Source organism: Falco rusticolus, chromosome 16 (assembly GCF_015220075.1).
Source record: "Falco rusticolus isolate bFalRus1 chromosome 16, bFalRus1.pri, whole genome shotgun sequence".
In the NCBI taxonomy this organism is placed as follows: domain Eukaryota; kingdom Metazoa; phylum Chordata; class Aves; order Falconiformes; family Falconidae; genus Falco; species Falco rusticolus.
Window position 1 is genome coordinate 1,306,679 of NC_051202.1, and position 275,740 is coordinate 1,582,418.

Here is a 275,740-nt window from a genome sequence, read left to right on the forward strand (position 1 = left end):
TTGCCAGGAAATCTGGTTTCTGAAGTTTTTACATTTCCAAAACACTTTTTCTTAATTTAATGCACATCTATAGTACTGCCAGTGCCAACCCTGAAGACAGCAGAAAGGAGGGAAAGAAAAAAGGGTACTATTTAACTTCCGATTAGGGAGTCTGTCAATTCTAAATAGGGACCAGCAACTTGTTTTGAACGTTTTTATAACATACAGCACTTCTGCAGCATTTTAAGTAGGACCCCAAAAAAAGACATCAGTTTGAACTCCTTGACTCGATGACTGATTGGGTCATTGCCTATGTCTGGAAGCTGTTATTTGTATTTACCAACAGGGTTTGAGAATCCAGCAATGCAATCATTTGCTTGAGCTCCCCAGGCAATGGTGTATAATACGTGGCTGTAAACGGTAATGGATATAGAAGTATTAGGGTAGAGTCTAACTGGCAGAGAAAACACGCGGCAGGCAGCGGAGCTCCAGGAAAGGCAATGCATCCCGGCAGGGCAGGGGGGCTGCAGAGACAAGCGCGTTTACCTCACCTGCCGGACACATCCCAGAGCTGTGCTGGCTGACCAGTGAGTACTGGCACAACCGGAGGCACTATGGAAAGGTAAACTGATTTGGGAACCAGAAGCACAATAAAAACAATCCCCCAATGCACACAGTTCAAAGCCTGCCTAACCAGGCTCCTTCCCCAGCACATGGGATGGCAAAGAATTTATCCAGCTCTCACTTCCATGCTCCTCTCCTTCCCCGTTGAGATCTGGCACTGGAGCAAAGCTTGTCCAGAAGTCACCTGGCCTTCAGGCACGAGGTGTCCCTCTTGTTCCTGTAGGAGAGCACATCTTTTGCCATCCTCCATCCGCCCAGCGTGCAGCCACCGCTCCCTGCCATGAGCGCACTGCGATTTCTGAGGTTAATCTTGGTGAAAACGAGAGACCCAATAGAATGAAATCTGAAACTTCAACAAAACTCCCATGGCTGCTTGTACCATGCACTGATAGCAGGAAGGCATGTATTGCCACCCAGGAGGAACGGGATTTTCCCCCCCCTCTCCCTTTTTTCTTTAGGGTGCAGCAGCACCCCGAGCCCTGCACTCCTGGGACATGCTGCAGCAGCCCCGGTGCAGGGCTGGATGCTGGAAGTGGATCATGCAGGCTCCTCCTGCCAGCTGGATGCTGGTGTTGCCACCGGCTCAGCACCAATTATTTATGAAAGGAAATAGAAACAAAACTGCTTGACATTTGAAAAGAAATCATTACCACGCACTTGTGGCGAATCAGAGCTGGAGTGCTTTAAAGTTCTATCGTCCCAGTGCTTAATTAGAGACCAGGCAGCTTATGTTTAGCTCTCATGAAAAATTTAACCCCCAGATGCTTTGCCTGATTCCAGCCAAACCCCGCTGCTGGCCCAGCCCCTTCCACTTCACCAGGGTGCTGGGCTCACCCCTCCTGCCCAGAGACATCAGGTGGGACCGCTCGGGGCAAGTGTTCCAGCAAAGCCCTGACCCACAGGCATGGTTTGGCAGTCAAACCCCTTAGGACAGGACCCTGGGGCAGTCCCTGGGAATCTCAGTGAAGCCATCGGAGCCTTTCCCTTTCTCCCTGGGCCAGGAAAAGGCTTGATGTGACGGCTCTGCAGGCTCCCTGTCCTCACCAGGGCAGGATCAGCCTTGTTTAAACCTGGCCTGGTTTCCTCCTTGTTTTCACGAAGCACACCTCCATGGATGGCTGAGCTGGAGACTTTTTCCCCCCCCCACTTTCTTTCTCCCCTCTCAAAGGCTTTAGTGGCTGCACAGGGCACTAACTGGAGCCTACCCGCTGTTTTGGGGGTCCAGGCTCAGCTGCTCTCTCCCTCCGGATGGCACTGCTCACCTCCATCCCTCATCTATAAAACGGGTGTAGCAGGTGCAGTATGAAGATAAATAGGCTGAGTAGCACAAACTGCTCAGATAATGGGATCTATATAAGCTTCCACAGTAAGTGATCATTGTAGCTACAGCTGATTTTCCCTAATCTAGACAAGCCCCTGCTCTCCTGTCCTTCAACTAGCAGTTTAATTTGCATTAAAAAAAAATAAATAATCATTCCACGATGATGTGGATTGCACTTTTTTCCCCTCCCCTCCATGCTTTACAAGACATAAACATTGCGTCTTCTTTTTAAATGCAGCCTCTGGGTAGGGATTCCTGTGAAATTGAGAAGCAGGCCATTTTTCAGATAAATGATTTATACAGAAGATGCTATGGATGACCTGACACTGACCTGTTTGAATTAATTCCAGCATTTGAGCTTCCATTTCTATTAAAACTCCATTTACCAGGGAAGTGAAAAGGTAATTATCGTCCCCAGCTTTAAATCACTCTGCTGCTGAATTATTAAAGGGAAGAATTAAAAATAATCAGGCTTTTTCATTATATTTCATAGAGAGGAAATTAAAGGTGTAAGAATGTATTTTTTGCTTGAATTTAAGTATTCATTTCTGAGATTTATGTAGAAATTGAAATTATTCTCTCTGCGTGCCCAGCTCATTCTCTTTATGAAAGACACACAGACACACACACGGGGTAGAAGGAAAAAAGTAAAAACCCTCTTGTAGAGTTAAAAGAGGAATAGAAGGAAGAAGGGATTTAACATGAAAAAGTATAGGAGAGTGTTTTGCATTTTAATACTCTTTTTTCTGCACAATTACACCTCTGAGTGATCCAGCAGAGGGAGATTAAGCTGCTACTAATTTCAGATATACAGTTGTAAAATGCTAGGTTAGTTCTTATCAGGAGAGGTAAGAAAATCTAACACTGTCAGGCAGTAGGAGATAGCTGATTGCTTCCCATTTCTGAAAAAAAAAAAAAAACAAAAAAAAACACCAACTCACAGGAGAAGCGCTACAGCAGGGGCTGACGCTGGATGGGAGCATTGTGCCAACATGCCTCCTTCCCAGGGAGAGGCACCCGCTGCTTTACACAAACCCACAGAATTCTCCTCAATAAATCCTAGCCCTCTCGGCAAGTAGGCAATAGCCTGTACCTTTGCAGAGCAAAGCTAGGATGGAGACAGGTGATCAGGGGGATGGATACACACAGTAAGAGCTAACAAACCTGTGGAAGTGTTCAGCACCTCCAAACCCAGGTAGCTCTGCGTGTGTCTCAGTCAGTATTTCACCTCGTTTCATAACTTAAGGCAGTGAGTTCCAAGGATAGGTCATGCCTACGAGCTCACCATGCTACCGTGTGGTTGTGGCTATTCCTTCATGCCTGTTTAACAGAACATGTTGCCATGCCCTGAAGCAGAAAGACCCTTCTTAAAGAATTTTTCTCCTGTGAATTCAGTGGGAAGAAGTCTAGCGGCTGACAAATCTGGTCTCTGACCATGAACAAGCACCTCTGGGGAGATCCACTCACCTATGTGGAAACAGGAAAAGTTATAGCCAAGAAGGGAAAACTCCTTTGTTCCATTTCAGATTCAAAGTTCCAAAAATCCAGGCTCCTGGTGTGATCACACAGCCCACTGCCACCTCCTGCTAGAGGGGCAGCTAGAGCCACCCCCGGCTCCACAGCCTCACACTGTCTCTCCTGCAATGCATCAAGGCAATGCCACCGCTTAGCTCCATGCCACCCAGTCCGGATGGGTCAGTATGGGCCAACAAGGTGCAACATCAAGGTGACAGATCTATTTAGTACTGGTTATCAGCCCCACTCCAGCTAATCACTGGCCATCAGAAACAAGAAAAAGCAAGGTGTAGCCTTCTGTACGATGTGGCAGCAGGGTTGCTGCATGCAAGTGCGTTATTTGGCCAGCGGTAACTGTGTTAGAGGCTGAGAAAGAGATGCAGCGGTGCTGAGGTACATCTGAGTCAGAAGAATCTTTGTGCAAAGTCACTCGCAAGCTGGTTATGAATGCCAGAAGCAGATCTCAAGGGTCCTACCCAACGCACAATGCCAGGGGCGTTTGCAGCAGGTCCTTGGGTCCTGTTACACAGAAGAGGTGGGCTTCCCAAACTAAATAGGGCCAACCAGCTAAACACGGTCCTGCATCAGTTCCCAATTCGGGTAGTTTCCTGGGACTCCCTTTCACCACTCCTTCAGGGATCAGTCTTGCCACAATCGGTGTTACAGACGTGCAGGGCATGTGCTTGCAGCTTAGTGCAAAAATACAAAAGAAAGTTAACAGCAAACAGCATTTGATAGCAACTGCTCTGTACTTTTCTCCCCCACCCATCTCTCCTATGTGTTAGGGCTCATGCCTAATCCAGTTCCCTGGAAAAGGAAGGAAATCACAAAATGTCAGAAGGAAAATGTAAACATGGTGCCTGTATTTCACAGCTGCCACAAGATTGAACCCGGGAATCTAGGCCAGTCAACATCTGTCCCTGGCAAAGTAATCAGAAAAGTTGATATATGATTCAATTGATAAAGAATTAAAGGAGAGAAATATAATTAACATCAGTCAACATGGTTTCATGGAAAATACATCTTGTCAGACAAATCTGATTTCTTTCTTTGATGAGATTACAAGTTTGGTTGATAAGGGTAACTGCAAAGATATAATATATTTAGCTGTTGTAAGATGCTTGACTTTGTATCTCACAACCTTCTGATTAAAAAATTAGCACTATACGATATCAGTAAAGTACATGTTAAATGGATTAAGAATCGGCTTTCAGGCAGTTCTCGGAAAGGAGTTGTCAGTGGAGGAGTGTCACCGAGCAAGCGAGAGGCGCAAGCGGGGCTTCTAGCATTTCTAGGCTTGGACTCAATTTTCCTCTATAATCTTGATATGAAGAATTAAATTAATAAAACGTGCAGAAAGCCCAGAGATCTAAGGAGAGGCATATGACAATAAGAGGGGGGGGGGGGGGGGGGCGCGGAAACTGCTCAGAATGAGACCCAGATCGCTGGGAAAGCTGGGCCTGTTCCAGCTTCCTAGGACAGGGAATGGCACGTCTGTGGCTCCAGAGCAAGCAGAGGCAGGAGGCAGGGGAGTAAGTCAGGAGCTGGTGCTGACAGATCCCGGCTGCACCAGCCGCAGCGGAGCAGGGAGGCGATGCTTCCACTGGATACAGCTCCAACGAGAGCAAATGCTGCTTCCCACCTGCTCTCCAAAGGATGCTGCAAGTCTTGAGCCTCGCAAATGACCTGCCTGGGAGAACGTGCAGCCCAGCAAGCATCCACCTAGCAGGAGCTCACTGAAGCAGGGCTGGTGCCTGGACAACTGCTATCCCTGGTGAAGGCCAAGGGTGGATGCAAAGCATGCCGAGAGCACTGATCCATTGCTCCCTGAAGGGTGACCTAAAAAGCTCAGGTCCTTTTAGTTTATAAAACAAAGATTGAGAAGTGACTCTACTAGAGCAGATAAAAAAACCTTTGTGGGGAGACAATAGCGGGTACTAAAGGCCTCAATCTGCCAAAAAAGACATAAGAACTATCTGATGACTGCAAGATGAAGCCAAAGAAATTCAAATGAGAAATTAAGCCCAAATACCTGACTACAATGTGACTAAATACTAACAAACTGCTAGGGGAATAGCTCATTCTCCAGCTCCAGACACCTTTAGCCCTTTTAAAAAACACTGCTTTAACCAACAGAAGTTGGCGAGGTCATGTTCACTCCCTTTCTCAAGAACGGAGAAGGAGAATTAGAAAAAGCTTCAAGTGCTCCCTTCCTTCAATGCTGCCTAGGGGAAAATTGCTGAATACAGCTCTGTTATCAAACAAGTGCCCTATGCTGTTCCTGGCTGCCCATGCACCTATCTGTCCCCTTTCTAAGCTGTACAACCCCATCCTTGGGGAAGGAATAGAGTCAGACCCCAGGGCTAACACACAACACACCATCCCAAAGACATCCCTGCGCACACTTACTGACCCGCCTCAGACTCCCCTTCAATCCCACTTTAACCCAGAACCAAGATAATCCTCAACCTGATAACCCTGACTATATTGCCCTTCTGCTCAGTATCAATCTTTAAAAGCTCCTGGTCTGCAGCAGTCTTACCTTTTTACCATATTCTGCACAGAACTTACTACCAGATCTCTTGGGCAATGAATTTATTATCCTTTTAACTGCCTGAAAAGAACTTACAGCCCTTATAATAACACTTTACATCTCTCCAGGGTTTTCCCTTTAAGGATCTCAAAGAGCTGTGCAAATAACTATTATTCCTTACGTTCCCACGCATGGTATTCCTTTCCGTCATACAGATATGGAAATAAAGGCTGAGGTGACGTGATCTGCTCCGTGTTGTACATGGTGTCAGGGAAATGAGAGCAGGACGACGAGGTGCCAGCACTCCACCAGACTGCATGGCCTCTCCAAGAAGCTGCAATGAACTTGCAAAAACGTGCTGTTGGCTGAAATGTTCAAGACGGCCCACAAGAAAGTTGCAGGTCTAGGGGAGACACTAACTCTACAGGCTGAAGAGCAAACTTAGTTTGACCGAGTTGTTTCTGCTTTAATAGAAAAAGCAGGACACTACTGCCCTTTGAAGCATCCTCTCTCTCCACTGCCTCCAGCAGACAGGGGCTCTGCTGTGCCCGAAGCCAGCTAATGCAAACAATCAGCAGCAGCACCTTATATTACTAATTTGACCAATGCACTGTCACTGCTGCCACCAACTCAAACTCTCTGCCAAGCCTTACCTCTCTTACACTCTATGAAACCCCAAACATGCAGACATGACATGTTCTGTCCCACGTGGCACTTACCTGGAGTGGCATTTTAGGCTGGGCACAGCAGCATCCCCACACACCCATCCTTCACACCAAAGTCGAAGCTGTGCATGTGCCTTTTTTTTTTTTATACTAGGTTGTATCTCGCAGACGAGGATGTGGAGACATTTTCCACACTTCATCTGCTGTTTCTATCTCCAACACCCATAAATCCATCACTTTGGAAGACATTTTGATTAAAAAAATAGGTAGAGATGCCTTTCAATAAAGCAGAAACATAGTTTTGACACTGTTAGAAAGTAACACTTTCACTTCTTGTTTTAAGACCTGCCATGTCAGAACGTGGCTTTTATACTATTACCTTTCCAAGGCACAACTGAAAAGAAATTTGCTGTTGGCCCAAACAATGTTTCTTTCAAAAAATTGTATTTCACAGGAAACAGTAACAATGGATTTTAATTCAGAACAGGAAGCAGACACATCCTCATCCCCTGTTTGGATGGGTGTTGCAAACGGGTGTTAGCAAATAGGCGAACAGGTAAACAAGGGATGGAGATTGTAAACAGATGAATAGATCAGCATGTAACTAGAAGAAACGGAGGTAAGCTGGTAGATGAGATGGTGTGAAGGGAAGCTCAGATGAACATCCAGCAATTGTGAGTGGAAGGCTGGACACACAGGTGGAAGGACCAGCAGTTTCTCAGGGATGCTCGCTGGGGCTTTAGGCCCCCCAAGTGCAGCAGTTGCCGTTGGCACCAACCACCCTTGTAGAAGCAGCACAAGCTCTTGCACTGCTGCAGCAGCTCCCTGTTCCTTGTCTGTCTGGATTTTGTATCCACCAGCTGTTTTACATTTCCCTGCTGTGTGCATTGGGTTGATTTCACCTCTTATCCCTCAGGGATCCAGGAAACCATTCTCAGTAGCATTTCGCTTTTGTGCTCCTGCTCCTTACACCCACACCTGCTACCACCTCCTGTTCTCTAGTCACTTCACACCACAGCCTGATTGGCATAAGTATTGCCACCAAACAGAGACTGTCTGAACAGGTACCTTTCCGTTTATCTCCCCTCCCTTCCCACCATGTGAGCCTGTAATGAATTAGGAGAAAAGCTGCTGAGAGGTGTCAGAACAATTTCTATTAAACATAATTTTCTAATGAAAAGGTTATAAGTGACTGTGTCAGAGCTAATCAAAATTCAATCCCCCAGCCACTGCACAGCACAATCCTCTTCCAGCAAGTCTGACTTGGATGGTAGCAAGCCCTGCACGGTACATCAAAGCAGGGTGTCATGCCAGAGCTTGCTTTTGCAATGCCATCCTTTGCAAGAGTCAAGCACCTCCTGCTCTGGGAGGGAGATGCTATTGACACAGTTGTGGGTTCCAGCGACTTGCCAAGGGATCCTTTCCCGGCTCCTCACCAGAGCACAGCCCACTCTCCAGCCCAGGGAGCTGGGATAGAGTTTGCCCCTCCACTAGCGAGCAAACCACCCTCTTTCAGGGAGCGCTTCTTCCTTGCCTCCAGCACTTCCCTCCCATTTCTTTTTGCCCTTCCTTCCCTCCCACCTTTCCTTTCTTCTGTCTTTCCCAAGCCACTAGAGAGGATTGGAGACAGGATTACTTATTGATAGCAACAGCCACCATCCTAAATCCACTCAGGGATGACAGCTAATCCTTTTAATGAGTTGCTTTAGCTCTGGCAGCTGAGCTAACCTGCACGCTAACTCAGCGGCTCTCCTCCCCAACAAGCTCTCACCCTCACCTCCTCCCACAGAGTCCCAGCGGCTGATCAGAGGTTGCAGACCAAGAGCTTGCCCTCAGCAGTGAGGAAGCAGCCCTAAGGTATTTTGTTATTCCATTAGCACTATGGAAGCAGTCTCGGAGTATGCCACATGTGCCAGGCAATCTCTAGTACCCAGAGCTGGAATGGTGGCCAGCGCCCACCAATCTCATGAAGATTGCACGTACGACAGGACAGGGGTAAAGAAATACCTTCCACCAGCAAAACAGGGAGACAGAACTCAAAACACCCACCACCAAACCAGAAGCAGCAGAGCAGCTCGTACTGCAGCTTCCTTCAGCGCCAAGCTGCTCCGCTGGGCTCCCCCGCGGGTGTCTCGGGGCACAGCCTGGGATCACACATGGCACAGCCTGGGCTCACAGGCAGGGCGACTTCTTTGCAAGCACAAGCCAGTGTCTTCCCTGCAAACAGAAATAAGGGTGGAATGACCCTGGGCTATCCGTGCACATTAGACTGAACTGAACTGCTGTCTCTAAAACTAGGCTTTGTGCAAGGGCTAAAACCTCTCATTGATTCAGTCATCAAACATCCATTCCCAAAGCTCGCTGGAGTGAAGGACATTTCCTCAGCTACAACAGGCACCTGCTGGGCTGGGCAGGGCTTTTGGCTGGTGTAAGAGCGGAGCATCTCTACCCCACAGCTCCGAGCAGCATCCCCAGGGAGGCAAGGTACACACCTCTGCTGCCTCTGAAGGGGGTGCTTTCACTAACGGCCAGAGTCCTCATGAACCCACCATTAGTCACTGTTCAGAGTCATTCAGCACTGCACAAACAGAAAACCCACTCCACCCCCCCCGCCCCCAGCACTCATACTGAGGTAGGACAGGAGAGGTGGGAAGATCCACTTCCCTCTGCTGAATACAGTTTGGGAAACGCTGTATCCAAGCATCCAAGGAGACAGTCTGGAAAGGTGCTGCCTGGTCACTACCAGCAAGGATGATGGGGGATACCTTCTTCCCTCAGTCTCAAGGCAAAAGTTTCTCTGCATGGGTAATGCATGGCAGACAGCATTACAGTGGCCTCATCCAGCCTTTAAGGCTGGTTCTTCGTTGTTTGGCACTCGTGCTACATTTCGCGCTGATGCAAAGGAACAGTGTAAATCAGGCATGAATGAGGGAAGATTACTGCTTCAGGAGCTTCTGACTGCCCCACATTGGCAGGTTTAATTGCTCTCACAGGGACCAGCCTAAATCAGACTCAAATTCTGAGAATAGAGGCATACAAGCAGTCATGCTGATTAACCACCACCCCCACCCCCCGCGCTGGTCACAACGCTGCCGCAGTGTCTGTGAGCAGGAAGCTACCTACGAGGTCTGATGCTTTGTTTCTCCCCCTCTGGTTTTTAAGAGGGAGTCCTCAATCTGGTAGAAAGGCACTAGTCAAACCTGCCTAAAAGCATTACAACACAACTGTATTTGCTTCCCTTTTGCTCCACAAGAGTGGCCTGTGGCTGCCAGCACATGTCACTTGCCCTTCACTTAGAGGTGTCCGTGCTGCCAGCCACAGCTCGGCTGTGCTGCACTGCCTTTCCATCTAATGAGGTCTTCCCTCTGCAGAACACGTGCCAGCTGGGTTTTTCCCTCCGTTTCTTCATTAAGATAAAGCTGTCACCAGCTTTCCCATTCCGCTGGTTTGTTGGGATGTTCAAAGCCTGGAATTGTATTAAATATTCAGCCTACTCCTTTTGGCTACATTTCAGAGCCTGCATCCCTCCCCTTAATTGCTCTGTCAAAAATAGATGAAAGTTTGATACTGAGGCTTTGACTGGGACCCACTCAAACACTTTGGGCTCTGCTGATTTATTTATATAAAGAGAAAATATCTGGTCTGTTCTGCTTAAATTAGGCCCTGTGCAATTGCTAAAGGCCTCTTTTTCATTTGTTCTTTCACTCATTCATGCATCCTTTCATTAATTCACTCTTTTCCCTGCATTTTTCGTTAAGCTGAATTATATGCATGTGCTTTCCTTTATCCCTTTCTTTCCATCTCTCTTCTGTCACCAAATATACATCTCCTCAAACACTTTTTCTAGAACAGTATAGTCTCACGGGAAAGCAGATAGAGAATTCCATCCAAGGAGATACCTCCCCGGGGCATTGTTCTACCAGCAAGGTAGCAGAAATCAGAATTTGGACAGAACTTTGCTGGCAAAGAAGAAACCACCACAGCATCCTCTGCATAGTTTCAAAAGCTCCCTCTGATTTACATGCACCCAACAGAAGGTCCTTAATCTGCACCCTATCAGTTCGCTACCTGGCCCATCTCACCTAACAGGCTGAGCTCTCAGTCATGTCTCCAGGGCCTTTCCCTTCTTTTTGCCTCTCCTGAGCATCTTTGCTCTTGCTCTGAATACTGCTTACTTCTCCTGCGTGCAGAGGCCAGCTTTGCCAGTCTCCCCAGCACAAAGAGGCAGTTTTCCATGTGCAAATTCAGCTCCCTCCTCCTATTGCAGCCTGCAGCTGGAAGGAGACTTTTTGTTTGTTTGGGGCTTTGTCCTTTTCTACCCATAGCTGCATCTCAGCTGGTTCTCACTGAGGTCTGGAGCCTGTGGGTGAGCACATCTGTGCCAGGATGCGGGGGACAAGGTCAGCCCCAATCGCAGGGCGGCAAACAGCAGCCACTCCAGCTGCACTGCCCTCCTGGTTCCTTTGATGTAATTAACATCCCTTTGTCATTGTCTGCAATCATGTCTTTCTCTGCTTTAATCATCATCTCCCAGCAATGAACATTCCTTCTCATTAGGGTCTTAAAAACCTCCATTACAAACATGTAAATGGGATGCAGTGAGGAGGGAAATATTTTACTCCTCCAATTTCCTGTTGTGCCACTGCCAGCAAGTCCTGATATTATTACTAAGCATCTCCAGTCAACACCAGCACCTACAGGACCAGACCTACATTGCACTTGCAACCAGCATCTGACAGTACACCAGTGGCATCAAGGTTTCCAGCCTTCAAGGGAGATTTCTCCTTTGAAGAAAGAGAGGAGACAGCAGACTTGGAAAGCCACTTTCCCAAGATCCAGCTTTCAATCGGCAGCACGCTCTCAAGGTAAAACTAGCAAACAGCCCCATCTTTATAATACAGAAAGTAAAATCTCAGTCTCTGGCAGCTTCATTTAAGGCCGCTGACCTCTTCAGAATTTTCTACACTGTTACCAGCCGAGCTGTGGCCCAGCAGGTGCCCAGCCCCAGTCCCTCACTGCATTGCAAGAGCTGTTCGATTCTGCCAGCTTCCCTCCCAGCTAGCTGGGGGGCTGCCTGTGAGTCTCCGTCTCCCTTCCAGCAGCGACAGAAAGTAAGAGTCTCCCAAGCACCAGTTTTGCAAGAAGAGGTCTGTCTGAGCATTCTCCCCCTTCTTTCAGAAGCAGCAAGGTCTTACATTTCAGAGGGACACTGACCTCTCCTTCCTGTCTCCACATGCTCCTATCCAGCAGGAATTTCATACAAGGAGAACTGTGTCCCCTGCATGACTTCTCTTACACCGAGACAGCAGCAGCATGCCAGCCAGGTACTACCAGGTCCCTTTCAAACAGGAATTGTTCAGCCCAAGGACACTTACAATGCAAATATCAGTTCTGTTTGCAAGCGTTCCAGGCTTAAGGGCAGCGCACGGGAGAACATACATCTCCAAAAACATGCTGGGAAGCACATCAAGCCAGATGCTGCTCACAGAGGTGAAAGGGTCTGGTCCTCTCTACAGCAGCTCCACAGAAGCAGATCTCCCAGTGAACCTTTTCTGCTCTTAAAAAAAAAAATAAATAATCTTTTTGCCAGGCAGCCACTGTTTGGTGGAAGAGGTATCACGGCTGTTGTGTTACCCAGTGTACCCTGTAGGCTCTCCTGCCCTGCTTTGTTCTCAGAGGCCCACCAAGACCTTCCTGCCACAGTGGCAGGGCAGGTCTCCATCTCTTGGCCCCCCAGCACCACGGCCTGTTGCACAGATGCCCCATAGCTTTGCACATAGCTGCTAGCTTGCTCCTCTGGGAGATGTCTGTGCCAGGCCTTCCCAGCTGCCCCTAAGAGCATCCATAACCAGTTTAAGCTTCAGATTTTGACCCTCCTATGCCTGAAGCCCATGTTATGTTTTTTGCCTTTTTCCCCTCTCCTGTTTTTGTTTGCAGTAAGGGTACAACAGACTCGAGCTGATCTCTCCAGATAGGTTTTCTGCCTTACGCATACTAAGACCTCTGGAAGCAGAGCCCACTGAATACATATAAAGCATTTCTCACCCAAGGTGCCTAACAAACCCCTAAAGGCAGAAATTGCAGGCAAGGTGCAGAGAAGAGATAGCAAATCAGGCACTACAGTGCTTTCAACTCGGATCTCCTTGTCCTACCTCCTGATAAAACGTGGCTGAGACTTCTTCCATCTCTCAGTTCCTCTCTAGCACGTGGATTTGGCACCCATGAACTTTTTAATTTCATAAACCATCAGTGCTTTGCCTTCACTTTTGCACCCCTGTGCCTTCTTGGAGCTCTCTAAGCCAGGTGCAACCACCTGATAATTCCCTGTAATGCGATCAGCATCTGCTGGAGCGGGGCCTCCGCCAGAGCTGAACTGTGCTATCTGCAGCCCCAGCTCCGGGCGACCACCACCAGCAAAAGGGCAGAACAGCTGGGAGCTGAGAGCTCCCTCAAGCCTGAGCTGCATCACACAAACCACCCTGTTGTGCTGAACCCCAGCTCTGCTCCTCACCTTAACATCCACAGCATCCTCCTTCACGGCGAAGCTCAGCATGATTCTGTACCTTCACTTCCCAGACCCCACGCATCTCACCTCCAAGAGGAACAACAAGAAAACAGTAAAACCTTGGCTGCCTGATGAGTGGTTTATTGGCTGCCTGATGAGTGGTTTATATCCCCTGTGCACCTGAGGAACCGGCACACCGTGTGGGTGCTCAGTTAAACAAGAATCCCACACACCTTTTTGCACTCAAGTCATCAAGAACAAGACGATTGTGCTCATTCAGTTAAAGGGGTAAAGGCAGGGAATTTAAGAGAGGTTAAACAGACACGAATGCTCTCAGCCTTTTGTGCAAGACCTTGTGCTTAGGGGCAACCCCATCAGGTTTAATCCTCTTTAAGAAATGCACTGGCTTTGCTCCTGAACCTCTCAGTGTTCCCTTGGCGACAAGCCCTGAAAGCTTCGCTAACAGCCCTGAGTGCTCAGTTCATTGCCTTAGCTGATACCTGCTCCCACCACCCTGGGCTGTCCCTTGGCCGAGCTGTGGACAGACAGGACAGGATAAAACAGGGCAACTGCCTTCTGCAGCAGAAACTGCAACGCCTCCATCCAAATATGAGGAAAAACTTTATTTTGAGGGTGACAGAGTGCTGGCACGGGCTGCCCAGAGAGGCTGTAGAGGCTTCTCGGGAGACATTCACAACCTGTCTGGATGTGACTCTGCAACCTGGTGAACCTGCTCTAGCAGGGGGTTGGACTAGGGGATCTCCTCCCAACCAACTGTAAAGTACTCCTGTAGCAGCAGTTTGCATTTGCATGCAGATGCACAAGTTGTTCTTCATGTTCTCAGTCTCACGCGTCCTTGTACCAAGCTACTGCCACGGCTGGTTAGAGCATCTCCATCGAGGGATGAAGCACGGCCTGGGTGGGCACAAACTGCTCAGGAGTCCAGGCACCGGACACACTTGCAGGGCATGGTTTGTAGTGAAGTGCAACGTGTAGGCAAACACATCCGTCTGCCCAGAGACCTGATGCAAAACTGTCTCATGCATACCCCTCCAAACTCCACTCACCTAGAATTTAATACTTTTTCCTATTTATGTCCCCATCCTGCAGTCTTAAAGCATAAAACCAGCCTTTTCACAATGAGTTTCCATTGACTGCAGGGGAAAATCCATGCCTGCTTTTAAACACAGGGATGCCCTTCCTAGCTGTCTTCCCTAAATAACTTTCTTTTCTCCTCAATCAAAAATCGAACAACATCATCAAGTACACCTCACTCCTCCTTGATGCTCAAGGATCTGCTAAAAGGTTAGTTTAAAAGCAATAGAGGCCCAGTGTGTGGTGCTGGCAGAGTAGCAACTGTCTCTTCCTCTGGGTTCAGCCCAGGCTAGGGCAGGACTTATGAGTTACAATGCAGCATTAGGAATATTTAATAATGGGAAGAAGATTTGAACTCATTGTAGCGATAAGGCATCAGAATTACAGTGCTAATAAGGGTTTTAAGGGAGGCTTGCTCTTAAATGGTCATGAATGAATGGGGAGTGAATGAGGGTGGAGTGGATAGATGTGTATATGAGTGGGAATTAACAGTTGTAAAGAAGAAATTTGGCTTTCTGTTGTAGTTAGGGCTGGGATATGACAAGACTACCATCAAAGTCTGGATGATTTCAGCCTTTGCTCTGTACGACTGGCCAATATTCTAAAATCCCCTTTGTTTCACTTATTTGGAAAAAGATACATCTATGGATGCAGAGATTAAAATGGCTTTATTTCCTTGACACTTTGGGTGCTGATTTTAATCAGGGTTTTTTTTTTTTCCCCTTTCACAGCTCCATTTCTAAAGAAAAAGAACAGCTCAGAGAGAAATTGGAGCTACTCCCAGGACAAATGGGCCTGACTGGCAGTGCATAAAATTACCACTGTCTCTTCACCTTGCTTTCTGCAATCCCTTTATTAACTAACTGAATCCGCAGTCATTCTCTCTTTCCTAGCTCATTCATTCTCGTTCTTTCTCTCTCTCTCTCTCTCCCCTCCTTGCTAAAAGGTTCATTATTGCATGCTCGTGGACTAGTAATGCACCCGTACCATGGAGGAGTGCAATTACATGTCCTACAAACGTCATTAACCCAAGCTGGAGGCAGGAGGCCAGTCTGGCCCTGCGGGAAATGCTGGGTCTGGACCTGGGAGCTGTGTCCTCCAGTGCTGCAGGCACTGGTGGGGCAGAGAGGTGCTGCAGCTCCCTCTGCATGGGCTTATGCGTCTGGCCGGGTGTAAAGGCAATTTATTTCTAGGATAAAGAGGAATCCTGCCCTCCTATGGCTCTGGCAATGGGAGGCAGGAAGAGGAAATGAGTCTGAATATGACAAAAGACTCGGCTATGTGGGATTTTGCCTCTAGCTGGGCCACAAGCCAACGAGAAAGCCCACAAGCTGTTGGAAGGGTTTAGCAAGCTCCTTGCTCCTGTCCTTTGCAGCTACCAACGAACCCACCTTCTGCGAACCGTTCTCTCACCCCTTCTCAGAGCCGTTCACCGAGCCCTGCCATCAACTGTCCTCATGATTAAAACGCCCCAGTTAACAGCCGACCTCCGTAACTGTAATTGGGCTACTGTGACTTCGGCCTTGGTGTGTTTTTTTCTGGGGCAGGGCTGAGGTGTACCAGAAGCCACGCTGTTTGGGTTTGAAACCAGCAAGCTGTCGGACTCTGCTCTGCAGCGCTGCCAAGCCACTTCTCACTTCAGCCCCTAAAAAAAGGAATCAGACATAACCTCCAGCTGTCAATCAAAGCACACATCCAGGTTTAAGTTCCAAGAGGGTAATTAATTTCCATCCAAAGACTGGAGGAGAAGTGTATTTGTTTAAAGAACGCATTAACAATTTGTTCTTCCGCTCAGTATGTGTTCTGGCATTTTATTAAGCCTTTTTTTTTTACTGGGGGTGGGGAACAAAGACTAATAAAATGTGTTAATGACAAATACCAACTGCGTGAAGAGAAGACATAAAAGGGAGAAGATGATTTGTGGGCTGAATTGAAAAAGACTGAACACTCAGTCCACAAACTGGGACGAGGAAGAGCTGACATTATGCTTACTTGAAAAAGGTGGTGTGCTTCTGGAACTTTTAAATCTTGCTCATTAGTGTCTATCTGTGGGGTGACTGTGTCTGAAGGAGGCCAGCCCTCTCCCAACAGGTGCTGTCTGCCACTTTACCTGTTCTGCCAGACTTCTTTTTCCTGGCACTCATGCCACCTTCTGATCCCTAAAAATCTCACTAAAGTGACCATGACCCTCAGGAGTGCCGTTATCCCACCTGTGGGCAGCTGGGACCCCCCCAGCTTACCAGCACTGTGGCTTCGTCCTTGGCACAGGTGAAGGAAGAACCGCACAGGGCTCCTCACCCCTGCCCTGCGAGCATCGCATGGGTCCCAGGCGCTGCAGGGCACCATTCGGGCTCCGGGGTACGGGTGCTGTCCAGCTGGTGAAACTGCCACCAGGCAGCCCAGCAGTTCCCACAGCTGCTTCAGCAAACCTTCCCTGACCTCTTCCATCACCTTCCTGGAGCTCTTCCTGGCTCCCACACCCTCTTGCTGCCATGGGAATGTCCTGGCACCTCTAACTACACCCAACCATGTTGCTCCTTGACTGTTGTGACTGGTGCCAGAGGAAAATCCCATTTCTGGAAAGCTGCTGTCAAATTGTTCCCTGCCCTGCTGTGGAGTCCCTCTCTTCATTGCTCCAGCTTGCCACTGAGCCGTGTTCCCTGTCCTCACCATCCTGGTGGATGGGATCTAACATGAAGAGTGCTGATGGTGATCCCATCTTGGGCATCTCATCTGATTGTTTTCAGATGTGACAAGAAAGGACAAGCTCAAGAGAAACTCTTGACCAAAGCCCAGCTAAGGCAGGAGGACATGTTCCTGCCTCTTTCCAGCTCAACAGCTTCTTCAGTGTGCTTTTTTTTTTTCCAAAAAGCCAAATGCGTTGTGCAAAACTGGCATTGCTCCCTCTGGCCATCTGCAGCACTACTCACTGCTTGCCTGTCCTCTTTGGTGAGGTGTCTGGGCTTCTTGCACGGGGTGCCCAGTTGCTCACTGTGCCTAGCAGTTTGCAGGGTGGGCAAGGCATCGTCATCTTTGCAAGGCACCTGATGGCACCAGGTGCATGGCAACACAGAACAAAAGGCAGAAATTAGCCACAAGGACACCCTGTCTCAGAACAAGTGAGGAAACAAGTGGAAGCAATTAGCAAAGAGCTGGGGTAAACCGGACATTTTTCTTTTCATTTTCTAAAGAAATCGGTTTCCCCATTTGGCCCTGGCACCTTTCTGTTCTCCCTGGACCAGCTTCAAGTGGAGAAAAGGGACCAGCCCCACTTTTCTCATTCAGAAGCTCTTTGCATCAGAACTTGCCTGGGACTTTGCCGCTTGCTTCCTGCACAGGACTGTGCAGGGAAGGATGTAGCCATGGATGAAGGCAATGGAAGGGGTTCCCAGGTTTGCCTGCCTCCTCCCCCCTCCCCCCATCACCCTTTGTGTCACAACCCTTTTATTTCCATGTGACTCTATCCAGCAACAACGTGGCCGGCTTTCCTAGCCCGGCTTTCCTAGCCGTCTGCTCTCCTCATCCCCGCTTGCTTGTGCACTCAAGTATGATGCTCCAGGGCAGTCTTGTTCTTTCGGCCACTAGACTATATCCGGGTAAATTAAAAATTTTTTATTTCCTTAATATTTTGTAGCTGGCACAACAATAAATAACTAAAATATCCATGGGGTTTTTTTGCTGCAAATGTTGTTTTACAGGAGATGAAGACAGATATGACCCTCAATATACTGCCCTTTGTTACAGTTATTTTCTCTTATATTTTTTGTGAAGTTTTCTAGAACCATTTATATTTTTCCATATGTCACTTTAAAATCAGAAAGAGCTTTAAAAAGAAAATTGCATTTTTCTCTCACCGCAGAATCTTAGCTTTCTTATTAGTCTTCTCTTTGATTTTTCTTTTTCCTAAAGTAAATAAACAAAGAAATATTTTACAGCACTCTCAAGAGGTTATATTCTGGTCATTTCTCATGATTTTTTTCCAGTGTTCAGTGATGATTATTACAAGAAAGAATGCCATTTTTTCCAGTTAAGACCTAGAATGGGAGCAGTCATGTAAACCACAGCTTCTAAAGGATGCAGCAATCCGGCTGGATCCACCTGGTAAAAAATCCTGGGAGCCCCATTGACCTTGGGTGCACTAAGCAGATTTGTACCAGCTGAAGAGATCTTGTGTTTTTTAACTTCTGCATCCCCTGACACCTCCAGCACTTTCTTACCTTGTACCTGATACACACAGAAGCTACTAAGAAAGGGTGTGCACATAACACCTTTATTTCTAGCACTTCTCACCTTCTGGAGGTGTTACCAGTTTCCCCAGTGTTCGCTCAGCCAGACACTGGGCTGTATCATCAGTGGGATGTTACTGCAATTTGCCAAGCACAGAAAAAGGAGGGCTCGGGGGTGGCTGCCCCTGTGCTCAGCCTCCCCGTGCCTGAGCTGGCAGGACACCGGGGGAGCGAGCCGGGATTTCTCTGGCTGATCATGCAGAGATCAGGTCGCGGCAGCAGGCAACCTGCCATTCTCTCAGCACAATCCAAAGCAGGATGAGACCTAGCGAGTGGCTTATCTCTCCTGTCTGGAGGCAGCCCAAAGTCCTGGCTAAGAGAAAGAACGTCCCTTTGGTATCTTCCCCTCGTCTCTCATTTCCCCCAAGTTGCTCCTTCCATCTGTTCACACATACCGGGGCTTTATTTTAACTGGAAGTTCTTCACCGTTAAAGGGAAGAGTCTGCCCCATGATACATGTAGCATGGCCCAGGCAACACCTCTGCTTTGATTAATGCCTCCTGCAGGTTCCAAGTGTGTCCCCATCTGTCATCAGCCCTATCTCCTCACAATGAAAACAAATCACAAGTCTGCACTTAATCACTCAGAACAAAAACAAGCCGTGCAAAGCAGAAAGGCTAGTCAGGAGGCAGAGCGCTGCTCAGCAGCATTTTCTCACTGTGCTTTGTGCCCTGGGAACCACTGAGAACAGGGACAGAAGAGCCTCAGGGACAAAATACCATTCAATGAACTCTTTGCTGCCTAATCTAAGCGTGCCAAACCGGGGAAAGCAGGGGGTGGAAGAGCAACAGGTCAGGGCACAGCTTGTCCACTTAAAAACGAGTTGGTTTTCAAAGGAAAGCATCAAAAACTTTCTTACTCACTTGGCGATGTCAGTCTCAAAAGGGGACAGGAGAAAATGCCTTCTTAAATGACTACAGGGTGTTCACATTGTGAATTCAGATGAAAATAAAGTGTGGTCATAAGGGACAGAGGCTGTCCCCTCCCAGCACAAGAAGGTGGTGTTCCTTTCAAAGTGGGAGGAGGCGGCCAGCAAATGGGGCTCTTGGTCCTGCGCTGAAGGGTGGCCGGGGTTCATCAGAAGCAGCTCACCAGCAATCACACTCTGAAGACAAGCTCTGAAGCCTTCCGTGCTTTCTCTCCGTCTGGTCTGAGTTTCTAACAATCGCCCCATTACTGCTGGTGACAGGCTTGTGATAACATTGCCATTTCATTAGCTGAGTATTGTTCAGGAGATTGATGGCTGGCAAGCTAAGAAAAATTGCATCTCCTTCTGCAGCTGCCTGTCCCATAGACAGCATTCATCACCAAGAGAAGGGGAGTGAAGAAAAACACACAGGAGTAGGAACCAGGTGCACTGGCATCCCACCGACGGCAAATGTCTACCTGCAAGCATGCGTGAGGATCCTGCAGTCCAGGCATTTTCCTTTCACTGCTCCAACCCCAGGAGAACATGTTCCAGAGAAAACAGAGAAAATGTGAGTGCCAGGACCACCCTCCCCAGTCTGAGCTCACAGAGCTGGTCCCAGTGGCCTCACCTCTCCTCTCTGCTCAAGAATTATTATTAAACAGACAGTTCCAAAGGAAAGCAAATATTGACATTAAGGAAGAAAGTAAATGCCATTTTGCTTCTGGGTACTTGAAGAGAGGAGAGACAATGTAGAGCAGAAGGAAATGAGGCTCTGGGAGGTTTTAGAGGGACTCAGGCCGGTTCCCCAGCCCCTTTCAGCATCTACACACTCTCCTGCTGGGAGGGAGTGACTTGGGGCTTTCTGATGAACACAGCAAGACTGCAAATGCAAAGGAAGGCAGCGAATGGAGAAAGCAGGCAGAGGAAAGGATAAAAGTAATACCAAAAGAAATGCTTTCACAGTTGTGTCTAACACTCCAACTTTCTTGACTGGCTTTTGCGAGTTTCTTCCAATGTTGCTGACCGGTTCTCAGGCTGGATGAAGCCAACTGTCCAATTTCCAGAATTTCTCCTATGCTGAGCACCTCCTTCCATGCTTTCAACACCTCTACTGACCTGAGAGGGGGTCTTGTGTGGTTTCCTACCAGTACTTGTGTGGTGTGTGATCCTAGGAGTCTGGATCCTTTTGGCACTATTGCTGAAGACAAGTTTTCCTAAGTCACTCGCTGCCCAGCAATATGCTGTTCTGCAACCAGGACATCTCCTGCGTGCTAGGAGGGGACACTCTAGTGCCATGTGTGACAAATAACCACAGCTTATATCAAACCGCAACCTACCCTGCCACTTCTGGAATATCATCCCAGTTTTATCCGGCCCTTTCCGTGCTTTTGGAGGCAGTTTCTGACGTGGGAGGCCTCAGAGAGCTCCTGATGCGATGAATAAAAACCACCTCGCAACTGTACACAAAAAATTAAAACCTCATTTGTGTCTGCTGAGCGAACAAACCACAGCTAATTAAATCCCATAACAATAGGACATTATACAAATGAGTACCGCCTCCTTAAAAAGCACAGCTGGGGACAAGTACAGTTATTTGTGCTGTGCCCCTCCGGAGTCATGGGGTGACAAGGCTTTCATGGCAAGGCTGCGCAGCAAAGGCAGGAGCTCCCTCATGTCCTGACAGATGAGCCAAGAAGATTTTTTCTTCACCAGTGAAAAAACACACATAGACACACACAGACAAACAGCATGAACCTCTCCCGCTGCCTCCCTGGGGAGCACTCCAGCTCTCAGCAATCACTCTGGCTGAGGGATGCGGGAGTCCCCTGCGTGCTCACAGCAAGCGCTTTATGCGGCACCTCACGCCATGGCAGCACAGCAAGGATGGAGCCCCAGCTGCACGGGGAGCGGAGGCACGGCACGGCTTGCAGCCACACTGCCCAGCGCGGCTGTGGGGTCCATCCTGCCGTCTGTCTCACATGAAGTGCAGAAGCCTGACACGAAGAATTTATTATTGTCTAACATCTGTGCCAGTGAAACCATACCCATCTCCAAGGTTTAAATAACCTCTTCTGCTATTGTACGGCATCTCCTCACTAGCTTCACACATCCTTATATCATGCCTATGGAGCAGGGTCATGAGTTGCTTTTCTCCTTTTTTTTCCAGACAGGGAGGTGTGAAGCACAGAGCAACCTAAGTGACAAAACTAGGGCCAAGAAACAGATGTGCATCAGTGCCCACATCTGCATCCAGATCTGATGCTTCCACGACTGCTGCCTGCCAGTTTTCTTCCTTTGCACCCCATGCCATCAGCCTGGCTGGGCTGGCATCACACAGGGGATGCTCTGCCCCTACCTGAAGACATCTGCTTGAGCAGAGCCACACCACACACAGCGGGAAAGGTCCCCACCCTGCTGGGGTGATTACTAGGTGTCTTACAACTGAGGCCCTACTTCCTATACTGTTTATTTTTCAGCCTGTTATCTGGTGTAATGTGCAAAATGTGTAATGTGCCTGTTCACAGCACTGGCTTTGCAGTAAATGGTATTTAAAAGTCTAAGGGTAGATTGGAAAAATATCTGCTTTGTATTAAAAGGATGAAGTTCATTCAGCTGAGCTCGGTCTGAACTGCTTGAGCAGGACAAGGGCTCCTTCACTGCCTACACCCATACAAGCTCAGCCTTTGTGATCTTTTTGTAATATCAGTTAACTTTCATTTCTGAACAAAATGGTGTCTTCTAATGTAAAGTGGTATATTTTTTCCATTTCGGAAATGTTGAAATGGGATGATTCACCTGTATCTTTCATTCTTTCCCACAGACAAATTTGTTATCACATTCCTCATAAAAATTGATGTATTTATGAAAGCGTATTCTGCAAAGAATTTCAGCTGCATTAAAGCAGTTTTCTGATGAGGAAGCAGATAATCAGAGAATACCTGACCTTACCTAGTTATATCTCATCTTCCCTCATTAGTACAGAGGAGCTTTTCTGACACAGCCAGCTGCAGAAGTGGAGGGGCTGGATTTCTGTGTTAACCATGATCCTGGACCAGGCATGTGGGGGACTCAAGGATAATCAGGGAGACACAACACCAGCCTGGAACAGGCAGGAAGCGGATGAGGAATTTAGCTCCTTTCACCCCAACCCTCCTCCGCTGGCAGTGATGGCAGCATCCCTTCTCTCATTTTGCAGTAGCTTGCATGGCACTTTTTGATCCCTGGGGGAACAAATGTCACTCCTTTCAAGCCTGTGGCTTGAAAGAGTCTAGAAGTACAAAGAGAAAATTAAAACAGAGTACCAGACTTATATGGTTCCGATGCAAAGTCAAACCAAGCCACTAATGCTTGGTAGTTTCTATCAGCAACCGTGACTTTGGCCATAGCCACGTGAAACAATCCACAAGAAGTGAAACCCAGGCGAGAGCATTACCAGTGTGCTTTCTCCATAGAAGTCCTGGAATATGCTGAGGCACAAATACTCTGCCTTCTAATACTGCCCTTAATTATCCACAACGGTGCCTTCTCTTAATGCTTTCTGTAGGACCATTCCTAAAGCCAGAAGTCTGGTAGAAAAGGACAGAAACAAAACTAAGGAACCAAGTGAATGCAGAAGAGAACCAGCGAATGGCTGTGAGGAAGGTGAGGGAGGCAGAGGATCAAATGACTGAATTTACTCTCGGCGCCGAACCCTGCTCTGCATTGCCGCAGGATGGAAGGGACTGTTCTGTTTAGTTTTGCAGGGAGTGACGGTGGGTTTTTAAGGTTTTCATCCCGATTTTACACCAGTTCTGTGGTTTCCAAACTGGCTGATTTGTGGCAGAATCCCCAGTGGCCATGCAAAACTGTCTCTCCCCCCTCACCTTCTCTTGCTTCTGAGGGCAGTTTAACTGACTCACCTGAAAGATTATTTATTTGGCAGTAAAAGCCACAAATAAAACACAGCTGGCTAATGAAGACAGCTTGGTAAGTCTGGACCATTTTTAATTTTAATGTTGCATGTAATCTCCATTCTGGTCTATGGACTTGTCAGTGATTTTACAACTTCTGATTATATGAGTGCAGTAGGCAGAGACAGCTCAGTGGAAGAGCTGGGAGAGCAGCATTAACAACTGTCTCTGGGGAATCCAGCCAAAGGAGCCAAGGATTTGTCTACACCGTCATTGCAATGACAGAAAGCAGAGGCTGAGCAAGCACTCTGTTGCGGTGTCCTTTTCACCACCTACCTGTCTACTTATTTATAGGTAGTCAAGTAGCTCTGGGCCTTACACACAAGGGAAGAGGAGACTTCTGCTTCACCTTCCATAGAGAGTGAGGGACACTTCACTGCATTTTACAGAAGGGCAACTGTTACAGAAGTAAAACAAATACTGGGAATTTGCCCATGGGTACAGGGCAGAGGGGCAGTGGCAGACCTCAGGGTCAAGCCTACAGCCAAGTTTGCAATCTCGGGCTATCCACCATTGCCTGGCTCCCCGTCCTCAAGACTGTCTCCACCAGTGAAGGGTCCCATCAATAACAAGCGAGCCAACCTCCTCTCCAGAGCACTGTCCTGCCAATAAAGCCCTCCAAACTCATTCACCTCCTTCCATTAGACAGGCTTGGTGCTAAACAGCTTACAGATCAGAGAGTAAATCTATCCATAGGCTAAGGATTTTCTGACAGAGAGATGGATACAGAGAAAGCAGTTTCCTTCCCAGCATGAATAGAGGCAAGCATAAAAGGGTTTGCGCATAAAAGCTCAGCGCTGTTCTTGTTCGGAGCCCTGTGACCCCAGCCATCCTGCACGGCTTGCTCTCCTGCCTGCAGAAGCCCCAGGCTCACCGCTTCCATTGCGCCATGAAGGATGCTCTCCACCACTCAGCAAGCACGCGGGTCTTTCTGCTGCCCTGCTGCAGTGAGCAGCTGTTATTCCTCCTGGCAGGGAAGAGAACACACCAAGGAATGCCTGAAGAGCACAGAGGCTGCTGGGGTTAACGCCACCGTGGGCTGAGGGAGCTGGATGCTGCCTCACAGCTGGAGACTCAGAAAGGAAATGTGAGCTTTCCTCCATGGGCAGTTTTGCCAGCCCAGGATCAGTGTTGAAGCAGTCAACAGATCAGCACGTGGAATTCCATTACTCTCCTAGATGTTGTAATGGCCAGCAGGAGCAGTCTCAGCCCTGAAAGGTTTGTACTCCCCATAGCCAAGGCAGGGCATACCCCAGCTTTTATGGCTAGAAGAACGGGGACCAGGAGGAATTATACAACTGACTTACAGGGAGCCTATGACAGATCTCAGAGTTTCATCCCAGTACTCCGTCACATTGTCCCTCCCAGCACTCAGAACAAGGTTTAATCAAAGCTGCATCCTTTCTCTTTACAATAGTGTAAATCAGGAGCGACACCGCTGGAAGTATGCTGTCCTTACCTGTCTAGCAGCCTGCTGTAAGGTGGTGAGCTGCAGAGCTGCACTCATAGCCTGGCCTCACAGGCATGCATGTGTTGGGAAGGCGGCCAGAGAAGATGCTTCAGACCCTTCAGGCCCCAGCCCTGTGCTTGCAGGCTCTTTCCTGATGCTGGGCCCCTTTTGTTCCTGGGGAAATGGTACTGCAGTGAAAAGAGTGCTTGGGTAAGCTCCACAGGCATCAACCCCTAGTGAGAAAGGAGTGGCCTTATTCCCCTGGCTCCCCTCCAGGGACCAGCATGCCAGCCACACAAGATGCTTCTCGCATGAAGTGTAGAAACTGCCACCAGCTGTGGAGCTGGTGAAAACTAGCCCAGCCATTGACAAATCTTTCTCTGGAGACAGCTGACTCAGATGCTGCTCTGCCTCCCAGGCACCTCCTGTCATGAAGGCCCTGTCATTTCTGTGTCTTAGAATTAGCCAGGAGGGTTTCCTGCCATCTGAATTTGACCTTCTAAGGATGTTCAGCTTCTTTCTGCATCTGGCCCATTAGGGATGTGTCATGTTTCACAGATGTGCAGGGCAGCAAGGCACAGGCTTTGCAGAGCAATAGAGACCTTGTTCCTCCTCCTCCCCTGCCATCTCTTTCCAGGGTCTGAAGGGACACTGTCTGCCTGACTCCTTCAGGTCCCAGCAGGGACTCTGGGGCAACGCACCACAGCATACCCAGGTGACCATGATCTTTTTCCTGGAGGAAGAAACATTGCCTCACCTCCCCCTATAAACGATGCTGTCTCTAATCTTGCTAATCCTTCATGAGCCTCCAGTCTGGTCCTGCCTGAGGAAGGGTGGTGAAGAGGACAGCTTTTGCTCTGGTCCTGCTACCTTGCAGTCAGTCCTGCTTTTAGCTACTCATTTACCAGCACACCGTTAGGAAGCATCTTTCTGCTGCTGCCACCCACTGCTCTGCAACCAGACCTCTGGCAGAAGTCTCTGTGGGATTATAGGCATTCAACTACAAAGCCCAGTAAACCTCCTACTGCCCGTGAAGGGGGATCTGCCTCTCTCAGGTGCTGTACCGCTGATTCTGAGTGCTGCTTAGTTCAGTCCCTTGACACATTCATCTGTCTCCATCCACGATGGAAATTCCTGTGCACTTCAGGGGCTCGCCAACCTGGGCTGCAGTTTGGCTTTGTACCAATACCTGAAGCTACCCTGCTGGCTGGGCTTCCCAAGAGGCAAGGAAGAGGCTTGTCTGTCTTTACAGGTAATTAAATCTGGATTAAAACAAGTTCTTACTGGAATCCAGCCTGGTGGAAATTATAAAGGGCTTTCTGGAGGTGAAGCTGTACAACCAGAACGCAGGAAGTGCAGTGCCCTTCCTCTGTCACCTGAAAGCAAGGGGGTAGTAAAAACCCCCAGAAGTTGGTTTGGGTACCTGTCCATAGCCAAAGACCAGCTTGGATGCTCCAGTACAACCCTGCTCATCACATGCAGCACTTTCTTCCACCTACGGGAATGGAGGTAGCCGTAGGAGAGCCCTGACTCAGTAAAACCAAGCTTAGTCCCTAATTATCCCTAAAACGTCACATGCTTGCCTTTACAGGGCTCCCAGGAGCGAGGTAGCAATCTCTTCGCTACTGCACAGCTTTGGAGAGGAGCTGGGCCTGGACTCTCAGCCAGGACCAGAACGAGCAGAGCACTGCACAGTACTCACTCCTCTGGGTGGCTTCAGGGCTTGCTCAGCTGCCCCTCGGTGCGGCCACATCGCCAGCGGTCCCACCGCAGAGGGGTGATCAGGATGCATCCTTCTCCAGAGGAAGGAAGAACTGGCTCGCTGAACCTCAGATTCTTCAAGGAGATCAGGCTGGACTGAGGTGGTCTTCACCTGAAAGGACTGGTTTGCAGAAGTGCTGGGTACCCTACAGTTTGCTCCTGTCAGCACACCTGGCCGGAACATGTTGTGCCCTGTGCTTCATCCCCAGAAGGGCTTTGCTAGGTGAATCCATCACGCCCTTTCCCCATGCCTCAGTTTTCCCAACTATAAAATGAGGCAGTGATGGGCAAACTGGTCTGGGTCTGTGCCCTCCTTGGTAAGTTGCACCAGTGAAAAGTACAGGCTTGCCCCCCCCTGAAAAGTATAACCCCCAGCCCACCGCTGCCTTGCAGGCACTTCTGCCACCAGCTTTTCCTCCTCCAGCCTGCTGGGCATTTCCTGTGGTGTGTCCTTGCAATGAAGCAGAGATCAGGGTTTGTGTTCCCTGCTGGGTACCCACAGCACCCCCGCCCACGCGCTTCCTCCCGGCTGCTGCATAATGGTCCTGAAAACACAGAACCGATATGCAAATCTGACATTTAATTTGGACATGAGAGTTTAATGAGGCTGTGGAGATTCTGCCACGCGCAGCCTCCACATCCTGCAACCTGTAGTCACACTCCCTTAATTGAACACATCCCCTCTACACACGTATGAATGCACACTCACGTGCACGTGCTCTCCAACAATCCACCCTTTGCAGAACAGTTGCTCCCAGCTCTCCTCTCTATCCGTGCCTCCTCCCACGCTCCTTTAGCCATGGGGCAAACACAGGGACTCTGAATCTCCAGTAACGACATCTGGTCTTTCCAAAAGCATCTCAGTTTGGAGCTGACATGTTTTCCCACCCCAGCTTTGGGACCTCTTTTAAGGTGATGCTTTGGCTTGGTGACTCCTAAAGCACTTGGCTCTGCTGCAGGGCAGGCAGGGCCTATTAACTGAGCCAGAAGGCTCGGGACATGCAGATCATGAGCTACTGTGCTAGCTTGCTCTTGAAGAGATAGACAATGTACTAGGAATTGGTTCTGCTGAGAGCTGAGGTGGAGAGGGAAAGGCACAGATCACCTGGTGAGGTCTCCCCTCTCCTCCCATCCCACAAGACTTGCAAGGCATTCGCCTGCTAGAACAAGCACTTTAATCAGGGAGAATGTATGCCAGCACTAGCCCCAATGACAAATATACCTTGTTGTTGGAAACAGGATCAACTCTTCACTTTAACAGCTCCATGCCAACCTCCTCCCTGAGTACTCACCTGTGCAAAATCCCTAGAGTCCCTTTTTTGCCACCCCACCCTCCTTTGCAAGGTGGGAAAGGAGGAAAAACACATCCTCCCCGATCCATAGACTCACTCTTGGCATGAAAGGCACCCCTGGAAACTACAGCTGAACTGTAACAAATTGAACCTTAATTAATCTGCCTCATCCACTGCAACAGCCAGAGATCAGTGTATTGCTGAGGGCTCCAAATACAGTGCGCGTAGGATATATTGGTCCTGAAGAGGGCAACTGGGAACGAGCTATTAGGCCCTCTGAAGAATCCTTAAAACTCCCAGTGAAGAACAAACAAATAACAAAGCTCAAGCAAAACCCAGAAACGCCTACATCCAGCAAGGAGATACTCCTTTGTGCCACCTGCCTGAATGCAAAACCTTCCACCAGCTCCCAGCACAGAAACTTCACAGTCTTTTTATTTGAAGAGGATTATGGAGCTGCCATTCAGTAAATGAAGTGCCACTCCAAACGGCTGCACTGTGGCCTGCCCTTGTTCAGACAGAGCACCTTGCTGGGGCCACGGAAGCTGCAGGTAAAGGCTGCTCCTGGCCTTGGAGTTCTGCAGAGCTAATTCACTCCTGAGAGTGCATGCACAGGAGCCGGGAAAGGGGTGAAGAAACAGGAGAGCAGCTTCTTTTCATCATTTCTGCTGCTGCTCCGACAGGTACAGCCAGGGTCTTCTTCTTCAGCAGCCTTCTTTCCTCCCAGGTTGCAGCCACAGCACTGCACTGCTCTTCTGGCAAATGAAATATAGATCCCATCTTCCCTGCTTTCCTGGGAAGGGGCAGAAAGACAGAAGAATATGTTTTACTCCCCTTCCCTGCTGTTTATGTCAAAACAAGTTGCTCCCAGAACCCGTTGTTGCCACAGTAATCAAGACACCCTTTGCACAGGGCTGATTACCCAGCATCACAGAAGACAAAGTGAGCTGGAAGCCCCAGCTCTAAGTGTGCCACATTAATTGCCAGGGAACATGAGCTAGGGAGAGGCCATACAGCTTGTAAAGAGACAGGGAGACCCGCTCTGCAGCTGGAAAGGGGAATGTGAGCTGCACCAGGGCAGGAGATTGGTGGGAAGAGGCAGGTACATCGGACATGAGTTCTCTTCAGCATGAGCAGGCTCCGGGATGAAATATTAATGCTGGCATCCTGAGAAGGCAGCAAGCAGCAGTGTCTGCGCCACTTGGCCATGAATAAAAGATGGTTCTGAAAATGGGGAAGAGCAGCAAACTAATTAATCGAAGCAAAAAGTCTCTCCACTCCCATTAACGAACAAGCCTGGGATCCTCCCCCATGCAGCTCAGCTTGGGGAACACGCAGGGGCACAGTGGCAAGGAAGAGAGCAGAGGCAGGGTCTTCTCCCAATGACATGGGGTCTCCCACTGTTCAGCAGTGTCTTTAAGCTCAAGTTCAGGTCCTGTTCCAATTCCCCATCATGTCTAGCCTGCAAGCTTTGAGAGTTCAGGCTCTCTGAGCTCGGGCTCCTCACCTGTGCCCTGACTCCCTCAGGTTTTAACTCGAAGCCCATGTAGGCTTCTTCTCAGATTGCTGTCTTTGCAGCGACCCCGAAAAACAGCCATCATTTCCTCTGCACTCGTCCCCTTCCTTTCCCTGGGCCAAACTCTCCCCCGACCCCCGGACCCCAGCAACCCCCCAAAGGATGCAGGGCTGGTGAAAACTGAATGGGAAGGGGCAGCCACAGCTGAAACGGTGCCAGGTAAGGGACGAGGTGGGAGCTGCCACTGCGGTCCTGGCGCAAACACCAGAAGTGGCTGGCAGGAGAAGGCAGAGGTGCTGCAAAGCTGCTGTATCACCCTAAGCAGGAGCCAAGACATTGCACCAAGATGGGCTGAAGGAAGGCTGCAGATCCCTCATGCTACGCCCCAAGAGCTGCACAGGCTGAAATAGCCCAGCTCTGAGCCAAACCCTGGGGCCCAGCCAGCTACTTCCAGGCAAACCAGTGGGAGGACAGGGCGCTCTCACTGGGGGAGGCCTTAGAGCTGCCTCTGCCTGCAAGAGAAGACAATTCAGTTTGGCTTCCCTCAGAGCTGGGAATTTTCTGGGTGCTGCTCAGTGGCTGCCTTGCCCAAGGCTAATCCCTTATGCTGTGCCAGTTGACTGGAAACAGAGCAGTGGGGGCTGCTGCAGATGGAGAGCCACCCTCAGCACCAAGAGACGACTGATCTCCTCTTCTGAAGCTTTGCCCATAAATTATAGATTTTAAGCAGTGTTTGTTTAAAATATTCAGCGTGCCACTTAAAAAAGAATACTCATACACACCAGGAATGGAGAGAAGGACCGGGGGTGGGGGCTGCGCTCCCACTTGGAGCTGGGGAGGGAAGCAGACAGGAGAGGTGTTTCCTCGACTAATGAGCCAGCATCCCTCCTGGTGGATGTGCAGTCCAACACGTGAGCCACCTGCACTGCAGCTTTGCCTGCCTCTCCCTTCGGCATACAGCTCAGGCCCAGCGAAGGTCTGCAGGAGCAACGGCCTCTGCTTTTTCCACCTTGCATCCCAGTGTGCAGGTCACCCCACAGGCTTCCCTTCAAGCCTGCAAGACAGCATTGTGTTTGCAAAGTCAGAGCAGAGACAGCTGGGGTGTTGGGAGGGCAGGAAGGAGGTGAGGAGCTAGGAAAACACCCCCCTCTACGCACACCACCCCCCCCCCCCGTACCTAAAAGCACGATCATTGCTTTGATTAAAAATTCAGCTCTTCAGCTGACATGGGCACGGGGCAAGTCTGTAAAAGGTGAGATGCAGGGAGCAGTAGCCAAGATATTTCTCATCAATGAAAAATGCTCCTCTTCATCTCTGCTCTGGGCGCATCCCAATCCTGCCGGTCACCAGAGCCTGCATTGCCGCCTGATGGCGAAGAGGAGGCAGAGCCCTGCTGCAGGATAAAGGATTTTCTCCTTTAGGTTGCAGCACTCCCCAGCCTAAGGCGGGCTCTCACTGTGTTCTGGGGTGGATTTCACAGGGAAGAGACTGCAGATAGCATTGGTGAAGAGACACAACCTCACAGGAGATGACTAAAGGCCTATCTAAGGTTTTTCCTGCACCCAGAAGCTCAGTCATCTGCTCAGGCACATCAGCAGGGTACGGGCAGCAGCAGTCCAGCTGCAGACAGATGTTCAGGAAGGCACAGATCTCCTCCCAACAAACCCAGACACACCAAAGGGCTGCAGCTATGCATGCACTCTGCTCCTTGTGTAGAAGGACTGGAGGAATTCTCAGAAAGACAAAAGGCTTTCACTGTTGCAAGCTCAGTGCTTGGTGTTTATCAAGGCCTCTACCGGCAAAACTGAAGCGGTTGGAGGGAAACAAGGCAGTTACAGCCGGGGTACCTTTGAATGCCATCACCTGTCCCTTGTTGTAGCAGCACCTGCGGGGAACCTGACCTGCAGCCTTGGCTGTGCCACACTAGCTGCTGGAAAGCTTTAGGAAAAGGCAGCCTAGCTGAGGTCAGCAGCAGGTGAGCAGCCACACAGGGTCTGCACCTTGCCCAGAGGAGAAAGACAACAAAAGGAATGCCACCCAGGGTCAGACAGAGCTGGGGGAAAGGGCTGCAGCTTCAGATCTTGGCTACCCCGTATCTTCTGTGATTTTATCAGGGTCACACCCAGCTGGGAGCCAGATCTTCTGAGCCCCAAGTCAGTAGCTCTGTGGGATCTCCCTGTGATCTGATGATGGCTGGCTGCCAGGACCACCAGCCCAGGGGCACTTTGCCTTTTCTTCTTGCCACCTGGGTGATGCTCCAGGCCCAGCCTCTCCTCCTGGCACCTCATGTGTGTGCATGTGCCCGGACTGCAGAGACATCTTTAAGCAAAGATACCTCCTTCTAAAGGGCCCTCCCAGGCTCACCCCAGCATGCAGGTAACCTAAGGCACAGCCTGGGGCTCATCCTGTCCAGGGAATACTAAGTGCCTGCCTGGGAAAGCACACAAGGTTGTCCAGGATACTCCTAATTCCAGCAAGAGGCAGCTGGGTGTTTCAGTCAGCAGGCTCAGGGGGTCTGCAGCTGAACCAGCCCTGCCTGCAGCTTAAGCACACTTGGGGCTGGCTCCACCTCACTTCCCCCTTAGCTGCAGAGGGGGAACAAAACACCCCGTGCCCCACAATAAGCAGAGAAGAGCTTGGTGCCTGGTCACGTTTCCCACATGGCAGAGCCAGGAAGAGAGCACAGCAAGCCCTGGAAAAAAAACAAACCCAGGCAAAACTTCTCCACATACCTGCTGCCTCAAAGGGTGCTCAAGGGCTGAGCCTCCCACAGCCCCTCTTCCTGTTGCACTGAGCATCCTGCAGGGCTGGAGATCTTTGCCCAGCCTGGTTTGCTCGCCAGCATGCCCTTTCTGGCCCTAGCATTCTGCAGGAAACAACCAAATAAAGCTCAGCCAGGTCCAGCCTAAAGTTCAGCAACGTGCCAGCTGCAGACACTGAGCTTCCCCTGCAGATCAGAGTTTTTCCCAGCCCACAGGGGCTTGAATTTGGCTCCTCTTCCGCCTGTCCCCCAGCCAGGCAATGTCATCCCCTGGCCAGCCACAAGTCATTTGCCAGCAGTGGCAAGGAGCCATGGTTGGCTGGGGTCTCCCAGCTGGAACCAGGGATGTTCTGGCTGAAACATTTTTGCCAGTAGCCAGCTCTGACCTGCTCAGTCCCAAAACAGTGAGTCTGGACTCCTGGCTTCCCCACAAGCAATTCAAATGCACCAATAACGCCAGGGAAGGAATGTTGCTGAATGAAAAGTCTACTAAACACTTCCAAAAATTCCAAGGAAACTAATGAAAAAAGCCCAGAAGATCAAAGAGTCACCAAGTACCTGCTGATCATTTTTACTAGAATGTTCTCTCCTTGCAGCAATGTCTATCTTCAGGTATGCCCGCACCTAGACCAGGGCTACTTGCTCTGCCAATATATATAAGGAGCGTGAACACCAGCCCTGCTGCTGCAGCCCGTGAGTCACTTAGCCGAGGGTGAGGTCCCTTTAGCCTCTTGGCACTGCCTGCCTCCCCACAGCACAGAAAGACCTCACACCTCCAGGCCAAGCCTGATCCCAGCTCCCCTCCATCACCCTGGCAGAGCTGTGTCTCTTGCAGTCCCTCCCAAGAGACACTGACCGTTCCAGCAAGCTCTACACTCTATTTTTAATAAATTAGCCCTGAGTGACATTTGCGTGGATAAATATAGCATCAACCACTCTGCCAAGGCGTTTTTCTCTTGGTTAACGCATTCATCCAAGCTGCTCTATTTGTCTTTCCTCCACAGACTCATATTCTTCTGGATTCATTTTGTCAAACAAATTGCACAAGCTGGACTGCCCATTTACCCAGTGCTGTTTGATTACAGGGGTTATTTATGAAACAGCAAGACATATGGCATTAAGCTTCTTAATAATAATAATAATCAGAGAAGGGGGAAAGCACTAGAAGAGAGAAGGGGGAAATGTTTTTTTATTACAGACAAAAGCTCCTGCCACGAGTGATAAATTCCAGACACTTTTTGTAGTTGCTTTTGTGCTGCTGGCATGATGAATGGCACAGGCACCAGCATGCAGCTCAGCTGCAGGAGCATGACTATGGGCTGCAAGGAAAGGAGGGAAGTGCCAGAGCATACACACATGGTGAGGCTGGCTGAGGCGTGCAGGGGCCAGCACCTCACTTCCCAGGAGGGCTCATGCGGGTTGCAGCGATACAGGTAACCCCCAGCCCTGCCTACTACCAGCACCATGCCTGGAGTCCCTCATGCTGCAGGCTCAGAGGAGCCTCAGAGGCAGCGTGAGAGCAGATGACATGGCCATCCAGCAGCTTGCCAGTCCCCCACCAGCATTGCTTCTCTCAAAGCCCAGATGCTACAATGGATTACTGGAGAATTCTGTGTTTGGGGAGCAAGTTACCCTCTAACTCTGGTTGCAAAGCACAGCCTGAGGAAAGAACATAGTCCACAGAAAGGCTCAAACTACTTCTTACTGAGCGCTCAAATCATGTAAAAACTGTATCTACAGCCCAGTGATAATCTGGGCCAGGTCCTTTCCTTCTCCTACACTGTTCCAACACTAAATAGCCTCCATTTATGTAGCTAGTTTTTCTACTGCAACCTGTATAATTTCCAGGTGGTACTCAGACTGCCCAAGATATTTAATTTCTGCATAGAGAAACTGCTTTTGAACCCATTTCCCCCTCTTCTGATTTAGTCACTTATCCCCGAGAAGTTTGGGACCACTCTGTCCACCACAAGCAGAGCCCAGTTAGGTCTCTGAACTCATCCCCCTCTGACCTGGCTATCCTGGCTCTAATGACAGCTTACTGCAATTAAATCAAAGCTTCTTTCAAAGGAAGATGCTTGATTAGGGCCTGGGAGACCTTGAAAGTAGAGTCATTCCTGCAAGAGGAAGGTAATTAACTTTTTTAATCGGTGGGCACCGATCTCAAGGTCTAGAGAACAGAGTCAGCAGCAGACTCACTCCCACAGATACATAGCAGAGCCCTGTCCCACCACTGGAGACCCCAGGGAAAGCACTGGGAACTGGACTCAGTACACACTAACCTGCAGAGCTGCTGCATCATCTCATCCTTTTCCCTGGTGGAAGCAGCCTGGGCCATTCCCCTGAGGCAGACACCCCTTGTTCTTTTCCTCCTTCGTCTCTGATGTGAGCAAAGCTCCTGGTCTTCCCTTCTCAACCTGTTCCAAAACAGGAAAACACACCAAGCTTGCAATCACAGACAGCGTCGGTCTCTGGAGATAATTCCTTAGCAGCCCAGACTCCCCTCACCGTCTTACAGGGAAGACCCTGGCAATGGGATAAACAAGCACCAAGACTAAAGGCTTACCTCCAGCAGATGCAAATAGCTCTGCAGTACTAGCCTCAGCTTCTGCTTTCTTGTTCATCAGCTGGCACAGACCTGCAATGCCGGGCAGGCAGAGTTAATCAGGCCTCGTTTGCGATTACAATGAACTCCTGCATTTCATGGCCTGCATCCTAAACCTGCTTTCTAATTCCCCAAGGGACAGGGATTTACACTTTCAATTTTATGTCTAGTTAGTTAATGGTCCATTACTGTCAAAAGGATCAGTAGCTAGAAGTTAAATCCTACAGGATTTACGATAAGGAAGAACCAAAAGCTGCAGAAGAAAACGTGCCAGCCAGAGGGCACAGGGAGCATAGAGGTTTTCAGGTCCTCAGCGCTGTGACACTAGTGACTGGACACTGGCCCAGTGACAGCTCTGGAGCAAGGTTCACCCCATCACTCCCTGCTGGCTGGTTCTCCCTTACATACTATACTGGTTTCTCCCCCAAGTATCTCCTTGGAGAAAGTTTACAAGCCAGGAGCAAAGAAATTGGAGTAAATTCCCCAGCTTCCAGCAAGCAGGAATCTGAATTGCCAGCCACAGAGAAAGGTTCCACTCTCCATATGGAGCCAGGTACCAGACACCCAGCCTCCAGCAGGATTCACCACTGAGACTGTGTTCAGCTGGGGCAAATAGGCACCATGCTGGCTCTGCATATCTCCTCCCTGCCCCCATCTTGCAAACTCCAGGCAACCCCCAAATCTGCAGAAGACAGCGTGACCTTACTTGAGCATGGTCTGTTAGGGACCCTACTCCCCTGCCACTAAAACTGGAGTGATGGTATTCCAATACTGCTGGAAACTAGAAGGGCTGAGAAAGGCAATGCCATGGCACACATACAGTGCAAAATAGATTTTGATGAAACCTCCTGAGTCCAAGCTACCTTTCAGCCAGGATTCTGCTTGTTCCTAACACAGTTCTGACTTAGTTCCCCCTCATGGAAAAATGCGGAACTTGAGCATGGCATACTGCAGCCCTCACCTTCCCAAAACAGCTCTCCAGAGCCTCTCCAGGGGGAAGTCAGGTCGTTTCCCTCACCCCAGGGCCCCTGGCCAGTATTGCTCAGCAATCTTGAAAGCTACTGTATTTCCACAATGCCTCAAGTAGGAGACAAAATGAGGTGTTCACCACACTCCAGCATCGCTTAGGTAAAAGTAGGCCATTGCATGCCATTAAACTGTATGGAAAATCAGGTGTCCAGCGCTTTGTTAGTATCTGGCCTGCCTTCCATTAATGCCACTCACAGAGGGATTCCAAGCTCTGCTGTAGGTATAAAATTATGCAGTTACCTCTGAAGCAAGACACTGTCGTTATTCCATAGCACAGAGAAGCAGTCCTTGCTGCAGGCAACCAGAGGCTCAGAGCAGAACAGCAGCTTTGCCAGGAGTGGAATGGTTTTGCCTTGTTCATGTTGAATTCCTCCCCCCTCCCCATCAAGAGGCACTGAAAGGTCTCCACTTCCTTAGCAAGATAAAGGCCTCTGTGAAGTGTACACAAGCCTGCCAATAGCAAAAAATGTCCATCGGCTTCTGATCCTGTCCCCCGAGATGCATGGTGTTGCTGCTGTCAGACCAGAGGTATTAAAGCAGCTACACTGAAAGGTCTGTCAACATTACAGAGCTTGCTGTGCAGGGGTTTATAACCTGTCCATAAAAACTCACTCCAGGCTGAAGCAGGGCAAACAAGGTCCCCATGCCCCTCCACCAGGGAAGTGTTATTTTCTTTTTATTTTGCAAACAAGGAAACAATAGTTTTCTGCTGCCTGAATTTTTTTCTGAGTTGTAAATGGTGCCAAAGAGACAGAGCTTGGCTAGATGGGGCACAGGAAAATGTTTAAGTGATCAAAGAACAGTTATGGATTGTGTTTAACAAGAGGCTGGAAATTATTTTTTAGGTCAAGGTAGTTTGAGCTGCAGCCAGGCAGGCAGCACAGTGGAACCAACCATCAAGGCAGGTTCAGAGTCCTTCTCAGCCTGGTCCATACCTGCAGAAAGACACGTTAGCCCTGGAAGGCAATCCAGGAGAGCTCCCAGTTCTAAGCCCCTCGCTCCTTCACCGTGAGACACAGGTATGTCAGCAATGTTGCTGGCCCTGGAAAGCCTGGGACAGAGAAGGCAGACTTTAGAGACACTACCAGTCTGGCTTTTCAGCAGCGCTGTAATTCTCTCCCTGCCAACACTCCTCACTGAAGTCTGCCTTGCCCCTTAGATGCAACTGTACAGCTTCATGGAATCCATTACATACACTTTGCCAGCCTTCAGAAGTTGTACTGATATTATTTTTAACCATTTCACCTAGTAAGCATCTAAGAGAGCAGCATGTTTTAATTTCTTTCTGTACAGCTAGGGTCACTCCTCCCTACTGAAATCTGTGCTTCCTCACTAAAGCCCTGCCTCAGTAACTTAGGCCTGCTAGCATAGACATGAAATAGATCTGTACAGCTCATGACAGGTCCATAGAGCTCACGTCTGCCCTACTAGGGAAGGCAAGGCTAAACCCTGAAAATCCAAGGATCATTAAAAAACCTAACAACACACAAAAAACAAAACCCACCCTACCAATAGACTGCAGTCCACAAACAAATCATAGGACTTTTAGCTTCTATAGTGCTTTTTTTTTTTTTTCCCATATTTAACCACAGGTTAAATCTTAGGATCCACCTGCTCCACCCCAACAAGTGTCCCAATACCTAGGGGAAAACGGCAGCACTAGGCTGCTTCCTACAAGCACACTCCAGCAAAAGACAATGCTACCCTCTGGTGCTTCCTAGCAGAATAACCACCCTTCCCAGTACAAACCAGAGCTAACACAGGGACTACCAACATCATACTGCTTCCCCCACATCCCTCCACAAAAGCCAACTTACCCGTACCATGCAGCTTTATTACTGAGAGTACCAGGCACCCTAAAATACCGCACAAGACCAACCATGCTGACTGGTTGACATGGTAGAGGGACCACCTCTACCATGGAAAGCCATTAAATACATACAGCCAGGTGCAAGGGCCTATGCTCACACTCACCTGCGCAGGCCAGGGAGCTGATTTCTTCCCCTCCCCCTATTAAAGCTGTTTCTGACTCTTTTCAGCTGGTTTCAGTGTAAACTCCCTCATGGATCCCCACAGCAAAGGCAATGAATGTGGTATTAAGGGGAATGGAGGAAGAAGCTAACTTTATCAAGCTCATGCTTTGCATAAGGAAGACACACAGAGACTTCAGGGTGGTCTCCATTGGCCCTTTGCTTGATTAATTTTTACAAGGCTTTGCTTCCTTTGAATGGAGCTTTTTCTGATTTATTTCTAATATACTTTTGGAAATATAGCCCTGGTCTGGCACCACAGACTGGAATTGCATTAAAATAGGCTGTGGTTTGGTTCCTAGTGTTTATTTACTATACTTGTAGCGAACAGCAGATTACATTTCTTTGTGATGCCCTTTTTGTTAAGCGTGTGTTTGTATGTAAGTAGAGCCTCCCCTGTGTCTATGTGCATGCACGATTATAATAGCAATGTTTTCTTCTGAAAGTATATGTTTTTTATCTATTTCTTTCCCTGCCTTTCTCATTTTGCCCATCTCTCTGTCCCTGCCTCTGATTTGCGCCAACAGAACTTTTCATTTTTCCTTTGGTTGCAAATAACTTGCTTTTGGGGGGTTTATTCAGTTTACTAATGCGTAGCCTCAGAAATACCTCTAGAGTATATCCTTTAAGTGAAGAAACAGCAAGCAACAAAAAAAAATATTATTGAATAAGATGCACAGAAACATGCACATTTCCTCTGAGTAACAGCTGCACAGATCCCAATGACATTCCCAGCCTTAGCCTATATTGTGGTCATGATCCTAAACACTGCTTTTTGGAGTATCTTGCCCAGCACGCTTTTTGGCTGAAATCTGAATCTCTTCAAAACAGAAATTTACAACATTAAAAAAAAAAATCTATTCCATGGAAAGAGTAAAATGACACACCTTAGGACTGACTCATCACAAACACCCTCCACTTCTTGTAGAGAACTATGTAAATAAACACATTTTATGTTTATACTAAAAAAATGTAGTCAGTAAGTATGTAAATAGCCTATGTAAATAAACATAGTAAATAAAGTCAAATTATTGACTTTATCCTTGCAATAAAAAGCCGAGAAACATACTAGTTCAAAAGGTTTCTAAGCCAGCATATGAAGTTAAATAGCAATTTCACTTTTTTTAATAATCTCATGCTTATAAGCTTCTTTTATAATCTTTATAATCTCATGTTTTATAATCTGGTTTCAAGACTATCTCAGAGGGCTCAGTTTCAGCAATCTAGGAGAGGTCATATACTCTACAGTGACAGCATTTTTGCATGTAAAAGGCCTAAAATATTTTGTTTAGAATTCAACTTCAGAATTATATAAATGCAAAGTTTAATGGATTTGCTCCAGAAATCAGGCTGGGCTGCACCTGGGAGCTGTTAATAGCCCCTCATCCCATGAGGCTGCTGCTAGTGAGGGCTCCTGCCCCCAGCATCCCAGGAATGCAGCTGGGACCCCTGTAAGTAGCTTCCCAGCAATGGGTAGAGGCTTCTCTTTGTGCTGCAGTCTGGTATGGGGGAGCTGGAGTTGTCCTTGCTATGTTCAGGAGTAAAGCCTCACAGAAAAACAGGTAGATAGAGATACTTGGCTGGAGGCTGGGACTGAAAGTTTTCAGAAACAGTAAAAGTTCCTAAAAAGGTCTTTGGGGGTTGTAGACCTTATAAATGAGCTTGTGTTTTATTTATAGTGGTTACCTGGGGTGGACAGGATATTCATCGAGCTTTTCTAGCTCTGAGTGAACAACTGCAGTGCTTGAGGGAGGGCTAGCGAGGCTGGGTGGTCTCGGAAGTGGTGTAATGCCTGTGGGAGCTGTGCCTGGGCAGGAGGGTGAGGTAGCTGGTGGAAGGTGTACAAGGGGATGGTGCCTTAGCTTAGCTTGGGTGATGCAATGCCTACTGTTGGAAGCAGATTGCTTGATGCCTGGGGAAATGTGGGTGCTTTAAAAAGGCTGTAGAGGATCGCTGTTCAAGTATGGCTTTGGGACCTCTTTGCAGAGTACTGCCTCCACTTGCGAGCTCAGGAGACCTTTGGAGACCTTGAGGAAGGCTAGGGGATTGCTGAAGGGAGGCTGGTCTGCCTGTAACTTAATATAGTAAGAGACCGTGATGATAAATCTTCCCTGTGCTTGGTAAGATTGGGGAGTAATTGCACTGGGTTGGTGTGGTATGCTGGCAGCCTGCTCTCTGGACCAGATTTATCAAGCAATAGAAATGGTCCTGGGGGATGCAAAGTCTAATTTGGGGGTGAGAGGGAGGCACTTTGCAGCTACGAGATGCCCGTTGGGTGGTTAAGCCTGTGTTAGTAGCTTGCTTTGGCTTTATTTAGTCTACTCGCCAGTGTGCTTGCTCTGTGTAACTTTTGCCAGTGGTTTGACCCCGGAGGCTTGAGTGGATGTGTGGGGGCTGAGCTGCCTGCCTTCCTCAGGACTCTGCTGGGTGTCAGTGCTGCTCCTTTTCCCAACAGTGCTGGGGCCGTGGGGGGCTGTCAGCAGTGTCCTGGGCTGCCCCAGAGCGTGGGCCGGGAGCTTTCCAGACAGCCTGTCTGCCTGGCCAGAGGTCTTTTCAACTGCTGCAGGCACAAGTGTCTCTTGTGGGTGTTACTGGGCGCAAAATAATGCCTTGAAAAGCTTAGAAAAACAATGGGAAAGAGACAGCTACCTTGCCAGACCCAGCATTGTATGTCACTGCTGGTATCTGTGTATTACCTGCTATAAAGCTGTCCCTTGCCTTGAGACTGCTCCCTTTCAACAAAATTTCTCGTACCTTTTTAAAGTGTAGCTGTAGCAGAGTGCTGGTTTGCATTGAGTAGCACTGGATCCACATGTTGGTGGGTTACCTGGCAATGAAGGCATTGTCCAGATCAATGCACAAATGGGTTTTAGTCCCATCTGCTGGCACACACGGAGCTGTTTGTGCTGGCTCTTTCAGCTGCGGGAGCACAAATGATAGCCTGTCCGGCACGTACCTGCTGGGACAAAGGTTCCTCCTTAAAAATAATAAATTATATATATATATAGGAACACACCTGAGTCAGCAGAGTGAACTAGCAATGATGCAGCATTTCAAGTTGGCACAGTATCTCTAACCTGGTAGAAGACACCCAAGGCCTGGATGTGAGCTTCTAGTTCTGCTAAACATTAGCTTTTTAACTTGTAGGAGTGCTAAGAATCTCCAGAGAAGATAATTAATGAACCAGCTATGGGGGTCCTGCCTTGCCTTGTTCAGGGGTTCCTCTTGAGTCCCCTCGAGCTGAGATGACTAGATAGCTCACCACCTCACCCTTGATGCTGCAATATAATCCTGGACTTCAGAGCCTCCATGCAATCCCTCTTCCCACCTGTTGTGCCAAGAGAGATGATGGAGTAGGGGGGACTCAAATGCCAACCCAGTATTCAAAGTACACTGACTGAATGCTCAAAGTTCTTTTTTTTCCCCTTTTGTGGCTGCCTGAGCAAGCTGAAAGGGCATGGCCAGCAGCTAGCCTTGTGGTGTTAGAGGGTCCTGAGTAAGTTTTACAGACGGAGATCACTTACCCCTGGTGCCTCTGCTGACCTGAGGCTGCTGGTGTTTGTCTGTCTCACCCCTCAAAATGGCTGCAGTGGTTGCCCAGTCAGGTAGGATCCCTGAGGGATCGCCCACAGGGCTGCAACCTGACCTAGGACTTTGTTTAAAGGGAAATTTATGTTTTGCTGCTGTGGTAACCTCTGTGCAGGTGGGAAGATCACAGAAATGCTTAAAAATGTATGGGGAGCCAGACTTTTTTCCTTAACTTTTCCAGAGCTTTCTGACCATGCGTTCCAGTGCAAAGTAGCATACTCCCTTTGGAATTATTACTGGCAGAGGAACAGTGCTGCCAAAGCGTTTGTTATGGGGAAACAGCAGCACAAACGTGGAAAAGATTAAAATGGATGTGTTTTTGTAAAAATCATCATAAGTGGGTGCATGTAGTTGAAAACTTGGGCAAATCACATCAGAACACATAATGCTTGTTTTTATTTTTTAAGAAATAAATAAAATAAAGGAAATAAGAGGGCCTTTTGTGTTAAGCTGAGCTCTGGAGTAGCCTGTGGCTGGCTGGAGTGAAATGTAGGGACTCCACCAGGGTCTGGCTGGGAAGGGCGGGTGGGAAGGAGGTTAGAGGTGCTGCGCCAGGTCCTGGAGGTGGGGGACATCACACAGGCATGACAGCAGTGGGGACAGAACAAGGACAGATGATATCTATGATGCAGGGGGATAGAGGCAGCAGGTAGGGCCAGCTTCTGGCCAGAAGTTGTGGCATGTGCACAAAGCAGTTCTGGGCAGGAGAGCTGGTGGGGTGCCCTGCGTGTCACCGAGGGGCCGTGAGCGTCCTGAGGGGAGTCACAGAGGGGTGGCCGTGCCACAGAGGGGGCTGTGGGTGTCCTAAGGGGAGTCACAGGGAGCTGGCTGTGTCACAGAGGGGGCTGTGGTGTCCTGAGGGGAGTCACGGGGGGGGGGGGGGGGGCAGGTGGTGGGGGTGGTGTGGCTGTGTCACCAAGGTGGCTGTGAGTGTCCTGAGGGGAGTCACAGTGAGGTGGCTGTGAGCATCCTGAGGTGAGTTACAGGGGGAAGCATGGGGTGGGGTGAGGAGGCTGTGAGTGTCCTGAGGTGAATTGTGTGGGGAAGGCGGGGGGGGGGGGGCGCTGACTGTGAGTGTCCTAAGCTGAGTTAGGGGGTTGGGGGTGGCTGCGAGCGTCCTGAGGTGAGTTACTGAGTTAGTTACTGAGTTACCAGTATGTGGCTGTGTCACAGAGGGGTCACAGCGCGGTGCCGGGGATGGCGGCCGGGCCAGTGCTGCGCGCGCGCAGCGCCCTCCCGCGCCGGCGCCCCCCGCCCCCGCCCTCCGCGGCGCTGAGGTGGAGGAGTCGCCCGGGGCAGACGTGGGGCTCTTGCCGTGGGCGCGCAGGGCGGGAGGCCGGAGCACTGCTGCCTCGGAGGACGGCGCGGTGTTTCAGTAGAGTTTCTGAGGGAAAAGCTGAGGTAAATCAGAGAGAACTGAGTGAGCTTTGTAGGGGAGAAAGCTGAAGTAACTTCGCAGGGCCGTTTCGGTGTCAAATCTGAGGCAATCTGTCTGTATTACCTCAGGGTAACGCTGTCTGAGGGGGACAGTGAACATTGTGGAAGGAAAAGCTGAGGTAAGTTAAAGGAGACAAAGGTGACATTTTTGACAGAAAACCTGAGGTAATTTAGATGAAACAAAAATACTTTTTTTGGAAGTGTGAATCTGCAGTGATTTGTGGGGGGAGCATATCTGAGGGAAAGTCTGATGTAATTCAGAATACAGGCAGCATTTTGGACAGGGAATCTGATAACAGAGGGGACAGAAGTAATATTTTCAGCTGAAAATGCGAGGTACTTTAGAGGGTATTAAACAACTGTTTTTGTAGGAAAATCTGAAGTAATGTAGAGAGGACAGATGGTATTTTGGAGGGGATAGCTGAGGCAACTTAGAGGGGACCCACCAGACAATCTTTGTGGAAAATCTGAGGCACCTCAGGATGCACAGGGTAAGCATTATCAAGGGAAAGGCTTAGGTTTAAGGGGTACAGAAACGCATTATGGTGTTTGTCTTCCCAATTAACTGTAACGTGTGATGGAGCCCTGCTTTCCTGGAGATGGCTGAGCACCTGCCTGCTGATGGGAAGTGGTGAATTAATTCCTTGTTTTGCTTAAAACAAGTGCTTGCTGGCACCCCACCTCTGGTAGGAGCAGCTCAGTGAGAAACAGTAAGGAAAAAGTACGCCCAGTTAGACCACCACTGCAGCACTCCAAATAGAACAATGGGCACCTAAACTACTTCAAAGACAATGGTGGAAGTAAACCTGACCCAGGGTGTGAGAGTAATAGCTGATGATTCACAGGGGAAAGGACCTGTTTGGGTCAACATAAACAAAACTATGAAATATACTGAAAGCTCCAGGGAAAGTTACAATCGTTATTTGTGGCTTCCTGAAGGAAAACCCTGAGAGGTAAATGCTTCCTCTTAGAATTTTGAATGGGGCAAAGACATTACTATAGGAATTCCCCCATTGTCATCAAAACTAAAATGTGGGCAAGAAAGCATGAGTTTACGTCAACAAAGTGGTTCTCAGCCAGGGCTTGGATATCCTTGGAGTAAGATATACTGTGTCATAAGTGACAGAACTCTGGGAAATTCTGAGCTGGAATCAATGGAACCCAGAATGGTTCATCCAAATCCCATAGCAATAAGGGGGAGGACCTGGGGCTGGAAACAACTCATGAGTGGTGTTGAGTCCCTCCTCAGTAAGTATATTCCTTGCTTCATTCTAGCCAACAGTCCTAAACAACCTGGTAATACATAATTGCATTAAGATTCTAAATTGTACCACAATAACACAAAATGGGAAAGCATACCTGTTTCAGCCTGGATCCTTCCTGAAAACGGGACCCTACTCCAGAACATGTGTAACTGTTGGGGATACCAAATCCCACTGGGAAATTCTACAAACATGTCACCCTTCACGTGAGGTTGCACTAGTTCCCAGAATTTTTGGGGCGTTCCCTGGCCTCACTTACCAATAAAAGGTGTGAAAGTAGATAACAATTTCTGGATGCTACTGCTCCATAACCAATGTGATTGTACTGACATGGTCTGTTCTACCCCTTTGGGCTTGGCCTGGGGATATTTGGATGGCAGATTCTACTCACTCTTAAACTTACAAGAGCAAAGTAGTTTGTTTTGTGGGTTGTAAATGCCTACTATGTGTCCCTCAAATTTTCAAATTTACAGTACCATATAAACACAGGAGATGGTGACAGAGCTCTGAGGTCCAGACCTGTCCAGACTGTGTGGTACATGGTGTTGCAATACCCAGCTATTACACATGGGGAAGGACCATTTCTTTAATGTTGGAAAATATTTATCCCACGTGTAACCCTTAAATGACATCAGGTTTTTTTAGAAAATATTACTTGGCAAATACATGTATTAAGTAACTGGACAAGACAAATGTTCTTGGGAACCCAAATTTACAAGTACATCAAGTATCTAAAACGGCCCTGCAAAGTTAGTTAGCTTTACACATGTTACTACTGAAAGAGCAAGAGTGTGCGGAATGTTAAACCTCACCAAAAGTGAATGTTGTATTACTATTCATAATGCTGCCACCACCATTGAGGAAGCATGTGAGAACATGAAGGAAGTTGCTGGCCAAACTGGAGAACTTTTCCAAGTAATGCAGTCCAAAGACTGGTTTGATGGATGGAGTCAAAATCCCTGGTTGGAATCACTTCTTCGATCATTGGGACTAACAGGGTGGGGAAAATGGTTTATGCAAATAGGACTAATGTTGTTGATAGGATTCCTTTTCCATACAATAGGCACAGGTATTGTTTGATGTATGGTAACCATTTATGCTCTTCTGTCTCTCTTCTGTCCTACTATATGCTAGGCAAAGGATCACCACCCTTGAAGACAAAATCCAAGAAGCAGCCAAACAACTCTTGAAGTCATGAGGTGGAATGAGGAAATATTAACCAGTTCATGTTCACCAGTACGCAAAGCCCCTCCTCAGCAATGGAAAAGGACAAGAGATCATGGGTTAAAAAGTCACACGCCACCTCTGTCCCTATCTGCTACCTGAAGTCAGGTGTGTAGAGATTGCAGATCCAGGTCACATCAGACCCAAGTGTGATGAAAATGTTCTCTCTTCTTCTATCCCTATTTTATCATCAAAATCAAGTATATGAAATTCAAGATTACTTTTGTTTTCTTCTATGATGAGATTAAGAATTCAAATTTAGGAATCTTTCTCTCTGACATACCAATTGCAATAAGCAAATCAGCCAGAAAAAGCCGCTGTTACACACCAAGTCTTTAACTAATCCTCCTTAGAACTAGATCCTGCACAGATAATTCAAAACAACCTGTCCCACACACACCGAGTGGGGTGGCAGCTGCTTGGAGGGCTCCCCCTGTAACCAGGGGGTATCTCTGGCCCCGGCCTTTCAGAGGTGTGGGGCCAGGTGTATGCCCCCCTTGTTCTCGGGGCTGGGGCCCCGGCCCCCTGGCCTTTGGCAGTGAAGCTCCGCTGCCTGGCCGCCAAGTCTCATTCCTGTTGCTGTGGGGGAAAGCCGAGCTCTGGGGCTCCCTGGGTGTCGACCTGCCTGTAATCAGGTGGCGGGTCTGGGAGCCTTTTGCTCCACTGGCAGCCTGTGTGGGGCGACCCCCTCGCTTAGCGGGGCAGCCCCTGACTATCGGAGAGAAGCAGCCTCCATGGGCCTTCGGGACAAGGGCTGCCCTGTAAGGTGGGGACCAGCCAGCACCCTGGGGTCCCGGGCACTTTGCGGTCCAGGCAGTGGCTGGAGCCCCCTGGCAGGAGGGGTGTGGCAGCTCTTTGGCTGCTGCTTCACATGCCCAGCTCATTTGCCCAGGGACGCCTGCCTCCAAGCCCAGTTCCAGCACCAGCGGGAGCTGTGCTGTGTGTCATCGCTTTGGTGAAATAACTCTTGTTGTCTCCACAAAAAGGACAACTTTTTGGGTTTGGGTTGTGAGATTTTCATCAGATACTTTTTTAGTGGACATTCCTTTTGTGATTGTTATTTTCAGCATGTTTCTGCGTTAGGTGTTTAACTGTGGGGAACTGGCGTATTTTGTATAATGGATGATTGTTTCTGTGGGAGAACTCTTTTAGGTTGTTTGCTTTATTTTGTGTGTCAATTGGTTTGGTTTTATTGCAGCCTCCTCACAGGGTTTAAAGTTTCTGGACCCAGTCCTCCAGAGAAACATTGTTCTTTCTGTTCAGTAAGAGCATGTGTGGCTTCACTTTTCCCCATTATTGTATGTGCTGATTCTTCAATAAAATATTTTTTTAAACTGTGTGTTACAGTAATTTTCATACCAAATCTTTCTGCTACTCATGCTTGTAAGGTTGTACTATTTGTGTTTTTTCACCTTTGCAACAGCAGTTGCAGTTCCTGCTGTCAGGAGGTTGTTGTGTATTTATTCTAGGTTGTTCCACATGGCTCTCGGGTATCATGAGAGGTGTCCAGTACATGACATTGCATTACTATAGTGGACATCTTACAGGGTAGAGCTCCAGGACAGCTGACGGGTGTCCGGAGTTACTTAAGTAACTTAAGTAAGTTAAGTTAAGCAAGGACTTAAGATCTTGCTTAACTGGTGCGCAAGGATTATTCTGAAATCCTTTCAAAATAAAAAAACAAAAGGGAGCATGGCTGCACTGTTGCACTTGGTGTTATTTATGTATGTCTTTTACTCAGCACATGTTTTTAAATAGCTCTGAAAGCCTATAGTAATAGAAGTACTAGAGGAGAGAAGCGTGTGTTGTAATGGTGGGGAGTTTTTTGGGGCCGCATTGTGGTACTGCATATTTTGGGGGTCTGGAGTGGCTGCTTGCAAGAGCTTGGCTGAGCGCACTGGAGGGCAGGTGAGGCTCTGCCGGCTTTGACAGCATTCACAGCCTGTTGCCCAGGTGGTTTGTTTACAGAAAAATACAGAGTTGTACATTTAACATACAGGATATTGTTAAGTTGTTTAGAGGCAACACAGAAATTAATAAACCATGTAAAGTATTTGAAAAGGATAGGAGAGTAAGTTAATGTGAGCAAGTGCTGGCTGGCAGGATCACAAACTCCATTAAGGTTGGATGTTCCGCCAAGTGGTATGTAGCTTCTGATTCTGAGCATGCTCAAGGTATCTGAAGCCACAGGAAGAGATTCCTTCCAGTAAACATTGGCGGGGGGAGTTTACTTTTTTGCAAGGAAGACTTTTTAAAAGTTGCAGAGGTTTATTCTTTATGCGTTGCCTTTGTTACTCGTTTCTAGTGATGGTACGTGGCTGTGCAGTTTTTCAGCTGTTAATCCCAGGGAAGAGGGCCTCTAAACAGAGCAGCTGGGCTTGTCCCAGCATCTGGTGTCCCTGCCTTGCCCTGGAAAATAGGAAGTGTTTGGAATAAACCCACTGGTTGGTGAAAGTGACAGCTTTGATGTGAAACTCCTGGGGAGAGATTTTGGTGTCACTTAAGGGAGTAAATGGCAGGTGCTGCAGTACTGAAGTGGGATCTGGCAAGGAGCAGTTGGTGCCAAACGGACAGCACTGCCTGGCATGGCTGTGGCCCCTGCCATACGTTTCTCCTCGGGGTCTCACCAGTGACATCCTCCTCTCAAGTGGTTCCATTTCAATGCTTGTGGTTGCAGAGCAGACAGTAATTACCAGCTGTGCTGTTGTACCTTGACGTCCTCGAAGCGAGAAGGGTGCTGTTCTGTTTCTTGTTAGGTATGTTGTGCTACTAGGCCAGACTTAGAACATGCCGGACACGGGAGGGCCTCAGCTTGTTCAGTTACTGATGCTTTACATAAAGCAGTAGCAGCTCAAAAAGATGAGATCATGACGGGGAGCTATGCTTCCCAACACAGAGACCAACACTGCATGCGTTTGTGTTCATGGGGAAGTGGTGGTGATGGGGTGAAACTCATCAATAAGAAGGATTTCGCTGCCAACTTATGCTTGCAAATGGAAAAGTGCACTCCATACAAAAAGTAGTCCTCAGATCTGCCTGTGGAGGAAATATGTTTTATTAACATTTTTCAGAAGAAGTCAAGGTTCACCTTGCAGTTTGTTTCCAAAGTTTAAGTGCTGTATGAATTAGACCTCTGCTAAATCTCCAACTGCACTTTCCCAAAAACCTGCTTGCTATTGATAATTCAGCTCCAGAGACTTGAGTTCGTTCAGTACCGAAAACCTCCTCGAGAGGGCACGTCCTGGGGGTGACCGTGGCCCGTTTAACACCGCTCGCTCACAATGTGGGCATTCCAGCCATTGCCGCTCTGGTAAAAAGTCCTGTACATGCAGACTGACTTGTTCTGCTTTATCGCTGCAGAGGTGAAGCAGGCCTGCAGCTGGGCCAAACCCCACCTTGTCTTGTGCCTCCTTCCACTTCTCTCCGCGGTGAAGTGCTGCGTTACGCTGCGCTGCTCCTGGCTGTTGGGCCAGAGCCCTGCCTGAGCGTTGCATTTTCCCTGGCAGGAGCCTGCTTCTGAGCAAACTTTGGCTCCCTGGAAGTGCCTGTCTTTGGTGCCCCAAAGGTGCAGAAACACCTGGGGAGGTCTCCACAAGAGCTGTTGTATCACAGGGTAAGGGGCTCCTGCTGGGGCCTCTTGCCTGCCTGGGGTAACAGGAGGATGGAAGGAGCCCAGGACAGCAGCATTTTCAGACACTTGATTCTGTACCACTTGGAAACAATTGTGTGGCTACAGCAGAAATGGTTGTGTTTGCTGGAGGGCCCCCAACTGCCACCTCGGTGCTCGTAAAAACTCAGTGAATACGTTGAAGAGCACTCACGCACCAGCACTGGTCTTTAGTAGGAGTCCGGGTAACTTCTCCCCTGCTACAATCAAGATTTTTTTTTCTTTCCCTTTCCCTTTTAACTTTTACTTGTGTCTTCAGATTTCTCTTTACAAAAGCTCAGTGATTCTTTTTGTCCTGACCCACAGCCTGTCTCCTGGAGACTTAATGTTTCAAACTAGGGGGTTGGCCTAGACAGAGGCGGAAGGAATTTCTTCAGGCCGTGTTTTTCTGTGGCAAAACTGACGCACAGAGAGATGAGGTGACCCGCTTCCTGCCCCTGAAGGAGACTGTAGGAGAGATGGGGATGGGGGACCCGAGCTTCCTAGCTCTGCTGCGGGAGCCCAGAAACACAAGGTTCTCCAACCTCCTAAGCAAACAGAAGCAGACAACAACGGGTAAAAAAGCTGCCTGGGAGGCACTTGAAAACCTCCCTCTGCTCCAAACAATTTGTCATTATGGACTGGGAGGAATTGCTGAGTGACTAAGCATGGCACAAGGCTGGTTGCGCGGCCAGATGTGGCTGGAGGGCTGCTGGTGTTTGTGGCTCTGTGCTGAGCAGGGTGATGCAGGGCAAGCTGAGGGCCTCTGGGGAGAGCTGGCATCAGGCCTGGGCTGTCTCCCCCTCTGCCCCGCCACCCGGGTGTCCTTGGGGCAGGAGGGCTGAGGAGGCACGCCGGCAGCACAGGCTTGCTGGCTCGTGTCAGCGGCAGAGGCAGGGAGCGGGGAAAGCCCTTCCTGGCTCAGCCTCGGTGCAGCTCCCATTGTCCCCGCTGACAATGGGGGAGAAGAGCGAATGCTGGAGCTGATGACACAAGCCCAAGCACGGGGAGCAGCTGGCTGGCTGCTGAAGGGAAGCACTGTGTGCTGTGGCGACAGCCACTGCCCTGCCAGTGCTGCCAGGGTGAGCGCCAGGCCTGACAACCTCCAGCCTCAATGTAGAACCCGGCTCCGCTCTGCCTGAAAGGGGCGAACCTGCCTGCCTGTGTTTAACCTGCCTGTATTTAACCTGCCTGCCTGTGTTTAACCTGCCTGTATTTAATCTGCCTCTTTTCAGAGCAAGGAGCTTCCCAGCTGGCTTGGAGCACAGGGGGGACCCTGCAAGCAGCTCTTTCCAGCAGCTCTTCTCCTCCGGAACTAGCCACAGGAACCCACACGGTGAGAGTTAACCACCCTGGCCCAACGGTTTCTTCATAAATAAGGGTTATTAATAAACAGTTTCCATTCCTTATGGCTCAGTCGGTAGGAAGGGGAAATTGGGGAAAGCTATTTCTGTTTTCTGTAGCTTGCATTATTCATCTCTCTCGAGAGAGAGATGAGAAAGCTAGGCTGGGGCTGGGGAGCAGAGGCAGTGCAGTGCTCTGCGCCCCTTTCTCTGCCCAGCATCTTCCCAGGAGGCCACTAGGGGCTTCTCCTTTCCCACACAGGTAAATTTCCCCAGGACAAAGGGGTTTAAAGCTGCTCTGGGAGTCAGCGGCCTGTCTGGGGCTTCTAATGCCACACAACCTGGGATAAGCCCCTATAGGTACTCCCCTTGACTGCCAGCTTAAGGGGGGGGACAGGGTGTGTGTGCGCTGTGTCACAGGGTAAGGCGTTCAGCTGGTAGAGGAGGGGAGTTTCACCGTCTGAAGTGGCACCTTTTCCCGGTTCCAACTCTGTCCATGTTGACTTTCATACAAAGAGCCCATGGGACGTGGCACCCTTGCAGAGAGGTTGAACACAGGCTTTCTGGCCCCCCACCCTGCAGGTAAGGGGCACAGCTCAACTCTGAGCTGGGAGCTGAGTTATCTGCCAGACCTGCCCAGTTCAGCTGGCAGAGATGTTTCTCCTTCCCCCAGGGACAAGTCTCCCTTTAAGCTCAGCAGAGATCAGGTTTGCAGGGCACGGTGTGGAAAGCAGCTCTCCCATCCCAGCAGCTGCGTGGGGAAAAAAACTAGCCCATGCCAAGCACCAGCAGGATGCATTACTGGCTGCAATGGGAGGCAATGAGGAGGAGGCTGGAGCAGGCAGCCAAGCACCACTCCCACTCAGTCTGGAGACCAGATGGAGCAAACCGAGAGCTCTGTGCCTCAATCAACACCCTCTTCCAAGCTGAGCTGGCTCCTAGTGTCCTGGCTGGCTCCCACAAGGATTTCCAAGTCTCTTGCAGGAAGATTTTAGTGGCCTTGGGCAGGAAGGGCTAGAGGCCAACAGAGATGGTCACCCGCTCCTCCAGATGGATAGCAGATCTCAAGGAGAATGGCTCTACTCTGGTTGGGCAGGAAAGCCGCGCTGCTGGGATATTGCCTGGTGGCTCCCAGATCCCAGGAGGGTGGAAAGGCAGCAGTGCTAAATGAAGCAGAGATTTAAGAGGGGGGAGATCCTACACTGTAGTGAATACTCACTGCTGGCAGCCTCCCAGAGAACCCTCTCTTCAAGGCAAACCACCACAACAAGCGGGAGGGCTCAGCATCCCCATCCTTGGGGCACTCTTGCATGACTGGGTGCAAGCACAGAGCCAGGACTTTCTGCTAGTCACAGCGCACAGGCAGACAGGGAGGAATGAGGGAAAGGGAGGGATGTTCCTGCTGGCAGGTGTGTCAGTGCAGGGACTGTCCTTAGTGTCAGTGCTGGGTCCTCACATGCACTTCCCAGCCCTGGATCCCTCTCTGTTAGACTGAGGCCTCCAGTCTCTGGGGGTTCTCTGTACCAAGGATGCAGCCATGGAACAGGTCGAGGCTACCAAGGCAAACTGCAGGCAAAGCACCCTGGCAGAGCTGGGACTGTGTGTGAGCCAGCCATCTCCTTTGATGAGCTGGTGTGGCTGCTTGAAGCACAGCAGACCCCAGGCCAGTGCTGCAGCAGGAGCTTTGCCTGCCCCTGTTTTCCATGGCTGTGTGCAGGAAGGAGGGGAGCACAGTCTCCTCCACCCCCGCTCTGTGTGGTGGTGCCACAAAGCCCAGGGGCTTCGTATCTGGGCCATGCTACATATAGCATCCGTAGGGCCTCACTGGGCTCCCAAGGGCCATTCTGTCTCTCCAATCAAGGGCAAAGCTCTTCTGCAGCCACGCTTTCTTGTCCCTCAAAGATGGGGTGGGAAGGGCCCAGGTTTGGCTCAGTGCAGTGAGAAGCATGATTCCTGTGCAGCTCTCCTACCAGATGGAGCTCTGGGCCTTGCCCGGCCTGCCAGCCGGAGTGGGGATGTGCAGGGGCAGGCGCTGCGCTGCGCAGCAGGTGAGCATATCCATCAGTCCAGCCTAGAGCTGCGATCTCTGCCAGATCTGCCAGATCAATAACACCGATTCTCAGATACCCTCCCTTACTCCTCCGTCTTGTAACTCCCCAGCTCTAATGGCCTCAGAGAAGATGCCAGGAGTCTCCCCCCAGGAGTGCTGCCCCCAGGTCCTGTCAAATGGGACCTCATGTCTCCCCCCCCAGCAATTAGCAGTGGGAGAGCAAATCGTTGCTGGTAGGGACCGGCTGCTGCGTGGGCATCCTGCTGTCACGTTTTGAGCAGGACCCAGCATGTAGTGCTGCGCAGTGATTCACAAGCAGGAGGAAGAGAGAGAGAGACTCTCTTCTTCCATGTTGGGGGATAGGCTGAGGGCAGGGGAGAGATGTTCCTCTTGGAAAGGATGTGCACCCACCTTTCTCCTCGAAGAGGGGTGTCCCCTACAGCAGGATGTCCTTGGGGCAAGGCCGGGTTTTAATTGCTGCAGCAGCACCAGACACCCGAGTCATTGTCCCCCTTGGTGCTTCTGTGCCCAGCCTGCCTCCCGCAGCTACTGGGGATGGTCCTTGAGCTACTGGGAGCAGCGATGCCCCCAGCACACTCCAGCAGAGCAGAAGGATGCCCCACATGCCCTGGCTTTCTCTCCAGAGCTAGGGGCAGCTGGGCTGATCTGGCCTCCTAGGAGAGCTGCCTGTGCCCTGCCTCTGCCTGCTTGTCCGTCTGTCTTGCTGCATTGACCCGTGCCTGCTGGTATCGGCACTGCTGTGCTGCACCATGTCTGTCTGGCTACCTCCTGGCCCCTGTTTATGCTTGGCTGTCTCTCTGTCTGACACCTGCCAATACAAATGCTGCCTGCCCCCCTCTCCATTTGTTGGTCTGTCTGTCATCATCAGATTTTCTCCTCCTCACCCTTTTCTTTTCCTTTGGCCAGTATCTGGAGGCCTCTGCATTAGGTGTGACTTGGGGACTGATTTTCTCTGGTTTATGGATAGCAGCCAGGCTGCAATCTGCAGTGAAGGGACTATCCAGCAGGAGAACCTCTGCAAGGAGCCTCCTGTAAATACCTAGGCAGGATGCTCGCTGCCAGCACTGCCCAGAAACTGCACAATCACGCCTGTCTCCACAGCACCACAAGGAAGAGATTTAAAGGGAGCCAAGACCTCTTGTAATGGGACTTGGGCAACTGCATTCCTGCAAAACGCAGCCCCTTGAGCTTGGACCCCCTGGCTGCCTGTGCTCGCATAGCTGGGGGGAGGGTGGGGATGTGGAGGGGACATAGTTGTAGAGATATGGCGCTAGATGTAAAAGCGAAGTGTGCGTGTGAGCGCACGCATGTGTGTGCGCATGGTTACACGTGCTGCCCCACATCACAGCTGTGTCTTGACGCAGACCTCGCACTTGCATTTTTTGCAACCTGACAACCTGGCAACACACCTCTTGCGTTTGTCTGTTTGCGTTGCATCGATCTGCTTCCAGTCGTGGCTTTCTGTGTCAGTTTGCCATGCCTTTAATCCCGTCCTTCGCCAGCACTGTCAGTCTGTACCATCCCAGGTCACCAGTGTAGTTGTGCTGCTGTGCACCTGCAGCAGCATATGACCCCCAGCCTGGGTCCGTTCGATAGGCAGCTGCCACAGCAGATAGGGTCAGGCCTTTGCCCTCCTCACGGCAGCACGCTGGGGGCCCTGCTGCACGTGCCCTGGGCCAGCTGGGGTGTCCGGCCCCGTTTGGGGCAGCATGCCCGCAGCCCACGTAGCGAGCAAGCAGGCAGAGGTCAGATTTTGTAGAATTAGCAAAACCCCACGGCACAGCCAGCTTGCAAAACCTCAGCACTCGAATGTCACCTGGGATCAGGTTTTGCTGGAGCAGAATACGACTTTTCATATCAACTTTCACAGCGCCAGCCCTTTTTGCAGAGCCCGGCCAGGGGGTGCGGGAGGAGGCGAGGACAGGGCAGGCCATCCTGCATGGCTCCGTTCCTTCCTGGGGTGCCTTGGGACCCCAACTCCCAGTGATGCTGCCCTCCTCTCCTGTCATCCCCACCTTGCCCAAGAGCAGGGAAGAGGTCTTTTGCCGGGCTGCCTTCTGGGTCCAAAGACATTTTTTGCCTGTGTAGGAGCAGCTCACTGAGCCCCTTCCCAGCCACGTGGGGGGACACCCAGCCCGTGTTCACGTCCCCACTGCCACCAGCCCCGGGCCTAAACCTTGAGGCTTGTGGCCGTTGGCAGCACGGGCAGAGCTTCAGCTGCGTCCCCGCAGTTCCACCATTCCCTGCTTGGAGACCGGTGCTGCCTGGGTCTGTGGTGACCTGGTGCAGGCTGGCCTCGTCGGGCCTGCTCGTTTGGGGAGGGGGAATACTTGCCCCCTCCTCAGCAAAGCCCAAGCCAAGCTCTTCTTTCCACTTCCAAAGCAGAGCAGCTACCCAAACCAGGGGAGGATGAGAGCTGGCAACTCCTCTGCAAAATGCGATGTTCCCATGGCGATGGGAAACTGCCGCCCTTCCCAGTCTGCAGAAAGAGGGGAACGGGAAGGGGGGGGCAGGGAGACGGACACACCCGCCCATCCCCCGCACCACTGCGTGCCCCGCCAAGCCCCCTTCCCCCTGCCCAAGGGGCTGCCCCCCGGCCCCGGTGTCCCAGCCTTGGCCCGAGCCCCCCGGGGCCGGGACAGCCACAGCCCGGGGCGGGGGTAGGCCCGCAGAGGCAGCCCCCCGCGCAGAGGCAGCCCCTCCCCCCGTAAAGGCAGCCCCCCCCCAGAAGGCAGCCTCCCCCGCAGAACCAGCCCCCCGCAGAACCAGCCCCCCCCGCAGAGGCAGCCCCCCTCCCCCCCAAAGGCAGCCCCCCCCCGCAGAGGCAGCCCCCCCCCTCGCCGCAGGGCCGGGGGCCGAGCCTCCGTGACGCCGCCCCGCACTGATTTGCTGGGGCCGCCCGCCCGGCCCTTCCCAAACTGCGGGAGCGCCGCACCGCCCACAGCCCCGCCGGGCAGCAGCGCGGGCAGCGGCAGCAGCGCGGGCAGCGCGGGCAGCACCGGACAGCGCCGGCGGCCCCGCGGGCGGCAGCGCGGGCAGCACCGGACAGCGCCGGGCCAGGTAGGCACCGACCCGCCCGCCCCCGCCCCCAGCGGCGGTGCCCCGGCCCCGCGGGGAGGGGGCACGGGGCTGGGGCCGCTCCGCAGTGCCCCCCGCTCCCCGGTGCGCCGGTGTGGCAGGGGGACCCTCTCGTCCCTGCCGCGGTGGCGGCGGGCAGGGGGATGCTCTGCGGGGGCAGCGGCCGCGGAGGGGGATGCTCTCCGTGCCGGGATGCTCTCCGTGCTTTCGCATCGGTGCCGGTGCCCCCCCCCCCGCCCAGCACGGGGACTGCGGCATTGCTCCGTGGGCACGCCCGCGCGCGCACCCCCGCCCCTCGCCCCCCACCTCCCGCTCCCACGCGTGGCTGCTGCGCCCCTGCCCGCTCCCCGCAAAGGGGCCAGCGCCCACCCGGAGCCCTCCCGCCCCCTGCAGGGCCAGGGCACAGGTCTCACCCGCTCCGCTTTGCCCCCAGTGCCCGGGAGCCCCCGTGTGCCCCCCTTTTGCTGGCAGCTCCCCCCCCCGCCCCCCGTCACGGCCAGGCTCGGGGCCGGGGACTTGGTTTCTCTCAGCCCACCAATCTGGCTCTCTCCTTCCCCAGCATCACTCAGCCACCGCACCACCATGCCCACAGCCCGCTTGTCACCCTTGGCTTGTCACGGTGGTGGGCACAGGGGTACGGACCACCGCACTGTGGCCCCAAGCAGGTGGCAGATACTGCTCTGCCAGAGCCGGAGTCACCCCAACACTGAGTCACCCCAACGCTGCCATCCTCGGGGGTCCTGTCCCCATGCAAAGCCTCTGGGATCATGCAGGAGCAAGAGCTAGCTCCGCTCCCGGCACCACTGTCAGGAGGAGAGAAGGGGTACAAGGGATCCAAGGGCTCCTGAACCCAGAACCTAGAGGATCTGAGTGCTTTTGCACACAGCTAGGAGGAAGCCCCCTCTCTGGGAGCTTATTTGCACTGATTTTCTGGAGGAAAGCCTGGCTGTGACCTAGATAGTGCCCCAGGACACTGAGAGAGGAGTGGATCCGAGCTGAGAAAGGACAAAGCAAGGGACAGGGGCTGGTCTCCTACATCACGCATTTGCCCCCATTTGCAATGTCTTGGTTGCCAAAACCAAACAGAAGGGAATTTTTCTTCCTGGCCAGGGTTTGGGGTTGCAGATATAGAGATCTTTCACAGCTTCAGAGTGAGCAAACGGGTTTGGTATTTCCTCCCAGAACATTTCGTGAAAGACCCAAAAAATGCTAAAAAGAAAAATCCAGCTGGTTGCAGTGCAGGCAGTTCCTAGCTCTTCTCTGGATGCTTGGGCAGGCTCAGAGGGAGCAAACTGGGGGTCTTCTGTCCCCTCTGCCAGCCTGGAGCCCCAAAGGTGGTAATTTACCTCCCCCTCTTGGACCTGCCCCCACACCCCCAGCCTGGAGGACCGACTGCAGCGCGCTCGGTGTGTCCTTCAGCCCTGGTGTCTGCTTTGCTGCTCCCCCACCCTCTCCCTCCATTCCGCATGTCTGCGGCTGGATTCCCTGTGCAGCTGCTTGGCTGGGCTGCAAACCTTTAATTGATTCCTTTCAGCTGGATTGGAACCCCCAGCAGCCCTGGGGTTTTGACAGCACATCTGCGGGCTCCTTACCCACCCAGACCAGCAGGCAGCTTGAAGGGAGAGGAGCATCATGCCAGGGACCCAGAGGGTGGACTCTGCCACCCCAAAGACCTTCCACCCCATGGCCGGGCAGGCTCAGCTCAGCTCCTGGAGACGTGGTGCCATCCCTCGGTGGTCTTGGCTCCCTGTCCAGCTGCCGTGTCCCTCCTTTTCACTGCTCTTGGCCCCTTTCCCTCACTGCATTGCAATGAGTCATCTTTGCTGAGCTCACCCGCTGGAGCCGCAGGGGGGCTGGCAGGCCTGGCACCCGCCGGCGCGAGGGAGGGTCCCTCACCTGGCAGCACGCTCACCGTGAGCCGCAGCCCCCCGGCCATGATGTGCAGGCACCGGGGCACATCCCGATTTCTCCTGCCTGTCCCTCGAGTGGGCACCCAGCCTGGGCACAGGGCAGGAGGAGGGGAAGGCGGCACGTGTGGGCCTTGCTGCAGGCAGCTGCAGGTCTGCGCCACGCTCATTTCATGTCTGACGCAGGGGATCCAGAAAAGAGACCGTGGCCAGCATTGCCTGGGGATGTGGGAAGCACAGTGCCCGATTCCCTAGCTCGTTGCAGGGCTAGCTGGTCCCTGCGCAGCGAATCAGACCTCATGACGAGGAGCAGAGGCTGCAGAGCATTACTTGTGCGAGAAGAGGCAGCCTGGCCACCTGTGCCATGTGTGCCCATGTCTGTACCACCAAGGGCCCACATCTGTGTGCTGGGGCCATGGCCTGGCTAACTGCCTCTCTCTCTCCCTGCCCAGACTCCCCTTTTGCTGACAGCACCTTGAGCGGAGAGATGAACCCCACCGTCAGCATCGCTGTCATCCTGACAGGTACAGCCGGCAGACACGCATCCCCTCCCTGCTTTCCAGTGAGCCTGAGCTCAGCCCAGAGCAGCCGGGCAAGGGCCAGGAGGCTGCACAGGCATCCCCAGTCCTCACTGTTCCCTGCCCAACCCCTGCTTGCCTCTCCCAGTGCTCCAGGCTGCCCACTGCCAGATGATCAAGGACCTGAGTGCCTGTCTGCTGGGCCAGAGCCTCCGGGTGGACTGCCGTTATGAGAACAAAACCAGCAACCCCCTGACCTATGAGTTCAGCATCACCAAGGACAACAGGAAGCATGTCATCCACAGCACCATCAGCGTCTCTGAAAATGTCTACCGAAGCCGAGCCAACGTCACCATGCACAAGAACCTGGTGTGCCTCTACCTGCAGAGCTTCACCACCAGTGATGAAGGTGTCTACATGTGTGAGCTGAAGGCCACCAATGACTACACTGGCAACCAGATAAAGAACATCACTGTCATCAAAGGTGAGACGGGCAGCGGCGCCTAGCCTCAGTCCCTCCTTCACACCTGCTCCTTGGCTTGGCAGGGCCAGTAGAGAAAACCACAACCCCCTATGGCATCCCCAAACCCAGCCTGAGCCCCATAAATACTTCCCAGCCCTTGCATGCCCTTCCTACTGCAAGCAGAGCGGTCAGCCCCACAGATGGCCTCACTGCCCCATCTCAGGGTGCTTACCCCTGTCTGTCCTGGGCGCTGCCTTGGGTGCATTGATCAGGTGTCCTGCCACTGGTGATGCTTCACAATCAATCCCAGTCACCAGTCTGCTGGTGAAGGGCTGAAGAGGTCTGGGCTCCAGAGCGGGAGTGCAGTAGGGATTTTCCACACTCAGGTCCCGCAGGAGCAGTCCTCCAGCTGCAGAGCCCTTCGTCTTACCTGGTGCCCATCCCCTTGTCTCCTCAGTCAGGCAGAGGCAGGGTTATGCTACCCAGGGTCTCTGTGCCCCCCAAAAGCTTTGCCACCACATGGGCACAAGGTGGGAGGGGAAACAGGCAAAGAGGCCACGATGGGACTTGGTTGAATTTCTGTGTCAGAGACAAGGCAAGAAGCTGAGTCCCAGTACTCCTTATAACAGCCAGCCTGATCCCTGTTCCCAAGGGATTTCATCGTGTCTCTTCTCTCCCTCCCTGTTCCCTGTCCTCACAGACAAACTGGAGAAATGCGCCGGCTTCAGCCTCTTGATCCAGAACACTTCATGGCTCCTGCTGCTTCTCCTTTCCCTGCCTCTGCTGCAAGCCGTGGACTTCGTGTCCCTGTGAAAGGAAAAGCACACACACACACGCACACGCACGCACACACGCACACACGCACACACCGAGTACCCCAGCAAACCTGCCTCCCCCGCCAGAACGCAGCCCTTGGAAAGAGAAGCTGAACCATTTGGAACAAGTGAAAACTCTCTGTGTTATCTCTATATAGCCGTGTATCTAACGCTAACCACCGTCCTGTGCCGAGACCCACCATTACACGCACACATGCCCTGCTCCGAAGCATGGTGGCTCCGCTAGGCAGCGTTGCTTCTCCCATCACACCTCCCCTGCTCGGTAGGCTGGCTGGTTTGCTCGTGCTGGGAGCACTGGAGTCTCAGCCCTGCACAGCCTGCTTCTCCCATCCCTTTAACTTTTGGGGTTTGCCTGTTCTGAACTGGGGAAAGACAGCTGGACTGGCAGGTAAGAGACAGAGATGATGCGAGAGCGTGCAGAGGGGTCCCCGCGCCGGGTGCTGTGCCCACAGCCCCTGGAGGGGATGAGGCTGCCGGCGTCCCTGACCCACCCTGCCCACCAGCCAGGTGACTTGCTGATGCCTCAGCCTGCTCCTCTCGGCCTGAATCACCCCGAGCTGCCGCGACTGGGAGAGGGCAAGGCAAGCCCTGGCTCAGAGCAAGCAGGGAAGAGACAGAGGGACCAGGGGAGGCACGGGATGATGCTGGGCCTGGCCAGGCTGTGAGGAGAGCGGGGAGCAGGTCTGGGAGACACCCATCAAATGCCCCTGCCTCCGCAGTGCTCTTCTGGGGCTCTGGGAGGGGGGCTCACTGCAAACGTGCTTTGGCAACAAGTTTTTCCTAATCTGTTTTTTGCAGCTGGGCTGGAAGCAAGGCCTCCTCCAGACACCACCTGGCACCTTTGGGCTGCCCGAGCCAGCGACACCACTCGCTCTCCTCGGGGATCAGCCCTTAGCTGTGACGAGAGAATTGCTGCCAGCCCCCACGCGCAGTGGAGGCAAGCAGAGCCTCTCTGAGCTAGCCACAGCCCTGCCTTCGCCCCTTCTCCCCTCCCCAAGGCCCCCAGAGCTGGACTGAGGCAGCGGTGGGGAGGGGGCTCCCCTACGGGAGCCTGCACAGGGATTCCTCTGCACCAGCACCCTGTGTTCCCCAAGGGAGCACCTGGGGGCCCCAACCCCTCCAGGCACGCGTCCCGGTGCCTGGCGTGGGTAGGCTCAGCAATCTTCCTCCAGTCCCACCATACCGCTGGGAGGAGGCCGTGTGCCCCCTCCCTTCTAGCATTTCCCTGTCTCCATTTAAGAGCAGAAAAGGGCCTACAGGCAGCCCAGCTCCTGGCCACCACCTCAGTAAGGCCAGGACCTCCTCAGGGGGCAGCAGGAGCAGGGAAAGGGATGCTGAGGCCAGCCCAGGTGCGCCCTGATGCCCCGCAGGACCCCGAGGAGCTGGTGGGCTGCTGCCCCGGTGTCCCCAAAACCTGGCAGCTCCCGGGCAAGGAGCAGCCCAGCCGGCTGTGGGAGAGAGACCGTAGGGACAGCCCTGCTGTGCCCTACGCAGGGGAGGGCATGGGGGCAGGGGGAGATGCAGGTAGGGGCATCGGGGTCCGTGGGGTGAACCCCAGCCCTGCTGAGCTACCCGTGCAGCGTGGGCTGTGCCACCAGGGCTGAGAGCAATTCACAGCAGCGGCTCCCCACTCCTTGCTCTTCTCCAGACACCATGAGCTGCCTCCTACCCCTGTGCCCATTCCTTGCCCATCCCTGCCTGCTTGCTTGCTGTCTAGTGCTGCTGAGGCCACATATAGCCGAGGCCTGGCTGTGCCCAGCTCCCTGGGTTTGCTGGTGGGCACCGGGGCGGGCGCAGAGCCCAGCCGGCAGAGCACGGATGCGTCTCGAGTCTCATTTTTTTGTGAACATTTGTAGTTGTTTCCACAGCTTGTCATAAAAGAAATTCTGTTCAGGGGGATAAAAAAAAAAAAAGAACCCTATGAAAAGCAACAACAAAAAACCCCTGTCCTCCGGGAGTGTTCCTCTGTCTGCACAATAAAACCCTAGGTTGTGTGTTGAAGCCACGGCCACCCGTGTGTGCGGCGGTGGGGCAAGGGGCCGTGGCGGGGCTGGGTGCCAGCCTGCAGTGAGGGCAGGGACCGCCTGTGCTGGGGGGGGGGACCCTTCCCGGGCAGCCCCCACCATTCCTCTCCCAGGCATCCAGCAGCCTGAGCCCTGCGGGAGAAAAGCGGGCAGGGACAAGACTTGCCTTTCCCAGGGAGGGTGATACCCTTCTGCCCACCTGGAGCACGGACCCCTGCACCCAGGCCCTTAGCCCCATCCCCATCCCATCCCTGTCCCTATCCCATGCCACTCAGTCCTAGAGACCCCCCCTCCTCGCCCCGCTGTGAGCCAAGGCTGCCCACTGTGCCGGCAGGGAGGCAAGGCAGGGTAGGTACCAGCGGGCACCCCAGGGCCGGTCCTGTCCCAGCCATCCTCCGGGAAGGGAATTGCTGGGACTGGGAGCACGTTTGGGAGCAGGGCTGGGTGTGCACGTGCATCCTGAAGCTCCTGGCCCTGTGGTGCTGTGCCTGTCTTGCCAGGGTCCGTCCTGCTGCCCATGCCCCTGCACACTGCCCGCGGGGCTGCCAAGGGCCCCGCATCGCCGAGAGCAGCTGGATCAGCCATGCATCGCTCCCTGCCCGGGGTCAGGGTGCTGCCCTGGGAGCTGGGGACCGTGGGGCACGCTCCCCCTCAGGATTGGGAGCAGGGCCCTGCCACCACCCTGTGACACCGCCGATGACCCCATAGCAGCCTCCCAGGGTAACGCTCAGATGCATCCCTTGCCCAGCCCTCCCTGTTTTTAAGGGCTGGAGCCAGGCAGGAGGGAGGAAAATGCCACCATAATTACATCCCTCCTAATTATCCTCGGCAGGTGCTCACTGAGTCACAGCCGCTCAGGCGCTGACATACCACGAGGCCTCGCCACCCTGGGCAGGTCAGGCGTTGGGGAGCGGTGCCCGGTGGGTGCCCTGGTGTCCCCGTGGAGCCATGAGGGGTGGGTGCGCTGGTGCCCACGCCACCACACCAGCTGCCCCATGCCCACCTCTGCTACAGGCTTAGGGGGTTCTTCTCCCTACGACTTGCCCCGAGGGGGGCAAAATCTAGACGACCTCCTCTCCTTACCTTGATGCTCCAGACCTTACTGGCAGCCACGGGCACCCCCTCTTTCCGCCTCCCTGACCCCCACACCACACTGTGTCCCGCCCTGCTCCCTCTTAACGCTCTGTCCATCCTTTCTCTCCCAGAACTCCATCTCCCTCTCCAGATCTCTCTCCTCCCCACACTTACCCTCAGCCATCCTTCCCACAGCCCCCCTGCCTCCGCAGCCTCCCCTCCCAGCACCCCCTTGCCTCGAGCCACCAGCCCCCTCGGGTTCACGTCCCCTTTAAGCCTCTCCAAAGCTGGAATGCGAGAGGAGCATTTCTTCGCCCTGTGAGGTCAGATAAAGACACTATATTTATCTAGCCGGTAACCTGAGCTGTGAATTTCTGCGGTGGTGTTTTTACGCAGCCCCACAGCCCTCTGGCTCGGCCCCCTCCGGCTATTGCGTCCGTGGGGCAGCCCCTTCCCTGCGAAGGGCTCGGGTGCTGCTGGCCCCTTCGCATGGCTCGCTGTCCTCCAGCCCCAGAGGAAGCACCCTGAGAAGGCAGGATTGGCTCCCCACGCTCAGCCCCACAGGCATCACCCCACGGCCAGCCGCTCGCCCCTCGCCATGCCGGCCTCATGCCCCTGACCAGCCACCGGCCACCTGCCCCACCAACCCACACGCAGGTGAGTGGAAGGGGTGCCACGGGGACACCGGCCCCAGGGAGGGGGGCTGCAGTGCCAGAGGCTCAGCGGTGCCAGCAAAACTGCCTCCCCTCTTCCTTCAGCTGGGTAAAACCGCGGGGCAGAGCTGTGCAGTCGCTGCACCTCCAAAGAGCAGGATCAGAGCTCGCGCATGAAAACCTGGCAGCTCTGCCAGCCAGCGCGCTCCCCAGCACCCGCCTGGCCCCCGGCGCGGGCAGAGCTGCGTGCCCAGGCACTTCCCTGGGGTCCCTTCTTTTTTCCCACCCGCAGACCTCAAAGCAGTAACGCATGCCCTGGGTCTTACGTCAAGGTTCCCCGTGGGGTTGGGGTTTTACTGCCCTGGGGGTGGCCCAGGAGCGGCAGGCAGCAGGTTGCGCAGCTGGGTGGGTGTGTGTCAGCAGCACTGAGAGAGTCCAGGGCGATGACTCCTGGCCAGCACATGTGGCATGAATTTGGAGGGTTCTCAGGCCCAGTGGCTGGTAGGGGAAGGGCCCTGGCCAGGCTGGCCCCAGCTGCACATGTGACCTTGGGCAGGTCCCATCGCTCTGGGGTGGGCGAGCAGTGAGGGGCAGCGCTGGAGCCAGGGTGGCTTCTCCCTGAGTGATGGAGCAGGGCTGTGAGAAAGGCTGCCGGCAGCGCGCCGGGGCGCTGGGGTCTCTATCTGCTGACCAAGGACACCCCTTGGTGACTCTGGCCCCTTGCAGGGACCAAACACTTTGTGGCACATTCCTCCCAGGGCTGCCTGGGGACACCCTTTCTGGAAGGAAACCAAGATACCCAGAGGGATCCCTTGCCTTGTCCCCCTTGGGGAATGGGCAGGAGGCTGTCCCACCCCTCCGGCACTGTCAGGTGGGCACAGAGCCCCTCCACCCCAAACCCCTTGCGGGTTGGAGCAGGTGACGTTGTTGACACAGGGTCCTGCCTCTGCCATTGCGGAGGGCTGGGAGCTCCCATGTAACCTCCAGGCTGGGACATTGTGTCTCAGGGGAGAGGGGACACAGCTCCAAGCCTGCGTAAGCGAGAAGCAGCTGTGCCGTAACACCTTGGATGGAGCAAGTGCTGTGTAAACTGAGCCCGTGCTGGGGCTCCACGGCTGCCGAGGGGGACAGCTGCCACCAGGCCACCGGCAGGAGAGCTCCGGCAGAGGACAGCGGCTGGAGAAGGAGCAGGATCTCTGCTCCTCTGCCCCCAGGGTGTTTGCCTCCCAGCTTTGGGCTGAGCTTCCCATCGGGAAGGCTGATGGAGCTGGTGCCTGGGACAGGCGTCCCCAGCAGCCCCACGGTGCCCCAGCTCCCTGGCGCTGGCTGCTGCCTGGCCATGTGATGGCAAACCGGACATTCCTGTGCCTCAGCTTCCCCTGACATGCCGGGAGGATGATGAGGGTGCAAGAGGCCTGACTCAGCCATGCCAGCCCCAGGGCTTTGCTGGGCAGCAGGGAAGCTCAGCACCATTACGGGCAGGGAGGGGCCAGGCAGGCCAGGAAGCGATGGGAGGAACTGGGGTTTTCTCACACCCCCTCAGCTCCTCGGGCTCCTGGCACGCTCTGCTCCACCGCAGCCCTGGGGTCTGCTCTGATGTGACGGGGGGCACTCCGCAGTGCAGGCGGCCCTAGCAGATGCAGCACTCCTCTGGGGTAAGACCTCTCTTCCCACAGCACCAACGGGTTAGTGAGCTGCTGTGTCTGGGGCAGTTCTCCCTCTCGGGCCCTGCACCCCTCCATTGGCTTCCCAAGGCACATGCTGCCCTGTAGACACCTGTCCCGCTGCCAGAAAGCACCGGCTGCTCTCCCGCTCCCAAGCCGGCGGCTTTCCTGGGGGCAGACGCACCCTGCGCACACCCATGGGGAGCAGCGGCTCCACAGCCGTGGCATGGCACAGTGGGAGGGCGCAGACACTGCTGGCAGTGGGCGATGGCACAGGGTGCTGTCAGAGAGCACGGGCACCCCTGGCAGTGGGTGATGGCACAGCGTGCTGTCGGAGAGCGTGGGCACCGCTGGCAGTGGGTGATGGCACAGGGTGCTGTCGGAGAGCGTGGGCACCGCTGGCAGTGGGTGATGGCACAGCGTGCTGTCGGAGAGCGTGGGCACCGCTGGCAGTGGGTGATGGCACAGGGTGCTGTTGGAGAACACGGGCATGGCTGGCAGTGGGTGATGGCACAGGGTGCTGTCAGAGAGCACGGGCACTGCTGGCAGTGGGTGATGGCACAGCGTGCTGTCGGAGAGCACGGGCACTGTTGGCAGGGGGTGATGGCACAGGGTGCTGTCAGAGAGCACGGGCACTGCTGGCAGTGGGTGATGGCACAGCGTGCTGTCGGAGAGCACGGGCACTGTTGGCAGTGGGTGATGGCACAGGGTGCTGTTGGAGAGCACAGGCACTGCTGGCAGTGGGTGATGGCACAGCGTGCTGTCAGAGAGCACGGGCACTGTTGGCAGGGGCTGATGGCACAGGGTGCTGTCGGAGAGCACGGGCACCGCTAGCAGCAGGTGATGGCATGGGGCTGTGCCAGCACTGAGGCACCTGTCCTGAGCCCAAAGGATCATCTCTGCTGGCAGTGGGGACGGGTGGCAGGGGCAGCCCAGAGGGGGTCTCTGTGCCAGGCTGCTCTGTGTCCTAGCAAGGCAGGCAGCCAGGCGTGTGCTCCCTGGGAGCTGAGGGGCTCCAGCACTCCCAATCCAGCCCCTGTAGCGGGTGCCAGTCCCTTGGCCAGGGTCCCATGTCCCTCTGAGGAACATTCCCCACTGCACATGTCAAATCCCAGCTGGCAGAACCACCCCTGGGCCCTCCTAGTGCTGGCAAGGGTGGCCGCAGCCTGGCCGGGAAGAGCGGAGTGTTTCGTGGAGTCCTTGCCTGGGAGCAGGTCGTCCACGCCTCAGCCTCTGTTCCCAAACAGGTCTGTGCGCTCCACCTTGCTCTTGCTTGTAAATAGTTTCCTCTGCGCTGTGGGATGGCGGTTCCCTGGGCAATAACAGCAACCGGGATGCAGCCGGCTGGCGGGCGAGCTGGGCTGCTGGCCAGGAGGCCATGGCGCCTGGATGCTGCTTCCCACCACCGTCTCCTAAAAGCAGCCCCCGGGCGTTTCCACGCCGCGTTAGTTGGGCAGGGGTGGCTGGGGGACCTGACACCGCAGCCACCTCAGCCCCCGCCCCAGGGTCTGTGGAGCCAAGGGGGGCTCATCTCCACCGTGCACACCTCCCTCCCACCACTCTGGTTTCATGGGGGTCGCTTCTGGCAGCCTGCCATGGAGGACGCCGGGCACACGGGCAGGGGCCACAGCAGGGCGGCTGGGGTGGCTCCCATCCCCGGGGCGATGCTTGCAGGGGGGTGCTGCCAGCTCCCTCAGGCAGGGGGTCCCGCTTGGGGCAGGCATGGCCGGGGACTCCTGGGCTCTGAGCAGGAGCCTGGATCCCAGCCAGGGTCAGGCAGGGAGCGAGTGATGCTGCGGTGGCTCCTCTTGCCGGGGATCCAGTGCCCGTCCCCAAGCCTGGATGCTCCCTGGGTGCTGCCGGGGCTGCGCAAGGGCTGGGCCAGGCACCATCTCCATCTCCGTCACCTCCTGGCTTAGAGCTGGGCCAGAGCCCGCCCTGGCAGGGCTGGGAAAAGCCTTTGAATCAGGGTCATCTCCCAGGTGACTGGAGACTCTCAGAGCCACATGAGCCACTGTCCTGCCAGGGAGGGGACGCCAAGCACCTGGGGAGCCGAGCGCCAGCAACGCCAGGACCGAGGAGCTTGGCTGGGGTCCTGCCTGCCCTGCTGCCAGCCTCAGCCCCAGGACAGGTAGGGGACCAGCCACCAGCCTGCCAGCCTGAGTGCTAAAAGCAAACTTTCCCCTGGCTCCGGGCAGGTGCTGGAGGCTGCTGGCTGCCATGCTGCCCTGTCCCAGCTCCGGGCTGGCTCCACGTGTGCCCTGGCCACCTCCATCCCTGTCCCATGTATCTCCTGCTCCGTGCAGGTGCCACCTGTGGGGACAGAGGGCTGGGCTGGCACCCACGCCTACAGGCTGGCTCTGCCTGCCTGGCGGGGGCACGGCAGCCGCCTCACCGGGAGGACTTGTGTCAGCTTGAATTACTGACGGGAGGGCAGCAGGGCACAGCCGCGGCAGGGAGATGGGCAGGCTGCTTGGGTGGCCCGGCCTCTGCGATGAGGGGGTCCCTGGCTGTCCCCACAGTCCTCCAAAGGTGGTCGTGGCTACACCAAGGTTCTTACCTGCTGCCTGGTGCCAGGCACCAGGCATAGAGCAGGGATGGATGGCAAGGACTCCCGCGCTGACGCCCTGACCTTGTCTCAGGCTCCTCAGCCAAGCAGGGGTGTGTTAGCAGTGAGCTGGAAATGACAACCCCCTGCCAAACCCCAGTACTCACTCTGAATAACAAGGGGAAGGTGCTGGTCTGGCTGGATCAGTCCATCCCGCCTGCCTATCTCGGCCAGAGTCGGACAAAAGCATCATGACTGTGATCATGCAACTGCCTCCCATCTGGAAGAGGCACTGGGGACACCTTCTCCAGCCCCAAGAGCAGGACAGCCACGGGGCTGTGTGGTAGGGATGCCAAGGCTGGGGCAGGGGTGACTGCTGCAGTCCCCTGACTTCAGTGACTGTGGGTGCCAGGATGCTGGGTGCCTCTGGCTGCGCCCCAGGGCTCCCTTCTGTGGGATGAGGTGCCTGAAGGCACATGGGTGGCAGTGACAGCTGGGCGCTGCTGTCCCAGGCTCTCCAGGAGGGCTGGCAGGCGGCAGGAGCCATAGCCACGCTGCACCCCACAGCCTGCCCTGCAGCCTTCATGCCCTGGGTTCCCGTTGTTGCCTGTCTGCCTCTCCAGGCAAGGCAGGAGCCAGTGGGCTACTGGGTGGGTGCCAGCGGTGGTGGGCACCTGGTGGTGCTGACCCCTGGGCTCTTCTCTTGCAGTCGATGCCTCCAGGAGAGCCTGCTGAGCCCCAGCCTCCAGTATGTCCCAGCTCTCTTCCACCCTGAAGCGGTACGTCGACTCGTCCAGGTATGCCGAGACCACCTACAGCAAGGTGCCCAGCGGCTACAGCTCCTACACCTCCTATGGATCCACCTTGGCCACATCCTACGCAGACAGCGACAAAATTGGCTTCAAAGCCAGCTACCTGGCCTCCCCTCGGTACCACCACACGGGGCTGTCCCCAACCAGTGGCTATGACAGCAGCCGGCTGCCTCTGTACCCCGACTCCAGCATCCGCCTGAGCCCCACGTACATCCGCACACAGCCCCAGCCACCCAGTGGCAGGCTGAGCGGGGGTGCGTGCTACCCCTTCGTGGGGGGCCCTAGCAGCCCCCCAGGCTACCTACCCACCACAGCATCTCTCAGCCGTCGCAAATCCATCAGCCACTCGGACCTGGCACGGGAGTTTTCAGGGCTGCACGCCTCGGACAGCACCTACACACCCAGCGCCCTCAGCACCCGGGGCCGCCAGGAGCTCGGTGCTCTACAGGGTCTCTACCAGGCTGCTGCACACTCCGACTACGTCCGCGGCTACCTGGAGAGCTATGGGAGGAAAAGCAGTCATGGCAGCCTCCCTGCTGGCCCCCTCAGCCCCTCACAGGCCACCCTCGGCTCTGCCCTGCCACCCTTGGGCACCCACTGTGCCAGGCAGCCCTGCGAGAGGGATGATGGCTACTGCGATGTGCCCACCCGGGACCCCACGGTGAGTGCTGCCTGCTGGGGCGGGGGGAAAAAGCTGTGCTGCGGCGGGGGGGACGGGGGGACACACGACGTGGTCCATGCCTGCTTGTACTGAGCCAGGGAGCCCGAGGCACCTTGTATGTTCTCCCTGGGAATTTCGGTGCGTTGCTCCGTGCCTCAGTTTCTGCATCTGTGCCAAGCAGGGCTGCTGCTGCTGCCCCTTCGAGCCGCCCGTGCCAGCACAGCAGCCCTGGGCCAGAGCTGCTGCGGCAGCCATGTACGGGGAGGCACGTGTCCTCCGCGGGGCTGTGCTCCTCGCTGCCTGCGCTGCTGGGAGCACAGCTCACGGGGTGCCCTGTGGCGAAGGGTGCCCATGTGTCAGCAGCAGTGTGCGTGCTGCACCTTTCTGCATGCGTGTGTGACAGCGGGTGACAGCACGGGCAGGCACACTCACACCCCCGTGCATGTAAACCTGCGTGGGCGCATGCCGTCCACTGTGTCCCCACACAGCTGGCTGCGCCCGTACCCCCTGCCCTCTGCGCCCTCCCTGCCCTGGCCCAGTGCTGGGCCAAAGAGGGTTTCCTGCTGCCTCATCCCAGCTCCAGAAGGTGACACGACAGGGCTGGGCACTCGCCATGCTGGAGACACCCAGCTGGGAAGGCTGGTTTGGCTGGTACTGGCTCTGGCACAGTGACTGGGAGCCCCGCTGCCAGTCAGGTGTTTCACTGGTGCCCCGCGATGCCTGATCCCAGGCCATGGTCTGTTGCTGCCATCCTGGAGCCCTGCGCCCCGGCCACCAGCACGGGCCACAGCAGCCAGGGAAGCGGCAGTCTCTCCATGGCAGCGGCTGCTCTGCACAGCATCGTGCGTGGTGGCAGGCGCTCGGCGTCCCAGGCATCAGTTGGTGCTGCACCATCCCCAGAGCCTCAGCCCCGGGCCAGGAGCAGGCACCACACACAGCCCGGCTCGGGCACGCAGGGGAGCAGCCTGGTAATTTTCCACTCAGGTTTCCTTCCAAGATCTGGTTGGGCTCTGCCCGCATTGTCTCCCGCTCTCTTCCCAGTCAGCCATCGCTCACCCACGGTGGAGGCGAGTCTGCCCCGGCACAGGGTCCCACCTGCCCTTTGCTTCCCTGTGGCTCTGTCCCGCCATCGTCCAACCAAACCAGGAGTATAAGGGCTGGGGGACTCTTTTCTGCTTCCCTGCAAGCAGGAGAGGAAGCTCTTTCCACCCAGTGCCCCCACATCCCTCCCTGTGCCCAAGGGCCTGGGAAAAGGGCTGTGGGAGGCGCAGCTGGAGCACGGGGTAGGGAGGAACGGAGGCTGCTCCTGCCTGCCAGGTGCCCGCAGTTGGGGCTTAGTGGGAAAGGTCTCCCCCGACCCCCTGGAGCTGCCAGTTCCTGGCAGGGCTGGCTCCCCTCTGCCCTCTTCCTGGCACCCACCTGGGTTTTCAACCCCCACCCAAGTCCCCAGGCACGGGAGCAGGGGCCTTAGAGGGCGTGCGGCATCACAGCCCACTGCTGGCATCTCACCTGCCCCTTCCCCAGCGCCCTCCGCCCCAGAGCCAGCTGCACCGCACGCAGTGCCAGCAGTGCCCTGCCCTGTGTGGGACCCCTTGTGCCCAGCCTGCCTGGTCCCTGGACCCCGGCCCTGGGGCGAGGGAGCAGGATGGGGGGCTGGGGGGAGCGGAGGAGGTGCTGTGGAAGGGAATTCCTGCCTCCCCCTCTCACCCAGACCCTGGGAGAGGGGACCGAGAGGGGACCTGGCAGGTGCCGCCAGCCATGGGCACTCAGTAAAGGGCTCGCCACCACTGCTAGGACAGGGGTCCCCACCCCCCGGTGCCCACCCCCCGCTCCAGTGGGTGCCAGCCTGCTGCCAGAGGATGGCCATGGGGCAGCAGGGGCTGCGCTGCTCCCAAACCACTGCCTTGTGGTCTGTGTGCCAGTGCGGCCGGGGACTTTCCAGCCAGGGCTGAGGGGTGGCAAAGGTGAGCAGGGCTTGGCAGCTGGCACAGGGTGCTGGGGCGGGCACCTGTGCCAGGGCAGGCTGGATTGGTGACACTGGCTTACGTTTCCTTCGTGCTTTGATGGGCACACCTGCTATTTTCCACTCCTGTGCTTTTTTTCCTCCTTTTCCCAAGCCGGGAAGCAAATGTACCGATAGTAAAACAGACTCGGGCACCTGCAGTCGTGCCAGGTGCCGGAAACAAGCGCATGTTGCAGCCACAGCGCTGCCATCGGTTCTGCCCCATTACCCAGCCCCGAGAGCAGCGCCGGCAGCACCCGCTCCCGCTGGAGCCAGGGCATGGCAGGGCTGGCTCAGCACCTCCTCCCGTCCCTTCTTTCCCAGCCGCCTCCTGCCTCTGCACCACGCCAACCACCACCCAGAGGAGTTTGCAGCCAGGAGGTGAGGGTGCCCACGTTTGTTCCTACCCACGCTGTGGCTTTGCGCCTCAGTTTACCGTCCCACAGGGCAAAGGGAGGCGCGAGCAGTGCCCGCCGAGCCGCCAGCTCCACGCAGGGCTGTGCTGGCTCCCGGGAAGGGCAGGCTGGCGGGGGGCAGGAGCGGAGCTGTGCCGCCCCATTAAGCACCCTGGGTGAACATAGGGTCAGAAGGCCAGAGCCACCCACAAAACCGCCGGCAGCTCTCCGCAGTCCCATCCCGAGCAGCTGACATCTCTGGCCTGCAGCCAGTCCCGGCCCTGCCTGCCTTGGCGGTGCCAGCCGGGCCTGTGGCAACCTCTGCCTGTGGCAGAAGGTCACCGCTGCAGAGGGGACAGCCGAGGGCAGGGAGCTGGCCCTGAGTGACGCCATCCCGCCAGGTCTCCCCTTCTCCCTCCGGCTCGAGCCTGGCCCCGAGAGCCTGCGTGCCGCCCAGGCTGCAGGGGGATTTGGTCCTTGGCCCAGGGCGCCCGATGCCACCAGGGCACAAGGTTCAGCACGGGATGTGGCTGAACGCTACCCCTCTCACCGTGGAACTGGCTCTGCCGGCACGCTGCATCCCCAGGGAGGGTGCTGCACCAGCACCCTGCGCAGTGCTTGGGGCAGGCTGCGCAGTGGGGCAGATCCTGCCCCCAGGTTACCAGCGGGCTGCAGGGCAGGGTGCTGGGAGCCCTGGCCGGCGTGGCACAGCGTGGCGCACGCCGGGGAGCCGTGCCATGGCCCATGGCCCAGGCTGCGACCTGCCACGGCTGCAGGGGGCACCGACACAGGCTGTGTGAGGCCGGTGGGTGCACACCCCCGTGTGCACACCGTGTCCCCGCGTGTGTACGGTGTACACACCACGGGGTGTGTATATATATATACACATGCGTGCACATGCAAGCGGGGATTACGACAAGCGTCCTGCTGTGATGTAAAAAGCCCTGGCCCCGCAGATGAATAACTGCAAGATGCCTCCTCAGATATTTTTGCTGGTGCCAAAAATAGCCTCCCTCCCTCTCCCCCCTCCCTCTCCCCCCTCCTTCCCCAGTCAGCCCTTCCAGTGGCTGCGCCGAGCTTGTGCCGCGGACAGGGGAGGCTGCAACTGCAGCAACCGGGATTCAAACAGCAGCCACCGGCTCTGGCTGGGCGGTGCTGGTGGGGGCTGGCATGGGGGGAGCAGTCTCTGCTCCGCACCTCCAGCCCCCTCGGTGAGGCTGGAAGCTGTGGCTGTCCTCGGAGCAGCCTGGCTGCGCTCCCTGCCCTCCGTCACCCATGGAAATTTCCCCGAGCGGTGGGTAAGGCACCTGGGCACGCACAGCAGTCGCAGGGCTCTGCTGCGGTCAGAGGGGTGAAGCAGCGGGAGACGCAGGACCGGGATGCAGGACACCTGGGCTCCCTGCCAGCTTCCTCACCTGCTCTTGCTGCAGGGGAAGAGCTGGAGCTCTGCCCGCCCCGTGCCTCAGTTTACCCAGCGCTCAGAGGGGACACACCAGATGCGGTCTCTGCTCCACAGGGGATTTGGGCGGGTGTTCCCCAACGAAGGCACTGAAATACCCTCTGAGCTCAACGCCAACGCACTCCCCAGAGGAGGGGGGGTATGCATTGCCTACTGTTGCTCATTGCCCCCCAAATGGCACTGCCCAGCAACCCCCCAACCCTCTCAGCCAGCCCCTGGTACAGGCACCCCATGCACCCACAACTGTGTGAGTGTCCCCGCTCTGCCAGGCAGGTGACCCCAGGCTGGGGCAGACCCCCAGCACCCACCCAGCCCCCGGGCCAGTGCCGTGCTGCCGGTGCAGTGGGAGGGGGACCGGCAGTGGGAGGGGGACCGGCAGTGGGAGGGGGGGCCCGCTGCCCTGCTCCCCGGGAGCGCGGGGGCTTGTGCCAGGTGCCACATTGCCCTGGCCAGGCTGGTGCTGGGGGACAGGGGATCCCAGCGGGGGGGGGGGGGGGGGGGCACCGATGGCTGCCCGCCACCTGCCCATTGCCCCCGACCGGTGCTGGGGGGGGGCACCTAGGGCTGCCCACCGCCTCCCCATTGCCCCCGACCGGTGCTGGGGGGGGCACTGATGGCTGCCCACCGCCTGCCCCTTGCCCCTGGCTGGTGCTGGAGAGGCACCGAGGGTTATGTGCTGCTTCCCCCTTGCCCCCGGCCAGTTCTGGGGGGGCACCTAGGGCAGCCCACCGCCTCCCCATTGCCCCCGGCCAGTGCTGGAGGGGCACTGAGGGTTGCGTGCTGCCTCCCCATTGCCCCCGGCTCATGCTGGGGGGCACCTAGGGCAGCCCGCCGCCTCCCCATTGCCCCTGCCCGGTGCTGGGGGGGCACCGATGGCTGCTCGCCGCCCCCCCTCCGTGGTCCGCGGTGCCGGGACCGTGCCGGCGCTGGGCCCCACGGTCACGGCCGCCCCTCGCGGCCCCCCCCCGGCCCCCCCCGTACCACGTGGGGCGGCGGGGCCGGCCGTCACGGAGCGCGGTGCCTCTCCACCCATTTGATGTCAGAGCCGCTCAGGTGCCGTCAGCCCCGGCCCCGGCACCCGCACCCGCACCCGCACCCCAGCGCGGCGGGCTCCGGCCGGGCCGGCAGCCTGACCCCTGCCCCAGGCCCCGGCTGGCCCCAGGCGAGGGGTGCCCACCCCCCGGCAGCCCCCCCCCGAGCCGCGGCTGGCCCTCGCGGGGGCCATCATGAGGGACTCCTACACGGTGACGCTGCCCGAGGAGCCCCCCGCGCTCCCCGACCTTCACAAGGACCTGCGCCCCCGCACCTCCATGCCAGGGTCCCTGCTGGTCTCCACCTTCGTCGGGCTCGTCCTCAACAAGACCAAGGTACGAGCCCCCGCGGCCGCCCGCAGCCCCTTACCCTCCGGCTGGGGGGCAGGGGAGGGGGCTGCCCTCCCCGGGGAGCGCGGGGCACCCTCCCTCGCCGGAGGATGGGGTGCCTGGGGCTGGGTGCCCGTCCCGGGTGGCCGCGGGGCCGGCGTGCCCTGGTGCCCTGCCTGCAGAAGGGACATGGAGCAGGTGATAGCACGTGTCGCGACGCCTGGGTCCCTCTCCCAGCCCTGCCCCTGCGGTGACCTTGGCCAAGTCCCCGTGCCCCAGCCTTGCCGCTGGAAGGATGGGGCTGCTGGCCACGCTAGCCCCTCGGCCGTGCCACCGGGCTCAGGCTGGCTGTCCCTGGAGCCACAGTGCCGGGGCACATCTCCCCCGGTGGGAACAGCAGGCGCAAGGGGCAGGGAGGGCACTTACGTAAGGTGGCTGCTCCCGCTCCCCTGACACCCCGGCAGGCGCTTGGCCTGAGGACCCAGATGGGGAAGGACAAGGATCTTGTCCCTTGTCCCCATCCCTTGTCCCCTGTCCCCCTCCTGCAGTGCAGCCTCAGGGACTCCCCAGCCACCATCGCGTGAGCCAGCTCTCCTTCGCCGCCTCCGAGCAGCACCGTGTCCTAGATAAAGCCCTGGACGGGCAAGGGGGATTAGCTGGAGTTGAGTCACCCAGGGGAGGGAAAAGCAGGGTGTGGGGGGGAAATAAGACCTCGGTACACGCAGGCTTGTGCTATGGTATGGGAGCACCTGCCCCCCCTCCAGCCCCAGCCCTCCCCTGGGGTGGCTCCAGGCTCTGGGAGGGCACTAGGTCCTGGCCTGGCCAGGCAGCGGGCAAGTGTGAGGTCCATGGGGAGGTTTGCACCCACGCTGGCCAGTTCCTCCTGGCACACAGTGGGAGCTGCCAGACCAGGGCGACTGGACCAGCAGCATCCTGGTGGGGATGGCTGGGGCACATGGGGCAGCACCCAGGAATTGCTGCTAGCCCCCCTGCCCCGGCACTGTGACCTTGCCCGCAGTAGGCATGGGGACATGAGCAGCCAGCTCTCGGGGGCTTGGCCTCTTCAGGGCTTGTAGGCTGTTGGGACACAGACCCACCTGTCTTGCTGCCTGCTCAGCCCTGTCCGCTCAGGGACTGTCACCAGGCCAGCTCCGCCAGCCGTGGTGCAGCACTGACCCACCACAGCCTTCTGGCACCCCTCACCTGGCTGAGCCTGCCCCCCAGCCGGGGGGTCCTGGCCTGGGACCGGTGCTGGGGTTGCCTGGCACTTCTGCACAGCCACCCCCCAGGACTGAGCACCACGGCTGGGGACACCCCTGTGCGCTGGGCACTGCGGGGGCACTGATGCAGCACATGGGTACACGGTCTGTCCGGCAGACTCGCGTGTGCCCACACCGGGTGGCTGAGTCCCCACCGGTGCTGGTCCCCCCTGAGGTGGGTGATGCCTGCGCCGTCGCTAAGGAGCACGTGTAACTGGATCTGGGTTATTTTGGGCTGCTGTCAGGGCTGGGTGCTCAGCACCTCCCACACACACACACCAGCTGCTGCTATTTCAGAGCTGCTGGGCCCCCTCCTCTCCTCCTCCCCCTCCTCACGCCTGGGGTGGGCAGCTGGGGCATTTGCCTGAGGATCCTTAAAACCCGGTCATCTGGGGGGGTGTGTCTGACCCTGCAAGCCCTGTTGGCCCCCCACCCTGCTTGGGCACAGCTCAGGGGGGCTTGGCTCCACCACTGCCCTCTGCGCTGGGCTTGCATGCAGGGCTGGGTGCAGGACCCCCCCCGGCTGCCACTACTCATCCCTGCCAGCATCTGGTCCCCTATGCTGGGAGAGGGGTGGGCAGTTCTATGGCCCCCCAGACCCCACCGCGCTCTCGGTCTCTCCAGCAAAGAGTGGTGATGCCTCCTGACCCCCCCAGCCCCCGTCCGTGCCTGGTGTGAGCCTGCCCGGCTCAGGGAGCGCCTGGGCACCTGGAAGAGGCACGGCACAGCCAGGCCAGCAAGCGGCTGGGGGGGCACCGCTGGGCATGCAGCCCCGTCCCCCCAGCTGATTGCCGCAGGGCTGGGCTTGCATTTTCCCAAGTGGACTTTATCCTGCAAAACAGCTGTGCCAAAGCCTGGGCTGTGCTTGTGCAGGGTGTCCTGGAGGGGACAGCCAGCGTGGGCAAGGTGGGCAGCAGTGGGGCACTGGGCACCTCCTGCAGCTGTGGGGCAGGCACAGGGCATTGCTGCCCCCCAGGTTCCCGGGGCACAGGGCTGGCAAGGGTAGGCAGCAGGGGGGGGTGGGCTGGCCTGCAGCCCGGGGCATGGGCCAGCAGTGTCGCCAGGCAGGGAGAACTTTGAGCCCTGCACATTATCCTGGGCCAGGGAGCCAAGCAGCGGCAGCGGCCAGGCAGGCGGGATGGGGCAGGCAAGCGCTGGCTTCCCACCAGCTCCTCAGCCACGGTCCTGGGCGCAACTGGTGCAAAGAGCAGCTGTGGTGCTGGCTCTGCCCATGATGCACACGGCAGGATGGGGCCTCTGCTTGGACTTGAAGCTCTGCTCCACGCAGATGCCTGCGGCACGTGGCCTCACTGGCCCCCGTCTCACCCCCGTTCCCTCTCTCCGCAGAGCTCTAAAACAGTGCAGGGGCTGACCGGCCTGCGAAACCTCGGCAATACGGTGAGTGCTTACCCCGGCACCCGGCCGCATGGCCCCAGCTCACACCGTGCTCTTCTGCGGGCTCATCTGTGGGGCAGTGGGGAGCCCTCTCCCTTCACCTCGCTGCCAGCACCCACACTTGCCCCGGCAGCTCCCTGCACCCCGCTCCTGACGGTGCTGGCTGAGGAAGAGCTTCCCATGCTCCGCACTGCTTCATCCCTACCCTCTGCCCACCCGCCCCAGGTGTCCCCCTGCAACCGCCTGCCTCCCTCTGCCTCCCGTTGCCATGGTTTTCTCTTCTGCCTCCCCCAGTGCTTCATGAACTCCATCCTGCAGTGCCTGAGCAACACCAAGGAGCTGCGGGATTACTGCCTGCAGAACCAGTACCTGCGGGACCTCAACAACAACAGTCGCATGCGCACCGCGCTCATGTCAGGTAACCGTCAGTCACCGGCGCCTGCGGGGCTTCCCTGCAGCACATCCCTGCAGCAGTCCCTGCTTTCCTGAGCCAGAGGTCAATGCTTCTCCCCACCCTTGCTGGGGCAGGTGCTGTGCTGTGGGTGCCCAGGCAGTGGGAAGGCTGGGTCTCCCCTCCAGAGTTACCCCGGAGTGGGTGGCTGAGCTCTGCCCTGGAGGGCATGGCAGTGCCACCGGGCACCGCTGACCTGCCTCTTTGCCCACAGAGTTTGCAAAGCTGATTCAGCTGCTGTGGACCTCATCGCCCAACGACAGCGTGAGCCCCTCTGAGTTCAAGACGCAGATCCAGAGATATGCCCCTCGCTTTGTCGGCTACAAGTAAGGGGTGGCAGCGCAGGGGTGGCAGGAGGGAGCTGAGCCCCTGCTGCTGCTCACCAGCTGTGCCCCGTGTCTTGCAGCCAGCAGGATGCCCAGGAGTTCCTTCGGTTCCTCCTCGACGGGCTGCACAGCGAGGTGAACCGTGTGCTGGTGCGGCCACGGGCCAGCACGGACACCCTGGACCACCTCCCGTGAGTGCTGGCTGGGGTGGAAGCAGGGGACAAGCCCCACCGATGAGCTCACTGCCTGCAAGCACGGCCCAGGGACAGTGACCGCATGGGTCCCTCTGGGCTGGGTCACAGGGGCTGGCGTCCCCCAGGTGACACTCAGTACCACTCTGTCTTCCCATCTCTTGCAGTGATGACGAGAAGAGCCGGCAGATGTGGAGGAGGTACCAGGAGAGGGAGGACAGCCGCATTAGTGGTGAGCAGGGCTGTGAGGAGAGGAGGGCAGGGCTGCGCTGGGAGCAGGGCTGGGAACCGGGGGTCTCACCCTGCTTTGTCCCATCCCCACCAGACCTCTTCGTTGGGCAGCTGAAGAGTTCGCTGACCTGCAGCGAGTGCGGCTACTGCTCCACAGCCTTCGACCCCTTCTGGGACCTGTCCCTGCCCATCCCCAAGGTAAGTGGTCCCTGCTGGCTCCCGGCCCCCTGCCCCACACACCCTGTCCCTAACCCACACTGTGCTCCCACAGAAGGGCTACGGGGAGGTGACCCTCATGGACTGCCTACGGCTCTTCACCAAGGAGGACGTGCTGGACGGGGATGAGAAGCCGGTACGGGACACGGGGCATGGGGGTGTATGGGCTTGCCTTAGTGCAGGCTGGGCCCCTTTTCCTCCATGCCTTTGTTGCCAGGACTGTGGGCTTGTTGCCCGGTGGAGCTGGCCACTGCCCTCACCCTCCTGCTTGTGCTGTTTGTCTCTCACAGACATGTTGTCGCTGCAAAGCCAGGACGAGGTGCACAAAGAAATTTAGCATCCAGAAGTTCCCCAAGATCCTGGTGCTTCGTATCCTTCAGGCAGAGGGACAGGGACAGGGGGTGCTGGGGTGGGGGAGGGGGTGTGTGCAGGCGGTTCCTTACAGGTTCTCCTTTGTCCCTTGGCTCCTTGACATGACCCCCCAGACCTGAAGCGCTTCTCAGAGGCCAGGATACGAACGAGCAAGCTCACCACCTTCGTCAACTTTCAGCTGAAGGACCTGGACCTCCGGGAGTTCGCCTCACAGAGCTGCAGTGAGTGCGGGGCTCTCATGGCTCCAGCCCAGCCCTGGGCTCCCAGCTGGGTCCCTCATGCCCCCAGGGTGCTGCAGCCTGCGGTGGGAGCTGCAGACATTCGGGGTGCTGGTCCCTCCTGGCTCCAGCTCCATGCTGGGGGGCAGTGGGGCAGCCACCAGCATGGCTTGAGCACCACCCTTGCTCCCCGCAGACCACGCTGTTTACAACCTCTACGCCGTCTCCAACCACTCGGGTACCACCATGGGGGGACACTACACTGCCTACTGCAAGAGCCCCGTCTCCAGCGAGTGGCACAGTTTCAACGACTCCCGGTGAGGCTGCATGTGGGACAGGGTGGCGGTGGGATCAGGGCGAGCGGGGACCCCCTGCCCAGGGCACCCCGGTGCCTTATCCCCGTTGCTCACAGCACATCTCCCCATCTCCACAGTGTTACCCCGATGTCATCCAGCCACGTCCGCAGCAGCGATGCCTACCTGCTCTTCTATGAGCTGGCCAGCCCGTCCTCCCGCATGTAGCCAGCCCTGCCTCCCTGGGGACCCCCCGCGCCACCCCTCAGAGCTGGCCCCTCCAGGTTTCGGCCATTTGCTCCCCGGGTGCAAGAGGGAGGTGAAGAGGAGAGACCCCGAGGTGGCTGCAGGGGGAGGCTGGAGGCGGCCAGAAGACCCCAGGCAATGACACCCCAGCTCCAAACTGAGGAGGGCAGCCCACAGCGGGGCAGGGCCCGGGCAGCTCAGGCGCCTCCTGGTCTCTGGCATTTGGTTTTTGCCTTGGGGTACGTTTTAGTTTCTTTTCTTTTTTTTTTTTTTTTTTGGTGGTGTGTAATAAAAGTACTGAGCAAGGGACTCTGCGGGCATGGGGCTGCCTGCCCCATTGACTCAGCCAGGACCTCTGCTCCCCTGGGAGAGCAGCCAGAGCTGGGGACCTGGGAGAGCCTCCCGCATCCCTCCGGGCATCTTGGCACTCCCATTCCGCTTGGCCATCCCAGAGGATTCGTGAACTGCTCCTGGCCTCCTCCTGGCACTTGGGAACCTCCTGGCAAATGAGCCCAGCCCTTCAGTTGCCCATCGCAGGCAGCACGTCCCCACCAGCTGCCCCATGCACACTCCTCAAAGCAGCCTGAGTTCAGGCCCAGACTCATGGACAGGAAGAAGGAAAACATTTTGTGGAATTTATATGTATTTATAGTGGACTTCGCTCAACCTGGAGCAACCCACTGCTTCCCGGCTCTCCAGGGACTTGTGCCGGGGGATGCTTCAGGTAGATTTTTACCTGCCTCCTCATACAACGGTGCCTTAAACCATTTAGGGGAGCGGGAGGCCATTGGGGTTGCACAGGAATGTCCGTCCTGCGGAGGAGGGGGAGGTGAGGACAGTGGCTTTCCGGGACCATCTGCAATTGGGGCTTTCTTCTTCCTGCGATCAGGAGCCCCCCCGGGTGCCCGGGGATGCGCGTCCCCACCCACCTTGCTGCTCTGTCCTCCAGCTAGCAAACGCCAGTGGCCTTTTTAGCCTTTTCTCTAATTTATTCTCCCCATCCTGCCTTGCCTGAGGTGCAGCGGGAGGAAAGATGGGCCCGACCCAGCACAATCCCAGCCCCAGCCTGCAAGGCAGCTACATCCAACCCAGCAACCCATCCTGCTTCGCCCTCGCTGGCCCTGCGGGCACAGGCAGAGCACTCTGGCGTGGTGAGCATCCAGCCCAGCCGGGGCATCCCGGCAGGGCCTGGGGAGGGCAGGCCAGGATGGAGGGGCTGCCCGCGGCAGGTACCGAACTGGGGCAGCGTTGCTGCTTGGCAAGTGGCTTGTTTACTGTGTAAGCAAGATGGGTGGGAAGTGTCTCGTACAAGGGAGACTCGTGCAGGAATAAATTTTAGCTTGAACAGAGCGCTGTGTACGTGTGCTTGTCTCTGGGTGGGCAGGTGAAGGGCTGCGGCTCCAGCAGCAGGAGGGAAACCACCACCACCGGTGCCGGAGCAGCCTGCCCGTGCATGGCTCCAGGCGCCCAGGGCTTGCTTGGAGCAAGGCAGGCATGGGTGCAGGCGGCAGTCCCTCTCCTCTCGCGGTGCCCGGAGGCAGAGGGAGCCTTTCCTCCTACTCCAGCCCTGCGGAGCTCCCCAGTGCCCATGCTCTTCCCCCAAAGCCCTTGAACAATAGCCCCTTTCTCCCCTGCTTAGGGATGGAGACGGGCACCGAGGCATTAAGCGGCAGTGGGAATGCAGGTGGCGGGGCTCAGGCACCCAGTGCTGGCGAGATGTGAGGGAAGGAGGGACACATGGTTCAGCCTGGGGTCCCCAAGGCAGCCCCTTCAGTGCTGCCCTGCGCCGGCGGCGAGCCCGGAGGCGGCAGGCAAACCGGTGGTGCTTCTGTGCACCCAAAAGCAGTGTTCCTGGCAGGACGGGCTCCCAGCGGGGCGGGTGCGAGCACACCTTCCCCTTTAAGACGCTGGTTCTCTGTGCCAGAGCCTGACCTCGGCATCCTCAGCTGAGCTGGATTAACAGGGCGAGGGGGAAGGGGCCTGCAGAAGGGACTGGGGCTGCCGGCCTCCCGGGGTTCCCTGCATTCGCAACGTGGCAGGCATGGCCCTCGGGGCTCCACGGGGTCTGGTGTTGGGGTGGCACATGTAGGCACAGCTGGCGCTGCCACCGCCTGAGCCCCGGTGCGTGGAGCAGGGGTCCCCACGCTGCCCCAGGGTCAATGGGGGCAGCTGGGGAGGAGTGGGTGGTGGGGCGGGCGGCTGCGCTGGGGGGCAAGGCGCACTGGGGAGGCTTCTAGCCAGGCTGCCCTGGCAATCATCTGCCGCCATGAAAGACTTCACTGAAATCACGCTTTGCCCCGAGACTCTGGATCACAGCAAGGTAGGGCTGGGGGAGTGGGTGCTGCCTCGGGGTCCCCACCTAGCCACCCGCGGGTCCTTCCAGCGTGTTCCCTGTGGTACCACCCATGCTCACTCTCCTGCAGACTGAGTTCTGCAACCCTGTCTTTGAGGGCGAGGAGCCCCGGGCAGCGCCAAGCGCCGAGCGCCCACCGGGCGAGGATGGGACCAGCCCTGCGTCACCCCGAGACGGCCTCGGTACCAGCCTGGGGGTTTGTACACGCGCCCCTGTCCACGGGGACCCAGAAGCAGTCGTGGGTCTGGGAGGGGGGGTGGCAGGGCAAGTTCCCCACAGGGCTTAGGGGACCTACTAGTCCTTGTCCCCCGGGGGACAAGGGGGTCGGGATGTACCCAGCCAGGGCTCAGCCAGCTCTGCGGGAAGGTGGCAGCGTAGGGGTATGGTGAGCAGCAACCCGGGTCTGCCCGCTTTCCTCGCCTCCCTGCAGGCTGGCGGCTCTGGGGCCAGGCAGGCTGGCAGTACCGTGCGGACTGCAAGTTCACCTGGCTCTGCGTGGCTCTGATGAGTGCCATCCTCCTCTTCCTCATCAGCCTCCTGCTGGGCATCGTCATCCACCGTGAGTGCCCGAGCAGGGAGGGCTGGGGGGACAGGCTGTGACCATGGGGTGGGGGACACAGAGCCGGCTCAGAGGGGGAAAGGGGCACAGAGAGGGCATCCATCCTACACTGGTCTGCCCATCGTGGGGAGAGAATGCACCCACGCACAGGAGCAAGGGGGGTCTCCACCACCCTGGGATGTGGCAGGGCACCAGGCCCCCTGAGAGCTGGGTGGGATCCCCCGAGTCCTGCACACGTGTGGGGTAGGGTGGGAGCACAGGACGTGGGGCTGGGTGGGCTTCCTAAGCCCCTTCCCTGCACTGCAGCCGTTTCTCCCCGCTGGGGCTGAGCTGTCCCTGCTCTTCCCTGGGCACAGAGCTGACGTCCCCGCAGCCACCCAGTGCCACAGCCCTGCCTGCCCGTGGCACTGCCACCACCACCGCAGCACCCACCCGAAGGGACCCCCCAGCCCACAAAACAGCTGCCACCCCAACCCAGAGCTGGCTGCCCACAGCCCGCACAGCAGCACCGGGTAAGTCCCGCGTGGGGCCGCGCACCGGGACGGCGATGCCCTGCGGCGGGAGCTCATGCCCACGCTGTTGCCCCGTGCAGCCTGCGGTGGGACCCTGCGGGGCCCCGAGGGCTCCTTCAGCTCCCCCAACTACCCCGGCCCCTACCCGCCCGACGCACTCTGCATCTGGCGCATCACGGTGGGCCCCGGCCTCGCCATCCAGCTGAAGATGGAGACGTTCAGCGTGGAGGGCACTGCCTCCTGCCTCTTCGACCGTGTGGAACTCTACGAAGAGCAGGGGGCCGGTGGCGTGGACCCTTCCCCAGCACGGGGGGCCCTGACCAGGTAGAACCCGTCACAGCTGGGGAGCGTGGTGGTGCAGTGGGCAGGGGGCAGCATCTCCAGGGCGAGCAGTGTCACCCCTTGTTCTGCCCCCAGGTTTTGCGGCAACGTGCCCCCCCCGACCTTCAACACCAACTCCAACCACCTGCGCGTCACTTTTGTCTCCGACAGCAGCGTGGGCGCCCCAGGCTTCAGCGCCCGCTACCGCGCCGTGGCTCCCAGTGAGAGTGAGTACCCCCACCCCCAAGCACTGCCAGGACCCCTCGCTGCAGGCAGGCAGAGGTAGCACCAGGGGGTCTCCGGTAACCCCCAGGGGCACTGGGGGAGGGGAAGGTGCCCGGTGGGACCCCACCACCAGCCTGGCCGTTTCTGCCTGCACTGCAGAGAGCTGTGCCTGGGACGAGCACTTGTGCGACCAGGGGCTCTGCCTCCACCTGGGCTTTGTCTGCGACGGCTTCCACGACTGCGTAGACAAGAGCGATGAGGCCAACTGCAGCCTGAAACACAAAGGTGGGCCAGCCCCCCACCTACAGCCCCCAGCCCCCACGGCACCCAACCAGAGGGCACAGCGATGGGCGGCGAGAGGCAGGGGCAGGGGAGTGGGGAGATGGAGTGAAGGGAGAGGGGCAGGGGGTAAAGCTGCACGTGTGTGTGTCCCTCCAGAGTGCGGGGGGCTGCTGACTGCCTTGGAGGGGCACTTCTCCACCCCGAGCCATCCCCAGCCGTACCCACACCAGCAGGTGAGAGAAGGGATGCTTGCTGGGTGGAGGTGGGAGCAGGGTGGGGGTGAAGGCGGGCAGGGAGGAAGGCAGCCTCCCACTGGGGAGAGCTGGGGTGCCCCTGCCCGGCTTCATGGGTGTCGCTGGCTGCCCCCTGCCCTGCAGCTGTGCCTCTGGCAGATCTCAGTGCCCGTGGGCCACATCATCGACCTGCGCTTCCACAACTTCAGCCTGGAGTCGCATGAGGACTGCAGCTTTGACTTTGTGGAGGTGCACGACAGCGCTGGCACGGGGGCCGCCAGCCTCATGGGCAGGTACAGGCACCCCTGGTGTCTCACACTGGTGGCTCACCCCTGGTGGCTCACCCTGGTGGCTCTGGCTCTGCTGCACCAGCCTGGGTGCACTGGGCTCCTGTGGCTCAGCTGGGGAAACTGAGGCACAGGGCAGGCTGGTTTGGGTAGGTGCTGGTCGCACCCCACTGCCCACCCTGACCCTACCCCTCACCCCACGACCCCGGCAGGTTCTGCGGCCACCAGGTACCGGGCACCCTGACGTCCTCACGCCATGTCATGACTGTCCTCTTTGTGGCGGACGAGGGAGTAGCAGACGATGGTTTCTTTGCCACCTACCAAGCCCGCAATGCCACAGAGAGTAGGTAGCCAAGCAGGGGCGCAGGCGGCCCAGAGGGGCTGTGCAGCCATCATCCCTGGGGGCCTTCAAGGCCAGACTGGATAAGCCTTGGAAAAAACTGCTCTTACCCCGTAGCTGACCCTGCTTGGTGCAGGAGGTTGGGCTGCAGGCCCCTGGGGTCCCTTCTCACCTGAATTACCCCACGACCCCATTGATGCTAGCCATGGGAACATGGCCTGGAAGGGCTCACCCGCACACCGGCACAATCCGTCACCTGAGGGCTGGCCCCAAACAACCCAGGGAATTTGGGATCCCCCCAAGCTGGGCCAGTGATGGTCGCCTATCGGCCATGGCTTCCAGGTGGAAGTGCTCTGCAGCCACTTGCCATAACGTCCCCTGGCCAGTGACCAAAAAGAGCACAGGCAGGGGTGGTCAGCATGGGGACAGGCTGACTCCCAGCCACAGCCAGCCTGCTCTCTGCCCGTGCCCGTGCCTGAGCCCATGCCCTGCCGCACTGGCCCCTCTCGTCTCACAGAGACCTGCAGCCCCGCAGAGTTCTCCTGCGGGAACGGTGAGTGCCGGGCGCTGGAGTCTGTGTGTGACGGCTGGCACGACTGCCCCGACGGCACCGATGAGCTGAACTGCACTGGGGTCTCCTACCCGGCCTTTGGTGAGTACCACCCCTGCGTGCTCCACTTAGCCCCCCCTGAGCCCACCTGCCCCAGGAGACACACTGGCAGCTGCCCCACGGCTAACATTGGCCCCGAGACACAGCTGGTGGTCATCGCTGCCACTATAAGAAGTGAAGCACCTTGCCCTGTGGCAGGGTCTGTCTGTGAGCCGGTGGAAGTAGAGATGTGCCTGGGGCTGGGCTACAATGCCACCTCCTTCCCCAACATCTGGCTGGCCATCCCAGACCAGGAGGGAGCCGCTGAGGTGCTGCAGGACTACCAGGTGAGCTGCAGGGGGGCTGCCGGGGGGGCTGCCTGCCCCACACCGTACCGTGTCACACTCATCGTCATTTTCCTACAGACGCTGATGGAGCTCGCCTGCTACCAGCACCTCCGCCTGCTCATCTGCAGCCTCTTTGTGCCCAAGTGCACCCCAGATGGGGGTGTCCTGCAGCCCTGCCGAGCCGTGTGCCTGGCTGCCGAGCTGCGGTGTCAGCAGTCCCTTGGCCTCCTTGGCATCCTCTGGCCCATCAACTGCAACATCCTGCCTGACTCCAATGACCCCGTAGAGTGCTTCCAGCCCTGATCCGGCAAGAAAAGAGGAGCAGGGGTGAAGCAGCATGCCCAGAGCTGCCCCCCTTCCCCTGCCCCTCCATGTCCCTCCCATCCTCCTCCTGTTGCAAATACCCAGCTGCTGGGGTGGTCCCCATCAGCAGCACGCCATTGCCAGGCTCCTCACCTGTCAGCCCCTCTGCTCAGTGCTCAGCTCAGTGCCTGGATGCCAGGGGCTTGCCCGCAGGACCAAGTCCCTGGGGAGCAAGTGCCCCTTCCCAGCCTTGCTACAGGGAAGGGCTGGTGCTGGAGGGGCTGAGCCCACAGGCTGGAGCTGTTCGGGAGACACCGTGACAAGTCCCCCTGCCAAGCGGCAGGATGGTGGCAAGGGAGTTCGGCGCTGCCTCCTCATCCTCGGCCAAGCCCAGGCGTGCTGGCCAGAGCTGTGCATGGTTCCCAGCCCACTTCTCTCTTCCAGCTTCTGCAGGCTGTGCACGACCTCTTTCCTGCAGCCCTCAGGCAGCTGCTAGCCTAGCTGGGGAAGGGTTAATGCCTCCCAAACGGAGCGAGGCTGGGCCGAAGTGAGCCAGGCTGCAGGCAGAAGAAGAGCCCAGGGCTGCCTGTGTCCCACAGCCCCAAAGCCAGAAGAATAAACAGCGTGAGCAGCTGAAAAACCCAATGAAGCAGGTGGCTCATTCGGGGAAGGTCTATTTGTGGGTCCTTCCAGATCGCGGGGAAACTGAGGCATGGGCCAAGGGAGGGAAGCCTGGGGGACGGGGTCTGAGCAGGAATAGAGGGGCACAGGGGAGACTGCCTGTCTGCAGGGGGGAACAGGCTGCTGGCTGTGCCCTCGACGGGCTGGGGGGGTTGCAGGGCCCCAGGGAGATGGATGGATCTCAGAGGGGGTCAGGCTGGTAGCCCTACGGTGCATGGAGGGGATCCTGCCCCAGCAAGGGCTGCTGGCTGGGCTGGCCCTGTTGGCTTCAGGCCACCCTGATGGACACAGGCCCGGCAACACCCCGTAGCCACAGGCCTGGCAACACCCCATGGCCACAAAGCAGCTCCCAGCTGGCCAAAAACAACAGCCCCTTCACACCTTCGGGGAGAGGAGCCAGGCGGCTCCCAGCCAGCGCCCGGCCCAGCCCCAGGCACCCGGGGCAGGAAGGCTCAGCCGGCAATGTCACCCGCACTGCTGCGGGCCCTGGCACAGGGAGGAGGAAGCCGGCAGTGCCGGCATGCTTCCCGCTGCCCTCATCCGCCCTGAGCACGTGGGAAAGTCGCCTGCCCAGATGGCGTTACTGGGAGCAGGACGCACTGGGGTCAGCACCACTCTGCCCTCGCAGCCAGTTCCGCGCTGCTGTTCCCATACAGCAAGCCCTTGCCTGGGGGGCCTCGAGCCCACCCGGCTCCTTGGCTCCCTTCGTGTCCCAGCTGCTGCAAGCTGGCTGCGAGGCACAGGGACTCCCCCAGCCACAGAACCACCCCACCGCTCGGCAACCGATGGTGTCCCTTGGACGCACTCGGTGCTGGAACGAGTTAAAGGCGAGCTTGGGAGCGCCTTCGAAAGCTCTGCCTCGTGCTCTGAGGTCCCGCCGGGCTAGCCCTGCTTCCTGGCACGGCTGCGGTGCTGCGCTGCCTGCGCTTCCACCTGCCTCCTGCTGCCTGGCTCATCCCTGCCTGCTCAGCCCCACATGCTGCCCCCGGGTCCCACGCCAGCACCGCTCGGCTGGCTCCTGCAGCTCCCTGCAGCGGCTCCCGAGGCTGGCACTGCCAGCCTGTCTGCACCCTGCTGTCCCCCTTGCCTCAACCCTGCTGCCAGGGACAGCCCCGAGCCTGCCAGTCGGGGGGTCCGCACACCCCCAGGGCTCCCCTTTCTTTCTGCCGCTCCAACCCTGCCTGCCTCTGCTGGGTTTCCCTCCCTTGGCCTTCCTCTTACTCCAGTTTCACTCTGCTGCCTGTTTTCTCGTTTCCCTTCCCGCTGTCCCGCCGCCGGGGTGTCCAGATGTGTTCGGCTGAGGTGGTTTGCAGCCCGTGCCTCCTCCCCCTTTGCCAGGCTGTTTGTCTCGCTCTCCCTTCCCCCTGCTTACAGCACTTCTGACACCATGGGATTATTTTTCTTTTTCCCCTTGTCTTGTAGCTTTTGGCTCCCAAGGCCCTTGATTTCCTTTGGAGTTTGGGAGGAGAGACGTGAGGAGGAGGGGGGGGGTGGAGAGGCTGCCTTTCCTAGGGCCTTCGTCAGAGTGAAGTGGTCAGGAAGAGCCGCAGCCCTTCCACGCCGGAGAGCAGCGAGGCGCTGGGGCAGGAGCCGTGGGATCGCAGTGAGTGGGGCTACCCAGCTCCGTCCGCCCCGCGCCGGGGGGAGCTGGGACTCGCTGGGGACCTGGCTCTGGCGCCTGGGCGGAGGAGAGACACTGTTCTCCTCCTTTTCCTTTTTGTTGCAGCCATCGCGTCCAGGAGGGGGAAGAGAGGCAGCTTTCCCAGGGCAAGGCCACGGGGAGGGGGCCAACTCCAACTGAGGGTCTCCGCTCTCGCTGCCCAGAAGTGGGAAGGGCTGGGGGCAGCCCGGGCAGCAGGATGGTCCCCGGCACCGCGGTGGTCCAGCGCGGCTGGGGATGCTGCAGCCCCAGACAGCTGTGCCGCAGGGAGCTGGCCGGGTGTGGAGCAGAGCCGCCGGCAGCAGGGATGCTGCCAAGGCTGGGCCGGGACACAGCCCCGCGCTCCCGGAGCTGCTGCCCCGCCACACACCGCCCGCATGCAACAACCGCACCCCACGCATGGCTCGCAGCTCACCCGCTGCCCTCCAGCTGACACCCCAGCAGCCCCCCGCCACTGCCCCCACGCGCACCCACAGCCGGGCACGCCACCGAAGTGGCAGCTCCCACCCCAAACAGCCCCCAGCCGCACGCACAGGGCTGCCGCCTCCCGCACGTGCCGCAGCTCCCGCCCCAGCTCCATGGCCCTGGCGCCCCACCAGGAGCCGTCCCGGGGGGGGGTCACGCTGGTGGGCTGCAGGCCGATGGCGCAGGCAGCGGTGGGGATGCTGCAGCAGGTGCGGCCAGCAGTCAGGCCTTGCTGTGGGGAGCAGCTGAAAAGGCAAAGGAGAAAGAAGGGAGGAATGGTGCCCCGCTGAGCCCCCCGCGCCCACTCCCTGCTGAGCACGGCAAGCTCATTTCCCAGCCCTCGTCACTTCATCTCCCAGAGCCGTTATCCTTCTCTGCCCCCTTCCAGCCCCTCCACGGCAGACGAGATGAAGCAGCTCTTCCTCCTCTTCCTCCTTGAGCTCGTCACCAGCTCCTTGCAGATCGAAGACAACAAGATCCCTGGGCTGTGCTCAGGGCAGCCAGGCATCCCAGGGACGCCGGGTCTGCACGGGGGCCAGGGTCTGCCAGGCAGAGACGGACGAGACGGCCGGGACGGGGTGATGGGGATGCCAGGGGAGAAGGGCGAGATGGGCCCTCCTGGTAAGAAAGGAGACATCCCGGCTGGGGAGGGGGACCTGCTCTGCCCTATCTGTGGGGAATGCCCTCATGCCAGGGGGCGAGCCCTGGGTGCTGGCACAGCCCCACATCACCAAACCAGGAGCGAATCCTGCAAAAGTGCCCCTTTCATGCCACCACCGCCCCTCCAGTCCTGCCTGTGGTGGTCCTGTGCTCCCGCAACAGACAGCGGCTCCCCGTCGCTGGCAAAGCTGCATTCCTCCCCATCCCCACTGCCATCCCTCTCTTCCACCTCCTGCTTTAGAGGGGCCCACCAAGCTGTCCCCAGAATATGGCTGCATCACCTCTGCCCCGGCTCCTGGGCTGGAGTTTCTCCCCGCCTGTGGGGGTTTTTCCAACTCTCCGCTGCCGCTGTGCCCGCTTACCGCATGCACCCAGCCCTCCCCAGTTGTGCTGCTGCCACACTGGCCATGGCGGGTATCCACCTCCCGCGTCCTGGGGGAGGCTCATCATCCTGGTGGGATTGGGGCCGGGCAGGGGGCCTGGGGGAGCTTGGCTGGCGGGGTGCCGCGCTGGTGGCGGTGGCTTAGAGGTAACCCTGTCCCTTCCCTGCCTGCCTCAGGAGCACCTGGTCCCCGCGGGGAGGTGGGCAGCCCCGGCATGAACGGCATGCATGGTGAGAAAGGAGCGCAGGGTGAGTGCGCGGTGGCCCCTCGCTCGGCCTTCAGCGCCAAACGCTCCGAGTCGCGCAGCCCGCCGCTGGCTGACCAGCCCATCCGCTTCGACGTGGTGCTCATCAACGAGCAGGGCCACTACGACCCCGCCACGGGCAAGTTCACCTGTGAGGTGCCCGGCCTCTACTACTTTGCTGTCCACGCCACCGTCTACCGTGCCAGCCTCCAGTTTGACATCATGAAGAACGGCCAGTCCATCGCCTCCTTCTTCCAGTACTACGGGAACTGGCCAAAGCCCACCTCGCTCTCGGGGGGTGCCCTGGTCCGCCTGGAACCCGAGGATGAGGTGTGGGTGCAGGTGGGTGTGGGGGACTACATCGGCTTCTACGCCAGCGTCAAGACGGACAGCACCTTCACCGGCTTCCTCGTCTACTCCTACTGGCAAAACTCGGCCGTCTTCGCCTGAGCTTGCCCTGGGCTGCGGCCGGGGCCGGGGCACGCGCCCCTTCCCAGCCACCGGAGCCCCGGGGGGGTGGTGCCAAGGTCCGGCCGCCTGGGAGCAGGGACACCGGGACCCCTGCCCCGCTCTGCTGCAGCTGCCCCGTGCAGGGCAGGAACACGGCCCCTCTGCCGCCTTGGAGGTGGCGGGGAGCACCCCTTCAGCAGCGCTGTATAAGAGCTAAGTATTATGTCGGGCTCCCGGCTCCGGGGCAAGACGCCCACGCCAGGGAGCCGCAGTAACCTGGTTGTTATATATTACCCGCCATAGCCGCCCGGCCCGTGCTGCCAGCTTCTCCCCATGCGCAGAGCGAGCCCAGGCTGCCTGGCCGCGGGCACGGCCGGGGGCCTGTCCTGCTGCGGTCCTGGCACGCCCCAGGGCTGGAAGCTGCCCCTCTTGTCACCCTCACTGCCGGCCCTCTGGTGCCTCCCCCCCTCCTTCCCCCTCAATAAAGGGCTCCTCAGCCACGTCTGTGCCCGCTGCGTGTGGCTGTGTGCCATGTCCTGCCATCCCCTGGGGTGCCAGCAGGGCCATGCTGGGCTTGAGGGGTGCTATGCTGGGCTCACTGGGTGCCAGCACCCCTCTGGGGGGGCTGTGCCAGGCTCATTGGGTGCTGGTACCCTTCTGGGGGGCCGTGCCAGGCTCACTGGGTGCCGTCACCCTTCTGGGGGTGCCATGCTGGCCTTACTGGGTGCCAGCACCCCTCTGGGGGGCCATGCTGGGCTCACTGGGTGCTGCCAGCCCTCAAGGGGGGGCCGTGCCAGGCTCACTGGGGGGCAGCACCCCTCTGGGGGTGCCATGCTGGCCTTACTGGGTGCCAGCACCCCTCTGGGGGGGCCATGCTGGGCTCACTGGGTGCTGGCACTCCTCTGGGGGAGCTGTGCCAAGCTCATGGGCTGCCAGCACCCCTCTGGGAGGGACGTGCCAGGCTCACTGGGTGCCGGCACTCCTCTGGGGGTGCCATGCCGGCCTTACTGGGTGCCAGCACCCCTCTGGGGGGGCCATGCTGGGCTCACTGGGTGCGGCCAGCCCTCTAGGGGGGCCGTGCCAGGCTCACGGAGTGCCAGCACCCCTCTGGTGGGGACATGCTGGGCTTGATGGGTGCCATGCTGGGCTCGCTGGGTGCCAGCACCCCTCTGGGGGGCCGCCCCCGGCGCCAGGCCTGCGTGGGCGCTGGGGTCCGCAGGAGCCGCGAGGGGTGCCGGGGGTGCGGGCGGGGGTCCCGGCCCGGAGGCCGCGCAGGGCCGCCCGCGGCAGCCACTAGATGGCGACAGCGGCGTCCCCCGGCCAGCGCCGGCCCCCCGCCGCCCCCCGCTGCAGGGCTCCCTGCCGGGGCTGGGGGTCCCGGGGCGAGGCGGGGGGGCCCGGCTCGGGGGCGGGGGGGGGCGCTGGCCCTGGCCCCCCCGCTGCCGGTGCGGGCCTTGCGGGGCCCCTTCGTGCCCGCCGCCCGGGCAGCCCCGCCGCAGCGCGACCGCCGCGACCCGCCTGGGGAAAGGTCCCTATTTTTAGCGGGGGAACGCGGAGCTTCCTCATTCCTGCCCGGAACAGGCCCCGGGGAGCGGGGGGGGGGGGGGCTCTTGGCCGGGGGCCGAGCTCCTTAGCGGGCCTCGCTGGTGGAGCGCACTGGGCTGGCTGCTCTGCCCGCACGGCCTGCTGGAGCCCCCAGCCCCGGACCCCCGCACACATCCAGCCACCCCCGGCCTGATCGCCCCCCTCCGCCGTGCTGCACGGAGCCCCCAGCACCGTGGCCGTGCCCACCCGCGAGCTGGGGCAGGCTGGCAGCAGCCCTGGGGCCAGCCCCCCACCCCCACCCCGGGGCCGGGGACCAGCAGGGACCTGGGGCCAAGGGCATGTCACCCTGCAGGCCGCCTGGCTCAGGGGGACGGGGGACACACAGCCCAGCCACCCCGAGAGCTGCCCCCAACGCAGAGGGGGGGACGCACAGCCCAGCAGTCCCAGTGCAGAGGGGCTCTGGAGGTGCTGGGACCAGGGCGAAGCCATGCTGGGGTGCGGAGGGGCTCTGCTACCCATCTTGCAGGCTCCTCTTCCCAGCCCACCCGGCAGCAGCGTGTCTGTTTGGGTTGACGATGGCCTTTGCTGTAAGCAGAGCTGCCCAGGGGCAAACAACGCCGCAGAGCGGATCGATGGCCTGTCCTGTCTATTCTGGGAGGAGGAAAATTATTTTTCTTGAGATGAGGCCAGGGAAGGTGTGTGGAGGCTGGGAGCATCCTCTGGTCCCCATCACAATGTGGGGGAGCACAGCTAACAGAGGCAGCCACAGACATAGCACTTGGCACCACGGTTTCTGGGCTCTGCTTACTTTGAGATGCTCTTGGTTTTCAGGACACTTTGTCTGGGATCATTGGGGAGCAGCTGGGAACCCTCTGAGGAACACAGGGGTGCCTGCTGCCAGCTGGAGAGGAGGAAGAGGAGGATAAGGGAAGGAGAGCCACAAGAGACCTTGACTTCTGGCAAGTTTCTAGTAAGCTCCAGCTGCTTCTGATGAGCTCCACCAGCTGCCCCCGAGGAAGGAGTGCTTGAAGCCCCTGTTCCAGCTGAGCCCAGGTTAGGGAGGGGGCAGCATCCCTTAGCCAGTGCAAGTGAGAAGCCTATATAAGAGCCAAGCTCAGCTCGCAGGTATTGTGGTGCAGCCAACAGGCAGCAGCTTGTGCAGAAAGGTGGTTTGATTTGTGTTTGGTGGTTTTGGTTTTTGTTTGTTTGTTTGTTTCTTTGTTTGTTTTTTTAAGGGTGTGTGTGTGAAGTACCAGCACATGTGTCCTTGGCACACAAAGGTCACAGTTTCCAGCAAGCATTGGAGCAACTCTTCCTGCGATGCTGGAGGACGCAGCCTGGCCAGCCCTGAGCTGTGGAGGGTGCTGGACTGCTTTTGCTGGGTGCACCTGACTAGCAGCCTGCAAGAGGTGTGTGGTTGTGCACATCATGGAACTGTGCGGCCAAGTGGAGGAAGTCAGCAGGCTGTGTGGCATCAGAGAGGGCACGAAAGAGATCAACTGGATCATCTCTGAGACCCTGCAACTACAAAAACCCAAACCTTCAACTATGGTGACAGCACGCACCTGCCTGGTTCAAAAGTGGAAATACCCTTGGTGGTGGAGGTTGTCCTGGTGACTCCTGGCAGCAGCAGGACAGTCCTGCTCTATGGAAAAGCTTGCGGTTATGGCATAGGTTCAGCACCCTCAGCAAGGTTCAGCGCCCTCATTGCTGACACGGTGCAGGGAGCACTGTCCAGTCATCTTCAGGTGACCTCTGCCAGCAGACCTGGTAAGGAGAGCTTTAAACTGGGAATGGCAGGGGAGGGGAAAAGCCCCACTCAGGTAGGGATGTGGATGGGGTGGGCAAGCAAAGGATGGGGGAGCATGAACAGCAGAGACTCTGTCACCAGATAATCGATTAAGTCCCTGCCAGCCTCAGCCATTCTGTGTCCCTGAGGCCTCCCCGCACCCAGCGCTGCAGCTCCGTGCTGGGGTTGCCGCTGTGCTCGGGGAGCTGGTGTGGCTCCCTGGGCTGAGCCGCTAATGAGAAAGCAAAGCTGGTGCTCGGGAGCAGCCCAAAGGCCCCCCACGATTTGGCTGCTGATCATCACCTGCTCCCTCCCTGTTGGCCCAGTATCATTAGCTGCTCATGCTGCTGTGCATCTGCAGCTTCTGTCATGCCAGCTCCCTGCTGTCAGGCAGATGATGGCTGCTGTCCCCAGGCTGGGACTGGTGGCTCATTAGGGCTGGGGGGTTGCAGCTGGGATGACAAAGGGATCCTGGGGGCTTTCCCAGGGCCTGGGCAGGGGAGGTTTCAGCAAGCTATCGGCCCCGCCACCCCAGTGCTCCTAAACTGGAGTAACTCGGCAGCACTGTGCTCCCCCCTCCCCGGAGAAGGGAGAAGGGTGTTGGCACTGTGAAGGGCTGACACCAGCCCACTTGGCTTATGTGTGAGGCTCCCAAGCAAGCTCTGGGGCTGGGACTACCCCTGGGGACTCCAGATCTTGTGCCCTGGACTGGTCTGGGAGCGTTGCTGCTGCTGGACACCCTCCCCAGGCAGTGCAGCCCTGCACCAAAAGCCACAGTGCCAGAGCAGGCAGGTCTGGCATGGCTGACCATCAGTCTCAGCGACTCTATGCGCTGCCCGTTAGCCGGGAGGTGGTTGTATTTTCCTCCCATAATTGCTTGCTGCTTGGCCAGCAAGGGGGCCAAGTGTGTGCAGGATGGCTCCCAGGGGAAGGCTGTGTCCTGCACATCCTGTTGTCTCTTGGCAGGCACGGCTGCAGTGGCCTGAGGTGGCTGAACATCCTCTCTGGTCCCCACTGGGGCTGGCTGAGGGGGAGTGTGGGCTGGGAGCACCCTGCCTGTGCAGGGGATGGCAGACGTGCCCCTGATGGCCCCGTCCTCCTGCCCTGGGGCAGCTCTGCAGCCTCCCTGGGTGCCCAGCCTGCCTGGGCTCACACACCCTGCGAGCAAGAGAGGGAGGCTCAGTAGTGCCTCAGTTTCCCCAGTTGTTACCATTCTGCAGCCAGAGCCCCACAGGGCTCCCATGGCTGCCAGCATGGGCCTCTTTCCTGTGCCTGGCAGAGCTGCTCCTGCAGCAGATGTCTGTCTGTTCCTGGCCTCCCAGCAGCTCCCACTCTCCGCACTGTGATTTTCATCCTGGTTAAAATTAGCTCGTTTGGCATGGCCCTGCCAAGACAGGTGAGTTTAGGGCAGGGTGAGCCAGAACTCCTGGGGTCTCTGCCCATCAGGGTCCTGAAACATTTTTCCAAACAATTTACAAGGAAGCTGGAGAAGCAGAGGGTGCTTAAAAGCACACAGAAGCCTGCCAAGAGCTCAGATCATGGCCAGGGAGTAACTTACTCTGCAGTGAATGCATCTGCTCACCAGTAGGCCAGTGCGGCTGAGCCTGCCACAGCCTTTCTGCGAGGCAAGACCGAGCCCTGTGCTGCCTGCTGCTCCACAGCTCCTAGTGCTTTGGGTGCTGCCTCCATCCCTGGGACAGTCAGGCTTGCTAACACCCTCCACCACAAGCAGCAGGAACTGAGGTGCCAAGGACACATGTAAGCAAGGATTAATTGTCCCTGTGCACGTTCCTGCCAGCCTAGGAAATCCCAGAACCTCCACTTTGGCCTGCTCAGGCCTTGGGGAGCTCCAGCTCTGGAGAAGCTCAGCATGAATCCCTTTGCTCCAGTAGAGAGAACTGCTGCTGCTCCTGACAGGAGAGGAAGCTGTGTGTACGGGCCCCCCAGCAAAGCAGCCACTGCTGCTCGCTGAACAGCTCAAAGTGACCTGATTTAGGCGTGGAGAGATGGCCACCAGTCCTGGGCCGTTGCCAGCAGGAGCTGCCCTCACTGCTTTGCCTGCTCCCAGGCCCAGAAGAGGCTGCAGCAGCAAATGCATCTCCAGGCAAGATGCAGACGTTGGCACTGGTGCCTTGCAAGCTGCACTCTGCTCCCTTGCACAGCCATATCCACGACCACTTCTCACTGTGGGTTACCAGCGCAGGGAGGGGGGGATGCCAGCCTTGGAAAGCCCACCCGCTATGTCTTTGGGTGTAGATTAGTCTCCTGTGTGCCAGGCTTTTCCCGTGCAGCAGCCTGACTTCAGGGTATTCCACAGCACTGCCCTTCTGGGTGCAAGTACCCCTGAGCTTGCTGGTGGTATTGGCCACGCAGCTCTGACCCTTGGTGGGGAGTGATAGGCTTCCTCTGGGGCCTGGGTTGAGCAGAGAGGAGAGCCCATCCCCCTGAGAAAACTCTTCCCAAAAATGAAGCAGCAGGGAGCTTTTGATAAAGAAGACTTTAATCTACTTGGTATCTACTCCTTAGTGCAAAAAGTTAACTTAAGGCAAAGCTTTCTCTTTCCTTTTTTTTTTATACAAACAGGCAGCAAACAAACAGGCTCTAAAACAATAAGCGTGACTGCTATAACAGGGGGAAAAAAAAAAAAAAAAAAAAGGTTTGCAGAGAGAAACTGTAGTCCTGCAGAGGTATCCTTCCCCTCCTGTAACTCATGTAGGAAATGTTGCATCCCAAGATCTGAGCTGGTCCAAACCAAACACCACCACCTGCAGTCAGCAGCATGGCCACAGTCCCACTCCTGAGTGTGTCCAGAGGCGTAGCCAGGGAAGGGTCCAGCTTGTCCCAGGCGCTTGCAGAAGTCCTCCTGGAAGGAGAGAGCTGCTGGGGAACACAGCCTCCGGGGCTGCGCTCGCTGCTCTGGCAAGGGCTGGGCTGCTCCATTGCAAGTGTCACTGGCTGCAGCCACAGGAAAGGTGGCTGGAGGGAGCAAACATTGACGTGGGTGGCGTGCATCTGGGGAGGCACAGGGACAAGAGGCTGAGCAACAGGGCTTGGGCATGGAGCTTTGCCTCTCTGCAAGGTGAGGTGGAAGCAGCTCACATGGCCCTTCTCACACCCGTTAGCACTCGGGAGCCCAGCTTGGCCCAGGGAGTCCCTCCAGCCCCCAGCGAACACAGGGGCAACCGGCCCCTGCGCTGCCTCCCAAAGCAAAGCCACTCTCCAGCCAGATAGTCTTGCCACAGTTCATGTTTACAGTACAAAGGCATCTCCCAGCATGGCCTGGCCTCTCTTCTGCCTCTGTTTTGGCTTAAATCACTAATCAAGAAGGAGAACAGAGAAGCAAGACCATGCCAGCCGTCCTCAGGCTCTTGGCTTGCAGTTCATAAGTCAAGACTCTTTCCAGTCTGTCTGGCTCCATCCAAAAACTGGCTGTGGTGCATGGCTGACCTCAAGCAAGCAGCTGGAAAAGGAAAAGCTTTTTAGCATAAGGCCCTCTTGCAGCCCAGCAATTTCTTGGAACAGTGCTGGTTGACCAAGCTGGGATTGGATGCCCTCATTAGGCTTCAGGGAACACTTCTAAATAAAACTGGCTGCATTTCTGACAGACACTAAGACAGAACAGCAGTGTAACCTTGCCCTAGTCAAAGATAGCCATGGTCCTGGTACTGCTCCATGCACGCAACTGCAGATCTGCAACACAGATATGCAGGACTCGTGCCTGGAGCTGGAATGTCTCAGTGGGCTCCCAGGAGCTTTGGGGGTGTCCCCTCTCTTCCCAAAGAGTTACTCCCTCCAGCCAGCCCAACCTGGGAAGCAGCAAGCAAGCACTAGTGTGAACCACTAGGTTCCATGGCATTCTGAGCCTGCAGAAAATGTGTATTATCTGGAAAGGATCCTCCAGCATTGGCTCAGGCGTGCGCTGCTGCTGCCAGGACTGTGAGCACTGGCTGGCCAGCCACCCCTCCGGTTCCCCAAGCAGCACCACCACCCCTGCAGAAAGAGTTAACTCCCCCTGGCCTCCCCATGCGAGTAACCTGATGTGTGCTTGCTAGTCTTGCATAGGTGATGTGTGGAAGCAGCAGCAACACTGCGTGCTGCAGTCAGCTGGCCTGCAGGGAGCCTGCATTCATTGTGGCTCCTTGTTGTCCTGGCAAGGGGAATAGGAAGCTCAGAAACCAAAGTCACAGGATGCTGAAGTATCCCAGAAAGCCTGCTCTTTTCCAGCTGAGAGCCATGCTCAGCCCTCTGGTAGCAAAGCCTAAAAATCTCAAGTGTGCTCATTGTTCTCCTAGGGCCTTGCAAAAGGGGCACACTGGGCCTCCTCCCAGGGAGGTTCCCCCACTTAAGATGGTGGGAGGGGGAAACAGAGGCCTGAATGCAGTCTGCCGGCTAGTTTTCTGATTAGACTTTGGGAAAAACCCTCCCTTGCCCTGCACCAGCCCCTGTGATTCCCAGGAGGGCACAACCTTCAGCCTTTCTATCAACTTTGGCTATGAGGGACCAGAACATCCTTCTGCACTCTGCTTTGGATCTCAGACTGCTGCAGGCTCGAGCCAACAGGCCCAGAAACTGCAAAAGTTGTCAACAACAACAACAAAAAAGGTAACTCTGCCTGCTGCAGAGATTGGTTAGTGTGCTGGCTAGCAAGAGCTACAATCTAGGTACGTTGCAACTGTGGCTAGCAGACACCCCCAATGGCCTTTTGCCCTTTCAGCACCACTCTTAGTTCTTTGGAAGCTGCTCAGGTCACCCGTGGGAAGTTCTGCTTCCCAGCAAAAGGCACACAGGGTGCCCTTGACCTCCTGGGAAAATGACACCAGCCACCCCCCACCTTGGGTTTACAAGTACACGTTGAGTGTCTGGAGGATCATCTGGCGGCACAGCGGGCAGTTGCGCTGGTAGATGGCCTGCCGCAGGAGGACTTCTGTGCACTCTTGACACAGGCACAGGTGCCTGCAGGGCAGAAGCAGGACTGTCTTGGTTTGGTCTTGACAGATGACGCATTTCTTATGTTCCTCTTGTTCTTTCAGGAGCATCCAGGGGTCGTTATCTGGGATACCCTCAGCATTCCCAGCTGCTGCATTCAGCTGCTGCTTCCTCGGAGCTTTCCCCCAGGAGGTGCTCGGTTCCTCCCTGGGTGGCTGGAGACGCTGTCCTGCCAGTGCACTTCGACTCGGAGGAGGATGCAGTTGTGGTACCTGCTCCATGTCCAGCTGGTCCTCATGCTCGGCTGGCAGATGGCCAACTCCTGCCAGCGCTGGCCTGCCAGGGGCTGCAGGTCTGGTGGCGAGCAGAGCTGCCCCTCGCTGGTTTCTTTCCCGGTTCATCGTTCTGCCTCCTCGGCTCCAGTCAGTCACATGCAAACTCCAGTCCACCAATCTGCGCCAGGCCTGAGAGGTCATGGCCATACCCAGGGTCAGGACTGCCACCTGATAGAGCCGCCACACATCCCGCTGCAGGCGGTGGTAGGAAGGCAGCGCGCTGAAGTAGCCCATCATGTGGCCTGTCAGTGTCCACAGCAGCCCGGGGTTGAAGACAAAGGAGCTGACAAAAATAATGAGGAGGAGCAATCCCAGGCCATAAATATTGACGAAGAAGATGTTGATGAAGAGCTCAGCAGCGGAGGCCAGGAGCTTGAAGGCCAGCTGGCAGGGCGACCACAGCAGGATGGACACAGCAATGGCGCCGCTGGAGACGTGCGCGAGGAAAGCAGCCAGCAGGTCCGTGACCCTAAGGAAGGGGCCGGTGACAGAGTCCCACAGGGCCACGAGCAGGGTGAAGAGGTTCTGCGTGCCGATGAGGCACACGTTGACCAGGCTGTTGATGAGGTAGGCCAGCAGGCTGGTGCCGATGGCCAGGCCCTCGCAGAGCTGCCTGGCCAGGGCCTGCCCACAGCCCAGCAGCCCGCAGAGCCCGCGGTGCAGCAGCTCCCGGCTCCGCAGCATCAGGTGTGACAGCAAGTTCCCCGCCACCTTCAGCCCCTCCAGGCCGCAGCAGCAGCCGCGCAGCAGGCCGGCCAGTCCCTGCAGCGTGCCCAGCGCCAGGCCGCAGGCCGCCCGCGCCAGCCAGGCCAGCGCCAGCAGCAGCCCGTCCCAGCAGGCCAGAGCCCCGGCGGCGGCGGCCGTGGGGAGGCTGTAGGCCGCGGCGATCAGCCAGAGCAGCGCAGACACCAGCGAGGACACCAGGAAGAAGTTGACGTCCAGCACCAGGACCAGCAGGTCCAGGGCCAGCCGCAGGCCGCGGAACAATGCGAACAGCAGGTCCATGGCGGTGCGGGGCCATCAGCCTCGGTCCGCCGGGGAACGGCCGCCGCCGGGCGCCGCCATCTTCGCTCGGGCTGCCGCGCGCCGCCGGGCCAATGGGCGGTGAGGGCCGCGCCTCTCCCCGCCGCCCATTGGTCGGTTCGCAGGACGCGGCGGGGGCACGGCGCTGGGGGCGTGGTCGCTGACGGGCGGGGCGCCTCCGACTGGCTGCTGCCGCCGCTGCGGGCCCCGCCCACTAACGCCCATTTAAAGGGTCCGCAGCGCTCGTTTAATCGCGGCGCTGCCGCAGAGCCCGGGGCGGCTGCGGCGCGAGAGCCCTTACCCTGGTTCCAAGCAGCGCGGGGGCACCCGCCACGTCACCCACAGGGTCCCTGCGGCCACACGTGTGATGAGTTTGCGACAGCCTCAGCCCTGGCACGGGGAAGGCTTGTGCTGGCCAGCGGGGTCCCTGGGGTCGGGGTGCTTGGGACAGGGTCAGCCCGGGTGGCAGCGCTTACGCCCCACCGAGCAGTTTCCTGCAGGAGATCCTAGAATAAACTCATGGCCGCGGCCTGGCCCAAGGCTGCACAGCCCCAGCGCGGCTCCTGCTCTCCCTGCCGGCTCCTGGCGGGGTGTGGGGCTGGCGGCGTCCGGCCTCCGCTCCGCTGTGCCCCAGGAGATGCTCCAGCTCTGCCGCCCTGACGCTGATGACAGGCTCAGGAAGATCCGGCCCTGGAGCCCAAGGCAGGGGAGAGCGAGTGGAGCCGATGACCCATGGGAAAGACATCTGCAGGTCCGGGAGGGGCTGAGGAGGGAAGCGCTGCACCCGCAGGCAGCAAGGGGGGAGCTCCGAGGGAGCAGGGTGCTGGGGTTCCCCCCTGCAGCCACCTACCCCTGCCCCTGCATGACCCCTGCCCCAGAACACGCTGAGCCAGGGCGGGGGGCGCATCCTGGCACACTCCACCTGGGCTGGTGCTGCCTGGGGCCATCCGGCGCTCGAGCCGCAGCCCTCGCTGGGCTGCCAGGATGGCAGATCCGTGTCGGGGGGTGTCTGTCCTGCCTGGGGTCTGTCCTGCCGGCTGGCTCCCCGCCGGCCCCGGCCCCTCCCTGCCTGGCCTGCTTTGGCCATGGGCTCCCTCGCAGCAGCTGCCTGGATCCCCCGGTGATGTGTGCTCCTGTGCCCACGTGATAGAGCCAGGATGCTTTCAGCATTTATGGTAATGTTTGGATTTCTTGTTGCTTTACCAAACAGGAGAAGGAAAAAAAGAGCCGAGCCAAGGGCTGGGCGTGCTCCACTCCTTCCCTGCCTCCAGCCACGCACCTGCCTCCCCTTCCCACTGCTGGCGCCTGCCCAGGCCCCTGCCCTTCCTGGGGCTCTGTGCTCCCGCTGGAGAGGTGCAGGGGCTGCAGGGTTTAGAGGTCGTGGATCCGTAGCAGGGCTTCTCTGCCATTGCTCCATGCTCCGGAGGGCAGAGGGAAGCCTGTGCCTGCTCTCTCCTGCCATAGAGTGTCCAACTCTGCAGCATCCAGACCTGCTGGAGAGAGGTGCAGGGCTCAGGCACCCCGGCATGGGGCAAGGAGGGGTGCCAGGGGCTGGGAGCAGCGGGGGAATCTGATCAGGTTGGAACACTGATTTGACTGGAGCGGAGTAGAGCGGGGCTCCCAGTGGAGGGGCTGCAAGGCTGGGGTGCAGGGGTGGAAGATGCCTTCCCGGGGCCCTGCAGAAGGGACAGAGGTCCCTGCCAAGGTGCCTGGGAGCTGGGCTGTGGCCAGGACCCCTCCTTGTAAGGAGGGTCCCTGCAGCTGTCCCTGCACTTGCTGGAGGTCTGGGCACAATGCCACTGCACTCCCAGCTGTGCCAGTGGCAGCTGCCAGCAGCCGGACAGCATGGGCCCTGCTTGTGAGCCCCCTCCCCTCATCAGCTTCTCGGTGCTCATTTGTCACAGGGTAGACTGGGCTCTGCTGTAAACTGGACTGCACTGGTGCTAACTGGAGCCACCACAGCCCAACCTGGGGGTGCAGGAGCCCGGGGATGTATGTGCCCCCCTGCCTGCCTGAGACCCAGTGCCAGCCAAGGGCCATGCAGCGCACTGACTGCGCTGGCACCGAGCCCAGCCGCGGGGCTGCTGCTGCATCACGCCTCTGAGCTGCCTTCCCGCTCGCTGCTGAGCTCACCGCAGCAGGGCAGCTGCCCCGCATTTCGGGAAAAACAGAGCAGCCAGAGCAAGCCAGATATAGGTCTGTCTCTGCCCTTACAGCTGCTGTGTCCTTGCAGCTTTGAGCTGGAAACAGAGGGAGCAAACCTGGGGCTGGGCGTCACGATGCGTAAGGAGCTCTCCGGAGCCCAGCATGCTTGGGGATGGGGGGATCAGTACCCTGTGCTCTGGGGTCCAGGCTGTGCGGAGCCTGGGACCAGGCTAGCAGCGCTGGGGCTGCCTTGCATCGTACCCTGGGCACGTCCCAGAAGACTGGCTGGGAAACAGGCTGTGGGTGGCAAAGGAATGGGAAAAACGAGGCAGACAAAGGGCTGGCAGCACAGCCTGCAGCCACAGAGTTCGGAGACGGTACTGGGGACCACCATGGCTCCCTCCAGGCCTGCCTCCGCAGATGGACATGCAGCTTCCCCAGCTCCAGCAGCTTCCCCAGCTTCCCTAGGCCCCTGCTTCGTGGGCATGTCCTGCCCTGCCACTGCCCTGAGGCAGGAAGGGTGTTTCTGAGATGTGGGTCTTGCTGGCATCACGCCAGTGCTCCCAGCTGGCCGGGCAACTGGAACCATCCCCAGGGTGCCCTTGCCTCACCTCCGGCTGTGCGGCACTGCCAGCACCTGGGAGAAGCCAGCCAGCATGCTCCTCCTGGGTGCTGCCAGCAGCCTTACCTCGGGTCTCCTCAAGATGCCCTTGCCAAGGGCTGGGCAGATGCCTCAGCACGGCAGCAGGCGCCTGCAGCCCCGCGCTCACAGGCCAGGCTGGAACAATAGCTCGTTCCGCTGCATCCGCTCCAGGGAAGTCCCCTGTCCCCACTCGGGCTCAGCTCCAGGATGGTGTGGCTCGCTCTTCCTCTGGCCTTCGGCTAGCCTTGGAGGTGCAGCTGATGGTATCCCCCACCGTGCACATCCCTGCTGGTGGGGAACAACAGCCAGCATCCGTTCCACGTGCCGCATGGCTAAGGCTGCTGGGCAGAGCCCATGGGAAGGCTCGGGAGCTGGAGGGTGCCCATCCCGTCCATGTCCCCAGCAGTGGGCACCTTCCGCGGGTGGAAGAGTGGGAGCATGAGGACTGCCCGCCGTGGTTCTGGAGGGCTGTGTGGCTCCCCACGAAGGGAGCTGGGATATCTCTCTCCTCCTGGAGCCTGGCCAGACAGCCCTGGGAAAAGCAAGTCTTCTTCCATGGGAAAGTCCTGTAAGGAGAAATCCCTGCTCAGCCCGGCCAGCCCCACCGTCCCCGTGGGCCCTGGTGCTCCGGCGTGTTCCCAGCGCTGTGGGGCCAGGCAGGGTGCAGGGCCAGTGGTGTGGGGAGGTGGCATGGGGACTGTGCCCTGCTTGCTGCCTTCTCCCAGGCAGCCCTGGTCTGCCCTTGCCGCTACTCCGTGTGCCCTTGCAGCAGTGGGGAGCCTTCCCCAGAGCCCTCCAAAGAGATCCCCCACAGCCCATGGGTGCCAGAGGAGACCCCCAAAGCTGGGGCTGGCCTCACCACCTGCCTGGGGCTAATCTCTCATTGAGCTTTCTTGCAGTGGCTCCAAATGAGCCGTCCTGGGGGAGCCCCAAGCCCTGCAGACAAAGCCAGGACAAAGACTTCAGGGGGTGATGCTGGGCCCCATGCTGGCTTCTTCTCCCTCCCCTGGCAGGGGGAGCATGCTGCTCAGCCACACCGCAGTGAGCTGGGGAAGCTGGGTGACCTGGAGCGCAGGGCAGGGACGTCCCTCCAGGGAGCCATGGCACGAGAGTTGTGGCGTTAGCAGGGGTGACGAACGAGCGCGGCCAGGACCCCCGGCTGCCTCGCTCTCGGCCCCACAGCCCATGCTGTGAGGTTGCCACGCAGGCGCTGGCGGCAGCTGCTCCTGCGGGGTGTCCCGCTGCCGGACCCCCACTGTCCGGGCACATAATCCGCCCCATTGTGTGGGCAAGTGCCCGGCCCCGGCCCATCTGGCGCCAGGACAATGGGGCCTTTTTCCGGCCGGCACTGGGGGGAGATGGACTCGGAAGTCTTCCGAAGGCAAAGGCCAGTTTATAAATAGCTGTCCCCAGGCTCTCAGCTTCCCCCCGTTGCCCCCTCAGCCCCCATGCCACCCAGCCCAAGCCCCAAAGCCTGCCCCTCGCCCCAGGGCAGCAGAGCACCGGGGCTGCGAGAGGACCCCGGGCCACGTACGTGCCCAGCCCAGCCGCACGCGTGCGAGCGAGAGGGCAGTACGTGGCTATTCGCACACTGTCCCAGGGGTGCACCTGCTGCAGGCCGTGGGGAGCCTGTACCCCTGGGATGTCAAGTGACAGGCCAGCCCTGGGCAGAGGGCTCCTTCCCCCTGCGCCTTGGCAGTGGCCGTGAGCTGGCTAAGGTTTCCCCAGGAGTGTCCGCTCCCCCGGCTCCAGCTGTCCTTGTCCATCCGCCCTGCACACAGCGAGGGTCGGGCCCCCAGCGTAGGACACAAGGGGGGGGCTGCACAGCTCCACAGCCTTCCTCGCCACCGCTGCGCTGCTTGCTGTGGAACACAACCAAGCCCGTGTTGCTTGCGTGCCCTCAAGCCACCCCTGGCAGGGGAGCTGGAACCCTGGGGGGCTCCCAGGTCTATCCTCTGACATTGCCGGGGCGGAGGCTGGGGGCTGTGCTTTGGGTGGCATGGGGCTGGGTGACCCTCGCCAGCTTGGGTCTTCTCTGGGGCTTTGTCACTGCTCTGCATCAGCCGAGCCCTTGGCTGTCTCTGCACAGCTGCTCCAGAAGATTGTGGTGCTCCGGCGTAGAAATCCAGATGTCACCTTCCTTCCCCCCTTCCGCTCACGTCCTTCCTTCCTCCCCCCGCCCAGCCCCTCGCCCGACTCCCAGCCCCTCCTGAACAAAGGCTCGGTAGCCATGGTTAATAATCCCCACATAAAGGCCCTGCAGAAGAGGAGAGGAAGGAGAGGGGAGACACAAAGAAGCTGCTGGGAGCCCAGCCGAGGAAGGCGGGGGTGGAAGAAGGCGTTTTCCTGAGCTGTGGGACAGGGGTGTTAAAGCTGGCTCCCAGAGATGGAGAGAGGCGGGGTGTAGGTACCCCGAGGCAGCTTCGCCCTCATGGCACATCTGATACCCCATCCCTCATGTCTTCTGCCCATGGGGAACGGGGAGCTGGAGGTCGGAGAGCCCAGGCGGGTGCCTGTGCGTACCCCACACCGCAAGGCCTTGTGTGAACCCCCAAGCTCCCCAAAATGCAGCTCCAGCGGGAGGGCACCCCCGGGGATTTCTGCCCGGGGTCGGTGAGCCCCCGCGCTGCCGTGGCGGGGAAGCGGTGGGCCGATCCCGGGCGGTGTGGGAAAGCGCGGCGCTGGCCTGCGTCCCATCCCTTCCCTGGGGAGCGGGGCCCCTCGGCCCTGACGGTGCTGTGTGAAGAGGTGCAGGCCTGGGCAGCCACGCAGCCGCTTCCGCCCACCACGCCTGCCCTCCACCCTGCCGCCACGCAGGCCAGCGCCCGCCGACAGCTCATCGCCCACCGGCGCGGGCTGGGGGCTCCCTGGGCACCCCACAGACTCCTCCCAAGACACCCGGGCTGCCCTGGGCCCCATCGCCTGGTTGGGGGCTGCAGGAGCCGGGGAAGGCACAGGGCCCCCGTCCCCACCTGGGGCGTGCTGAGCAGCGTGCCGGGGCACGCACGGCAAGGGAGCCGAGTGCTGCCTGCCGGCACAGCCTGCACTGGGGCCAGCTCCCTCTGGCAGCTCGGCAGGACCCAGCTAAGCCCCGTGGGTCTCGCTGGGAGGGCAGGGAAAGGTGGAAGGGGCTGAGGTGTGCTCTGGGATGCAGCCTGTGCTCAGCCCCAGGCCCTGTGCCTGGCTCTGCATGCTGGCCATCGCTCCCCTCCAGCTGCAGAGAGCCAGGCTCAGCAGGAGCCGGAGGAGAAAGGCAAATGCAATTATGCACTTCCAGATTGTTCCTGCAACCTGCGATGCTCAGATAACGCCAGGGTTATCAGCCCTGCCCTGGGCAGGCTGCACCCGTGTGCTGCCCTGTGGTTTTCCCGCAGAGAGGAGCCGGAGCGGCTGCCTGGCAGCTCCCAGGGACGGAGCTGCCTGCCCAGGCACGGGCTCTTACCCGAGAGGTGACAGGAGGTTTAAGGAGAGCACTGGGAGCCGTGGGGGCCCAGACACCCCTATTTCCCCAGCTGGCAGAGAGCAAGAGCTGCTCCGTGCCTCCACTGGGGCCGGACCTGCGAGCTCCGACCTTCCCACCCCGGCGGTGCGCGTGGGACCGCGACACGGGAGCCTCATCCACACTGTTTGTTTGCACAGCAGCAAATGGGGGCCAAAGCCAAATCCGTTAGGCAAGCAAATAAATAAGAAGGCGTGAGATAAGGCAGCGGAGAGGGAAGACGAAGGTGGCCAGCCTGCTGCGCTCCCCACGCAGAGACTCCGAGCCCACCGGGTGCCACACACAGCGCAGCAGGGTGATTTCACGGCAGCCGTGAGAGCAGTGGGGCCTTGCTTTCAAATCCTGCCCATCTTCCCCAGAACCATCAGTTTGGTAGGGGGAAAAAAAAAAAAAATATTTCTTCAAAGTTAAATGGTCTGAAAAGCAGAAGCCCAACCAACTGGAGGCATGGCTATTGCAGTAGCAGCAGGAGGCTGTTTTGGGGGAAGGGGGGGTGGGGAAAGGCATGCTCCCCGTCACAGAGGTTGGCCAGCCTGTTTTCTCCAGGGAGGGGCACTGCCCTTTCCAATTGCTGGGAATTTTCTACAGAGGTTTTTATTAGCAACATTTTGCTTTATTTTAAACACAGAATAAAAGTTAGCACCAGAACTAAATGCATCAGCAGTGTGTCATCTGGGTTGTCTCGCTTGTTTGTTTGACTTGGTCAATGCTTTCCGACAGGACAGCAGGACCCCTCAGGTCCCCTTCCCTCCCAAGGCGGCATTTGTGGGGCTTAAATCACAGTATTTTATGCAAAGTGGAACATCCCTTTCCCTCCTCCAAGGGGAGCAGAGCCTGAGGCTCCTCTGGTGCTGCATCCTTCCCTTTGGAGGGAAGGTGTGAGCCTTTTCTCAGGGGTCCCTGAGCCCTGGGCACCGCTCAGGGGGTGACTGTTCCCACAGTGGAGAGGGAGCTGCAAGAGCATCCCCTCAGTGCAGCCGGGGGGGCGAGAGCAGCCTGCCAGCAGCCTGCGCGCGATGGCACAGCTCCCTTGCACTTGTTCCTCCCATCGAAGGCACCGCCTGGGAGGAGGCCCCCTCTCCACACCAGCGATGCAAGGGCTCTGAGCCTTATCACTGCCCAGCGTTGCCATTTTAAGCAACTAATCTCGTGGGGAAAAAATTTAATCATTTCCGATGAATCATCAAGTCTATTTGGCTGGGAAAGTGGTGGTGGTGGGGGCTGCCCAGGTATGCAGATGAGACAGGAGGAGGGCATGGCAAGGGCCACTGCATGGCACTGGCGGGGGAGTGGGGCTGGGGGCCAGCACAGGGTTGTCAGGGGGCTGGTGGGGCTGGCAGTATGAGAGGGGCTTGGGGATAGCCGGCGGGAACGCTGTGGCCCCAGGGAACCCGCAGCCCGGCCGCAGAGTGGCTCAGGGTGGTCGGAGGGATGCAGCTCATGCTGCAGGAAAAGCAAGTGGAAGAGACAAGATGTGCAAAGGTTCGGAGCTCCCGGGTTGAGAGCCGGAGGAGAGCGCTCTCGCTGCTCCTGGGAGATGCTGGGGCAGCCCTGGACCTGCCTGCATGTGGGGTGAACTCAACTCAGCCAGCTGCGGGGGTCCTGTGTGAATGGGGAGCAAAATGGGAGGTAGAGAAGGGGCTCTGAAGGAGAAGAAACCCCCGGTGTTTCATCCTCAAGCACTCTGGCTCTGACTGACCTGGGGGAAACTGAGGCACAGAGCCAGGCTGCAATGGGGCAGGGGCAGTGGACCTGGGGGCGCTGCTTGGCAGGCCAGGGGCAACCCGCAGCACCTGGGGAGGGCTGTTGTGCTCCCCCAGGGCTGTGCAGGAGCCTGTCAGGGGGCTGCCGGAGGGGCCGGGCTGTGCTGGGCGATTACCCCTGGATAATAGCAGCCTTGTGCAGGCCTGGGAGCCCCTCCGCCCCCGGCTCGGCCCCCGGCCAGGCGTGCTGCCCCGGCCACCGCAGCTAACGGCCTTTCCACAGCCGCCCTGTTCGACAGCTGCGCGGGGGCTTGGGTGGCCATGGAGCCGTGTCCTGGGGCCCTGCCTTGGGGACAGGGACGGGGGGCATCGCGCCAGGGAGGCTGAGACCCTGCGGACCCCCGGTGACCTGCCTGGGATGGCACTGCCCTCGCATCCCCGCTGCTCCCCAAGGACCCCACTGTCCCCAGGTGTCTCTCAGAGGCAATGACAAAGGGTTTGGCCCGCGGAGGCCGCCGGTGGGCGTCCGAGGTCAGCCCCAAAAGTGTGGCTGGGGTCTTGGGGGGGGGGGGGGGCGGGGGTAGCTCTGCCCCGGGGCACCGCCAGCCACATCCACCGGTGCCTGCAAGTCGCGGGGCCCGGGAGCCCCCAAGCCCTCACCCTCCGCGGGGTCTGCGGGGGCTTCCCACCCCCAGCGCCCGGCAGCCCGCTCCGATCGCCCCCGCGCCGGGCCGGGCTGGCTGCGGGGGGAGCTGGGCCGGGCCCCTCCGGCAGGGCTAGAAGTGCCTGACAGCGGCGGGGGCGGGCGGGGGGCTCGGCGCGGGGCTCCGCGGTACGGGGGGTCTGGGGGCGCCGGCTGATGTCCCGCCCCCGCCATGCCCGGGGGGCCGCACCCGCGCCAGCCATGCGGGGCCCGGCGGCGCCCGGCCGGCTGCCGCTGGGGGGGGATAAGCGGCCGCGGGCGGTGGGCAGGCACCTCGCCTTCCTCCTCCTCCTCCTCCTCCTCCTCCACCGCCTGACGTCACCCACGGCCCCGCTCAGTCGCGGGCGGCCGGCGGCGGCGGTGGGCATGGCTGGGGGGCGGCGGGCGGCCGGGCTCGCCCTGGGCTGGGGCTGCTGCCTCCTGCTCTGCTGCGGTGAGTGGCGCGGGGCGGCCGGGCCGGGCCGGGGGCGGGCGGCCGGGGGCACCTGCGGGGCTGCGCTGCGGGGCGCCGGGGTCCCGCTGTCCCCGGGCAAGGCTTCCCCTGCGCCCCGTGCAGCCGCCATCCCGCTGTCCCCGTCCCCGGGAGTGCCGGGCTGCCGCGGGTCAGCGCCCGGTGCGCGGTGCGGGGCTGTGCCAGCCTCCCTGCCCGGAGCGCTCCGGGGGGCGGGGGGCAGCCGGCGGGGTCCCCCCCGCAGCACCGCTCCGGGGCCGGCGGGGCCCCTCGGGCGCTGCCTGGCTTGGGGCCAGGAATGCGAAGCCTGCGGTGCCGGGGGAGCCTCGGGGGGCGCAGCCCCCTGCAGGATGTCCTCGCCTGCACGTCCCCGGGCTGCGCCGCGGGGGTGGGTCCGGGGTGGGGTGGGGGAGCCGGGAGTGCCGCATTCCGCGCTCAGGGCCCCTTTGCAGCCCCCTCCGCCCCGCGAGGCAGGGCAGGGTGCGGGGTGGGCTCTGCGCCCCCGGGGCCGCGCTCCGGGGTGCCCCCACGTGTGCTGGAGTGCGGCGGGGTGAGGCGCTGGAGCCGCGGGGACGCACCCGCCCCTGCCCTTCTAAGGAGTTTTTCCCCGAGCGCTGTTTCTCTTGGCTTTTTTCACGCTTTCTTTTTTTATCCTCTTTCCAGTCCATTTTCACTCTCGGGGCGGGGGGGCTGCGTTTCCTGCCCTACCCTCTCCCCGCAGCATCCCCCCCACCCCCTCGCCGGGGCAGGGAGTGGTCCCGGTGTGCGCCCCGTCCCGGCCGCGCTGCGGGGGTGGCCCCAGGCGCTGTGGACGGGGCTCCGGCACGGCAGGGGAGCGGATCGCCCGAGCCAAAGGCAGGCTGCCCACGCCCCCCCCCCCCCCCGGGCTGGGATCCCCTTCCTCACCGCACATGTGCCGAGCGAGGAGTGCATTGGTTGGCGGCATCGGTGTGTTCACGAGCCCAGCCACGGCGAAAGGCTTGATGCTTCCCAGAAGCGTGAGGAGCCGCAGCCAAGTGCTTCCCCGCCGGGCTGGGGGCTCGCCCTGCTGCTGTGGCAGGGGGCTGACCCCCTGGGGCGGCCAGTGCCACCCCGGCCCCTTCGGCACTGCGGCCTCGGGCTATTGGAGAGGTCCCCGTTGGAGAGGTCCCTGTGGGTGCTGTCACCTGGCTGCGGGGCTGGGGTGGTGAGCCTTTCCTCTCCTGGTGTACATGGCCGGCTGCTGGCGGGGCGCTGGGGCCGTTTGGGGGTGCAGGGTGCCGCTCCGTGCTGCAGCAGAGCCTTGGCTCGCTCCCCGTCACCGGCACAGCGAGGGTTGGGCTGGGGCGGAGGGTGCTGGGCGCTGGCGGTGGGGTTGCTGCTGCAGGGCCGGGGCTCAGCGCCCTGTTTCCCCTCCCCGTGAGGAAGAAGGGGTGCAGGTGATGCCACGCCGCGGGATGTACTCTGGCACAGGGCTCTGTGCGGGAGGGGCAGCGTTGCCCAGGGCAGGGGGCACATGTGGGCATGTGCTGGGAGCAGGCGGGATCTGGCCGCAGCTGGTTTCCCTGCGAGGGGAACAGAAATCCGCGGAAACCTCAAGCATCCCACGTGCGGCTGCAGACCCCTGCGGTGCCCCTCTCGCTGCTCTGTGCCGGGGGCTCTGCGCCACCGCCGCCACACTGCTCCTCGCCATCTCCCCGCACACCTCGGCTCGACGGGAGGCTGGTGGAGGGGCTGTGCTACTCCCCACCCCCTTCCTCGGCTCTCAAAGCAAATCTTTGTTCTTGTGGAGCTCTGGCTGGCGGCCGGCTGTCCGCCAGCCAGATGGAGAGGCACGGGGGCTCTCCTCCCTTCCCTGCTTGCTTGCTTGCTGCAGACGTCCTCTCCAGATCTCCAGGTCTCCCGTTGGAGCTGTGCCAGGCGCTTGGGGTGCACGGTGGAGGCTGGAGCTCAGCGCTGCAGCTGGGCTGTTCTATGCGTGGCCGATGGGTCTCCAGCCCTGCCCAGGTTCCCTCACCCAGCCACGCTGGGCACAAGGGAGGATCTGGGCACAAGGGAGGATCGCTGTGGACACAGAGCCTGCTGTGCCAGGGTGCCCGTGCCCGCTGCCTCTGCAGCCTGCCTGCACACAGAGCAGGCTGGAGCTGCAGGAGGAAGCCCTCTGTCCCCAGGGTTGCGGGGGGGCTTTGTAGCCCCCAGCTAGCCACACTTGTGGTGGTGCTGGGTGCTCCTTCCAGCCTGGGGGAGGGCTGGTGTCCAGCCTGCCCCGGAGGGGGGTGCAGTGAGCCCTTGTCCCAGGCAGGGTGGGGGCTGTAGCGTCCGTGTCCACCTCCTCAAGGGCAGTGGATGGGGCAGTGGATGGTTGGGAGGGACGTGCCTCATGCCAGCCCCAGATGCCAGCCATTCTCCAGCTCTGAGCTCATGGGTTTGGCTGCTTCGCTGCCTGGATGAGGGCTCTCATGCCGAGCGGGTCAGTGGGGTGGGCCAGCAGCTCTCCCCCTCCCAGGGGCTGGCTCTGCCCAGGGTCTAAAAGGGGGGCAAAGCCCGGCCTGCCTGCCTGCAGCGCAGAAGTGTCGGGGCTCAGCAGACGGTGCCCCAGCCCCAGGCTTGCCCAAGCCTGCGGGTGCCCGACTGCACCAGGCGGCCAGGTGTAAAGTTATCTTCTCCTATGTACGCTCAGTCCAGTTTCCTGACCCCAGTGCATGCTTATCTGTGGGGCTTTCACCTGTTTTTGTAGCGCCTCCTTTCCTGTGCAGTGCTTTGTCTGTCCCCCTTTGCTGAGTGCCGACTGTACTGTGCCAACGGAACGGGTGAGGGCCAAAAGCTGGCTGTTGGGGTGTCCTGAAGTGGCTGGTCCTGTGAGCTGGGGCCTTTGCTGTGGCAGAAGGGCTCCTGCCTGCATTTTGGCATTGTGCCACCACATAGCCCCTCCAGACAGAGAGTATTTTGTGGGCACGGCATTGGCCTTTGAAGTTGCCTCACTTGCAAGGCTCTGTGGCTGTTACTGAGCAGCGTTATCGAGGGAGCTGTTGACACAGCTGGTTTCCTCCAGCCTCTTGTGTACAGCTGCCATACCTGGGCTGGGCTGTGGGTGCTGAGCCGGTTGGCCCTGTTGCTGGGGGATCGACCTCTGTCCCCTCCCGCAGGGCTGCACCCCCACCCAGGGCACGCAGCCCTCCCTTGCTTTGGCACCCCTAGAACCGGTGGTTGTGGCACTCCTAGCCTTGCTGTGATGCAGCACTTGTCTCTGCCGTGCCTGGCTGGGGTGATGCTCTACCCCCGGCCCCCTGGGGAGTGGTTCTGTTCCGTGTCCTGGATCGATAGCCATTACCTTCCCCGGCTGCTCTGGAGCTTGGCCAGGAGCTCCATTACTGCTGCGGGCGAGTGGGTGGATGGGCTGAGGGGGAAGGTAGGGTGCCGAGGTGGGCAGGCTCTGCTCGCTGTGGGTGCGGGTCCCTGGTGTCACCCATGCTATGGGGTGGGCAGTGCTGGCTGTGCTTTATGGGCAGGGAGCAGCAAGTGGGGGCTCATCTTGGGTACGCTGCAGGGGTGGATGCTCTGACCGCCAAGCTCTGGGTTCCTGCCTGAGTGGCAGGGTTGGAGGTTGGGGGGGGACCCGGGGGTCCTGGCTGCACCCCTTGCCCTGCCTCTGCTAACCTCCCGACACCTCCTTCGCTGGCCCTTGGTGTGGGTGGGTGCTGGTCTGGGATGCGGGCTTGGACCGGGTGGGTAGATGTGTGCTTTGGGGTGTGAGGGGGGTCACTGCTGCTCTGGGCTGATTAGGGCCGTTGGCAAGGCGACCCGCTTGCTTGCGGGCTGTGGAGATGCAGCCCCTTCCCATACCCCAGAAAACTACTCCCTGCCTCGGTGGTGTGGGGGGGGATTTGGGGGCTCAGAGGTCCTACTGCTCATTTCAGCAAGACTGGGATGTCATGGGGAGGGCAGGTCTGACAGGGACCGCACCAGTGGTGTGGTGGGTGTCCCCAGGTGTCCTGGGGAGACCAGTGGTGCAAGCGCGGCGTGCCTCGTCCCCTCTCTGGGAGCAGTGCTGGTGGCCTGAGCCCATGGGCACCTTGTGGATGCCCTGTGGATGCAGAAGGCAGTGTGGTGGTGTGCTCCGGGCTGGCACTGCTGCTGGGCTGGGACACAGTGCCTGGGGGATGCTGGCACAGGACGTGGCACTGCCCCAGCCCTTTGGGGGATGCAGATGGGGACAGGCCTGGGCTTGGCTCCCTGCCTGCCCGGCTCAGACCTAGGGGCCTCCCCGTGCTTCCCCCCGTGATGGGCTCTGTCCTGCAGCTGCAGCCAGCCGGATGGAGGTCTCCATGCCAGCGGTGGTCGAAGTGGAGATCGGGGACACGGCCAGGATCGAGTGCAACTTCTACATCCCTGAAAATGATTCCTACACCTACATCAACTGGTTCTACGTGAGTGCTGGCCTGGGAGAGGAGCGGTGGGCAGTGGGCTGGGGTGACAGCTAGCCCGGAGCTTTCTCCTGGGCTCTCTGTCAGCCTGGCCTCAGCCCCTCGCCTTGCAGATCGACGGCAACAACCAGGTGAGGCTGTGCCACATCATAGGCAGCAAGGTCGTGGAGGATAACACGGACTACAAGGGGCGGCTCTCGGTGGGGGAGGACAAGGCCCTCTCCATCAGCAAGGTGACGGTGCAGGATGCCAGGACCTTCGTGTGCCAGGTCGAGGCGGGCAGCCACGGTGCGGGCGAGAACCGCTCTGAGCTCCGCGTCTACAGTGAGTGATGGGGCGGGAGGGCAGCACGGCCACTCATCCGCTCTGCGGGGCTGGTGGGAGATCCTCTCCCGTCCCTCCTAACACCGTGGGTGGCTTCTCTTTCCAGAGGTCCCCGAGACCCCTGAGATTGTGGCCAACTCGGGAGGCATCTCAGTGCACAGCACTGACATCCCGCAGGTGAGGAGAAGCTGCGCATGGGGAGGGGAGGCTGCCAGCCGTGCCAGGCTCCCTGCTCCCCTCTCCCCATGGGCACACCCGGTGCTCAAAGCTTTCTCTGCCGCCGCTGCAGATTGCCCAGTGTGTGAGCAGGAACAGCTTCCCGTTCTCCAACATCACATGGTACAAGAATGGGAAGCAGCTGCAGCAGCAGGAGAAGAGTGAGTGGGCTGGGGCTGGGGAACCGAACCTGCCTGCTGGGGAGAGGGGCTGGGGCACTTGTGGTACCCGGGGCCTGGGGCCTGGCAGCCCATGGCCACCCAAAGGAGCCCTCTTTCCTCCTCTGGCCTCCCCGCGGGCTGGGAACAGCGGCTTTGTCCCCTGTAGTGGTGAAGATCATGGACACGCTGACCCGCGAGTCGAGCGGGCTGTACACGGTGAGCAGCACCCTCTTTGCCCGCGTCACCCGAGAGGATCGCAACTCCCTCTACCACTGCACCGTGCACTACTGGCTGCGGGGACACAGGCGCACCATGGAGTCACGGCCAGTCAATGTCACAGTCTTCTGTGAGTCAGGGGCTGGGGCCCGCGCCTGCCGCCCGGTGCTGCCTGGCAGGGCTCCGCACTGATCCCTCCCGCTCCCTCCCGCAGACCCTGCGCAGCACGTGAAGCTGCAGGTCATGCCGTCCTCAATGCTGGTGAAAGAAGGGGATAACGTGAAGCTGGTCTGCGAGGCCGACGGGAACCCAGCACCCGTCTTCAGCTTCTATAAGAGAGATGTGAGGCTGGAGGGGACCTGAGCACCTCTCACTTGGTGGACAGCTCGTGTCCTGGCTGCTCCTCGTCCCCTGCCTGGGGGACCCTGGGCAGTGGGATGCAGCAGCTGGGATGAAGGGTGCCTGTGTGGGGCTAAAGGCTCTGTTTTTCTTCACTGTCTGCAGCTGGGAGACTGGCAGGATGTGTCATCACTGGCAGACGCCAACAGTGGGGTGCTATACCTGCGTGACGTGACTAAGAACAGCAGTGGCCTGTACAGGTGCCAGACCCTGGACTTGGATGATATGGGACAGCTTGAGCAGGATGTGGAGCTTGTTGTGAACTGTAAGGCAGGGGGATGGGATCCTGCAGACCTTGTGATGGGTGCCTCGTCCCTCCTGCTCATCCTGTCCTGGTCTCCATCCCTCTCCCAGACATTGAAGAGGTCCGTGTGAAGATGGAGCCATCCTCACCCCTTAAGGAAGGGGATAGTGTGAGGCTGAGCTGTGATGCCAACAGCCCTGTGGCCCTGGACTACCAGTGGAGGGATGACAAGGTGAGCAGGCATTTGGGTATTGTCGTGCTCAGGCTTGGTGAGCCTGGGCTTTGCAGCAAACTGGGCAGAGGCAGGAGCTTGCTTCATCTCTTGTGAGAGAGGCCAGGGCTAGGATTCCCCCTCCCATGGGCCCGCATTGTCCATCTCTACCCCTTCACCTCCTGCCAGTACTGCAAGGAGGTCCTGTGCTCGCAGCCCCCCTTGCGGTGCGTAGGAGGGAGGGCTGAGGCGCTTTGGGACAGCTGCAGAGCCTGGGGAGCCTGGTACTCGGGGCTCATGGCCGGTGGGCATCCTCTCCCAACAGGGCAAGAAGGTTGCAGAAGGGAACCAGCTCTTCCTGAGCAACCTCACCTTCGAAACCTCCAGAAACTTCAGCTGCAAGGTGATTGCACCGAGCGTGCCAGGGCTGGAGCAGAGCAAGCAGGTGGCCGTGGCCGTTCAGGGTAAGGAGCGGTGTGTGTGCAGGCGTGCTGCCGGGCTGGAGGGAGCCCTGTCCCTTGCAGCATCAGCCCCGGTCCCCAATGAGCCGCGGGTGCTTGATGTGCCGTCCCCACAGGGAAGCCGCGGATTGTCGCCATCAGCTCCCCGCTGTACGTGCGGCAGGACGAGGTGGTGAACCTGACCTGCAAGGCCATTGCTTTCCCCAAGCCTTCTGTCCACTGGAACGTCAATGGGACGGTGAGCGCTGGGGAGGGTGCTGGGTCTCTTGGAGGGGCTGCGCATTGCCACGGGTGCTGAATCCTTCACTGTGCGCCCCCCTCGCAGGCTCATGAGTACATTGAAAACCAGCACATCGCCAGCAACCTGACGGTGCGTGTGAACCATGACCTGCTGCGGGCAGGAGCCATGTGCAGGGTCTCCAACGCGCTGGGTGTCAGCGAGAAGCACATCCAGCTGCTGGGTGAGTCTCGGGCACTGCGCTCTGGCCTGGGAGCCCAGGGAAGCGTTAGTCCCCCTTGCGCAGGCACCCTGCGTGTCGTGCTGCCGTGGCGTGGCTGAGCTCTGTCTCTTTCCCTCCCTTCCTGCTTTACCAGTGGAATCCATCAGAAAAGGTCAGTCTCTGCACCGCGCCGGGTGTGTGACAGCCCAGGCTCCAGTGGGAGCATGCCATCGATGGGCATCACTCCCCTTGGGGCTGGGGAGGGAGCCGGAGCGTGACAGGGATGGACATCACTCGCCTCGGGGCTGGGAAGGGAGCCTGGATCACTGATGGGCATCGCTCACCTTGATGGGCATCAGTCGCCTCGGGGCTGGGGAGGGAGCCTTGGCCGCTCGCTCTTGCACTGCGTCTCTCGCTCTTGCACTGCGTCTCTCTCGCTGCTTCTCTGCCAGGGGAGCGGAGGCTCCGTCCCCAGCTGTTCCTGCAGCCGTGTGGAAGCTGCCTGCTTGTCCCCAGCTGGTAGCCCAGCGAGGCCATCGAGTGCAGCCTCCTGCAGCCCAGGGCCGCTGGGCAGGGAGGGGAAGGGACGGCCGATGTCTTGCAGGAAACCCTGTAAGCTGTCCTACAGCAGGCAGGGGCATGGCAGGCGGGAGCAGAACGTGAAGCTGCTAATGCGGCTGTTTGAACGGAGCGTTTTTTGTACTGACATCTGCCTCCTGCAGGGAGCTGGAGAAGCACCAGGAACTGGATCCCCGTGGGGCTTTCCTGGGGGAAGGGGTCCTTACCTTCCCCCCAGGGGAGTACAGTAATACGGAAGCTGGAGAGCATCAGGGTGGGACAGGCATTAACTTCTTCCTCTTGCGTTGTGTTTAGATCAAAAGACACCAGAGAGCAAAGGGGTGATCATTGTGGCCATCATCGTCTGCATCCTCGTGGTGGCTGTGCTGGGGTCTGTCATCTACTTCCTGCACAAGAAAGGCAAGATCCCATGTGGCCGCGCTGGGAAACAGGACATGTAAGCACTGCCGCCTGCCCTCCCAGGGAGCCCCTGGGGCCAGAGGTGCTTGCCATCACTCATGCTTCCCATCTCATTGCACCAGCTGCTCCCTGCCCAGCGTGGAGGGAGGCAATAGGGCAGCCTCGGGGGGCACCGTGCTGGGGTCTCAGCAGCGCTTTCCAGCTTCCCACAGCGTGGGGTCTGCACTGCTCGCCCCATCCGCACAGGGAGGCGAGGAGGAGGACAGCAGAGTGGTAGAGCAGCCAAGGGATCCCTCCCTAGGGAGGAGCGGGGCAGCCCAAGGCTTCCTGTGAGCCGGAGCCTCTTTCACCCCTGGCCTTCCTTGGCCCCAGCCCCACTCCAGAGCACCCCCTGAGATGGAGCCCCCGGGCTCGGCCTCGCTCCGCCAGCCACGTGCCCTCTTTGGTGTACCACAAACATGTCTCAAAATTGTCACCTCCCTCCCCTAGCACAAAGCCAGAGGCACGTAAAGACAAGATTGTAGTTGAAGTTAAGTCAGATAAACTTTCCGAAGAGGCGGGGCTCCTGCAGGGTGCCAACGGCGAGAAGAGACCTGCCGCTGACCAGGTAGGACAGAGCGTCGTGCGCTGCCCTTCCCCAGGGCGAGGGCGAGGAGCCGTGGGGGTGCATTGAGGTAACGCTTTTCTCCTCCCCGCAAGCTCCTCTGCCAGCACTCCCCCCCGCCCCCCGCATGGGCCTCCATCATCCATCATCAGTGCTCGAGGGGGGCCGTGGGAGGGAGGGGAGGTGACAGAGCCGCGGCTCTCTGCTCCAGGGACGCAGGAGCAGCCCTCTCTCCTGGTGCGTGCAGCTCTGCTCCGTGCCAGCCCCTGGCATCGCCCGGGAGCCCGCTGCTTGGCTCGGCCTCCTCGGAGCCGGGCCGCCGTGGGAGGTGGAGCTACATGAGCATCTCTGGCTGGGAGTCGGGAGCGGGGCTGTGGGAACGGGCCCTGCCCCGGCATCTCGGAGCCAGAGCGCTCGGTGCAGGATGAGAGGAGTCTCCCGGGCTGTGTGCTCCCCTCGCCTGGGGTCGAGAGCCACGGGGGGCTCGAGCAACGACTCACGGTATCTGTGCCAGGCAATGGCCGCGCTGAGGCAGGGCTTGCCATGCTTGCACGCCCCGTGGAGCCATAGGGTGCGGCACCTGAGCCCACCGTGGTTTGATTTGCCTTAGTCCGAGAGAGAATCCCACGCTGGTTCTGCTGCCCACGCAGCTCACGCTTGCCGCCCCTCGCCCTGGGGCCGGCGCTGTCTGTCACGCAGCCACCTGCAGCAGGGGACCTGGTTTTCTGTTCACCCCTAACTGCTTCTTCCCCCTCTCCCTCTTTCTGTTTTGGCGGACTGAAGAGCGAGAAATACATCGATCTGAGAAACTAGAGAGGGAATCTACTAAGTGCTTTCTTCCTTCAAACCTTTCCTGCTCTTGGATTGCCTTGTCCCACCCCTGCTCCAGCACCTGGGGAGCACAGCCAGAGACAATTACTGCGTCGCAGTGCTGAGCCCCAGCGCGCAGGGGACGCCTCTGACTCACCTGTCCGTTACCTCAGCCGTGGGCTTGCAGGTTGTCGACTTAGCAGCAGCAAAGCTGGACTTGCTTACTACTACTACTACTACTACAGAGAAGCCAACAGCAATATTAGAAAGAAATACCCCATTAAGCTACCCGGTGGAAGGATTGGAGGCTTTTTCAGGAAATCTGTCCTGTACGTATGTGTGGGAAGGTTTTGATGCGTTTTACCCCAAACTTGCTCAGAAAAGCTGGTGAAATTGTTGTTTTTCTTTTGGGATGTCCCAGGCATCTTAGCTGTAGCGGTGCGCAGGTTAGATGAGCGAAGGGTGGAAGTGATGCGTTAGAGCGGCGGTTGGCAGCCGCTGGGGAGGGGGTAGTGCTTTGCTTTGCCTTGAAACTGGTGTCGTTGGCTCAGCCCAGCGTGTCCTGGCGGTGCTGTGCAGGCAGGGAGCTCCGTACCGGTAGCTGTGATCCTGCAGGAGGTGAGTACCTGGCAGAGGGGACAGGGGTGCCCATCGCCCAGGCACACGCCGGACCAAGGGCTTGGCTTCCCTGGCTTCTAGCGGAGCCGTGCCGAAGTGCCGGGGAGGGCTTCCCTCCCCCCGCTCCCCAGGGAATTGGATCGCTTTTGGGGGGGCTGCACAGCTGCTGGCAACAGCGGGTGCCAGAGCCCTCCCCCCCAAATTTAAAAGTAAGGAATATTAGGCTAGGGCCAGTCAGCGATGTCTCAGGGTTTTTTATTTCTGTGCTGAACAATTACCACCCCCAGGAGAAACTGGTTTATTTCTGTGCTTCGGTGGCACCTCTGGCCCCGCAGCGGAGCCGTGGGGAGGGCGGATGGGCGAGCAGCTTGCCCTGGCCTGCCCCAGCCCTGCGCCCCCACGGCTCCGTCCCCTGCCCCCTCCTAGAGACATCAGCCCCCTGCAGCCCCTCCTGCCTCTAAGTCACTTACTCAGTGCTCTGGTGTCCACAAGCCCCTCCGGCCCCTGCCGGCTCCCGTTCACGCGGCGGCCAGCGTCCCACAAGCCGTGAGCTGTACTCGTGAGCTGCAAGTGTTGTCGAAGCAGAAGCAAAAGCTTTGGTTTATATATATATATATATTTTTGTTGGATTGTGTGTACATTTCCAGAAGTTTTTGTCTGATAACTTGCAAGGGTTTTTTTTATATATGTGAAAATAAAGTACAAAGTTCAAAGCCGGGTGCTGAGTTTGTAGTGGTGGTCCCACCGGGATGGTGCGGGCAACGTGTCCCCCTGTCCCCCCCACCCCGATTTCAAGGCTCCCTTCCCCAGGAGCGGGTTACTAAGGTGGGGTATCCATGCAGGCTCCCACCTTTACTTTTTCTCCCGCGACAGCAGGACTTACTCCTGGGAAATGGGTTTAAACCAGCAGTGTGGGCTGAAAGCCCCCCTGGCACTTGGGACACCGCTGAAGGTCGCGGGGGCTGGTGGCGGCTGCCGGGTGTCACAGCCCGGCACCAGTGGGACACGCTGCCGCTGGCCTTGGCCAGGAGCCGCCCTCGGCTTCCTGGACGAGCCGGCGGAACGGTGTTGGCTTAACTGGCCTCTGCCCCACGGCGGGGGCAGGAAAATGTCCCGTTCACGGGTGGCCGAGCCCAGCACCGAGTGCGAAGGGGTGGCAGCGGGTGACGGCTGACGAGGTACACGCGGCGGTGGGTCAGCAATCCCGTCCAGGTCCTCGCAGTGGCACCTTCATACCTCCCGTAGCTGGTAACGGGTAATCCTGGAGATCCGAATGGGTGGTTGCACTCACAACTACTACAGACACTGACAACTACCAGTACTAATACATCTAATGGATTCCAATAGATAACTAGTATTAGACTGTAAAAGATCTCATAGTATTAGATTGGAATGTACAATTAGATTACTAGTGACGGTAGATACGAAAAGGCAATACTGTCAACAGAATTTAACAGATCCCAACTGCAGAGTCTATTAGGTAGTTGTATTAATAGCTAATATAGATACTAATAACTGCTCTTCGGTAAGTCCTATCACTAGATTCTAATAGATAACAAGACATTATAGTAGATAATTGTATTGATAGCTACTAATAAATATTAATGGATTTTTCCCTTAAAGAATTCTAATAGATTATAACTGTTACTCATATACGAGCTACTCTGGATCCTAATAGATAATTCTTATTGATACATTCTAATACATTTTAATTGGTAGCTGTATTAATAGCTACTCTAGATACTAAATACAAATAGGTAATTTTTTAGATGCTAATAGCAATAGCTTTTAATAGATAATTGCAATAACGCTAATACAGGTAAGATTCTCATAGATTATGAGACAAAATCGTATGGCTGCCTACTACAAAAAATTCCATTCATGAATTGATAGGTATTTGCATTAATAACTACTATTGATAATTCTATAAGTAGATTCTGTTATAGATTCTACCAGACCATTGTATTTTTAGCTAATATAGATAATACTAACTACATAATGAATAAAAGTATTATTAGATACTGGTAGATAATACAAGAAAATCATCTTACCAGCTATTGTAGATATTAGTAAATCTAAAAAATCTCCAAAATTCAGATAGATAACTTTAGGACCAGCTACTGTAACTACTACTCATAGATAACTGTTGTAGATTTTACTAGATACTGTAGAGGTTCAAATAGCTATCTGTGTTACTTCCTACTGTAGGTACTAATCTGTAATTCTGTTATGAGAATCTATAAGAAAACTTTTCTGCTTGCTGCTGTAGCTGATATTAACTACTAATAGACCACTGTTTTAACAGAATCAGTTCTAAAAATTGATTAGAACATTACAGCTGATAACAGCTACTGTAGACTCTTAACAGTTACTAACAGTAATTCAGTCAGCAGAATTATCTGTTAACGATAGCTACTCTAAACACGACTAATGCGAAACCCAACTCTGTTCGTGGATTCCAGTGGATACCGATAACCTTAAGAAATAACTAATAATAATTACTTGTTGGTAATAGCAGTGTTAGTATCAAGTTCTAACTTAGCCGGGACATTCAGTGATAGATAAATAATAAGTAGCAGTGCACAACAGGATTGGATTTAGCTGAATGCTGCAGCGTAGCGGTGCTGGCAGCGAGGGTGGGTGGTACTGAACGTTGACGGACCACCCTGGCAATAAACCGAGCAGTTAATGCACTGGCTGTGCCACCCCTCAGCAGGTGCTGATACCGCGGGTGTGACAGCGAGAGCAGGTGTGACAGCGAGAGCGGTCAGACGGTGGCTAACACCACCGGGCCCTGTGTGAGCCCCGGGACGCCCTCAGCTCTGTGTAACTACACTGCTAGTGCTTGATGCCATGAAACACCACATGCCCCCTCATTGGACCCCTGGTCATATTATGTCACCCCTCTTATCCTCATTTGACCCCCGTGTCCTCATTTGAGCCCCAGTTAACCTCATTCAACCCTTCAGTACTGATTCTAAGATACTAATTGACCTCAGATGACCCCCGTGTCCTCATTTGACCCCCATGTCCTCATTTGACCCAAGCAACCTCATTTGACCCTTCAGTGCTGTTTCTAAGATACTCGTTGACCTCAGATGATCCCTGTGTCCTCATTTGACCCCATGTCCTCGTTTGACCCCTCAGTGCTGATTTTAGACATCCGTTGACCTCAGATGACCTCTGTGTCCTCATTTGACCCCTGGGTGCTGATTTTGAAGAATTCATCGACCTCAGATGACCTCTGCATCCTCGTTTGACCCCTCAGTGCTATTTTGGAGACTTTCTGTTGACCTCAGATGACCCCTGTGTCCTTGTTTGACCCATGTCCTCGTTTGACCCCAATTGACCTCATTTGAGCCCTCAGTGCTGATTTTGAGGCATTCCCTTGGCCCCTGTGTCCTCATTGAACCCCAATTAATCTCCTTTGACCCCTATGTGACTTGTTCGAGGGGTTCCCTCAACCCCATGTGAGCCACGTGTCCCTGTTCGACCCCAGTCATGGCAGGTGCCCCCCGAGGGTCCTGGCCAGTCTGTCCTCATTTGAGTCTAATGGAGCCTCCAGGTGCCGGAGTAACAGAGGCTGGACCCTGCCGGGCGCTATAGGTGCTGTGATTCCAAGATGCACAAGTGGCAGCTGTCAGTCCCACCCCGAGGGTCTCACCCACTGCAAGACCCACAGGGGTCCCCGGGGTCTCAGGGACTCCAACAATGTCTTAACGTTGTGTAGCATCCGTTAGACCACACAATATTGAAGTGTGTAATATTTATCTCCCTATATATAGTTGGATTTCTTATATATTCTTTATATTTCATATCTAGTTATGCTCTGTAATTCTGTAAAACACCTAATTACAGAAATGCTATGCAATAATCATAAAGATCTTTTAGAGTCTTGCAAGGAACCCACACATTGATAATTGACTTAGAGCGTCGCGTCATGCACAAATTCAAGCGGAGCAGGTTGCAAAGCTCTTCTGCCCAAACCGGAGAGGAACTGAAACGAGTCACGGCTGCCCGGCTTGGTGACTGCAGGCTGGTGCGGGACGGGACGGGATGGCCGTTGGTGTCCCCAAGGCCAGGACTAGGTAGTGCTTCTGGAAGAAATGTCTCTGGTAACATAAGGCAACTGCTCGGGCACACAGGAGGGACCTCTCCCTCTCTGCTCCCTCTCCTCTACTGATCTAAGGATAAACGTGTGGTACGGGACTTGCTTATCAAGCCATTGCCATCAAGCTATCTATCGTACCTAATTACATGCACCTTGCATTTTGTATTAATAAAGCATAAAACTGGTTGGTTGGTGTCATTTCATGTGAATTCAGTCCAAGGGTATCACGGTCACCGGTCCCAAGGGGAGGGAGGTTGTCCTACACCGCTCCTTTTGGGTGGCGACAAGGCTGTAGTAACGTACTAACGGAGGCCGTGAGAGGCAAATGGAGCCCAACAGACGCCGTTTGTTGGGATGGGACTGACGCTTCTGCATCTGCGAGACCCGACAGACACTGCAGAGCCTGTTCAGCCCCACCAGATTCCTGCGGACTCCTCAGGCTCTGCTCGTGGGTGGCAACAAACCTGTCAACATCATTCTCAGATCTGACAGGTCCTGATGGATTATAGCCTCCACTAATCGATTCTATTAGAATACGCTAACTCCACCAAGACTGATTACTATCAACTTGGAATGAATCTTTCCTGCCCTCTGTTCGTTAGCGTCCATGATACAAATCTGAATTTAACACAGAACTGTGGTAACAGCTAAAATAGCTACAGAGTCCGGCCGCAGGAGATCCAGGAGACTGAGCACCGCAGGCCTGGGCACCCCCAACAAGGGGACCGAGACAGGCTTGAGCAGGATAATTCTTTTTGCAGGACTCACAGAACCAACACAACACAGACCATATGCTACAACAAAGGAAATTTTATTTAAAAATAAAACTTTGTTTTGTTTTCTTTTTACTGACACAGGTGAATGAAATCCCAAACAAAGAAGCTCTTAGTGGGCAGCATACAAGAATGGAAACAATTAATAAATAACATTAGTATAACCTCTAAACATTAACAATGCATTTGCAAACAAAATGAGGACTTTAAACCAAGTGAACCTTAAAGCTCAGCTACTCTCTGTAAGAATATTTACCTTCTGTTTTTCCTTATTCTTTACAGACTGAAAGGATTAAATACTGCTATTATATTTTTATATTAATGACACTATTATACTTTTTTAAAATATTTTGTGAAAATCTCAACATTTTAACACTGATATTATACAAATTGGTATTTGTCATTCAAGAGAAAGAACAACTGTTCCTCCCCCACTGGGAATTTCAAAGAAGATTTCTATTAGGAACTTTAAAAATAAGTGTCCTTATTCTCCACTAATTTTTAAAGTGGCACCTTTAAGAAAGTGCCCTGGGAGTTGCATTTTTTTCTTGCTCAACTGAAAAAAACACAAACATTTACAGTAATGACCCTGCCTCAGGATTAGCTACAGTAATGTCATCGGTCTAGTGCAGGAAGCAACATGCTGGACTCCGAGCCCCCCCGGCTCCCCCAGGGCAGGGCTCAGTGAAGGGCACGCAGAAAAACTGTTTGGAAGGGAAACAAGCCCACTGGTCCCCAGCAGAGGCATCCCACGCCTCAAGCTGCAGCACTTGCAGAGACAGACACACAAGGGCAGTGCAGCAGACAGGTTTTACCACACCCCTGGCAGGACAGGGCTCATTCCAGACTCCCATTCAGCTACGGTGGCGTTGAACAGCCAGCAAACCTGTTCGGAACAGAGACGCTTGTCTGCTTTCCACAGCGCCCTGCTGCTCGCTGTGCAGGGACACACACTGGTCCCACACATCTGGTGCCCAGCTCTCACTGTACAAAGTGTTTTCTGCTTGCTTTGTGGCCAGGGTTGACAGGTAGGGGGGAAACCCAGCAGTTTTTGTGAGCAGAACTTGTATTTCATTACAAGCAAAACCAATCCTGTTCTACAATTCTACTGTCTTCACACCAAGCTGAGTACAGCACCAGTCCAGACAAGTCACTGTTAGGAACAGGTAAAGTAGGAAACCTCCACGGTTGAAATGCTACAAAACACAGTGTCATAGTTGAAGTGACAATTGCCCATCTTCGGCGCCCCTTCTTTTCACCCCTTTCAAAGCAGTCTCATGCTCAAAGGCATCTTTACAGCTTGTCTAGCTCGGGCTCTTCAGTTTCACAGAGGTGTGGATGCTCAGATCCAGCCTAGCGATGCAGCATTCCCTCAAGAAAGGCACTAGACATTTGGGGGTTGGGTTTTGTGTTTTTTTGTTTGGTTTTTTTTTTTTTTCTTTTTAAAGTAGCGTCATAAAGTTAACTTCTTAAGCATAAAGATCAAGGAGGTGAAGGGAAAAAAAGAGAAATTAATCTTAGGCTTACCTTTCTGAAAGAACAACAAGAAAAATACACTGTACAGTGCTTGGATGGACTCCACAGAGCACGGCCATAAGACATGGTCAGGACTCTGCTGCACTTCAGTGGTACTAGCAAATGCTTTCACGTCTAAGGAAGAAAAGCCAAGACTTAAGTTTCCTAAGTCAGACTGAGACACAAACAGTGGACAGAAAAGACACATGCAGAAAAATTAGTGATACATGCCACAAAGAGTGCTCTCTCTAATCTCTAATACCTGGAACAACACCCATAGGAACATCTCTTGGCACATAAACCCCAAAGACAGGCCTGTAATAGCTCTGCTAGGCATGATTTAATTTAACATTACAACAAGCCTGTAATAAAGGGCTTGTATGGGACAGGGCATCACTACTCTGATCACACACACTGTGCAAGACAAGAGTTAAGGCTTTCTAGCCAGCTGGACTTGGCTCTTAAGCAGTCTTGGCAGTGGCAAGAGTCACGCGCCACACTTGAACACACTTGCACTGAGTTTATAGAGCAAGTCAGAAATGAAGTGGCTCCAAATCCAACATGGAGCTAGTGGCAGCACTGGAGAGAATATGAAAAAGCAGGAAATAAAACCGTAGTGCTCCCTTACAAAAGGGTTTTTCCCTGGTTTTCTGGGACAAAGCCAGGAAATAACTCTCATACACCAGGACTGGTTGCTTGGGCTCACAAATGTAACGTGCGGAGACAACTGAGAACAACCAGAGCTGCCCCATGTTCCTGCCTCAGCAGCACCAGCGCTGGGCTTGCTTCTCTAGAAGCTCCCACAGACACGCTGACCAAGGCTGCCATGCGTAACTGGCAGAGCAATTCACGCAGAAAGAGCAGGACTGGCTCCTGATACCGCTGACGGTTGCACGTGTGGGCAGAGGAAAAAGAACAGCTCTTCTTCCCCGAGTGCAATACACACTGACATCACCTCCTCTGCAGCGCAGCACCTCCACCAAGGCCAGACTCTGCTCTTGGCTGGGCCTGACCGCTCTGCACCACCGCAGAGCGCCGTGCCCACTGACGTGAATCTCATCGGTGTGCTGTATTGCAAGTTTCAGCCCTGGCCCCAAAATAGCAGCGGTGGTGGCGACCTGTAAATGTTGCAGGAGATCTCCTTACGGTTTCAGAGAAGGTTTCCTTCACTACAGAAAGGAGGGAAGTAAAGAGGCAGTTCATGCTTTTAAACTACCTGGAACTCACTGCATCAATTTATAAAGCTGTAGATCTAGAGAGAAACCTATACTCTAACATAAAACAAAGATTTTACGCTTAATTCCCTTTGCTAATACTTGTTCAGTCCTCTCTGCCAACCGCAAGCCATTTCTGAGACACGGGCCCAGCTACTGGATTCTTTAAAAGGCTAAACTGCATCCAACTGCCATAACCACTCCAACACCACTTCAAGTTGCAACCCTTCGCCTAGTGACTACTGCTGCCCTTAAGAGAGATGCAAATAACGCTAGACACGCTTCAAAAGGCTAACAGCCTCTCAGTGTACACAGCGCGCTTGTTCGCCTGTCAGGCTGTGATCTGCGTATGCCTGCTCGATTTAAATCCTCTCAAAAGGAACCATACACTGCTCGCACATCAAGCATCTACGAACAGAGTTAAGTAGCTGAGTATGCAAGTCAGGTTCTTTCAAAGTAACAGCTGAGTACTGACTTCTAAAGCCGTGTGATCATTTTACAAATACAGAAGTTTCCCAGATCTGCTTTAACACAAGCTCTGGCAATACCTTAGAGCAATGGAAATGGAAAGAAGGGCCCCCGTGTTGTTTTGATAGCCATGCAGGGAAGTGCTGCATTTCTTTTACTGCAAAGCAGGTAAGATAGCAACAAATACGTCAGCTCCATCTACCAATTCCACAAAACAGCCTGGCACGAAGACAGCTGGCTCCCGCCAAAGCTCTCTGAAGGAGAAGACGGAATGTGCGTGAAGACCACTAGTCTGTGACAGCCACCGTGCAATTGAGATAAATAAAACATCGTATTTACCAGGTGCAACATTCCTACAGAAAGAGCGCATGGGAGTGTCCAGTGATGGCTGCTCAAGCCCAGCAGGGCCACAATCAAGTTTGAGCACTGAAGCACAAAATGCTCCAGGGTAAAAAAAGGAGAAGCAGCAGCCAGTTCTTTGCTTTCACTCAAATTCTTCCCACCCTCTCCCACCCCTCAAAAACACGCAAAACTTTCAGCACGTCTAGCTGCCTGGAATCTGGTGCTGCCAGTGCTGCCGGCAAGAGGACATACATGAGAGAAATCCAACTCCCAGCACCGTCAAGATCAAAATGCCCGGCAGAAGCTAGTCATGCTATCTCCAGGCAAAAAGGGAGGGCTTGAATCATAAGCAATCAATGCTATTATTACAGGCAAAAGGGAAACACCATGGTGAGCAGGAAGCAATCAAAAGATTCTTCCAAGGTCTCCTATTTATTCCCAGCAGAAAGGGACCTCCCAGCTGCTCTAAAAAGCCTGAGCCAGACACACAGCAGCAAACAGATCCAAACCTAGTACCATGAACCACAGGACACACCACACTGACCTCGAGACTTTGTTTCTCAGAGCATTCACTTAGAATTCACAGCACAAAACACTGCCCCCAGCCTCCAGGGCATCAGCTCGGGGATCCCTTGTTGCGACACCTTTCTCTACCAACACCCTGGAAATAAATCTGTTCTCTCAAACAAGAGGTAGGGGTAAAGGACTCCAAGACATACACTGTATAAAACACCATTCTGCTCCATTTCATTCCACTGCTTTGAAATCTGGAACCACAAAAACCTGATAACTGATTCTCTTACGAGGCAGGACTGACCTCAGCACGAAGTCTCTAAAGGAACCCCCTTCCCCTTTGGTGCGTAGCTGGGCTACGGCTGCCCAGGCAGCTGGTCCACAGAAGTTGTAGGTGTGGAGGTAATGTGCTATGTGGCCACATGCGCAGGGGAGGAAATGGAAACAAACTCCCGGAGAATATTCTTGGCCATTTCAATATTATTATGTGCAATGACCAGTGCTTTCTGAATGTCCTGATATGAATAGCCTTGGCTCATCAGATTCTCGATCTCACTGGAGAGCTGCAGTGATGCACTGGTCCCACTGCTGGCTCCACCTGTTTGGCAGCTCCCCGCTTTCCGCTCAGAATTTATTCTCCGTGGTAGTGGCTTCGGTGGCCTTTCTGGAACTTGAGAGCCATCTGAAAAACCTGGAAGGAGAAACAAATGCATCACTTCAAAGAAGAACATGTGATTCTTGCTTGGAACAAAGCAGGAATGACACTAGGTTGATAAATGGCACTTCAAAAACATGCCGCTGAAAGCCACTTCGACCAGCCTGCCCTCTCACACCAACGGTACGTATTAGCTCAGCTTCCCCTCTCGCGTGCAAAAACGGCTATGGAGATTTTTTTTTTTAATTAGGAAGCCATAACAGGCTCATTTATCAGGAAAAGACCATATAAATGGAAAAAACTAATACGGGATATATGTGTGCGTGTGAGCAGAGCTCAGATATCAGCCTTCAAAAAGACACAGAGACCTGCTGGGAAAAAATGACACAGCAAATATGCAACGTTACCAAACTTCCCATTTCCTTCCAGAATCAGACAGCAACCTCCCGTTTAACTGCCCAGGTGCCAATCTCTCCTCACAGAAATACTGTTCCCGTTGCAGCGTGCTGAGGGAGTGTATGCACAAACCCACACCTAGCAGTTACAGGTCACCCACCACCCCTGCTCCCTCCAGCAACCGAATTATGTCCTCTGAAGGGTCTGCTCCTCTTCCTCTGCCAGCCCATCAGCAGGCCAGGGCCCTCGAGAAGAGCTCCTGCTGAAGCTCACCCTACCTAACGGCCGGCAGCTATTGCCGGTAAGTAAGCTCAGCCTGTTCTGCCTTTCCTCTTAGTCATTCAGATCTGTTACTTGCCAGCAGCCACATTATGCACTACTCCTGGGAAGAAAAAAGAACAGCCCATAAACAAGACACCAAACGCTCCAAGGATTTAGCTAATGCCTCGGAGAAAAAACACATTGTTTAATGTGTTAAACCAACACCTGGTAATTTTTGAGTTCTGACCTCCTGTATCATTGCAGAAAGCATTTTTTCCTACTTTGCAAACCATAGGAGACCTTCCTGCATGAATATTTGACATCAAATATGACATCTATGATCACCTTAAAGAAAGTTTTATTTGTCTTCTGGAGAAACTCCTCAAGGCACTCAAGACAGTATTCTAGCAGCAGAAGTGGTGTACAACAGACAAATCCGTAAGACTAAGGATGTCCAAACAATCCCTTTTGAAGAGCGGGTGCTGCAGCACTGGTCAGAAAAGCAGCAGTCATTGCGGAGCCCTCCTGAAAAGCTTGTACCGAAAGCTCTATGATAGAGAAGGCTCTTCAGGAAACAAATGCACTGCAGCTTTCTCATCACCACAATGCAGTTCAACTCCCCAGTCATCAAAGTACAAGCTGCTTACGCATAAAAAGCTTTTTGTATGTTTGAGAAAATGGACTACCCACTCCTCTCCCCCAAACTGTCTTTTGAAAGGGCTGTTTCAGCTTGAGCTAGATCAAATTTCAGAGACCACAGGTCAATTTGAAAGGACAGCTCCTAGCACAGTTTTTTTGGTAAATGATTAAGAAACTGAACTGTAGAGCACAACGCATGAGAACATAAACCTACCAAAATGTATCCCATACTAGTCAGGCTTGCTTAACACCAGGCTTCAGCAGTAGCCAACACCCAGCGTTTCAGAAAACTGCACATGCTTCCCAAAGCGCTAATAATCAGCATTTCCAAAGCATTTTTCATTAGCAGATCTCCTAACACTATGAAGCAGGACAACAGCATTGTTATTTCAGGGCTGCAGAAACAAAGAAGTCAATGATTAAGCTCAGTATTTCACCTGGGAGGAGGACGTGAGCTCTCTCTGCCCCTCCTCACCCCCGTCAGCCACACTCGACAGACAGTGACAGACTCAAAATGTGAGGCAGGGAGGAGAGGCGAAAGCTAATTAACTTCTCTGCACTAATAAACTCTTCTCTGTGCTGAAGGAGGGCAAGCACAGGGAAGGGGAAGTGGTGAAGCACGTGAACACAAGACTCATGGGGGCAAGGACCTGCAGGGTCTGCCCCCCATCTACCTCCAGCAGGACCAAGAAACTCACTCCCCTCTTACTTGGCAAATGGCCGGGATGCTCCGAAAGCCCCCCAAGAGGAAGAGTTTCAGAGCTTCCTTTAGAGCTGCCGGGCAGTTGTAGGGAATAAGTCACGCGTTATTCAGAAAGGCTGTGGGAGAGACAAGGCTTTAGTTTTCTCCCTCAGAGAACGTGCCTTGCAGCCAGGACAAGATGTCCTCTACTCCCCCAGGGACAAAATGCTGACCTTGCTGAGCCACCCGTCCCTGCTGCAAGGAACTGACAGCACCGAACAATATACTTGTGCCATCTACCGGCAACAACCACAGCCCAGACTGAGCCAGACAAGCTGTGCAAGGCCAGCCATCCCATCTTCTACCTAGAGCAGTGATGAGCAGCAATGTTCCGGTCCTGTTCCATGCCCTGGTACAAAAGGTATGTCATGGCCTGCAGGAAACAGCAGCTTAAGGAACATCCTTTAAGCTGAGGAAAGCTTTTCCTAACTATGATTTAAGTATGATTTGCTAGCTCAGTGATTAAATCACCAAGGCTGGGCATTCCAAGTTGCAAATCAAACCTAAGGACCAGCGCAGTTCTGCCCTGTAAATCTGATTTTACAGCTTACATACAAAACCTTAAGTGAGTGACAGAAGTTCGAACACACATAGCAAGCCGGCAGTACCCACTACAGTATGACGACTACAAGTGTTCTCTAACCTGTTACAGGGTCATTTTCCAAAGACATTCGGCTGAAGGCAGATGTGGCATTGGAGATATCAGACAGTGTGCGACGAGCAATAGCAACTGGTAATGGTGGTTTGGGGATATCGTAGCCATCTTCTTCATTTTCTGACTCTTCAGGGCCGTTGCTGGCAGTGGCTGCTGCCAGATCCCCTTCATCTAGAATAAGAGGCACATTCTGAGCCCTGGGACTGAACAGACCCTCTGTCTCTCAAGGCAGATTCTGTTCCTCTGTAGTCCACAAACATTGACGGGACACAGAACTAAAGTTTTGCTGCCAAAACTCCACGTTCAATGGAAGCTCTTTCCAGAAGGTAGCATTAGATTAAAAATTACTTATGATAGATGTGAGCTGACAACTGCTACCCAGAAAAGAACAAAATCTTCAAACCAGCAATTTTTTTAACAACTGTTAAGTGTTTTTACAGTGCATTCCAACTAGGCTTCTCAACAACATCCGCACATGCAGTCTGCAGCACACAGACCCAGATGCTTCCACATACATCCTAGCTATTTTAACAGCAAAAGCAGGTAACATTTAATTTAGTCTAAAATGCTGTTCCAACTGGCACTGGGACCACTTCACTGCACCCCAGTTTCTCAGTTGTTTATTCAGCACACCCACTCACCAGAAGCGTTGACAGTCTCAAAAGCAGAGGATGCTGCTTGGGAGTGAATGTTGTACATCGCTTCATACGTACAGCCATCCGCCTGCTGGTCGCAGTCTAAAACTCTGAGGGAGAGAACATGTATTCCCCTTCAGACAAGTGACAGTGCTCAACCACCGCCACCTAGTCTGTGTGACTGACATTCTGCACAGATCCCGCTTCAAATTGAAATCACCACCGTTCGGTGAAAGAACATTTGTTCCAGAAAATGCTCTAGTCAAGTCTGTTGCAATACAGCATTATCAGCTTAAAAGAGTGTAACTGATACCACCAGAACACAACCTTTTCATAGAATTGTGCATTTCAGTTGCTGCTGCTCTCAGAAGGTTACCAGCAAAGGTGGTGGTGGTGGGGGGAGTGGTTATCTGACTCCTTTAACATGTATGAGGATTCTGCAAAGAGCCGTAGTCACATTTGATTTACAGATAGCTATTTTAGTCTAGATCCGGTGAGTATCACTGGAGGAATCCAGCAAACCAAGCAAGCAAAATTGTAACCCTAGTGAACAAATAGGCTTTCCCAGAGCTGTGAGGAGGAAGCACAGTACGTACAAACCGTGCGAGAATCTCACCGTAAACTCTGAGTCATTTCCAAAGGCAGTTTGATCTCTGGTTTTTGTACAGCAGGACCTGGAGGCACCACAGGCAGAGAGGATGGCGACATGTATTCAGTGTCTTCATCGCTTTCAGACTGTTCCCCAGGAGGCAGTTTTGGTACAGGCAGTGGTCTGGAGGCAGAGGAGACAAGATATAAACAACAGAAAAACATTTACGCTAAATCTAATTAATATCAAAGCAGCCTTTAAAATCTGCAGCAGAAGTAACAAGCGGTCATCTTATAGTGATTCTGTCTGAACAAATAACCTGGCTTTCAGGATTCTCAGCAGCCCAGCTGCCAGGTCACACTGGCACAAGGAAGCTGACAATATCATTCACACTATACATCACCTACTTCACATCAAGACCAACTCAGAAGTGAATTCTTAAAAGACCTAATGGCAACTGCAGCCTGTTTCCTACTGCCACAGCCAAGGGCAACTACCACCACCATCCACAGGTCTTTGGGATGCCGATTTCATCTACGTTCTCTAGATTGTGTATTTTGAATCTGTCAGAGATTGAAACTAAAGCTGACAGAGCTGTGTCAAATTCTGTCCTGGCACCAGCATGGAGCGCACCCTACGATTACCGTTCTGTAAGATATAAAAAAGCACTTTTGCTAGAAAACAACAGACCTGGCAGCTAAGGAGTAGATCGCATTGGCAGATGAGGAGGGTTTAATTTTGGGGTGTTCACACTCTGAGGTTGTTGTTGGACCAGTGTTCAAGCTCTGAAAGAAAAAATGCCAAACCAGGAGTCAGAAACACCACACATACCAGTGTGCAAAGTCATCGGCCAGTCATTCGACACATCCTCTGTGGGAATGAAGCACCTTCATTTATTCCAAAGCATTTACTGACACCTTAAAACCCCAGTTGTTCTGTGACAGTTCTCCCTCAGTAAAGGCCACAAGCAGTGGTTTTCTCCTGTAGCCAACTGCTTGTTTACACAAAAACTCCAGGAAATTCATATCTTTTGAGACTCCAATGGCTTTGGCAAATTTAGCTGAAATAGGCCAAAATGGGGGACAAGAGGGAAAGGATGCAGACAAACATACACGCAGAGACAGACCGACAACTGCGCAAGTGTCAGCTTCTTAGACAATCCTGCTAAAAATGTACTTGCTTTCAATTTTAGAAAGATGGAGGTTTTAAAAGGAAAAATGAAGGGAATAGAATCAAAGAAAGCAAAACTGCTTGCTTTGCCTGAGATTTTTTTTTTGGAGAAAAATATGTTGAACTACTAAGTTACATGTCATGACACTGGTAATAGTAACAGATCCATATTTAACTCAGATTTTACTGTGTTAAACTAACCATAGCTACTGTGTGTGGGTTTTTCAGGACTGAAAACTGAGAAGAGTAAATGACACTTTTTCAGCGTACTGGGCCCCAGCATAAAACATTCACGGTTTTTCAAAACTGAAAGGTGAACAATGATCATGAAATTGTGTCTCTCAATTGTGACTGCTCAAACTGGGATTTCAGCCTCGCTTCTAAGAGGCATGAAAGCACTTCCCTAAGAAGTCCTCCCATTATTCTCCCTTCACGCAAGATCATCCTATTAAGACGCAAACTATGAGAAGATGGCACCCTTGCAAGGCTTAATTCCTCACAAATTACCTTCACGGCCGATAGGCCTACTCACCACCGGGTTGTCCAGGCTGAGCGTGCTCCCGAGCCGATGGCTGTCAGCCCTGGAGTCCATCTGAGAGGGCAAGGAAAAGGGAAGCGAGTGCCTGTTCGACAGTTCTCTCCCAGCCCAAGGGTCAGCGGGGCTGAGAGCCACAGGTGGGGCTTTTGGAATTGGCCTGGACGGCCACAGGTCCGCCTGACGGTTGGAGGGCACAGGAGGGGGCTTGTCTCTCGAAGGACAATCTCCTGGCGTGCAGGGCAGGGGACGTCTCTGAGATCGACCTTCAGTCCCAATGGCATGTGGCCTGTCCGGAGGCGGTGGCGGCGGGAGGTCTCTGAGCGTGGGTGGGATCGGCAGAGGTTTATCCTTGTGAAGTGTACCAGGTGCAGCCTGGATGGCAGAAGAATGTACAATTATTGCTTAACGAAGGCAGCCTAGCCACAAAACATAAAAAGGAGGAAGGCGGGTGGCAGAAAGGTGAGTTTTGGGTTTTGTTTTATCTATTTATACAAGAAATTATCTCAAAGGATGTGGAGATAACTCTCCACATCTCCACAAATTAATTCTCCAGAGACACCTTCTCTACAGGCTTCAAGAGATAACACTAATTACATGCAGCTACAGCTAGGAACTAAACAGCCCGTATTATTTTTTTGAAGAAAAAAAAAAAGCTTACAGCAGCATTAGATTGGATTCCAAACAAAGGATACCCATCGTTTAAAAAAAATATTCAGCTGTGGGTTATTTATATGTTAACATTCGTCACTTAACAGTCAGCAACGGATATTCATAGAAATGCCTATTTTCTTCTGCCTGAACTTTCAAGCATCATTTCATTACTTCATCCAAACCAGCTGAAGAATCAGCTCTATCTCAAAAGCCAATGACCAAATGCCACCAAGATTATACTACTGCCTTCTGCTAGTCAATCAGAAAACCAGTTCTTCCCTCCCAGTCACACACATTTCATTCCTTCCTTAGTTTTCTATCTGAAAAAATGCTCGATGGAAAAAATTTGTCAAGAAAAGGTGGGACAGGGATATGACAACTTCCCACTAGGCTGCCAGCTAGAATGAAATGCAAGTCCATAAACGCTGTTCCAAAGGGCACAGGCAGCAGTGGCAGAGGCTGAAAACCAGTAAAGATACTGCTAATAACGACTTGGTAGTTCAACAGGACGACACTAGTCACCCTGAGTGAGCAAGAATTTCGGCTTAGGACTGGCTTCTTTCTAGCAATCGGATGGACAGATGTGAAGGCCATTTAAACAGCAAAGAGGGATCCCAGAAGGAAGCATTTGCTTTCAGGACAGACTGGGCTCTTGTGGGGAATGGAAGGGAAGTGGCCTAACAGGACTGCAGAAAGGAAGAAGAAAACGTATGTGTGAAAGTCTCTAAGGATGTCACAGCGAACACATCGCGTTCACCAGAATGTTCTTCCTGCCTGCCCCCCCCCAAAGCACAGACGAAAGGGTAAATTGTGTTTGACCTTTGAAGTGGTCCCAGGACTGGAAGCTCCAGGTGGATTGGACACTCGCTGCTGCAAAAGATCCAGTCGCGGTGGCACGGGAGGAAGGGTGGCCTGTGGAGCTACGGAGAATGGAGAAGGAGGACGCTCGACCTGAAAAAGAATGGGTCAATCAACAAATGACAAAATTCAGCAGAACTCCTTTTGTCTAGGCAGGCTTCTAAGCTCTGTGACTTTTACTGGCTTCAATCAATATCGCTTTTGGTAACAAATTCCTGTGTCAGTAACAACCATACACCAGTAAACGACGGCAATTTCACAGCACAACAGCATCTGACTTGAGACAATCCTTGAAGATCAGAGCTTAGCTGTGGCACACAACTGAAAATGCACACTTAGCAATGGCACAAGGAAAGACAAGCTGTTTCTGGAGTAACAGACCTGCCTCCCTGGGCCCTGAGCAGAGCAAGCTTCTTTTCTTTTCGACACAAGAGGGCATGATCTGCTGTAAAACCTCCTTGTCACTGCAGGCACTACTGTGCACACCGCCTTGGCTACAGTGTCATGGCTGTTGCAGCAGTAACCTCCATTTTTGTCCCTGGAAAGCTGTTTTTCCACCTAAGAAATCAGAACAGCGCCGGTTCTTTTCTTTTTCATAAAGTTTATTTTACAAGCAAGGCTAGCGCTTTGTAACTTTGAAAAGCTTAACACAGGCTTGAACTCATTAATGCCAACAAACACGGAGTACTAGCCCGCTGCAAGGCGTGACAGGATGTCACACGGAGGAAATTGCTTTGCTTCCCCGTGCTATATATACAAAAACTACCTCCAGGAACCCAGTTTACTGCTCAGTCCACTGTTTCACAGGATGGAAGCTAAAGAGAAATGTGGCCATAGGTAAAACCAGCACAGAGGATTCTTTCTGACCAGGAAAGGCAGCTTATTTTAGTGAATTCAGCTATCAAAATCAGCCAAATTAAAACTCACTTCCCCGTGCAGTAAAACCACGCTAAGTGCAGATGTGTAAGAGCAGCAACGAGCTTTTAGGAAAAAACATGCAGGGACCCATAAATAATGTCCATCTTGTACACATGTCTTGGAAGGCAGTAGCACTAATGGCAGAGTTATCACACCTTTATTACACAAATTTATCACACACTGTATAAAAAGATGACAGTCAAATTTACTTCCTCAGCAAAATAGCCTGCCCTCTACCCCGTTAGTCATCAGGACCTTGGGAAGATGGTATCTGGTTGGCTGTATTCATCACTGGGGAAAATGGATGAATTTTTGCTGATATGGGTGAACTACGGCTAATAAATGCAAAGCAGCATTGCTGAGCATACAGAGCAGTGTTATAAACCTGGATCTTACATTCCATAAGTCAAGCCAGCCTTTTCACCCTTCTAAGGATTCTTTCAAGACAACACAGCAAAGATCAAAGATTTCGAAGTATGATCACCACTGCTTAACAGAACAGACAGCGTGAACTGAACTGACAAAACTGAACCTAAATCCCTGTTTTTCATACTCGGTAAAATCTTTTCTGTTACAAGGTCTGACAACCCACACATGCACAGATCACTAAGACCACAGAAAACCTGACAGAGAACGTGCAGTCTTTGTACAAACCACCACACCTAGTAGTGCACACTCTGGTGACCTTACTTTAGCACCAGCGAGTTCTTTCATCATGAAGAGGGAATCATCAGCTCTGTCGTCATCATCATCGTCATAATTGGGTGAGGGAGTTCCTTCTGCCCCTTGCCTTGATAATCCTCCTCCTCCTCTGGGGTCAAATGGATCTACTACAATTGGCTCCGTGCCTTTGATTTCACAGCGGCAAAAAGGACAACCCTGGCCTTCTGATTCCTTCAGGGAAGAGAAGAGATCTGTTAAAACAGCCACTATGATGCAGAAATTAAACAAATAGTTAATAAACAGAGGTTTAAACCTGCTTTTTGGCAGGTACCTTTCAACTGAGAGGAAGCCAGAAAGGCAAACTGTGCTATGAATACGGAGTATTCTCTCTCTGAAGTAGAAAAACAGCTTTTTAGCAAGTCCTTGGACTTCTTGCCTGTTCCTAGATGAAGAGATCCAGCATCTAACCAGCTTCTCCCTGCCCTGGTGAAGCTGGCACTGATGCGTTGATATTACTGAACTACGAGCTTACGTCCTCAGTTACGCTATCTTATCTCCATACCTGACGGAAACTGAACAGTTTTGAGAAGAGAATATACCGCTTCTGTAAAAGCCCAACTAGCTTCACTCAGAGAGATTAACAAGAGGCAATGCCTCACCTGCCACGCAGTGAGACAGGACGTGCACATCAGATGGCCACATGGTTCAATCTTCACATCCTTGTCATTTTCGGCACATATTTTACACAGCTGAAAGGTGGAGCCCATCTCGCAGTACAATTCATATTGCTCCTTGGGGAAAGATAGACAGACATAGTTGATACTGCAAAATAACAAGCATGATTAGTCATAGCTACAGCAAACCCAGCAGATGATTTGCAGGGGAAAAAAAATTCCCCAACAGAAGAACACAGTGCAAAGGAGAACAGAAGTCTGCAAAGATTGCACTATAATTTTACATACTAGATACATATATCAAGCTCTGAAAAAAGTGGACTTCAGGTTATCCCAGATTTTCATTTAGGTGTCCCAGCCTAGGAAAGCAAGGCTCGAGACACGCTGAATGGCACAAAAGCGTGAATATTCGGCAGCACATTCTAAAAAACCCCAAACCTTAAAATCTGTCAACCCTGCATAAAGCTTTACCTAACCTTTGCAATCTCCTCTACCCATCCCTACCATCCAAAGATCTCTGCAACTCCTGTAAAATACATATATCAGCCTTAAAAACAAGTCTGGGGGATACAAAGTATGACAACTGTATAAACAGCTAAGGAGGCCAGAAATTAAGAAGAAAGCTAGTGAGTTTGATGGGATAGAATACTTTGCTTACCTGTGTAACTTTAATGTGGTCCTGAGGTGTGGGCTCGCATAAGCCAGTCAAGTCAGGATTCTGATTCCGGCCATCAGGAAATAAATAACTGTAAGCAGTTGGAGGAAAAAAAGATATGTCTCTCTGCATGTGCATATATACATACACACACACACACATGTAAGGTTTCTCTTGGACATCACGGAGGAAAGAAAGAATGAGGGTGAGAGGCAAGGGGTTGGAATTCAAGGTATTCTGAATTTAAAAGAAGTTTTGGAAGAATCTTACTATTGCACAGAAAACAAATGTGTAATTTTTAAAAATAAAAAGAAGCTTGTTTTTGCTCCTGGCAGCAATTTTTATTTCAAAGAGAGTATTATAGTCCCTGACTACTCTTCTTAAATCATCCTATAGTGAAACTGTAATATCCAAAGTAAGAAAATCGATGCCATAGTATCAGTTGCAGTGGCGCACATTAAGGACTCGACTGGAAAAGAATCTGTGACAAGGGAAACACTGACACACACTTATCATCTGCTACTGCAAGGGACAGTACAGCTCTCCAGTGCAAGAGACAGTCGTCTGAGTATTCTTGAGTGCCAAAACAGTTAAGCATGTGAATTATTCCACTGATACCAATGGGACTATTCACGACTGAACTGTTTTGCTGAATCAAGGTCTAAATAAAAAGAGCGAGCTGAGAGATGTCCAAAAGGGGCTCAGCGATGTCGACAGCGATTGCTTGATCTCTGTAACGTGCTGCCTCTCTTGTAAGTAGATAATGTGTGATGAACCCAGCGGGTGTATTTTATCATTCTACTGACTTTCAGATCTCACCAGAGGATTAAGATTTATAAAAAAAAAAAAACAGTGAAAAAGGGCAAAAGGGCAAAAAAATTGATTTTGATAGTTACTTACAAGCCTTCCCTGAAGCCATCAATCAGTGCTTGAAAAAGAGGTTTGTTGTGGGGGATTGTCTGAAGAATGTTCCCATCTGCAGTGACATAGCCAATGGCCCACTGACCAAGTCGTGTACAACTCAATCGGAAAATATAACTAAAAACACACAAAGGAAAAGAAACTTCAGTTTGGACCGGAAAAGACAGAAAAGATTAAATGTCAAGTAGGCAGCCTTTTGTCTGGCTATCTCAAGACAGCAAATAAAAACTAGTAGGAATAACTTAATGCTTTATACTAGCTTTCCTCAATTTACCCCCAGGCAGTTCAAAGGAGAATTTTTCAATTGATATGAAGTGAGAAAAGCATCTAAGCACTGGCCTCCAGGTGAAATTAAACCCAGAATCCAGAGCAAGAAAAGTGAGCGCCCTTAAAAAATAATTTGTTTCAAATTAACTTGAAAAAAAACCCAACAAACAACAAAACCAACAAACAGACGACACAAGGTTTCCGTTTTAAAAATGGCACAGAACTAACCACATAGTAACAACCTCCACAAACGAATGCTTGGCCCTTCCTGCATCAAGAATAATCCGTTAGCCGTGTTGCATTGGGCAAAGCTCTATCCAGGGCATTAGGCAGCCCCAAACTGCTGCCCACAGCCCCCCCAGAAGCGTGTGTTGCCCACCACAGTCTCTGAAGTGTGCCCAGCCTGCAGCATTACCTTGCAGCCTACTCTGCCTACCATGCCGCTTTCTGAAGCTGGCTTCAAATGTACACTGTGCTTCTGGGGGCTGCAACCGGCTCAGCCCTCCTGGTTTTATGCACGTACATCAGAAAGCTATGGGACCTACAGACAGATTCCCTTAATCATGGTCCTCAACAGCCCATCCTTCAGGTTCACTCTGGCAGTTCTGCTTGAGGGAGCTGTTGTGACAGCTGGGGGTGGGCAGGAGGTTAAGAGATGATAATCTCCAAATACAGGGCAAGCTAGTTTAAATTTCTGAGGAAGGAGGACAAAGACAAAATAAAGCCAATCTCCTCAGTCAGCGCAGTAATCAGTGATGTTAGCAAGAACGATCAAAAAGCCACTGCTGCCAAGCACTAACCTGCCAGGTTTGTGAATGAATTTCTGAAGCCGGGCTTTCACTTCATCATATGTTAGGAATGCCATATAACCAGGATGAGTCACCGCTAGGCTATTCCAGTTCCTGAGCAGAGAGGACCATGGCTATAGAAACAACAACGAAATATATTAACCACGCACTTCTGAAAGGTATCAACATATACAATATTCCTTAATCAAAGGAATCAGTCCTTCAGTTAAAGAAGCAGGGTTCTTATCCCACCATAAATCCAGCAGAGGAACTACAACCCATATTCTTATTCAGCAGCCTTGGCTTTTGAGTTTCTCTCTTGTCGTGATAAAAACATCACCTACACAGTCCTTAATCAAAACTCCTTTAATAAATGCGAAGGGAGAAGTCACTGAGGTCACAAAAAGCCAGCTCAAGAACAAGCAATCAATTAGTGCTGCTTCGGCAGAGAAAATGACTCATTCCTGAGACAGGGATAGACAGGAGTTTAATAAGATTATGCGCAGGACCAGAAACCATGACTAGTCTGTGATCCCTAACACCGACTTCCCATACAGCCTCAGGAAAGTGACCTTCCCTCTCTGTCTCAGTTTCACTGTTGTTTGTTGCTTGTACCTATTCTTTAACCACCTAACCTCACTGGGGTGTGGCAAAGATTACTGGCTAGCTTAAGATTTGAATAAATAAACCAGCATATACATGTTAAATATTCCTTAAAATGACACACAAAAAGTCACAACCATTTGAAAGCTCTCAATCCCGAGAAGGGCTTTGGGTGTCTGAATCTCATCCAATTTTTCCAAATTTCTCAACTTGTCTAAAAGAAGATACTAACTCTCCCTAAGAAATTTGCATCTCTTGGAAACTGCAGCAACTCTTAACTTGCTCTTTATATACTATAGTTGGAAAAAGTACTGAATGAGATCAGCTGCATTGCAACACCGGACATGGGAATTTTTCATCTAGACATATCTTAATTACAACCCACCCTATCACATGGGAAAAGGCAAGTCAGAGCCAAAGAAGTAAGTGTTTGTTCTTGTAAATACCCAATTGTACCATCAGAAGCTGTGGTTTTGAGTTTAGCACTATTAAAGACTGTGGGTTAGAATTTTACCTACTATTAATATCACTTCAGTAATACAGATATTTCTCATCCACAGAACGCAGACGTGTCCACAACACCCTGGCCGTGTCAGTTCAAAAGCTAGGAAGCCCAAATTTCCTTGCTCGTGCTCCATCCTGTACAACCCCCCCATGGAAATAAATATGACAAGAAAGAAAAGGACAAGGAACGGCAGAGTGATTAACTAAGCCTCACATTTCCTGGCTTACAGAAGCTGTGTCAGAACTTCAGTCAAAATCCAAAACACAGCACTGTACTAGCTACTAGGAAGAAAATTAACTGTGTCCCAGCCACAACTAGGACAAAAGGGAAAAACTGATTCTCATGGGAGTATAGTGAATGTGCCCTGCAGTTGTGGTATATATTTAGACATTTTTTCTTCTACAACCAGAAGTGTCACACATTTTTACTGCAATATAGGGTCCTAAGTATTACTAGGGCTGTTTAGGAGCTGAAGGGCAAGATGACCAAACCCGTTGCAGCATAAATAATGCCATTTTAGTGTGTAAAATACCGTCCGTCTTGGGAAAAGAGTCTAACCTGAGGCACTGAGACACATTTCAAGTGATTCATGTTCCTCAATTCTTACCTGAAAAAGCCGTGTGAAGATATCAAATTCAAATACTGAAATGTAGTCATTGCATGTCAAGTCAATCGTTGACTTCAGGGCCATGGCTTCCAGCCCTGAGCTGATCGGATGCACTTCATGCAAAGCCTGACGGAAGCTCTTCCAAGGAACGATAGTCCTGGGGAAAACCAAGCTACCTGTAAATGTGCTGTGTCTGAAGGCCACCACCACGTACATACCTTATACATTTCTTTGGTGAGTATGCACCTCATAAGAACGGAAGAGAGGGAAATCAAAATTAACCACAGGAGATTTATTCAAATTATGGAAGCACAGATTTCTCAGTACTGCAGGAAATTAGCAGCTAAATGAACTTTAGGCAATTTTCTCTGCGTATGCAAAACTTCGGGATCTGAAATCCAGTTCTCCTTTCCCTTTTTCTGCAGTCCTATGATGTCAACGTATGCACCCTGGCCTGTACACAACACCATCAATTGATATGAATTTGATAGTGTTGCAGCTGGCAGAGAAAGAGTTAAGAGTAAGCCCTCTAGTAGAGGTCTAGATAGTTAAAAAAAAAAAGCTGCAAACAATTCTCTAAAGAGGGATTAACTGGAGAAGTAAGATAATCAGAAGCTAAAACAGAGGCTCCTGTTTAAAGGAATATTTTCCTTCTTTTAGAGTATCAAGTGGAATAGAAACATAGAACATGCCCAGCTTCAGACAATTGTGTTATTCATGAGTAAATACATTACTATTTTTTGTTCTGACAGCTACTAATTAAAATCTTTATGTGAAGTTCCTTAGTTGCCTTAGAGAGTAGTACCCAATTCCATTAACTTTAATCCTCAAACATTGCTGTGGACACCTCTACAGTTCATTTAGTCAGCATTTCATCAGATACAAAAATTAAAACTGGCATTTCAACAGTTTGCACACAAATATACATTGCACTTCACTTTCTCCTTCATTCTATCTTAACAAAGCCATTATGCAAATTGACAGAAGTTCAGAGAAGCTAGAAGAAAGGTGACTAAGTGATTGGAAAGACTAATTGGAGGGAAGATGAAAAGAATTTAATACAATGGCTTAGCTAAAGGACACTAATGTTGGGGACATGGTGACCTTTGGAAGAAGCAAGCAGATTATTTTGCATAGTTTGTGGAGCTTGCTTACAAGTTAAGGAATTAAATTAAGGAGAGGAAAATTTAAGCTCAATAATCGAGGGAAACTCTGTGACAGTACAAGAGTCTCCACAGGAAAGTGGGGAAAGATCCATCACAGGACGAAAAACTGGGAAATATAATGTAGGAACAATCCTGTACCTCACCCCAGAGACTGGACCAAATGACTAGCAGGTGTCTCCCATCGTTTATTTTAACCTGACAAAGACCTTTCTGAACTGCAAACCAGAATTTTTAAAAATATACAGTGCAGTGTGCCATTTGTTCCCACATCCCTATTTATAAGCACAGTTAGAAACTTACTTTTCACCAAAAGCCTTTCTCCAAAATTCTGCAGCATCTGCCTTGGTGATCCGGAATGTGTCGCCCTGGAAAAGGCCGCTTGGGAAAATACCTTTGAGTTCTGCCAGCATATGGCTGAATATCAGGGATAACTTCGTCAGGTTACGCCTACAAAGGACCACAAAACCAAACGTTTCTTTCAGAAAAGACAGACATGGTTTAGCACTCTGAACAAAACAGAAATAGTACCTATTCCAATTAAAGAATGATCCCAGCCTAGAAAACTCCTCTTAATTTAGGACTGCCTTTGACGTGTTTACCCAGCATTCAGAACACATCCACCGCACGGTACTTATCAGCAAGGTCGGCGTTCGTCAGGACGTTTTCCACAATGACGAACTTTGAATCATCTCTTTGAGGTTGGGGAGGTTATTTCCAAGGCAAACCACCCCAAGGAAACACATTCACAGAAAATGTCTAAAACCAATACTCAGACCTTACCTATTAAGTAACAGCATCCTCAGAGCCGAAACCTGATCAGGATCTTTTGCTCTTGGGTCTGAAAATTCCTTATGAGAGTACATAAAACTGCTACTGCCTTGGAACATTTCAGCTGAATGTCTTTCTGAGTCTCCAGAGGGTGTCAACACAGTAGATTTGTTAAGAGAAGGTCTAACCAATTAAACAGCCCCAGCTCCCAAGGGAAGGTTAAAATACAAAAGCTTGATGGTCAGGGCATTCAACCATATGGTTGTGGAGTAATTATCCAATTTGAATGACAAGTTGGTACCCCAAGTCCCTTCTCTGCCTGATGACATTCATGGATCAGGAGTGCTCTGGTCCATCAGGGTATGCCCGTTTCTAAACTGAAGAGGGAAAGTTGGAGGAGAGAGATTCTCTGCTTCAGATTTAGTCGCCATGCGAAAGATTTCCAGAAACAGAAGACAGAAGGACTACTGCCTAGCAGAGGGGACACAGCAGCATTGGGAGCATCTTGGGTTACATGCTGCACAAGAAATTAGCACTGGATTGGCATTGAATTCCAGTAGGACAAACTGCAGCCCAGGACCGATTCTTCCCTCCTTGTAGTCTTAGCCACCGCATTAAGGAGCTCAGCTCTATGCTGGAACTGTGCTATGCAGAAATACACCGAGCTTGGGTACCTCAAAGCATCAGTGCCTGTACCAGCACAAGAATACAAAAATAACAGTCTTCCTCCTTTGGAATCAAACAATAGCACTATTACACGCTAAGGTCATCTTCTGCTTGTAGATGGAAAAGAAAATCCCTAATCTGTTCACTAGTAGCATCTCTTTCTCTCATTCCCTTATCCAAATAAAGGGTGACTCTCTTCCACTCCATTACATTCTCTAGATGCTAGGAAAATGGAGTTCCTGAAGACAGACAGGGATACTTCTAGGCCAGAGGCTTTTTTCACCCCCACATCACATGCTTGGAGGTGAAAGAAGGAACTAGTATCATGTGAGAAAGGACAACTTCTGAGTTATGTCCAGCAGATCAGAACTGGTCAGAAGACTGCATCAACCACCAGGGCACTACACAGACTCAGTTACAACACTGAGCAACAAGTTATTTTGCAGACTGCAAGATACTGAAGCATATAGAGAGGGGATAGAAGCATCTCAAGTCACATAGTATTTTCTGAATGCCTTGTTCTCCTACCTCTCTCACCGAGTATGCTACTAGTGTAATGTGTCACCATCCTGAAGACAGCTGTGTTCGGCAGCAAACTGTGCTCCCCCCAGGTTTCAGTCTTTCACCAATTTCTGGTATTCTGGTTAGATTGGTTCCAGTTTACTTCATCTTGGAGATTTTTCAGGTATCATTGCTCCAGACATGCTACTCTTAGATGAAGTACTTACCCTGTTAATCTGCCTGATTGTGGAACTGACCTCCAGCTAAGTGAGATTGGTAACTGCCTCCAGCCTTTCTGCAATTTTTTGACTGGACATTCGGGCTTAGGTCTTCTACACCCATATCACATTTTCATAAGAGTTTAAACTCAACTGGAAGTGACCTACTTTGCTTGACATATATTCTACCATTTACTTAGCTCCACATGAGCCCTTTCTCCACGCTACGACACAGTCTGGGAGATTAGAAGGAATACAGGTCTCAAAACCGTAAGTAGTCTCTGACGGTAGTTCTCCTCTCTTACCCTTATTTATTAAACAACATTTTAATTTGTGTCACAGCAACAAAAGATGCTCAAAGTGTCTTCAGAAGGTGACAGCTATACAGCAAGGGATTCTGCTTTTTGCCATGTCACACATGTCCAAGAACAACAGGTGCTTGAGACTACCCTAAGTAAAACCACCCAGATGCTCTTCGGCGTGCTGCTCCATTCAGCAGCTCTCTACCAGAGAGACATTCAAACTGTGTATTTCAAAACAGCTACAAAATTCGGTGGTTTGAGTCTATAAACAGACTGAAAAGCTTTGTTATTCACCACTCTCAGCCAGGTAACTGGCCTCCAAAGAGAGGGGCTGTCAGAAAGCCCCCTTGCCTTACTTGTGCATCACAATTCCAAGTCATCTGCTTTTATAGTTTTGTTACACCCTTGTAGTGCTACTGCAATTCCTCACCTTCTGCTTTTAGGAGGTTTATATCGCATGCCTTAAAAAGAACCCTATACAGGATCCTGTGTGTATGAAAAACTAAGCTGTATCAGAACAGCAAAGTAACTTCCTATGTGACCACCATCACGTATCAGTGACTCAGGATCTAGATGTACGGATACACAAAGAAGCTGCAGCCATACAAACCCAGGCTGTTACTTATCAGTAGTGCGCATCTTCCCACCCTGCTGTAATGTTAAGTAATTCACAGTTATGTATTTCTGTTTCCAGTAGCAGATAAGCAACTTTGCATTTACTAGGGGAAGGCTCAGATTCTGAGGCACAGCTACTGGCTAATGCTACAAAGATGATTTAACTGTAAACTCACAGCCCAGCTCCCTCCCTTCCTCCAGAGGGTAGGTTCCCACCATGTCCCTGAAATGCCTTTGGCTGACAAACACTAGAAAAATTGCAAATCAGAGGTTTTAGCTACAGGGCTTTTAGAAGACGGCCTGGGCAGCAAGCTCTCACTTCCATAAAATGACAGAAGAGATGAGAGTTTATGACAGCGCAAGGAAAAAAAAAGCAAACACCATGCTATTATGAATCATTTAATCCATCTATAACTCAAGCAAAAGAGAGACAGTATTTGTTTTTACTAAGCTTATAAAAATGGAGGCGTGAGCAAAACCTCCTAATTATTTTGTTAAACTAACATGGAAGTAATTGGTAATAATTAAATTCTGAATCATTTCCATGCAGGGTTAGCATGCGATATTTGTGTGCAATCTGAGTAGGTAAAGTAGCATCTCACAGCAATGCATTAATGCCAAGTGACTACAAAGTTTACAATCCTAAAGCTGTTTACGTACATGGCACATGGTAGCACTGACTTGCTGGCACTCTTAACACTTGAAAAAACTCGAGTCCTACGTGTGAAGAAATGCTATGTGTGTTTGAAACTCATGTATCCTCTATTTGGCAGAGGGAAGGAAAGTCATTTCAGGCATATACGCTCCTATTCCTGCCCAGCACAGTGAAAATGTGGGTATGCAGGCAGCCACACTATGGCATTTCTGACCCTCGAAGCAGCAGCTAAGTGAACAAGGGCACAGTTTAAACAAAGCAACAGTTAACACTACAAGAGGACAAGGTATATTCCTGTGTCCAGCTGCTTGTCACTTCTGCCCAAGAGCCTCCTCCCCTAGCTGAGTTTCAGGAAGCGCCTGCACTCAGCTGAGCACATCATTTCAGAGAGAGAAGTAAGGACTTTCACAGCCTTAAGGATGGATAAACACTTTTTTTTTATTAACACACGCGCATCTAAGGACTATTTCCAAAAAAGTTTCTAATCCCTTAACATTTGCAATTCTTAAGGTTATCATTTTTTTTTTAACAAATATTCAGCTGCGTCTTACAGGAAAAGCATGGGAAGTGAACAAAAAGAGCAACAAACTGCAGAATATTTTATGTTAGTAACCAATCTTGAGGTAAAAGGACAAACATTTGCTTTCAAGAGTACACTCCTTTATTTTAACAAGCCAAGTTACACATTTGTAAATTAATACAGACCAAATAAATGCTTGCAATCACAGTGGACATTTAATTGGCATATTGAAGTTTGGCAATTATGATTGTATTTTATTTTTAGTAGCATCAGCAACTGTTCTCATCTCCATTGCTTCAACTGAACAGAAGCAAGTGTTCCCACAGAAAAAGGGCAATATTTTCAAAGAACACGCAAGTGACTCAGACCAGGGATTCCCAAACATTTTTGGCCACAGACCGCAGCAATCTCCCATGTTTCTTGTCGGCTATGATGGCCCTCTTTCAAACTTTTAGCTAAACACAGGAAAGAACACCGATGCTGTTACCAAGAGCTGCACCAGAGGTATGCCAGCTGCAGTCTAGGAATCACTAAGGCACCTAGATCCCACTGATAGTGCAATTCAAACACCTGTCACACAAGCACTTTTGAGAACATTAAAATGTTCCCTGGTTACCCAGGGACCGCGGGCCACATCAGTTGGCTCTCCTCGTGGTTTGCAACTGAGCTGAAGGTAACACCTGTACCAGCTTCAAAGAACTACAGCGTGTTTCTGTTCAGTGGAGCAACGGCTACAGTTTAGGTAGGCTTTCACACCTACACTCAAATTATTCAGCTTATTCTTGTTAGACAGTGAATTAACAATTTATGTAAAAAGTGAGAGTTTAGAAAGCCAAATACTTTTCCACTCTAGAGTAACCAAATATCTGCAGTTCCACCGTGGAGACATTATTTCTTCCGTACACGCACTAGAAGTTCTCAGAGAACCGTTTCTTTCACATCCCAGATTCATCACCGGAGCTTGCTCAGGTGCAGTTACACCCGCCCGTACAACCGCGTTACCTTGGCACTGACAGGGCTCTACAGACGCAGGTCTCAAGCAACCATTTTGGGGAACAAAAACCAGCCTGAAGCAAGACTGTTCCTTCAGTTACCCAGTGCTTACGCATCAGCTGGCTCCCCACGGCCGCTCTGCAGGCAAGTTCCTTCGCCCTCCCTCCTGCGTGCCCCCTCCGCTGTGGTTGTGCTGCTTCCTTCCTGCTTCACAACTGGGTTTGCTCCACATCTCAGCAGAAGTCAAGAGGTTGAGCCGGCGCTTCCATTTGCGCCAGGGCTCCGCGCTGCAGCCCCTCCGCGGGCCGTTCTGCTGCCGCTGCCTCCCCCACACCTCCACCAGATTTGTCTTTTCCAGTTTCCTGTCTGCTGGACAAAAGCGTTTTTCCACTGGTATAGGCTCCAGCCTTGCAAAAGCGTTAATGGCAGAAGACCGTTTTAATCAGAGCGCTGCCTCTTGCAGCTACATCGACACGATTAGCAACACTAATTCTCGTTACGAGGCCATACAGCACCTAATGCACTTCGTCGCTAAAATGCCTTTCTCACCCCACGGCGATGTTAATGCAGTACTACTGTTCCTGCCACTGCCGGCTAGCATTTTTTTAATTTTCTTCTAATACTTCTCAACGACTTCACAGCTAGCCAACTGACACAGTATCATCTCGTTCCTCACACACAGCAAGGAGACTGCTCCACGGATGATTTAGTCACAATATTGTGCTCACGTGCCATAATCTGACACGCACACACTGTCACATCTGTGAAGCTCGTTCTGCTGCGAGCATGCCGCACACGCCACTGTGCAGAGGAATTTAGAGCTGCGGCAGAAGACAACCAACTACAAAAAGCTTTACTCCTCCGAAGTTATTGTGTGTATTTCTTACGTAAGGCTGAATTTTCCAAGGAATTTTTGTATTTGCACTCCCACTGACTTCAGTTATGCTCGTGAACACTGGGTTTTCCCAAATAACATCCAGCCTCTCTAGGAGCAGGCTGCATTTAAGAAAGATTCTTCACAGCAAGCTAAAACACAGAGCCACACCTCCACCTTGGCCCCAAAACAAAATTAAGCTGAACACGACTCAACTGACTTCACACTTCCAAGACAATGCTTTATTTCATAAAAATCAGCGCCAAACAGGCTAAAATTACACATCAACAATGAAGATTCAAGAGGGTAAAAAATTCAAATCAGAGGATCTAAGTTACTGTAAAACCATCCTAATTCAACACTCAAGAGAAGGCACTCTCTGCATGTCAGCTTGGCTTTTTAAAAAGGGGCACGACCCAAAAATGCAGCTCACAACAAGAAATGCAATCTCAGTACACTGGAGGAATGACTACATAACATTTTTATTTATTCTTAAAGTACACCTATTTATCCTAACAAAAGATTAAGGGGGGAAAGCATGACAGAGGATGCGGGAATGTCTGACACCTTTGCACTAAAATTGACTGCAAGCTCCTAGAACAGATGATGCAGCTTCTAATTGCTTCTGACCTCACAGAATTGCAGAATTAACAAGTTCAGCCAGGACAACTCAGATCCACCACTTCCTTTCTTCAGAAATTCTATGTTTATTTGGCCTAAGAATTGCACATCAGTGCTCGGAAACGAGGTGATTGCTCATTTAAACTGAGGGGAAACACACTCTAATCACTGTACTGTTATTCACTGCTAAGGCTGAGAACTTGCTCTTTTCTTTTTTTTTTTTACAACTTTTTTTACAATTTTTTAAAACAACTCACAGTCCAAAAAGGCTTCTGTGATATCGCAGGCTTATGTCTCCAGGTGCTCCCCATGTAAGTTTATGACATGCAAGGCTGCAAGCACACCATGATTATTTTGCTAGTTGAGCAATCAATGCTTGCTTTTCTGTAAATCACACCTCAACAACCCTATTGAGGACTTTGATGTTCTTCTGAATATGAGACCATATTAAATTTTCTGACATAAATAAAGGTTTTTACATCATTTCACAGGTAAGGTGGCTTAAGGCCAGAAAGAGAGGGTGCTGGAAGCTAGAACTGCAGCTAGGGAATTTCTAATTCCTTATCACATGTTCGTTATTGCACTTACTAAGTACTAATGCAAGAAATAACTAAAGAAATAGAAGTTTCCTACCCTCTCACTTCTGGGGTTACTTTGGAATTACACACTTAACCACGAGATTATTAGGTGACAGAGTTTGCATCTACTACAAGCAAATGCTTAAAGGAAAAAAAAACAACCACCAAACCCCAAAACCACAGTTTCAGGTCCTGCAAACAGCGAAACGTTATTTTTTCCTGTAACTACTTTACATCTTACAATTTGGTATTTTGAAGACTTAAGAGTTAAAATAAAAAAAATTTAAAAAAATAATCAGCTCTTTTAATAAGTCTCCAACAAGTAAAATGCACCTTTCAGAAACCACAAATGTGTGAGGTTATCATGTAGCACATGCTTTTCAGATGTTAGGGACTCTGCACCAGACATGAGCAGTTAGACCAAATTTCAACGGTAAGTGGCTGCGCCTGATTCCAGAAAGAACAACTCTCCTCTATCCCACTACCACACCAGCACGAAGTTTTCTGCGTGCTCTTCATGTGAACATAAACTCCAGCCTATGCACGTAAGCAGTAAGTGGAAATGCTTGAGGTGATCCCAAGATGTCTTTTATAACTCTGAGGCAGCTTCAGAGTCCTCCACACACAGTAATCAGTTTTAAAAATAGAAACAGCGGAACTACTTTCAACCAAACTTGCAACACAGGAAGTGAATGAAATTCCATTTAACTATTACTGGCTCAAAAGAAGTCACCTTACAAGTTGTGCTGGGCCACTGCTCTAACATTTACAGTATTTCCACAAGACAACTAATAACAGATTAACAGCAAACGGGACATTTTAGAATCAGCAAATTAATTGCTTGTACTGGAGACTTCCACAGCATCAGCTAATGCTACATTGATTTTGTAGATTAGCTCATCCTGGTACCCTCTGGAAAAAGCAAACAGGTTTATCACCTCTTGTTAACACAAGGTTCAGCTCCAAACACGCTTTTCTATTTAAAGAACTACAGGCTTCATGGTTTCATTCTTTGTACAGCGATAAAACCAGCTGGTTAATCCTGCAACTTCAAAGATTTCACACGGGAATGGGAACACATAAACCACAGGACTAGATTTCTGTCCATTCCAGGTCTAAACCCAGGTCCATGCCATGCTCCCAAGAGTGGCTGCCTTGGATAACCTGAATGCAGAGGGGCACTTTGCCTTGCTGGTCTGCATCAGTGGATGCTGCAGGCGCCAGCCTGCCCGGCTAAGGCTATCGGCTCATGCACAGGACGTGCATCCCGCTGCATCTGCAAGCTGAACTGCCACCTTCTGAAGACATTGCACCCGAGCTGGCCCCCATGAAGCCCAGCCAGAAATAACTGCAACCACTACATTAGACTCCTGCCTTGTTTAATACCTGCAACAAACGCGTGTACAACAGTTGCCACTCTTGTGAAGCTGCCCCTCTACTCCCTCCCTCTTTTTTACCAATTAATTGAAGTCTATGACCAAACCCCACAACAGCTAACTCTCTGCAGGCAGTATTTCTTTCCAATCTAAGTTTTTTTAAATGCTACCAGCTGTAGCTTTAAAGAAGCAAGAAATTCTACAGGCCAATTCCTTTATCAGTGTTTTAGATATTTCAGGTCAGAAATATTACATGAAACATCCATGTTTCCTTACATCCTTCCGAATCCTGGCACTTTTCAACTAACATAGATATACGCGTGTGTAAATATATATTTAAATACCTTGAGTTCTGCGAGTCGAAACATGCCGATCAGTTTAAAAAGTGTCACACAAAATATACTGCAGGCCACAAACGACCAGAAGATTTTGGCATACTTGTATCATTATGCAAATGGATGTGGCTGATCTGAAGCAGAAAGGACAACAGTCCAGTGTGCTGACCAGAAGCACCAACCTAATGACCTTTAAAGGATCTGGACTTATTATTCTAGGCACAAATGCTAGTGTTACATTTTTAGCAAGCTAGATTTCTTTCAATGTTAAGGACTAAAAATTCACTTATTTTTCTGGATTTAAATATTACAGAAAGCACTTTAAAGAGAATGATTCATTTGATATGAATGGTCTTTGAAGAGCTCAACGTATACTCAGAGGACTGACAAGATAAAGGATAATCTCTCACCTAGGTAACAGATTAATTCTTTTTACTGGATTCAGAGGACTACAGAGCAAAACTTACTGCTTGGAACAGCCCAAATATAAGTATAATGAGTAGTGTTATCTGCACTGGAGTGAAAATTCCTATTTCAATGACTACTTGCTACAGTTAAAGGGAAAAACAAAGCACAACAAGCCCTGTTTCCAAATCAAGGAAGACGCTGGATTTCACACTTGATCTTCAGCCACCTCAAAACTGTCTTGGGTATCACGCCGCCACCAGGGGATTCCTTGGCAGAAGGGTCTGTAAGCTCTAGCACTTCATTCCCAGCTCGCAACCTGTCAAAACTCTAAACCCAAGATATTTCGCAACATACATACTCCAGTACAGCACACAACTCCAGCACGTTTGCTTTTCAAGCTTCAGACTCCAGGATCGCAGCTAATGGCAGTACTTGTCCAGCGCGTAGTAGACCTGCCGAGTAGCTTGGCCACAGATCTCCATTCCTCCCCTCACACCATACTCTCGCCACGACCAATTTATGCTCTGTGGTAATTTTAGTCCTTTCTACAGCTGGGTGGGTAGCAGTCAGGCAACTCACATTACCTGAGCCCACTGTGGGGGGCATATAACCCAGTGCCATCTGATCCACCTTCTAGGGACAGGAACAGAGCAAAGCCATCAGTTCACAAACTAAAACCAAAAAAGATATTACTTCAAACTGCTGGGAAGCACCTGGCCTAATTTTGTTCAGCACTTTCTAGCAATTCTGGCTGAAAGGGTCATGACTGCAGACTTCTTCAAGTCACCAGAAATCCGGAGCGTGGCATCTTGGCACTTAATCCATGAACCAAGCACCCAAGAAACACAACACAGTTGCCAAGTAGCAGTAACATATTTTTGCCAGCATCGAGAAATCTGTCCACATTTCAAATGATAATTACAAACTGAACAACATGCTTGCACTTCCATCTACAACTTCAAGTCCACAGTTAGTCTTCTGTAAAACTCTACAATTTTACAGGCTCCTAGAGCAAAGAAGAATAAAAATCTTACTTCCTTATTATGCAATAACCTGAAAGCTTACATTTGTCCATAAATTGATTTTCAAGACAGTGGTCCAATTTTTGATGGAAAGAAAACTAAAATAGATGCAAGCTTATGTCAATTATGCTAAGTGTTACTTAAGTTCCAACACTACCACCTCAACTAGCAATTTAAAGCCAAATTAAAAAGAAATAATTCACATTCCTCTCTCCAACATCATTTAAATGATAATGAATTTCTTCTTGGGTAATAAGCAGTTAGTTAGTGTTCATATGCTGGAGCCTGGCAAGGAAACCTTTCTTGTGGGCAGCTTTGGAGCCTGTTCTTTTCTTTAAGATGTTCTAATTTAAATGCAGATGTAGACTTCACACTAGTGGGTTTTGTTAAGAAAAATAAAAGTCTTAGCTGTATTAGAAGGAAGTGACAGAGGACTCACACACAACATGCACCATTGGAGTTCTACATTTTATACTATCTCTTTTTCACTGGGCAGGAATGTGTGCAAGCGCTCTGAAATAGGAGATTAAAGCACTAACACCCCCTCCCCCCAGAGGGCTCTTCTGGTTCATGGCTTAGCACAAGTGTTTTGGATTTTAAAGAGGAAAAAACTGGAACTTTCCCCCCCTCCAAGTCATTCTTCATGCATTTCCTTCCCCTTTTTATAGATATGCCTGGTCATTTCCAGTATACATTAAATATTGGTAGCTTTTTCCTGTGTAAATTAGGAAGTCTTCACTTGGGAACTAGACAATGATATGAAATTCTGCTGAGCTAGCATCCCATAAGGCTATTGTCAGAAAGATGACCGTTAAATATGGACAAGCTTCCCACACTAATTTTTTGCAACTCTGTGTTATATGGAGAGGGTTTATGATATTCCCTGCTTAATCCCTCCTCTACAGACACGTTAGTTTTGTTAATGGGCTTTGCAAACAGTTTATTTTCCAACGTATGCAAGCTGAACTAGTGAAATAACTTGTTCTATTTCTTAAACAGTCAGTCCACATCCTGAGTAATTACATCTCCTCAGCCTTTCACCTAACCCCCACCCTCCATCTTTCATAACTGCATTCTAGCATGGAAACATTTGCAGTGGTCTGATTTTATTTAGAAAATAAATCTTCTGAATTTTCTCTTATAATAGGCTGTTGTAACATAATTGGTAAATTGGATTCATTGGTGAAAAACAAACTCTTCAGCCTAATTCATCATTTCCCAAGTAACAGACAATTCCTATCCCTCTCTACTGATCAGCAAGTTATTTTTCTGTCCTGACATGTGAAGTATAATTTATTTACACAACTGCAAAAAAGCTGCTGCAATAAGTAATTTAAGCAGTGGGGAAAGCTGATGAATGACAGCTCCTCTGTGCAAGTGAAGAGGGCTGGAGAAGTCAAAGCTTTCTGTAATAAAAACAAAAAAATATTCCAATATAACCACTGAGCCTCTCAATTAAACTGCAATCAAGGGCTTAGGCAAGTCCGGCATGTTCAGAGCAGTCAGGGCATTAGCATTAATGGCACTATCAACACAACCATCACAATGCAGAAAAAAAATATGTACGTTTAACCAGGTTTTGTTATCACTACTTAAAAAGTAAACTCAAGAAATTCAAAATATTTACAGGGTCAGAGAAGTCACATTTACCACAGCAGGCCACTCAGGGCCAAACAGGTATACCTTTCTCCTTTGCATACAGACCTGCTAAATGCCCTCCACAGATTTTCTTTTATTGCACTTTCAGCTATATAGGCTAACAAACTTCACCTTTGAGTGTTTTTTGGTTTGTTTTTAAAACAAACTGCAAGAGACAAGTCTTAAAATGCCTTTTGCATTAGAAAGCACTGTGGGTCTATAAAGAATAGGAACCAACAGCTTTGGAAAAGTGTATAGCCTCAAGAGTGCCTATAATTACTGCAGCACAGGCAACCAATTATTGAATGACTTACCTTTCCCTTACTGTAAGCATATTACAAAATACCCAGAATGATTAATCCTTGAACTACTACTTCAGACCAAAATCAAAGCCTTCAGATGTCACAATTTTATTTTACCGGATCCCCAAATATCTAATTTGTTTTTAGAGACCAACATACCGATTAGCAAGAACAGCCCAAACAAGCTCTAAGCTGCCAAAACTCAGAGGAGCAATCTAGTACCTGCACTAAAAAAAACTCCTAAGTCACCAAGCTGAATCTGATCTACTTGCTAAAACTCAGTCTTTAAAGCATAACTAGAAGTTACTGCATGTACTTATTAGGCAGGAAGTGCATACATAGCTTTAAAAGCACCCTCAACAGCATTAATTTTTAAACAGATATGGAAGTGAGCTAAAGCAGAATTTAAATAGCATCTTTAAAGCTCTCCTAATAAAATGAGTTCTCTTCACAAAAATCACAGTATGAGTTTATAGCAAGAGTAACAATTTCATCTGGATGACTATACATAAAAATCCACAGTGTTACAGAGGCAAAACAGCCTTTACAGTCCTAAGCAAAAAAAGGAAGCCATTGAGTGTTCATAGCATTGGATGTCACGCTAACAGTGGTGGTAGCCACAACAGCAGGGTGCTTTCAGCACGCTGATGGTTAAGGTATGACGCAGGAGAGCTGCATTCACTTCTAAGAGCTCTGTGAGTGCAACTAGTTTAAAACTGGAGGAACAAACACTCACCCACATCCGTAAGCAGAGCAAGTGTTCACACAAGCCTTTTCTAACTCCGTTTGCAGCACCTCTGCTCCTCTGTGGTAGTTTGCAAGTCGGAGAATGCATCAAGGCACGTGTGCTCCTCACAAACACACCTTGAAATGTTCAATATGCCACTGCAATCTTATTTTGCACTACTGGATTTTAAACTGCCTGCCTTACAGCAAACAACAAACAGCATCCAGATTATACTCCCACACAGTCTAAACACATACACAACACTGTACCAAACCACTCGGCGCTAGATGACACACATCTTGCAGCCATTATGAACTCTCAAAACAGCAGAAGTAGCTACAAGACATGGTGCTACACACTGCAGAACCTCTAAAAAAGTTTGAGAGGAAATACACAAAGAGCAATTTAGAAATAATAAAAATAGAAGGTTAATGCTCAAGTGATCAAGACAATTCTGATCCGACAACCTAAGAGAGACTTCAGTCAATTCCAACTACTGGTCTGTTTGCTAGCAGCAAACACCTGCACAGCTTTCACACTAGTTATGCAAATAGTGTGCAAAATAGTTAAAATAGTGCATTTGCTTTACATCAAGAGACATTTGGGGGTGGAAAATAAGAGCATACGCAACAGGAAATAAAATGAATGCTAGATCTGGAAGACAGGAAGAAAGAAGCAAGGACAATAGGAAAAAAAAAAGTCAGAAAAAGTCAAGACAAAACAATTACATGGTACACCAGATTAGATTTTTGAAGGCATGCTTTCAGAACACTGCAGACTAACATCAGACACAAACTTGTAGGAGCTCAAGAACAAACCAGTTTTTTTTATATATATACATACATATCCACACACACTGCCGTGAGTACATTTCCAGTGAATAGCAGATTCAGGTTGCTTTTGTTTGCTTTACAGGCTGCTGACAATCTTCAGAAAGCTTCTCTCACACTTCAAATACTTGAATTCATTTGTTCTTACAAAAGAAAATTAACATTTTTCTTCCACTCCTAACAAGGTGAGAAAATGTCTTAAGTTTATTAATCTCAAATTATTATATACATTGAATGCTATAAATGCACCTTTAGACAAGAATTTATTTAACTGAATTTCAGGCGCAACAAGTAGCACTTAAAGTGATCAGGTTCCAAAAAGCTCACACAACCACGAAGCCTGACACTGGAATGACAGCATTTAACAGCATCCTTAGCTGAATCACAAGTGCCATTCTTTGTGCAGACATCTCTTGAACTAGTATACAAACCATATGCGCCAACTGCTCTAACGCCTTTCTCTTCTATGACAAATTAGAGAATTGAGAAAGTTACCATGCTCATTACCAGGGCCAGGAAAAGGCTGCCCGATATTTCCCCTTTATGACAAAACAGTAACTGCTGCTTCCTGGGCTGAGTGAAAAGCAAAGGAAGATGTAACGAGACTAGTCGGGTTGTGATTCTGCTTTTATGCTTATGTTTACAAGTCTCACCACAGTTGCTTCCCTGGTAAGCTGTTTATTCATAAACGGTACAATTAGCAATTCCCCAAAGGCTCCCATCACTGCTGTGAGAAAGCAAGCCTCTCTGCAATCCTGGTTTTGAAGTTTGCATCTATCGATTTGGATCTCCCCCGCTCCCTTTTGTCAATTAGTTTGACTAAAAACTGACTGGGATGATTAACTCTCTGGAATTATTTCTCTTTGCTTCTCCCGGAAAAAACAAGGGACCGGAGTTGAGATGTTGGCCTTATGATTGACATAGCTATCATTTACTCATCAGACGTTCCATATTTATGATGGACAGTTCACAGTACACGCACAGTTAACCAGAACAAATACCACAGATAAATTCTGAAAGGTTTCATATAACCTTTCAGCCTACTTCTTCTGGAGGGAACAGTAAGTGTTCTAGAAAATAACATCAACTCTATTACATGGGAGCAATGCACAAACCCATTTTCAAGACAAATGCTACTTAAAACGTTTTAAGAGTGACCTCCTGCACTGTAAAAATCACTCTGTCTTTAACAATAACCCATGTTCTTAATGTTTCAGAGGGGAATACAAGAAAATTACCAGTTCCAGCAGATGACCTGGAGATTAAAATTAATCAGTTTAATCGATTTATTCACAGTAAAAAGTGCTTTTCATATTGTGGCTCGTTTGATCTGAATGAAGGCTAAAAAAAAATATAATAAAAAAATGCAACTTTCCATTAAGTCACCTCACCTGCAAACCATACCAAGCTAATGAACTCTTTTTATCCCCTTACTTATTACATCCATTATCTTCTATAACATTTTCTGAAAATTTCAGCCAGCAGCATCTCCCAAAACACATTTCTCACCTGCAATGAGCCAGCTGTGCCTGTAGTAAGCACATTCTCCCAAGGCCAGGGGTAAAGCAAATACAGTATTAAATCTATCTTTTGAGTACGCTCATTACATGTAACCCAATTCTTGAAGGCCTCATACATATAACCAAACTTTTAAAGGAAACAAGTGTACCACATGAAGATGCCATATTTACACTCCTCAAACCCCGTCTCAAACAAACTCAAAGAGTAAGTCTTATCATGTCACAAAGAAACGATGCTAAACAATCCAAAAGTCATTCTTCAACACTGACAGTGAAAAAATAAAACAGCATTAACAATGCCTTCTGGAGTCACTACCATAGTCTTTTGTTGGAGCTCAGCATTGCAGAATATGCTACAAAGAGGTCAATATTATAGCAGAAACCTGTGCCAACACTTCTGCCCCCACCCCCCAAGTAATTCAAGCACGTAGTTGCCAGGGCGTTAAGCTCATGTTCTTCCCAGAGCAATTATGTCCGGTCACTGAGTGGTTTTCACTTTTTTCCACCTTTTTTTTTTTTCTTAAATTCAGCACCTACTCCAAAGTCCTGAAGTTGGTTTGAAGTTACAAATGTATGCTCTGTATATCTCTGTCCATCAGACCTGCTGCCAATAGTTAACACAAATACGTAAGATTAACCTTTTCCAGAGCTTCATTCCACTCTTAAATCACCTCGGCTCTCCTTTCCTTAAAGCTGGATGAAGGAAAGCAAGCACCTTTCCAGGTACTGTACAGCACTCATCAAATTCATCCTGTTTTGTTCAAGAGAGCCTTATATTCAGATACAATCACAGTTTCTGCCTCCAACCATCCTTTTCAGTAAGTGCTGTTCACCCTGATGTCCTTTGATCTCAGCTATGCCTCCTGAACAAGATGAAAGAAGAGTTCACGAGTGTGGCACCCTGATCTACCTGAAATATGAAGTTTCCAATGTATGGAAGTTATGGGTGTTTAGTAAGGTGTCTTATTCCCACAAAACAAGGTTACTTCTCCCCATCTCTGAAAATACTCTACGGTTTCTGCTTCCAGAAAAAAAAAAAAAAAAAAGGTTCTGTAAAGCTCAGAGGCCAATTACAACAAGTTTTATTCTTGATGCCCCTTTTGCTATATAACATAAAATATTCTACTATTTCCTAAAATTGCCAGAAACATCATTCTGAACCTTATCATCCTCTCCCACAAGGCATTCTCTATGTGTGAATGCAAAGGACTGCAAAACTTTTTCACAGCAGACTTTATATTAACCTAGTGTACCCAAACTACACAACAACTAAGGCTATACAGGCTCTGAACACTTACTCTGCTCTCAAATTTCAATATACCCAAGTACAGTTTACTTAAAACTCTACACTTAAATCTCTTCAAAGTCTCTTTTCATGTACAGACAACGTAACAACCAGCAGACATTTGTTCAAGCTCTTGTTCACTAAAGCAAATTTGCATCATAACGAGTTGAAAACATTTCTCCCCATTACCTAGGCTGAGAGTTCTCCTCATACATCCGTTCTTTTCCTTCCTTGAAAAGGCTGATGGTCTGCTTGGTTTTCTTCATCAAGTTCTCCATGAACACGCGGAAGTACTCATTTTCTCCTAGGGTCTCCATCTTCCCCTCGTAGCGCGATAAGATGGTTCGTAGGTGCTGGTAGGTATCAGGTAGCAGATCAAGGATATACGGTGGGCTGTTCTTCAACGCCAGTTTTGGGTTCTGACACAGACGCACCACCTACGGTTAACAAAGAAAATACCATTTTGATAACTTAAAATGGCAAGTAGTGATCAGTTACTGAAATACAATTCAGTGTTACTTACAAACACAATACACTGAAACGTGCACTCCCAATAAACCACATTTGTTGCTTAAGTCCAGATAGGGAGCCCAGTCACTGTAAAAATATCAAGTTTACGGACTGAAGTGCATGCGAACTGACAATACCCTCAACATATATATGATCATATTTCATGAGGCTGCGCTTCACCCCAAGCGCATTTTCAAAGACAAAATTCAAGAAAATCCAATACGGAGTTTGTAAAAGGCAAGGATGTAACTTGCTACATGCATGTGTTATACTTTCTGCCACATTTCAGACTCTGAACGTGCCCACAGGCAGAACTTTACAGGTCTCAAGCTGCCCTGACTTTGGCTGCAAAAGTGACTTTTCACACCAACGCATATATTCGGCACAAATATGCCCACAGAGGAAGTTCCACCGCTACAGGCATCACTGATGTCAGTAAGTGTTCCCAGGCTGAAAGTCTTTTGAAGGCAACAGTGCTAGAAGAATCTATGGATAATGATGACCATCAAGAAAGAACGAATGCAAAGAAAATTTTCATGCAGGAATGTCAACTAAGGTTGGCATAATAGATATGGTAAAAGAAGTCTGGGTAAAAATTTGTCTCACAAGAACTTGTGTCCCTGCTTATTCAACAACTTTGCTTCTAACTTCTGTCACATGAATCTCATAGTAAAACTAGATTCTTCACAAAAATTTCTGTGGGTTTGGGGTTTTTTTGTGGGTTTTTTTTTTTAAAAACATATCCACAGTGATACTAGTAATTAGATTAAATTAGGTTATTAGATTACTTTAACCTCTCTTCCACTTGGCATACAACTAAACAACTCATTTTTCTCCCTTCCAAGCCACATGTTCTCTATTTATTTTTTTAGCAGCAACATCACATATTCTCAAAGTTAAGAACTTGAATCCATCAACTCAAATTTTTGTCATCTATAGTGAATTCACTGGATCATCGACAAAATTTTAGGCACTTTTGCATTGTGTAGTTAAGGCATAAGTCACAAGTGGGATATTCCTGTTCAGAACCCACAAGCAATACGGCTGTTATACCTGTATACAGACAAATCGGGATGCAAGCTGAACTCATTACAGGTCTTAAACATACAGGAATGTAGAGCTTATGTGCCAAAAGCTCATAAGTTTATATGATGGGGAGGATAAAGTAAGCCACTTCACCAATCAACCATACCAAAATTTTCCATTATCTAGACTGAGAGAATGATAGGGAGAGATAATCACAAAGAGGCAATGTGAAAAAAATGTGGTGCACTTTCACTTATAAAAAGGACTGAAACTCTGTAGAGTTGTGAAGCCAGTTTCAGATGAAGTTTACAACCTAAGACCCAGCAGCTGGTATAGTCTTACTGCTGTCTTGCTGGCTAAGGGCTTCTATCTTCAGCGATTACCATCAAACTTGAGAGGAAGGCTGGTACAAAAAGCAGATACAGTGTTTCCTGAAGTTCTCCACTACAATGAATGTTATCCGACTGTTTAATATCAAGTACATAAATGACATCTAAACTAATGACACTGCCAGGTATAAGGGTATTATTATAGGTGTCAAGCAGTGTAGCGCTGCAGAACGCAAAACTTACTGGAAGTGAACAGGAAAAGGTAAAAGACCAATCTAACATCCTTTTGCAGTACATCACTGCCACAAAATCTTGTGAAACCTTCAAGAGGAATTGACTAGTTCCCTACGATGCATACTTAAATACCTACTTCCCTTAAACACTGAAATGCTGATGATAAACAAAGTAACTTGTTTGGAAACAGTGTTTTAGCATCTAATTTTTGCATGCAGGGTATAAGCAAAAAGCAACCTTGTGGAGTTAAGTGACACCTTCAATTATATGTGACTTACAGTACTGCCTCTAATAAGAGCTGACTAAGGCTCAATTTCAGTGAAGGGAAAGCCACGCAGTGTATCAAAACTCAAACAGAAAAATCTGACTGCCATTAAAAGAATTACATGCCTAAAAAAGCCTCTGCAAGAATATGTGGGAAAAACACTACCAAAAATTTCCCTCCGTTTTGAAGAGGCTGCCAAGGATTAGAAGGTCTAGCTAAGGATGGATGGTCAGGCAATGGACTTATCCAATTGATTCTGATGCCTCAACTGCTGCTTCCTTGGAGCCTGTGAACATTGTACAATGAACCATATCAACAAATAGAGTCAACACATTCATCCCCTGAATAAAACTAGTTTCACTATGCAGCATGAATAGGTTCTAAATATGCTCTTCAGACACAGCTGAGCTGTGCTATGGATAGCAAAATCTTTCCTTCAACAAATTGTTTCTTACACAGCAGGTTTAAAGCCTTAATAAAAACACGGTCAGCTCTTATGAGGAAGCCACGTTAAGGAAGCACAGAAGTCAGAGTATACATTTCTTTTAGTCATCAGTAACAGAAAAGAGTTTGGCTGTTACCCCTTGAAAACATCCAGCTCTAGAAGAAGCAAACCCACTGTGTTACAGTACTTAAACTTCATTATTAGGAAAATTTCCCCACAGCAGAAGCAAGTACTGCAAAACACTCATTCCCACCGTCTCTATAAAATGTATCCCAGTAAGTGACTTGAAAAGATACCTCAAACCGTTAACAGAAAGACCAAAACTGCTGTGATTTTATTATCAAATGAACTTGTTTACCAAGCAGACCAAAATGAGCGAAGATAAGCATTTAAACAAAGCTACACAACTAGGAACTGCTGCCTCTGGAGCAAACTTGGCTGTTTTATAACACAGCAGCAACAAAACCAGTTGCGTTTTGCTTCTCTACGTGTGCACTTGCAGCGTTGTGACAACGTCAAAAGGAATGTTCCCAGCCCTGGGAACAGCCGCCCCTCAGCGAGCTACGCTGCCTTCCACAGGGACAAGCAATGTGGAACGAAATTGAGCAAAAAGCAGCAAATATTTCTGATTAGGTGGATAGCAACAAACACAAGCAACCCAGGTTTTTAAACTACCATCCAAACTCACCCAAGCTGCCTGGCTTATGCTTTGTTCTCACAGAAGCAAGCCTTTTACGGAGACATTTTTGGGTTTTTAGAAACACCAATAAAGCATTTCAAGCTTAGCCTGAAGATTCTAAGAGACTGGCCTGTGAAGAACTCTAAAACTGACTTCACTGATTTTCATTTCCCAAACTCAAGAGGAAAAAATCATCAAAAAGTTGTGTGTCCCCCCTATCATTGCTCCCCCCCACAGTTTTGAAGAAAGAATCTGTTATCTACTAATTCGAGAAAAAAAAAATCTCATACAGATTTTCTAGGTCTGGAACTGTCTTTCACCTCAAGATGCCGCAGCTTGCTTAACTGATCTCTGGATTTAAAAGTATTTCTCTTCAGCACCGCTTCACTAGCCTGGCACAAATAAAGGAACTGGGTAACTAGCGTAGAAAGGCAGTGACACTACACGCGGAGTACAGTCACAGGCACAGCGTTTAGATAACCTGAGAAACACAGCAAGAACCGTGAGCTTTTTTTAATACTGCAGTCAGGGAACTTGGTTGGATTAGTAGAATTAAGGAAGAATAATTCAGTAAAAACAAGATACCTTAGCAAATGCACTCATTTAACAATACACAGTATTTCTTAGGAAGGGCAGAGGGTGCTTCTGAATAGAGGACACAAACCTATAAAATCTGTTGGAATGAGTCCAGAGGAGGGCCACGAAGACGGTCAGAGGCTGAAAGAGTGGGGATTGTTCAGCCTGGAGAAGAGAAGGTTCTGAGGAGACCTTATAGCACCTTCCAGTACCCAAAGGGGACCCCAGGAAAGCTGGAGAGGGGCTTCTTACAGGGGCATCTAGCGATAGGACAAGGGGGAATGGCTTTCAAGCGAAAGAGGGTAGATTTTGATTAGATATTAGGAAGAAATTCTTTACCGTGAGGCACTGGAACATGCTGCCCAGCGCTGCTGTGGGTACCCAATCCCTGAAAGTGTTCAAGGCCAGGCTGGACCGGTCATGGAGCAACCTGGTCTACTGGAAGGTGTCCCTGCCCATGGCAGGTGCATTGGGACTGGATGATCATTAAAGGTCCCTTCCAACCCAAACCATTCTACAATTCTATGAAAACTGTGGCCCCTCAAGGCAGACTCATCAGCTACTGTGTCCTCCAACACACCCCAACCCCCCCCCCCCCCAGCTTCCCTTCCACCCATCCCACCCTCTCGGCTCATTACTTTCCCCGTTTTGCTCATCTCCAGCTCTACCCACGGAAAAGCTCGTGCCAGCCTGTTTGCTGCAGCCATTGATACGGCACCCCATTTCTTATTCTGGAAGAAAGTCCCCAGCACAGACACTACCTACCTACTTGCCTCAGACAGGGGACAGTGCCACACAGTTCCAGGCCTGACAAGCCCCCAGGTGCTACTGTGCCAGGTAACAGATTTCCCCTTCCAGCTCAGACCCCTTCAGTACAGTTTGAAGAGCCATAGTTCTTTTCTTCCTTTAAGAGCTAAACAGCTAACTTATTTAGTGAAATCACATCTCCTTTCATTTTAAGCTAACAGCAAAAGAAAACCTACTCAAACTTCTCTTATCTCCTGCTCAATTTGTATTTAGCCTCTCTTCTACCAACAATGAAGGTGACCTACAATGGCATTTCTCTGTATCAGTTTTAGGAACTGAATGGCATCAGCACACTGTTCAGAGAAGCTTTATCTCAAAGCTTGTCTTCCTCCTCCCTATCTTACTACATGTACCGTAACATTCTTCTGCTACATCCCTTATATCTCATCCCAAGCAGCCCACCACTGCACCACCTATTCTTCAAATACCATCCACAGCAATGAACTCAAGTGGTCTGCATTATCTACTGCCCAGACCACATCTGCAAGAACCAATTCATAATCTCATCCTTTTCTGTAAAAAATACAAGTTGTTTTCAACAGCCAACACATTGTATGTTTTCTTACACCAAGCGCTGCTTCATTTGCTAAAGACAGCGATAAGATAAGCAAGCATGATAAATTAACAGCAGTTCCTCCACTTGAACCAATCCATGCACTTCACTAGGTTCAAGCCACTGCAAGGAAATTGCTGTTTTGCTTTCTGTGCTATTCATCACTGCAGGCTTGCAGGCTCACAAGACATCCGGTAACATGTTTGGCTTCCAAAGACATATTTAACCTCTATTCCATAGATAAACGCGTAAACATAATCTAATTCAGCTGAAGGTGAATATCCTGCTGCACAGTGATGAAAAAGGCTGTTCTATGTCCATGCTACATGTGACCACATGCAACTGTGGGAGGAACAGTTAGTACTGACAAAAATTAGAACTTCAAGTGAAACAAGGTGAAAGACAGGAATACGTCAGGCAGCTTGTGGAGAACATTATTGGGGAAATATCTGCACAAGAATCAACTTGCATTCAAAATTCATCAGTCGCATCCAAAAACAGAGATGCCCGAATGCTTTGACAACACCAACTAATTACACAGACTAATAAATCAGGTTGTGAAGGCACTGTACGCACACAGATACAGCACACATTTCTGAATCAGATAATCTATTAAACATGCACACAAGTATTTTTATTTGCACCTGTAATTTCATTTACTTGGACCAGCAAACTGATACATTTTCAACACCTTCCACTCATTTAGCCCTTCTCTACACTAGTTTCACCAGCACTGTGTTTGCCCGGCAATTTGCTACCACTGCTAAAAAGATTTTTAATTCAGATATGTTCTCCTAAGTGTGCGTTAAGTACAACTGAAGCCTAACCAAAATTGGAAAGGCTTTTCACAGCCAAATCCTTCCTCCTGTACAAATCAGACTGAACAACTAACTCTTTAAGACTTTAAAAATTAAGCCTACACCTAAGAGCTTTCGCATGCCCCTGCCTACAAGCAAAACCATGAAGTCAGTCTACATCTAAGACAAGTTACTTTAACCTGTGACAAATACCACAGTAGCCCTGGCTTTTCCGTCAGCGATGATATGGTGGAGAGGGTACCAAGCCAAGCTGTGGAAGTATTGCCCCACCAAAACAATCTCACTGCAATTCAAAATGCCAAGGTAATCAAAGCTTTTTTTCAGGCCAGCCTTCTCCTCTGAAGAGACCAGGTTATGAGGCCAAACACAGGTTGACATTCACACCTGTATCACATGCACAAGAACCAAGATGTGCATTCTTACAAGTTGTATCTGCGAGAAACTTATTTCCAGGAGGATCACGTTTCCATGCTCCAGCTACCTTTCCCACATTAGCACTCATGCTTGCCCTCAATGTTTGCAAGAAAGCCACTGGCACTTCTCAAAAGACTTTTTTCTTTATCCCAGTCTCTCTCTGTAGAAGGTGATCAAAGCTCATCACAAGCACAGCAAGGCGCAACTATAAACCATGTCTTTTGTTGAGCCAGCCAACACAAAGTGATTTCTTGGCATGAACATAATTTAATATGTCTTTAAAAAAAGTCATCTACTCTGCCTGCTTTAGCATTTACTGCAGGAGATTCAGGCACTGCATGGATAAACAATGCAGCGAAAAGAGAAAGGAAAGTTGAAATGCATAAGCCTGCAGGGCAATTGGATGAGGTATGCCCATCGGCCCTGTTTGCTCTGCTCCCAGAGGGGGAAAAAAGGTGGCAAGGTGACACTCCCCAAGGACTGCAGGCAACTTCGGTGATGCTCTTACTCTGCACTACTTTTAGGACCCTGAACCAACATTATAAAATACGATGCACATTTTTGACTCCAACATGTCAAGCCTAGCCTCAGTTCTCAGGGATGAACAGTAATAACATCAGAGAATCAATCAAAATCCCAGGAAAAATGTTAGAACATTTTTATTTTATGCCCACTTCTGGATACCTATGCTCACTTACTGGGTCATTCTATAAATAACACTAGCATTCGCCAACAACTCACCAAGTTTTCGGAAAACAATGGATTTACCAACACACCTAGCCAGGCTAGTAAATGAATTGCCATACGGCATCACACCATCAGGCCAAAAGGTCTGGTGTCCTGCCCCCAGCAATAGCCATTTCCTGGCATTTTACAAGGTGGAGGAGGGGAGAGTCTTAATGACCCCCGAGTGCAATGCCCTTACGCTGGGACTGGGAGATGCCTTTCCCGTTCCCGCACCACAGGCTTCTGTTGTTTAACATCACATTTCATACTCCCTGTCTTCACGTAACCAGGTGCATTTACTGCAGAGGGTTTTATCCAGACTTCCATGTTTTTTACCAGGCTCCCAGTTTTAAGGGAGAAGCTTTGTGCTGTGCTTGGTAGCGTGTCCCTGTTCATTCACAAAAGAATAATGTGAACTGCCACAAAGCAGATGCTCAGCCTCACCACCCAGCACCCGCATGCCAGGCTCTATCGCAGGCCGAGGCTCACCCTCAGTGGAGCAAATCCTAGGTTGCTCCCTCACGCAGTTACTCGCAGGTCAGACCTAGTGCCGACACCACCAAGATGCACCTGCAGCCCCCCACCAGGCCCCACCCGTACCCAGCCTCTCCCCCCACCCAGCACCACCAGTATCCACCCCAGAGTCTGCAAGGATACGACGGTACAAATCCCAGCGCCTCTTCAGCAGGTCTGCATCCTCCGTCCCAAATTTTCCCCATCCTTCTCCAGCCGGCTCCCCCCCAGCCCTACACACAGCTCATCCCCTGCAGAGCTGCCCTTCTCCCCACCTTTGCAGCCCACCCCACCTCTTCACTAGCCCCCCCAGAGCCTCACACGCCATCCTGCACCCACACAGCTCTCACCCCCCAAAAAAACGTTTCCCCCCAGCCACACCCCGAGCCATACCGCTCCCTCCCGCGGCCAGCCCCCCAAAACCCAGGCTCTGCCCCCGCCCCCCCCGGGCTCCCTCTGCGCCCAGAGCTCCCCCACCGCCCCACACCGTTGGGTCCAGCCCTACCTCAGCCCCGCACAGCCCGATCCCTCACTGCCCTAACCCCCCCCGAAGCGCTTCAGCCCGGGACCCCCGGCCCCACCTCACCCCACGGGGCCCGCCCCCGCCCCACAGCCCTCCCTGCCGCCCGGGGCGGCCCGACGCCCCCGCCGGGCCCACCTTGTCCATGAGCTTCCAGCACTTCTCCACCATCTTCTTGTCCACGGCGCCGGGCTGGTGCGGGCCGAGGTGGTGGTGGTGCGGCTGGAAGGCGTCCTTCATGAGCCCGATCAGCCCGCCGGGGCCCTTCTTCAGCGGCGCCGACATGAGGGCGGCGCGGGGGCGGGGGGGCGGCCGTCAGCGCACCCACACCCGCGCCCGGCCCGTCGCCCCCGTCCGGCACCGGGCCGCGGCCCTGCAGGGCAACCGGGCGTGGGGGCGCTCCCGCGGGCCGAGCCGGGCCGGGCCGGGCAGGCGGCGACAGCGGGAGCCGCGGGCGGTGGCGGCGGCAGCGGCGGGGGCGCCCGGCTCCAGCGCGGCTCCACCCTCCGCCCCGGCCACGCCGCTCGCCGATTGGTGGGCAGCCCCCCCCCGCGCGCCAGGGACTTCCCCCTCCGCCGGGGAGGAGCCGGCGCCGATTGGCGGGCGCCAGCGCCCCGCGGGAGGAGAGGGCCGAGCGACGGGCCCGCCCGCCAGGCCCCGCCCCGCTGCTGTGAGGCATGCGCGTTGCGCGGCGAGGGCGGCGCGGCGGCCATGTTTGGTGCGGGCGGGCGGGGCGCGGTCGCCATGGGAACGGGCGAGGGCCACACCGCCGGCGGGACAGAGCCGAGCCCGCGGCTGCCTTCCCGGGGGCCGCCTCGCCCGTTTCGGAGGTTGCAAAACAGCGTCGCTTCCCCTTTCCAGCAGCCGGCTTCCCTTTTCCGCCAACGGCCCCGCGTCCAGCCCCAACACGGGGGCGCGGCCCCGGGCGCCGGGCGGGCAAAACGTCCTGAGGCGGCTTCGCTCGGCCCGGTGGCGGGAGGGCGGGAGCCAGCCCCGGCCTGCTGGGGGGCACGGCCGGCCGCGGGGCGCGGAACCGGCCAGGGGCAGAGCTGGGAGCGGTTGGAAGGCACCAGCCCTTGGCTTTGGGGTGGCCTCCTCCATGGCTTTGGGGCGGCCTCCCCGGGTGAAGGCCGCTGCCCGTTACCGGCAGCCCAGCCCCAGCAGCTCCCCTGAGTGGAAGCACACGTGGACTAGGCCAGTGGAGGGTGGACAGAACAACAGGGAGAGAAAAGGAGATGAGGGAGTGCGTCAGCAGAGTTCACAACACCAAACTTTCAAAATTCCCATGGGCTGGAAATTAAGTTCAGTCCTGTTTCTTACAGATCCTCTTTTCAGCTCCTTTCCCAGGCAGAAGAGCACTTCCCTTGTGAGCAAACAGCCGTGGCTGGTACAGCACAGCGTCAGTCTCACAACACAGGCTTCAAGGAGGAAAGAAGACAAAAAAAACCCCCAGAAAATACAGCAGCTTGGCCAGCCTGACTCTAGGCTCAGGCCTGGAGGTTGGACAGCACAGCCCCAGCCTCTGGGGAGCTGGGGTCCAGACTGGAGGTGAACCCCACGACAGAGCTCACCCTTTTGCTTCCCTGCGGCACTCATGCACCCACTCTCGCACTGGAGCTGGGACCCCAGGGGTGCCAGCTGTGCAACACCGCTGCTCTGGTACACTACCTGCCACAGGAGGGACGTGCCATGCTGTTGCTGCTTCTTCTCAGCCCCTGTTAGCCAGGGCATGGCCGGAGGGCTCTGTGCTCAGGCTGTGGTGCTGCCTACATGGAGGCTGTACGTGCCATTCCTCTCCTCCCATCCCTGCCCTGGCAGCACGCACATGTCGTACATCAGCCTGCTTGTATCACAGCAAAGCGCTGCAGCCCTCACCACCCTGGCTCCAGTGCCGCTTTCTTCCACGAGTCTCTGCCCAGGACCAGGGCTGTCTGTCGGTTGGTGGTTTGAGATGAGTTCCTGCATAGCACATGGCTTGCTGAGGTGTCAGATGAGCAGGACAGCGGGAAGCAGCATGCAGCACTGGATACAGCAAGGGAGCCCTGCATAGATTGGTTATAAAACTCTCTGTCTTGATTTTACTGCCTTTGGTAAAGCTTGGTAAATATTTCTGGGACAGGCAACTCCTTGTCTGGCTTTAATTACCTGGGCAAATTTTCCTAAGGATTATATTGACCTCAAATATGTCAACATTTATTGAGGCCGTGTTCCTGAGGCTTTTCCCATTAGATGCTAATGGATTCTGGCTAATAGTCAAGCCGGATTGACCACCGGAGGGTGCCCTGGCCAGCTCCGGGATACCACAAATACCTGGGGAGAGGGCTGGGGAGGGTTACACCAGCTTTGTGGAGCCAAATATAAAAATCACCATGGCCCCAATCCAAAGAGATCAGGGAACATGCTTGAGCAATTGCATTCCTAACTATCTGCTTCTCTGGGCATGATTCACTCCAAGTTACAGCTGTATTTACGTGTGAGACTTCAAGCAAAGGTTGCTTTCGCTTGGGACTGTTCCCTCCCCACGGGAAAGAGGAGTTCAGCATCCCTCTGCAGGGTTCCCGTTTGCTTCTGTCCCTTGGGCCCCTGCCGGGGCCATGCTCAGCACTACGGTTGCTCACACCACTGTGCCAGAAAGCCAAGTCATGCTGATTGTTTTGAAATCGCTTCCCTCCAGCCTGGCGTCTGGCAGCTGAGAGTGCGTCTGGGTGCCTGGGTGCCTCTGGCCACCCGTGTGTGTGTCTCGTGGCTGGGAGTGAGAGCAGTGTCTACATCCCCTCCTGGTCATGCCACCCAAGGCTGGGCATAAGTGGGTGATCCCCTTCCCTTCTGCGTGCCCCACGCTGCCTGTCAGCCCACACACACACACTGGTGCCCCTCTGATTGCTCAGCTCTGGGTGGCTGGGCAGTGGTTTCAGATGCACACGCGTATGTATGCATGAGGTGCACGCCAGCTGCTGTGCCTGCACACCTACACAGGGCAACAGCCCCCACTGTCACCCGTGGCCCAGGTCTGGTTCCCCTGGCTCTCCCCTCGCAGCCTGCCACCCTGCCAGCTCCTCCGGCAGGACCGTGTGTGCTGGGCGTCCCTGGGTTGCCCTGGCAGCGGCTAGCCCTGCAGCCTCCCCACGCACCAGCTCCCTGCTCCTGCTGCCCCTGCTGCACAAGGTCCTGCTGCAGAACTGCAGTGCACTCGGGAATCTCCTGCTCATTCCCAGGTGTTTGGGGTTAATTGCGTCCTGAGCAGAAGCAGCAGTTGGACATCCTCTCCCTTCCTTCTCTCATTTTATAAAGACGATCCAAATCCAGCTACAGTCCCCAGAGGTGCTCAGCCGCTGCAAGGCGGAGGCGGGTTTTGGGCCAGATAACAACCTGCCTTCGTTGCAGAGTTGCTGCAACAGCAGGGGTTAGCTCGAAGGCAGCTGCTGCATCCTGAGGGACTGAGGTCCGTGCTAGCAGCCAGGACAGGTGCTGGCAGGACAGCTACCCTGGTGGAGGCACGGCAGCTCCATGTGTCTGGGTCTCGCTTCCCGGGGAAGGAGAGACCTTATTCCTCCACGTGCCGGGAAGAGCCCCCTGCCTCCCCTTTTTTCTCCCCACAAAGCCGTGTGTGATCACCGCTTGCTGAGAAGGAGCACTGGTATCACTTTGCAGGAGGATACCTCTGAAAAGCAAAGGGAAACAGAGAAAAGGAGTGAAGCAGCGGCAGCTTCCCGGCCCCAGCAAGGGCAGGCATTGTTGGGGCTGCCAGAAGTGGGAGCTGGGAGCACTGGGGCGAAGGATTGTGCTGGGGCCACATGGCACAGCCTGGCTGTGGCTCTTGCATCTCCCCCAGCCCTGCTCGCCCTGTGCCAGGGCAGCAGCACAGTTGTGCCTGATGAGATACAGGAGGTAGGGGGGGTCCAGGGCCCTGCCCCAAGGACCCTGCACCCCACTGCACCCTCCAGCCTGGCAGGATCCTGGGGGAGGCCAAAGAGAGCTTCTCTGCCAGGCCCCAGCCATTCGTACATGCCTCTGGAAGTGCAAGCATGTGCCAGACTGGAAAAGTATTTGGAGTGGGGTTTTGGACGAGGTCGCCAAGCCTCTATGCACCATGACTACTGCCCCACCTTCACTGCAAAATCCCAGCCCTCAGTCCCAAATGAGCATGCATCTCTCCAGGGCAGCCGCTTCAAGTAAAACCGGCTGCACCTCGACTCTCTGTCTGACAGATGTCTGCACAAATACTGCCCTGGTGCTGGCGTTGGAGCTGGAGGTGTGTCCCAGCCAAGTTTTCCTGGGGCAAACATGCCAAGGCAAGCTTCCCCTGGGCCATTTGACAGCCCTGGGTGTCCCTGGGCCAAGCCCCTTTACAGAGCTGCTCCTGACTCTGCCCCTTCCTTCTTCCCTCTGGCTGCAGAAAGCCAAGCTGGTACAGGAAAGCAGCACTGGAGGTTGACAGGCCAGAAGAGCACCTGGATAAGGTCAGGAGGAGCCAGGGGCTGGGGTAAGGGATGCCTGCTGCCCTGCTTGTACTTCCTAGGGCCCAGCCCTTCCCCGTGGCAAGTCACACCAGAAGATGACACACGGCCTCCCTTGCACATGGGCTCCGGCCACAGGGGCTGCCTGTGCTGTCCTAAAGGTCCCTGGTGTGTGGGGCAGCAGCTGCTGCAGGGAGAGCAGAGAAAGAGAGGAGCAATGATGAAAGGTGGGAGGGAACAGGGATGCTGTGGTGGCCCCCCCCCTGGGAAATGCTTCCCCAGCACCGTGCTGGGCTGAAGCGAAGGGGAGGTTTCGTGCTCTGCGATTCACCCTGGTTCAAGCAGGACTTGGGGCCAGGCGTGGGCTGAGGAGATGGCCACATCGCCCTGGCTTTGGGAGCAGAGAAACACTGCGGGGCAAAGGTACCGAGGAGGTACTGGGCAGGGAGTAGGCACCCAGAACGGTTTGGATGGTGCCCTTTGTCTGCCTGTGCTCAGGCCAGGGTCATGGTGTGGGTCACCTGTCTGGAAGCACGCTGTCCCCGCAGCAGTCCTGGGCACCTCTGGCTCACAGCTCCCTGGGGGACCATGACCTGGCAGGCTGAGAACGATGTGGACCTGGAGCAGGCATGGGAAGACAAGCGAGACGTTCATGAAGGTGAGGGCAGAGGTGGGAAGGGGCGGTGGGACAGATGCAGGGACCCCACGTCTTGGTGCTGCTGGGGGAAGCCAGCGCACTTACCCCACCTGTCAGCCCCAGCACCCCCCCAGGCCAGTCCTGCCTCCTCCCGTGCTGCCAGCGTGCGAAGGCTCTGGGCACGGGCTCCTTGCACCCCAGGTGCCTGTACTTGGCACAGGCAGAGGAGATCACAGAGGCAGAGACTTCCCCGCCTGCAGAAGTCGTTGCCTCGCCATTTCTGTTAGTGCTCAAGAAGGGGCTGATTTTAGCAGAGGTTTGTGGTCTTTGCCACATGCAAAACTCCGCGCTCATTTTCACTCTCCCACACTCAACAGAGAGGTAAAACTTTCCCTCCAGGGCTCCCTTCTGCCCCCCCCACCGGCATTGTCACAGCCCTGCCAGGCAGGTACGCGCATGGCTGCTTCTGATGCTTCACCCCGTGAGGAGAGCCCTCAGATCAGGCTCCTGGTCACAGGTGCTGGGATCGGAGCACAGGGACCGCCTGCTTGTCCCTCCTGTAGTCATGACGTTTGTCCCCTTCCCCCTTCCCTGGCTCCCAGAAATGACTTGGCAGTACCAGGAGCTGCAGAAGCAGGTAGCAGCCCACAGCCAGCGCTTGGAAGCGAAGGTGAAGAGCCTGCAGGAGCAGCTTGGTGTGGCACGTCTGCCCCTTGCCAGCGGGTGGGCACAGGGTTCTCCCCAAGACAGCAAAGTGTACTTGGGGGAGCGAGGGGAGGTAGGAGCCATTCACTCTGTGCTGTCAGTACGGCAGCAGCTGAAGGCAAAGTCTGACCCTGTTCGCAGTGCACCCCCAGTCTTGGGAGGTGCTGCCTGCAGAGGGGATGCGGTGATCCCACTCGTCCCCAAGTCCTCTGCCACCCTGGGGATGAGGGTGACTAGGCAGGGCCTGTGCCAGCCACTGCCTGCAGCCCCCCATGCATTGGTCATGCAGCGTCAGGCTCCTGTGCCCATGTGCTTGGTGTCCCCTACCTCTGTCCTGACAGCCGCCAGGCTCCGGGAGAGCCAGCAGACCCAGGAGATGCCACCTAGGCATTAGCGCAGAGGGACAGGACCATTGCCAGCTGCAGGGCAGGCTGGATGCCGTGGACATGGAGTATGAGATCCTCCACGTGAGTGGCGATGTGGCTGTGGCTGGCTCCCCCAGCAGCAAGGTCCCCCCTCCTCACTATCCTCTTTCCCACCAAGGTAGCCTGGACCTTGTGCTGGCCAAGATGGCAGAGGCCAGCCAGCACTGGGAAGAAGTAGGAACAGCCGTTGCCATAGAGTACAAGGAGCTCCTGAAGGAGTTCGGTCTCAGCCCCCTGGGGATACAGTGCCCTGGGGCTCCCAGGACAGGCCAGGCTCTCAGCCCCTACCTCCCTGTCAGCACACCTGGAGAGCTTCCCACATCCACTTCCCAGCGCCCCAGCTACCCGCGCTGGGTAAGAGAAGGCGGGTCCTGTCTGCCCCTGGGATGCCCTGCTGTGTCACAGTCCTCTCCATAACGTTACCCACGGGAATAGCGGTGTGGATTTGTCCTTTAATTACACCCCAAGTGGGTGCCGCAGGAACAGTGCTGTGATGGGTGGCAGACATTCATCGTCCCCAGGTTCCACAGGGAGGATGAGAGGAGGAGCACGAGAAAGATGTCCATGCGGGGGGAGACGTGTGCCAACAGGCTGAGAGGTGGGAAGTTCCTCCACTGCCCCATCAGCCACCACTGCTCCCTGTCCCCTTCACACAGTGGCCCAAAGGCCAGCCCTGGGCTGAGCCAGGCCTCAGGGTTCCCAGTCCGCTGGGTCATGGTGTGGAGGGCAGTGCCTTGGCTCTCCTGGGAGCTCCCAGAGTCTGGAGCTGGGCAAGAGCTTCGGTACCATGTCCCCAGACAGATACCCCTGGGGGCAGCTGGGCAGGCAAAGACACAGGTCTCTCTTCAGGTTGCAAGAAGCCGCCACCACAGTTAATAAAAGCTTGGAGCCAGCCTTGGCCGGTGGAGATGAGTCTGGGAGGTGTGATGCTGCAAACCCCATCGCGGGCATGGAGGCGCAGCAGCTGTGCGTGCCACGGCGGTGCTGAGCAGCCCTGTGCTGGCCGGGGAGCTGGGCAGGGGACACCAACGGGCTGGATGTGGCCTGGATTGAGGCGCTGGGGGGCAAGCCTGCCCGGAGGCAGGTGGTCCTGGGCTGCTAGAACGCCTGGTGCAGCCTCCTCTGCTCCTCCCGGCGCGGACTCTGTGGGGACACAGCAGGGGCGTTGTGGGCAGCACGCATCTACCCACCCCACCACGCTCCACCCTTGCCCCACGGGCAGGTTGGAGGGGTCTTTCTGACCGACCCCTGTGGCCAGGGGACCACACTGACCCCTCCTGCCAGTGTCACAGGTGCCAGGGAAATATGAGGACAGGCAGGGCAGGAGGGTGCTAGGGCTCAGAGCAGCGCTGGGTGGTGAGCAGCATTGCCATGGGGCCTGGCAGGAGGGGTTACCTGTGTGATCCCTATACTGTTGGCAGCAGCCACCAGCCAGGAGCCAGGTCCCTTTGGTCCCACCTCAATGTGACAGAGTCCAGGAGAGCCACGGGGAGAGGGCAGGGAGGGCGTGCGGGAGCCTGAGGCAGGGTCAGTGTCCTCAAAGGACAGCAGAGGGGACAGCCCAATCTGGAAGAGCAGAAAAGGGATGGCTGCACAGCTCCTGGTGCTCCACAGCAAGCCAGGTCCCCTGGGGAGGACCTCACTGTGCAGGCTTGGGAGCAAGACACCCATTCCATCATCCATCATCCTCACAGCACTCCAGGGCTCCCCAACCAGGGCAGGACCACGCTGGGTCCCCCAAACCTACCGAGTGGTAGAACTCATCACCAGCAGGGTCGATGACCAGCAGTGTCACCTGGTCGTCATGGGCACGGATCCTGAGCACTGTCTGCTGGTGGTCCAGCCCCTCGATGCTCTCACCATTCACAGCCAGGAGTCGGTCCCCTTCCTTCATCCCTGCCTGCTCAGCCGGCAGCCCTGCATCCACATCCCACAGGAACTGGCCTGCCATAGCGGGGCAAAGAGAGGGCAGGCAGATGCTCACAGAGGCATCCAGCCAGAGGCACTGCCGACCCCCGTGTGCGTGTGGGGACAGGGTCCTGCTGCGGGCACAGGGTGTGCAGCTATTCCCAACCCTCAGCCATGCCTTGCTCAGGTACGGACCGCTCCCCGCAGCCCCCCTCACCTGTGGCCCCTGAGCTGCAGTCATCCTCCTTGAGCAGGAACCCGTAGCCCGCCGGACCCTTCACCATGTGCAGCTCTCGGACCTTGAAGGGGAGCCAGGAGGTGTCTGCCAAAGCAGCTGTGACCCGCAAGCCCCGCAGGCGGTAAAACTCCTCCACAGCACTGGATGCCACCAGCAGCGTCACCTTGGTGCCGCTCTGCTTCAGCTGGATGGGAGACACGGGGTGCTCGGCCACGTTGCTGGCCCCAGTCCCCCACCCACCCGCACTTGCAGCACGCACCTTTCTGGTGAGCTGTGCATGCGAGTAGCTCCTCACACTGGCCCCGTTCAGCTCCAGGAGCCAGGAGCCTGGTGGCACCCCTGCCCTCTCTGCTGGCCCATCCTGCTGCACTGCCAGCTGGAAGGTGCCCTTCGTGCCTGCAGGGAGGAGAGGAGGCAGTCCGGGCGAGCGGGATGCTGCGCTGGGGAGGCTCATGGTGCTGGCATCCCCCTGCCCACTTTACCTTCTGGACCCGACACACTGAAGCCAAAACCGCTTTTGTCCCGTGTGATGTGGCAGAGGCGCGGGCGGATGTCAGCTGGCAGCATCTGGGACAGGTCCCTGCCCAGGGCTTTGGCTGCTTCATAGGAGTCTCCATCCAGCACAGCTAGTAGGACTTGATTCCCGCTGGATTTGATCTTCTGCACCACCTGGAGAGACCCAGGCTGTGAACCCTGGGCAGGGCACCCCCTCCAACCACAGCGTGTGGGATCAGGGCCCCAGGGAGCAGCGAGGTCCTGCACCCTCTGTGCCCTTGGCCAGGGAGGACCCGGGCATCCCTGGGATACTCCCAGCTTACCCTGTGGTGTTCCATGTGATCCACGAAGTGGCCGTTGACCTGGAGGAGCCGGTCCCCATCCTGCAGCCCCCTGCGCTGGGCCAGACCCCCGACCTCGACCTGTCGGATGACATGGCCCTGGCAGCCCAGCTCCTCGTTGAGGCAGAAGCCGAAGGTCTCCGTGCTGCCCTTGCTCAGGAGGTAGAAGCGGGGCTCCCCCTTGCCCTCACCATCTGCGTGGGGGCACAGCCTGTGAGCAGGGCCCTGCAGGGACCCTAGCACGAGTTCTTTAACTGCATCCTGGGCTGGGGTCTCTCCATCCCTGCTGCCTTATGTGTCCAGCTCCCCAGTGTGCGAGGGCTCAGGACCCCAGCAATGCCCAGCTGCCAGAACGCCATGCAGACACAGGGACACCCCGGGGAGATAAGGGTATTTACCCGTGTCCTCGGTCAGCGTCAGGGCAGGGTTGTCGATCCCGTCTTTGGGATTAAATTCAAATTTTCTGAAACGATAAAGGGCAGAAGAGGCGATGTCAGCACAGCACCATGGCCTTCCCACCACCCTCCCCAACCTCGCCATGGGGAGCCCCGTTCCCCCCAGAAAGGGCCAGCGGGGACCACAGCTCCTGTGCCTCCTCTTCCCTGGGGAAAGCCAGGAGGAGATTTCCCTCTCGGACTGTGCCCCACATCCCACCCGAGCCAACAGCTCAGGAAAGACCTTCCTGGGGCAGGCAGCAGGGACTGGCAGCTGTGACCCACACCACCTCAGCTGAGGATGTGCCCCAGTACATCCCAGCTGTGGGGCCATGAGCCCCGGGAAGCCCCCAGCCAGGGAAGGGGGGCTCAGCACTTACATGATAGACTTCTTGTCACCCTCGAGCCCTGCAGAGGGAGAGGAGAGGTCAGTGCAGGAGGTGGCGGGCCAGGAGCAGACACCCTGCGCTCATGCACTAGGGGCTTGTCCATTTGCAGGCTGAGCATGCCATGCCAGCGGAGATGCTTGCCGAGTCCGCGCAGCCCCCCCAGCCCCTCTGTCCCCCAGCTACAGCCTGCGTCCAGGCACAGCTTGGCTCTTGACCCCATCACCAGTGTCCTCTTGGGTTTCAAAGCAGCAGGACATCTGCTTGGGTCCAATGGGCACCTGCTGCCCAGCCCAGCAGGGTCCTGCAACACCAGGGGCAAAGCAGGGCCAGGCAGCATTATGCAGATGGTGGGTAGTCCTGGGGGTTTACAGGGCTTTTGAGTGAGGGATGGGAAGGGTCACCAGGGCCCCAGAGAGCTGGCTGGAGCCAGGAGATGGAGCCAGAGACCTTCCCCTGCGCACCTTCCCATAAAACCCCTCCCCACCTCTTCCAGCAGAAGGACGCCCAAACCCAAGGAGAGGAGATTCCCACCAAGTGCCCCCACAATTTCCATCTGCATTTTCCTGGACGCCTCCAGCTCCTTTCTGTGGCCTGCCTGGGCTCTGACGTTGCCTTGCTCCACGCAGAAGCAGGGCCCGGAGACGTGCATTTGGGGAAGGGTCTCCGCAGGACGAAGCCCCGCTGCCCTGGCACATACCTTTTGTTTGCTTCATGGCTGCAGGGAATGCAAGAGGGAGCAAGGTACAGGGTGAAGTGGCAGGGAAGCCAGTGTCCCCGCCTCTTCCAAGACGCCCCAGGTTTAATGGTTAAACAGCCCCGACGTCTCCCCTGCTCTCCCAACCCCAGGGCACTGCCAGCCCTCACCCAGCAGAGCTGGGAGCAGGGACCAGCAGCCTGGGACACCCAGCTTGGGAAGAGATCCTGGTGGCCCAGCTTCCAGCTGCTCCTAAGGGCAGCCCACAGTAGGGAAGACCAGCTGTTTTGGCATGGGCTGGAGCAGAAGTGGGCTGCCCCATCCTAGTCCCATGAGATGGGGAAGGGCCAGGGCCCCCCACTCCAGCTGCTGGAGGGATGGCTGCACCAGCAGCTCCACATTCCTCCCCCAGGAAGGGCCCGGAGAGGAGACTGAGTCACAGCACTAGTGTGCTTCAGTGGAAACAAAGCGGTGCACTTTAATGCTACCAAAGGTTTCACAAACAACCCTGAGTCCTGCCCCTCTGCCACTGCTGGGGCTCGTGGCTGGGCCAGCTGTGGCCAGGGTGCAGGATCTGGGTCTCTACAAGCCCAGAAGAACAAGTCCCATTTGCTCCTGGCCTGGTCTCCGTACAGTTCTCCCACACTTCAGCCTTGCCCGCAGACGATGGCTGAGCCCCACATACCCAGCACCTTTGGCAGCCTTGGTAGCACCCGACCACTAGGCATCTCCACGTGGATAAGGACGCAGGAGATGCGCTGCTGGGGCACGCTCCGGTGCTTCCCCGCCAGCAGCACTGCTCCCTCCCTGGCTGGGCGGATGGGCAGCAGGCTAGAGGGTCCCGTGCTGCAGTTGCCCCAGCATCTTCTTGACCTCGCTCTCGACCCGCAGGAACTTGGCTTTCCTCCAGGGGTTGGCAGTCTGTCTCCGACTGCTCTCCAGGTCCTGCAGGATGAGGGCAAGGTGCTGCCGAACCCGCTCACGGTCCCAGAACGGCAGGTTCCTCTGCACCACGTTCAGGATATTGGGCCAGTAGTCAGAGACGTCGGTGCCTGCTGTAAGGAAGACCAGTGCCCTGACGCCATCCCGGTCCATGCGCAGGCTGTGAAGCGCCCGCTTGCCATCCTCACTGATGTCGTTGAAGTACAGACTGTGGGTTGGGAGAAAAGGAACGGGAGACACCGTGAGGGCCAGGGGGCAGGACGGCGAGGCAGAGAGGAGCTCCCTGCTCCCTGCCACAGGGAGGGACGCTGGGCTGGAGGCATCGCCTGCAAGAGGGAAAAGCTGGGACAGAGTGAACTCACTGCACTTTGTCCAGCGTCGCGTGCTTTTTGGCCACCTCTACCACGTGCAGGGCAGATGTGTCTGTCAGGGAGTTGTAGCCCAGGTTGAGCTCCTGGAGATGCTGGTTCTCAGCCAGGTGCTGAGCAATGACCTCGGCACCCTGGTCCCCCAGGGCAGTGTGCAGCAGGGACAAATGGGTCAGCGAGCGGTTGCCTGCCAGCGCCTCAGCCAGGTATTGTGCCCCCTGCTCCCCCAAGGGGTTATTTGCCAGCCTGCGGACAGAGGAGCTCAAGGCAATGCCAAGGCTGGGCAGGGGGCCCAGGGCCAGGGCACGTGGTGGGCAGCAGAGACGGTTTCATGCAAGGACAGAGGCAGTACTCACCGCAGGTTGCTCACCACACACTTGTCATGCAGGAGCAGGTCACGGATCTCCTTGCAGGCATCAGAGCCCAGGCTGTTGAGCTGCAGGCTGAGGCAGAGCAAGACAGTGGGGTGGCAGGACTGAAACGGCTGTTACCCGTAGGGCTGGCAACCTTGTTCTCTTGGCCCTCCCCATCACCACCACCCCCCCCCGGCTCCCCAGAGAAGGCCACACAAGGCTCCGTCCCCAAAAGGGAGCACACCGAAACCGCCCCGGAGCTTGGGTAGCATCCGCCAGCAGAGCCAGCGCCAGCAGCAGCAAGGGAGGGGAAGGCGTGCAGGGTCCACAGGGGGCTGAGTGAAGGTCTGAGGAGGGATGAGGACCCCACCAGGACCTCCTGAGCATCTGGAGGAAGGAAGTGCCGCACAGCCCCGCTGCACAGCCGAGTCCATCTCTGCCGAGCACGGCTCGCCACCCGCTGGGCGGCCGGGAGGCTGCAGCCACCGCCGGCCTGGAACCGAGCCCACCCCCCCGCGCAGCCCCCGCTCCCACCCTTGGGCTGCGTATCCCCCAGCTCGGAGCAGCGGGTGATGCAGAGCCCGGTGCTGAGAGCCGCCCGGAGTCCTGCAGGCAGGGGCGGGGGGACCGCAAACCGCAGCGCGATGCCCGAGGAGGCTGCTCAGGGAGCGTTGCACGTTGGAAGCTGTAGTCCCCTAGGTCTGCACTGAGGATGAACAAGGGCTGCGTCTCCTCCCCTACCTTAGCCGTGCTGGGGCTCCCAGTGTAGCCCCGCGATGGGCAGAGGTGAGGGAGAGCCCATTTTTCGAGCACTGCTCGAGGGCAGAAGAAGGTGGTACTCACTGGAGAGCTTTGCATCGCAGCAGGACTGGGAACAGGGTCCTCAGGCTGCTCGTGTCAAGGTTGCAGGAGGTCAGGTTCAGCTCCTCCACCTCATGGCACGTGGTGCCCATGACAGATGCCAGGATAGAGCACTTGAGAGGGGTCATCTTGACGGATGAGAGGTTGACAGTCCGGAGGGAGCGGACGGCCTCAGCTGTGAAGCGCTCGTTCTGAAACTCGTGCAGGAAGAAGAGGTAGTCCATCAGCTCGGAGGGGGGCAGGCCCTTGCGGCTGTTCCTGATGACTGTCTTCTTCATGGCCTTGGCGATCTCAAAGGCTGCCAGGTTCTTGATGGAGCAGCCCAGCTGCTCAAGGATGGCGCGGTTACGGCGGGACAGTATTCCACCCATGAAAATGGGGAAAAGCTCAAAGACCTCATCATCAGGGGCTTCATCAGGGTGGCGCATGGGGCCCTCCACGCCCAGGATGCTGGAATTGATCTGGTCCAAAACATCGTCATTGTAGTAGTCCTCCTCTTTGAACAGCTCCTCTGCCATGGTGTGGGCAATAGCATCCCGATCCTTACCGCTCAGCCGGGAGAAGTAGCGAGGGAAAATTTTGAGCAGGTTGAAGAGCACTGGTAGGAAGCGCAAGGGCAGCACCTTGGAGATGATACTCAGAACGACAGCGACATCTTCGCTCACCTTCCCAATGACGTCTGACAGCTCCTTCCCCACTCTCTGCGCCAGGGTCTTCTTCTCACCCAGCACCACATACAGGGCTGCCAGGTACTCCTGCATGGCAGGGATGGTGAAGACAAAGGTGTGCTCTTTGCCCGGCTGCACACATGGAGTGAGGAAGAAGCGGAAGACATCGCTGCGGAAAACCTCCAGGAGGTTGAGTTCACTTTCAGTCTTCATCTCCACTTCAAAGCACTGCTGCAGGTCGTCCTCTGAGAAGCAGGTCTTGCGGGACATCACCCCTTTGTAGGCCAGCTTGCCCATCATCTTGGCCACATACTTCATCATGGAGATGTTGGTGGGGTCAGTGCTGTCCAGCACCTCCCCACTGAAGTTGAGCCTCAGGAAGCTGGTGTAGATGCCCGTCAGGGTCTGGCTGGGAGGTACCGTCCTGGTGAAGTAGAGAAAGTGCAGCGTGGTGCACACCAGCCAGCAGTAAGAGGGCAAGAAGCAGGCAGCAGCTATTTGGTTGTGGCGCTCCAAGTTCCTCGACAACATCTCCACCAAGTTTTCCTGCTCGCCTGAGCCGCTAACCACACTGTCCCCTCCACTACAGCCAGGCTGGCTGAGACGCATCTGGAAGTACAGCTTCTGCAGGTTGGTGTCAGAGAAGCCACAGATCTCAGCGTAGCGGCCCACATACTTGCCAGGAATCCGGCGCACAGCTGATGGGCGCGTGGTGACAATGATGCTGGCCTGGAAGCAGAGGGCTGGGTGAGTTTGGAGATGCTCTGTCCGCAGCTTTGATCTAAGCTCAGCAGGGTCCCAAGTGCATAACCCACGTACAGGTGCGCAAGGGTCACACCACCCGGGGGCTGGGGTGCGAGAAGCTGCTGCCTAAAGGGTGCTGGTTCAAATCTGGCCCAGGCAGAGGGGACAGGACTTTCCCCATCCCCTGCTAGACAAGTACCGAGTCTGGAAGGCCACAGCCCAGCAGACCGCCGCCTTTGCCTTCCCAGGCCTCCCTCAAGATCCCACAGAGAAAAACCAGCAACAGCAACACAAGGCCACCTTGGCGAGTCCCTCCAGGAACGGAGGCTGCCTGCTCGCTCACAGCCAGGCTGGACTACGAGCAATCAGCACAACGGCCATGCCTGCCATGCCCTAGGGCTCACCCCAGCCTTCCTCCAGCATGAAGGAGCTGGAGGGAGACACTGACCTCTGGCAGGAGGTATTTTCGCAGCAGATTGACCACGATGGCGGAGGGAGGCACAGGCTCATTGGGGTCACAGCACAGCTCCGTGCCAGCCAGTCGGAAGTCCAAGTTGAGGCGCTCCAGGCCATTGAGGATGAAAAGCACCTTGAGGTTGGAAGCGCCCAGCATCGGCACCACGTCCCGGAGGTGCTGGTACTTCTTGGTTATGAGGCGCCGCAGGGAGATGGGGGCATGACTCTGGGACAAGTCCTCGCAGGAGAACGGGATGACCAGCTCAAAGCGAGGCAGGCGACCATGGCACCAGTCCACCACCATCTTCTTGATGAGGGTGCTCTTCCCCGTGCCCACGGTACCATACAGCACCACATTCTTCACCTGTCGCCCGCAGGCATCCACATCGAAAAGGTTCTGGAGGCTGATAACCTGGCTGCAGGGCTGCTGGAGCTGGTTCTGGATGGTTAAGTCAGGTGAGGGCTTCAGGATCTCCTCCAGGGAGCTCTCCCGGATCACTGGGTCCACATGGACTGCGTCCATCGAGAAGGAAGGGCCAAACTGCCTCTCTTCATTGGGCTGGTGGCTGAACCATGCAGACAGGCTCTTCTGGTGTTTCTTGATGGCATCTGGGAAGAGGAAGTTGCTTGATGAAGCAAGGCTATCTCACTGGCAGGGGACTGGGGAAGTTGCCGGCCCCAAGCCACTGCGGTGAGGCAGCTGCTGAGAAGAGGACAGAACCCAGTTCTTGCTAACCCCACACCGCCCGGGACAGCAGCTGCCCCCAGCCCGCTCTGTAGGACCCTCCATCCCCTTCAGTGCAGGGCTGCAAGCTCACCAGAAGAGGCCACGTTCTTCAGCTGGTTCAGGCCACGGCGAGGGGAGCTGGGCTGGACAGAATGCTCCTGGGACCCTCCCTGGAAGCGAGCGCAGCCCCTGCAAGAGGAGGAAGAGTTTCACAAGGAAGGCAGGGGCTGGCAGCTCCAAGCCCTGCCTGGGGCAGGGTAGGCAGGTCTCCAGTGCGTGCCATGGGAAGTGCTGAGCAGAGTCAGCTCACCCCTGCCTTCCCCCACCCCAAGGCAGAGCACAGGACTGGGGCAAGGGCACGGCTGGGAGCTGAAGGCAGGTCAGCAAGCCACGTGCTGTGCATCCCCAGCAGCCCCATGGCGAGGCGGAGAAGCTGGGCTGAATTCAGAGCAGGCAGGGAGTCGGGTCTGGGTTGTTTTCTAGGTGGAGGCAAAGCAGCGTCTGCCTGCAGAGCCCCAGTGGTCCCACGGCAGCCAGCTCAGCCGCCCAGGTCCCATGGCAAACGGCCACAGGGTGGAATGGGCCAGGCCCCAGCTGCGTGGCACTGTACCTGGGATGGGAGATGCTGCTTGCGCAAAGGATCTTCCTGAGGAAGTAGCTGCCTGCAACATCTGGGGTGGAGAAGAACACAGACAGTCAGGGATGGCCCCTTCCAGCCCAGCAGAGCTCACAGCACCCAGCTCAACAGCTTCGCATCTTGCTGGGGTGACCCACAGAGTGCACAGGCTCCACTGTGCAGCTAGGGAGGGATGTCCGCCAGGGACAGGGTTTCCCTGCGGGCAGGGCAGATGCAGGGTCACAGTCCCACAGGCACAGAGCCCAGCTCACCTGGCACCGAAGCAGCACACAGATACACACCCCGGGTTCCCCTGCTCCCCGGCAGGGATCGACGCAGCTGTGCCCAGCTGCCCCAGGGCAGGCAGCTCTGGCATTGCGTGGCACGGAGCATCCTCTGCCTGAAAGAGAGGAGGCAGCCCATGAGGCAGGCTGGGTGCCTGGACCTGCCGGTGTCCTGCCCCAGCCCAGCTTTGCAGCCTAAGGCCGTACCTTACCCCCCAGCCCAGGGATGCCTGCATCAGGAAGGACCCACTCCCACATCTGATCCCACAAACCCACTGGCCGTGGGCAGGAGTGGGGGGCTGGCCAGCAGGGTGGCTGGAGCAGAGCTGAGCTGGCAGAAGCATTTTCCCCACCCCAGACTCCCCATCCAGCACGCTTCACAGACCTACCTGGGCATCACCTTGGCTGGCTTGCAGCCAGGAGGGCAGCAATGCAGGGTCCTGAGGAGGTACTTGCCCTCCCAGCCAAGCCTGCCTGCCCCCTGCCCCCCCCCCCCAAGACCCACCTCCACCCCCCAGGGCCTCAGCTGGGACCAGCCACCTCATTCACTGGGGGCACAAGGGGCAGGGGACGCTCTCCTCCCTGTCAGCAGCCAGAAGTCACTAGCCTAGACTCAGCTGTAACAACTATCACAGCCAAGAGAACAAAAGTACCGGGGACAGAGCAGGTGCTTTCTCCCAGGCTTGAGGGCTTGATATTTTAGGGCTTTATATTAGAACAAACCAACTGCCCTCCCCAAAGTGCCATGAAATCCTGTAAAACTAGGAGCTGGGGTTGGGAGATAGGAGACGGCAGGAAGGGGCTTAGGAAAGGAACTGGGTAAAGATGATCCCAGCTCCACGTGAGTGGTGGCTTCCCCCAGTCCGGCACTGCCGGGACTGCCCGGTGGCACTGGCTGAGCCCTCTCACCAGGTCTGCCCGGACAAGGTGGCTGTGGCACGCAGAGATGCTGAGCACAGCCTCCCCCTGCCTAAAGCCGCCAGTGAGGCTGTGGCCAGCAGTAGCCAGGGCACAAGCTGGCAGGGGGCTGCCAGAGCTCTGCTGGTTCCTCAGGGCTGCACCAGGTCCCGCCTGCCCCAGGGGGAGGTTCGCCAGGCAAAGCGCCCATCTCCGGAATGGACGAGGGGAGCAGGACAGGGTGGCAGCGCTGCTGCCCAGGGCCACGGCACAGCCGAGCTCTGCCCAGCCCTGCCTGCCCGTACAGCCCCGCAGAACCGGCTGCGCCGGCCCTGACTCAGGCTCCTGCCCCAGATCAGCAGGACGATCCTTCGGGAATGCTCACAGCCCCAACAGCCTGAGAAACTGAGGCATGGCGCGGGGAGGGTGGAAGCGAACCCCAGCATGCAACCTCTGCGTTTGGCTTCCTCCAGGAGACGACGAGCAGGGCGACTGCTCGCTCTCCCTTCCCGCAGCCCAGGCTTTTTGCAGTCCCTCATGTTATCCAGATGGAGAAACTGAGGCACGGGGGTGGAGACGGCAGAGCTGACCTTGAACCTGGGTGTCCTGGCCTGGAGACTTCTGCAGCAAGCAAACCCTGATGTGCCCTATGCCCAGCTCCCAGCCCTTTCCTGGCACCCTCTGCCACCCAGGGCATGCCGAGCAGAGGGCCCTGTGCCGCGCGCTTGCCACGTCCCCTTCAGGGACCCCTGGTGCACGCCTGGCCCGCACGCCCTGGCTCTCTGGTTACCGCAGGCTCCCACCTCCCTGCGTCAGTGTCCGGAGGGATCGAGGCCACGGAGCCCACGGCAAGCGAGGCGGACGCTGAGCAAGACGAGAGCGATGGCCGTGTCGAAAGCGACACGTTTACCTCCAGCGGGGATCCTGGCCAGGGAGGCTGAGCCCACGGCTCCCCGTGCTCGTGCTGCAGGCGCTGAGCCCACCAAGGAGAGCCTGCTGGTGCTTAGCCCTGTCCTTCCATCCTCGCCCCAGGAAGACGCTCCTCTCTCCTCTCCGGAGGTGGCTGTTTTGCAGCTGTAACTTCCTGCAACGCCGTCCTGTCCCGTCCTGCCCCGCGCCAGCGTGGAGCGTGGAGAGCCCCCGCTTCGGGGACACGGCACAGGGACCAGCAAGTGCAACAGCAAGGACAAAGACCTGTACCCCCAAACACAGGGACACGCACAGTATGGGGACGGGGCGGGGGGTTTCCTGCATATATCCGCATACCAGCTGTGCTGCAAGGTGCGGGGGTTCCTCTGGACACAATCAGTGGCTCTGCATCCCCAGCTGCGCAACAGGAGCCTGCAAGGATAAATCCTGCTCCACAGTGAAACCCTCCCCGTGCTCAGCTGCTGCCACCGAGCACAGTGCAAGGAGCGGGACAACAGCAGCCCCACAGGGAAAAGAGTCTGGAGGAAGCTGTGCTGGCAGGGCAGCCCAGCACCACCCGGCTCTGCCTGGCTGTGCAACGTGTGCATGGACATGCACACACAGACATACCTACCTACGCTCTCGCTGCTTGCAGATCTGCTCTGGCAACCCAGTAAGGTAGTGCTGAGACCAGAGCCAGCGGCGTCTGCAGGGCTGCGTGCAACACGCTCGGCCCCTGGGTGCTGCCCCAGGAAGGGCCAGCCCACCCCAGCCAGCCACAGGCAGGACTGAGGGCAAGGCTTCACACTCTGGTAACCCCAAAAGCCACCCCTTGCACCCCAAAGGCTTGCACGTGTCCCCCTGTGCACCTTTGCACACTGTCCCTGTCCACATGCTGCCCCCCAGCACACAGCTCCACACCCCAGCACAGGGATGCCCGTCGGTGTACCCCGGTACGCGCATCTCCCCTCATGTGCATGCCCTCTGTCCGCTCAGGGAGGGGAGGCATCCAGGCAGTACACTATAAATATAAGTTTTATTGATGTGTGAAATCCAACAAGTACAATCTCAGAAAGACTGAAATAAGCCGTAACATCTCTGCCTGCTCAACAGCTCCTGGGGCCCTCCAGACACTAGTGAGCACCAGCAGCAAGCTGGGACCTGGGCACCCTGTCCCTACGGGGCACTTACCTGCATGTGTGGCACAGCCCAGAGAGCCAGCAGGGCCCTGCCAGCAGCCCCGTGCCCCCCACCCCCAAGCCCAGGGGCTCACCCCTGCCCTGCCTGGGTCCTGCCAGGCTGCAGCAGTGGGCAGCGGTGCCCTGGCCCCACTTGGCAGCCTCCCAGCAAGGCAGAAGGACCCGGGCAAATGCCATCCACGTGCGGCTACCACCACAGAGCTACAGCTGTGCGAGCAGACTGCCGTGGCTTTTGAGCTGTTATCTGCATCTTGTTTTGGCCAACAGTCCCAGGAAAAAAGCAGCTCACCTGTGGTCACGTGGAAGCACGGGTTTCAACAGCCGCACCCCTGCATGCTGCACCCCAGCCCTGTATCTCACCCCACGGGCACCCCGCTGTACAGCCTCCTCTGCACCTGTGGGTGCAGCAAAGGCTAAAAAAAAACAAAACCCACAGGCTCCAGCGCGGCAGGGATGCACCCAGAGATCCCAGGCAGCCCCAGGCTGCCCGTGGCATCGGGACAGGACAAATGGTGTCCACACACAGTGAGAAGGAAACACTGTTTTATTGCCTGATTTAAGAGAGAGGTGAAACCCTGGGAGAAGCCCCATCCCCTCCCTGTCCTAGCCCAGCCTCCCCTCCAGCAGACCCTAGCACCAGCTGGGTGATGATGCAGTCGCTCTTCTTGTGCATGTGACAAAGGTGGCCTGGACATGTGTGCAGGTGAGAGGCCATACCGCTGCTTGCCTTGCCCGCGTTGACAGCACACGTGAGGGAGAGGCAGTACCTGCTACAACCCTGCCTGTGGGCTGCGGGGGCCAAGGGGCTGAAGCAGGTTTAGGTGGGCTGAGGTTCAACCGGTGCTCCCAGGGAGCTGGAGCCGCGGCACCAACCACAGCCTCATCCATTCAAAGTGCATCGCAAGGGAAGGCAGAGGGGAGAGGAGGTGTGGGGGAAGAAGCCTGCTCTCCTCCAGCACACTCCTCGTGATTATCCAGACGCATTCCCTGGTGGGATTCCTGCAGCCAGAAGCACCCGTGGCCCTGCTCCCCTGCTCTGATAAAGTGCATCCTCGCTGCTGCACGCCAGCCCAGCACACGGGTGCTCCTTGCCCAGCCTGGGCACCCCTGGCCCCACACCACAAAACCAGTGTCATTGCCAAGTGGTCCCACCGCAGCCCGGCTCGGTGCTTATCTTGCCCTGAAGAGATGCCTGCTAGCCAGTGGGCTAGGGCAGCTGAGCCTAGCTCTGCTAAGGGCCCCCCAGAGCAGGGCAGCTGCACCCCGGTCCTCTGCCATGCCAGGGCAGAGACAACACCCCCCCCCCCCCCACTTCGGTGGGGCAGGGGGCCACCTGGGCAGCGGAGGGGCAGTAAATCTCGAGTGCTCGGCCCAGCCACGCCAGCCTGCAGGGCTCAGTGCAAACGCGCTCGGTCCCTTTGGATTCCTCTGTGCCTTCCACCATCACTGGGACTGTCCTCGCTGTGGTGGAAGGAGCAGCGGGTGGCCCCGTTCTGGCACCTTAGCTCAGTTCACTCTTCAGGCACCCCCAAAGGTGCCTTTGCTTGGGGCAGGGTCTGCCAGACCCAGGCTCCCTGTGCCACGGGGTGCCCAGATCCCTCGCTCTTCATGGCTCCCTCATACCAACACGTTCACTTGCCCGTGCCCTTTGCCAGGGCACCCGCAGCACCCCTGCGGCCCTGGCCCTGCAGACGAGGGGCACCTGCCCCATAACCCCTGCTCCCCAGCACCCTTGCCCAGCTCAGGGACACAGCCATCCTCCGTGGACAAGTCCTCCTGGCCCTCTGCCCCACAGTGGCTGCATACCTGGTCAGCTGGGACTCTGTAACCCACGCTCTCACTGGCGCAGGAGGCCCAGGCTGTGCTGAACTGTCCTGGAGATCCTGGGGGTGCTGCCAGCTGCATCATCACGGACAGGCTGGTCCAAGCAGCCACCTGTGGAGCTACCTGTCCCAGCAGTCTCTCCCTGGCCACACCAAGCTTGGCCAGCCTGTCCCGTGGGGTTTCTCTGCAAGCAGCAGAGGCTGGCCAGCAAAGGTTTCCATTGCAGCATCCCTGCACGTAAGGGACGTGGGCAGTGGCAGTCACCAAGTGCCTGCTGGTAGCCCCCTCTGCTCCACACATGGGCCATCACTAGTCCATCTCGTCCTGGTCCTTCTGAGAGTGGTGGTGGTGCTGGGTGCGATGGCACAGGGGTGTCGCAGGAGGCACCGTGCTGGGTGCAGGTGGCAGCAGGGCACAGCGCTGGGGACAGCAGTGCCTCCGCCGTGCAGGAATCAGGACCCACCACAAGAACCCCCGCTGCCAGGGTGCAGGCAGGAGCTGGTGGGGCTGCACCACAGGCACCTCCTGCCATCCTGGTGTCTATCCAGGGGAAAACCCTCAGCCCAGCAGTGCGCACTTGGTGCCGGGCAATGCTTCACCAGCCCCAGAGTGGGGCAGAAATGGCAAACTGGTCCCATCAGCTCCACGGACAGTGAGATGGAGAAGGGGGACAGCCTGCAGCTCCACCATCCCCTTGGCTCCCTGCCCTCCCATCCGCCTCGTGACAGAGCAGAATGGGGACCGTTCCCCTCCTCGACCGTGCCGCTGCAGCTGCGGTTGGCAGCGTCATGCCCAGGAGGCTGCAGCCCGCCGGGCTGGCACAGCTCCATGGCAGTGCATGGCACAGGGCTGGCAGCGAAGCACGATCCAGGAGCAGAGGGGAATTTTGTGAGGGACAGTGCTAAGTCAGACAAGAGCCCCTGGGGAAAATCCCAACTGCTCAGCACAGAAAGGGCATCGGGGCACGTCCTCCTTCCAGACCCCCTGTGCAGGAGGGCCCCATGGCTACAAACTCCTCCCAGCGATGCTGTCCAGGCAGGGGAAACCCGACCTTGCTGAGCGCCCAGCATCAGTGCTGCCACACGCCTGCTGTCCACCTGCGTGCCAGCCAGACCCTGCTGCGTGGAGCCATCCCAACACGAGCCAGTAAGAGCAAAGAACAGTCTCAAGGATTTTGCTGAAATCTGGCATTTGCCCTGCAATGCCCTGCTGCTTAGAGCGTGCCAGCAGCAGCATCTCACAGACTGCACTTGAACCAGAGCCCAGCGTGCCAGAATGGGGCAGAGCTGCCTTCCCCGTGTTCGTGCTCACTAAAAAAGCAGCAGGTTCTCATGTGCGTGGGTGACCAGTGCAACCCCGTGACACCAGTGCCAGCACACCCACAGACAGGCCTGTGCTGTGTAGCTAAGCAGCGTGCTGCGTTCCCAGCACAGCAGCATGTGCGGATGCCCCAGCAGCTCTGGTCTCAGCTCTGTTCCTTTGGAGAGCCAGCGAGGTGCCGAAATGCTTTCCCTCCGCAAGGGGTGTGGAGGGGCAGGTGACTTTGGAGGAGCTACCAGAGACACTTGCCAAAAGGGACCTTTCCCTGATACCAGTCACAGAGTGCAAAGTAATTCCCAGTGTCAGGGTCACCCAATGCAAACAGACTGCTCCAAGATCATACCTGCTTTCCAGTTCTGGCACTGCTGGGACCCCGTTCTGCACAGTGCACCGGGGAGGTCTGCACTGTGACGAGGCTGGGTGTCCCTGGGGCTGCCGTCCCCTCCTTGCGCAGCCGATGCCGAGTGAGGCTCGTCCACCCTGTTCTGCTGAGACAGCCACGTTTGTGCTGGGGGGAGAGGGCTGAGGAGCAGACGGTGCAAGGGAAGGGCTCCGGGCCAGCTCTTCTCCTGCAGTAGAGGCTCCAGCGATGGCACGGCTGAGCCCAGCCCGGCTTCTCAGCTGCCTGGCCCTGGCAGGCTGTGAGAACCTAAACCCTCCCTGCTCCATGCAGCACTTGAAGGGACCAGTCACTTGTCTCCATGTTGGTTATTTTATCCTCTTGGCTCTGACCCCAGAGACAACAGGACTAAACGTGAGGCTCCCTAAGGGCTGCGAATACTGTCCCATTCCCACAGACCCTGCCACATCCCCAGGTTTGAAGATCCCATCTCTGATGATGGCATCCAAGCAGAAGTCTGAGATGGAGCCCCAAGTCCTTCCTGGCCTGCTGGCTCCCTTTCCCCTCCATGCAGACTGGGAAGCAGTGGGGTTTATAAAAAAAAAAAAAGAAAAGAAGAAAAAAAGGGGGAGGATTTCTGCAGAAAGAAAAAGGGGATGTGGCAATTTCTGTGGCTATGGCGACAGGGAACACTAAAGCCTTGGGCAACTTGGCCTATTGCATCTTTGGGCTCTTCTTAGCACTGACACACATGCTGCTGGGCAGGGCGAGCAACGGGGCTATGTGCTGCACTACGGATCCATGCCCTGCCCCGCAGATCCATGCCCTGCCCCGCAGATCCATGCCCTGCCCCGCAGATCCATGCCCTACAGATCCATGCCCTGCCCCACAGATCCATGCCCTACAGATCCATGCCCTGCCCCACAGATCCATGCCCTACAGATCCATGCCCTGCCCCACAGATCCATGCCCCGCAGATCCATGCCCTGCCCCACAGATCCATGCCCTGCAGGTGCCTCCTCCTGGCTCCAGCCCCAGGCTCAGGCATTCCCAGGGCGCTGCTCCCCTCCTGCCCGGAGCAGCCGGCTCCCCCCCGCCTTGCTCAGCAGACAGCCCCCTCCACAGGACCATTCCCGGTGTCCCAACATGTTCGGCGGCGAAGGGCAGTGCTGGGCAGGGGTGACAAGAGAGGACCCAAGCTCCATGGAGTTCGGCAGTCCTGAGGGAGAGGGTGGCACATGCCAGGGCTGTACAAAACTTTTGCAATGAAGAGTGTGTGGAAAGGTTAAAACAGTTCCGAGATGTCTCAAAACCCTTCTCGACTGAGCCAGGCCTGGCTGGCACCTACCGACGCCTCCGCCACGGTCCGTGACCTGCTAGGAGCACCGTGTCCATCTGCAGAACATCTCACAGCAGGCCAGGCCCAGGAACGGCACTGGGGCCCCGCAGCCCCTTTATCTCTCTGATTTGACTTTGTACCTGAGGACCAGGTAAGCCAGGAGCCGCAGGATGATGAAGAAGATGCCCAGGATAAGGAAGTCCAGGTAGAGCTTGGCCTCCTCCACGTCCAGCTCCTGCAGGATCTTGATGGGTTTTTGGAAAGGGCAGAAGTCCTCGAGGCACTCCAGGTCCTCGCGCTCCATGGCATAGATGGTGAGAATGACGCCCTCGAAGCCGTACCTACGGCAGAGCACACCACCAGCGTCGCCATGTACCCCGGCAGCCCCATGCTCTCCCCAGCCCACGGGGACCCGGGGCAGGGAGCTTCTGGCCAGAGCACAGGGTCCTACCTGACGTAGGAGACATAGGAGCTCCACTGCAGGTAGGTGGGGATGGTCTTGAAGCTGACGAAGAAGCCCGAGAAGAGCAGGACAGGGATGGCAGTGACGGGTCCCACGAAGGTGGCCACCTGGGGAGCAGAGGCCACTGGGTGTCTCATCCCCATCCATAGGCACACATTGCCCACCTACGGGCAACACTTCCCTCCACCCCTCCTCATCATGAGACCCCCTGCAGCTCTCCTCCCACCTCCACAGAGCAGGCAAAGCCGGGGCCCCAGCTGACCTGCAGGGAAGTGGAAGCAGCTCCAATTAGAAGCCCAAGGGACTGGGCCACCAGGGCCGTGGCGGTGGCCAGGGCAGAGAAGAGGAGGAAGCGCGTGGCTTCGGGTGGCTGGCCCGTCATCCAGTACACGATGCTGCAGTACGCGATGGGGCAGATCACCTGGAGAAGGGCAAGCAAAGAGACCACCCTGCTGGAGCCACGGCCACCCTCACCCCGCAGACCCTCCCTGGGGGCTGGAGGGCAGCAGGGACCCCTGAAAAGCCAGCCCAGGGTAGGGGGGTAGTCAGGCAATTGGCTGTGCCAAGGAAGGGCCAGCATCAGGGCCACTCCTCAGCCTAGCCAAAAGCTCACCTGGAAGGGCACATCTGCCATGGTCTTTGCCAGGTAATAGGCTTTCAGGCTGTACCAGTAGTTCAGGTGCTCTCGCAGGAACACAGACATCTCCTGGGGGACTGCAGGGGAGCAAGGAGTCAGCAGCCGGCAGTGCCCCGGGCTGTCCGGCCCCCGCTGCCACCTGCCCTGGTGCAGGCAGGCATGGTGCTGCGCTGGCACCGAGCAGCCTCCTGCCTGCGCCTCGAGCGGGTCCTCAAATCCCCCCCAGGGAAACGCGTCAGTGGCCCACGTGGGAACTTTCTGCATGGAAAAGTCAGCCTGGCTGGGGGGTTTTAGGCAAACTTTTTAAGGAAGTGAAAAGGGGCGAAGCAGCTGAAAATGCAGCCTCACCGACATTTTCCCAGCACAAAAAAAATCCCAGCATTCTGCTTTGAGCCAGCAAGTTCATCACAGCCAAACATTAAAGTGCAAAACTGCAATACACCCAAACAGAAGCCTTTCCCCTCTTTGTTTGGATTTTTTTTCCTCTCCTATTTCCCCTCTTTTGTCTAATTCATTTGTCTCCACCACACACCTCCCCGCAGACACGCTCCCACTCAGCCGGAGCTCCCCCTCTGCCCCAGGGGTCAGGAGTAGTGAAGGGGTGTTGGGGGGAAGGAGCCTCTTACAGGTGAGGATGGTGGGCATCAGCGCGGCAAACATCAGGAAGAGCATGGAGAAGAAGAGAAAGCCAGTGTTGTTGAAGACTTTGCCCGCGTCGTTGCCAATGTGCAGGTAGAGCAGCCCGATCAACACTCCGATGCAGATGTGGGACATGAATCGCAGGTGGGTCAGCACCTGCAGGCACGGAGGGTACCGGGCTCAGCAAGGCAGGGCAGCACCCCATGAGCGTCCCAGGGGAGGAGAGGACAACCTGCCTGCTCCTCAAGGGTGAGCCCCACGCCAGCCCACATTCAAGTCCGGTCTCTGCCTGCCCCCAGTGACCGACATGCCAGGCTCCATCCCTCCAGCCCTGGCCCAGCCTCCCCTGCCCTCACCGTGTCCCTTAGGATGCAGATAAAGGTTCTCTTGAAGAGGATGCAGAACTGGGTTGAAGTGCTGGTAGCAAACGTGTGGCTCTCGATGTGGTCCACGTCCTGCAAGTCAGGGACACGGGTCAAGCTCCCAACGCCGGGTCCTTGCTAGGACAGCACCCAAACGCTCCCAGGGAGCCCCCCGGGAGCCCCCTGGGTGAGAACAGGCACTGCCAGCACAGGGCTGTTGCTCAAGACAAGCAGAGGCTGGCTGAACACCTTCATGCTCCCCACCGTGTCCAAGGGGCTCTGGGCATCACAGCACACCTGTGCATCGTGGCGGGGAGGACCGAGGTGCCCCTGGGTGAGCATCCCGTTACCTGCCGCTGCTCGTCACCGCAGGAGGCTCTTCTTGTCCCCACTCACCGTCACACAGTGTGCTGGGCACGATGGATCTGCCTTGTCGGGGCTGCTCTTCTTCTCGGCCATGGTGCACATGCCATTCTGAACGGCACGGAACAGGACGGGGTTGAGGTCCCCATACTCTCCTGAGGCCACCTCAATAACTGTGGAGAAGAACAGGACCCCTGAGAGGTGCTGAGCCAGGCCTCACCATCACTTTGCTCCACCTGCCTAAGCCTGTGACCCCGTTGGGGCCGGGGGGTGGGAGCCCAGCACAGCCCCCACCCCGCAATGCTGCACCACATGGTAGCCCTGCTCCCTGGGCATCCCAGGGGAATGCCAGGCAGCCCCCAGGGCTTGGGCACTGGGTTTGGACCTTTCCACCCTCTGCTTCCCACCGCGGCCCCAGCTGGGGCAGAGGCACTCACTGAAGTCAGCGGGGTTGTGGTATGTGGGGCAGTGGAGGCCAAGACCCTTCAGGTAGGGGATGAGGTTGGTTACGATGCCTTTGAAGATGCACTGGCCCTGGCTCAGGATGTACAGCTGCAAGAAAAAGCCAGGATACAGCGGGTGCAGAGCAGCCAGGAGCACTGCTGCTGGCTCCCACCCACCTCCCCGTCCTAGGGTGACACGGGCCACCCCTGCCAGACCCCGGCCACCAGGGCTGTGCGCCATACAAGCCCCAGGACAAATGCCTGCAGCCTGTCCCTCCCACGGCCTCTCTCCCTGGGTCTTGGGGCCAGAGGGACCCTGCCCACCCACCCGAGGCATCCCGTGTCCCAGCCCAGCCCAAACCTTGTCAAACATCTCAAAGAGCTTGGCGCTGGGCTGGTGGATGGTGCAGATGATGGTGCGCCCACCCTGAGCCAGGGACCGCATCAGGGAAACCACCTGGAAGCAGGAGGCACTGTCCAGACCGCTGTGGCCACGCAGGATGGGGCAGAAGAGAAAGAGACAGCAGAGAGAGAAAGGGAGAGTTGAGGGGAGCACATCCTAAAGATGCCCCCGCTTGCCTCCCCTTGTGGGCACCCTCCTCTCAGATGGGTGGAGAAAGGCACCCCTGCGCAGCCCCCACCCTGCCCTCTGGGAGACCTGGTGGGCACAGCCACATCCCCCCTCAGGTCTTGCATCCCTGCGGTGCTCAGAGGGTGCCAGCCACACTGGTGTCCCCCAGCAGGGGAAGGTGCTGGGGAGCCCCGGCTGCGGCCTCACCTCGTGGGCTCATCGAAGAACATGACGGGAGGGTTGTTAACCAGCTCCAGGGCGATGGCCAGGCGCTTGCGCTGGCCCCCCGACAGCGAGATGGTGCGGGTGTAGGAGCACTCCAGCAGCCCCAGTGCCGTCAGGATCTCGTTCACCTGCGAGACAGCCTCATTCACCATGAGCTCCCGTGGACCCTCACCCCATACCTGCCACCTCCCTTCAGACCTCCTCTGCTGGCAGCCTCTCAGCATCCCCTGGTCCCCTCAGGGCCCTCCCATCCCTACTCTCCCCATCTTGGGGAGAGATGAGGGGGCCTGGCCCCATCTTCCTCTGCACTTACCAGCTCCTTCTTCACCTCCTGCTTCTCACTCAGCTTCAGGTTAGCAGAGACCTGCCAGGAGAGGGTGGGCAGAGACACGGTTGTCAAATGTAGGAAACACAATCGCCTGCACCATGGCCCTGTCCCTGCCCAGCCAAGGGCTCAGGATGCAGGGAGCAAGATCAGCAGGATTTTGTTCCCGTGTGCCGGAGCCCTTGGAAAAGCCTGATGGAGGACACAGCCCGCGGGGTGCCCCAGCACCAGGCTGCCCGGCTCCTGCGTCGCTCACCATCATAGCTTCCAGCACGGTGAGGTGTGGCAGGAGCATGTCATCTTGCATGATGTAGCAGGACATCTTGCGGAAGGTCCGCAGGTCCCGCGGCCGGCCGTTCACCAGGATCTGGCCCTTCATGCCAGTCTCCCTGCGGGAAAGAGGCGTGGGGGAACGTAGCAGAGCCCCCCCAGCCCTGCCCCCCCGGCCCCGCCGGCTCCCCCCCAGCCTCACCTGTAGCCAGCCAGGATGTTCATGAGCGTGGACTTCCCAGCACCCGAGGGCCCCATGATCCCAATGAGCTCCCGCTGGCAGAACTTCCCTGACAGGCATTTGAGGAGAGTCTTGTACCCTGGAGGGAGAGAGCAGCGTGCGTTTGCTTTCCAGGGACTGCGATGCCATCCCAGCACCTGGGGGACCTCAGGACCCCCGTGCGTCATGCCAGGGGCTACGTGTGCCTGGAGACTGTCTGTGCCAGCGTGCCCGAGGCTACAGCCACAGCAGCTGTCATTTCCAGCATGATCCCTGTGACCCTGGTCCTTGGCTGACCCCACCAACTTCCAGCACCGAAGAAGCACATGCCCTGGATCACAGCAAAGACCAGGGAAATCCCTGGGTCAGGGCACGTGGCTGCTAAGGAAGATCACCCAGCTGTGACATTGGTCCTGGGCGTGTTGTCACATCCTGGTCCCCATGGCCGGCGGAGAGGGGCAGCAAGAAGCTGGGTAGCATGGGGCAGGCAGCGTCCCCGAGCCCGCTGCGTCCCCAGCGGTTGCCTTCATTGGCATTCATGCTGTGACACCCGGCAGCAGCCACTGCTAATCAGACCTGGAATTATCTCTGCTTTAAATGCAGCTGATTAGCATTTTCTGGCAGAAGGAACATGATGTGTCGGGAGTAGGGAACAGGCACAGCCTCAGGCTCTCAGGAGCTGCCCCCAAAGCACAGCCCGAGCAGGAAAGCGAGAGTATAAGGGTGCTAGGACCACGGTGAGCCACGGACCAAACCTGAGCATCTTCCTGCTGGAAATATGCCCCCCCCAGCCCCTGCCACACTGTGGTGGCACTGGTGTTGGGCTCGGGCAACACACCCGTCTCCTGCCCACAGGCTGGGGCAAGCCTCAGGGCCAGACCAGCTCACGGCCCTAGTACCACGCTAGGTGGGCATCCCTCTGGCTTGTCCATCCTCAGGACAGGGGTCCGGCACCCCAGGCTCCCGGTTCCTCCTCTGCACCCCTTGGAGTCAGGCACCCTCCATCCAGGAGCGCCCGCAGGCAGAGGGGCAGGGAGGGTCTCGTGGTTTAACCCTGGCTGGTAACGAAGTGCCACACAGCCGCTCCCCCCAGCCAAGAGGGATGGGGAGGAGAATCGGAAAGGAACCTAAAACCCGAGGGTTGAGATAAGAACAATTTAATAATGGAAATAAAATAAACCGATCATAGTAATAATGATTATAATGAAAAGGAGGGAGAAGGAGAGAGGAACAAAATCGAAAGGGAAGGGAGAAAAGAAAACAAGCGACGAACAATGGAATCGCTCACCACCCGCTGCCCAGCTGGTCCCCGAGCACCGAGGGGCTGGGCACGGCCAGCTCCCCCCAACCTCTGTACTCAGCTTGGCATTCTATGGTATGGACTAGCCCTTTGGCTAGTTTAGGTCACCCGTCCTGGCTGTGTCCCCTCCCAATTTCTTGTACCCCTCCAGCCCTCTCCTGGCAGGGGCTGAGGAACTGACAAGTCCTTGACTTAGGATAAACATTACCCAGCAGCAACCAAAAATATCCGCGTGCTATCAACCTTGCTCTCACAGCAAATCCAAACCAGCGCTGCACCAGCTAATGAGAAGGACATTAACTCTATCCCGGCTGAAAGCAGGACGGAGGGTCAGGAGGGGAGGGCAGGGGGCTGTGCATGACGACAGCAGAGCCAGCATGCCCAGCAGCCCCCCGGCGCATCCCAGCACCACGCACGCAGCTCCAGCACCGCGCATGCTGCTCACGTCGGCGCCACTGCAGCTTGCGCAGCGGTTACTTGCGTTCATTGACTGCCAGTAACCTCCTGCCTCAGCAGCCGGACGGATCCTGCGGGCTGTGGCCAAAGGCACCGGGAGCTCCCCGCCAGCTCCTCCACCTGTGCCTGGCCTGGGGGACAGGACAGACCCTCCTGCTACCACCCCAGGGTCCCAGCACCCTTCGGCATGCTCCTATCCTGTCTAGCTGCCCGTGCCTTTCCCCCTCCACCCCTGCAGGGCACTAGCCCGCTGGCAAGCAGCTGGTCCCCAGGACTCCTGGGTGCTACAGCACACTCTGCCCCGAGGAACCCATGGTTGTGCCGCAGCTCCTTATCCTGGGATGCTTCCTCAGCATCCCAGACAAACAGGCAGACCTCATCCTGGGGGGCGTCGGGGCTGGTCCCACTGTCTTTCAGTGCCTCAGTTTCCCTAGCCTGCTTGGGGAGAGGGTCTGAGGCCCCAGCCGGTGCTCCTGGCCGGCAGGGCACCTCGCTGAGCAGCCCTGCGCCCTTGGGCTGCTCACCCCAGGCCCCCGCTCATCCCTGCCTGCCTTCAGCTTCTTGCAGATCAGCCCCCCCTCCCTCTCATGGGGCTGCCTGATTGGCATCCCATTAACCGAGAGAGCTAATTAAAGCAGACTACCACCCACCAGCCACCATCTGCCTCCCCTCTCCCCTCCCTGAGCTCCTGGCCAGAGCCGCATGCAGGAAAGCGGCCGGTGGCCCCAGCTGCGGGGGGCTGCTGGAGGGGAAATCCCCCCCGAACCACACGTGTCGGCCTTGCCAGGCTCGGGGCCGGGGCACCCCTTGGGGTCTCCTGTGTCGGCACGTCACGCCAAGCCATCATACCCCAAACGACAGTGCTGGGGAGACTCATCCATCCCGGCTGCCCCTCAACCAGGCTGCCCCATCTGCCCCATGCACCCCCGTTCCCCAGGACGCGATCCGCTTTCCTCCTGCCCTCCACTCATCGGCCCCAGCACCGGCCATGGCGTGGCTGCAAACAGCACCGGGCGCATCGGACGGAGCACGGGGCCGGGCAGCCTGGCCCCCCCAGGCAGCCCCCGCCGCCGCAGGGGCCAGCAGCTCCAGCAGCTCCCGCTGTGGCTCCTGCGGGAAGCCCTGCTGCCACGCACCGAGGCGAGCTCCCAGCAGCAGAGAGCTGAGGCACTCTGTGCTTGCAGAGGCTGGAGCAGGAACTGGCAGAGAAGCAATAAATCCAGCAGAGAGGCAGATGCTGGGGGCTTGGGTGAGATCAAGGCACACGGAACGGGAGAGGGATGCGCTAGCCCTGCAGGTCCCCTCCCCTGCCCTTCTCCAGCCAGCAGCTCCTACCTCTCTTCCTCCACCAGGAGCCTTCACGCACAGAGTAGGACAGGTCAATGAACTCAATGTTGACAGCCGAGCGCTTCGGGAGGTGGGAAAACCTCTGGGCCTCTGTGATGTGGTTCTCTACCTTCTTCAAGTGGGTGGTGAGGAGCGGGGCATCTGGGGGGCTGGCGTGGCACACCGTGTCCTCCAGGGCAATGGAGACACATGCGGGATCCATACCCTTCTCCGCCATCCTGCCGCTCTGTGGGAAACGCACAGGGATCAGCTCACAGCGGGCCCTTCTCCCAGGGACTGCAGGGACCAGCCCACAGCCAGTCCTCCCACACCCTTTCCCACCAGCTCCAGCTCTTGTTGCTCATGTCCACCCCGTGATGTCTGGCACCTACAGCTGGATGAAGGATGGACCTGGCCAGGGCAGCAGAGCCTGCAGCAAGGGGCTCATGACAAGAGGCAGCTGATCAGCTCCACAGTCAATAATTCATGTACCTCCTGCAGCTGGGTCCAGCTCTGGCACCGGGGCTGGCAGGCTGCTCAGCTGCCCTGGCCCTGCTGCTGCTCGGCTCCCTGCTCCATTCCTGTCCACCCTGGTGGGCACAGGACGGGAGGTGGGAGAGCTGATGTTCTGCCCTCAGACAGGGACACCCAGCTGTGCCTGGACGTCCCTAAGGGCTCACAAGGAACCACCGCTGCCTGGCCTGGCCAGGGGACACGGGTGCAGGGGCCCAAGCAAGCAGCTTGTTCCAGGCAGTTTCTCGGACAAAGCACGCTGTGCCTTACCCAGGCTCTTAGGACAGGGCAGTCCTGGCTCTGGTAGACCCTCGGCGGGTGCCCAGGGTCCCCATGGGCTCACTGGGACAGACCGAACAGAACAGGGAGGGGGCCCTGCTAGTGCCAACCCTTCCCTGCCTCCCTTGGCTCATCCCACCTTCCCAGCTCTTACCAGCACAGCCTCAGAGATCAGGCCAGTACTTAACTGGGACCATCGCATGATGCTCACACGCGCACCTGCCCAAACACTCCGTCTCGGCGGTGTCTCCTGCCTGCAACCCTCCCCACAGCCGCCTGCAGCACAGCCAGGCTCGTCCCCACTTGGCCTGAGGGCTCTGCGGTGCTGGGTGATGCTAAGCCAGGCAGGGTGGGGAGCACCCTAACCCCAGGTCCCACTGCAGCACCAGGGAGGGAGCTGGGGGTCCCCGCAGCACAGGGAGCCCGAGGAGGCTGGGCCCAGCACCCACCTCGCCTCCAAGGCTGGGGTCCTAATGCTTCGCTAACCTACATTTTGCTGAGCGCAGGCTACAGGCGGCTCCTGGCTGCAGCTGCAATGCACACACAGGAGCCCTTGGATAGGGAAGCGGGATCCTCCCGGATCCTCCCAGATCCCAGCCCTCTCCCGCCGCTGCGGACAGAGCCCTTTCAGGGCTGGATGAAAGCCAGCCCGGGGAAGGAGAACTGCGGGGTCCCAGCCCTCAGCCCCCCCACCGCCCGCAGCCGCAGGGTCTGGGCACAGCGGGGATGGGCAGCTCGGGGATGGGGGGCTCGGGGAGCGGGGGGGACACCCCAGGCACAAGGCGCCCTCGGGCTCACCTTGACTCCTTGTCTGGGCGTTACAAGGAGCGCTAAATCCCGCAAGCCGCTCGCCCGGCTCAGCCCAGCCCCGGGGCCGGCGGTTGGGGGGGGGGGGGGGGGTGCGGCTCGGCCGAAGGATGCTCTGCCTTCATCCCGGCTCCGGGGGGCAGGGGGTCCCCGGGGCGGGGGTCCCCAGGGCAGGGGTCCCCAGGCTCACCTGGCGGACTGCGGCTCCTCTCCCCAGCAGCGCGGCCGTGCCTCCGCCGCAGCGCCCCCCGCCTCTCCCTCCTGCGCAGACAAAGGGGCGATGCCCGCGGCGGGGGCTGGGGCGCGGCGCGGACCCCCGGCCGGGCGGGGGGCGCTCAGCGCCGGGAGCCGGGCGGGGCGCTGCCCCCGCGGGTCCCCAGCCGGGCTCCGCTCCCCATCCTCCGCAGGGCTGCGCTGGGCGGGGGGTCCGACCCCCAGCGGTGGCTAGCAGCCCCCCGGGCCCGGCTGCTCGACCGTGCCCCTCTCCGCCAGCTTTGTCCCTCCTGCTGCTGCTGCTGCTGCTGCCGCTGCCGCTGCCGCTGCCTGTCGGGGCGGCAGGATGGGCTGCCCAGCGCTGCCAGGCAGAGAAAAAAATCCTCTTAAAGGGACAGGCCCTATTTCCCCTCCCTGCAAGCCAAGAAGGCCCCGAGCAAGCCGAGCGCACCAGCCTGGGGCTCGCAGCCCTGTCCCTGCCACCCTGTCCTCGAACACCTCCACACCACCCGCTCGCGTACAGGACAGAGCCCACCACCCCGCTGCCACTGTCAGCCCAACCCCCGCCAAGCCCAGCACCCCCTAAATCCGCTCCTGTCCCCCCCTCAGCCCTGCGCTGACCTGGGACAGGTCACCCCCATGGGAGCACAAGCGGGGGCTGCAGCAGAGCACTGCCTGGGACCCCCACAGCAGACAATGGGAGCCAGGGCTGGGGGGTTACAGCCAGCTGCAAAGGGCCTTGATAGGAGGGTGCCCCCCACCCCCCCACCCCACCCCCGGCTTTACCCCAGCACACGGTCACCTCTGCAGCTCATCATGTGGGACTCGCCCCCCCCCACACACTTCCACCCCCCGCAGCACCATGCCTGGCTCCAGCCTCGATGTTACTCACACCTCTCACCCACCACGGCACTTAAACGCGAAAGACATATGGAAATGAGTGGCACTAACAAGAGTATTAATTAAAAACCCATCTGTTGAGCCAAGGAAAGCTTTCCCCTCCCACAGCCAGCCTTGGGCTGGGACAGAGCTTGGGGCAGAGATCTGGCGCCTTGGCAGAGCCGAATCCAGCCAGAAGAGAGACTGTGGGGCAGGGCAGCCCAGAGGCTGGGCGAGCGGAGGGCACGAGGAGGTGGCCGTGGAGCCACGCTCCACGCAGAGGTCTTAAATCATTTCCTCATGGAACAAAAGGCACGCTGGACCCATCCAGTCTGCTCTGCACTCAGCATCCTGCCTCCCACCCCCAGGGCACTCGCCCTCAGCCCAGGCCCACTCTGCACAGCACAGCTGTGCTGCCCTACAGGTGGGCACCAGCAGGGCCCGGGTAGCCCCCCTGGGTGCTACAGCTCCTCCTCAGCGGCTTGAGGCTGAGTCAAGAGCCCCCGAGATTCAGCTGGTGGCCATACAGCAGCTGGCAGGTGCTGCTACAGCATCCTGCTGGGCTAGTGTTCCAAGGTGGAAGGCAGCAGGGATGGGAGGCCAGTGCCCAGAAGGGCTTGGTGGCCAGTGCCATGGGCACATTCAGCATCCATCTGGTTCCCAGCTAGGGCCTTCCTACAGTGGCCTTGACCATAGCCATGTGGCCCATGGTGGCTGACATGGTAGCAGGGGCAGAGGGAGCCTGTCCTGGCTCCGTCATGTATGTCCAGGGCTCCAGGGACAGAGCAAGCAGCAAAATTTCTTTGCATGACAGGAAAGCCTGGATGATTTCCTGTAAACATTTTAATTACCCACGGTGGTGCTGCTGGTCCTTCAGCTCCACTGGCAGCCCCATCACACTTGCTCCAGACCACCTTCCTCTCCTTCCCTGGGAGAATAAAAATTCTGGCTTTTCCAGTGCTGCTTCAGAGGGAGCCAGGGCGGTCCCCAGGGGGCACAAGGCTGGGTACCAGCATCAGCACCAATGCAACCCACTGAGCATTGCCACAGTGAGAAGTGAAGGGCTAGTGGGGACAACAAAGAGTTTAGGGAGGGAAGCCTGGTCAGAAACCCACCCCTGAGAAGAGAGGTGGCGCAGCACAGGGTTACAGATGTGCCCGAGGTAGCTGCTCCTGCTAAGGGCCACGTTAATAGCAGCCACGCACAGGCTAACAACCCCCCCGGTAGGCAGTGAGGGGCCACAGCCTCAGCTCCCTTCTTCAGTGCCTGGAAGGAGTCACTGGGAGGCCACACTCCAGGTCTTTTTCTCCAGCTACAGGACCAAAAAGGGCCCTGCTGTGCTCAGGACACCCCCATTGCACCTCCTTACCCATCTTGGCTGCAGAGCATCAGCTGCCATGCCTCTTTGTGTCCCCCAGAAGTCCCTGGGGAAAGGGGCTCAATGACTGCAGATCCCTGGCAGGAGCATCCCTTGCAGCCAGCGTGTGGACCAGGCCATGGGAGAGACCTTCCCCCCCACGCTGGCTGCTCTGGCCTCTGGTGAGGCTGTAGGGCGGTTTGTCCCACTGTAACACTTGATTCCTCAGCAAGGGGTGATGCAGCCCTGGCCAGGCTGCTCTGCCCTGAGACCCCTGCCCATGGTGTCGGGACAGCGGGCAGACCCCACACTCCAGCTGTGCCCGGTGCCTGCAGCAGGCACAGAGGGCAGATCCACCTCTCAGCCCAGAGCCTGGCCCGCGCGGGAAATACCTGGCAGGGAGAAATCATACCCTGCAGCACAGATGGGACAGACATGTCTGCAACAGGCACTGGCACGCACGCTACCCGCCTCCCCCCAAAAGGGGACACAAGCCTCCTCTAGGAAGCAGCCGGACAAACGGAGGCTGAAACACCAACACCCCCAAGCCCAGCTGCAGGAAACCCACGCAGCTCCCCAGCGCCTGCTGCTCCCAGAGCATCATCCCCCGCTGCTGGGGAGCCACGGCACGGGGCCGGGCAGGAAGGCAGCCCTGCAAGGGAGTTTGTCCAAACATCTCATCTCCTCCGAGACGGCAGCCTTGGGACAGACAGAGCTTATGGAAGGAGGGCAGCGATGGAGACACGTGGCGAAGGGAAGCAGACATCCACGGTGGAAGCCTCCCTCGGCGTGGGGCCAGTGGCCACTGCCCCGGATGGCCCAGCTCTACCCGGAGGAAGCTGTAAGGAGAGGCAAGAGCCAAGATTTTGAGCTGTTTGGCAGCTCCCAGTTCTCAGCCCCAACCCTTCCCTGCAAAACAGCGAGACGAGCTCTTACCGGAGGTGGGCAGCCGCTACTGGGACTCACCGCATGGGACGTGGCAGTCGCACTCGCAGATGTTGCAGCGCAGGAACCAGCGTGCCCAGCCCGAGTGCTTGGTGACACAGGCCGAGATCTTGATGCAGCCACGGTTGAGGAAGGCTCCCAGGTGGGCCTGGGTGCTGCAAGATGAAGAGCACGTCCCGGTAATGTCCCGCTCGTTGATCTCAATCCGACCTCGCAGGCAGATCCCTGCAAGAGCATGCCACAGGGTGCCCACCAGCCCTCCCACAACGGGCTAGGGCTAGGGGCAAAGAGGGATCGGAGCCGCCCTGCCGCCCCTCCCCATGCGGGCAGGTCCCCCCTCGGGCTCAGCAGGGCCCCCAGCAGTACTCACGGAGGCAGGTGGGCTTGGGGGTCCAGCGGCCGTCGGACTGGCAGGCGCTGGCTGGGTCCCCCAGCAGCAGGAACCCGGGCCGGCAGCGGTACCGCACCACTGAGCCGACCCACCAGTCGTTGCCGTACACCACCGAGTTGAAGTCCGCTTCGGGTCGCCCGCAGTTCACTGGGGACAGGGAGGTTCCCGTGGGCAGTGCGGGGGCAGCAGCACCCTGTGCAGCCTGCTCGGCAGAGCGGCAGCCCGAGGGGACGCACCCACACGAGGTTGTGGGTCCTGGGTGAGGACCAGGGGGCTGGGCAGGATCTGTGGGTGCCCCAGGTTGCGTTCCAAGGACCGGGATGCTGGAGAGACTCCACGCATGTGTGTGTGGCACAAAACCTGCCCTCCCCAGGCTGGCTGCACCAAGCCCTGCAGCCCCCTCCACCCCTCCCACCCCCCAGTCTCCCCGCTCTGGCTGTACCTCTGCAGAAGGACTTGTAGCCCAGCCAGCAGCAGCTGCCATTCCCACACTGGCTCCTCTTCAGCTCCTTGTGCTTCCCCTTGCAGCCCCCCAAGCAGATGGGCGCCGTGCCAGACCAGTAAGTATCCAGGTCTCCTGGTGCCACAGGGAGCAAGGCAGAGCAGGGCTGGGCGGGGGGCTGAGGACCACCCTTCCCATCAGCTCCTCAGCGACCTGCAGGCAGGTGGTACAAGCCCAGCAAAGGCTCGCCTCAGCGCACCCCCAACCCTGGCTGCGGCGAGGAGTGCAGCCCCCAGCAGCCCCCAGCCCCTGCTTCCCCCGAACCAAGCCTCGGCACAGGGATGTGACGAAGGCCTTGCTCCCTGCTGGGGAAGACTGGTCCAGCCAGGTGCCAGCAGCTCGGGGGCACCCTGTAAGCCCCCCTCTTCCCCCAAGCAGCCTGTTACCTTCTGGGTCCTCGCAGAAGACCAGCACGACCAGCACGGTGAGGAAGAGGAGGCCCAGTCCCATGGCACACGCTCTGCCCTCCTCCCCTTGCCCCTCAGATCAGAAGCCCCCTCTCTGCTTGCCCAGGAGAAAGTGAACTGGGTTTCCATACACACATGACAGGGGACGCTGCAGGACATGGGGGAAGGGAGGAGACGTTCCCTTTAATGCCAATCCTCTTCCCAGCGCCTAATCCGGCAGATTACCCTCCTTGAAGCCGGTGTTTAAAGGGACAACTCCTGCCAGCCACCGCAGCCTCACCTCCGCTCCTGACACCTAAGCACTCACGTCGCGCCGGAGCCCAAGAAACGCAGGCACAGCGGTGGCTTTGGCAGCAGCACCACGAAGCCCGCGTGTTGGAAAGAGGGCCAAGCCGGGAGTGCCATGAATGCAAAGCTGGCAGGAGGCCCTTCTCTCGAAGGTCTCCTTGGCCCAGCTCTGCCAAGCAGCAAGGAGCAATGGCCAGGCAGCGGCAGGGGAGGCATCGCACGCTGGCAGCCCAGGGACACCCTCCCCAGGGCGAGCAGCACCCCCCTGCAGAGCCCGCTGCCTCCTACCCTGCCTCACCCCAAGCACAAGGTGCCCAGCAAGTAGCCCCAGCTGCGTTTCACTGGCCCATGGGAGGCCACTGCGTGCACGTCCCTGGAGACTGCAGTACCGGGGCGCAGGAGTGTGCGCTGCCCTTCACACATGGATCCAGCCCCCAGGAAACCTTCCCAAAACCTGCTGCAGGCAGCTCTGCCCACTTCATCCCTGCTCCTCACCCAGCCCCTGCGTACGGCAACTGCCGGGCACGCTGTCCCTCGCCCAGGGCGCAGGGCTAAGGGGCTGCTCTCATCACCTCGTCCCAAGGGCACGGCCACGAATCACACCCACAGTTTGCAATTAGAAAGCCAGCAGATGGCCAAGGGTTTAGTATAAAGTGATTTCCTCCACTAACCTGGAATTCCAACATCTTTTCCTGAACTGCTTGAGAAAGAAAGTGAAGGGCTGAAAAAGGTCAGCGTCCCGCCCAGGAGATCAACAAGGCAACCCCCTGCCTCCGCTGGGGCACATCACCTCCACACCCAGGGCAGTGAGCACACAGTGTCACCCCAGGGACACCAGCTTCACACCCGTCCTCCTCCAAATAACTCAACAAAGGGCAAGCTGGCTCTGCTCACAAGCCCAGGCTCCTCTAGATTAAAAAAATGACATTGCAGGGCAGCTGACATTCACGCCCCGTAGGAGGCAGCAAAAAAAATCAAACTCCCATCAGGACAGCAGGGAACAAGAGTGCCAGAACTAAACCTGGCCTCCCAGTGCCACCTCTGGGGGTGCGGAACACCACGCTCTCCAAATCAGTCGCCAGCTGCACCAAACGGCAGCACTCGGGACATGCCAAGAGATGCTGGCAGCTCTCCAGTGCCCACCTCCCACACCGCAGGCTCAAGGTAACTCCGTCCCGTCCTCTCCTCACAACGTGCCACAGCTGGCAGGGATGGGGCCGAAGCAGACACCAGACACCGGGTGGCCTGGCAGTCTGACTTTTATTTGTCTTGCCAAAGTACACTTCGCCCAGCCAGCAGCCCAAACCCCAATGTGGGGAGGAAACCCAGGAAAGGACAAAAGCAGCAAGAAGCTCCCAAGCCCCCAGTGCTGTGGGGCAGCAGTAGCCTGCAAGGGACAGCACCTGCAGCCCTCTCCCTGCAGCCACCAGTGCAGTGTAATGGCATCAGTGGCGCAACCACCACCAACAGCACCGGCTGAATGACCTCGGAAAGATGATGTGCAGGGAAGTGCTGGCGAGGGCGGAAGGAGAACACGCCATCCCTTGGAGAACAAAGTATGGCTGGGGGATAACAGGCCTGCAAACAGAGCCTCCCAGGGAAGAGGCTTTAGCCGCAGTGCCTGCTCAGCACACCATCCTGCCTGGGGAGATCCTAGCTGAGGACCAAGGCTCAGCCAGGGCTGACGACTTAGCTGCACAGCAGCAGGGACCACGTCACCCGAGTGACCAGGATGGGGAGGCCGGTGTCAAGCTAAGGCCAGACCTCCTGGGTGGCTGGGGGAGGCTTGCTAGTCCCTAATCCCTAAAAGGAGGAGCGAGACAGCTCCTCCAGCTCAGATCACTTGACCCACAACTGGAAGCAAGCTGCCCTTCCCCTCTCCCCGTGCCGACCCGAGCCAGCAGCCAGCGAGGCTGGGGCAGCTAAGCCAGCTGCAGGTAGGTGAAGACAAGCACAGCCCTCTCCCCCAGGCGCTCCCCAACTTCCCCCACCAGCCCATCCCACGGAGGCCCAAGTTTTCCTCATGCAGAGAGCCAGGTGAGCACCTCACACGATCTGGATGCCCAGCTCCTCAGCCGTCTTCTGCAGACGGTCCATGACGTTCTCCTCCAGCTCCACAGCCAGCCCACCAGGTGCTGCCACCTGCTCCTCTGAGGATGTGCCGGCCATGACATAATACACAGTCTCACTCTCCCCGTGCTCGTTGGTCCGGTTCACCACACGGATGATGGGGTTGGCCAGGGTGCCTGGTTCTTGCTCCGATGACAGCGCTGCTCCTGGGAAGGCACTCGGCCGTGCTGGCTCAGGGTTGTCAGGAGAACAAGGGGCTGGACGCAGTGGGGCCACTGGCAGCTCAGTGATACTGTTCTCCACCACGGGAGCCTCTGCTGGGGCCTCCAGAATAATGCCCTGCAGGTTGCCCTCACCCTCAGACAGCACCACACACTCAGCTGAGCCATCCAGTGCCTCCCCCCGCTTCTCCCGGTCCTCCAGTAGCTGCTCTGTCAGCTCCACGCTCTCGTAACGTACCAGCTGCAGCCTCATGTAGCCATCCTCATGTTCCTTGTACCTGAGCAGAGACAGGCGGGGGTGATGGAGCCAGTCACACTGCAGCCCCCTCCCAAGAGACAGGTCTGAAGCAGCAGCCAAGGAAGGAGCCCTATATTCTAGGTTCCAATGCCCGGTGCTACACTGACAATACTGGGCAAGTAAGATAAAAACTCTTCAGCCCCTACCCCTAAAAGCACATCCATGTGGCAGCTCCTGAGCTCTCTGCCAGGCCCCTGTCATTTCCCAAGCCCATCTCCTTCTACCACTCTGCTTCACTGAGTGTTTGAAGTCCCCCAGCTTTTAGGCTGGGGAAACCCTTTGGAGTTTCTTAGGGAAAATGCAGCAGAGGCATGTGTCAAGAGGTCGATCTGCTCTAGAGCAGGACACCTGCACCTGGCCCCTGCCAAGCTCAGAAGTGTCCCGCCAGATGCAGCTGCGGTGGCACCACTGCTGTCTTTGCCTCTAACCTCTGATCCACTGCTGGAACTGTCACCCGGCACCGCCCTGTCGCTGTGCCAGACCCCACCGAACGCTTGCTGCCCAGTGCCTCCCAGCCACTGGGAAATGGGTCTGGAGCACATTACAGGCAAACATCAGAGCCCAAGCACTGCCGGGTCTCTGCTCCAGCAACACACAGGATGCAGCTCCAGCTGTCTCTTGCACTACAGAGGAGGTTGGGAAGAGGTAAGGATGGGCAGTACCTGAAGCGAGGATGCCCCGAGGGCCATCTGAACTGGTGTTTCTTCTTGAGGTGGACAGTGAGGTTGCTTCCACGTGTGAAGCACTTGTCACAGACATGGCACTTGTACCGGGGCTCTGAGTCACCCTGAAGGGCAGAGAGAGGGATGTGAACACCCCATTCCCTGATGAGAGGGCCTGGTACCCGCACATCTGCATGGAAGGAGGAACCAGGTTCTCCGAGAGGACTGACATGAGGTATCATTGCAGCAGTAAGAGAGGAATGCAACCTGACCTCACGTTCCTACAGCCCTGCTCAGCCTAGGCCACTTCACGTGCCTTTAGCTTTTTTCCCTCATGCTTCTGTACAGCATACTGTACTCAGTGGTTCTCAGCCTCGCTGGGAGCGAGTACACGCCAGAACATCCCTCTGCTCCCTTCCCACCTCATGGACTTTCCGGTAGTGCAGTTTGATGGAGCAGAGGGAACGTGCAGTGAAGCTGCAAGACTCAAGCTCGCAGTGATAGGCTGGCTCCTTGCTGTGCGTGTCCAGATGTTTCCTCAGGTCAATGAGATTCTTGCAGCTAAAAGGAAATTATAAGGGAGCAAAGCTGAATACCGTGCACACACACATGCTTCCAGGTGCTTCTCTGTCACCAGTCTGGGAAGACGGAAAGCCCCAGTCCTCACCTGTAGTCACAGTAGTCACACTTGAATGGCCGCTCCTCGCTGTGCCGAAAACGAATGTGATTGCGCAGAGAAGAGGGCAGCGGGCAGGTCATGTCACACAGAGGGCACTTGTAATAGTTCACTGTGTGAAAGAATGGGTGGGAAACATTATCACAAAGCAAGGGGGAGCACACACTCCTCAGCATCTCAGTTGGGAGAAGATGCCTTTACTCACCATGGTTCCTCATGTGGTCACGGAGCAGCCTCTCTGTGGCAAACCTCTTAGAGCAGAGAGAACACTGAAACCTCTGCTCTGCAGCATCGGGACCAGGAAGAAAGGGGCAGTGGCGGTGGTGGTGGTGAGAAAAGAGATCAAAGCAGAGAGAACAGCACAAAGAACAGCAAGCGAGAAAAAGAGGTAGTTACGGTGGAGCTGGGAACTCTTCTCTCCAGGCAGAGAGAGCAGACACTGACTACAAAGCCAAACAAAGAACTGCTTGCACAGACTGATCTGCCTCCCTGTGCTGCCAGTGCACAAACTGGGGAGCAACCATCACACGCACACATCACCAGCACAGCATAAGGGAACTCAGCAAGCAAATCCCAGTGGTGCTGCAAGTGCCCAGCTGTCCCTACAGGACAAACACCTCTGGCTGCAGCACTGTGAGCCATGTGCGGCCTTGTCAGCCTCCAACCCTCCCGTGTCCGCAAGATGACACCTCCCAGAGATTCATCAGTGTGAGTTCCCAGCCATCAGAGAAGCCAGGCTGTTTCCAAGCACGCCTGTGCCCTTTGCTCGTAAAGAACAGGCAATGGCCCAACCAGAGGACTGCTCACAACCCACTCCTCCCCTGCCCGCAGGAGCTCACGGTCCAGTGCAGTCTGACGTCGAATGTGGTCAAAAAACTTGGTGTTGTTGGCGAACATCCCCCCACAGGTAGGACAGGCCACCACCTTCTCCTGTGTGTGGCTGCGCAAGTGTTCCCGCAGTTTGCAGCGCCCCTTGAAGGTGCAATCACAGTCTAAACAAACAACAGAATGCCATTAACATCCTCCACACATGGGCCGTGATCCACAATCTGACTGAATAGCAGGATTCTTGCTTTTGCTTTGACTAGCAAGGATCAACTCCCTCCTCCAAAAAGCCCCCAGAGCAGGGTCACAGCAGGATGAGATCACTAGTCTACAGCTGTTGTGGGCCACCCCCCCCCGTAAGTGGCTAAGACAATTGCACAAACACAAGAGAGAGAAATTACTGAAAGAAATAAACTGGAACCTTTTCTTCTGGGTACTAATTAAATATAAATGAAAAGTTCAATATTAAGCACTCAACTGGATCCCCTGAAGGAAACTCTACAGGAACATTTCACTGTTAGGACCATGCACACGTATTTTTTAAGTTCAAGATGCTCTCTCTGAAACTCTGCCAAGGAGCGCAGAGCTCTCCTGTACAACATTTGCAATCCAGCCCTGTGCACAGCTGTCTAGAGAGACCTTGCATGCACTCACTAACCTTTCCAGCCACAGAGGACCACATGGTTCTCCTTCCCTGCTGCCTTGTACTCCGAACAGAAGCTGTGATCCTCCACGTGCCGATAGAACCACTCGGGATTATCAAATGATCTCTGTTGAGGAGCAAGGACAGACAAAATGGGGTGAAGAGATCAGCATGAGCTGGCTCAGCCAGAACACAACGGATGCTTTCACCCAGGTACGAACAGAGCTGGCAGGCAGGCATGCAGGTGAGCTACAGGACAGGAGCAGCTCTCCTTCCCTTGGCTGCCCCATCACAGGTAACATGTAGTAAAGTGAACCCGGGTCCCCTGCTCTCACCTCACAGTACTCCCACAGGCACAGAAAATTCTCCTGGATCTCAGGGATGATATTGCGGCTCTGGAAGTCCAGCTGGCAATGGCTCACGTCTGACTGGCTCTGCAGGGCCCGCAGCCCCCACTGCTTCAGCTTGGTGTGGTAGCAGTGGAAATAGACGTGGCGAATGAGGTCAGCTGAGCTCTCCGGGGAACAGAACCCGCATTCCTGCCACAAACACGTGTATTCCTCTGCAACACAAACAGGAAATACACAGGCCGTAAAGGTCTGATGGAAACTCTCCAAGTAAAGCTCAGGTTCCCGCAGAGAGCGAGAAACACCACGGATTTTTTGCCCCAAGGTTCTGCTTCTGTGCCCGGCAGCGCTCCTCGGAAGGAGGACGATTCTCTCACAACGACCCACCTGGGGGAAAAAGGAGGGCTCCGGGCCCGGGCTCCTTACCGAGAGGGTCCACCTCGTCCCGCTGTTCCCCGGGAAGGTGCTGCTGCAGGTGCTGGGCTACGTGCTCGCAAAACTCCTCCATCTTCGAGGCCACGTAGGTGCACGCCTCCCACTCGCACTGCAGCACCAAGGCCCCCTTGCCACCGGCCTTGGCGGGCGGCATGGCCGGGCCCGCCGGCCCTGACGGGCCCGGCACAGACGCCGAGGGGCCCTCTCACCGTCGCGGCCACCCACCGGCCGAGGCGGGCCCGGGCGCTGTCGGGCAGGGCCCGGCGGGGCCGGGGCTGAGCCCCGGGGCCCGGTGGCGGGCAGGGGAGCCGCGCAACCCCGCCTCGCTCGCTCACCCGCCCCGCGCCCGCCCCTGCCCCGCCGGGGGGCGCCGCAACCCAACGGACCGCGCCCGCCCGCCCAATAGCAGCCGGCCCCGCCGAGCCGCCGACCAATCGCCGCGCAGGACCCGGCCGCGGGCGTGCAGCGGTCGAGCGGGCCCGGCGGGAAGCGGCGCCGCCTCACCGGGGTTCCTGGGCGCTCGGGGCTGAGGCGCCGGCGGGACTGGGGCGCCTTTGGGACGGCGGAGCCCCTCTCCCGAGAGCCGGGACCACCCTGGTGGCGGAGGGGCCACACCTGGCGGCAGTGGAGCGTGAAGGCCGGCACAGGCCGCAGCAGTTCTCTCCGGTGCCTTCAGAACGTGTTCCCCGGCCGAGGGTGAGGGTCCGCTGGCGGCTGCAGCCGCTGCTCGGCGCCACGTAGGCCCCTTGCTCAGGCAGGAGAAGGCAGGTTGAAAGGAAAATCTGAATAAAACAAATACGCATTGAGCATTACATCTGCTTTTCCAGGCTTCTGTAACACAGGAGAGACACGATCCTCAGGAATTTTGCTTTGGCACAGGTAAAGGCCATGCTAAAACCAAAGAGATGTACTAAATGTGCCACAAAATGTGGGTTGAATGTGCCAGCACACAATCTGCAGCTCCTGCCACACACACCGGCTCTCCTCTCTGATGGGAATGGAAAGCACATGACCAAATTCACTAAATTACAGAGAAAATCAGGGTCTGATGCTTTTTCAAATGAAAACATAGTATAAGATTTATCTCTCACCTAAAGGAAGGCTGGCTGAGTGTTTAGTTTATCTCTGTGTTCTGCAGGATCTGTTGTTTTCAACATCATTATTTTCTGATCAGTACAGAAAACCCCTGGACCGGCTAGAAAGTGCAAAGCTATTGGCTTGGATGGGGCCGGGATTCAGCTCGTCTATTCTAACCAAAGTATATAAATATCCAGCACAGAAGACAGAGCTATCCGGGAAGCCTGCCAGGAGGCAGGTGGCAAGCGAAACCTGTTGGTGGGACTTGACACCTGCCCAGGCTCTCCCAACTTGCCTGGCACTCCCTGCCCATTCCATCACCTGTCTGCTGAACCCAAGGCACCTGCGGCTACCAGGACGGGGTGTCCAGGAACGGCCAGGACACAATAAGACTTGTTTTACACAAGAGAAAGTATATACATGGTGAAAGACTGTATACGGGAGCTTGAGTCTTCCATGAGCTTGATTGTGTCATGTCCTCTTGGTCCTGAGCTTTGTGTCTGAGCTGGCAGAACACCCAAGTCATTCTGGAAATTAAGAATACTAGGAATGAATAATGAACTATGCACAATTTATATAAAGAACAAAGTGCCCGCGCTTTCGTTTGTCCAAGAGTTGACAAACATTCAGAGACCCTCATTACTGACTTTGAGGATGCACTAAATTCTTGAATTGGTGACGTAAAGAATGTACTAATTATCTTTAAAAAGACACCTGGTCCTAATGATATGAAGAAATTGTATGGAATAGGGACAGTAAGTTAAGTGTAAATATATTTACTCAAAGAATGTAGGTATAGTAATTAGGTCATGTAACTATATAGTTTATGAAAGGAGTCTGTTTCTCTTTCTTTAACTTTCTCTAACAAGGGGCCTGTTTATAAGTTATCTAGAGGGAGCGACTGAAAGAAACAAGAAGAACAGATGGTCGACAAGGACATAAATTAGCTCAGACCGATAAGACACTGCAAACTTACAAGACCACCACATTCCAGGCAAAGGGTGAAAAGTACACCATGAGGAACACCTACGGCCTTCCTCCCAAAGACCACTGCCCATGTCCCAGAGACCCCTGCCCACAATTCTTGGAAGAATTTGCACAAGCGAAGGACTGATAAGCTAATACGAAGTGAGTAGGCAGGTTTAGGTAGTGAATATGTATAGGCGTTAATTGAGTATTCATTGTTTTATTGTATGAATGTGAGATAATTCGTCACTTCAGGTGTGCATGACTTTGGTGGAGCAATCCCCCCATGCACCCAGCGCTGCCGAATAAAGATAACCTCCACTCTTGAAAATTGGTGACTGATTCTTTAAATCAGGAATTACAAAGGATGCTATTTCAGCTCTGCATTCCCCACTTGCCTTAATGGCCTGAGCAGATGCAGGCTTTCCCAGCTGCTGCTCTCTGTATTTTATTTTTCTTCTGAAGGAAAAGAATAATTACACTTAAAAAACTATAGCCTTCCCCAGGAAGGCAGTTCATATGACAGGCCAAATTAACCTCTGGGCCAATGCTGGGGAAAGGACGTGGAATTACAGAGAGGGACAGACCTTACCTAATAGACCCGCAAGCTGGCAGCAGACTCCACAAGAGGAGAAATATTTAATTATGAGGAACATATTGGCGCCAGTCTTGTCCTGCTCATGTAAGACGAGCACAGCAATGCTGTGCACCAGCCCACTCTACTTGTACCAAAAAGCTCTCGAGAGTGTCTGCCTCATCACAGCCTGTCCTCACCATATTGATGGGTTGTGCTAGCCACCTTGCGGGGGAAATGGCACTCTTCCAGCAAGCGTGGATATGTTTCAGAACTACGATACGAGCGACGGTGCTTAAAGAAGAATTTAAAGGCTTTATGCTGCTTCTTGGTTCAGATGTTGCAGAAACAGACTTGCTACCGTTTGGAGGCTGGGAAGAGAGGAATGACTATAGCTAACCTGGCCCAGGGTCCCTTGAATCGGACTCCAGCAGCAGTGTAAGAACAGTTCCTTTCCTGGCTGCTGCTTCCCCTCCTGGCTGCTCAACTGGAGACCAACCTTAGACCTTCAGAAAGAGGACCTCTTGCTTGATAACAGAGAGCCAAACTCCAAACCATGCTCCCTGCCCCAGGAGCGTGCGGGTTTGCTAAAGGATGCTCCTGCCAGTCCCACGAGCATGCTGTCCATGGCTGAGTGTTACCCCTCTTCCCACAGATGCTAGCGGATGCCATGCAAAGCCTCACAGGGCTCACAGCGTCCAGATATCCAGTGTGAATTGTGTAATGCACAAGCTAGCCGGTGGGATCCCAGAGAGACACTACTACTCCGAGTAAGGTCTCCTGTGTGCATCTTCCACAGCACATAGGTATCTCACACTACACATAAGAAGATGCTCTTGTCCAAGCCTTGTTTTCCAGCCAGGTTCCTCACCGTAAGGAGATGGCTCATCACTGCAAGACTTACCAGCCTGTCACTGGAACTCAAGATTCTTCTGTCAGTAAACCGCAGTTTCATCATGAAATGTCAGCTCAGACAGGAAAGAGAGTCTTTGGGAAACGATCCACACTGACCATGCAAATTGGAGTGAAACACACATCAAGAGATTTGCATTTAAGCAAATCCCAAACAAGGTATCATGGAGACATCACTAAATTGCAGAAAACGTATTTCCATCAGGCTCAGCTGGAACTTTACCAGTGGAGTATGAGCACAGACCTCACTCTGTGCTGGGAAGCTCATGACGGATGGCCCTTCTCCAAAGTCCTGCAGAATCTGAGAGCTGGGACTTGTCAGCAGTGACAACAATGGAAACAGGTGAGTTCCAGCACCTTGACTTTTCTCACCATAAAGATGCATCATCTTGGAAATACTAGGGAAAGAACATACTGTGCTATCCTTGAGCTCATATTTTAAGAAAAAAAAGTCAGAAGAATCATCTAAAATCAACATGTGGCATCTTTAATGTCCCAAGAATTTAGTAGTATCTATTAGCATGTTCCACCTTCTCTAGACTGAATTTATATTCCTTCACAATGCAATTTTCCCAAAAGGCAGTTAGACTAAAGTGATGTGAAATATGATTTCATTTGCTTGAAAATTATATAAACTTAGGCCTAAATTAGCATTCCCTTCTCTGATGCTGCCAAATAGCGAAGTTATGTGGAGTTGCAACAGCTCAGCATCAGATCCTGCTGAATAACTCGCTGAAAGCAACAGGTTTGGTTACGTGAGGCTGGACGGCTAAGTTAAAGCCAGGGTTAGAGGACAGAGCTGTTACATCACATACTTTTAAGAATTTGAGCAGAGGGCTAACTGTGGGTATATGAGTGAAGTCACTTCAATAGCACAGCACCCGCGTGTAAAAGTGAGAAGGTGTGGAAGTGTTTTTCTTTACGTCTTTAGACCATAGTAAAGAGGTCAGGAAAACAGGACGGCAGAAGTGCAGAGCATCAGACACTTGCTAGAAATGGTCACGGAGAAGCAAGGTCAGTTAATACAAGAGAGGTTGTAAGACTTGGCAATATCAAACTACAGAATAAAAGAATAAAAGCTGCTCACAGCTTTTCCAGCGACACTATTTTAGAAATATCCCCATTCTGAAAATTAAACATGACTGCCTCCTTGGCATCAGTCCTTCTCCAGAAATTCTGTTCTGAATCAAAGCCTGGATGCAGCTAGCAAAGGCTGCACAAGTTATCACAGGTATCAAACCATACTGGAGCTCAATGAACTATGCTGTACGGTTCAGTTTTCTATCAAACAGCAACGCTGTTACCTCTAAAGGAATTCTCATGCAAAGATGTGAAGTTTTCAACGCAGAAACGTAGCTGTTTCTGACACTTACACCGGCTCTAACCGCAGCTTTTGAGCTCCAGCTACATGTGCACGCTGGGTGCCCATGCTTCCAACTGCTCTCAGTAAAACAGTCCTGAGAAGGCACTACGGGAGGGAGATTTCTTCCTTGAGCCATGGAAATGAGAGCCTCACTGTACAGATTCTTCTCAGGTGCAAGAACTGATATCCATTTCTGTCTCTGTCCTGGCTCGTCCACAGATACTCGCTAGTTGGTATTCAGAGTCAGCATTCCACCTCTATTTTGATCATAAGATTTTTGGGGTACTGCCTCTTGCAATGCTTGCCTTGTGCCCAGTCTTGGCTGAAGTCTCTCCGATTGCTACTCAAACACCAAAACCAAGTTGCAGTTGCCCAAAATTGCAATTGCTGTGGCCCAACAGAAAACGTTTGGGGTAACCCTAAGCCAGCACCGAGATTCTGTGTTGTTCAGATCCTCTCCTCTTCCCTTTCTAATCTCTGCACATGTATGTGCACCTGGGGACACAATGCCACATGCATGAAAGCGATAAATGGAGCCAAATGACACATCCTGAAAAGCAAAAGGGCAAAATGATAAATCACAATTTCAGAGATCAAACACATCAGCTGTAGAATGGCCGTTTGTGTTCTCTCAGGAGAGCACGGCTGAGTGTTTTCCAAGGGATTAGCTTCAAAGTTACCTTTTTCTCTGGCAGGTTGCAATGAAAGCCCGCATGGATGCTCCTCCCTGGTGCCACAGGTGCAAGCTCTCTGTTCTGGCAGGATAAAAGAGCTGTCCCTGGTATTGTACCTCATGCCTCTGTGCCCTCACTTGCGCCAAAACGCCTGTACACAAGGCAGATCTCACAAAGCTTTATCTGGGCAGATGAAGAGGACAGATGCCTCACACCAAAAGTCACACAGACCCAACGGACAGGTTGTGCTTTATTCCAGGCAGGTCAAGATAAAGAGAGCCAGGCTTGCCATCAGCCTCTTGGGTGACTGTACCCCTTTTTGTGCTTTCCTCAACCTTGATAAAACAGAGTCCCCAAGTACCTGTCTGTATTTGCTGTTGATACAAAGCAGACTGAGCAGTCAGCTCCTTTTCCTTTCCCCAGATCTGCACTGTGATTCACATCACCATTCAGAGGAGCTGCACCAGCTGTCCAGGGTATTTCCACCTTTGCTACGCTGCGATCAAAGCTCACAGAGCTACGTGCTGAAAGCCAGCAACTCCAGCAGGGCAAGGAGGGGCTAAACCACAGCAGCTCTGCTGAAAGCAATAGGGGCTGTATGGTTAAACCAAATGTTGCTGGCCCAAAGGGGAGATGTAGGATCCCCCAAAACCATCTGGCAGCAAGGGAGCTGCAGGGAAACCACTTGGCACCCAGTACTGAAATACAGGGTAGGGCACCTTGGTCTTTGCTTTCTGCAAATGAGCAGCCCTCGCTGTTGGGCTCCCAAGGGATGATTTTGTATTAACAACAGCAGTCTTATATGCTTCCTTCCTAACTTGGTGGACAGAGACGATCGATTCGCTTCTTCCACAACAACCTCTTCCAGCTGCTCTATGCATTCACTGAACTCCTCTAATGCTGGTTTCATTCCCTCAGTCCCTACAGATTTTGGCAAACGGGTGTACCAAGGAGTGCGAGTGAAACACACAGTCAAAGATCTTCTTGCTGAAAAACGATCCAGGCAGAGCAGTGGCTCCCGCTTCAGTGTAAGTCACTGCACTCCTCCTCCCCACCCCACTTCCCACCCCACCCCCCCACCCCCTTTTTTTTAAACCAGAAAAGTCATGTCATGTAATCCCTGGGTTTAAAGACAGTTTACATTGATTTCAGGGCATTACCAATACTGACAGGGAATAGCAAAAACATTTGCAACACTAGTGTTTGCCCCAAAAGATCACAGATGGCTTCTTGGTTTGTTTGGTTTTTTTTTTTTACATCTGTGAACCTTTGAGGAATTAAAGTTGGTTGTGTTTTGTTTTTTTTTTAAGCAAATCAGTAATGCTAAATTTCTCATCCTTTCACATCCTCCATATGACACCTTTCCAAGGCAACTTCCTTTTTCACTAGCTACACTTGAACGACTCAGTGCCACAAAAATAGATGCTCTTCCCTGAATGTTGTGCTCCTTCCAGCTCATCTCTGGCATACTAGAGTGCCAGGGAAGATGCTGTGATGTTATGGTCTGGAAAGAGGCCAAGCATCACTTTGTAAAAGATGATTTATTCTTAAAGTGGTCCTACAGCAACAGAAAACTTAAGTCAAATTATAGTACACCACACAGTTTTTTCTCAATCACTAGCCAGAAAAGCGATGCAGTCCCCAGAAGAGGACACGATATTGCAGGTGCCAGCAAGCGGCATCCAGTGGCCCAGTGCGCCATCGCCCTGGGGCTTTAAGACGCACCTTTACCAAGCGGCAGCACTTCACTTCCAGGCTGACTGGGACCAATAGGGCCACTGACAGATGAGGAGCTGCCATCAAGATGCTGAAAGATGCTGGGAGCAGAGACCTGAGTTGCTACAAGCAGAATGCACATATTAGGAGCTTTGATGCTTCCCCCTCACCCCACCCCAGACCATTTGCTTCAGGCTTTCTGCCTCTAGTGAAACAAAAAGACCTCAGAGGGACTTGTGAGTATTTTTCTGGCTGTTGCTTTCATGGATATTAATTCTATGCAACAAAACAGTCAGAAAACCATCATGGGCATTACCAAACAAAGCAAGATCTAGCCATAGGTATCTTCACAGCCTTCAGCTAATTCAGAGAGGCAGAAGACCCCCTGAGCCATGGGCAGTCACTGGAAAATACATGCTCCCACCGGTCAGGCTTTTAGGAAGGCTGTTTTGGGGAGCAGCAGGAAGCAACTGCTGTGTTTGCGCTCACTGAGAAAACAGATCCTGGCTGATGACTATCATGCCTTACCTGCTCCCTTTCTGGAGGCGGAAATTTCAACAGCTGCAATCCAAAGCCCTAGGAACTGTAAAACACTTTCTGCTTGCTTTATTACCCTTTGCTTTGTATTCCAAAGCTTAGCAGTTGTGTGCGTCTCTAATGCAAAATCAGCCCTGTTGCTAATTCCCTATGAGAGACGAAAAATTATTGTGCAGGGCAAACATCCGTATTTGCTCGAACGTATCATGAAAAGAACAGCTGTAAGTGCAGCTCTGTTTATCTGACATAATATAATCCAGAATCAAAGCAAATGGCAGATAACTGAACACCCCTTTGTATATTTATGATGCAGTGTAATTTAGCTGCATCTTTTGTTCAAACGTGATCTTTGCTCCAAAATCAGTAAGCCTTTGTTGTGCAAGGGGAGGTCTGTGGAGGAGATCTGTGCTGCTAAGGAAAGGTCATCACTCATCAAAGCTGAGCTGCTGGGCTGTTCACTGAGGCAGCAGAACAGCCAGGCCCTGCACACATCAAATGATAGGAAAGCAGCATGTATGTACTGCGATGAAAACCACACAATTTGGGTTTCTGAGCTCCCAACAACACAGGGCAGAAGGGCTCGGTCCAGGGCTTTAGGGAGGGTCTGACCTTTCCCCCTTTGGCTCACCCATCACGTAGGCAGGAACCAGCAGTTACCCTCTGCACGATAAAAGGATTACCTCTTCTCACAGGGGGGGAAAACGGATGGGGACACAGGTGGAGCACTACGCCCAGCAGCATGCGGAGGCCAGGGACAGATCATTCAGCAAGCTGGCCGTCAGCAGCAAACCAGTGAGGTGCCTCGTCCAGACTAAGCTTTGCTTTTATTGTTAATTTTTGTCACTTCAGCTGCTGTACTACAGGCTGGGCCCAGAGAGGAGATACACTGAAACCAAAGTATGGTCAGGGGGCACCATAGGTCCCCCATTACAGGGCCAGGCCGTTATTTTGACCTGGATCCTTACATTTAGTGCCCTGCCCGAGGCAGCCTTGTAGCTGAACAACATTCCTGGGTTACGAAGGCAGCGAAGCAACACAGCTCTCTGGAGGACCCCCAGCCAGGATCTCTGCCCCACCACCGTGTGTGAGACAGGCTGAGACCAAGCTTATCAATAACTGAACGTGCTGTGGGCTGAAGTGATGCTAAACAGACACCGATGTGTTGCAGAAGATCCAGCTGGTGCTACAGCACTGTAAGGAAGTAATGCAAGGAGGAAATGAACTAATGGGCTTCAATTAAGCCAAGCCATTCATCGCCTGATAAGGAGCCAGGAGGCAAGTGAAATGTTGGTCTCTGCAAGTACCTGGGTGCCTGTGCCGGGGGAGGCCAAAGCAGCAGATGCTGCAGAGGCTCTAGGAATTGAATTAAGGCAAGTGAAGCCCTGGCAGCTAATTCAGCTCTGAGGCTATCCATCACAGGTGTGTGCGAGAGGACCTGCTGCCTGTGACACAGTCAGATAGTTTCACTGGCTGTTGAACAGCCAGGATCAAAGATGAGCTTGGACGCACTGGTAATTTGAAATGCTCCATACCAGAGGCTGGCAGCTGTGCTCAGGGACCTTCCTGTCCCTCCAGCAAAGCATCCCAGCTCTCATCACTGCAGCCCAACCTGTAGACAGCATCTGTGCTACCTGCACCTCCTAACTCAACGTTTTCCTCAAACACGATATTAGGGCTGCCAGATGACAGTTAAGACTGGGGTCTAAACACTAGCGCAGAGGCCTGCACCATTACTTTCAAAGAGGTTCCTCCTCAGCGAATGCAACACGAGCTGCGTAAAGGATAAGATGGCCATGGGCAGGCAGAGCAGGTGGTGGGATAAAACCCTCGAACCAGGAGAAGGTATTACTAAAGTGACCTGGATGCTGAGGGAGGGGTGTCTGCTGAGACCAGATTTGCATGTGGAGGCTTTAGCTTTGCAGGGCAGCATGTATCACCAGCTACGATCCTCACCGAGGTCTGCAGCTGAAAATGGCCCAGCTGGAGACAGGTGCAAGCCCCGGCCCTGACCCTGCAACGTGAACACTCTCATCTACCCGCGAGCCAAAGGGCTCCTTCCTGACACCTCCTCTCGCTCCCACAGCCCCTGTGACTTGTGTGGGCTCAGAGCTCATTTTCATGACGGAGCAGGGAGCAGCTGCAAACCTCCCTCAGCATTAAAAGGAAGTCCTAGCACTGGCAAATTTAATTCAAATCTAAACCTCTAAATTTGGTTGCTTGCTATGGCAGGAACCTCCTGTTTGTGCTATGCAAACCGAAAATAGCATGCCACCGCCGCTGGCCAGAGCGACAGCGCGGCTGAAGTAAATGCAGCTGTGGGCACTGCATTTCTGCTGCGTGGGTTCAGTGGTCCAGAAACAGAACTTGGTGAAATTGTGTGTCTGAGCTCTGCAGATGCCGTTGCCACGGTGCTTTGTAAGGAATTGACCTCTGTGAGCACCAGGGTCACTCGGTGCTAATTCTCCCTTGCCTAGGGACCGAGAGGAGGTTATTATTAGCAGTATTGCTGTGGCACCCAAATAGGCCTTCTACACACAGCCTGCTTGGCCTGCTAGAATGGGCCAGCTAAAGCGGCTCTGTGGCAAGTAGATGCAGCACAGGAGAGCTGAGCTAGAACGTGGGCAGTGCAGAGCCTGCCCGTTTAGACCAGCCAAGAGCTCAGACACCATCTTATTGAGACCTCTTTTGTGCCAACACCAAAATCACTGCGGAGTGTTACGCCTGCATCAAGGGTCCCTGCCAGTTGTCAAAAAGAAGCCAGTTATCTTGATACTTCTACTGTTATCCGCTCTACACAAGACCTTCAAAATCTGTTCTTAGCCTCTATCTGCTAATACCTCAGAGGCCCCAGGCTTAAAATCTCGTAAAGCTCTTCACACCGATAGCACCGAGGCTCAAATAGTGTGTCTGAATTACACTGACACCTTCCCAAGCTCTGATCTTACAGAGCTGCCTTGCTTTGAAAAGACATTTTTTAACATATCTTTATCTTTTGCAGGGCAGCACCAGCACACCGCAGTCACCGTTTGTCCAAATGCCAGGTGAGGTTTTCCCCCACCAGTAAATAGCTTCCACGCGGGTGGGACAGTTGGCACTGCTGCTTCTCCAAAGGACATGAAGCGAGCAAAGGACTGCTGGGGCAGGGCCACCCCTCAGAGAGGGGGTCCAGGAGGAAAGTAATTGAAAGAGTCAAAACAGGAGCAGCGGTAATAAGAGAAAGACCCCTGTAACCTGGTATGAACTTCCCAAAGAGGGGAAAGAGAGGTAATTAAAGCAGTTCCCACCTCTTTTGATAGTGGTGCCATGCAGAACCCCTTCTTTTCCCTCTGCATCTTCCAGTTTTCCCTGGAGCTGAAGAGAGAAAGTAGGAAACAGGAGCTGACCTGTTTTGTTGCTTGAGCTCTTGAGCAGGGAAAGAGGAGTGAGGCTGGAACAGATGGCAGGTGGTTTTGCAGCTGTGACCCCATCCTCCTCCACGAGGGCTGTAGCAGAGCACGGAAGAAGCAAAGGCTGGCAAAACTAACCTCAACCTCCCCCAGGCTCATGCTAGAAGCTTCCCAAAATACATTTGGCTTGCTGCAGATGGAGGTCATCAGCTGGATCAGGGACGTCCGAGGTGCTAAAAGCACTTGGGCTGACACACCTGTTTCAGGAGAGGCTTGACTCCTGCCCTGGGTGATGCTAGAGGGAAAAGGGCTCTCCTTTGCACCTGCAGAGGTACCCGTAGCTCTGTGGCTCCCCAGGTGCTGCTGTTACAGTTTCCCTTTAGCCAACCTCTTTTTCTGACCACCACAGGCTTACCTACCATGGCTGGCTACTGTGGCGTCAGGAGATCCTTCACAACTGAGTTGGATTTCCACAACACAAAGCAGTTTGTCAGCGATGTCTGCTTGTCCCCTCTAGGGTCCAAGCCTTTCTCGTGCGATTCCTCTGCCACTCAGGGCTACCCGGCACTTCTGGACCCGTATCTCACCGACCAATACGGGGATTACCGTGCTACTCCCCTCACAGCTGGTACCAGCTCCTTCTTCAGCCCTTCTGTGCCCCCTCTCCTGCCATCCCTCCCTAATGACACAGCGCACTTCCTACTAGTGAGTGAGCCTATGGCTGTCAGTCACCCGATGAAAGATCACCCAACCTAAAGCCGGGGTTAGGTCCGGGGGACTCGTGCGGGAGGGACGTGCCTGTTGCAGGAGGCAGCCACGGCAGAGCACGCAGCAGTGGGGCAGGGCTGAGGGGGAAAGTTTTTTTCTCTTTGATCCCGTCCTCTGTCTAATTGTGCCCTCTTCCTGTTGGAGACCAGCTCCTAGGTTAACAACCTTCCCTGCTCCCCAAAGCAACTACTCCATTAAGCTCCTTAGGTTTTTGGCTCCACGCTGTTGCCTGTCCCCATCCCTGCTGCTTCCACGGAGCCAGCCCCATTCACACCCCCAGGCCCTGCCGGGTCAGGGCTGCTCAATCCCACTGGGAGCCTGTTCCAGGCCTTTCCCGCTACTGGCAGCACGGATGTTTCCTTTCAACAGTTTTAACACCAAACACTGCCCTAGAGCAACAGAAACCCTTGTGAGTGCTCCCAGCTAGGCTCTGGGATATGCCATTACCACCAGGACAAGCTTTTATTCTTAAGGGTCTTTCTTGCCTTCTCTCCCCACTGCCGTGCAGAGGGAGCCCTGGGAGCAGACCTCACCCGACAGCTTCAACTTTAACCAGCCGGACGGGGTGTGCTCAGACCCTCTGCAAGCACTGCCTGCTAGCGCCAGCTGCCTCTCCTCACACGAGTCCGGAGGCGTTTCTCCATACCGAAGCTCAGGTTGGACCCCAGCCATCCCCGGAGCCCAGCCCTACCCTCTGCATCCCCTTGAAGATGTCCACTACACCCCCAGCTACGCTGCCACCTCACCCTACTCCTTCCCACCCTTCATTTCTGTGGCAAACGAGCTTACCTCCAGGATGAGCCACCTCACGGCAGAGCAGTCCTCGGAGACACCACCCCTTCATGATAACTCTGCCTGGGCAAAAGAGGATGGAAGTCCCATCTGGGGGACTTACGAAGGCCGGAGAACTTACTGATAAGAGGTAATAGCCGGAGGAAAAGAAAAATGGACCATTACTGCAGCAAATTAATTACTTGCACGCTTTTTCCTACAGCTGGTCCTTCAAACAGAGGATGCTAACAACATGCAATGCTTTATGCTCTGGTTAGAAACACAATCACTTGGAATCACATTAGAAATACAATCTTATAGCTTATATTTTATACATTTTTTTTTTATATATATATAAGCTTATAATAGCTTATAGTGATGCCTTCTAGTGCCTTATAAAAGTCATTGCTCACAGTACCACTGTGCTACAAGTGAAATACATGGCCTGGAAAATATCTGCATTCTATGGGCCTTTCCTACAAACAAGGATGCCAGGAACTTCTTCTCGGATGCTGAGAAAACAGGTTGCTCTAAACCCTAAACTACATCTACAGAGCAATGTTACCAGAAGAGGTTTGGGAAGGCTGGGGAGCAGGTGGGGGCTGAGGGAAGCCCTCGTTAATCACACGGTCTGTATAACAGCATCTGGTCACCCAGCAGCGTAAACGTACGTCCCCAACGCTAGCCTGCTGTGCACGTGCCATCGTCTTGGGCAGCAGCTGCGGCCAGGGTAGCCAAAGTGTGGCACGTTTGAGCCCACCGCACAGAAGGCTACAACCAGATAAAGCCCACCACACTGCACCAGGGCTTGGCAGACAGCTTAGGGCGCTGGCAGGGGTGGCTGGGGCACTGTGCTGTCCGCTGATATGCGCCCAAGGAAGCTTGGCCATCGCCATCCCTCCCCCCTGCAACGCGCAGAACACGTCGTCCCGCATTTCCCTCTCGCCCCGAGGAAACCAGGGAGCTGTTCGCCCTCGGTGCCAGCCCCTGGCCAGAACGCCCCCGGGGGGGCTGTGACTGGGACCCGGGCTGACGTGGAGCCCCGGCCCCAGCCCCACGGCCACTAGAGGTAGCTCTGCACACGCAGACACACGCGGAGGTGGCCGCTCTCCAGTGCAGCCACCGCAGGCAGCGGTGCAGCATCCCCCAGCCTGGCACCCACCGGAGCGGCCGCAAAACCTCGCTGAGGAGCAACAGGAGCTTTCCAGGGCCTGGGGGTGTGTAGTGATGAGATGTTTAAGGCCCTCCTTGCCTTTTCTCCTCAAATCCTGGGGCTGATGGGGCACTCGGAGCCTTCTCGGCGCCCTCCAGGGATCGTAAATGGCACGGGGGTGGCAGGATCGGGCCCAGAGCATCGCTCCGTGCCATGCTGCCTGCAGGCACCTCTCTGTGGGGGAGCGTGGGCCGGGGGCGCAGCGCTGCACCTAGAAGCGGGCAGCAATGCCAGGCCCCTGTAAGCAACGCTGCAGAGCTGCAAGGGAGCCAGGCCAGTCCTCTGCACAAAGCCCGAGCTCTCACAGCCATTACCGCTCAGCACCACCCCGGCACCCTCACCCTGCAGCCCAGGGACGTCCCTGCACCTCGGTGCGCTCACAGCAGCCGTGAGCCCTTTGCTCAGCCCACACCTGGCAGACACCACCTCCCCGGCTGTTCAGGCACCTGCAAACCATCCAGGGCACGTTCTGCCTTCAGCGGATGGAACGAGCACTCTCGGGGGTCTCGGCAGCTGCCCCAAAAGGGAAGGCTCTGAGCAGGCTGCCCTGGTATAGACATACCCCCAGCCCCCCCCAGCACAGCTGAGAAGCAGCTGCAAGAGCTGGAGCACCAGCAGCCCTGGTGCAACATGCCCAGCAGAGCTTGTCCATGCCTTCAGGGGTCCAGCACACCCCGCGGGGGTCTGCAGCCCACTGCAGCAGCAAGTGGTGGGGACAGGGTGCCCACCTGCGGGTCTCACTGCGGTGGCCCTGGAGCCATCCCAGGGTCACAGCTGCAGGCGAGCCCCAGCCACAGTGCACAGCTCGCCTCTGCACCCTGCCCAGCCTCCCCTGGGGGCCAAGCCCCTGGAGCCCCAGCCCCTTGGCCGGCCGGGAGCACCCAGCTCCAGTTCTGGCTGGCCTGGGGTCCCGCACGAAGCTTCCTGATTCCCCAGCCTCGTCCAGACCTGCTCAGAAAAGCAAACTCCAGCGGCTCCTCTCCGTGCCTCCCAGCTCGCCTCTGCCCACCCCCAGGGTCGCACCCTTCTTTTTGCTGGTCGGGCCCTGGAGGGGCAGGGAAGGCTCGGCCCAGGGAAGGGGCCAGCAGCCGGGGCTGCTCTGCACCCAGGCGAAGCCGTTGCTGCCCCTCTTGTGGTCCATGGGCACCACAGGCTCCTGCGATGGCACGCATGGAGCATCCTGGCGTGGCACGGCTCAGCCAGAGCTGCTCCCCTGACCATGGGCCAGGGCAGGGCAAGGGACCCCCAAGCATCTCGGGGTGTCTGCAGCTCTCCCTGCCCCACATCCAGCCCCCGTGCCCCCAAACCTGATGCCTGCATGAGCCCGCAGCCATGTTTCACACCGCAGCTAACACTGCCAGGCTGAATCGCTGCCTGGAGCTGCTGCTGGACTAAGTGACAAAGGAGTCACCATCAGCTGTCCCCGCTGCACCTTCTTCGAGGGCCTTGCATGGATGGGGACCCCAGGGTCAGCCTGCCTGTATTCCCACCAGGCACTGAGGGAGAAGCAGGGGCAGCAGTTTTTGGGGCTGTCTTGAAAGTGTTTGACCCACTCTGGGATTTGGCTCTTAACCAAGGCAGGGTCTCTGAGAGCCTGGAAATGCTCGGGAACCCAGGACGTGCAGGGACACCCTGAGCACGGATGCTCTGTGTGTCCTTTAAGGCGTACAGCTCGGGAGCTGAGCAGCCTGCGCGCTCCGCTCTGCGGGCTCTGGTTACAGAGGTAAACATTACCCCGGCTCCTGGGGGTGCCAGCCCCCCCGCATGGCGTCCGCAGCCTCGCCGGGCTCTACCCACCCGCCACCGATGCGGGAAGCAACACAAGGGCTTCAGGTCCCAAAGCGCTTAGCACAGGTGGGCCTGTGCAGCCCCTGTGGCCCCCGCTCTGCAATTCCCACAGCATGCTCCTCCTTGCTGCATCGCAGGCGGTGGGGAGAGGGCTGCTCTCCAGAGGGACCCGCGGGCAGCATCCCTGCGGATGCAAGGCTCGGCCTGCCGGGAGCCCATTGCCATGCAAGGAACGGCGACGCCGCTGTGACCGCTCCTCGCAGAAATCCGGCGTATTTGTTCAACTTAAAGGAAAAGATTCAGCGGCAACAATAGCCAAACCGAAGTGCTGGTAGATTATTAACAGCCTGGCCTGCTTTCTGCTTCAGCCAGCTGTCCCCGCGGCATGGCACAGCCTGCGGTGCTCGGAGGGGACAATCTCACCGCAGCCTAAAAGCCCCAGCGCCATCAGTGTCATACAGTGATGGGGGGGGTGGTCCAAACCCGGTGTCATCCCACCACAAGCTGAAACCCTGGCACTGGCTGCGTGCAGGGCAGTCTGAGCGTGTAAGGAGAGAGGGGCCGATGTGTGCAGTGAGCGAATGGCCTGAATTAGGGGAAAACACACAAAACCCATCCAATATAAGCCCAGCGGGTGGGCAGAGGGAAGGCAGTGCTGCGGGATGGAGCCGGGTCAGGGAGCTTCAGCTACCCAGGGGCAGCCTCTTCATTACACCAGGCCTGGCCACAGCCAGTTTGGCCCCAAACCTTAGTATTTAGCCTTAAAACATGGAAAACTGTGCAAAAAACGGTTTGGTCCCTTGCAGAGCCCTCTCTGCAAGTAGCAAATGAAATCTGAGAGGGCTGGAGCCCAGCCTGGGCGTCCGAGGGGAAAATACGGAGCCGGTTTGGAGGCATCTGCTGCGTTTGGGGCAGGATGGATAAAACCGGGGAAATGTCCCAAAAGCAAAGGGCGGGCAGGGTGGCCCCGCCGCACGCTGTTCCCCCAGACCCTCTGCTAGATGGGGATGTGCTGGGTTTCACCAAAAGATAGCCCATTTTGTGGAGCCTTTGAATATTCAAATTGAAAGTATCGCGCAATCATTGATTGTCAAATCATTGGTTTCTAGAGGTTTTAAATACTTGGCATTAGGGGAGAAAAACTCAAACATATACCCGTGGGGATCCCACAGGGACCCGGCGGGATCCACCTGCCATCGCCACCGGGCGAGCAGCTCCCTGCGCCCCCCAGTTTCCAGCCCGTCTCCTTCTGCCCCATCACCTGCCCCGGGGCCGGGCCGGGGCCGCCGCTGCCGCCGGGGAGGGCCGCCCGCTGCCGCCCAGCATGTCCGGTAAGGCCGCCCCGCGCCCCCGGGGCTGCTCCGACAGCGGGGCCGGGCGGGGGCGTCGGGCCCGCCGGGTGCCGGGGGGGGGCAGGGCTGGGGGCGGGGGGGGGAGCCCGGCGCCGCTCGCCCCCCGGCGCCCATCCCCGTGGCTCCCGGGCGGGGAGGCGCTGCCAGCGCAGCCCCCCGCCCCGCACCGTGCCCCCTCCCCGGGCGGCCCTTGGCCCGCAGCACCCCGCCCGCCTGCCGCCCGGCAGCTCGCCCCGGCCACCCCGCGGCTCGCCCGCAGCGCCCCCCGCCCTGCCCCTGCCCCCCCAGCCGAGGGGCTGCCGGCAGCCCGCCCCCCCGGGGGTGTGCCCGCGCCTCGCCCCCGCCGGCCCCCGGCCCGGCCCCTGCGCACGGCGGAGCCGGGGGCGCTGCGCGAACCCCCGCCCGCAGGAGGGGCTGCCGGGTGTCCCTGGCACCGTCACCCTCCCCCCGTTTTCTCCATCTTTGTCGAATAGAGACAAAAACCCGGGGGATGAACGACATCCCCCCCCCACACACACCCCCCGCCGCCCAGAGCAGCAACCCCCCCCCGGGCGGCCCCGGCTCAGCCCGCGGGGACCCCAGCCCCGTGGGGCATGTCCGGGGGGCACGGCAGGGCGAGGGGGGGGCACGGCGTGGGCACACAGGAGGCTGAGGGTGGGCACAGGGGGGGCACACGGCAGGGCGAGGGGGGGCACAGGGGGGGCACACAGGAGGCTGAGGGTGGGCACAGGGGGGGGGCACACGGCAGGGCGAGGGGGGGCACGGGGGGGGCACACAGGAGGCTGAGGGTGGGCACAGGGGGGGCACACGGCAGGGCGAGGGGGGGCACGGGGGGGGGCACACAGGAGGCTGAGGGTGGGCACAGGGGGGGCACACGGCAGGGCGGGGGGGGCACACAGGAGGCTGAGGGTGGGCACAGGGGGGGCACACGGCAGGGCGAGGGGGGGCACGGGGGGGGCACACAGGAGGCTGAGGGTGGGCACAGGGGGGGCACGGGTGGGCGCACGGGAGGGCGAGGATGCTGCGCACCCCCCGGCAGTGGGGAGGGGTCCCCCCCCAGGGGAGGGCAGTGCCCGCAGTGGGGCGGGGGGGGTTCTGAGCTGTGCGGGGCAGGGACCTGCCCACCAGCCGCGGGGGTTGGGGGCTGCCCCCCGGGGGCTGGGGGCTGCCTGGAAGGATGGGCCGGCGCTGCGTTCTGGGGGATCTGCTACTGGCTGAAAACAGCAGCAGAGAGTCAGGGCAGGAACAGAACGGGCCGAGGCTTTAAGGATTTTACCGGGATCACCAAGTGGAAGTGATTTCCCAGGACAGGTCCCTCATCAGGCAGCGAGGGAGGGCTGCTAATTGCCTTTGGCTGGATTAAAGGCAACGTAAATGCTTATTTGAAATAGATGGGAGTTGTACAGAGCCAGCACAATACAGGGATCATCCAGGCTTTGCAAGAAGTGATTCATGGAAGTGGTGGTGTTTATTTGTGTTTTGTTTAGCCCTCTGAGTAACTGCCCACGTGTTTCCATTGTTGTATTCCTGGCGTTCACCTGCCAGGTGAAGTGCTTCCCACATTTATTTTCAGGTCCTAAGAGTGGCAGATATGATAGGAATTTAGATAAATTCAATGGTAGCACCAGATGTGGCTCGGTGTTAGGAGGGCTGGGGGGTGGGTAGGGGGGAGAAGGAGATAGAAAAGCATAGAATGTGTGTGGCTACTAAATATAATTCACACCAGCTTTCTCATAAATGTCTGCTTGTCACAGGTTTGAGTAACTGGCATTAGAGGGCTACGTAAACTGTGATTACAAGTGACTTAACAGTGACCAGTGAAACATGTTAACTTTGGACACTCTGTGTGGAGCGTGCCTGAAAACGTGCTGGGCTTGCTGTATCCTCTGAAAGCCTCCCACCTTGTAAAGTGTTTTTCCACACATTCTTTCAGGAAAGCCTAAGGTGTATCAAGGTGTTCGAGTAAAGATCACAGTGAAGGAGTTACTGCAGCAGAGAAGAGCACGACAAGCAGCAACCGGTCCAGCGGTAAGTAAAACTCTTTCGGTGTGTGCTTTGTCTCTTTTCTCTCGGTCTTTTTTTTTTTTTTTTGCCAAAACTGTAATCTCTGGGCCAAGGAGGCTGCCCAGGTCGGAGCGTGGCAGGTTGCTGAGGATGGGGGAGAAGAACATTTGTGCAGGGTGACAGCAGTAGTGATGGCCTGAGCCAGCAGCGCAGGGAGCAGGCAGAGCTGGTACTCCAGGAACGCAGTTCGCTCAGGGCTGGAAGGCCCACGCCAACAAATTTCAGTCCAACTTACAGTTAGCCCAGCATCTCCAGTATCATTGTGCTGGATGAGCAAGGCAGGCGGTGATCACCGGCTCCCATTTAAAAGGTGGCCTGGTGGTGCTGAGGCATGCACCGTGCTGTTCCGCAGCATCATGCCCAGGGCACACCTTTGCTCCAGCCTGTGCAGCTTGGAGGAGCAACCAGTGCACAGCTCTGCCACGCTAAACCTCCCCTAACCTCCCCCTTTTCCACAAGTCTCAGCCCCCCAGGAAGCTGCTTTCACCCACCCCCGCCCCTGGATGCTCTCCCTTGTCCAGTTGGATCAGGCAGGACACGGAGGCACCAGAGGTGACATGCACCAGCAGCTCCTGGGCACTGGAGAGGGTTTGGGAAATGGGGACTTGGCAACAGCCAGAGATTCTGGCTGGCAGAAAGGAAGAAGACAAGGGGTGGGCAAAGACCCCTTAAGCGGGGCTCCATCCTGCTCCGATAGGGCTCCATCCTGCTCCGATAGGGCTCCTCAGCATAACATTCAAGTGTGCTTGACTGAATTCAGGTCTCCAGCATTTTTCAGTATCACCTGGGCAGCGCCCAGCCCCGCGTCCTCTAGAGGAGGGGATGGAGATCTGTGCGTGTGTGTCCACACATGTGTACGCTCTCTCTCTTTCTCACTCGCTCCTCCAGTCTTTGTAGGAGTCCTGTGGCTCCAGCCACTCCAGGGATTTGCATAAAGAAGCTGGTAAATCATTACTTCTTCCTGGTTCATGACAGCTTCGGATGGTTTTCAGATTTCATCTCCCACCTCCTGCGCCGCGTTGCCGCTGATGGCACACAAAGCTGGTCAGCCTGGGAGCCAGGGGCGGAGTGGCCTGGGTGAGCAGGGCACAGACTGCGGGGCTTTGGCACTGCTGGGTCGCTCCTCGCCCCCAGCCCTAGTGGAAATAGCCTGGGGGGCTCCTGGGGGCTGCCGGTCTCTTCCCACAGGGAGTTCAGGCAGCGCTCCGTTTGCCCAAGCAGGAAAAAGTGGGACGTGGCAGTGCAGGATACCTGTGTGATCCACAGGAGGCACGAGTTGTCCTGGAGGGTTCCCAGGGGTCGTGCTGGTGGGATGCGTTGCCTCCGTGCACTGGAAAAAGCTGAACCGAAAACTTCTGCTGCCAGTGGCAGGGCTGGGTCTGCCTTGTCCCGCGCCTGCAGCCAGCGAGGAGAGGGGCAGCCCAACAGCCCCACAGGCTCCGGCAGCCCCGAGCAGCTGCTCTTTAATGAATTAAATGCACAGGGAGGCGTTAAGGTGGTGTTGCTAGAGAAATGAGCCACTGACTCGAGGGCATTTTGAATTAAGTTGAAGTGGAAGCCTGCGTGAATTAAAAATGAGGGAAAAAACCCACCCCCAGTATTTGTATTTGCAGAGTAAAATCCTAGTCCATGACAATGAGCATCAAAACTCCCGTTGCTTTTGGGGTGGATTTCTCCCCTCCAGCAGGTCAGGTTCCTGGAACAGATTGATCTGTCCGCTTCAGCTTCCAGCAGCACTTAGAAAATGTGACGATCCGTTTTCGCAGGGGCACGTAGCTGCGGTGGAGCGGGGAGCAGCGTCAGAGCTGGCCCTCAGATGGCATCAGCGCCGAGCACGGTGACCCAGTCTGATGCCCAGCCATGGGGATACCTGCAAGTGTTTTAGTCATGTTTCAAGAGTTATCACTACAATTTGTTAATTACTCATTCCTAATTGTGTGTATCCCTACAAATTCTTGGGCATCCCTTCACTGTGGAATTCACAGTCCTAGAAATGAAGGCAGCCACATCTTTCGAAGTTGCTTTCCAAGGCAGCCACATCTCTGCTGAATTAATTAATTAATGATGTGGTTGGAATCAAGGACTTTACACCAGGTTGGTGGTGTGCTCCTCCAGTGCTGTTACAGGCTCAGGGAAAAATCATGTTATGCACATTCATCTTGTTCTGTCAGTACTAGGGAAGTTTTCCGTGTCACAGCCGTGAGGTAAATCAGGTTTACATAAAGAGGTTGAAGCAAAATCTCGACTCACCTCAGCATGCAGAAAAACGCTCCCATATGTTACAGTATCTACAATTCCTCTTCTTCCCTTCTCTTTGGCCAGGTTCCTTGGGGCAGCAGCAGCATCCAGTTCTCGGAGTCTGTATCACCTCCTCACCCAGGTTGGTACAAAGCCCATCCACACGTCCCTTCCCACCCCCACTTCCCAGTTTTTCCCACAGCCCTTGGTTGAGGCAGGCACTACCAGGTACCGGGCAATACAGCCGAGCAGCACCTGCAAGCGGCCCGTGACACACGGGTGAGCGTGCTGGGCGGCCAGCAGGGCACATATTACCTGTTCAGGAGCACGCTCACGTGCTCTCGTGTGTGCAGTTTATTTTTCCCCCAGCAAGGAGCGAGTGTCCCATCAGGAAGGGATGTGCATCCCCTAGGGAATGACACTGCTGGCATCACCGTCTCCAGGCTGCCTGCGGGTCTGGCTGGAGCGGGAGGGTCAGGTCACCCCGGAGCACCTTGCTGAGCTCCCACAGAGGTGGCTGTTCTCACTCTCCTGGCAACGTCCATAGCAGTGGGGAGTGTCAGGTTTGCAGCAAGCTAGAGTTTCTTCCTCCTCTCTGGGAACATCTAAGGAAAGGGGAAAGAGGCGGGGATAATAGCACTTTGGACTCACAGATCCTTCAGTTATTCTGCAGCCAAAGCAGACAGACCTAAAAGGTTAGGCAGGTGTGAATATATACATTGTACGGACAAGGAAACTATTAAATCACCAATATTTGGGAATGAATTTCCTTATGTTAATAAAGAAATGTGAGACATACCAAAGCTTTTTCAGGCTGGAAAGTCTCTGTTTATGTATTTTGGGTGCTTCTCGCTCCCTCCCCACACCCCGCTGAACGCTGCCACCTTGAACCCGCAAAGGATTGGGGCTCGGGGTGACTCTGCCCACGGGCAGTGCCATCGCCTGCAGACCTGTGCCCCTCCACGGGGACAGGGCTTTGCTTGTAGCCATATGTGAACACAGCGTGGAAAGACAGTCATCCTGAGCAGTCAGCTCCACCGTGAGCTCCCACGGCCCCGCGAGCGTGCGGCCATACAGCGGGGTCGGACCCCGCAGCCGTCCAGGAACTCGCGCTTTTGCCAGGAACTCTCTGTGGATGCGATGCCACGTTATCACTGATGCGCTCCATTTCATCTGCTTAGAAATTTGTCTCCTGTCTGGCTATTTTGAGGGTAAAAGAGCAAATTATTCTTCTGCTATCCCCTCCTTCCTGCAGATGTAGCTACCCTGCATCTGGAGAATGGGTGAGACAAGGACGCGAGCCATCTGCCGAGCTGAAACATGAATCAGCGCGTGGCAGCTTCTGGGTCTGTTACAGTTGACACTTTCAGGGAAGCCAGAGGGTCAAGAGCCTGCGGGAGTTTCCATCTGGATCCCTGTCCAAAATAGCTGGAGCCAGAAGAGTTTCCAGCAGTATTTAAAAAGCTTTGGAGCTTTCCAGGGACTGGAGTTCCCCGCGTTACTTGCATGCTTTTCAACATCCTCCTCCTGGTGTCTGCTTCCCTAGAAAATTCACCTTGAGCTTGAAGGGCCATTTTCTTTGTCTAAATCCATAGGGTCTACCGAACGTATGGGCGTACTGAAACCTGGACTGGGGTGACACCTGCCCTTTATGGAGACAGATTCTGAATAACCTGCTGCTGTCTGGTTTACCTTCTCTCCTAGCACCTTTTGATGCAGAACCCATCTCTTCTGTTCCCAACTATTGCCCATCGTGGCAGCTTTCAAATTGCCTCTCCTGCGAAGAAAGCCCTAGCTACCTGGAGCAGCTGGTGGATTCCTGTCTGCAGGCAGACGCGTCCTTAGACCCAGCCTTCGGTGCTTTCCAGCCATCCTCACACTACACGCCAGACACCTTCCAGCCGGTCCCGCTGTGCTTCAGCCAGAGCCTGGTAAGCGTTGTGTGCCGGGGGGCAGCCAGGGGGGCGCACAGGGGGAGGGTGGGGAAGGCGGCTGCATCCCGGGGCAGAACAGCAGCAAGCTGAGTCGGGAATGCGGCTGCTTTTAGGGGCACGGGGTAGAGCCACAGCATCGCAGGCTGCTCGTCCGGATGGTTTCCCATCGGGAGCAGGGAACGGGGAACGTCCCTTCTACAGATCCTGTAGATCTTTTGGGAAGAACAGCCCTGTTCCCGCTAGCAGTTGTCTCGCTCGTAGGGAAGCTCCCCAACGCCTCTTGGCTCCAAGCCTCCAAGGGCCAAACCCCCTCCCTGTGCAGCCGGACCCTCGTGAGAAAACGGCACAGAAATCCCGACTGCTGCCCGCTTTTCCCCAAATGACACCCTGAAACCCTGTCCTGGTGGTTATTGGTTTGGTTTTTTTTCCCTTTCAAACTCCAGGCTGCCGGATCCCCCAGCCCAGCCGACCTGCCCAGCCCACTCAGCTACAGCTGCTCCCCTCCTCAGCTCTCTCCCCTCACCCCGCTGACCCCCAGCCCACCTTCTCTGGACACCAAGACCTGGGACTACCCGGCAGAGGAGTGGTCCTGCCATGCCCCCTCCCCATACCCCCCCCCAGCCTGCTGCTGCACAGCCTGCGGCGCCCAGCCCCACGGGGACAGCAGGGTCCCGCAGTGCTGCCCCTGCCCCAGCGCGGGCTGCCCGGACTGCCTGCCGCCCGCCGCCGACGGCTTCTTCCGAAGGGATAGGAGCTGCGACATCTGCTATAGCTAATGGGGGCTGTGGTTTTACACATCCACTGTAGCCAAATCAGATTAATTGCCCATGAACTATGCAAAGCTGCGCTGCCTAACGCAGCCCGTTTTGTTCCTCACTACTCACACGTTTTCTACACGACGCTGTCACTACATTAGTCCTCCTGGCTTTTGTGGGCAGGGGTGTTTTGTTGTTTGGTGGTGGTGGTTTGGGGGGTTTTGGGTTTTTCCTGTTTGTTTTCGCTGTTGTTGTCCTTAAAAGAAATCCTGAGGTGCCTGACCAAACACATGTCATTAAGCCAGCTTTTTTTGATACAAATAAATAATTTGGTACGCGTGCTGAGGCCCCGTCATTCCTCATGTGCTAAACGTCGGTGCTTTTCCCTTCTGCTGGTGGCCCAGGATCCCTGTTGTCACAGCGGTGAGGGACTCTCAGCAGCCTATACAAGGAGCAGTTAGCAGGGTGGATGGTCTCGCTGGTCCTTTCCAGCAGATAAAAGGTCTGGATGTGTCTCAGCACCCAGCCCACCCCCCCGGAGCAGGCTGTGCTGTGCAGCTCCCGCGCCGAGGCGGATCGGCACTCAGCCCCTGCCTCTGCCCGCGCTGCCGCGACCATATTCCCTTGTGCTTCCCGCAGGGAAGGAAAACCGCTGTTTTCCGTGCGAGCCCAGGGCTGAGTCCGTGGGTCAGGTGCCAGCAGGGCCCCTCAGGCCTCTGCAGAGGTTGGATCCAGCGCCAAACACCTTTGGCTGCTGCTCAGCAGCAGCTCCCCCGTGCAGGCAGCCCCGGTGGGAAGCTGATGCCGGCGGCAGCGCTTCGTACAGCTGGGCTGAGATCAGGTTTTCTGCACCTTTTGGTATAAACTGAACAGCAGCTACATTTTTATATATATATAACTATAAATGGGAAAATTGTCATACCTGAGCATTCCCTGTTTCTTGCACAAACCCCGACCTTTCTAAGGCTGTGTCTCACGTCCTGTTAACGGTGCGTGGTGAGGCAGGCTGCCAAGGCACCAGCTCCTCGGTGAGCACCCAGACGGGAAAGAAAGAAGCACCTCTCCATGTTAAGCCCAACACAGATGAAAATACTGACTACACCTGTGGAGGCAAATAAATCATCTAACTGGCTGCATGCTGCTCCTCCAGACACTTCCACAGTTAACTGAGAAGCTTTCCTCTCCCCGGAGCTAAATCACCTGTTTGGCCGAGGATGCAACAGACACACATATCTGGGGGGCAAATAGGGAGGTTTTCTTCATTCTACCAAAAAAACCCAACTAATATTTCCTCACCCTGTGAAATCTATGAAGAACTAAGAGTAACATTTTTTTAATAAGACTCTAAGGCCAGTCATTTCAACCTTCTATCCCTGCCTTCATCAGTAAACAGAGCTGTCACCTCCCATGCAGAACTCCAGGGTTCTCTTCACTTTCAGTTCTACATGAGCTAAAAATGGCATTTTTTTTCATGTCCAGTCCATGTCCCTGGGCAGGACGTTTCATTTTTGCCATGCTAGACAAGGAGATTACAGAGAGAACCGATCCAGTTCCTTTACCTTATGTAAGGTAGCAGCTTTTTTTCCAAAACTTGCTTTAAAATACTTTGACAACTTTAAATTATACCTTCCCCTCTCCCCTGCTGTTACCCGGTTAATTAATCTCCGAGCTGGCCCAAGTGATGAACGCATCAGGTCACGGAAAGCTTAGAAACAGGAGCCAGCAGCCGCTCCCTTGCTGCAGTTGGGGTGTGATCACCCCTGCGCAGACACTGTACCAGGGGTCGGCTTGGCAGCGCTGGGGGGGTGCTTCAGCCCCCGGGTGTTGACTCAGGACACTGGATTCATTGCTCCTGCTGCCCCAGCCCTCAGCCCGCTCGGTGCCAGCTGCGCCTGCCTGCCGCCGGGCAGCCGCACGCCAAAGCCCGTCACCTGCGTGGCAGAGCCACGAGGAGATAAGGCTGGGGGAAGATATTTGAGGCTTCTAGTGGAACGGGGGTGACCACATCCTCCCCACGGGCTGGCAGAGGAAAGAGCACGTGGAAAAGGTCAGTTGCAGCAAGGGGAGCGTTCATCTTCACACGTCTTACAGCGAGGTGAGCAGCGAGCTGCTCCGCACAGCAGTGCCAGCAAGGAGGGCAAGTGGTACATTCACAGCTCCCGTGTAGCAGGTGATGCTGTCCTCCATCCCTTGCAGCCTCTTCCCAACGCTGTTTGTCCTGCAATCCCCCGTGCCAGGCACTGGAAGCACGTTTTGGATGCCGTTCACCAGCTCCATGTCAGTAGCTCCAGGTGACATACCCAGTGCAAGTAAAAGCTTGCTGGCTGTTGACACAAGGAAGGGAAAAAACCCCGGAGAGGAGGGCTATTCAAAGGTTATTGTGCATTTTCTGGCTGAGGAACACATTCTTCCCCCCCTTTATTCCTCCCCACCTCAAAAAAAAAAAAAAAAAAAAAAAAAAAAAAAAAGAGGAGGGGGGGCATTAAAGGGAAGTAGCTTGGGTCGTATCTCCAACAGAGCTGGCACAGCACGACTGCTGGCATGTCATCAGTCCCTGCCAGCTGAAGTCCTGCCAGGCCACATAAACACGTGGTCACACAAAAGCGAGGATCACCCCATGCTTACAAAAGCCACAAATAACTCCAGCAGTGACCTGCAGTTACAGGGAAAATAAAGGGTTCTTATTTTCAGGTTCTTTACCAGTTGCGCAGAGTTTTGGATCAAAAAGTTTTCCTTGCCAACCAACCGGTGACTTTTCTAAGGTGCCACATCAGAACATTTATTTGGTGATAACAAACCTTTGTTACCAGCCACTTATCCAAAGCCAGAGGTAGGAAGAGATAAATTGTGTAAATAAAGGGGGATCACACGCTGCCAGTGCTGCTATGGTTATAAAAGGTACATTTCCCCTGAAACAGGCATAAAAAAATTGAGAGGTTGTGAACTAAGACGCTGCTCAAATCAATAAAATTCACCAGAAGACAACACCGAGGCCACCTTTGAGCCTTCAAAAGGATTTTCTCCATACACAGGCCAGGAACTGGGTGGCATGACTGGGAAAGGTGCTTCACGTGTGGGGAAGAGCAGCCTCCAGCTGCCCTGTGGATCCAGCCCGAAGGCGACAGCAATGACAGCAACGACGTGTGGGTTGTGGTGGCTTCGGAGCAGGTCCCTGAGGTTGAGCTTTGGGAAGCCCAACACCTACGTGCCTGCGGAGAGGACCGGTCCTCTGCGGGCTGGTCATGGCTTCTTCCCTTAGATCTCAGCTCTCAGCTCTGAGGAGCAGGCTGCCGGGGTGATGCTCTGAATGACGCCCATCCCTCCCTCCCCAGACCACTGTTTCCCCCGATATTCTGGAGGCGGTGGTGTTTGCAGTCACTGGTGGTGTTGCTCTGCATTAAACATCCAACAGCAGGCAGACAAAACAAGAGAGACATAACTCTAAACCGCAGTTCGTGTATTATTTTTACTTGCTGCAAAAGGACTTCTGTCACTTTGCAGACATTTCTAGATGGCAAAAAGCGTTCTACATTTTCCCTAGGGCGTCACGTGCCACATGCTGGTCACAGTTTTACGGTTTTGCTGCCAGCAAGTTCAAGAAACGGATGCTTTATTGACCGTTTTGTCTGGACAGACAGTACAAACTCGCCAATGCAATTATCACTCAATCCAGGGCTTGTAATAACATCGCTTCAAAGTAAGAAAGCACATGCTTTTGCTGGCCTAAGCCCAGATACATGCAAATTTATGCAAACACATGCAAATACATGCCTGCTTTTTTGTCAGCGGATGTTGGCAGGTTTGTAGATACGATGTAGTGAGAAGTAACAGCAAAACAGCAGAGAGGAGGGCTGAGAAAGTTGAGACGATCACTGCATTTCTTAAGAGCTTTTGTTCAAGTCTGCTAAACAGTTGTTTAAACATCCCAGGCCCGTGAGACTGGCAAATGCTGCAGAAAATCCCGTCCCATCGTGTGGGCGATCAAGGAAGTTACTGCAGCGATTTGAGACATCTGCCCTTCGTCTTATTGTTCAGTCCTGCTAGAAGCAATAACTTGTGCAACACTGAGAGATCAGCAAATGTAGCTCCGGACGCGTACCGCCGGTGAGCCCCGCTCTGCGCAAGGGCTGTCAGACCATGGCTCGCGCTCCCTCCGGGCATCTGCCTCCCTCCATCCCACCGACCCGGCAGAGACGCTGTTGCCAGTCGATTGCACAGCAATTCACAAATCATTTCACAGAAAGAATAAGAAGGACCTGTTCAAACGCCCTCTTGGGTAAGAATGGGAACAGGAGAGCACTTGCTAACTACACTGCACTCTGACCCTGCTGCGGACAAGCCCACGCAGCTCAGAAGTTTTCTACCCTGTCCATGCCTAAAACCCGCTGGAGACCCAAAGGAAGCCGGTCTCCTCCGCAGGCATTAGCTCAGGGGAGGGTTCAGCTCCCCACTGAGCTGCTTCCAAAGCTGTGTTTGGCCAGCAGAGCTGGAGACTGGGATCGGATCAGATGTCTCAGAGAGGATTCCCTTCACTGGGAAGCACTGGGAGCCACAGGAACCTGCCCTGCTGAGAACCCGACCCATGTTGTTATGTTAGGTAGTCCTGTGAGGAGGACTCGATGGTCCTTATGGGTCCCTTCCAGCTGGAGATATTCTATGATTCTACGCACTTGCTTCTAAAAGCATCTGTTTTCTTTTCTTGGGGTGGGGTGGGAGACTGTGGCATGGACAGCTGCTTCAGCTTTCCTCCAAAAAGTGCTAAGAAATGGGGTAGCAGCAGCGTGCAGGAACCCTCACTTGGAGCTCTTGTGTTTGGTTGTCCACTCACTCGCATAAAATACAGCCATGGGCGACTCCTCAGGCTGACTTGACCTCTTCCATCCAGTCTTTTCCCTCCCCTCAGGTTCCTGCATTCCCAGGCTAGCAGGAACGATGGAGGTAATCACACGTCCCAAAGGCTTCATCACTTCAACCAGTCCCTCTGCAGAGGACCTAAGAGGCGGCACAGTTTGAGCCTGTCTTAGAGCAGCATTTCTCAACCTTTTATAGCCAAACCACCGTCTTGTGTTCCACCACCACCGCGGCTTTCAGCTGCCACCAAATCAAAGGCTGGCTGTACTTTGAACATTTCCTTATTTATGTAAGAGCCATTTGCTTTGCTTGCCTCCTGGCTTGCAAGCAATGCTTGAAGTTTATTAGTATTCTTTGTTAACAAAATAAAGTTTTCAACCATTTGAAAGCTCATCTTCTGATCTCTTGCATGCTGCTCGTGGTCTACAGGTTGAGACATTGAGGTGACATTGAGGAACACCTGGTTGAAAGGCTCTAGGGGCAGGGACGTGTTGGTGAACCATCCTCACAGCTGTTCTAAGAGGCCATGTGCAATCAGCAAGTGCAGTTGAAGCCGTCCCAGGAACTGCAGGCGCCCTAGGATCTGGCATTTCGGCGACAGGAGATGAATGCAGATGCGACTTTCCCTTTCTTCAGCAAATGCCTAACCTGCCAAAAAAATGTAGCAGTTCGTTACATGCCATCTGAAACTGTGCATGCAGACACCCCAATACATACACCCCCCGCCCTTACATACATGTATAAGTGTAACTAAATACATGTAGAAACATATCAGGGACTACAAGGAGCTCCAGGAGCCTTTCCATACCTGTAGGCATGAAACCTGATCATTCCTTGAGATTTGCTGCCATTATGAAAGAACTACACGGTGTTACCTCCCCAGATGTATTTGGAGTTCCACCTAATGCCTGCTTGGTGGTCCTTGATTATGGATTTATGGAAGCGGGGAACCCCCAAGCCTGCCCCACTGCAAAGTCAGATCCATGTCATACGACTTGTCCTCACTGTTCCCCTGGTAAGGACCAACAGCTGCGGGGTGCACAGATGTGTTAGGAAGCAGCAGCAATCTGGATCCTGTACCTGATCCCCAGCTTTTCCAGGAGGAGCCATGTGGATTGCCTGATCGTTGTCTAAGTTGCGGATGCTCGGATCTGCCCCGTGGTCAAGGAGCAACTGGACGATTTCTTTCTGGTTCTTGTCAGGAGGCAATGCGGCTGCCATATGCAAAGCTGTGTTGCCATGTGCCTAATGCAGTGGAAGGAAAAGAAAATGAAGAACAAAAGAAGAGAAAACTTCTGATAAGCTGTGTCCCCTACTCAAAATTGTCCTAGAAATGGAGACTGGGGGAATGAGAGCTGAAGAAGCCTCACTTGGTTACCTAGCAGGACGCGAGGGAGTAGCCCTGCTCTGCTTCTCCCACGTACGGCTGCTCGTGCAAGAGATTTATGGATTTTGAATTTTCTCTCTGATAGAGTGCTACCTGGGGGGCTTTGATGCTTTGGGTACAGCTAACAAATAGTGCTGCATCAGCAACATTCCTAATCACTCTGCAACCCCCTGCTGAATCGTACCCTCGTGTAAGCAGAGGCCTGATGAGTTCTTTGAAAAAGATAAAGGCAGAGGCCATGTAACATGCAAGTTCATCGAGGAGAAGCAATAGGAACTATTTCCCTGGGAAACCTTTTAAGTCAGTCTGAGGGCCACGAACCCCATCACGCTGTGCTCCCCATCACACACGGGCTGTGCAAGGACCGGCAGCAGCAGACCCATTTGTGCTCTACACAGCTCCACAACTCCCTTTTACAATCACTTGCAAGTTCCAGAAAGTTGTAAAGAGACGCTGACACAAGCGAAAGCCAGACCCAATAGTGCAGGGATTATAGGTGAGGCTCAAAGTGATCTCCAGGATCCCAGGCATCGTGGACTGTGTGAGTCCTCCCAAGGCACCAAACTCCCGGCATTACACCGGAGTGCTTCGGACGGTACCGAGCTGTCCCAGTGTTCCAGCCAAGCCAGGGGTCCAGCAGCCCACGACCCCCAGGGACTTTGTGTACTCCGGACCCAACAGGGCTGCAGACAGCTTGGCTCTGCAGCAGACGGAATAAATCCTGCCAGGCTCCAAACCTTCTCCTGGTTCCTTCCCAGAGCGCTGAAGGTAGTGCTTGGCTTTATTTTCATGGGGCTGCCATTAAGCAGAGTCCTGAGGTCAAGGCCCTACTTAAGCACACGTTGCCTCCAGCTTTTTCAGGAGCAGGACCGGTGCAGGAGGGACAGACAACATCTGCTGTGAAGCCACGGGGCGGCGCAGGATGGAGCGTGCTGCAGTTGGTTGGAGAAGAGCTTGGTACCACCAGACCGTGTAGAAACCTGTGCTCCTGCCCAGTCAGGTATGACTGCTAACGGTTTGAAATGAGAAAAACCTAATAAGCAAATGCGTGAGGCAAGGTATTTTTAGGCTGCCAGAAGCCTCATTTAGGCAGCTGTGTATTTCTTCTCTCAGAAACCACCATCGATTTGTCATGATCCTGGAATGGCTGGACACAAATTGCAATGTGTATTACTATTCCAGTTGTTAAAAGGAATACATACAATTTACTGCTGAGCCATAAGGGACACTGAAGCACAAGACAAAACAGCCAAATCTTTGCGGCTGTTCTCAGACAAGGCATTTTTTACAAGCCCTGAACAAGCAGATCCTTGTCAATTTTATCATCCCACAGAGTCAAGGGATAGTTACAAGTTCTTTATAGGACTTCTCATTAAAATGGAAACATCTGCAGTCGTTTGCTGCATCTCTGTGGCAGGAGCACTTGATAGCTTCCAAATCCAGGGACAGGGCTAAGAACACGAGGCCATTTGCCCGCGCCTGGTCCTGAGGGCTCCCATGGAATTTAATAGGGCTTATACAAGAAAATGGCCCAGAGCACCAACATGTGGGCTCTAGGAATCCTTCAGCTGAAAAATACCTCAAAGGCCTCAATGCTTTTCTCACTGCAAAATCCACAAGGAAATGGATTTGGAATGAGAAAACCACAGCAAGCCGTGGGTGAGCCAGGGAAGCCAAAACATGGACTCCAGCATCTCTGTTTTCTTGCCTTCTTCATACTTGGAAGAGCTAAAAAACCAAGGTATTGGACAACCTCACCATCGTATTTCTCACTGTCCCAGACAGTGAAGACTCCAAGTGATCCTATCGCAGTAGGAAGCTCTCACAGGATTGTGATCAAGAGACAACAGCCGACTCCCACGGACAAGCTAGGACCTGTCTAATGGGTCTTAAAAGATACAGAAAAAATGTAGTGAAAAGGCAGCAGGAAGGCCCTTCACTGTACAGAAAGGCAGAAACTCTGTTACTATCCACATACACAAAGCGTGACACGTTTCCTCCAGTCCAACATAAATCTGTAGGGGGAAAAAACCATGAAGCTGCCCAGGATCTGCTTCCCAAGTGAGCAACTGAGTGGATAGGAAACATTCGGTTCCTTTCTGATGGACACAAGCATATGGATGCTCTGGGGAGTACAAGCAAGGCTAGGAGACTGCAACTGTTGAAATGAAAAGCTAAAGCACTGGTTGCCTCAAAACAGAGAGCTCTAGCCTTGTCCTCCTGTCCTCCCCTGCCTCTGTCCCTCCCTGCTCAAGGGCACCCTTTTGCAGAAGCACCCGGCGTCACCCAGCCAGCCCTGCTGAGGAGGGGCAGCCAGCCAAGCGCCCAAGCTGCGGCTGATGGTGCAGAGCGATGTCTCAGCTGAGGCACAGGAATGTCAGGATTTTTGCTTAGGAGGATGGGTGAAGCCGATGCATCTGCGAGATAGTGTCACTGCTCGGTATCTGCTCAAAGGTGAAGCACAGGGCAGCAAGGGGGTGGGTGACACAACAGCGGCGCGGGGCAGGATTCTGGTTTGCTTTGAACAACTTCGGAAGGGCTGTGCCTCCAGAAACCCCCCACGGAGCAACCAACGTTAGCAAAACTTCAGCTCAGTGATCAGGGTTTTGCGGGGTGCCTAAAGCAGCGTCTTGAGCCCCCCGAGTCAGAGGTGGTCTGCTCACCACAGTGCTCAGCAAGGATGCTGAGCGCTTCGACAGCTGGTTTCCCCCCAGTTCGCTGCCTGCAGTACGGGTCTGCCCCCTGGTACTGCTCCCGGCACTCTTAGGGCTTGGTGGGCCCTGTAAATATTTTGATTCTCCAGGCTCAAACGTGTGGGCAGCCATCACAACAACCAGCTTGTGCCCAGGCACAAACAGAGCCAGAAGACTTGCAAATAACATCTAAGGCAGAGAGAGTCACCACCTCTCCTAACTGAAACAGGAGCTTCGTCCTTCCCATGAGCGGCACGTTCGGCAGGAGACACCGCCTGCCATCGATCCACCGCTGCCCTAAGCTGCCATCTCTCGGCGTTACGTTGCTGCCAAGAGCAAACCATTGCACCACTGCGGATCTGTTTTCTCAGCCTTCAGCCTAATGTAATAAAATTCATGTTGCTCCTCAAGTAACCGCTTCCCATGCCCTTCCTCCTCCCTGGCTGTCTCGCTCTCTCATTGTCGGCTCCTGCCTGCTGGGAGAGGGGCTTGTGTTTCATGACGCTGCTCAGAGCTCAAGCCAGGTACTGCTTTCCAGGTGAAGTGCCTACTTACTGGAAAATGCAGTTTCAGGTAAAAAAAACCCAAAAAACTACATTCACAAACTGCTGCTTTTTTCCTCCAGAAAGAGACACGCGTGGGAAGAGAATAACGGGTTTCTGCAGGACCCCGCAGGTCTCCTAACACCTCTGTCTGCACACAGCCTCCCACCACAGCACGGCTCTCACACGGCTCTTGGCACCTCCTCTGCCCGTGGGTGCATGCACAAATCCTGTCCACACGCAGCCGGACTCACCTTGTTGTTAACAAAGTCCTTGGACTTGAAAGCATTCAGCTCCAAGAAGTATCTGAGCAGGGAGATGTTCCCATCCTGGACCGTATAATGAAGAACTGTCTTGTTGCTTTTCACATCCTATTTAAAAACAGAAAAAAACCCCAAACAAAATGAGAAATATTCTGGAGAACAACCTGAAGATATTATATAAACCCATCGGAGAAAAGTCCAGGGCAGCTCCGCAGCTGATGTGGAGCATCTCCTTCCCGTCTTACTGCCCAGTGTCTGCCTTGGGCTGCAAGAAAGCAACTCCAAAAGGCAGCAACTAACCCTGCAACCAGCCACTTGAGCGGGGAACAGCCTTGGTCCTTTGGTCCTTCCCCAGTTCCCCGGTCTGAGCATGGCACCAGCTCCAGGCAGGGCAGGGGAGCGCTCATGCGAGCGAACAGCACAGGGATAACCCCGCCGGTGCCTTACCCGGCTGTAGATGGAGGCTCCCGTCTGCACCAGGAGGTGGATGCAGGACTCCAGCTCTTCGCTCTGGTGCTGAAGATCTTTCTGCTGCTCCTCTGGCAGCGCCTGGCAGCCCCGCTCCCGGAGCAGGGTGTTGTGAGCCAGGACAGCGCAGTGCAGAGGGGTATGACCTGCAAAAACCAAGTACGGGGGGAAGATGAAGGCAATCCCAGCGAGGGTATCGATGTACCGAGAGCTGGTGGGGACAGCGCGCGCGTCCCTGTGGGTGCTGTTGAGGCACAAGCCCTCCTCTGGTTTCAAAGGTACCATAGTGGCTGACGGACACTTTATGGGGCTCTCCAGCACGTGCTTGGTCCCAACCGTGCATCAATCACCGCCGAACCATCAGCACCGTTGAACTCCGTGGCATTGAGTGCACGGCAACGACTCTCCCCCCGGCCCCGGCAGTTTCTGAGGCCGCTCTGGCCTCCTGGCACAGCACCAGAGACCAACCAGCACCTCAACGAAACAGCCATTTTGAAATGAAATTTTTGGGTTTTTTTAATATCGCTATAAAATATTTGTGCAAAGGGTTTTTACCTTCAAAATCTTTCATTTCTAAATCAAGGGGGAAACCTAGTGACAGTATAACCTAGGAACAACAGAGAAATGGAAGATTTTAGTTCAGCAGAATACTGTCCAAGCCAAAATCAGTCAAAACTAACATTTAAAACCAAACAAACAGATAATTATCATATAACTACAAACTAAGCCCTTATTTGACACTAGGTTTTAGAGCTGTGGATCTGTTTCCTAACGGCCATTCAGGGTTACACAAGATGATTACGTCCCTAATACCCTGAACCCCACCTAAGCACAGCACCCTGTTAGATTCTCAGCTCAGAACAGTAAAATTAAGTCATTGCCCCCAGCTCGAGCGCTAACCTCCTCGCTTGCACCCTGGATTCAGCAAAGGCACCAATAACACCAATTCATAATTTTTCGGAGTTATTCTCAGCAAGGATGAATGAAAATCTCTCCTTGACATGTACAGCCAAACTTTATTACCTAAAAGTTTGCTGACACTGGAAAAGTCTCCGCCTGGATTTATTTACTTTCTTTTTTTAATGTGCAGCAGACGTGCAGCAGCGCGACAGGTTAAAACCAAAGTTTGTTGCAATGGCTGCAGCAGTGAGGATGCAGAGCTTGTAAATGGCGGGAAAGAGTAGTCTGGAGATGAGCACTGCTTGGATTTAGCAGAGAGTAAAATTTTCAAAACTCTTTAACTTAAGAAAATTAGAGATTCAATGTGACGCAGCCAAGTAGCTCCTTGTCTATATTATTACAGACGGTGCATTTTTTCCTCTTGATTGAATAAAGCAAGTTGTTGATATCACAGCATCTTGGCTGAGAATTTTTGCAGAGCAGTGACTCATCCAGAACCTTGTCAAGTTAGACAAGGCGCAGGACAGAACCCTTCTGCCGAAAGATTATCCAGGACGGTTAGGGCTTGCGCTCCCTTTTTGTAACAACAATATAATTTATACAAATCAAATATTGACAAGTAGCTCTCAGCTGCCTGACTATTAGATGTTTAATCCAGTAGAAAAAAAACCAAACCAATTAAAATAAACAAATGAATTGTAAAGCATTTCATGGCTTTGACCACAGTGAGAAGCAAGCCTGTGTGCGTTTTCCCTTTTCATGTCAAGGAAAAAAATAATTAAAAAAAAAACCAAAACAAAACACAAACCATCACAAGGCACTTCAGGAGGCTTTGTTGGAATCATCTGGATGTAAACCACTTTTCCCCACTGAATGAAACACCTGCTTTCCAAAGAACTCGCAACGTTACACATTAACTGCCTGCTCAAGACTCGGGGCTGGGTGTGTGCAAGGCAGAGCTTACGCACGCTGCGGGGGGGCTGCCAGCGTGCCAGGTCCGCCCTGGCACTGCCACCGCCACCTCCCCCGTCCTCGGGGCGGGAGGTGCCCTGTCCTCATATAAACTCAGCGGTGTGAAACTGTGAAACTGCATGGCAGCCACCTACACTCAGCCCTGGCGTGAATCAAGGCAGGCACGTTATATTAATTCCATTTTATGGCCTATAGTGAAGTGTTTAAGAGACATGTTCCAGTATGCTTATCTCTGCCATGCAATCCCTTCCAAAAATTCCCCCTTGTCTAATGTGCTTATTTGCTCCTCAGGGCTGTTAGGGTCTGCCTGGCACACAACTTGGGTGTAGACCCCGTCCAAAGGAAGATCTGTGAAGCAATAGGGAAGCGAAGATCTGGTCATATAAAAAATGAAAACTCTGGTATGTTCTGGCCATACAAGTGTCCAGTTTCTCTCATGCCCTGGAAAATCTTCTTGATTTTGCATAAAATCAAGAAAATATTATTTTTTGATTTTGCATAAAATCTTCTTGGTTTTGCAAGAATTTGAAAAAATTTGGAAAATGTGCCTCATTTTGAAGGCTGTGCCTGTGTCCGCAGGGTCACAGCTGCTCTCTCTTCAGCTGGCTTGAGTTGGGACACCATTTGTTGCTCCCGCCTGGGTGACACTGGCATCAGGAGGGAGTTTCACAGCAGTATTATTGCTCCTGCTCACATCCCACAGCTGCCTGCAGCCTCTGGGGACCCCCTCCCAGCAGGCACCATGCAGCACTGGGGGCTCAAGGCAGAGCACGCCCAGTCCGCCTGCAGCAGACTCAGAGCTAGGATCTGCAGACAGAATTCCCTTTCCCCCACCCATACGCTAAAGCTGTTTCCTCTTTGACAGGAGCCTGAGGTTGGCTGCAAGTGTAGTCCCGGGAATAACCTGGGAAGCTGAATCCTAACACGATGGAAAAGGATGCTTCGGTCAGTCTCCATCACTTACTGACGCCTCGCCTTCTGGGACAGTTTTTAAAGGCAGCGACACTGAGGCTTTCGTGGAGGTTTATATTGCTAGCAATTAAAACCAGAAAAGCTTTGCCTACCTGAAGGACTTGGGCATACCCATATGTTGCAGCAAGATGTAAAGCTGACTGCCCTTTGTGGTCTACAGCATTGACATCTGCTCCTGTCTGGATCAAATCATAGACAATAGCTGGCTGCCTGGCAGTGACAGCCACCAGCAGCGGAGTCTGAAAATAGCAGGACAGCAGATAAAACGTGAGCGGTTAGAAGCAGACGCCGTTGTAAAACCGTACGGGGAAAGGCAGTCTGGGCTGAACGGCATCTAGAATCCCACGGACTGCGCTGCATAACCCGAAGGCAGCTCACGGGCAGATTCTGAATCCCACATATTCGGACCCGTGGCGTCACCAGATGGGGGGCATTTCCCAGCTCCTGCTGAACTCCCTCTAGTGCTCCTCAGCCCTAATTTGATGACAGCACAAGTCCAGGGGCTTTGAAATGCTGCTCATACCACGTGCAGCACTCTTAGCGTAAGCCTGCTGTTCATAAAACCCTTGGCCTCAGAGACTGCTGCCAACATACCCGTATTTTCCTGGACCAGTGTGGCCTTAGATCACTCTATGAACCATGGGCTGAAAAGAGAAAAAGCTCATTCTCACCCCACCTAATTTTAGGATCCTGCCAGAGGCACCGAAGCAAGGCACATCAATGCCCAAGGCTTCCTTGGCAGTAACAGAGGGACAGAGCTGGATTTTACAAGCCATCAGTTACTCTCAGTCCTGCAAAGTCCATGCCCATCCCAAACACCGCTGTCTGCGGGAGAAAGTGGTCCGTATTACCTTTCCTCTGTGTTCCTTGGCATCAAGTCTTCGCAGCAATTTCATGCGCTCTGCAGCTGCCAATGTATACGCTCTCATACCTTTAGCTGCATAAATATGTAGAATTCTAAGACAGCAAATAAAGAGATCGATCACTGCTTGGCCATGAATCACCCTGGGAACAAACAGTTTTACAGGGTAGCATAGCCACTTCGGTGGTTTTTTACCCAGCGTTCCACAAAACCGTGCCATAAGCCCCAAGGGACTTGACCTTGGAAGCACCCACTGCCACGGAAAGGGCTTCCTACCTCAAAATAAGCGCAGGGCTCAGAGCCCTCAGCACTGCTGAGCTTTGGCACGCTGTCTCCTTTCCACTCCAGCGCTTTCTTTCAGGTGAGATTCATGCCTGTGCCGGGAGGTATCTAAGCCCCCCCCCAAAGCCCAGCGTGGGGGCCTGATGGTACCGCACCGCCCGTAGGTATCACTTGTTGGGGGGTACAGCGGCGCATGCATTGGTGGTATCTCACCATTCAGGGTAACAAACAGCCCCTTCTAAATGGTGCGTTTGTAAACAGCCTGTTAAGCTCTACTCCTTTATCAAAACTACTAGTGAGAGGTACAAAGCCCTTACCCTGTGCGGAAGACACAGAGTTGTCACAACCCGTAGCAGTTAGGGACTTGCTATCGGCCCTCAGCAGTGGGGAAACCACTTCACTGCGTCATTTGGCTTGCCTGGCTGTATGGCTGGAGGTGGAGAGAATCACACAGAGCTACTCACCACTCCCATCCCCACAAGCCCTATCCGCGAGGGCACGCACAGGTAGTTTTGCAATTCCCCTTTGCTCAGGAGGAGACCATCCTACAGGCAGTTGTACCAGACTCTCCAGACAGCAACATTTGAAACCTTTTAGTCAGAAGGTGGGAGGCACTCATTTCTTTCCACAGGTAATTTTGCACCCCAAAGCCACACCTTGCAATTTCAGAAAGTAGAATCACAACTTTACGGCTAGTCTGATTGTCAGTCAAGCTCAGCATTAGCTGTGGCTGCACACCCACACATCCCCAGGGATGCACATAGAGGATAGCAGTGACTGAAGGAACACCTGAACTGCGGGAGTGCTTCTGTGAGGAACGACTGCTTGAGTAAACAGAGCCTCCAGGCTGTATTTGGATCATGGAGTTCCTCCTTAATCTGCTTTAATGTGCAACACTAGCAGTAAATCTAACGGCTAATCTGTGGTTCTATCCTGCACGTAGGTTACTGAACTAAATGACTGCTAAACCGATGCTGGGTTACCCTTTTGGATAGGAAATAAAACACTCTAGGCATGTGAAAGTTACTGCAGATCTTTATTGAAAAAGATTTTGTCTTTTTCTAACCAGAACAACCCAGAAAGAAATTCTGAAACAGTTCACCATTTTTTATATTCACACAGAGAATTTACACACATTGGAGTGAAAGAAATTTTAAAAGCAATCTTAGCAACCACAGGCTTGATTCACAACTGCATTATCCCAGTTTTACCTACTGAATGTCTTTGTACTCGTAAAACTGAAGTAAGCAGCGGTGAACTAAGCTCCTTCTCATTAATTTCTTTGCTGGGTTTTTCTGCAAATGTAAGCCACTAATTTCAATGCACCTGAACTACTGCTATTTTCAAACAACTTTATGATCACTTACATGATCTATTGCTTATGTCTTCCAGATTTGTCAATATTAAATAAGAAAGTATGCTTTGAAAGTCCTCGAGACTTTCAACCTGAGCTTGCAAACCTCACTCAGGAATAAACTTGAAATATTGCCTGGGTGACAACTGGAGTGCTGGACACCAGGTAATAAAGAGTGCAATAAATTATTTTGCAGTTAGTCTTGCAAATAATAAAATCACCTAAGGATCCTGGGCTTTAGAAAGCAGAAAAACCCAGAGAAATTGTGTTCACCAGCCAAGAGTCTCTTGTTTATTAGAAAACAATAAACAGGGTTAGAAGGGGATATATCCCTGCAAATATATTTGCCTGTGGCATGGCACTCCTGAACATCAACAATAATATTTACAGTTGCATCAGAGGAAAAAGTAAAGCTACTTATTCTCCAGGAAAGAAAATCAGAAAGCTATAAAGAAAATATGTGCAGCTGTGGGCTTGGGAGACTACAGCACAGAGAAACTTTCCATTGCAGTAAGGCAAAGAGAGGTCACTAAGGCTCCTCGGCTCAGCACAACATCACCGACCCCACACTCAAATGCTACAGAACCAATGAAAGTATTGTCATCTAACAGTGATGCCATGAATTCCTTGTTAGACTGAAGTCCAGATTTTGGAAGACCCTGTCTTCTCAATGATCTCCTGATATAGGGCCGTGTCTTGCAATCCTGACTCGGGTAAACTGCCGGTGACTTCAGTGGGACCAGGATCTGTCCATTGGTAGAACACGCAGCATTACCAGCCAGCCACAAAAGCAGCCCACTGTCTCCAAGGTGGGTATCTCAGAGTCCAATAACATTCTGCAGCTGACAGACCATGACTCCAAACCACCATCCCACACCTACAGCGCTGCCTTCCAGTGGCAGGCAGGGTGAGATCTTCAGGTTACACCTTTGTGGGAACTCAAATGTTTCATCTAGGCTACTTTGTGTTGCTCTGTAAGTAGGGATGTCTGACTGCACGGGTGTTCAGTTCAGCTGTGTTGACTTTCTGCCTTCAGCCTAACGCACCTGCCTGCGCCAGCAGAACAAAACTACACTGTACGTTTTCCTATTTTCCAAAGGAGCAGTGCAATTTAAGAAAGAAAAATGTCAATTTAGACCCCTAAAATGTTTTCTAGTGGCCTGGATCAGGCAGAGGTTCCTCCGTGGACAAGGCAGAGACACCCATGTAAGGCATTTCTGCTCTGGAAAGCAGTCCTGTCGAACTAGGTCTTGCCAACAGAGGCGAGTGTACCCTCACCAAACGCGACCGTTGGCCACAGCTACACTGCAGGGATGTCCACTTGAGACCATGCCCTGTGCCCGAGGATGAAAGTCGCCTTGTGCTGATGCTGAGCGCAAGAACTACACAGGATTGAAAGCCTGCCCGGGAGAGACGGCAGGAAATGTGACAGCAGAGAAATCTTGTGCTGGGCCCCAGGACAAAGCGAGTTTCACACAACACACAAGTCATGGTGTGCTAGAGGTGGACTCTGAATTTGCAAGTAAAGTTCCCCGCCCCCCGCCCCCCCCCCCCTCCCCCCCGCCTGCTTCTCCTCTGTACTCAAAACTCACTGTGGTGCCAGGTGGAGTATTGAGTAGGGGAGGATCAGGCCCCAGCTGTGCAACTTAAAGCCCTTCAACAGAGAGAGCATGGTTTAAAACATACGTATCATTGTCTTCATCTTCTAGCAGCAGCTTCTCAATGGGCAGCGTGCCGATGACTCGTCTGGCATCCTCCAGCTCCTGGGGGGCTGGTTCAGGGATGGAAATCGGCAAGGGCACGAACTGTGGCCCGGGAAGCGTGGAAGAAGCTGGCTGGTACTGCAGAGTGGAGGCTGGCAGCGCAGAGAGGGGCTGTGCCCATGGGAAGTAGGTGAGAGGGGGCTGCTGATCCGTCACCTCAAGCGGGGGCACTACAGCAGGGGGGGTGCTTCGTGGCTGTTAAAATAGAAGAGAAATAAAACAATTGGCCAGGTGGAGCAGGGGGGGAAGGACACAAAACAGTAGGCTAAGGATGCTCAGCGTCACTTTTACCATCCCTTTTCCTGTCTGGGTAAAGCAGTCGACTGCGTGTAACAGTTTTCCCACGCTGGCTCCCACGAGGGTGGTGGCTGTGGGTGTCCCAGGTGTTGCTGCCAGCACCTCACACTCACGGCAAGTTCCCTCTAGCTTTCTGTTCCCACTCCCACCCGCGCTGCAAGCCCATGAGACAGTTACACCCCATGCTGAAAATTGCCTTCTGAGACAGTCTTTTTTTTTTGCAGGTTGAACGCATGGGCGCAACTTTGCTGCCACAAGGCTGAAGGCAGCAAAAAACAAAAAAATTATTCTGGCCTCTGCAACAGTCCATCCTGACCTGTCCTGGCAGCTGAGGCAGAGCAGTGGGTGGAATGAGAGCTCTTCCTCACCAGGGAAGGGCACAGGATGCTGGCACGGGCCTTTGCTGATTTGGTGTGCCAGTTCCAGCAGCTGAACTGAAACATTAATAGGAAAATCTGAGTTTCATTGAAACACAATTCTGTGCCCTTCTCCTCTAAGGAAGAACAAATCACCTTGGGTCAGCCAAACAGATTTTGTCCAGCCTGAAACCAAATATTCTGCTATGTTTATGTGCTATTTTGGCCTTGCTTTTTTTCTATCTTCAAATAGCAATTTTTGAGACATTTATTGCCAAGTCATTCCCCCTGCTTCACCTCGTGGATGTGTTTCGTGGAATCCCATTTACCTTTTTTTTTTTCTTTCTTTTTTTTTTTTTTAAGTTTGGAATTAAATAGTGGTGAATCCCGTGGATACTGCTGGGATCTCTGGTGGGACTGTGTTCTAAGTACTTGTCCAGCAGCATTTATTGACTATAATGTGCATCTACTCAGTGAACGACTTTAATTCCACTTCCTCAGGTATTGCAAATCCCAGCTGAAGAACAGCTCCTGAGGTTGGAAGTGTCAACAACAGCAAATGTAACATTCCCCATCATTACCCCTGAGCTGCAAGCAGTATTCTCCTGCTGTAAATAACTGTTCATAGACTTGAACAAACTCAGGGCAATGGCAGCTCTGCTGCTGACTTGAGGAGAGATGACTCATTTCCCAGGACAACAGCAAAGAACAGCGGATGTGTTAATGACACTGAGAGTCCTGAGGAGCGCAGAGAGCTGGGGAAATGGCAGTGAAGGTGCCTGATTTCAGTGCAACCACCACTTCTTGTCCTGCTCAAACCATACGAATGGCCGGCACAGTGCAGACAGGGCCAGTGCTAGAACAACTATGGGGCACAGCCGTAAAGAAACACAGCATTACAGTAATTAGATACGTTATACTAATTATAGCCAGCAATCCCCATGGCTCTTGCTCAAAGGTAGGAAATTTGCTATCGTTTACACTGAGGTATTTCTGACTTACTGCAAAATTGGTGATGAGTGGCTGAGAAGTGTAAGTCAGAACAGATGAAGGTCCAACCAGCGTGTAACTGGGACACACAGGCTGGACATACATATCTGCTGTGTACGGACAGCTGACCGCTTCGTGGGGCACGTAATCAGGGTAAGTGGTCCACTGAGTTAAAGGCTGTAAGGATGTAGGAGAAGCCTGGGAGATCCAGCCCGAACAGAGTGCTCCTTCATCTGCGACAGACAAGGCAGGGGCGGCAACATCCATGTCAATGCAAGGCTGGCCTAAAAAACAGGAGAGGATTAAACCCTAGTTCAGCGTAGCTTTCCCTGCAGCAGGGCCGACAAACACTTAGGAAGTCAGGGAAACATTACCCATCGGTGAATAGGAAGGAAGTGGCTGATGAGGCAAAACAACCTAGAAGAGAGAAGAAAAATATCCATAGATTAAGACCATAAGCATCAAACTCAGTCCCCTCTGAGAAGCTATTACATATTAGCTAATTAGCATATTATTATATATTATTATTAGCTATTAGCAGCTGATTACCAGCTGCTACTTCAGTGTCAGTGCCCAAAGGTTCCCACCTGCCTCCTGGGAAGGCCCCAGAGAGCTGACCCTGGCAGCCAGCACACATGTCCCCAAAGTCCATACGTCCCTTCAGCTCGAGGGGACCTTAAAAACTATTTAAACCTTGTGATGCAGGGGGAGTTCCTCTCCCGAGAGGAGCCAGTCACTGTGCTTCCTCCTGGGAGGACAGGTAGGGGTAGGCTGAAACTAGGAAGCGGACAGGCAAGGATGGCTCCGGCTGATTTTTGGTGCTCTTGAACAAGCTGCTTGGCTTCTGAGCCACCTTCTGTTCCTGGGAGTTAGATCCTGCCCAGGGCAAAGCGCTTGCACCCTTCCATTAAGCTAACGGTGACTGAAGGTGCCCAGCACCCTAAAGGCGCTCCACCCGAAGGTACATTTCACAGTATCTCCAAGTAACGAGGCTGTATTGCCTTGAGAATGCTTTAGAAATGCAAGGATTTCTCTCTCATTGCCAAAGTATCGCCAGCTGGTGCCAGGGCTGGTCAATCATTTAGCTACCGAGGAAGAATTTTCTGCCTGTGTTTGTTTTTTCTCCTACCGTTGCAGCTGCCGTTGCACTGGCACTATGAACATTTCCCCGTTTCCTTTTCAATAGCTCCTTCACCGGCTCTTTGACACGGACCCCTTGATAAGGGCGAGGCTGCGGCTGCTGTTCTGGAGCAGAAGCTGAGAAAAAAAAAAAAAAAAATAATGCAGGTGACATTTATTTTCCTTTCCTGCCATTTGCACAGAGCCAAATTCCTCATGGCAGCCTGCTTATCTGCGGGCTGGACTAGTCAGCTTGGCTACAGTCCGGACTCATAAACATTTTCTTCCTTAGCTACTAATGTCTTTTGACCCCTATGTGATGTCAGACGGCACTGGCTCACTCTCTGCCTTTGCTGCTTGGATGCTGCGACCACACGGATGATGAGGACAAACCTAACCTGAAATAAGTATGCTTGCAATTTCCCTCCAGCTGTTAAATTGCTGCAGCAATACCCAGAAATTCAGCCTCAGAGGGTTTTTTGGTGGTTTTTTTTTTTTTTTTTTTTGCAAAAAAGCATTCATCCATAATTCACAGCCCAGGAGCTGGTGCGAGCCTGGCAGCTGGGATGGTCTGGGAGCCGGAGCTGGCAGCTTCCCTGTCCTGCTAGCAGGTGATTTTATGGTGTGCAGAAGCCGTGTTCTATCAGCACAGGGTGTATCCACAGACACGTTCTGTTGAATAAGTAGGCATATTGCTCTGGCTGTTGGTGAAAGCCGGGGGGCCGCAGTACAAGGCAAGGGGGTCGCTGCTGATGCGCAGGGGATAATACCCCGTTCCCCAAAGCAATGCCTATCAACAGACCGGGGCGGTTCATACAGGTAAAAAGCATAGCAGTGGTGAGCCACACACTCCGAAAAGGAGGTGGAAAAGGCCTCCTCTCTTCAATACTTACCAACTAGGTAGACAAAAAACAACAATAGAGAGAGGGAACAAAGCTGTTTTTGCTCAAACTGCCTCTACACTTACTGTCTCATTCTGCTGCGTTCAGTGAGGCTTCGGTGTGTCAATCGTGATGTTCTACTTTTTTTTTCTTTTTCCTTAACCCTTGAACCTGAAATTCTATTTCCTTGAGGATTCTGACAAAAACAGTGTGTTTATTTTATTCCTCATTCCTCCTGACTTCACCTGTGTGCATCTGCTTTATGTTGCTTCAGTGCCACTGATCTGCAGTGCAGCGATTTACACCTCTCTGCAGGACAAATCAGACTGAGTATATCCAACAGGCGTATAACACAGATTGCTTAGTAGATATCTAGCCCATAACGTCACATAATTGCTGGCCAGGTAAATACATAAAAACTAAGTAGAGATTAGATATTCAAGAGAAATACATGATATTCTGTCCGTAGATGCAAGCTATCAATGCAACCCAAATTAGAACAGCATCCTCATTTGGAAAGCCGCTTAATTCATCACTAATCCGGCACGCAGACCTCGTAGCTTTGCGAACAGGCAGGTATACTTCAGTGCCATCCTTGACCAGAGTCATGTTTCTGTTCCAAACTGAGCTTTGCTCATAGACTGGCAGGGAGGTTTCTAACGTGGCGAGCTGGGATGTGACACGGCTTCGCAGATGGTTATATTGACGACACATCTCAGAGCTTACATTCATAAACTCTGATCCATTCTGAAAAGTAAACCTTACAGCTACAAGGGCCTGTGGCAATGCCTTGGGACAAGCGAAAGGAGAGGAAGCAGGGTTCTTCATAAACTGATATTATCAGCCCATATTTTATGTGAAGTATTTGGAGGCAACTGATAGCAGAAGGAAGCCGTAGGGTATCAAAGCTCAGGGAGGCCCGGTATTTGTAAAGCCGCTGATAGCAGTAGTGGCTACCTGCCCCTTTTTACTGCACTCTGATGTGTAAATATGCTAATTGATCCATTTCCATTTCTAAAGATCGCAGCTGGCCTTTGTTTTTATGAAGCACAGGTGGATATCCAGCTCAAATCTTAAACTATTCTACCCAGGAAACATTTACTCAGATTTACTCTCACATCACAGAACAAGATGAATCATTTTACTTCCATCATCTCTCCCTGAGGAGAAAAACTTGGAGGTGTCAGTGGATGAGAAGCTCAACATGACCCAGCAACGTGTGCTTGCGTCCCAGCAAGCCACCTGGGCTGCACCCAAGGCCAGCAGGGCAAGGGAGGGCGGTCTCCCCCTCTGCTCCACTCTTGTGAGACCCACCTGCAGGGCTGTGTCCGCCTCTGGGGCCCTCAGCATAAGGAGGAGTTGGAGTACGTCCAGAGGAGGGCTGTGAAGATGGCCAGAGGGCTGGAGCCCCTCTTCTGTGAAGCCAGGCTGAGAGCGGGGGTTGCTCAGCCTGGAGAAGGGAAGGCTCCGGGGAGACCTTAGAGCACCTTCCAGCACCCAAAGGGGCCACCAGAAAGCTGGAGAGGGGCTTCTTACAGGGGCGTGTAGCGACAGGACAAAGGGGAATGGCTTTCAACTGAAAGAGGGTAGATTTTGATTAGATATGAGGAAGAAATTCTTCACTGTGAGGATGGTGAGATGCTGGCCCAGGCTGCCCAGAGCAGCTGGGGATGCCCCGTCCACGGAAGGCCAGGCTGGATGGAGCTGGGAGCAACCTGGGCTGGTGGGACGGGTCCCTGCCCCTGGCAGGGGGGTGGAACTGGGTGGTCTTTAAGGTCCCTTCCAACCCAAACCATTCTCTGAATCTGTGATCCCTCCCAGTTACATGCAATTGTATGTGCACTGAGATGTTACTGTTGCACCTTTCCAGGGGGAGAAAACCTGAGTCTAAATACAGACATTGTACGTCAGCCTCAAAAAATGCTTAACAGAATAAAACATTTCTGCTTTAATTTCTTCTAAAAAATGAAATACTTCTTTCCCTTCAACTTTGCTCTACCATTAACTCTTTCTGACTCACTACATACCATTTAATCATGAAATCTTGATTGACCATTATAAATATTGTGGTATTTATACACTACATTTATGCATTGAACTGTCATCTTTGTTACCTTTATGCATATTGGGAAAATACTTTAAAGTAGTAGCTGAAGGAAAGATGATTTTTCAGCCTTTGCCTGATCTACCTTTGCTTTCTGTGGACATTCTTTCTGGGATTTTACATTGGGTTACTTGCATTCTCATGAATCCTGCGGCTTTGGAAATGCAGTTAACAAAGAGAATTAAGGTCACTTTAATTCTGCATGCAAGCATTTGCAAGGGCTTTCAATGCAGTTCACATTTTGCTTTTTAAATTTAATTGGTATTAATTCATCTGAGCGCAAACAGATAAAAAAACCCAAAACCAGACAGTGCTAGAAAGTGCTGTGGTATGAGCTGTACTGGGAGCTCTGGAAAGGAGCTGAATACTAGACAGGAGGTCTGAAAAAAAGACCATCATAAAAGTGCTTTCTTGGGTTTATAGGGAGTTTATTTACATTTGGAAATTGTTTATTTGCACTTCACTGAAAAGCTCTTCAGATTCAGACCCTGGGGCTGTTCTTCATGCTACATGAGAACATCAACTCCACCAAAGCTCCGCTGTAGATCTCCTGATCACAGAACCATTCCTCTTGTGCAGGATCTTATCCCTGAGTCGTCTCACCGATTTCAAAGGGCCTCCTTGCAGAATTGGGGTGGGGAAGGATGGCAGTTTCTGGCTCCAGGTTTGGGGGATGGGAAAGAAGAAATTTACAGTAAAAGCTGACAAATATACCTATTCAGAGTTTCCGGTGTAAGCAGAGTAACCAAAAAAAAAAAAAAGAAAAAGAAAAAGAAAAAAAAATAAAAAACCCCCAAAGTCTGCAGAACATATTTCGGTTCCCCCAAGCTGACCTCCAGAAATAAAAATAATGTTAGTGCAGCTGCTTTTCCACTGTTCAAGTGTGTACCAGGTCTGAGCATTAGAGATGAACCACAGCAAAATGACTTTTGGCTTGACAGTACAACTCCTCATAAACCAAAGAAATACGATCGTTTGAAAATAAAAGCATTTTGAGAAATAATGACAATTAAAATATCCTTGTAAAGGAAGTACCTGGATTTGGTAGTCCCCAGCTCCTTATACCTAAGCTGTCTTCATAAACTATGAAGCCTGCCTTGGGCCAAGTTTCAATTACATTTTATTTAAGTCATGAGCTGCAAATGCTCATATTCCATTCAGATAAAAAGGAAGAGGAGTGTTTGTGTGCTCCAGTCGTCAAGTGCCCGCTGTGTTCTACCTTGTCTCATACAACCCAAGGACCACAGAACAGCCATATGCTGCTCTTTCATAGGCACCGGATCTCGACTTGCAACTGCTCGCTGAAGTTGGAGCAGTGTGAAGCATCAGAAGTCAAGAAAGAAGGAATCTAATCCAACCAGCAGAAAGCTCTGCAATGGTTTCTACATGTAAATACATTTTAGCTCATTGCAATGCTTTTGTCAGGCTGCCTGAGAAATCCATGGGGTGTGTATATGCTCAGGTTCCTTTCATCAATGTTATCACCTACTGTATTTGTGGAATGCCGACAAAAGCCTAGCACTAGCCTCGAAGACTTCTGAGTAATCCTTCAAAGTGGCTGGATAACACAACAGCTAATGGAAAGGTACCAAATGCAGCAGTCCCACTAGCTCCGAGTACCAAGTGACAACAGAAGACAGCCCACAGTGATGTTTGACTCCAGACCGCTCTGCATCTCAGCCTGAAAGCACCCAAAGGGCACAGACAAGGCTGAAGGTTGCCAGTCTCAGCGGACTCTGGATGAAGATCTGACAAACTCCATCACTGTTGTTGTTAGGGTCAACACACTCATCCCTCTGCGCTGGTTACCCCTCTGCCAATTAGTTTGCACCTCGGAAAAAATATACATTTTCCTGCCGAGTGAGTCCAAGTTGTGCTGCACATGGCCAAGGGGGATCTTGCTGTCTGCATTTGGGGCACAGCTCCAACCCAGAGCTTCGGGCACGTGCTTCGCAAGACCCCTTGCCCAAAGCCAGCAAGACACTAAACAGGCTAATGTGTTGGGTGGAAATCTTAAAACCCCTGGCCTTCCGTTTGTGCTCACCTAACTGAGAGATGTCCGCAGCACCCCGTGCAGCAGTCAACAGCATCCCATTTTGGCGTGATACTCGTCATCCCCAGATTTTTGCCAGTACAGTATCTATACACACATACAGTTTTTTTTAAAGATACCCGCTTCTTAATAACATCCATGAAATGCTGGCTGAAGTAAAAGGTCAGACAGGGAAAGCATTCCAAGACACTGCCAAACATGTGAACCAAGCAACTTCAAAACGCATCTTCCTCTACGTTTTTATTTAACCATTGCTGAAATTGGAGGGAAGATAATGGCAAAACAGCTGTTGGAAGACTGCAAGTATTGAAGCGCGACAAGTTTCAGATCACTAAACTTCTTATTAGCACCACTGGCCTTCACAGACACATGACCTGCAGATCAGTTTAAACCTTCATCCTTGCAAACAAGTCAGAACGATTTCCCATCGGGCAATATTCAGTTTGAAATTCACAGCTAATCTGTCAGGGTCTGCATGACTACCTGCCTGCAACAGCAAACGACACACTTGTCACTGCTTCAAAAGGTTTACTGTTTCTTTGCTCACACACTAACATGTGATAAGCTTATCAATTGATCAGCATTAACAGTGTAAATATTTTTCTCTTTTCTTCTTTCACCTCCAGGATAATAAAAAATTGAAAAGAAACAAGTACAAACCTTTTTCTTCTTTGTAGTAACACCAAAAAGCAAACAGTAACTCTTGAATAACAAAAAAATAATTTAGATTTCAATTAATGAACTAGTGAGTTTCTGGCTTGGATATTGAAGTCCAATTTACATTAGGCAGCTGCTGACATTTTTATTGTACACATTGAACTTTGGCTAACAAAAAGAAAAATGTGGCTTGGCTTTGCATACCCAACTTGGATGCTTAGACTCTAATCAAAACCTCTTTACGATGAGATATCAGTGCCCATTTTGCAAGGAACTAAACGTTTCATCATGATTGCCTGTATTTTACATTGACTTCAGATACAGAACCCTTCCAAAAATATTTTTGTAAAAGTATTAAAGCCAGTAATATTATTTTGGGTATGTTGCTGCTATAGAAAATGGATTATGTGATCAGAGCTGACATCAGAACTAAACCAGCTGCTTTTGTGATATTGATAATGTTCCACAGTACATCATGGATTGCACTTTGATGAAATGTAGCTCTTAACAGCTAGGCAGGCAATCCTTTGATTGAACCAGGTCCCCTTGTATTTACACCCAGCCTACCTCACCGTTCGTAGCAGGGGACCAGCAAGGAAAGACAAAGCGATCTAAGCCAATCCTCAGCTCTGCCAGGAACCCTGCACAAAGTTGAGGGGTCACCCATTTGGTAGATCTCCAAAACTATTTGGCTGTCCAAAGATAAATGCTTTAATACAACTGTCAAAAGCACTTTTCAGTGGTTTTAGAAATGCCTGCAAAGGAGGATCCGCACTGCTTAGGTGGGCAGATCCCCCTTCAAAACTCAGAACATTACAAATCTATACAACTAGGAGAAAAACTGCTCTTATTCCTTTTGGCTTTCTTGTGTTTGTACTGCTCTTAGGACCACAACCCGCCAGTCCTCACAGGAGTATTTAGGTGGTGCTGGACAGGCAACCCAGCCGCAGCTATTCCCATGGGAACAGCCAGAGCTGGGATGCTTCGGCTCTGACCGCACCACCAGTACCCATTTACACCAGGTGGTAAATGGTGTAACATTTATTGAGGTCTCTGTGCTCCCTCCAGCACAGCCATCCAGCTGAGAGGCTTGAAGTGCATTGCAGAATGAGGTTTCCCTGTTCACGGCCAGAGATGATGATTCCTGTCCTTATTTGCTGGCTTATTGCACAGTTTCCCTCAATATGTTACTAAGAGTGAAAAAACACCAGAGTGATCTTTCTTTGTCTCTGCTTTGTGGTAAGTGCAGGGCAGGGAAACAAAGCACTGAAATCCATTTAACTGTCCAAGATCCCAGATGTAACACAACAGGGAGTCACTCAGGAGAAAGGCTCCTCGTTCCAACTTCATCCCTAGCCCTCAGCATCCTCTAGGCTGTGCAGCTTTTTTGACTGATCCGACTGATCTGTCAAAAGCGAAACACTCTGAAGCAACCCATCTGCAACTCATGCCCTTGGAAACGAAAAATGAGTTATTTCTACCAAGATCCATCTGAGCGAGTTGCGTTGGTGGTAACAGGCTTGGGTGCCCAGTGAGAACCGGGTCCCTGGTCCCTGGCCCAAACCGGCTAATACAGACCTGAGTAATGCATCCTCCGCCTGGCCGTGAGAATTAATAACCTGCCATACTGCGATCAGACACAACATCACGTGTACAGCATTGCCCAAAAGATCATGAGACAACTCAGAAAATGTTTATCCACATTCCATTTGGCTATTGCTTGCTTCAATAGCCTTTCCATCTGAAACAGTATGCCTCAAGGCCCCAGATTTGCATGTCAAGGTGCATTTGAAGGACTGAACATGCAGCACTTGTGCATCTCACACATCCCAAATCTCCTTTGAAGTGTTACCAGCATTTCTGGTATTATTTTCTATACTTTTTGTCACACTGCGGGTGGGTATTTCAATAAAGATTTCGTAAAATGCGAAGTACTAAGCAAACATCTGGGCATAGAATCTGCTCTACAATAAACAGAACAACTCAGAGCATGAGCAAAAGGGCTGAGTGATGGTTCATTGCTCAGCATAAGGAAATGAACTTAGGAGGGTTCTGAGCATAATTACATCAATACACTAAATATTTCACTTGCTTACTAACAACTCAGTACAGCATTTGACTAGGTCTCCTTCTGCTCTCTTACATAGCACTCTAATTACCAAAGTCAGTAAAACATATTAGTTGGACAGTAGTATATTTCAGAATTATGCACAGTATCTTTATTTTTAGGTATTTACCTGCAGTTGGGAGACTGCCAGGAAACAAATCAGCCTTGGATTCTGGCAGATCCATGTGCCCTTGTACCCTGCGTGCACCGTTCTTGGGGCTACAGTATGGTTTTGGCTATTGTCCTTTTAAAAAAGGTCTCCATCACACCTTGGGATGATCTATGTGAGGGGCAGCCAGGAGAGCACTGTGCACACTCTACATTCTGTTCTGACGGAAGGTGTTGCAAATTGGCAAACAAAATATTAACTTTCTATTTTTCCATCTGGATAGAAACAAAATCAAGGGGAGATCTGAAGACACTTGGGAAACAGCATGAAAGACTGGCTAATAATCCATTCTGCTTTGATTACTCTAACAAAACCAAACACGCAAACAAGAAAAAAACCAAAAACCCCTGAGCTTCCAAGTGCCAAATGAAAGTTGGATGCACTGGACATACAGCTGTAAGGGCTACCAAAAATTATCTGTTTCAGAACAAGAGAACTCCTATTACAAAGGGGAAGCTGAGATAGACAGAAAGTGTCTTAACCATAAGTCTCACCCGCATGTCCTAATTCCTCCCAGCCCATAATACTCTTTCCATTTTAGTAATGCAGGCTTTCCATTTAATTGCTTATGTGGTCATTCGTAGACCCTGACACCTGCTTTGTAAAGCATGGATGGGCTCAACTTTCATACTATCCCTCTTTCCCAGTGGGGTTTTACCAAAATTAAAACTCACAAGGTGCAGCACATTGCAGTTTCACCTCTCGGTCTCATTATCTGATACTTTCAGAAAGGCTGCATAGAGCCCACATCTGTTGTGGGCAGAAAAGGTTCTGTGCACTTCACAAGCCTTTGGGAAGAGGTTTTCAAAGGTGCAAACTCACACTTCTCAGCTGCATGGGAATCCAAGTAGCCAGCGGAACAGCTCGAAGAGTGGGATGCCTGCCCATCGGACTGCAACAGGAGCCGAGTACCCGAAGCGTTTTTAAAAACATCACCTCAGTGTGAAACTTGCAGAATTTCTACCTGCTTGCATACCCTCTCATAAGATAAACGATTTTCATAAAAGGTACGTTCATTGTTTTCAACACGAGGTAACTATCTGCGTAAAGACACGTAAGAGGAACGTCGCGGGTGGTGCCCAGCAGGAATCTCCCATCCCTGGAGGGCGGCCGGGTTGCTTCCATTCAGCAGAATCCTGCTAAAAGCTGGGAAGCCCCGACCAGTCACTTCGCTCCTGCCGTGGGAGGGGATGCTTTCAGGCTGAGACGCTCGCTGGGGTTTTGCTGAGCGGAAGCTCTGGGCCCCACTCCTGCAAAGAAGTGCACTGTGCCGTGACCCTGCGGGAACCATTTCCAGCGCGCAGGGCCAGCCATGCGAGACTCCCTGGAGGACAAGAGCCTCTGCCCAGCGCAGTCTCTTAGTTTTCCTTCCGTTCCTGCAAGGGCTTTCTACAGAAGGGTTCCCTGGGGAAAGGGGAAACTGCCCTTCAGAAGATGCCCATGAGAAATGCCCTCTGCTGAGGTCACACCTATTTAAATGAGTTCTTGGGTCATTCTTGGGCGTTCAGTTAGGAAGAATTTTTTATTCTTTGGTGGGTTTTTTTGTTGTTGTTGTTTTGGGAAAACGTATGGGAACTATACCGTTCCTTTTGAAGCCTCCTGTTTTGCTAAAAAGCAATTTTAATGCAAGTCAAGGCATCCTGATGGAAGAGGTTGCCAGGACTTCTATGTAGCCTCCTTCCACACAGGTACAGATAGAACAAAAATTTCTGCCTCTGCCTTTGCTTTCAGGCTGGCACTCCACTTGACTGGAATTGCAAATGCAGCTTCTTTGGCTGGGGAACGAGCTCGGTACCAGGAAGGCAGGAATGCCTTAGCATCCAGCACGCCCTTGGTGCCTCTGGCAACGTAATGGTGCATAACCCCCTTATATCCCCATATTCCCGACTCATCCTGCTGTTTAAGCATGTAAAGCTGGACTCAGTAATTGTCTTGGTTTTTAATACAGTCTCCTCCAGAGATCAGGACTATACTGTGAAATTTGCAAAGACGCTTACAAAATTAAATGCCTGACTCCAGCTGACTTTCACTGGCGCTTCAACTTGTGCTTCCCTTTATCTTCCTTCTGGCTCAGTTACTGCAGCATCTTTGCTGTCTCAGACAGATCCCAAGCAGGATAAAGGTCTCTTTTACATGTACTTTTACCCCGGTACCTGGTGTATGCCTCTCTAGCCTGGTTAGTCCAAAGTACAGCAGCTTGGACTGCAGGGAAGCGATTTACCTGCAGGGTGTGAACTGTCAGACCCTGACATCCATCCCAGGGAGCGCATGGGCAGGTGTCAGCCGAGGTCTGCTTTACCTGGCTGGCAGCACAGCACCACAGCTGTGCAAAACCATACAGGTGCTCTTGCCAGGATTAGAGCGATCTCTTTCTACACTGAATATGGGATGCTTTGTGCCATACTTGGGGAAAAGCTTCAGCCACTCCTCAGAAGCTCCCCACAGACTTATTGCCCATCTATCCAGGATGCCTTTTTGCCAGAATACCCAAGTAACTCATTTTGGTCTTAATTGTACTGAAACTGCATGGCAGAGGAAAGCTCCTCCAATTTTCTAAGTAGGGAGCAGAGCAGGGCTTTTATGCCCTCACATTAGCCTAGGGCTTAAGCAAGCACACACCAAGTTCCCTGGTCATCCATACTGCCACTGCACCAATTTATACTTTAGAGCAAGCCAGATGGCACTGGAACATCCATGTGGTCACAGGTGGTTTGCACCAGATGGTGCAGGAAACTTGAGGCCGCAGCTGGTCACACTAACAGGAAATATAGGTGCACCAGAGACAGCAAATGGAGACTCACAGAGAAACTGAGAAGTCTAACTTCCACCAAAACCTTTGGGACCTGGCACCTGAATACCTGGACTGACCTGAGCAATCTACCTACAGTCACACGGGGGGGTCTCCAGAAGAGCAATTGCACCCAAGCTGCCTGCATCCCAGTCATCAGAATGCTCTTCGTGTCTGCCTTCAAAGCTAAAGCACATAATCCATTACTGTAACGGTACAGAAAAGCAGGGTTAATAAGGTACCAGTTCCATGTCAGAAAAAGGAACCCTGACCATGCAATGATGAAGACAGCAAATGCCAACAGTAAGCACAGGCTCAGCCAGGCAGCCACCTACAGCAATGTCACCTCAGCCCTTCCTGTGCCTTGGTAAATGCGATGCCAGGCTGCTCTGGCAACCTGCCCACGAGTCAGAAGTCTGGCCCACTCCACTGGCTGCTTCATCTGAGCGGCATGAAAAGGTGTCCCTCAGCAACAGCAGTGAAATCAAGGCAGTTATTACATCTCATACAGGCTTTCAAAACAGCCAGGAAGCATTGCTATAACAGGAGATTCCAGGCTTGAGAGGCTCAGGGGGCACCGAGGGGCAGGCAGGTATCGGCCAGAAGTTGCCTTGTCTAGAAACTATCAACAGGGACTGGCTGACATCAAGATACAGGTTTTGATCTCTTCTCACGCAGGCTTGTAACTCCTGCTCACCTTTGAAAGCCCTGCTTGTGTCAGAGAAAAAACACAAAGGAAAAAATACCAATTCAGTTACCAATTTTGTTCTGCCTAAAACATCAGGTTGTTAGTATTGCTTTGTCATTGCGGAAAACAAACAAATCAACCAACTAACCATTAATGGACTTCTGAGATGGAAGATTAGATTCAAATCTTGAATCTAATCATCTTCCAGCATGCTCCACATCATATACCTACTGATTCTGAAAACAAGCACAAGATAAATGGGGAAATAAGGTGTGTTGCCATAGTGCTCTCGCTTGCCGCTTAATACTTGTCAAACAAATTGAAACATGATTGAATAAGCAGTCAGAGCTCCTTGCTACAGGACGTTACAGTCTACAATATAATTTCACAAATATACATTTGAGCTTGCAAAGTGTTCAACTGAAAAAAAGCAGGAGAAACGTGCAACGGAGAGAATGGACTGAAATGTTAATAAGCCCAGAAAGGCATATGCATAGTAAACCAACCTCTGAACAACCTACAAGCTATTATATGAAGAAGATTAATGTGCGTTCCGTATCAGATAAGTCACTGGCAAATGTTTAAGAAATTAGCTTCTTCCGTTCAGGTATATGGTATTATTCCAGGTTAATGGAACAGCATGTTGAAATACAAAGGATGGCAGCAGAGTTGCAGAAATGAGCATCATCTACAGGTCCATACAGTGAGAATGAAAAACTTGCAAGAAGCAACCACCTACCTGTATTATGATCAGTAAACTATGCGAGCAAAGGTTGGTCAAGAGGAGTGAAATTATCTTGAAAACAAGAAAACTGATTTCCTGTAAAGTCATAACTGTATTGCCTTCAACTGCTTTGTTCCTTATCTTTTTTGTTAGTTGAAAAAAGTACACATCAAAAAAAGCACAAAAATACGATTTCTCACAGGTTTCACTTTTAAAAAGGAAAATTTTCTGGTATGTAACCACCGTAACCTTTGATATAATACCTGCATCCTGTTATTGTTTTTATGAATCATAGTCTTCCACTTGATTCATAGTGATGAATGCCAACAAAGCAGCAGTGCTGCCCTGCGTTAATATCCCTGCTGGAAAATTAGCATCATGCCTTATCATTTGCCTCTCTTGAGCCATGCATCTCTTGGTGAGCATTGCCTCCCATGCTATGCTAATGCTTACTTATTCATTACAATCTTCAGCTTCTATCGCAGTTATGAAAAACAAATCAGAGCTCACTTACATTTTTGCCAGTGCATATTCTGTGTCAAGACGGAGTCTTTTTTTTTTCTCTTTGATGAAGATAGCTTGGCTTTTTAATAGCTAACGTGTATTTGACTCCTTTACGGGGATGTGGCAACTGACTGTCAGGATGTTTCTTTCAGCTTTTTAAAAGCCCCATGTTCCCGCTGAACCCTGTGATGTCATCACATCCTCCAACCACAACCACTTCTATATTTTCCCTCGCTCTGTGTTGTTCTTCATGATGCTAAACAGTTCCTCCAAGAGCAGCGGTCTCTGGAAGATATTATGCACAAAAAGGCACCTGGTATCACCAAAATGTATTTGAACAGACAATCAAACCTGGGACCTGCCACCCGTGGGGCTTTTACCATAGATTAGCAAAATTAGGTCAAAAGGTTGCGCAGCAGAAAAAACACAAGGGTCTTTTAGAAAGATTTTGACCTGTGGCAGTAAGGATGCTCTTGTTTCACATAAGACAGCATTCTGCTGCTTCAGGTGGCAAAACTGTTGGCCTCGTACACTGCAGCTGGACCGAACCAGCCCACATGCTATGTCTGCCTGGCCCTTTAAATGCGCAACGCTTTTAAAATACAAAACCTGAGTGTTTGCTCCTGCCTTATGAGAATCTCAACTCCCTGGGGCCACTAAATTTGAACTTATGAGGAAACACCTGTAAACACTTCAAGCCTCATTAAACGAGGACGTCCTTCATTTAAAAAAGAAACCCTTTTTTCTGTTTTGCTTTTATCAAAATAAAACACTTCCTACTAAAGAAGAGATGGCACTTCCAAAATAGCTTGCAAAGCCAAAGAAAGGCTAAGAAAGACTTGCCATAGGAGTTCAGATAAATTCTTGGCATGAATAATGGCACCATTATATTTTCCCTATTCACACCATTGCGTGAACATAACCTCTTAAACCTCTTAACATTCTTTCCTCTAAAAATCAGACCATCACAATGAATTTTCACAAGTAATACTGGCTTAGGAGCTTCATTCCTAGAGAAATATTTCTTGGAGGCTGCACAGTGACTTCAGGATTCTGGCATTCTTATCTTCCCATTCAGTTTTTAATCACTGAATTGCTGTGGTCCCAAAGTTTGCCCTCACAAATTTCATAAAAATAACAGGGCAGGACCTGGCCAGTTCTTTGGCCAGGAAGCTATTAAAATAATCTCATCCTTTCAGAGATGCTAAACTAGGTCCACTTTGTGAACCATTTTGCAGCATACCATTAGCGTTGCATTTAATGGAAAAACCCAGATTACTCAAACGAAGATGAATACTTAATTATATTCCCTCTAGTTCAAAGACTTGTCCAGAAACCAGAGAAGCAAACCTCAAAGCAAGCAGAATGGAAAGAAATAAGGAATGTGTACCTTCACATTGCTGCCCTTCAAAATAGCACCCACCTCCTCAGTACTCAGGCATGAGGACATTATTTAGCCATGTTTTGCATATCTGCAGGAATGTTTACTACCAGCCACAGAGTATAATATCCTCTCTGCTGCTGAAGTGCTTAGTAATAGCAGGCGATCTGTCAGCTAATTCTTCACAGACAGGCAGGCATGCTACAGTCTGAGTCTTGGCCCGATACAGCCAGATGAAGTGGGGAAGAATATTGAAACTGGCTTAAGTTGCATCTCTGTTACACCAAAGAAGGAAGAATTTATGGACTCTAACATCACCGATAGAAAAGCAGTATCATATTTCTCCCTAAACTAACGGAACTTCATTTTAGAAACCTCTTATATTTGTAGAACGGAGATAAATGCTTGTAATGCAACAGGAAATCTCTTCCTGACAAATTATGTCCTTTGAAAGCCAGGGCCAAATCATATATTTAGATTTCCTTCAAGCTTACAGCACAAGGCAATCTCAAGGCACACTGGGAGCAGTTCCTGGAGTTTGGCTCGAGTCAGAGCATAAGACAATGTCAGAGAGTGTTTACAACTGTACTCTGTTACAGTTTTCTTCTGGAATTACCTAAATTCTGACATCACAGAGCTACTGGAAAACAGCGTGGTAAATCAAGTGTTTAGGCAAGTTTCTGCCAGGAACAAGACCTTATTTTTAAGTATGAGAACACAGTCCGTGTACATTTGTGCTCTTCAGAACAGCAGAAGCACAGCCTGAGATTTGTACACACCAGGTCCTATGTATGTATGAAAGCAGAATGCACAATATATGAAAGTAAATATACGGGCTTCTATTAAAAGAACCTACACATGCATATCATCTCACCTTTAAGTATATTGTGATTGTCCTTAGAAAAGGTGTGTATAACATGAAATCACTCAAGATTAAACTGTTTTTAAGGTCTTTATGTCAATACTTTAAAAATACGAAACCAGGCAGATAAAGTCTTGTTGTAATAAACATCTAAAATGAGGAAGTTGCAAAAAAGGGCATGTTTTCCACAGATAAAGCAAGCCAGAACTATTTTGGGGGTCGATAATCACCCATTTCCATATCTTACACACAGTTACCAGACAAACTTTTGATGTGTTAATGAAGAATCATTCTCCAAAAAGTAACTTCACAGTTATACATTAAGGTATAAAGGGGCACATGCGTGTAGCTTGGTGATTCCACACCACACCAAGCAACATAAAAGCTCTGTCAAATGTGAGGCTCTTCTCATTTCATGCATTTTACAGAAAAAATGCTTTTTGGTTAAGGACCGTTTTACTAATGAGGTCCAAAGGAAGAGACAAAAGCAGAGAAAAAAATGAAAAACATCACTTAGCAAGGATCGTATTTGTGTCTTCCTCTGACAACTGTTTGTAAATTATGATCCAAGTTTATAGCCTGTAAAAAAGGGCTCGAGCCCAGGCTACTGTTAGATGATCAGACAGCACGGACAGCAGGGAGGCTGCCTGTGGACAGCTGTACATTTAAGACACTCAGAAAATTAACTGCAGCCTTTGCCACTGGATGACGAGATGCAAATCCAGCTGCCTCTGGTCATGCCTTGACCCGCTCACCATAAGACCAAAGCAACAAGGTCTATGTCAGGCTACGTGTAAGAGTCACCCAACCCTTGGTTTGGCAAGGAACATCCCTGCCCGAAGAAAGGGTGCAATTTCTCACGTTCCTGGTGGCTACGTGGAGCTGTGGCCAGAGACCGCAAGATTCACAGGCAGCGTTATAATCTGGTCTGACCGCCAGACACAGCTGTTCAAGGAATAACCTGAAATTAGCTGCAAAGCCCTTCAGAGCACCCCCACGCCGTGCACAGCGCAGAAACTCTCCTCTGCAGGCCCACAGTGAGATGCATTTCTCCTAAGCAGGGTCGGTGGCTCTGTACACACAAGAGCCAGTTAAGGGTTGCAGCAGATCGAGGTGGATCCCTGCAGCTGATCTCAGCAAGGATGGTAAGAGTGGAGCGCCAGGATGGCTCAGACTGCATGTGCCTTACCTCTTCTTCCAGCCAAGATGATCCAAGCGTGGAAGAGCGATGCCCAGCATCAGCCTTTCCTTCACTAAGGTATGTGGGATGTGTACCTCATCGGACAATACCAGCTGGAAAAACAACACGCCACAGCGTTCAGAAATCTGCAGCTCCCCTGACAGCTGCCAAGCAGCGGGCAAGACTTTAATCTGAACGCTCGAAGAAGTTGCAGACAAATCCATCTTTTCCTGTTTTACACGACAAAGGCTGCCCCTGTCTCCCATCTCCGCCCGTGGGCAGCGGTGGATTCCCAAAGCCTACTGCTAATGGCAAAAAGCCCTACAGCCTCTAAAGCAACCTCTTGCCACGGGTTCCCTCACCACAGAAACGCAGACGAGCGGGATCAAGCGGCTGAGGAAGGCAGTTGTTCAGGAATCTCACAGCTAAGCTCCCCGCAAACACCTATGGATATCTACTATAAGCCTGATGCTCCTGTTAAGGAGGAACCAAAACCAAGAACTGTGCCTACTCCGTCTGGTAGCAACATGGCCCTGCAAGAATTTTTAAAGTATACAAACGATATAAAATCAACGGGATATATTATGTTTGACAATCTGAACCTAAGCTTTATCTCACTCCCTCACCTCTTTGATGTTGTCTTATTCCCAGGACAGGAGCTGAGCTCATAAGTAATTTTCTTCTGAAAGCAAATAATTTTCTTCTGAAAGTAAATCAATGCTGTTGACAGATGTCCTGGGTGTTGGGTTTTGTTGTTGTTGTGGGGTGGGGGTTTTTTTTTTTGGTTTGGCTTTTTTTTTTTTTTAAACGTGTCAATATTAGCCCTTTAATCCTGCCATGTAATATAACAAGTATGAATATATGAGTAGTGGCTTGATATTTCAGAAAGCTTTGTGGTCTGCAAACACAAACATTTACCTTTGAGAACACAATAAGTAAATTAATAAATGGATCACTGCCTCATAGGTTTGAACGTTTAAAAGACAACCACACTTAGAAAAGGTTCTCATACTTCTTCCCTAATCAATCAAGAGAGAGAACAGAGGAAATGAAAAGTTGAACCTCATTTGAGGCAACAAGATCTAACTGAAAAAGATTTGCTAGTTCAGATTACAAATTCTATAACCCATATCTTTATTTCTTATCATGACACTGTACATGAAAACATAGCAAGAAAACAATCCAGAACCAAAGCCCACAGAGTACGAGGGCAGGATTTGTTCCAGCAAGCTTATGTAAATCATGTCATCAAACTTCACAGCATCACAACACACCCTGCTGAAATCCCTTGGCAGAACCAGAAGAACAACAGGCATCTCCAGAGGTACGTCACCCACCTCTGAAACACCTTCTGGAGGTGCTTCTCCCTTTTAGTAGACCACAGGGCAAGACAAGTACAATGAGCCTCCTAATTCTGGTAATTTGATTAGGCATCAAAAGAGCAGGATGAATGAAGGTCTAAAAAGCCTCAAAGCCAAAGCCTTTCCCCAAAGTCAAAGTCTGCTGGATGCAGGGATGTGCTATGGCTTTCCACCAACGGTGAGAAGGCAGCTGATCTCCTTGAGAAGCATGAGGGACACGACAGCTACCAGGAACGAGGGCAGAGAAGCTGCGCAGTGTGACAGGACTTCTCCTGCTCTGTCTACAAATCATTTACCAGTGAATGAGTCCTCAAACACTTCTAAGCGTGTTTGAAGCAAAAGTGTTACTTCAGTCAACAAGGTGGTGGTGGGTGGGTGGGTGGAGAGAAAAATGTTTCAAAAAAAATATCAAAAAAATAAGAAAATTTCCCATTTTCAGCAGAAGCTGGGGCTGGTGTGAAGGTTACCAGGACTCCGTGAGTCACAGTAGGAGGGAGATCTTAACAACCTGACCAGATAGGTGTACCACGCAGGGCAAAAGAGGCTTTTAATGACAGCTCTAATAAATCTCAAAGACTCTCTGGATAATGCCAGAATTTATTATGTGCACCACTGAACATGGCCTAAAAAAATAAACGAAGGACACATTTCTGATTTGGGCACAGGAAAGAGTCTGATACAGGTAGAGAAGATGGCATCTCCTGCTGGGACAGCCTGTGCCGTCAGCTTTGTACGTTGCAA

The 275,740-nt window shown here is 54.2% G+C and overlaps 14 protein-coding genes and 2 long non-coding RNA genes across 30 annotated transcripts; 8 read left to right on the forward strand and 8 right to left on the reverse strand.

Moving 5' to 3' along the window:
• The first annotated feature begins 42,706 nt into the window (after positions 1-42,706).
• On the forward strand, positions 42,707-46,591 carry LOC119158205. The gene is made up of 3 exons (XR_005107807.1): positions 42,707-42,816; positions 42,922-42,971; positions 45,249-46,591. It is a non-coding gene; the product is annotated as an uncharacterized LOC119158205 (long non-coding RNA).
• An 8,736-nt stretch (positions 46,592-55,327) lies between these two features.
• On the forward strand, positions 55,328-61,201 carry THY1 (Thy-1 cell surface antigen). Its single transcript, XM_037409964.1, has 4 exons — positions 55,328-55,458; positions 57,836-57,907; positions 58,050-58,385; positions 59,065-61,201. Exons 2-4 carry the CDS (start codon positions 57,871-57,873, stop codon positions 59,175-59,177), a joined length of 486 nt encoding a protein of 161 aa, XP_037265861.1. The 5' UTR covers positions 55,328-55,458; positions 57,836-57,870; the 3' UTR covers positions 59,178-61,201.
• A 6,696-nt stretch (positions 61,202-67,897) lies between these two features.
• USP2 (ubiquitin specific peptidase 2) lies at positions 67,898-79,144 on the forward strand. Of its 2 annotated transcripts, none has more exons than XM_037409977.1 (12): positions 67,898-68,636; positions 76,460-76,510; positions 76,802-76,925; positions 77,173-77,284; positions 77,365-77,475; positions 77,643-77,707; positions 77,801-77,904; positions 77,978-78,058; positions 78,213-78,291; positions 78,408-78,515; positions 78,709-78,829; positions 78,946-79,144. In XM_037409977.1, exons 1-12 carry the CDS (start codon positions 67,914-67,916, stop codon positions 79,031-79,033), a joined length of 1,767 nt encoding a protein of 588 aa, XP_037265874.1. In that variant the 5' UTR covers positions 67,898-67,913; the 3' UTR covers positions 79,034-79,144. The 2 variants fall into 2 exon arrangements, with proteins under 2 accessions (XP_037265874.1, XP_037265875.1); XM_037409978.1 differs by lacking the exon at positions 67,898-68,636 and adding an exon at positions 73,518-73,859.
• Positions 79,145-80,994: 1,850 nt separating this feature from the next.
• On the forward strand, positions 80,995-86,060 carry LOC119158100 (membrane frizzled-related protein). Of its 6 annotated transcripts, none has more exons than XM_037409607.1 (13): positions 80,995-81,371; positions 81,475-81,600; positions 81,835-81,963; positions 82,270-82,475; positions 82,556-82,799; positions 82,893-83,023; positions 83,181-83,306; positions 83,460-83,536; positions 83,681-83,829; positions 84,036-84,166; positions 84,681-84,815; positions 84,972-85,099; positions 85,178-86,060. In XM_037409607.1, the coding sequence occupies exons 2-13, from the start codon at positions 81,551-81,553 to the stop codon at positions 85,400-85,402; spliced, it is 1,731 nt and encodes a 576-aa protein (XP_037265504.1). In that variant the 5' UTR covers positions 80,995-81,371; positions 81,475-81,550; the 3' UTR covers positions 85,403-86,060. The 6 variants fall into 6 exon arrangements, with proteins under 6 accessions (XP_037265504.1, XP_037265506.1, XP_037265503.1 ...); XM_037409609.1 differs by having other exon boundaries at positions 80,996-81,371; positions 81,938-81,963; positions 82,320-82,475; positions 85,178-86,059; XM_037409606.1 differs by having other exon boundaries at positions 80,996-81,371; positions 81,475-81,586; positions 82,320-82,475; positions 83,696-83,829; positions 85,178-86,059.
• Positions 86,061-87,554: 1,494 nt separating this feature from the next.
• C1QTNF5 (C1q and TNF related 5) lies at positions 87,555-90,453 on the forward strand. The gene is made up of 3 exons (XM_037410106.1): positions 87,555-87,686; positions 88,597-88,829; positions 89,428-90,453. The coding sequence occupies exons 2-3, from the start codon at positions 88,616-88,618 to the stop codon at positions 89,943-89,945; spliced, it is 732 nt and encodes a 243-aa protein (XP_037266003.1). The 5' UTR covers positions 87,555-87,686; positions 88,597-88,615; the 3' UTR covers positions 89,946-90,453.
• Positions 90,454-95,761: 5,308 nt separating this feature from the next.
• Positions 95,762-99,646, reverse strand: RNF26 (ring finger protein 26). 2 transcript variants are annotated; one of them, XM_037409873.1, is made up of 2 exons: positions 98,111-99,646; positions 95,762-96,142 (listed from the first exon to the last, which is right to left on the reverse strand). In XM_037409873.1, exon 1 carries the CDS (start codon positions 99,543-99,545, stop codon positions 98,118-98,120), a length of 1,428 nt encoding a protein of 475 aa, XP_037265770.1. In that variant the 5' UTR covers positions 99,546-99,646; the 3' UTR covers positions 95,762-96,142; positions 98,111-98,117. The 2 variants fall into 2 exon arrangements, with proteins under 2 accessions (XP_037265770.1, XP_037265769.1); XM_037409872.1 differs by having other exon boundaries at positions 95,853-96,739.
• Positions 99,647-108,556: 8,910 nt separating this feature from the next.
• On the forward strand, positions 108,557-119,509 carry MCAM (melanoma cell adhesion molecule). 4 transcript variants are annotated; one of them, XM_037409834.1, is made up of 16 exons: positions 108,557-108,689; positions 112,986-113,113; positions 113,224-113,434; positions 113,541-113,611; positions 113,724-113,811; positions 113,978-114,157; positions 114,242-114,369; positions 114,532-114,691; positions 114,781-114,902; positions 115,207-115,345; positions 115,459-115,580; positions 115,668-115,803; positions 115,937-115,954; positions 116,656-116,797; positions 117,250-117,367; positions 118,148-119,509. In XM_037409834.1, the coding sequence occupies exons 1-16, from the start codon at positions 108,623-108,625 to the stop codon at positions 118,175-118,177; spliced, it is 1,860 nt and encodes a 619-aa protein (XP_037265731.1). In that variant the 5' UTR covers positions 108,557-108,622; the 3' UTR covers positions 118,178-119,509. The 4 variants fall into 4 exon arrangements, with proteins under 4 accessions (XP_037265731.1, XP_037265734.1, XP_037265732.1 ...); XM_037409837.1 differs by lacking the exon at positions 117,250-117,367; XM_037409835.1 differs by lacking the exon at positions 115,937-115,954.
• A 162-nt stretch (positions 119,510-119,671) lies between these two features.
• LOC119158103 lies at positions 119,672-123,088 on the forward strand. The gene is made up of 2 exons (XR_005107763.1): positions 119,672-119,970; positions 121,940-123,088. It is a non-coding gene; the product is annotated as an uncharacterized LOC119158103 (long non-coding RNA).
• Positions 123,089-123,698: 610 nt separating this feature from the next.
• Positions 123,699-168,986, reverse strand: CBL (Cbl proto-oncogene). Its single transcript, XM_037409675.1, has 16 exons — positions 168,592-168,986; positions 160,228-160,475; positions 143,585-143,731; positions 142,119-142,275; positions 140,416-140,537; positions 139,328-139,465; positions 138,431-138,518; positions 137,758-137,889; positions 137,126-137,329; positions 135,479-135,610; positions 134,003-134,380; positions 132,991-133,085; positions 132,328-132,483; positions 131,718-131,821; positions 131,065-131,247; positions 123,699-128,419 (listed from the first exon to the last, which is right to left on the reverse strand). The coding sequence occupies exons 1-16, from the start codon at positions 168,736-168,738 to the stop codon at positions 128,139-128,141; spliced, it is 2,712 nt and encodes a 903-aa protein (XP_037265572.1). The 5' UTR covers positions 168,739-168,986; the 3' UTR covers positions 123,699-128,138.
• Positions 168,987-175,109: 6,123 nt separating this feature from the next.
• On the reverse strand, positions 175,110-179,957 carry PDZD3 (PDZ domain containing 3). Of its 2 annotated transcripts, none has more exons than XM_037409868.1 (10): positions 179,862-179,957; positions 178,474-178,501; positions 178,058-178,122; positions 177,642-177,853; positions 177,306-177,492; positions 177,083-177,219; positions 176,803-176,884; positions 176,425-176,621; positions 176,073-176,243; positions 175,110-175,820 (listed from the first exon to the last, which is right to left on the reverse strand). In XM_037409868.1, exons 1-10 carry the CDS (start codon positions 179,902-179,904, stop codon positions 175,776-175,778), a joined length of 1,167 nt encoding a protein of 388 aa, XP_037265765.1. In that variant the 5' UTR covers positions 179,905-179,957; the 3' UTR covers positions 175,110-175,775. The 2 variants fall into 2 exon arrangements, with proteins under 2 accessions (XP_037265765.1, XP_037265764.1); XM_037409867.1 differs by having other exon boundaries at positions 176,803-177,007.
• NLRX1 (NLR family member X1) lies at positions 179,630-187,454 on the reverse strand. Of its 3 annotated transcripts, none has more exons than XM_037409866.1 (9): positions 187,359-187,454; positions 185,184-185,311; positions 184,906-184,966; positions 184,387-184,484; positions 183,561-184,177; positions 181,683-183,097; positions 180,843-180,929; positions 180,481-180,732; positions 179,630-180,326 (listed from the first exon to the last, which is right to left on the reverse strand). In XM_037409866.1, the coding sequence occupies exons 2-9, from the start codon at positions 185,302-185,304 to the stop codon at positions 180,008-180,010; spliced, it is 2,970 nt and encodes a 989-aa protein (XP_037265763.1). In that variant the 5' UTR covers positions 185,305-185,311; positions 187,359-187,454; the 3' UTR covers positions 179,630-180,007. The 3 variants fall into 3 exon arrangements, with proteins under 3 accessions (XP_037265763.1, XP_037265762.1, XP_037265761.1); XM_037409865.1 differs by lacking the exon at positions 187,359-187,454 and adding an exon at positions 187,003-187,175; XM_037409864.1 differs by lacking the exon at positions 187,359-187,454 and adding an exon at positions 187,003-187,107 and having other exon boundaries at positions 185,214-185,311.
• An 869-nt stretch (positions 187,455-188,323) lies between these two features.
• On the reverse strand, positions 188,324-204,271 carry ABCG4 (ATP binding cassette subfamily G member 4). The gene is made up of 16 exons (XM_037409804.1): positions 204,166-204,271; positions 202,413-202,796; positions 200,633-200,870; positions 197,524-197,641; positions 197,308-197,440; positions 197,040-197,090; positions 196,709-196,854; positions 196,292-196,415; positions 195,925-196,039; positions 195,521-195,660; positions 195,119-195,217; positions 194,750-194,918; positions 194,100-194,200; positions 193,749-193,907; positions 193,475-193,593; positions 188,324-193,364 (listed from the first exon to the last, which is right to left on the reverse strand). Exons 3-16 carry the CDS (start codon positions 200,859-200,861, stop codon positions 193,139-193,141), a joined length of 1,929 nt encoding a protein of 642 aa, XP_037265701.1. The 5' UTR covers positions 200,862-200,870; positions 202,413-202,796; positions 204,166-204,271; the 3' UTR covers positions 188,324-193,138.
• Positions 204,140-207,143, reverse strand: LOC119158187 (CUB and sushi domain-containing protein 3-like). Of its 2 annotated transcripts, none has more exons than XM_037409807.1 (5): positions 206,896-207,143; positions 206,450-206,584; positions 205,987-206,154; positions 205,638-205,841; positions 204,140-205,510 (listed from the first exon to the last, which is right to left on the reverse strand). In XM_037409807.1, the coding sequence occupies exons 1-5, from the start codon at positions 206,957-206,959 to the stop codon at positions 205,497-205,499; spliced, it is 585 nt and encodes a 194-aa protein (XP_037265704.1). In that variant the 5' UTR covers positions 206,960-207,143; the 3' UTR covers positions 204,140-205,496. The 2 variants fall into 2 exon arrangements, with proteins under 2 accessions (XP_037265704.1, XP_037265703.1); XM_037409806.1 differs by having other exon boundaries at positions 205,608-205,841; positions 206,896-207,140.
• A 1,302-nt stretch (positions 207,144-208,445) lies between these two features.
• LOC119158186 (histone H4 transcription factor) lies at positions 208,446-213,727 on the reverse strand. Its single transcript, XM_037409805.1, has 9 exons — positions 213,373-213,727; positions 212,935-213,161; positions 212,615-212,726; positions 211,971-212,123; positions 211,337-211,414; positions 211,123-211,243; positions 210,878-211,016; positions 210,456-210,580; positions 208,446-209,773 (listed from the first exon to the last, which is right to left on the reverse strand). The coding sequence occupies exons 1-9, from the start codon at positions 213,533-213,535 to the stop codon at positions 209,251-209,253; spliced, it is 1,641 nt and encodes a 546-aa protein (XP_037265702.1). The 5' UTR covers positions 213,536-213,727; the 3' UTR covers positions 208,446-209,250.
• Positions 213,728-218,829: 5,102 nt separating this feature from the next.
• C16H11orf53 (chromosome 16 C11orf53 homolog) lies at positions 218,830-226,270 on the forward strand. The gene is made up of 4 exons (XM_037410073.1): positions 218,830-219,975; positions 224,199-224,241; positions 224,996-225,291; positions 225,863-226,270. The coding sequence occupies exons 1-4, from the start codon at positions 219,823-219,825 to the stop codon at positions 226,268-226,270; spliced, it is 900 nt and encodes a 299-aa protein (XP_037265970.1). The 5' UTR covers positions 218,830-219,822.
• A 16,451-nt stretch (positions 226,271-242,721) lies between these two features.
• Positions 242,722-257,672, reverse strand: POU2AF1 (POU class 2 homeobox associating factor 1). Its single transcript, XM_037409604.1, has 11 exons — positions 257,551-257,672; positions 256,796-256,838; positions 256,434-256,705; positions 254,702-254,973; positions 251,369-251,474; positions 250,610-250,756; positions 248,229-248,280; positions 247,653-247,819; positions 247,197-247,313; positions 243,401-243,565; positions 242,722-242,968 (listed from the first exon to the last, which is right to left on the reverse strand). The coding sequence occupies exons 2-11, from the start codon at positions 256,797-256,799 to the stop codon at positions 242,897-242,899; spliced, it is 1,374 nt and encodes a 457-aa protein (XP_037265501.1). The 5' UTR covers positions 256,800-256,838; positions 257,551-257,672; the 3' UTR covers positions 242,722-242,896.
• Between the last annotated feature and the right edge of the window lie 18,068 nt (positions 257,673-275,740).

Excerpts from the sequence above, each read along its gene's own strand:
- THY1 (XM_037409964.1), top strand. The coding sequence starts at position 57,871 with ATGAACCCCACCGTCAGCATCGCTGTCATCCTGACAG. Across the intron at positions 57,908-58,049 it reads CATCGCTGTCATCCTGACAG|TGCTCCAGGCTGCCCACTGC; the intron begins GTACAGCCGGCA and ends TGCCTCTCCCAG. Across the intron at positions 58,386-59,064 it reads GAACATCACTGTCATCAAAG|ACAAACTGGAGAAATGCGCC; the intron begins GTGAGACGGGCA and ends CTGTCCTCACAG.
- USP2 (XM_037409977.1), top strand. The coding sequence starts at position 67,914 with ATGTCCCAGCTCTCTTCCACCCTGAAGCGGTACGTCGACTCGTCCAGG. Across the intron at positions 68,637-76,459 it reads TGCCCACCCGGGACCCCACG|AGCTCTAAAACAGTGCAGGG; the intron begins GTGAGTGCTGCC and ends CTCTCTCCGCAG. Across the intron at positions 77,476-77,642 it reads GACACCCTGGACCACCTCCC|TGATGACGAGAAGAGCCGGC; the intron begins GTGAGTGCTGGC and ends CATCTCTTGCAG.
- LOC119158100 (XM_037409605.1), top strand. The coding sequence starts at position 81,318 with ATGAAAGACTTCACTGAAATCACGCTTTGCCCCGAGACTCTGGATCAC. Across the intron at positions 83,024-83,180 it reads CGCCGTGGCTCCCAGTGAGA|AGAGCTGTGCCTGGGACGAG; the intron begins GTGAGTACCCCC and ends CCTGCACTGCAG. Across the intron at positions 83,830-84,035 it reads GCCGCCAGCCTCATGGGCAG|GTTCTGCGGCCACCAGGTAC; the intron begins GTACAGGCACCC and ends CGACCCCGGCAG.
- C1QTNF5 (XM_037410106.1), top strand. The coding sequence starts at position 88,616 with ATGAAGCAGCTCTTCCTCCTCTTCCTCCTTGAGCTCGTCACCAGCTCC. Across the intron at positions 88,830-89,427 it reads GGGCGAGATGGGCCCTCCTG|GAGCACCTGGTCCCCGCGGG; the intron begins GTAAGAAAGGAG and ends TGCCTGCCTCAG.
- RNF26 (XM_037409873.1), bottom strand. The coding sequence starts at position 99,545 with ATGGACCTGCTGTTCGCATTGTTCCGCGGCCTGCGGCTGGCCCTGGAC.
- MCAM (XM_037409834.1), top strand. The coding sequence starts at position 108,623 with ATGGCTGGGGGGCGGCGGGCGGCCGGGCTCGCCCTGGGCTGGGGCTGC. Across the intron at positions 114,370-114,531 it reads TCAGCTTCTATAAGAGAGAT|CTGGGAGACTGGCAGGATGT; the intron begins GTGAGGCTGGAG and ends CACTGTCTGCAG. Across the intron at positions 114,692-114,780 it reads TGTGGAGCTTGTTGTGAACT|ACATTGAAGAGGTCCGTGTG; the intron begins GTAAGGCAGGGG and ends TCCCTCTCCCAG.
- CBL (XM_037409675.1), bottom strand. The coding sequence starts at position 168,738 with ATGTCGGCGCCGCTGAAGAAGGGCCCCGGCGGGCTGATCGGGCTCATG. Across the intron at positions 137,890-138,430 it reads ACCACATTAAAGTTACACAG|GAGCAATATGAATTGTACTG; the intron begins GTAAGCAAAGTA and ends TCTTTCCCCAAG. Across the intron at positions 131,248-131,717 it reads TGAGACTGTCAACGCTTCTG|ATGAAGGGGATCTGGCAGCA; the intron begins GTGAGTGGGTGT and ends CTCTTATTCTAG.
- PDZD3 (XM_037409867.1), bottom strand. The coding sequence starts at position 179,904 with ATGCCTAGTGGTCGGGTGCTACCAAGGCTGCCAAAGGTGCTGG. Across the intron at positions 177,493-177,641 it reads ATCACATGGAACACCACAGG|GTGGTGCAGAAGATCAAATC; the intron begins GTAAGCTGGGAG and ends GGGTCTCTCCAG. Across the intron at positions 176,622-176,802 it reads CTGCAGCTCAGGGGCCACAG|GCCAGTTCCTGTGGGATGTG; the intron begins GTGAGGGGGGCT and ends CCGCTATGGCAG.
- NLRX1 (XM_037409866.1), bottom strand. The coding sequence starts at position 185,304 with ATGCTCCGTGCCACGCAATGCCAGAGCTGCCTGCCCTGGGGCAGCTGG. Across the intron at positions 180,930-181,682 it reads CTGCGATGCAAAGCTCTCCA|CCTGCAGCTCAACAGCCTGG; the intron begins GTGAGTACCACC and ends GCTCTGCCTCAG. Across the intron at positions 180,733-180,842 it reads TGTGTGGTGAGCAACCTGCG|GCTGGCAAATAACCCCTTGG; the intron begins GTGAGTACTGCC and ends CTCTGTCCGCAG.
- ABCG4 (XM_037409804.1), bottom strand. The coding sequence starts at position 200,861 with ATGGCGGAGAAGGGTATGGATCCCGCATGTGTCTCCATTGCCCTGGAG. Across the intron at positions 196,416-196,708 it reads TTCTTCGATGAGCCCACGAG|CGGTCTGGACAGTGCCTCCT; the intron begins GTGAGGCCGCAG and ends GCGTGGCCACAG. Across the intron at positions 193,908-194,099 it reads TGGCAGATGTGCCCTTCCAG|GTGATCTGCCCCATCGCGTA; the intron begins GTGAGCTTTTGG and ends GCCCTTCTCCAG.
- LOC119158187 (XM_037409807.1), bottom strand. The coding sequence starts at position 206,959 with ATGGGACTGGGCCTCCTCTTCCTCACCGTGCTGGTCGTGCTGGTCTTC. Across the intron at positions 206,155-206,449 it reads CTACAAGTCCTTCTGCAGAG|TGAACTGCGGGCGACCCGAA; the intron begins GTACAGCCAGAG and ends CCCTGTCCCCAG. Across the intron at positions 205,842-205,986 it reads CCCCAAGCCCACCTGCCTCC|GGATCTGCCTGCGAGGTCGG; the intron begins GTGAGTACTGCT and ends ATGCTCTTGCAG.
- LOC119158186 (XM_037409805.1), bottom strand. The coding sequence starts at position 213,535 with ATGCCGCCCGCCAAGGCCGGTGGCAAGGGGGCCTTGGTGCTGCAGTGC. Across the intron at positions 211,415-211,970 it reads ACGTCAGACTGCACTGGACC|AGCAGAGGTTTCAGTGTTCT; the intron begins GTGAGCTCCTGC and ends CCGATGCTGCAG. Across the intron at positions 211,017-211,122 it reads TGTGACTACTGTGACTACAG|CTGCAAGAATCTCATTGACC; the intron begins GTGAGGACTGGG and ends ATTTCCTTTTAG.
- C16H11orf53 (XM_037410073.1), top strand. The coding sequence starts at position 219,823 with ATGCATTCACTGAACTCCTCTAATGCTGGTTTCATTCCCTCAGTCCCT. Across the intron at positions 224,242-224,995 it reads ACCGTTTGTCCAAATGCCAG|GCTTACCTACCATGGCTGGC; the intron begins GTGAGGTTTTCC and ends TGACCACCACAG. Across the intron at positions 225,292-225,862 it reads ACACAGCGCACTTCCTACTA|AGGGAGCCCTGGGAGCAGAC; the intron begins GTGAGTGAGCCT and ends ACTGCCGTGCAG.
- POU2AF1 (XM_037409604.1), bottom strand. Across the intron at positions 254,974-256,433 it reads CACTCATCACCAATTTTGCA|CCACGAAGCACCCCCCCTGC; the intron begins GTAAGTCAGAAA and ends CTATTTTAACAG. Across the intron at positions 242,969-243,400 it reads CTGGAAAAGCTGGGGATCAG|GTTAGGCATTTGCTGAAGAA; the intron begins GTACAGGATCCA and ends TTTTTTTGGCAG.